The sequence below is a fragment of the Bos javanicus genome, chromosome 26 (genome assembly GCF_032452875.1).
Source record: "Bos javanicus breed banteng chromosome 26, ARS-OSU_banteng_1.0, whole genome shotgun sequence".
NCBI classification, from domain to species: Eukaryota; Metazoa; Chordata; class Mammalia; order Artiodactyla; family Bovidae; genus Bos; species Bos javanicus.
In genome coordinates this window covers 5,640,704-5,929,061 of record NC_083893.1, presented here as the reverse complement: position 1 = coordinate 5,929,061, position 288,358 = coordinate 5,640,704, and the positions used below count along the sequence as shown (strand labels likewise).

Here is a 288,358-nt window from a genome sequence, read left to right as displayed (position 1 = left end):
ATCAAAATATGCATCATAATATGAGAAGTTGACTCCATATGACAGATGATTTGGCCTGTTTCCATTAGGAGAGATGTTAAGAGCAATTAGAGCATAGACTGAACCACTGTGTTCATTTGAAGCAAAGGATGCTCTCAATTACAATAGATGATCGATAGGTTAGCTCTATACTTGTGATACATAAAATTATTAAACTTTATCCTTTCCACATGACTCAATTTACATGCAATTATTTAATGGATATAAAGGTACAGAGCCTCCTAAATACAAACAGTAAGCATCTACTTTAATTTAGATCCTCCTAATGATTTCTCTTTCCTCTTATTTAGATTTCCTCCATCCTATTGAATTAAATATTATAGTTCAGCTTTAGGTCTAGACTTTTCTTCCAATGCTTCCCTTCCATGGATTGTAATCTTAGCAAACTGAATCTTTATTAATCACAAACCATAATTCACAGCAGGTTATTACAGGATAATATGGAAAGTAATTTCCTCTGGGCCTTTTTTTTTTTTCCATGACCAATATCTCCAGTGTGATATGAACTACAGGATTTTGATGGGTTTCCTATTGTAAAATATTGTAATCAGTGAAATATTGTTGATGGTTTCTGGGAAATTGTCTATTTCCCATTACAAGAAAAGCAATCTATTTACATCCTTCTGTGGAATTTTATTGTGCTATTACTAACAATCAAAACAAATGTTTACATTAACATTAATGGTTTGGAAGATAGTTACTGCAATGTATAGCAATTTTTCTAAGTAAATTGCTTTTTTTCAACTACCTTAAAAAAAACCTGTGCCTTGGAGGAAAATTTGTTCCTGCCAAATGAGCTTTAGAATCAGAAAGTGTTTTTCTGCTAGTTTTTTTCAGAGTTAATGATTTTTTTTTATCTTTTAATAAATTGTTTCTTTTTATTTTTTTCATATCAAGAAAACTATCTCAGGAAAATTTCTGATACATTTTTTGCTTATGCAAGAGAAATGTATACATGCCCAAGCAGACACATACAGAGGGACTGATAGAGGTTTAACATAAAATATTTGTCTTTCTCTAGGATCCAGAATTGAGAGTTCCTTGGACTGTGAGGCGATCCAGCCAGTCAATCGTAAAGGAAATCAGTCGTGAATATTTACTGGGAGGATTGATGCTGACACTGAAACTCCAATATTTGGTTACCTGATGTGAAGAAATGACTCATTTGAAAAGACCCTGATGCTGGTAGAGATTGAAGACGGGAGGAGAAGGGGATGATAGAGGATGAGATGGTTGGATGGCATCACTGACTCAATGGACATGAGTTTGAGTAGGCTCTGTGAATTGGTCCTGGACAGGGAAGCCTGGAGTGCTGCAGTCCATGGGGTCACAAAGAGTCAGACACAACTGAGCGACTGAACTGAACTGAGGATCCAGATATATCTGGACACATCTGATGTGTAGTTGGGATTGCCTACAGCTTTTAGTTAACTGAAATGATTTTCCTGGATAGATAAGTACCTGTGTACTGAGTGTGTTCACCTGGACACTTAGTTACTGCAGGCTGATAAGAGCACTGTGGTATCCATGGCCTTGAGAATGCATACCCGAAACTTATGAAGAGTGCAATTATCTGTGCAACCTGAAGGACTTGTTTTTATGGTGCCTTTTCTGGGAGATACTGAATATCTTTTTGTATCTCCACTACATAGTCAAGTAACTGGAAAATAGCACGTGTTCAATAAGCATTTGTTATATTAGTAAAGTGTTGAGTTAGAGTTAATTAAATTACTTGAGTATGTGTGGTGACTGCCTTCATACTTTTAATGTTTTAGATGCTGGCTCAGTGTGACTGGAATATGGCACAAGGAAATGAATAGTTGCTGAGTGCAATAGTAAGGAGTAATTTGTAGTCTTCAAATGTTACCCAAGGAAGAACAGTATGAACCACTGTAGAATAAGTACAGACATACTGTCTATTGTTCTAGTCTAGAAAAGCTTGCCTGGAGTCAACAGGGTTGAACTCATATGTTCTAACCCCTCTCTCTCATGAGGTCTCCATGTGTATTAGCATCTGTGTATTGTGAAATATTAATACATAGTCTTCTAGAACTTCTATCTATATTTTAAGGTACTCTCTCCTCACTGGAAATTCAAAAGCAGATGGAGTGTAACCTAATGTAAGATGTAGCCTAATGTGGCTTGAAATGTGATCTAGAAAGTTCGTTGTTGTGTGGCTTCCAGGGCAATTAAAATAGTATGATGCTCAAGGTCCAAAGCAGAGAATAACAATCAAGGTAGTAGTGAGGTTTTAGGATAGATGCAAGGGTGATCTTAAGGGCAAATAAAATCTACTCAATATTTCTCACAAATATATAATGTAAATGGTAGTATATTTATCTGTGTGTAAGTTAGGCTGTAGGGTAGAAATCAGAGTCATCTATCTAATTGGCTTTTCTTTCTCTGAGACAAGCCTATGTTTTTTTTCTAAATGATTAAAACAGTAATATTGTTCAGTTGGACTTTCCTTGTAGCTCAGTTTTTAAAGAATCGGCCTGCAATGCAGAAGACACAGGTTCAATTCCTGGGTCTAAAAGATCCCTTGGAGAAGGAAATGGCAACCCACTCCAATATTCTTGCCTGGAGAGTCCCATGGACAGAGGAGCCTGACTGGCTACAAACTATAGGGTCTCAAGAGTAGGACACAACTTAGCGACTGAATGACCACCACCAATGTTCAGTTCAAAGAGGTCTTACTATGGAATAGACTCCCTGTTCTGCCATGATGCTGAATGTGTTCAAATAATTGACAGCAATTTCTTCTAACACCTGCCTTTTCCCACTTTAAATGAAGATCACTTTACAGAAAAGTAAATGATTACTATAGATGGAGAGAAGCTGATTTTATTGCTATAGTTCATTAATTGGGAGGATTCAATTCAAACTGTACTCTGACTTCTTGTAAATAAAAATGATATAAGCAGAAAATCTTTAGCAACAGCCTTGATGTGGTTCCAGCAACAATTTTATTTCAAACAGGTCAAAATGGTGAGAATTTCTTTCCTTCTATATTTTGCTCTTAGAATAAATGTATATTTTTATTGAAAGAGTAGAAATATTTAGATTAGAAGCAAAAAATAGAATAAATTATGAGATTTGAAGTACATCAAGTATGAAAAATATCAGTTAATTATAATATTAAGCATGAAAAATAGCAATCACTTATTACAATGGTCAATAAAACTGCCAAAAATAAATATATTAGCAGCAGTAAATAACCATCATTACAAGAGATCAGATGCAATTAATCACATTAAGTGCCCTAATACAGGTATATTTGAAAGAAGTCATTAATTGTGGGATTTGTGGATTGAAAAGAGGGATCAGGTAATGGGACAAAGAGAGTATGTGATATCTGAGACTCAGAAGTGTCCTTCACTAGACAGAAATTATAGGGAAGGCATTTCAGGCTGAATATTTGATGGACTTAAAAGAAAAAACAAATCAGGTATTATCCTGTGTTGGCTGGATTTAAAAGGCTTGAATAGCCCAGTTCCTTTTAACTTGTCAGTACCATGACACACACTGACATTCCCTCAGCAATGCTTATTTGCAGGGCTGCATTAGCACAGCCTGAAATGTTTTGATACAGCAGAAATGAGTCTGCCCAGAGATGTTTACTGAGCCATCACTAGGCTATGGAATTTTTCCTAGTTGTGTTTAAATGCTGCCAGGAAAACCAGTCTTAGGATACAGTCCAGCATTTTGTATAAACCCTATTTTCTCACCCTTGCTTTGTTTGCTTTGGTAAGCATGAAAACATGAACTGCTATTCAGTTATTTGAATATTTTCTCATTGATAGATTTATGGTTTGTAGAATCTGGAAGCTTTATAGAGGAAAGATATTTTATCTATAATTTTAAGCCACTACTAATTTGAGGTCCTTCTCCTGTGATTTTGGCCTTAGCTTCTCGAGGCTTTTGACTTCCCTGGTGGCTCAAACGGTAAAGCATCTGCCTACAATGCGGAAGCTTCACTTTCAATTTTCATTTTCACACAATGGAGAAGGCAACGGCAACCCATTCCAGTGTTCTTGCCTGGAGAATCCCAGGGACGGCAGAGCCTGGTGGGCTGCCGTCTATGGGGCCGCACAGAGTCGGACACAACTGAAGTGACTTAGCAGCAGCGGCAGCACGATGCGGAAGACCTGGGTTCAATCTCTGGGTTGGAAAGATCTAGAGAAAGAAACGGCAACTCACTCTAGAATTCTTGCCTGGAAAATCCCATGGACGGTGGCCTGCCAGGTTGGACATACATGACTGAGCAACTTCACTTTTCCCCAGGCTTTAATACTTGTGAGTCTGAAAAATGTCACAATAATAGGAATAATCTAAATCCCAGCATCTTCTTCCCACATAGCTTTTCATAGTACTCTACCCACTTCCCCTTGAGATGCAAACTAAAATCACAATGAGATATGAAACACATCTATTAGGATAGCACCATCGTCACTTCCAGCAGGGTCTACTGGAAAGTTCCTCATACAGTATAGCAAATAAACATCTTTTAGTTACATGACACTATATTATTTTGTAGTATATTCCTGCTACTGAAAATTATATGACTAACATAATCACTACTATTTCTCCTGGAGTTTGGGGTATAATTTGCATCCTATTAAAAGTACCCTTTTAATGACACAATTCTGAGTGTTGGCAAACATTTACAGCTGTAACCACCATCACAATAAAAAATGGAGAATACTTCCATTACTTCAAAGAGATGCTTAATGCTCCTTTTTAGTCAATCCTCTGCCTCTGCCCTCAGTTCTTGACAATTATTGCTGTTTTTTAATATTGCCTTTTTCCTCAGAACATCATATAAATGGAATTACAGAGCATACATTTTCCTATCTTTGTTTTCTTTAATTGAGCATAATACTTTTGAGATATACCCAGTTTGTTGATTATTCAGTTTCATCCATTCATTTGCTTTTTTTTTCTGAGTTATATTCCATTTAGGAATATGCCATATATGTTTACCCATCTACAAATTGATGGAAATTTTTTTTTTCCAACACAAGTCTTTTTGTAGACATATATTTTCACTATTCCTAAGAAAACAGCTAGCAGTGGAATTGCTGTGTTATACGGTATATAGTCCATGGGGTCGCAAAGAGTCAGACACAACTGAGCAACTAAGAACAACACGTGGTATCTTAATAAGAAACTGTCCAACTATTTTCCAACTTTGTATTAGAGCAAAGTAACAATTCTAGGTTTTCCTCATCTTCTCCAGTAAGGCATTGTCAGCTAGAGTTTTCTTGTGCCTTGCTTAGTTTTTGTTTGCTTTTGTTTAGTTTTGCCATTTTAATAGATTTGTTTGATATTTAATAGTGACTTTAATTCACATTTCATTAATAATTATTTTGAGCATATTTCCTATTGCTATTTGTTTCTCCTTTCTGGTGAAATGCCTGACACATATTTTTCACATAATTATGTATTTGTATATATGTGTGTGGATATGTTGTATATATTATATTAATGCATATGTTTTTTATATACATTAAATCATTTACCAGGTAGGTATTTTAAACGTACATCAGTTTCTCTTTCTTAGTTTTCTTAACAGTATTATTTGAAGAATATATTTCATAAACTTAAATGAATGTCAATTTATCAGAATTTATCACTTTTCAGTGGTTTGTGATTTTTTTGCATGTTTGAATCAAAGTCACAGAAATTTGTTCTGTATTTTCTTGTAAAAGTTTTAGGTTTTACAGAATATGGTGCTGTTCATATATACAGTGAAGACTATTTATAATGATGATCCAAACAAAAATAACATTATCAATAAAACATATAGAGGAAAAAATATTTCCCTGTAGTCTCAAAGTTAATCAAGGCAAAATCCTAAGCCTCTTTAACTTTGACCATGTTTTTTCTGCTGAATCATATGGTCTCCCAGGTAATGATAATGTAGTAGTAAAACATATTAACAACTGTCAGTAGAAAATCTCATCTGTTTTAGTTATATTTGAAGAGAATTTCATTTCATAAATAAAAATAAAAATTATTAATGAGATCAGAGAGCACCTAAAAACATTTCAATAAATTCAGTGACTTTTAAAAAATCTTCTCAAGGTTTTGGTTGCTTATTATCTACATTGAACTCAAAAAAGAACTGGATGCTTAACATAGCATTATAAATAGAATCTGAAAAAAAAAACAAACAGACTTTTAAAAAATGTTTACATTATTTTTAGATTACATTATTTAATTTCTATAATGTATACTTATAAACACAAATTTTTACTTTCTTTATCTTTGAAAAACATGTAAAGGACAGAGACAGTAATTATTCACCTAGCCCTAAAATACTTCTTTCCCTACAGTTTTAAAATCAAGCAAAGATTTCATATTAGTAAACTGAAAATTATGACAGAGTTGCAACATATGGATTAACTAAAGGCTTGAAATAAAAATACTGGTAACATATAGAAAAGGGGATATTTTTTAATATAATGACTGGGGTTTTTGAATAAACATCATAATCATTTTTATTGTCTTAAATTTAGTTTATCTATATATAGTTAGAGGTGTTTCATAAAAGTTTGTCTTCACAGATTTGTCATATTTTATTGAAACTGCCTTGAGCTTCTCTTTTAGTAAAATGCATGATTGCAACATATCTATGTTATATCATCAAAGGAAAGCATCCACCTGAAATAACTCACTAATATGTACTAAAGAGTAAAATAACGACAAACGAGTACAATTTCTTCTGAAACAAAGTTTTCTGTCTTCTTTGTGCTGTTACTGAGCATTCCACATGTTTACATTTAGTCTCTCTAACTAGTAAGATAGCCTTGGCATGACCAATTATGGTACTGAGCTGGCAATGTTTATTATATTTTAGATGTAAAGAAGTTCCAAATATAAGAAAAAAAGTAACAAAAGCCAATCCAACCTAAGCCAAATCAAAGAGAATTTTTCAGATTAAACAAGAAGAAGGGACTTCCTGGTTTGCTCAATTGTTCCCTGATCTGGGAAGACTCCACAAGCTGCCAAGCAACTAATCCCTGCCCCACAACTATTGAGCCTGTGCTCTAGAACCCAGAAGGTGCAGCTCTTGAGCCCATGTGCCACAACTTCTGAAACCTGCACCCCAGAGCCTATGCTCCATTGGGAAGAGAAGCCACTGCAGTGAGAAGCCCGAGCACCGCAGCTAGAGTGAAGCCTGTGCAGCAACAAAGACCCAGCACAGCCATAAATTAATTAATTTAAATTTTTTTAAAAAAAGAAAATAAGGAAAGGAGCAAGACTCTGGTTCAACAGAGTTTCTCATTTAAAAATTGATAGTGTTATTAAATTATGAAAATATAAAAACAGTTTTACAAAACAGAGAGTTCCTATAATGATATATTATATTGACCATTTTTATTGTAAACAATCTTAGATATGGCAATAAAGAATAGCAAAGATATGATGAAGCTAAAGTCACTAGATTTATGATGGACTTCTTTATGCTTTTAAAGCATTAAAAGCTTTTAGTAATTATCTCCTCTAATCTCAAATCTTTTCAGCTGGTAAAAGGCATTTCTGAGTTTCTAAATACTTCCAATGTCCTAGGCTTTCTGCATCCAAGTAAATGAAAAAGACCTCAATAAAGACCAGACCCAGATGAATCGTTGCTGTTAAGAGACACAAAATAAAAATGTTAAGAAAAATAGGCATAGATATCATTACAAATTACTGTAAATGTTGTGAAATAAATGGACCACATTTCTACTTTAGTTGTTAACCATGGGGAACTGGTTAGAAAAAGTTTTTTGGGGAAAGGTGATACCTAATCTGTTACCTGAAAGATAAGGACACATTAGTGTGAAGAGTTTAGGAAGAGCAATCCTGATAGAGGAAATAAATATAAGAAGGTCTTTAAGCAGGGGTCAGCATAATATTTTAGAAGAACTGAGAAAAGGTAAACTGGCTGGCAAGACAGGTGAGTAGAGAGGTTGCCCATGTTTAGGACAGAGATAAAGACAGGGTGAAAACACGGTGCTCTGTTTAGCCTGGTGCATTGTTGTTACTAGTGCAGCTGCAAGTTTTTTAAAGTATTTGTGCTATGTGCTATTCACTGCAGATGGTGACTGCAGCCATGAAATTAAAAGATGCTTACTCCTTGGAAGGAAAGTTATGACCAACCTAGATAGCATATTCAAAAGCAGAGACATTACTTTGCCAACAAAGGTTCGTCTAGTCAAGGCTATGGTTTTTCCTGTGGTCATGTATGGATGTGAGAGTTGGACTGTGAAGAAGGCTGAGCACCGAAGAATTGATGCGTTTGAACTGTGGTGTTGGAAAAGACTCTTGAGAGTCCCTTGGACTGCAAGGAGATCCAACCAGTCCATTCTAAAGGAGATCAGCCCTGGGATTTCTTTGGAAGGAATGATGCTAAAGCTGAAACTCCAGTACTTTGGCCACCTCATGTGAAGAGTTGACTCATTGGAAAAGACTCTGATGCTGGGAGGGATTGGGGGCGAGAGGAGAAGGGGACGACAGAGGATGAGATGGCTGGATGGCATCACTGACTCGAAGGATGTGAGTCTGAGTGAACTCCGGGAGTTGGTGATGGACAGGGAGGCCTGGCGTGCTGCGATTCATGGGGTCCCAAAGAGTCGGACACGACTGAGCGACTGATCTGACTGGAGAATGGATTGAAGGTGGAAGTCTAAAAAGAAAATTTTATTTTTTTGTATATGTAATTAATATAGATAAATATTACACATATGTAGTGTGTATATAGGATATGTATTCCCTGGAGGAGGGCATGGCAACCCACTCCAGTATTCTTGCCTGGAGAATCCCATAAACAGAGGAGCCTGGTGTGCTACAGTAAATAGGATTGTGAAGAGTCAGACACAACTGAGCAACTAGCACACACACACACACACACACATAGTAAACATACTATATATACATATTGTTTTTATTATGCAGTCGCTAAGTCATGTGCAACTCTTTGCGACCCCATGCATTGTAGCCTGTCATCCTCCTCTGTCCATGGGATTTCCCAGACAAGAATACTAGAGCGGGCTCTCATTTCCCTTACCCAGGGATTGAACCCACATCTCCTGCATTGGCAGGCAGATTCTTTACCACGGAGCCACCAGGCAAGCCCATATATACATATAGCATATATGCAGGGACTATGATAATCCTCCATCAGATAAGTGATGATGCCTTGGATGGCAGCAATTGAGACAAAGAGAAAAGAATGGACTCATGAATTCATTGAATGTAGATATGAATGTAGATTTCAGGTATGCAGATCAAAATGGTTATAAGTGAAGTGTGAAAGTCTCTCAGTCTGTGTCCAACTCTTTGTGACCCCATTGACTATACAGTCCATGGGATTCTACAGGCCAGAATACTGGAGTGGGTAGCCTTTCCCTTCTCCAGGGGATCTTCCCAACTCAGGGATCAAACCCCAGTCTTCTGCATTGCAGGTAGATTCTTTACCAGCTGAGCCACAAGGGAAACTCAAGAATACTGAAGCGAGTAGCCTATCCCTTCTCCAGCAGATCTTCCCAACCCAGAAATCAAACCCAGGTCTCCCTCACTGCAGGTGGATTCTTTACCAGCTGAGCCACAGGGGAAGCCCAAAGTGATTATAATAGCAAATTAAATATTTTTCTTACTAGATTCCCAATAAATTTGAAATTCATTAACTCCTAGTTTTGTGCAAAAATACAAAATTAAAATATGCAAAATTCTATTAAATTTTAGCAATAACTTCGTACGTAAGAAGTCAGTGATGGATCTACACATCCTATAAAGCCAAGATAAAAGGATGTAATGTAGAATCATGCCTTTATGTTGTTGGACAACAATTGGATTCAAATGTTCTGAAGATTCAACAAATTTCAGTTTTATTCATGGTAGATATAACTATTTTTAAAATAAATTCAACTTCATCCTTGAACCTCTTTTGTTTCTCATTCCCTTCCAGTCTGCTACTTCTTTGTATTTTTAATAACTAACTCAGGAATATTTTCTATCTTAGATTGTCTAACAGACACTGTGTCATGTAACACTGTATTATTTGGAAAGAGCAATGCTTCATACTGGCCTATTGAACCTAATATTTTTTGAAAAGCACAGAGAAAAATGAAAGAACTAATGGCACATTCAGCTAAAACACCATATTGGCTTCCCTTCAAACTCAGTTTGGGTTTCTTATCTACTAGTAGACACTGGGAAGGGAGATAATAGTAGGTTTAGTGTCTTTTTGGTTAAAAAAAAAAAGGCATTAACCAGCTCTACATAAAGTTGAAGCTTTTTTTTTTTTTCCTCTCATAAAGCTAAATACCAACTACTTTTTTATTGGCTCACTCTACACATGACAAAGCATCTTCCCAGGGGTCTCTTTGGAACCTGAGGCAACCTAATTGGGGATATACTAAAAAATAACATTGATATGAGAAAACTGTTGTACTTTCTACTGAAATCTCAATGCTAAAAGGAATTATCTTACTCTTTTAATATGATCTGCATAAATGGTCTGCAAGATGCTTGCTTTACTGCAAGCAGTACTGCTTTGAAATGAACAATGAAAAGTGAAAGTCGCTCAGTCATGTCCGACTCTTTGCAACCCGTGGACTAGTCCATGGAATCCTCCAGGCCAGAATACTGGAGTGGGTAGTCTGTCCCTTCTCCAGGGATCGAACCGGGGTCTCCCACATCGCGGGCTGATTCTTTGCTAGCTGAGCCACGAGGGAATCCCAAGAATACTGGAATGGGTAGCCTATCCCTTCTCCAGCTGCTGCTGCTGCTAAATCTCTTCAGTAGTGTTCGACTCTGTGCGACCCCATGGACAGCAGCCCACCAGGCTCCTTTGTCTGTGGGATTCTCCAGGCAAGAATACTGGAGTAGGTTGCCATTTCCTTCTCCAATGCATTCATGCATGCTAAGTCGTTTCAGTCGTGTCCGACTCTATGTGACCCCATGGACAGAAGCCCACCAGGCTCCTCTGCCCACAGAATTCTCTAGGCAAGAATACTGGAATGGGTTGCCATTTCCGTTTTCCATCTCCTCCAGCAGATCTTCCCGACCCAGGAATGGAACCAGGGTCTCCTGAATTGCAGGCAGATTCTTTACCAATTGAGCTGTGAGGGAAATGAACACTATATTAAGTTTAAAAAATGTATGTAAAGAACATGGTATTATCATAATAAGCCATTTAGTCGAACTCTATTTCTAACAGTGGTGTTTCATTTGGCTGCTGAATGAAGTTGCCCTATTACCTTCTTTTCTTTCATAAATTAAAACATCAAATAAATATACAGACTAAAAGAAAAGAATAAAAAATGCTCAGTCAACATAAAATAATTATTTCTAAATAATAATGCTTTATGCATAGAAGAAAAAAAATGTCGGTGCAATATCAATACAGTTTCATTGCTGTGAACTCACCATAGACACTAAATACTTATTGACCTTAATATTGTCAGAGATATGAACAGGAGGTGAGTCATTGTACTTCAGAAGCCTTTGTTTATTAACTCTGAATGAAAAATAAAATTTGAAAAAAATATTTTGTGTTAAAATGGACTTTTAGTTTATGGCTCATCTAGACCTAGTATTTTCTGTTTTAGAAGATTATTACTTAATGATTCAAGTTGTTTAATAGATATAGGCTTATTCAGATTGTCTATATCTTTTAAAATGATTTTGTACAGATTGTGTTTAAAGGAACTGGTTCATTTCATCAAGGTTGTCAAATTTCTGGGCAGAGTTGTGCAGAATATTCCCTTATCATCCTTTTCATGTCTGTGGGCTCTGTAATGCTGTTTCCTCTTTATTTCCTGGTATTAGTAATTCATATTCTCTCTCTCTTTTTTTGGTAGTCAGCCTGGCTTGAGACTAAGTTATTTTATGAATCTTTCCAATGAACTTGGTTTTGTGTTTGTTGACTTTCTCTAGTGATTTCCTGTGTTCAGTTTCACCTATTTCTGCTCTAATTCTTCTTACTCTTTTTCTTCTGTTTGCTTTAGACTTAATTTGCTTTGTTTTCTACTTACTCCTTGGAAGGAAAGTTATGACCAACCTAGATAGCATATTCAAAAGCAGAGACATTACTTTGCCAACAAAGGTTCATCTAGTCAAGGCGAAGTTTTTCCTGTGGTCATGTATGGATGTGAGAGTTGGACTGTGAAGAAGTCTGAGTGCCGAAAAATTGATGCATTTGAACTGTGGTGTTGGAGAAGACTCTTGAGAATCCCTTGGACTGCAAGGAGATCCAACCAGTCCATTCTGAAGGAGATTAGCCCTGGGATTTCTTTGGAAGGAATGATACTAAAGCTGAAACTCCAGTACTTTGGCCACCTCATGTGAAGAGTTGACTCATTGGAAAAGACTCTGATGCTGGGAGGGATTGGGGGCAGAAGGAGAAGGGGATGACAGAGGATGAGATGGCTGGATGGCATTACCGACTCAATGGACGTGAGTCTGAGTGAACTCCGGGAGTTGGTGATAGACAGGGAGGCCTGGCGTGCTGTGATTCATGGGGTCGCAAAGAGTCGGACACGACTGAGCGACTGATCTGATCTGATCTGATGATAGATTCAATTAGATTATTGCTTTTAAATCTTTTTTCTTTTCTAGTATATTTGATCCACCCATTAATTTCCCTTTAAGCACTTCTAGCAGTGTACTGGACAGGCTTCCCTGATAGCTCAGTTGGTAAAGAAAGTGAAGTCGCTCAGTTGTGTCTGACTCTTAGCGACCCCATGGACTGCAGCCCACCAGGCTCCTCCATCCATGGGATTTTCCAGGCAAGAGTACTGGAGTGGGGTGCCATTGCCTTCTCCGTTGGTAAAGAACCCACCTGCAATGCAGGACACCTAGGTTGGATTCCTAGAAGATCTGCTGGAGAAGGGATGAGCTACTCACTCCAATATCCTTGGGCTTCCTTTGTGGCTCAGCAGGTAAGGAATCTGCCCACAATGTGGGAGGCGTGGATTCGATCCCTGGGTTGAGAAGATCCTCTGAAATAGGGAATGGCTACCCACTCCAGCATTCTGGCCTGGAGAAGTCCATGGACTGTATAGTCCATGGGGTCACAAAGAGTCGGACACAACTGAACTGTATACTGGACTGAGTAGAGTACAGGACTGAGCATGTACTGGACATGTTAACTGTTTTGTATAAAGATCAAGGATACAATTTCTGGATCCCATGGTAAAAAGGGATTTAACTTTTAAGAAACAGTCAAGCTTTCTTCTGGAGTACATGTACCATTTTGCTTCCCCCACAGCAATGAATGAGAGTTCTTATTTTCGCCATCCTCACTAGAATTTGGTGTTGTGTTTTAAATTTTACCTTTAAAATTGATGTTTAGCAGTGTCTCATTGTTGTTTGGAGAAGGCAATGGCACGCCACTCCAGCATTCTTGCCTGGAAAATCCCATGGATGGAGGAGCCTGGTAGGCTGCAGTCCATGGGGTTGGGACACGACTGAGCGACTTCACTTTCACTTCTCACTTTCATGCATTGGAGAAGGAAATGGCAACCCACTCCAGTGATCTTGCCTGGAGAATCCCAGGGATGGGGGAGCCTGGTGGGCTGCCATCTCTGGGGTCTCACAGAGTCGGACACGACTGAAGTGACTTAGCAGCAGCAGCAGCATTATTGTTTACATTTACAATTACCTAAACCTTAACTTTGAGCAACTTATCACATGCTTGTTTGCATCTGATGAGGATAATATTGAGAACTTTTGCTTTTTTTTTTTTAATTGCATGTTTTTAACCGTTCTCTCTCCCCCCATTTCTTCTTCTTCCTTAAGTAATATTAATAATATTAATATGCACAGAAGATTGGCATTTAGGTATTCTTTGCATAATGTTAGTTAATAACACTATCATTCAAACATAGATTCAAAAAACTTTTTAAATTTATTCTCCAGTGCATAAATTATAGAAAAAAGTTTGGTGATCAGTGGTTTTTTTTGTTTGTGTGTTTGTTTGTTTCCTCTTTTTTTTATTTTTAAACTTTACAAAATTGTATTAGTTTTGCCAAATATCAAAATGAATCCGCCATAGGTATACATGTGTTCCCCATCCTGAACCCTCCTCCCGATCAGTGGTTTTTTGATTGTTCAGTTCAAGGGGCAAGATATTACTTTGCATAAGACTTATGGGAGTTTATCTTTCCTTTTTAATTTTCATCCATTCCCCCCACCTCCTGGTTTTCAATATTTTCTTGGTCAGGATGAAAGAAGTAAAACAGTTAGACACGTTTAGGCTTAAGAGCAAATCTGAGCTCTGATGCCTAACTCTCAACAGACTTAGCTGGAGTTCTCCTTACTAGGCAATTGACTGTGATGGTGCTGACAGAGGAGAGGTGTCCATGTGATATATAGTGGTGGGGAGACAGAGATTCGAGTGTAACCAAAATGGTTATCCAGGAAAACAGAAGTTTCACAAACACCATAGTGGACAATTCAGGAAGGCTAATTTGTACTTTCGTTTAAGACGCAAGGGAAGAGTTGTGGTATATTTCTGAAGAAATTTTGGTGTTAGTTTTGCTTGTGATAAATGTGATCCAAACCCCTAATCTGATTTCCTACAAACATCTTGGGGGTAGTGATTCTTGTGTCCTCTTTTCATACATAGAATTGCTTAAGGTTTCTCTAGACACCAATTACTTTTCCCCTGCCCTGGTCACTTGAATAGAAAAACAGTCTCAGACCAAGTTATTTTAATACATGCTGCAATGATGTAATTAAGGTATATGATAAAGTGGGTATGCCTATGAACTGTTGACCAAGATTTAAACTGGTCCTAATGTTTAAACTATAGAAATGCTTGTGCCTCAATAGGTAGGAGCTCTTTGATGTTCTAGATTCCAAACAATCACAAATACTAAGACTCCTGATATAAATGTCTCATTTTATCAATTTGTCAAGATCAATACAGCTCAAAAGAGGTGGTAAAAAGAAGAGTAAACCAAAAGAAAGCAGCAGTAAGTAATTCATAAAGATAAACACATAATTATGGTAATGAAAGGGAAAAAAAATGGTAGATGTATCATATAATCCAAGAGTTAGTTCTTAGGAAAAAATACAAATGAATAGTGCACTCGTCATTGTATTTTCTCTATTTTATGATACAGAAAAATCTTTAAATCATAATAGACCAATTTGTTCAACTCTTTATCTTGAACACATTTGAAAACCTAGATGAAAAAAACATTTTTTCCTAGAAAAAAATAAAGCTTTCCAAAATTGAATTTTGTAGAGAAATAATTATAAACAGATTAATTATGAAAAATAAATGGAGAATATTGATGAATACCAAATAATTCTTCACCAAAGAAGGACCAGGCTAAAATTGCTTTATTTTTTTCTTTTAAAGATCAGATAATGCCTGTATGACTTAAATACTCCAAACATTAAGTGACAGTTTCCATTTTAAGAGATTGATGTTGGTCTTGAAAACTGTTGCAGTTTATATCAAAATATAAAACTTCTGCCAAATTTCACTCATGTATACTGATGTAAAATAATAAAATTATATTAGCAATCAAAAACCAAACCAACAGTACATTAAAAAAATACTAAGCCATGAAAAAGCAGAATTTATTTTATAACTAAAAATGTGGTTCAATGTTAGGCAATTAATTCACATTATCCACTTAAGAATAGAACTAAAGAGAAAAGTCATGTAATTATCTCCTTAGATGCCAAAAGGAATTTGTATGGAATTCAACACTCATTCATATAAACATACTCAGTGAAACAGAAATAGACAAATGCACTTGCAGCATGATTTATTTTCCTCAGTCAAAAAATTTAAAAATATGAGGAACAAGACAAGAATCACCATTCTCTCCACTATTACTTAACTTTATGTTGGATCTATTAGCTAATTCAATTAGACAAGTAAAAGCAATCAGAGTTGTAAGAAATGGAAAAGAAGTACAACTATATATTTTGTAGATCATATAATTTTATATTTAGAAAATAAAAATATCTATGGAAATATTGCTGCATTCAATAATATAACTTAATGATGTATAATGTTATGATCAAATTGCCAATATCTGCTGGATCATCAAACAAGCAAGAGAGTTCCAGAAAAACATCTATTTCTGCTTTATTGACTATGCCAAAGCCTTTGACTGTGTGGATCACAATAAATTGTGGAAAATTCTGAAAGAGATGCGAATACCAGACCACCTGACCTGCCTTTTGAGAAACCTATATGCAGGTCAGGAAGCAACAGTTAGAACTGGACATGGAACAACAGACTGGTTCTAAATAGGAAAAGGAGTACGTCAACACTGTATATTGTCATCCTGCTTATTTAACTTCTATGCAGAGTACGTCATGAGAAACGCTGGGTTGGAAGACGCACAAGCTGGAATCAAGATTGCCAGGAGAAATATCAATAACCTCAGATATGCAGATGACACCACCCTTATGGCAGAAAGTGAAGAGGAACTAAATAGCCTCTTGATGAAAGTGAAAGTGGAGAGTGAAAAAGTTGGCTTAAAGCTCAACATTCAGAAAACGAAGATCATGGCATCTGGTCCTGTCACGTCATGGGAAATACATGGGAAAACAGTGGAAACAGTGTCAGACTTTATTTTTGGGGGCTCCAAAATCACTGCAGATGGTGATTGCAGACATGAAATTAAAAGATACTTGCTCCTTGGAAGGAAAGTTATGACCAACCTAGATAACATATTGAAAAGCAGAGACGTTACTTTGCCAACAAAGGTCTGTCTAGTCAGGGCTATGATTTTTCCAGTGGTCGTATATGGATGCGAGAGTTGGACTGTGAAGAAAGTTGAGCGCCGAATTGATGCTTTTGAACTGTGGTGTTGGAGAAGACTCTTGAGAGTCCCTTGGACTGCAAGGAGATCCAACCAGTCCATTCTGAAGGAGATCAGTCCTGGGTGTTCTTTGGAAGGAATGATGCTAAAGCTGAAACTCCAGTACTTTGGCCATCAGATGCGAAGCGTTGACTCATTGGAAAAGACTCTGATGCTGGGAGGGATTGGGGGCAGGAGGAGAAGGGGATGACAGAGGATGAGATGGCTGGATGGCATCACTGACTCGATGGATGTGAGTTTGAGTGAACTCCGGGAGTTGGTGATGAACAGGGAGGCCTGGCGTGCTGCAATTCATGGGGTCCCAAAGAGTTGGACACAACTAAGCGACTGAACTGAACTGAAAATGTTATGAAACCACTTGATGCATAGAAACAGAACCTAGTAATAAGGAAGAAAGAAAGCTGTAGTACTAATGTAAAAGATAACACTCCTCTACCACTATTTAGCAAATATAAACAGCACACATTCTGTTCAGTTCTGTTCAGTTCCTCAGCCATGTCCAACTCTTTGCGACCCCATGAACCTCCCTGTCCATCACCAACTGCTGGAGTTTACCCAAACTCATGTCCATCAAGTCGGTGATGCCATCCAACCATCTTATCCTCTGTCGTCCTCGTTTCCTCCCAGCTTCAATCTTTCCCAGAACCACAGACTTTTCAAATGAGTCATCTCTTTACATCAGGTGGCCAAAGTATTGGAGTTTCAGCTTCAACATCAGCCCTTCCAATGAATACCCAGGACTGTTCTCCTTTAGGATGGACTGGTTGGATCTCCTTGCAGTCCAAGGGACTCTCAAGAGTCTTCTCCAACACCGCAGTTCAAAAGCATCAATTATTTGGCACTCAGCTTTCTTTATAGTCCAACACTCACATCCATACATGACCACTGGAAAAACTATAGACTGAACTAGATGGACCTTTGTTGACAATGTAATGTCTCTGCTTTTTAATATATTGTCTAAGGCAATGTTACCCCACTCCAGTGCTCTTGCCTGGAGAATCCCGTGGACAGAGGAGCCTGGTGGGCTGCAGTCCATAGGGTTGCTAAGAGTTGGGCACAACTGAGTGACTTCACTTTCACTTTTCACTTTCATGCATTGGAGAAGGAATTGGCAACCCACTCCAGTGTTCTTGCCTGGAGAACCCCAGGGACAGGGGAGCCTGGTGGGCTGCCGTCTATGGGGTCACACAGAGTCGGACACGACTGAAGTGACTTAGCAGCAGGTTGGTCATAACTTTCCTTCCAAGGAGTAAGCGTCTTTTAATTTCATAGCTGCAATCACCATCTGCAGTGATTTTGGAGCCCCCAAAAATAAAGTCAGCCACTGTTTCCACTGTTTCTGCATATATTTGCCATGAAGTGATGGAACCGGATGCCATGATCTTAGTTTTCTGAATATTGAGCTTTAAGCCAAATTTTTCAATCTCCTCTTTCACTTTCATCAAGAGGATCTTTAGTTCTTCTTCGCTTTACAAACAAGAAAAAACAAATTAGCATAATATTTTCTAGACAGGAAAAATGATAAAACGGTTATGAAGCACATGAAAGTAGATTTACACAGTGGAAGCCCATATTATGACTTTTAGCTAGGAACGTTCACATCTTTTTTTCCCAAAAATTATTTGTAAATTTAATACAACCCCAAAATAATCCCCAAATAACTCTTTTTTCAAGAATTAGGTCAGAGAACTAACATGCTAATCTAGAAGAAAAACACAAACAACATTATCTGGAAAATAGGTGAAAAATAAGGCTAACAGTATCATTAATTAAAAGAAATACTAAAAATTTTATAATTAAATCCAGATTTTGTTGCTTGGAGATATACAAACTGTAATAAAATTTACACAAAATGTGAAAAGCACATTTGGAAATTTAATGATAACAATGTATTTCAAACCAGTGGGAAAAGATGAATTTTTAAATAAATGTCATGTGAAGTCACTCAGTCGTGTCTGACTCTTTGTGACCCATGGACTGTGGCCTACCAAGCTCCACAATCCATGGGATTTTCCAGGCAAAAATACTGGAGTGGGTTGCTATTTCCTTCTCCAAGAGATCTTCCCAACCCAGGGATTGAACACAGGTCTCCCTCATTGTAGGCAGATGCTTTACCATCTGAGCCACCAGGGAAGTCAAATAAATGGCATAGGGATAACTAAATAGCCTTGAGCAAAAAGACAAAATTATTTCTGCTTCAATTTGGACTACTTCTTATTCTCAGGGTACTTAGTCCTCCTGCCTCTTGTTTGACCTCTATCCTCTTTTTTCTCCATCAACTCAGCACCCAGCACTGCCACATGGTTCCAATTTTATAAAATCATTTGCCTAAGTACATTGCTACACTTGGTCAGTAACATTCCTATGTAAGAAAGTATATAGAAACAGACTTATTTTTTTTAAAGAAATTTTATGTTTCCATACCCTAAAATAAAGCAGTTTATTAACAACTAACTTGGAGCCTGAATGAAATGTCTGATTCTGGATTCTGTCATCATGGTCCATGCTTTCAGTATACATTACATTTAGTAAAACATACAGGGTTATCTTTGGGCTGTCTACCTTAAAAATAGTGAATGGTTGAGGAAGTGAGAATATTGGGGCTTGTAAAATTATGCATATAATTACAGAGTTTCTAACATTTTGGATATTTTTTCCAACTTCTTAAAACCCTAGGGAGCATAAACTACTTTATTCTTTAACACAGGTTACCCATCTTTTGGATTATTTTAGTTAAAAAAAGCCTCTACTTTCAAGGCTAGAATTTAACAATGTTAGCTTTCTTACTTTCTCTATCTTGGACTCAATTTGCTCAGCAGGCAGTTATCCATTTGGTTTTCATACCAGCTGGAGGCATCATTATATTGCATTGAATGAGACGTTAGCTATGTGCAAGAAAGTAATATAACTTAGCATTCTTACTGAAATAAAGTACAGAGAGGACTTTATAATTCCTCTCCTGAACTCAATATAACAAGCTTAACAGGTGATTCAAAAAGTACTTGCAATGCATAAGCCCAGAGGATCTTGTTCAGCATGGTGAGATTTCATGAACAGACTATTCCCTCCTCATAAATTATAATGCTACACCAACACTGAGTATTGTACTTTATACTAGCTCTTTTTATTTTTGTTGAAAAACAGTATGTCAAACATACAAACACATAAATATTTTAAGCCGTTTTGTAAGGACTTAGTAATACTATTGGAGAAGGAAATGGCAACCCACTCCAGAGTTCTTGCCTGGAGAATCCCAGGGACGGGAGAGCCTGGTGGTCTGCTGTCTATGGGGTCGCACAGAGTCGGACATGACTGAAGCAACATAGCAGTAGCAGCAGTAATACTATAGAAATGAAAATATACTGACCTTTGAATACAACACATATTTCTAAATAAAAGTAAATCACAGCTTTAAAAACACCAACATTGAAACTAGGGGAAATTTAAAGTCATAAAATAACTATGAATTATAGATAAGAAATTACCTTTAAGTAGCAGTGTATGATTCTGATGTTTATCTTTAAATGGTAGAATGTTATGTTACTAAATACTCTGAAGAAATTGACTAATACGTGATTCAGTATCAACATTCAGAAACTAACTTGTCGTGTTGGAGAAGATTCTTGAGAGGCCCTTGGACTGCAAGGAGATCAAACCAGTCAATCCTAAGGAAATCAGCCCTGAATATTCATTGGAAAGACTGATGCTGGAGCTGAAGCACCGATACTTTGGCCACCTGATGAGAAGAACTGACTCATTGGAAAAGATCCTGATGCTGGGAAAGATTGAAGGCAGGAGGAGAAGGGGATGACAGAGGATGAGATGATTGGATGGCATCACTGACTCGATTGAAATGAATTTGAGCAAGCTCCCGGAGTCAGTGATGGACAGGGAGGCCTGGAGTGCTGCATGCAATCCATGAGATGGCAGAGTCAGACATGATTGAGTGACTGAACTGAACTGATGTAAACTTTGTTTCATTTTTACAAATTATAAGCCAGATTGCAAAACTTATGTACAATCTCATTGGATGGTAAGTAAAATCTTGGCTTCAACTAGAAAGTCAGTTTTGTTTTTTTTTTTTTTTAACCACCATATTCATGTGTTAAGTTCCTTCAGTTGTGTCCAACTCTTTGCAACCCTATGGACTGTAACCCTCCCATGGGATTCTCCAGACAAGAATACTGGAGTGGGCTACCATGCCCTCCTCCAGAGGATCTTCCTGACCCAGGGATGAAACCCATATCCCTGGGTCAGGAAGATCCTTTAATTTTTGTTCATTGCTAAATACCTTTTCCTTCCAAAAGAACCATTTTCATCACTACTGCATTACTGTCCTAGAATCTCACTGTTAGATATTATCTTTTGTGATTCCAGATGAAAACTTTTGGCATTTTTCATTTTTTATAATTGTTTGGACATCTTGATCTCGAACATGTCTCAGTACATCTCTCTCAATATTTGATACAATTAGAAATTAAGAAGTATAGTGAAGATTGGAACGATTATATCAACAACCTAATTGAGAGGGCTTAGCACACAAAATAAAATACAAAATAAATACTAAATGTAAAATAAAATGAAAAACAAAAACAATAAAAAGTTAGTCTTAAGTGCACATCAACCAAAATGTTTTTATACTTTATTCTAAATTTAAATTGGGCAAAAGTCTTGAATGGAAGAAGTTAAAAGACTTCACTTCCTTAGCAAAAGAAAACATCAGATGGTCTGTAAGAACACTAAACGGTACTTGCCATAATTACTCACCTAGAGGTGCAAATTAAAGATACAAGGAAATGCTAATTCACACCGGTTAGAGTCAATTAAAAAGCTTGAAAACCTCAAATAATGATTAGGAGTCAATTTGCAACTCTTATAGCTTCCTGATGAGAGTGTAAAATGGTAGCACCACTTTGGAAAATCATTGGGAATTTATTATAAAGTTACACATGCACCTCCTTTGTGATCCAGTAGTTCTACTCCTAGTTATTTGCCATTCAAAACTTTTTTCTTAATTTTTTTAATTGAAGGATAATTACTTTGCCATTCAGAATTGATTACATGGGTCTATACATGAACTGTATAGAATATTTACAGCAGTTTTATTCATAACGGTCAAAACTGAAATGAGGTATCAATAGAATTGATAAATAAATTTCACTATATTCATGCACTGAATATTGTTCAACAATAGTACTAACACATGGAACATTAATACATGTTAAAAACATGCTGAACAATTGAAAATAGATATAAGGAATATTGCATAATTTCTGTATGTAGAATCTATGTTGAAAGAAATGGAAATATTGTTTGCTTGGATGAAGGGCATGGTTTGGCTGGGGAGAAATAAGAAATAATTTTCTGGGATGATGAAAATATTTTATCTTGAAAAGGATATGGGGTATGTGTAGGAAGAAAAAATGCTTTCATCTACTCAACTAGGTTCTTGGTTTAGACCCTCGCCCATAATAAAAGACAGAATAACAGGAGAAAAGCAAACAGAAGTTTAATAACATGTGCACCTCCTGTATGGTTATTCTGGTGGCCCCGAGGATAAAGAGTCTGCCTGCAATGCAGGAGACCCAGGTTCAACTCTGGGTTGGGAAGATCACCTCGAGAAGAAAATGGCTACCCACTCCAGTATTCTTGCCTGGAGAATTCCATGGACAGAGGAGCCTTGCTGGCTACAGTACATGTGCTCACAGAGTCAGACAGGACAGAGTGACTTACACTTTCACTTTTCACTTTTCATACCTCCTGTATACAGGGGAGATAGACCAGAAAACCGAGTAGCTCCTGGAAGTGGCCCAAGCCACTGCTTGAATACCATCTCTAGCTAAAGAACAAAAGAAAGTGTTGGTATGTGAGGGTCGAGGGTGGAGGGTGGAAGACAGAGGCTAGTTTTGGTTGAAAGTAAAAGTGTTAGTCGCTCATGGATGGAACCGGGGTTTCCCGCATTGCAGTTTTGATTGGCTAACTAGGAAAAATCAAATAAACAATTGCATGTTGCAGATTTAACTTTCTGCCTTCTCCATTAATAAGAGTTCCTGAGGTTTAATCATCCAGGTACATGTGGAGAAAGACACACATTTACAAATAGAGATTTCCCTTATAAATGTAAATTGCTCTAACAAAAGTATAATTTCTCAGTTTTCAGAGCTTCACCTATGTCTGCTGTTTCCAGTCCAATCACCTTTATATGTACAGGATATGAAATTCTCTGTTGTTTTGGTAGTGTTAAGCGCAGTTGCCTTTGTTGAGCTATGAATGTTTTATCGGCTATGGATTGAAGGGAAGGGACAAAGGGAGAATTTCATGCCACTATCATGCCAACTTTTAGTGTTTCTTCTTTTTTTTTTTTAACATTTAATATAAATGTATTTGTATTCTGTAAAAAACTATTAAACAGAAACTTCAATTAAATAGATTCAGGGCCCAGAACAAGGAGTTCTCATGCTCTGCAATGATAGCAGAGCCCAAGAGGAAGAAAGGCTTGCTCTTCTTTCCTGACAAGAACTCAGCGAATGAGAGATTGTCACAGCTTAGCCATTGCAAAGCCATAGACCCTTCCTTGAATATAGCCCTTTTAACTTACATTTCCTCTTATATAAAAGAGATCTCCACTCTGCTTTTGTTGGGAACTCACCATGGTTGCAGACCCTGATTTTCAAGTCATTGTTGATCTTGAATAAATCTGGTTTTTTCCTGAAAAAAATAAATGGCAGTCTATTTGTTTTCCCTCATGACTCAGTCAGTAAAGAATATGCCTGCATTGCAGGAGACTTCAGTTCAATCCCTGGGTTGAGAAGACCTCCTGGAGAAGGAACCAGCAACCCACTCCAATACTCTTGCCTGGAAAATTCCATGGACCAATATCATGGCAGGCTACAGTCACAGGTTCATAAGAGTAGGACAGAACTTAATGACTAACCCACCAAAAACTATTTGTTTTAAGCCAATAACTCAAAAATTGTCAAGGAGCAAGTAATAAGTTAAGTGTAAGATGATAAGGACTGGTCTCAATAACCAATACATCAAATGTTTGGCTGTCATAGTTGGTAACAAAGACAAACATATCTTTCATGGTAAGGTGCATATTTTCCCCATATTTTAAAAGTATTATGATTTATGTGTTGCTTAGAATTGAATGTTCTTTAGGAATTTTCTCACAATAAAATTAATTTCAAAATATATTCCCAGCCTGTAAAATGGTTTCAATTCAAATATGACAAGTGAAATCGTACTGCACCTTTATTCTTTTATTTTCTACTTAAATATGTAATTAAAGCAGGTACCACCATTTACTTAGCATTTGGAATGCTGGGTCAGAATTGAGAACTGTTGGCTTTTGAATAGCATGGGACAATTTTCATTCTGGCACTTAGGGAATTAGCTATGTAATTCCCATTAATTTTAATGGGAGTAGTGTAGATAATCCATAAACCATTAATGTATCCTTTTGGAACTTTTCACAATAGATTAGTGCAAAGTTGCATAGCACAGATGTTTAATTGGAGATGGATGTAATATCAGAGCTGAATGCGTTAAGACAAAACCAAAGAATAAAAAATCAATTACTTGCAAAGATAATAAGGTCTGAAAAATAAAATGGGTACTAAATTTGGCACTGATTTGAAACCTATCACCAGCAGAACCATGGTTAACTATCAAGTGAAATTAATATGCATATTATTTAGTCAGTTTGGGACTAGATATGTCTTTTTCTTTTTTTGTGAGCAGTGATTCAGGGAAACACTTTAAAAAATCTATTGTCAGTATTTTGGCACATGTGTGATTCAGTTTCCATAATAATTAATTTTCCCATCAGTAAATCTTATAGAGCCAAAAAAGCCCTCTCAGATCTAAATTTCAGATATTTGAACTCAAAATTTTCATCATTATTATGACAGTAAAATATTCCCAATACAATTCAGGGCATTCTTTAGAAATATTGAACGGTTGACTTTATATGGTGTTCAGTAAAGTAGCAGGGCCATTATCTTGTTACATTATTCAAACAAGGCTGAGAAACTAGAGCTGTCTAACATAGCTAGGTTATCTTTTCATTAGTCACCTTTATCCAACAATCTTCCCCTTTTTCCTAGTCAAAGGAGTTTTGCAGTTAGCAGCAAGATGTGTGATAATACATACTAACTACTGCAGGTAGAAAATTTTAGTTGTGATTTTACAACATAGTAATAAGGCATATCATTGTCAATGTATTGCTTCTGAAATTATTACATATACATCATATGATGAGTAATGAAAAATATTTACTTTCAGAATTTAAGTGTTACTTTGCTGTTTATTTTCTTCACTTGTCTGGGTAGTTATAGTCTCATGATTTAACAACAAGTAAACAATCATAAACTTAACCATTAAATACTTTTGATATTATATAATGTACATTGCAAATGTGGGATTCTAATTTGTGGGGTAAAAAAGCTAAATCAATCATTCATTCAAATATGTGTTTTACCACTTTGAAAAATTTTATGGCTATTCTTTATGTGGTTAAATAATGTGTGCAGTTACACATAATGTAATCATTATTCTTAAATACTTATGATTTATTGAAAGTCATGAAATATTAGTAAAATATCTATCCTATCTGAGTCTATTTTATAATTGATAGGTAATAACAATATGTGTATTTTAAACATTATTATTATTATTTTATTAATATTATTATATATAACCATATATAATACATATAATTTATAATAAATTATAATAACATTATTAATTACATAATACTAATAATGTTATAATTATAATAATTTTATAATTAATAACATTAATAACATTATAATAACATTATTATTATAATTTCCCATCTAGAACATAAGAATTTCACCATGGGGTATATGGTCTCCATAAAAAGGCAAACATCTGAACTGCTCAAATGTTCATATTAAGCACTTAAATTTTCTTACATATTGAAAAACCTAAATAAAGAAAATTTTAAGTTATCTTCATTTTTTAAGTATATTTTAGCACTGCTAGTAATTCAGGTCACTTGTGAACTGGTTTTGCACTTTGCCTGTCTGATTTATTCCACTAAGTACAATAATATCTAGATTCATCTATATTGCTGCAATGTCAATATTTCATTCTTTTTTATGACTGAGCAATATTCCATTGTGTATAGATAGATAGAGTCCACATCTTTTTAGTCCACTTATTTATTACTGGGCACTTGGGTTGCTTTCACAGCTAGGTTATTGTAAATAGAGCTGCTATGAACATTGGGTGTGTGTGTGTTTTTGAACTAGTGTTTTCATTTTTCCAGATATGTACACAGGTGTGGAATTGCTGGATCATATAGTAGTTCTTTTTCTTTCTTTCTTTTTTTTTTTAAGGAGCTTCCATACTATTTTCCATAATGGCTTCATCCATTTTCATTTCCACCAAGACTGTACAAAGATTCCTTTTTCTCTGTATTCTTTGTTACTTTTAGGTTTTTTGATGACAGACATTTTTATAGATGTAAGGTGACATTTCATTGTGGTTTTGATTTGCATTTCTGTAATAATTAGTAATGTTGAGGATTTTTTCATGTGCCCATTAGCCAAGTATATATCTTCTTTGGAGAAATGTCTATTCAGATTTTCTACCTATTTTGATTGGATTTTTCTTTAATATTGAGTATTATGAGATGTTTGTATATTTTTGTATTAATCCCTTGTCACTTCATTTGCAAATATTTTATCCCATTTCATATTGTAGGTTTTGTTGATGATTTCCTTTGCTGTGAAACACCTTTTAAATTTAATTAGGTCCTTTTTGTTTAATTTTACTTTTCTTTTGCCTCGGAGATTGATTCAAGAAAATATTGCTATGAGTTACATCAAAAAGTGTTAGGCTTGTGTTCAACTTATAGGAGATTTATGATTTCAGGTATTACATTTAGGTCCTTGAAGCATTTTATTTTCTGTATGGTATGAAGGAAGGTTCTAATCTCACCACTTTATAGTCTTGATATATCTTGTTTTTTGTTATTCAGTTGCTAAGTTGCATCTGACTCCTTGTGATCCCATGAACAACAGCACTCCAGGCTTCTCTGTCCTTCACTATCTCCCGGAATTTGCTCAGACACATGTTTACTGAGTCAGTGAAGCTATCCATCCATCTCATCCTCTGTCGCCCCCTTCTCCTCTTGGCCTCAATCTTTCCCAGCATCAGGGTATTTTCCAATGAGTCGCTCTTTGCATCAGGCAGCCAAAGTATTGGAGCTTCAGCTTCAGTATCAGTCCTTCCAATGAATATTCAGGATTGGTTTTCTTTAGGATTGATTGGTTTGACCTCCTTGCTGTCCAGAGGACTCTCAAGGGCCTTCTCCAGCACCACAGTATGAAAGCATCAATTCTTTCTTATCATGCCACAATAGGAAAAACGTATCTACTAAGGATGGCACAGCTTTCATGAACTAATGTCTGTTTATGTTTAATACCATCTTTCATCAAAATATTTATGTGCACTACAGTATTTTCAAATTTCAAATGCTAAACTTTAATGTCATGTCTCTTTGAACTATGTGCAAACATTATTGTTTAGCGTGCATCCTAGAGGTATTTTTAGGGAGAGGCAATATGTATTGGATAGATGTGCATAGAATTACCCAGCCAAGCTCGTGCCTCAAGTTGCTCATTAACTTTCGAGGAGGGAATATTGCTTATCCAGAGTAACTAAAATAATATAAAACTATTCATGAAGTCTTAATAATTTTATATTAATTAGCAGAGGCAATGATTATTAGGTCATACTGGGAAGAATTATCAGGATATTTTCAGCCCAGATTTTCTAATATTAACAAATTGCTTTCCTTTCACTTGTGTCTGTTTCAGAAAGAATCTTTATTAGTAGTGTCACTACTAAAGTAGTGTCACTTTAAAGTGTTAATTTAGTAGTGTCATTAACAGCACATTATGATCTAAATGGAAACTGGGATGTTTGAAATGAAATCATTACCTCAGTACTATGGAACACATAAATCTCTAATAACATTTTGATGAAAATTGCTGTTTAGCTGAATTGACTCTCTAATATATGTTTCCTTCTGTTTTAGATGTTTATTATTAATAATTATCTTAAAATTTGTGATGTTTAATGCACTGAAATATTAGCCTGAGCAAATAATTGGAAAAGTCTTAATTTGCACTGACTATAAATCTCTTTGAAGGAATCTGAGAATAAAAGAAATGGCAACAAAAAAGTAGAATTTGAGTACTCAGTTTAAAACACAGTATACAGAAAACTACATTTAATTTCTCACCTAGATGATGGATATTTTTGTAAATTTACTTTATCTATATCACGGTCAAACTGTGTATGATTTCAAGCACTTCCCACTATTATAAATGCTATTTTCCTTTTTAAAGTAGTTGGCATTATTAGCTATAATAATGATCCTTTTTGTTAACTAGGAAAGAAAAATTTCTAATAGAACAAGAATGAAAAAATACTAAAATATCTCTAAGTTCTCCTTTCTTCTCATTTTTGTCCATGAATGCAACATGGGCAAGAAGTAAAAGTATCATCTTCAGTTCAGCTCAGTTGCTCATTCATGTCTGACTCTTTGCCACCCCACGGACTGTAGCACACCAGGCCTCCCAGTCCATCACCAACTCCCAGAGTTTACTCAAACTCATGTCCATTGAGATGGTGATGCCATCCAACTATCTCATCTTCTGTCGTCCCCTTCTCCTCCTGCCTCAATCTTTCCCAGCATTAGGGTCTTTTCAAATGAGTCAGTTCTTCCCTTCAGGTGGCCAAATTATTGGAATTTCAGCTTCAACATCAGTCCTTCCAATGAATATTCAGGACTGATTTCCTTTAGGATGAACTGGTTGGATCCCCTTGCAGTCCAAGGGACTCTCAAGAGTCTTCTCCAAAACCACAGTTCAAAAGCATCAATTCTTTGGCGCTCAGCTTTCACAATACATGACTATTGGAAAAACCACAGCTTTGACTAAATAGACCTTTGTTGGCAAAATAATTTCTCTGCTTTTTAATATACTGTCTAGGTTGGTCATAACTTTTCTTCCAAGGAGCAAGTGTCTTTTAATTTTATGGCTGCAGTCAACATTTGCAGTGATTTTGGAGCCAAAGAAATAAAGTTTGTCACTCTTTCCATTGTTTCCCCATCTATTTGATGTGAAGTGATAGGACCAGAAGCCATAATCATAGTTTTCTGAATGTTGAGTTTTAAGCCAACTTTTTCACTCTCTTCTTTCACTTTCATTAAGAGGCTCTTTAGTTCTTCGCTTTTTGCCATTAAGGGTGGTGTCATCTTAATATGCTATTTTATTTATAAATACAGAGATAAAAATCTGAGTTGAATTTGTAAGTCATTTTATCCATAAGCATGCCTTAGAGTTTCATTTTTATGCAATAAATGATTGTGATTTTAACATATAAAATATAAATTTTAGGTTTTCCAAATTGTTAAACTAATTTTTTTAATCTATTTATGATGGCTGGGTTTTTGTTGAGGCTTGGAATTTTCTCTAGTTGTGGCAAGTGGGGTATAACTTTATGAAGTGCGTCATTTCCTCCAGAAAATTTGTTCTAATATGGATATTTTACCATCAATATGGGTAATTTGCTATGCCTTTATGTCATTAATGCTTGGATTTCTGAAGCCTTCTGAGCACCAAAGAATTGATGCTTTTGAACTGTGCTGTTGGAGAAGACTCTTGAGAGTCCCTTGACTGCAAGGAGATCCAACCAGTCCATTCTGAAGGAGATCAGCCCTGGGATTTCTTTGGAAGGAATGATGCTAAAGCTGAAACTCCAGTACTTTGGCCACCTCTATGCGAAGAGTTGACTCATTGGGAAAGATTCTGATGCTGGGAGGGATTGGGGGCAGGAGGAGAAGGGGACGACAGAGGATGAGATGGCTGGATGGCATTACTGACTGGATGGACATGAGTCTGAGTGAACTCCGGGAGTTGGTGATGGACAGGGAGGCCTGGCGTGCTGCGATTCATGGGGTTGCAAAGAGTCAGACATGACTGAGCGACTGATCTGATCTGATCTGATAGATGATTATCAGTCTCAGTTAACAATGCTCTTTAGTAAAAATATACATAACACTTCAAAATGTACCTCTTCAAAAACCAATGGTGAAGAAATAACTATTATTGGATTACATATTGTCTTAGTCTGCTCAGGCTGCTATACAAAATACCATAGATTGGCTAGTATTTATTTTCTCATATTTAAGGAGGCTGGAAGTCTGAGATCAGAGCTCTAGAATGGTTGGGTTCCGGTAAGACCCTCTTCCTGGCTTGCAGAGAAATGCCTTCTTCTGTGGTTCACCCAACCATTTCTTAATGCAGTCACTTAGTGAAAGAAAGAGAGAACTCTATCTTTTCATGTGCTTCAGATCAGATCAGTCGCTCAGTCGTGTCAGAGCCATCCAGCTCTGTCAGTGATGCCATCCAGCCATCTCATCCTTTGTCGTCCCCTTCTCCTCCTGCCCCCCATCCCTCCCAGCATCAGAGTCTTTCCCAATGAGTCAACTCTTTGAATGAGGTGGCCAAAGTACTGGAATTTCTGCTTTAGCATCATTCCTTCCAAAGAAATCCCAGGGCTGATCTCCTTCAGAATGGACTGGTTGGATCTCCTTGCAGTCCAAGGGACTCTCAAGAGTCTTCTCCAACACCACAGTTCAAAAGCATCAGTTCTTCAGTGCTCAGTTTTCTTCACAGTCCAACGCTCACATCCACACATGACCACAGGAAAAACCATAGCCTTGACTAGACGAACCTTTCTTGGCAAAGTAATGTCTCTGCTTTTGAATATGCTATCTAGGCTGGTCATAACTTTCCTTCCAAGGAGTCAGCGTCTTTTAATTTCATGGCTGCCGTCACCATCTGTAGTGATTTTGGAGCCCAGAAAAATAAAGTCTGACACTGTTTCCATTGTTTCCCCATCTATTTCCCATGAAGTGATGGGACTGGATGCCATGATCTTAGTTTTCTGAATGTTGAGCTTTAAGCCAACTTTTTCACTCTCCACTTTCACTTTCATCAAGAGGCTTTTGAGTTCCTCTTCACTTTCTGCCATAAGGGTGGTGTCATATGCATATCTGAGGTTATTGATATTTCTCCCGCCAATCTTGATTCCAGTTTGTGTTTCTTCCAGCCCAGCATTTCTCATGATGTACTCTGCATAGAAGCTCAATAAGCAGGGTGACAATATACAGTGTTGACGTACTCCTTTTCCTATTTGGAACCAGTCTGTTGTTCTATGTCCAGTTCTAACTGTTGCTTCCTGACCTGCATATAAATTTCTCAAGAGGCAGATTGGGTGGTCTCGTATTCCCATCTCTTTCAGAATTTCCCACAGTTTACTGTGATCCACACAGTCAAAGGCTTTGGCATAGTCAATGAAGCAGAAATAGATGTTTTTCTCAATCCCAAAGAAAGGCAATGCCAAAGAATGTTCACGTGCTTATAAGGGCCCTAATCTGATCACAAAGATCCTTCCCTCATGACCTAATCTAAACCTAACCACCTCCCAATATCATCAAATTGGGTGCTAGCCACAACATATAATTTTGGAGGGATGCGGTAAAGTGTCTGTCTACAATGCAGGAGACCTGGGTTCGGTCCCTGGTTTGGGAAGTTCCCCTGGAGAAGGAAATGGCAATCCACTCCAGTACTATTGCCTGGAAAATCCCATGGACAGAGGAGCCTAGTAGACAGAGAAGCCTACAGTCCATGGGGTCGCAAAGAGTCGGGCATGACTGAACGACTTCACCTTCACACATATTCACTCTACAGTGCATATTTTAAAGAAGTCAAAGTGCAAGTCACTCAGTCGTGTCTGACTCTTTGTGACCTTGTGGACTATACAGTCTATGGAATTCTCCAGGCCAGAATTCTCTTCTCCAGGGCACCTTCCCAACCCAGGGTTCAAACCCATGTCTCCTGCATTGCAGGCAGATTCCTTACCAGCTGAACCACAAGGGAAACCCAAGAATACAGGAGTGGGTAGCCCATCCTTTCTTCAGTGGGTCTTCCTGACCCAGGAATTGAACTGGGGTATCCTGCATTGCAGGCAGATTTTTTTACCAATTGAGCTATCAGGGTAGCCCATATTTTAAAGAATTGGCATATCTTGGAGTAATACTTAAATTTATGTTCAAATATATTTATTCAGGTCAGTCACTCAGTCGGGTCTGACTCTTTGAGACCCAATGGACTGGAGCATGCCAGGCTTCCCTGTCCATCACCAACTCCCAGAGCTTACTCAAATTCATGTCCATTTGAGTCGCTGATGCCATCCAACCTTCCCATCCTCTGTTGTCCCCTTCTCTTCCTGCCTTCAATCTTTCTGGAATTTTCAAGGCCAGAATACTGGAGTGGTTAGCCTTTCCCTTCTCCAGGGGATCTTCCCAACATGATCGAACCCAGGTCTTCTTCATTGCAGGAAGATTCTTTACCAGGTGAACCAAAAGGCAAGTCCAATATACTTATTAAATATCACCTATTATAGCAAGATGGATATGTATTTTAAATAGTTCTTCTACTCCTGGAGATCAAAGTCTAGTAAGGACAAAAGGAGTTGAAAAGCAAAAATGATAATATGAAGCATATAATAATGAAGAATTTAGAAAATAAAAAAGATAATACTAAGGGTAAATCCTTAATGCTGATGCAGAGGTTAGGGTAGGACCATGGAGAAAGTGATACGTGAGCTTAGTCTTAAAAATAGTGAGAGAACATTCCATGAAGAGAACACTCCATTTACATGACAGTTTTTAAAGTTATAAAAGACTATTGTGGAAACAGCTTGAAATGAAGAGGAGAAAAAAGGATGAAAAATTTATTTGGACATATTAGGTTGAAATACTTTCATGACACCTAAAAGGAATCATAAATAAAGCAGTCTTATATGAAAGTCTGCACCCAAGAGTAGAGTTCATGGCTGATATACAAAGCTGGTAGATATAGACAGTATTGAAAACCACAGGAAGAGATTTTAAAGTAGGCATTGGCAAGCTTCATGTAGGCTAGGCAAGTATCTGAGAATTTTAAAGACCATACACTGTCTTCCACAATTACTCAGTTTGTCCTTTGCAGCATATGGCATAAAGAATATGACATAAATTAGTGGGCATGACTATCTTCCAGTAAAATTTTATTTATAATGTATAAATTTATAAAATTTTAATTTGGTCAGAGGACCAAACGTGACTCACATGCCATAATTTGTTGATATCTGTTTTAAACACCAACTGTCTTAGTAAACTAGTGATCAACACTTACTGTTTGTCACATGAACTGTTATTCTAGTTTTCTAACTTATTTATTTTGACTTCAACTTTACATCCTTACAATTATTCTACATTAGAAGTAAACTGTAGCTCCAAACCTGCTCTACACCTCCATGCATCTTGGAAGGCGTGAAGGAAAATTTTAGGATGGAGAAAAGCTGATTTTGTTTGTAGACAGAAGACAAAAATAAATGTAGAAGGAGATATTGGATATACATGAGGAAAAATGCATCTAATTGCTTGATTAAACTCTGCATAGTAAGTAGGTATACCAGCCAGGAATTTCTATATTACAAAACAAGAATCCAAATTAAATGAAATCAAGCCAAGATATATGCTGACTCACAATTTCTAGTTAGGAAAGGAATTAAGATTTTTTCCAGATAAGAAAATGGAAAAGTAATGCTAGTGAAAATTGAGGAATGTCTGCAAAAAAAAAGGGAACTAAACTATAAATAGAAGAAAGAAACTATAAATACAAGAATTAGGATACTTTCATATTGTTTATATCCTACAATATGCATCAGAACAGCTGTAGTAGTTGTTAAAATATTAAAATATTTTCGAGTTCTTGGTAAAATTAAAAAAAAAAAAAAAAAAAAAACGATTGCCTCTCTCAGACTATCAAATTTCCTCTGTAACTAAAACCTCTCTACATTATCTGTAGGAACCTCTTGATTCTGTATGACTCATCAATTCAAGGCTTCCTGTGAAACAGGGAGCCTGTAGGCCCCAACTCTAGCCCAAATAAGGTGCCATTATCACAAATTCATATTGTTTTGAAATTTTATATGTTTGAATATCATTCCTGATTCCACCAAAGCAAGAAGCAATGATGTAAACTTTATAAAGTTGGCTTGACACAGGTCACCTCCTGGGGACCATGACTCATAAATAATTTCAGGGCCCCACAGGAAGATAGGATACTTTTGTTACAATTACAAACAGACACTCCAGAAGAAAACAAAACCCCAGAATAAATCTTCATCTAGAAAACCTAGAAGAAGGTCCCCCTTCTCAGCTGAACCTCCTAGCCAAGGACTTGTAAAACAGACTGTGGTTTGGATTTCAAACATCGCCTGCCACCTTGGTCATCACCCTCCTAAGATCTTGTCTTTTTGTTCCCATGCAGGAGCCAACCCACGCATTTGTACACAGTGACTATGATGAGTCCCCATTTTATTCATGATGTTCAGAGTTTGACTGAGTTGATTCTACTAACTGGTTATATTGACATGGAATAATCCATCTGTGTATATAGGTTTTATCTGAGCAACTGAGGAGGAGCCAGGCAGAATTCACAACCTTTACATATATTGAGTTTTGCTAAGCACACTAAATTATTCATCTTGTCTTCATTTATTTTGTGCTGTCCTTAGTTTCATTTACAAGACCAATGTATGAGTTTGAATCCACAGATTTTAGGCTTTGGGCAGAGAGGTTTCCAACTTATTTTAAAGTTAAAGACCTTTCATTGTATCATTTCTCCCCCATGGTAGTTCTGAGCTCTTAGGGGGACTATTTTTCCCATGTTCGTATATATTGCTTTCATAAATCTCCTGGACCATAATCACACTTCATCTTGTTCATTCTGTCTGCCCTTTACTGTAAACTTCTTTCCTCTAAAAGTTAACTTAATTTTCATATATATACACAATACAAGCAAAATGAATTATTTATGAGTTTAGATTGCTTGAGATTGTGGCTATCATAGGCAGTCATTGCAATCTTAAAATTATTAGGGAAAAAATGATTTTTATTCTTTAAATAGGTCCATGGACTGGCTATGGAAATGTGTTCTTAGATCTCCAAGACCCTGTGAAGGTGCAATACATCACAAAGGAAATGACTCTCTGGTGTTCGTTCTATTCAATACATCACTGGTACAATGATTCTTTAATAATGCATGGCCAAGTGTCACATTTTAAGAGAACACTGTGGAGCAAAGAAGTCACTTTGTTTGTTTATTAGTACTGTGTGTCATTGCAGAGTCACCACTTGATGCTCAGGGTTTTGAGCTCAGATAGTAGATTCTACACCATTGTTATTATGATAAGCGATATCCTTAATGTCAAATTCAATGTAATTAAGCTTGCCTTGAGGATCCCCAAAGAGTAATTGCTTTATGTTGCTAAGTGCTATGTAGAAGTTTTAATATAATTATTATTTTAATAATTTATAGCTGTTATTTAGACCTATTCACACATTTATGAATTGCCTATTTCTTAATTGTTTGGTTGATATGCTCATTTTTTTGGTTGGGGATATTTTATATGTTGTTTAGGTGATATGTTCTTATTAAACTGCTACCTCTCTCTCGCCTACCTAAAATACCACATATTTTTCCCCCGAAGTTTGAAAATGCAAGGCCTGTACAATAAAATGGTCCTTGGGAAAAGATTCATTTAATTGATTTATATTTTTTGCACAATAACTTTCCTCTATTAGTTATTTATGTGATTTCTATATCACTGTTTTCAAAGGACCAGTTTTCACCCTATGTAATCCTATAGAAACCTACCTTAGAGAGTCAGGAAGAAACTACTCTATGTTCCACTGAGAAGATATTTATGTTTTTGTTGCCTCCTCCTGAGACCAATATAGTTATTCCTGTTTCATCAAATGAGTGCTTGAAGAAGATATATAATCTTAAAAAAATTATTTAAAGAAAAAAAATCATTGAAGTAACTAATATGATTTTTGAAAAGAAAGGAACATTCATTGTCTGAGAACAGAATACACTGTGATACTATGCCTACTCTGATATTAAATAATTCCTTTTTAAAATTATTACTAAAACTACTAAGAAAGTTTTGTAAAATCAAAGGATAAAAGATTAACATATAGAAGTCAATTATATTTTTTTGCTAGTGACAAAAGTTGGAAATTAAAACTAAAAATATATTTTAAAATATCAAATATATTATAAATTAATTTACATATTAAAGATTTAACAAAATACTTGTACCAGAGTAAACTAAAAAGCATAAGACCTCTCTGAGTGAAATTAAAGACCCAAATGCAAAGATATACTACACTCATAGATATGAAGACTCAAAGTTATTAAGATGTTAATTCTACCAAAATGATACATAAATCCATGTCAATCACGATCAAAATCCTAGAATTTTATTTTTGTAGAAATTGACAAGTAGAATCTAAAATGTGTATAGAGCCCAAGGACCTAACCTAGCTAAGACAACTTTGAAAAGAAATAGCCAGTTCAGTTCAGTTGAATTCAATCACTCAGTCGTGTCCAACTCTTTGTGACCCTATGAATCGCAGCACGCCAGGCCTCCCTGTCCATCACCATCTCCTGGAGTTCATTCAAACTCACGTCCATCAAGTTGGTGATGCCATCCAGCCATCTCATCCTCTGTCGTCCCCTTCTCCTCCTGCCCCCAATCCCTCCCAGCATCAGAGTGTTTTCCAGTGAGTCAACTCTTCACATGAGGTGGCCAAAGTACTGGAGTTTCAGCTTTAGCATCATTCCTTCCAAAGAACACCCAGGGCTTATCTCCTTTAGAATGGACTGGTTGGATCTCCTTGCAGTCCAAGAGACTCTCAAGAGTCTTTTCCAATACCACAGTTCAAAAACATCAAGCTACAGTAATCTAGGCAGTTAGTTTGGGCATATACCCTTGGAAAATAAAACATACACGCTTGGAAAAGAGATAGATTTTTGTTCCTAAAACAAAATTTAGATTAGACATTCAATTACTATACTTTCCATTAACACTACCGTCTAATGGTATGTTACTAGAAAGCACAACTTCAGTGTAATCAAAGGGCACATTTTTATTTTTATTTTTTTTATTTAGAGCCTAATTACTTTACAATATTGCATTGGTTTTGGCATACATCAACATGAATCTGCCAAGGGTGTACACGTGTTCCCAATCCTGAACCCCCTCCCACCTCCCTCCCCATACCATCCCTTTGGGTCATCCCAGTGCACCATTAAAAATGGCAATTGTTTCTTAATGCGGTTTTGGTGAGTTTGAAGCTTGACTTTTTACCTAGCAGACAAAGACTTGAAGTTACTAATTTTATGTTGTGTAGCATATTTGCAAAAAGTATAAAATACAATACTACTGAAGTCAAAGTAAAGACAAATGATTAAAGATAGAATAAGACATGGTACAATTTTTTTTTATTTATGTCCAAAATCAGTGATTTATTTCCAATTAAAACATCATCCATCATGCCAAAATATTGTTGTTAATTAGAATTTTACATGCTTTTCTGGTTTTGTGATACCTTTGTTCATTTATTTTGGCCTTATAGTTGAATAAGCATTTAATTATTCATATAATATTAACATTAAAATAAATATAATTTAAGTTACTGTAAAGGAAACAATATAATTGTGTTTTGTTAAAATGATCTATTCATTATTCAAGCTTGAGGAAGTTGATTAAAAATAGGATTAAAATATATATGTAGATAAATAAAATATATTTATATGCAAATAATACAAATATACATCTTTATATTTATAAAAATCTTTATATTTATACAGGTGCTGTTGGCAAAATAGCACCTTACATTATTTTTCCTCATATTCTTTTGTGAGAAGCCACTTTTATGGCACTGTCCCCAAATATATATTATGACCTTGAGCAAGACCAATATGCCACACCGTATTATTTGGTAAAATGGAAATCATACATATTTCCACATGCACATTGATTTGTTACATCAGCAAAACAATTGAAAGTGACACACAGCCAGGAGCAGTACACCCATGAACCACATCTATAGCAAACATGTTCATCTCACAAATTTGATAGGTTATTCAGATGGAAATATGCAAAAAAAAAAAAAAAAAAAAGGATAGGGGCAAAAGCAATAGTCAATCTGTTTCCTGATTTTTTTTTTTTTTTTTTTTAATAATCATTACATTTTGGGCCATCCTGAAGAAGTGATGATTATAGTCAGGTTACTAATAGACAGCTTTAAAAAAATTATTTATTTGTGTTTATTTATTTTGGATGCATCTGATTTTAGAACTGGACATGGAACAATGGAGATGAACATTCCTGGTTTGAACAGGACTGATACATTTCACTTTAAAAAAACACCAGATTTGTTTTTCAAAGCCAATTTGGGGCTTAAGAAAGCATAGATCAATAAACAAATTTTAGAACTTAAATTTTAATAATTTTAGAACTTAATGTAGAAGAAATTTTGTTCAAAATATTGTGAAGAATTAATGTATTCCTAAAGTATTCCTTGTAAATAGTATTTGATACCATCTCTCAGTTTTCATCAATATGGATCCTATAACACTCTGGATAGAAACAAAATTGGCATTTTTAATGAGTTTGGTTTCCCCAAATATAATTCCTTACTTCTTTGAACTATATAGTTTTGTTTTGTTTTTCCTTAATATTATACCATTCAGTACAGTTCAGTCTCTCAGTCGTGTCTGACTCTTTTGTAACCCCATGGACTGCAGCACGTCAGGTTTCTCTGTCCTTCACCAACTCCCTGAACTTGCTCAAACTCATGTCCTTTGAGTCCGTGATGCCATCCAACCATTCCATTCTCTGCTGTCCCTTTCTCCTCCTGCCTTCAATAGTTCAAAGCATCAGGGTCTTTTCCAATGAGTCAGTACTTCCCATCAAGTGACCAAAGTATTGGAGCTTCAGCATCAGTCCTTCCAGTGAATATTCAGGACTGATTTCCTTTAGGATGGACTGGTTGGGTCTCCTTGCAGTCCAGGGGATGTATAATATCATGTACGAAACGAGTCGCCAGTCCAGGTTTGATGCACGATACTGGATGCTTGGGGCTGGTGCACTGGGATGACCCAGAGGGAGGGTATGGGGAGGGAGGAGGGAGGAGGGTTCAGGATGGGGAACACAGGTATACCTGTGGCAGATTCATTTTGATATTTGGCAAAACTAATACAATATTGTAAAGTTTAAAAAAAAAAAAAAAGAGTCTTCTCCAATACCACAATTTAAAAGCACCAATTCTTTGGGTCTCAGCTTTTTTTATGGTCCAATTCTGAGTCCACACATGACTACTGGAAAAACCATATCTTTGACTAGATAGACCTTTGTCAACAAAGTAATAGCTCTGCTTTTTAATATGCTGTCTAGGCTGGTCATAGGCTTTCTTCCAAGGAGCAAGCATCTTTTAACTTCGCCATGAAAATAAAGTCTCTCACTGTTTCCATTGTTTCCCCATCTATTCGCCATGAAGTGATGGGACTGGATGCAATTATCTTTGTTTTTCGAATGTTGAGTTTTAAGCCAGCTTTTTCACTCTCCTCTCTCACTTCCATCAAGAGGCTCTTTAGTTCCTCTTTACTTTATGTCATAAAGGTGGTGTCATCTTCATATCTGAGGTTGTTGATATTTCTCTCCCAGCAATCTTGCTTCCAGCTTATGCTCCATCCAGCTTGGCATTTCGCATGATGTACTCTGCATATAAGTTAAGTATGCAGGGTGACAATATATAGACTCGACATACTCCTTTCCCAATATGGAACCAGTCCATTGTTCCATATCCGGTTCTCACTGTTGCTACTTGACCTGCATGCCATTCATACAATATATATTTTACTTCAGAACCTCTTTATTTCACTCCTTCTTCCTACTTTCTCTCCTTTTCTCTCCATATCTGTAGCTCTAGTAAAAAATAAGCTTAATAGGCAACATAGATTATGTGAGGCCACAAGAGTCATTTAATTTTGGTGTTACTCTGACTTATGATAAAACAGTTACACAGATCCTTTTCATTATAGGTCAAAAAAAACTCTGGGTATTCATTTTCAAATAGATTTCCTACTCAGATCTACCTTCTTACTGTTGTTCCAGCGATTCTCACCTGAGCAGTGTCACCACAATAATTAGATATGTTTATACAGTTCAATTCAGGCAATGCTTCAATTCAGGCAATGTTTTTCTGCTTAAGCTTCTTTAAAACATCCTGAGATGAAATGTACATCAACTAGGCTGCCATTCACAGCTCTCTACAGTCTGACCATACCCAGCCTGCCTTTTCTTTTCCTCACCCGTCATCTTACATCTTACAAATGGCACAGTCCCATGATTACTTCTCAGATAAGCCGTTTAATTTCACATTTCGCTAGCTTTCCAGTTACAGTACCTTACTACCCAAAACTTTGCATCTTAATTTTCTCTTTTGTAACATTTAAAAATCTCTTATTCTAAAATGAGAACTTTACTATAGCTGAGATGGTAGACATCTTGATGTCCTTTATATAATTAAGACCAAATATAGTAGTAGATAATGAATAAATAAACCATTTTGAGTGAATAAATTAATAAACCATTCTCCTTACTGGCTTTCCCTATGAATTTAAGTTCAGTCATTCCTCTTACTTTGAATGTGTTACCCTTTGCCTGGTAACTACGCTAATACAAGGTTTGGATTCTGCTCTACCCAATTTGTTCTTTAATCTCATATATTAGTTGGGATCAGATATGCGTGTGGAGAGTTTCCACTTAGCTTAGAGACTAGGTAGATTTTTTGGTTATTTTTCTATAACTAGTTCATTTACCTCCAAATGTGGTAAATGATTACCTCAGCAGTATTTTGATTTTCATCTATTACTTTGATTCTAGTCTAAACTAAAAATATACATTTAATCATCTATTGTTGCTGGTACCTGGACATAAGCAATCTCACTAGTGATTTATATTTTCCATCCTATAGCTGTTCTTGTATGATTGAATTAGGTGATCATTTATCAAAATGTCCATGTAGGAAAAATAATCCAAGCAAAATACTCAAATGGGTAGAACTATGCACATGCTTGCTATGGGGCAATCACCATAATTTTCATGGTATTTTAAAAAATTTATTTATTTTTTAATTGAAGAATAATTGCTTTACAGAATTTTATTGTTTCTGTCAAAATGTAGTTTTCTGTCTCAACATGAATCAGCCATAGGTGTACTTGTATTTCCTCCCTTTTGTATTTTAATATAGCTTTTCTTATTATTCTGGGCATCTTAAATTTAAGGTTCAAACTTATTAAATATCATTAAAAACAATGCTTTAAAATAAAATATTGAATTTTCATAGGTGTTTTTTGCTATGCTCTAAGCAAGGTAGGAGGTACTATAGGAAAACTAAGAAACTATTAGAAGCAGGGTCTTATTTCACTTTTAAATGACTTAGAGTATACTGAATATATAAGACTAATTTAAGTGGCATGTACACAAACAATATAAAACAATACATTCTGTGATGATCAAAATACGAAAATTTCAAAAGAAAATGGGGTATGGAAGCAGATGTTAACCAATCTCTTCAGTAGGTTGTTTTAAGCATATACTGTGTATTAATTGGGCTTCCCAGGTGGCTCAGTGGCAAAGAATCCACTTACCAATGCAGGAGATGTACGAGATGCAAGTTCAATCCCAGGGATGGGAAGATCCCCTAGAGAAGGAAATGGCAACTTACTACAGTATTCTTGCCTGGAAAATCCTATGGACAGCGGAGCCTGGAGGACCACAATCCATGAGATCCCAAAGAATCAGACATGACTGAGCAAATGAGCACATAGCATATATTAATTAAACATTTAAATGTTAATATATATGAAAACTTATGGTTAAAATAGTAAGATTAAAAAAAAAAAAAACACATTCTTGTCCTCTACAGATTGCAATTTACTGGGGACAGATCTTTATAAAATAGCATGCAACCCATGAGAAACACTAGGCTGGAAGAAGCACAAGCTGGAATCAAGATTGCTGGAAGAAATATCAATAACCTCAGATATGCAGATGACACCACCGTTATGGCAGAAAGTGAAGACGAACTAAATAGCCTCTTGGTGAAAGTGAAAGTGGAGAGTGAAAATGTTGGCTTAAAGCTCAACATTCAGAAAACTAAGATCATGGCATCTGGTCCCATCACTTCATTGCAAGTAAATGGGAAAACAGTGGAAACAGTGGCTGACTTTATTTTGGGGGGCTCCAAAATCACTGCAGATGGTGACTACAGCCATCAAGTGTCAAAAGACACTTACTCCTTGGAAGGAAAGTTATGACCAACCTAGACAGCATATTAACAAGTAGAGACATTACTGTTCAGCAGAAGTCTGTCTAGTCAAGGCTATGGTTTTTCCAGTGGTAATGTATGGATGTGAGAGTTGGACTATAAAGAGGGCTGAGTGCCAAAGAATTGATGTTTTTGAACTTTGGAGTTGGAGAAGACTCTTGAGAGTCCTTTGGACTGCAAAGAGATCCAACCAGTTCATCCTAAAGGAGATCAGTCCTCGGTGTTCATTGGAAGGACTGATGTTGAAGCTGAAACTCCAATACTTTGGCCACCTGTAGGGAAGAACTGACTCATTTGAAAGACCTGATGCTGGGAAAGATTGAGGGCAGGAGGAGAAGGGGAAGACAGAGGATGAGATGGTGGGATGACATCACCAACTCAGTGGACATGAGTTTGGGTAAACTCTGGGAGTTGGTGATGGACAGGGAGGCCTGGCATGCTGTGGTTCATGGGGTTGCAAAGAGTCGGATATGACTGAGCAACTGAACTGAACTGACTGATAGCTAATACATTCCATGCTAATAAGAACAATGACTTACTATTGTTAAAGCATATAGAGGAGCCTGACTTAGTCAGGAATGTCAAGTAAGTTTCCATTAGAAGTAGTGTTTTGAGGCAATAAACCTATCCCCCGTACTTTACCTCTATTAAAAAATATTTTGCCTTGAGGCTGGACTTCACTGTCTAAGTGATAGTTCTGATTAACACACTGAGAAGTGATTAGGTGATAGGATCCTAATGATAGGATCCTAGACTTAAGCAACAGACACGCTCATTTCTTTTTATCATTTAGATTACAGATGTGATTCTTGAGGTTACAACAGCTGATTTTTTTTTTCTTCTGCATGATTTACACACACACACATACACACACATACGCACCATAGAGAGGATGACAGGAGGAAAAAAAAAAGATTGTGGAGTATGTCCTTTATCACCTGCATTAGTCCCGATTGCCTACCTCCATATTCCTTGTTTTTGAGAATTTTTGATGTACTATTGTACAAAGCTCTATGAACTGAGTTACTATCACACACAGTTTAAAACACTGATTCACTATGATAGAATTGTGCTGATAGTCAAAGGGTTAGTGGATGAACTAAGCTATTGATGTAAAAAAGAGATTATTCCTAGGAGAGAATGTTCCTACTTAAAGGTAGCTTTTACTCCTGGCTTTCCTAAAGCTCTTCCCATCTTGCTTAGAGCATAAACATTAATAAAAATGAAAAATTAATATTTTATTGTGAAATATACCACTTGGGAGATATAATAATTTTGAAACCCAGATTTGCAATGCTTAGGATAATGAGAAAATTTTTAAAAATTATAAATTCAATATAAAAACATGTTCACGATTCCACCAATCACAGCATATTATTTGCACAGATAAGCAATATTTGCTTATGACAAATTTGAGGAGCTAATATTCAGCAAAGATGAATATAAATAGAGAAGAAGCAATAATGTTAATTAATGTGATTTGGGTAGGTTAAAAACAAGTGGTTTCCTAAAAAATTGCATCAACATTTCATAAATCATTAAAGTATTTTATCCAAGGAGTGACATTGGCAATTTTACATTTAAAGAACATCACTCAGGGTTTTTTATTCCACATGTAAGGAGTTTGGAAGTTGCCATTCCTTACTAACATCAAGTGAAAAAATGAACAGACAAACTCAAAAATCAACAATTCTTCTTGGATCCACTAGAGAGGAGAGCACACAGGGCAACCCATTGCCCTCAAGATTGGAGACAGACAGGTAAATACAGGGAGTAATGACTTACTTGAGCAGAGACTGAAGAGCTAAGCCATGGGAGAAAACAGAGCCAGGGTGGGAAAACCTGAACTACTGTTGATGAATTGCTGGAAACTCAGGGTAAATAACTCTGAGAGTTAAAAATCTCCAAGGGGATCCAGTCATATGCATGCTTCCACAATATTGTAAAATTTACCTCCTAGAACTTGACCAGTTTCCCATAGAAAATATTTGACACAAATTCCCTTCTGCTTCTGATAAAGGAGGAAAAAGAAACCATTTTGGAATACAGCAAAGAACTCCTTCCTCTTAACAAGGCCTGGTTTCAGGGAAACTAGTTAATATGAAATTCACTGACTTGGGAGAAGGGAAATACCCAGCTCCAAGCCACTCTAGTCATCAGTCACTCAGTCATGTCCAACTCTTTGTGACCCCATGAATCAATCCACGCCAGGCCTCCCTGTCCATCACCAACTCCCGAATTCAACCAAACTCATGTGCATCAAGTTGGTGATGCCATCCAGCCATCTCCTTCTCTGTCATCCCCTTCTTCTCCTGCTCCCAATCCCTCCCAGCATCAGGGTCTTTTCAAATGAGTCAACTCTTCACCTGAGGCGGCCAAAGTATTGGAGTTTCAGCCTCAGCATCAGTCCTTCCAACGAACACCCGGCACTGGTCTCCTTTAGGATGCACTAGTTGGATCTCCTTGTAGTCTAAGGGACTGCAAGAGTCTTCTCCAACACCACAGTTCAAAAGCATCAGTTCTTCGGCACTCAGCTTTCTTCACAGTCCAACTCTCACATCCATACATGACCACTGGGAAAACCATAGCCTTGACTAGATGAATCTTTGTTGGCAAAGTAATATCTCTGCTTTTGAATATGCTATCTAGGTTGGTCATAACTTTCCTTCCAAGGAGTAAGCGTCTTTTAATTTCATGGCTGCAATCACCACCTGCAGTGATTTTGGAGCCCAGAAAAATAAAGGCTGACACTGTTTCCACTGTTTCCCCATCTATTTCCCATGAAGTGATGGGACAAGATGCCATGATCTTAATTTTCTGAATGTTGAGCTTTAAGCCAACTTTTTCACTCTCCACTTTCACTTTCATCAAGAGGCTCCTGAGTTCCTCTTCACTTTCTGCCATAAGGGTGGTGTCATCTGCATATCTGAGGTTATTGATATTTCTCCCAGTAATCTTGATTTCAGCTTGTGCTTCCTCCAGCCCAGCGTTTCTCATGATGTACTCTGCATATAAGTTAAATAAGCAGGGTGACAATATACAGCCTTGAAGTACTCCTTTTTCTATTTGGAACCAGTCTGTTGTTCCATGTCCAGTTCTAACTGTTGCTTCCTGACCTGGCTCAGATCATGAACTCCTTATTGCCAAGTTCAAAATTAAATTGAAGAAAATAGGGAAAACCACTAGACTATTCAGGTATGACCTAAATCAAATGTCTTATGATTATACAGTGGAAGTGAGAAATAGATCTAAGGACTCTGTGAGAGAGGGAGAGGGTGGGAAGATTTGGAGAATGGCATTGAAACATGTAAAATATCATGTATGAAACGAGATGCCAGTCAGGTTCGATGCACGATACTGGATGCTTGGGGCTGGTGCATGGGGAGATAGACAAGAGTGCCTGATAAACTATGGATGAAGGTTCATGACATTGTATAGGAGACAGGGATCAAGACCATCCCAATGGAAAAGAAATGCAAAAAAGTAAAATGGCTGTCTGAGGTGGCCCTACAAATAGCTGTGAAAAGAAGATAAGTGAAAAGCAAAGGAGAAAAGGAAAGATATTCCCACTTGAATGCAGAGTTCCAAAGAATAGCAAGGAGAGATAAGAAAGCTTTCCTCAGTGATCAATGCAAAGAAATAGAGGAAAACAACAGAATGGGAAAGACTAGAGATCTCCTCAAGAAAATTAGAGATACCAAGGGAACATTTCATGCAAAGATGGGCTTGATAAAGGATAGAAATAGTACGGACCTAACAGAAGCAGAAGATTTTAAGAAGAGGTGGCAAGAATACACAGAAGAACTGTACAAATAAGATCTTCATGACCCAGATAATCACGATGGTGTGATCACTGACCTAGAGCCAGACATTTTGGAATGTGAAGTCAAGTGGGCCTTAGAAAGCATCACTACAAACAAAGCTAGTGGAGGTGATGGAATTCCAGTTGAATTATTTCAAATCCTGAAAGATGATGCTGTGCAAGTGCTGCACTCAATATGCCAGCAAATGTGGAAAACTCAGCAGTGGCCACAGGACTGGAAAAGATCAGTTTTCATTCCAACCCCAAAGAAAAGCAATGCCAAAGGATGCTCAAACTACCTCATAATTGCACTCATCTCACACGCTAGTAAAGTAGTGCTCAAAATTCTCCAAGCCAGGCTTCAGCAATACGTGAACTGTGAACGTCCAGATATTCAAGCTAGTTTTAGAAAAGGTAGAGGAACCAGAGATCAAATTGCCAATATCTGCTGGATCATGGAAAAGCAAGAGAGTTCCACAAAAACATCTATTTCTGCTTTATTGACTCTAGTCATACTGTCACACAAAAGGAGGGGTGAAAGCAGAAACACTTGTGAAGTTCACAGTTCAGAGGCATAGACTCACTAAAGGAGTGGCACTTAATCATAGACTGCAGAATCTTTTCCCTACCCCCATAAGTCACCATCATATTAAAAACAGACTGATATATAGCAGTCCTTGCTACGGGGTACATCATGTTCAGCTATAAAAAACAATTTACAAGGCACGCCAAAAAACACAATTTGAATATGTGAAAGGATGTTGAGGAACCAATCTGATGTCTATTTCTGCTTCCAGGCATATAACTATAAAAGTTTTAGTATAATGTTCATATAAATTTTACTTAAACCCACATGAGGATGAACTGCTTTGAATGTATCATGGGTAAACCCATGAGGGTAAACTTCTTTGAATGTTTCATTGAACAGTGCTATCAAAATTCTTCCTATAAGGAAATAAGGCAGAGAATAAAAATTATAGATGGTTAATGAAAACTTACTTAGTTCTTGGCACATTTTAAACAGGCAAAACATAGAGAATCCTCTTTCAGGGTTCTATTATATTAAATCAGCTAAAATAAAACAAAACAAGCACAATAAAAGACTACATCAAATTCTACCATTTTGTAGGGAAAATTTTTTAAAAATCCAAATTTATGTCCTCTTACTTGTCTTATATTTTTTATTTTAATTCTATTATTGTTTTACAATTACAATACATTTTTTTTCATTTTTGAGGATAGAGAAACAGCCAGTAAGTTCATAGTACATTTCAGTAGTGAAATAGACAATGTGAAGAATGTTAATCGTTTATGGTTTGTTGTAACACTCAGTGGTTATGAACCTCCAGGTGTGCTGCATGTGAAAGAAAAAAAAATCCTTTATTCCTGCTGTTCATATTATAAAATCCTACTAAGCCTATCACACCCAAGAACAGAGGACTTACACATTCTTTCTAGTCATTTTGCCTAAGTTTTTATTATCATGTTTATAATTCTTAGCACACAGAGTAGGCAAGAAGAACATGATTTTTAAAAGAAAATTAAAAATACAATAACTCTCTTTATCTAAAAGATTGAGATTGTCAGGGAGGAGGGCTGAGAAGTACAAAGAAGCAAAATGAGATATTGTGTACAGAGCATCTTTGGCTTTAGACGGACTTTTAGGAAGGTTTCAGTTCACTTTATGCGTATGGTTTCTTAGAAGCTGGAAAAAAGGGAAAATCATAGTCTGTGTCCTACAGATACACTGTACCTTAGTTAACATTCATATTAACCCTAAAAATTGCATGTTTTGAAGAATAACTTCAGATAAGTTGAGTCTTTATTATGGTGACTAATGCATAGTGGACTTGATTGCTTTACTAAGCCCCTCTAAAGTTAGTCTTACCTTTTCTTTCAACAAAGGGATTCCCTGGTAGCTCAGCTGATAAAGAATCCACATGATCCTGGAGACCTTGGTTTGATTCCTGGGTTGGGAAGATGCCCTGGAGGAGGGCATGGCAACCCACTCCAGTATTCTTGCCTAGAGAATCCCCACTGGTCAAGGAGCCTGGCAGGCTACAGTCCAGGGGTTGCAAAGAGTTGGACATGACTGAGTGACTAAGCACACAGAGAATTAAAAAAAATAAAAGGCTGAGCGTTCAACTTGGGCTAAAGATGAACTGTAAACTTGCTGCACGATATGCAAACAATCCACTAGCAATGCAATACAGTTAAAACTAATATATAGGTAATATTAATGAAGAGAAGGAAATATCCCTTGAACATATAAGGCATTCAGAGCATATTTGTGAAAAGAAGGAAAGAAAGAAAAGCATTTTTTTTCCTACTGTTAAAGAAACATAAACCAAGTTAGGTAAAATGATAGAGTTAATAGAAATTTGAAAGATCAAGATTTTAATATAAGCTTATCAAAAGAACCATGCTTTTATCCCATGTAACAGCAATGCAAAACTTATAGTAGATATGCAAACTATAAAAAAAAATGAATCAAAGCATATCACTACCAAAATCATCAAATCACAATGAAAGAGAGCAGCAGAGGAACAAAGAAACAAAAATAAATAAAGAGCAATTTACCAAGAAAATATGCCAATCTTAAATGTTATACAGCAAATAACATACCTTAAAAACACATAAAGCAAGACTTACAGAGCTCAACTGCTACTGCTAAGTCACTTCAGTCGTGTCCAACGCTGTGCGACCCTATAGATAGCAGCCCACCAGGCCCCACCCTCCCTGGGATTCTCCAGGCAAGAACACTGGAGTGGGTTGCCATTTCCTTCTCCAATGCATGAAAGTGAAAAGTGAAAGTGAAGTCACTCAGTCGTGTCTGACTCCTAGCGACCCCCTGGACTGCAGCCCACCAGGGCCCTCAGTCCATGGGGTTTTCCAGGCAAGAGTACTGGAGTGGGGTGCCATTGCCTTCTCCACAGAGCTCAAAGGGGGAAAAAAAGAAATAGACAAAGAATGTAAACTCTTACTTGCTTTAATGTGGCTACCAGAAAATTATGTCTGCGGTTCACATTACATTCCTGTTTGACAGTGCTGCTTTAGATTAACTAAATAAGGGTGCATTAGAGTATGTTTTGGAGTAGAAAATGGCAACCCACTCCAGTGCTCTGGTTGGAAAATTGCATAGACAGGAACCTGGAGGGCTACAGTCCATGGGGTTGCTAAAGTCAGACACAACTGTGTAACTGAGCACAGAGTATGTTTTGATAAACATATGAACAATAATCAAATTTGAGTAGTCTCTTCACTCAGTACTCACTGCTTTATTTTGTGACTCAGTCTATACTACCAAATAAATCATAATTTGAAAACATGGAAAACCACTTTTTCCTGGGTTACATCAATGGTCTATTAAATCACTTCTGAGACTGCTATTGTGCTCCATGTTCTATATCAAAAAATTTCAAGGCACAGTAACTCAATTATTTAAAACTCTTCCTGGTGGGATTTGAAATGATTGAGCTACAATTTTTTGATTGTTTGATTTTTAAATAGATAGACAAGTACAAACAGCTTATACATTTGTTTTTTACCTTCTTCCTTATTTAAAAAAATATTTTGTGAGTTTTACAAAAGAAAAATAAAACAAGATTTAAAATTTTTATTTGTAGGTGAGATTTGAGAGACACAAAAAATGTAAAGGTGAGAGTATCAGATTCAGATGAAGATAGTAATAAAATTTAACCCTCAAGGTATATGTCAGGAAATCCTGTAACTTGTCAACTTTACATAAAAATTTTGACTTTGTATTTCATAGCTGCTCTAAAAAAACAAACACATTGATTTACAAGATCCAAGGTGTAAAAACAAAAAGTAAATAAATAAAAATGAAACTTGCTCAGAAGAAGCAAAACTTACTTTTACTAGAACCTAAAGTAAAATGTTTCTTTATTTCTATTAAAGAGCTATACAATTAAAAGATATGACAATGACATTTCTTACCATAAATACACAAACCAAAATAACATGGTATTTGTCATTATATTCTCCAGTGTATGTCTTTTATGTAACAGCAAAACACAACTTAATAAATCTAGGGAACAAAAAGCTTAATTCTTAAATACAGGAGTTGTGATATGGAATAATGCAAAGATACAAGGTAAACTACTTACATACAGATAATGAAGGACTTCAGACCACTTGAGTAATCCTTATGTTTATCTATGACCTAAAGTTTTGATTAGTATTAAGTAGCACAGTGTTTGTAATTAAAGTTTGCTAACAGATAGCTTAGAATGACACCATTTCAGGTTTGCCAATTTATTAAAATCGAAGTGGAATTAACAGAAGGCAATGGCACCCTACTCCAATACTCTTGCCTGGAAAATCCCATGGACGGAGGAGCCTGGTAGGCTGCAGTCCATGGGGTCACTAGGAGTCGGGCACGACTGAGCGACTTCACTTTCATTTTCCACTTTCATGCATTGGAGAAGGAAATGGCAACCCACTCCAATGTTCTTGCCTGAAGAATCCCAGGGACAGGGGAGCCTGGTGGGCTGCCGTCTGTGGGGTTGCACAGAGTCAGACACGACTGAAGTGACTTAGTAGCAGCAGCAGCAATGGAAATTGGGGACATCTTCCAGAATAAGAGATTACCTCACCTCCACTAAAGAAAGGAGATTGAAATATGAATAAAATGCAAAAATACACTTCAGATCAGATCAGTCGCTTAATCGTGTCCGTCCAAACATTTTCCCCCATTATATAGGAATTATTTTAATTAAAAACACTATTGTTCAAAATTAAATAGAATGAGTACTGACAACTTAATTGTTTTCTAATGATACAGTCATTTAAAAATAGCTGCAAATTTTCTATACATCAGTGTCTCTTTCACTGGACGACCCAGAGGGATGGTATGGGGAGGGAGGAGGGAGGAGGGTTCAGGATGGGGAACGCGTGTATACCTGTGGCGGATTCATGTTGATATATGGCAAAACCAATACAATATTGTAAAGTTAAAAAATAAAATAAAAAATAAAAAAAATAGCTACAAATTTGAAAACACGATATTCCTGTCTAGAATAAATAGTGGCACATAATTGTAATATGGAAAGATGAAAGAGGTAAATGAAAAAATTGAGAAGGTGAGAATGTTTCTGGAGACATTCTACCTAGCAACTACTTACAGTATTTGGAAAACCATTCAAAATTTCAAGCATCAATACAAATTACAATTTAAGGTATTTCCAGGGCTTTGAATAAATAAAACAAGATAGATAATATGTTGCAAATAAGTTTCATTGTGTCAAATCAACTTAACATATATGTATGTTATTATCATGGATCTTTAGCCTCAAGTGCAAAAAGCTAAAACTCCTGGAAGGTAACACTGGAAAAAAACTAGGTGAGCTCGAGTTTGACTTTTCAAATGCAGCACCAAAAGCATGACCTATGAAAGAAATAATTGATCAACTGGATTCTATTAAAATGAAGAACTTCTGCTCTGCATTGGCAGGTAGATTCTTTGCCAAGAATAGGTGAAGCACAGAGGATTTTAGATTAGTGAAAATATTCTGTTTGATGTTATAATGATGGATACATTTTTAAACATCTATAATACTGATAGTGAATCCTAAGGGAACTACAGCCTTTGGGTGATTATACTGTGTCAGTGTAGTGTCATCAATTGTGATAAATATGCCAGTCTTGTGAGTTGATAATTGGTGAGGCACTGAGTGTGTGGGTTAGGGAATGCATGAGGAATTTCTGTATTTTCAATTTTTCTGAAACCTAAAATACTTTTGAAAATTCTTTTTAAAAAGTAAATCATCAAAGAACAAACAACAGAAAACTAGTCATAAACAACAAATGATTGCTAAATCCTAGATAAGTGTGATTTTTTTAAACAACTGAATCTGCATTAGTATGAGTAAGATTCTAAAATTTTTTCTATGTAGTCTTTCTTTTTACAGGTCTCAAAGTAGCTAGTTGCTATCTCAAAACTAATTAGTTTTAATGACTCAGAAAACCTGTGACTAACCTTGCTCTTTAATGTGAAAAAGAGTGACTAATATTCACTCTTTGTTTCTTCTTTTCCACATTGGATACTTTGTCTTTTCTCATATACAACCTGAGTTTTGAGCCAGAGACAGGTTAAAAGACATTCAGTAATCAGTGCAGGGACTGAGGCAATGGAGATTTATCAACCCTCAAGAAAATTTAGAGGGAAGCAGGACTTCTTTGAACAGAACATAACTCATCATCACAAACCATCACAAGCAATTTGTTCATAGGAAATCAATGCAGTGCTGCAGTCAATGCCTCCCTAACCTTATCTCTCTCTCTTTCAGGACACAGATTACTTGGGACTATGGGAAATTCAAGTGACAAAAATAAAAGCTACAGATGAGACTTCATTTAGTTCATTTAATTCAGGATTCTGTTTTTATAATACCATTCGGGGTTAGATTTGAAGAGTGTTTAATAATTTTTCTTTGATTTCTATACAGAATATTAGTTTAGTTCTAATGGTGATTGAATTGGTTTAAGTAAACTGCTCATAGCTTGGACAAGAATTTGTGAATGACTATGTCCCCAATCCTTAAGAAGCTGTCTTTAAACTGCCACTCAAATATCTTATAAATTAAAATTGAAACTATAAATTAATCTTCATTAAACTCTAGTTCACAGAAGAATTGATGTTTTTGAACTGTGGTGTCGGAGAAGACTCTTGAGAGTCCCTTGGACTGCAAGGAGATCCAACCAGTCCATCCTAAAGGAGATCAGTCCTGGGTGTTCATTGGTAGGACTGATGTTGAAGCTGAAACTCCAATACTTTGGCCACCTCATGTGAAGAGCTGACTCATTTGAAAAGACCCTGATGCTGGGAAAGATTGAGGGCAGGAGGAGAAGGGGATGACAGAGGATGAGATGGTTGGATGGAATCACTGACTCAATGGATATGGGTTTGGGTGGATTCCGGAAGTTGGTGATAGACAGGGAGGCCTGGCATGCTGTGGTTCATGGGGTCTCAAAGAGTCGGACACGACTGAACAACTGAACTGAACTGATACTCTAGTTCTAGTTTTCTCTTTTTCATAATTTTGCTTCTAGAGACTCCAGATATGGATAAATAATTCTGAGAACTGTAATTTTAAAAGGAAAAATAAACCACTAATGGTTTCTAGCCTTTTTCATGGGAGTAAAGAGTGGGCCACTATTACTAATATAATAAATTATTGTGTTTTAGGTTATTGAATTAAATAATAAAACTTTATAAAGAAATAAGTGTCATTGTATGTAATTAAAATATGAATATTAATACAAATACAAAAATGCAAGTAGGAAATAATAAAAGATGAACAATTTTTACAAAAGATATCCAAATGTCCAGTAAACATATGGAAAGATGACCAATTTCACTAGTGAACAGGAAAATGCCAATTAAAACTATAATTTTATGTTACTACAAACTCAGTAGTATGGCTCATGTGAAAAAGACAATGCAATGTATTGATCGTGTATGGAGCAACAACTGTGCAATGCTTCTACTTACATCATACTTGAATCACTCAAAATGATTAAAATAACTAAGATATGACTCCATTAACATAATAATCAAAAGCAGCATAAGAAGTGTTAAAATCAAGATAGAGGTGTTCCTAGGTATAGAAAAGTGACTGAAGATTTCTGTGCCTCTGGTAATCTGGATGCTGGCTACATGGGTATAAAGTCAAGATGTACAGTTACAATTGTTCTCCCATTTGATGTATATTGCATATTAATAACTTGTTTAAAATATGAAGCTCTGATGAAAAATAGAGTCATGTACTTTTGTACGGAAATAGGTTTTCAGTACAAATTATTTTAATGAATTTATTTTAATTGGAGGATAATACATTTTTGTTTTTTGCAAGAAATCTAGAGGAATGAATCAGTCACATCATCTGATTAAATTTAATGTATTCATATTAATATGAGTTTAAATGAATTTGGAAACACTGATTTTGCACAATATCTTTTTTCTATTTATGACAAGAAAACAACTTGTAACATGATAGGACAGATTAACAAGAGGCAACGGGTTGCAAAGAGCTCAATATTTTCATTTACAACTTTACTGTGAACAATATTGTCCCAATGAGTCATTTCATATATTTCTTCATAGATACAACTGAATGCTGACTGGTTGTGGGTTGGTGAACTGTGAACATTGGTAGCTCATGGGCTGGACCATTATGCCCATGACTCTATTAAACACTTGTTTCTTAAACAGTTGAACTGCCAATGTTAAGTGATGGCATGGTGATTTGTTTCATATAATCTATATTCAATAACAAAGGCTGAAAATTGTTGCTCTAAGGGCTATAACTGATGTAAATGAATATTTTGCTTGGCCTTCAAGGTGTTTCAAAATAAGTGGAGGTCATATTTTTAACACTTGGATTATTCACATTGAATTTCAATTAAAAAATAATAATATTCCTTATCTTTTTTTGAAATAGCAGGCAGTTTGGCATCACTAGGCTTCTATTTCAGGCAAGCAAAAATGTGCTCATATTAAATAAATAAAGACTGCCCTCTTAAGAAAGTGCAATGTGCATATCAGTTCAAAATATTCTTCAAAATTCCTTATTAACTATCCAGCAGCTGATGTGAAATATCAATTTTCACTTATTGTTTTTTCTTAAACAATGATTTCTATAGTAAAAATATATTTCTCTATATCAAAATCTCTATCACTAATAGAAAAATAATAACTAGACTTACAGGCTGCATTATTGTAAGGAGGATTGGTGAACACTCTAATTCAATGAAGACTTTTAAATTTCTAATATGGATGGAAAGCTGACATTTATTTTAAATTAAGACTATTTCACTCATTTGTAAACCGCTGGCTTCTAGAATAATCCAAATTTAAAATATTTGTTCTGAAAATAATCTCATATACCTTGCAAGGAGTGCCCTCGATCTCATTCAAATGAGTTTATTTTAAAAAGAGATATATACACAGGGTTATTGTTAGCATCTTTCTAAATTCCATATATATGCGTTAGTATACTGTACTGGTGTTTTTCTTTCTGGCTTACTTCACTCTGTATAATAGGCTCCAGTTTCATCCACCTCATTAGAACTGATTCAAATGTATTCTTTTTAATGGCTGAGTAATACTCCATTGTGTATATGTACCACTGCTTTCTTATCCATTCATCTGCTGATGGGCATCTAGGTTGCTTCCATGTCCTGGCTATTATAAACAGTGCTGCGATGAACATTGGGGTACATGTGTCTCTTTCCCTTCTGGTTTCCTCAGTGTGTATGCCCAGCAGTGGGATTGCTGGATCATAAGGCAGTTCTATTTCCAGTTTTTTAAGGAATCTCCACACTGTTCTCCATAGTGGCTCTACTAGTTTGCATTCCCACCAACAGTGTAAGAGGGTTCCCTTTTCTCCACACCCTCTCCAGCATTTATTGCTTGTAGACTTTTGGATCGCAGCCATTCTGACTGGTGTGAAATGGTACCTCATAGTGGTTTTGATTTGCATTTCTCTGATAATGAGTGATGTTGAGCATCTTTTCATGTGTTTGTTAGCCATCTGTATGTCTTCTTTGGAGAAATGTCTATTTAGTTCTTTGGCCCAGTTTTTGATTGGGTCATTTATTTTTCTGGAGTTGAGCTGGAGGAGTTGCTTGTATATTTTTGAGATTAGTTGTTTGTCAGTTGCTTCATTTGCTATTATTTTCTCCCATTCTGAAGGCTGCCTTTTCACCTTGCTAAGTTTCCTTTGATGTGCAGAAGCTTTTAAGTTTAATTAGGTCCCAGTTGTTTATTTTTGCTTTTATTTCCAATATTCTGGGAGGTGGGTCATAGAGGATCCTGCTGTGATGTATGTCAGAGAGTGTTTTGCCTATGTTCTCCTCTAAGAGTTTTATAGTTTCTGGTCTTATGTTTAGATCTTTAATCCATTTTGAGTTTATTTTTGTGTATGGTGTTAGAAAGTGTTCTAGTTTCATTCTTTTACAAGTGTGTATGAGACAGCAAAAGAGACACTGATGTATAGAACAGTCTTATGGATTCTGTTGCAGAGGGAGAGGGTGGGAAGATTTGGGAGAATGGCATTGAAACATGTATAATATCATGTATGAAACGAGTTGCCAGTCCAGGTTTGATGCACGATACTGGATACTTTATTTTAAAAATAAAATAAAATTAAAAACAAAATAAAGTGAGGTTGATACACTGATAAAAAAACAAAAAAGGTATATAAAGAAGAAAGAACAATCACAAATAATGAGTATCTCCTTTATAAAAAGATAAAAGAATCTGGAGCAGCCCAAAGAGATATTGAAAAAAGAGAGAAACATATCCACAAATAACTATTCAGAAATCAGTTTAGTTTAGTTCAGTCGCTCAGTCATGTTCAACTCTTTGCGATCCCATGGACTGCAGCATGCCAGGACTCTGTCCATCACCAACTTCCAGAGCCTACTCAAACTTATGTCCATTGAGTCGGTGATCCCATTCAACCATGTCATCTTCTGTCCTCCCCTTCCCCTCCCAACTTAGATCTTTCCAAGCATGAGGGTTTTTACCAATGAGTCAGTTTTTCCCATCAGGTGGCCAAAGTATTGGAATTTCAGCTTCAGCATCTGTTCTTCCAATGCATATTCAGGACTGTTTTCTTTTAGGATTGACTGGTTGGATCTCCTTGCTGTCCAAGGACTCTCAAGAGTCTTCTCAACACCACAGTTCAAAAGCACCAGTTCTTCAGCGCTTAGCTTTCTTTATAGTCCAAATCTCACATCTGTACATACTACTGGAAAAGCCATAGCTTTGACCAAAAACTATGGCTTTTGGATCTTTGTTGGCAAAGTAATGTCTCTGTTTATTAATAAGATGTCTAGGTTGATCATAGCTCTTCTTCCTAGGAGTAAGAGTCTTTTATTTATTTTTTATTTGTTTGTTTTTTAATTTTATTTTATTTTTTAACTTTACAATATTGTATTGGTTTTGCCATATATCGAAATGAATCCACCACAGATATACATGTGTTCCCCATCCTGAACCCTCCTCCCTCCTCCCTCCCCATACTATCTCTCTGGGTCGTCCCAGTGCACCAGCCCCAAGCATCCAGTATTGTGCATCGAACCTGGACTGGTGACTCGTTTCATATATGATATTATACATATTTCAATGCCATTCTCCCAAATCATCCCACCCTCTCCCTCTCCCACAGAGTCCAAAAGACTGTTCTATACATCAGTGTCTCTTTTGCTGTCTCGTATACATGGTTATTGTTACCATCTTTCTAAATTCCATATATATGCGTTAGTATACTGTATTGGTGTTTTACTTTCTGGCTTACTTCACTCTGTATAATAGGCTCCAGTTTCATCCACCTCATTAGAACTGATTCAGATGTATTCTTTTTAATGGCTGAGTAATACTCCATTGTGTATATGTACCACAGCTTTCTTATCCATTCATCTGCTGATGGACATCTAGGTTGCTTCCATGTCCTGGCTATTATAAACAGTGCTGCGATGAACATTGGGGTACATGTGTCTCTTTCAATTTTCATTTCCTCAGTGTGTATGCCCAGCAATGGGATTGCTGGATCATAAGGCAGTTCTATTTCCAGTTTTTTAAGGAGTCTTTTAAACTCATGGCTACAGTCACCATTGGCAGTGATTTTGGAGCCCAAGAAAATAAAGTATCTCACTGTTTCCATTGTTTCCCCATCTATTTGGCATGAAGTGATGGGACCATATTCCATGATCTTAGTTTTCTGAACGTTGAGTCTTAAGCTGACATTTTCACTCTACTCTTTCAATTTCATCAAGAGGATCTTTAGTTCTTCTCTTTCTGCAATAAGGGTGGTGTCTGCCTATCTGAGGTTATTGATATTTCTCCTGGCAATCTTGATTCCAACTTGTTTTATCTACCCCAACATTTCAAATAATGTACTCTGCATATAAGTTAAATAAGCAGAGTGCCAATATACAGCCTTCATGTTCTCCTTTCCTGATTTGAATCCAGTCTGCTTTTCCATATAACTGTTGCCTCTTGATCTTCATACAGATTTCTCAGGAGGCAAGTCATGTGGTATGGTATTCCCATCATTTAGACTGTGATCCACACAGTCTAAGGCTTTGGGATACTCAATAAAGCAGTTCAGTTCAGTTGCACAGTCCTGTCCAACTCTTTGCAACCCCATGGACTGAAGCAAGCCTGGCTTCCCTGTCCATTAGCAACTCCCTGAGTTTACTCAAACTTATGTCCATTGAGTCAGTGATACCATCCAACCATCTCATCCTCTGTGGTCCCCTTCTCTTCATGCCTTCAATCTCTTCTAGGATCAGGGTCTTTTCCAATGAGTCAATTCTTCACATCAGGTGGCCAAATTATTGGAGCTTCAGTATTGGAGAAGACTCTTGAGAATCCCTTGGACTGCAAGGAGATCCAACCAGTCCATTCTAAAGGAGATCAGCCCTGGGATTTCTTTGGAATGAATGATGCTAAAGCTGAAACTCCAGTAGTTTGGCCACCTCATGCAAAGAGGTGACTCATTGGAAAAGACTCTAATGCTGGGAGGGTTTGGGGGCAGGAGGAGAAGGGGATGACAGAGGATGAGATGGCTGAATGGCATCACTGACTTAATGGACCTGAGTCTGAGTGAACTCCAGGAGTTGGTGATGGACAGGGAGGCCTGGCGTGCTGCTATTCATGGGGTTGCAAAGAGTCAGACACGACTGAGAGACTGAAATGAACTGAACTGAAATGAACAGCTTCATCAATGAACATTCAGGACTGATTTCCTTTAGGATGGACTGGTTGGATCTCCTTGCAGTCCAAAGGACTCTCAAGAGTCTTCTCCAACAAAAAGTTCAAAAACATCAAAATTACTTGGCACTCAGTTTTCTTCATAGTCCAACTCTCACATCCATACATGACTACTGGAAAAACCATAGCTTTGACTAGATGTACCTTTGTTGGCAAAGTTGGTCATAACTTTTGTTCCAAGGAGATAGTATCTATTAATATCATGGCTGCATTCAATATCTGCAGTTATTTTGGAGCCCAAAAGTAAAGTTTGTCAGTGTTTCCACTGTTTCCCCATCTACTTGCAATGAAGTGATGGGACCAGATGCCATTATCTTGGTTTTCTGAATGTTGAGCTTTAACTCAACTTTCTTACTTTCATCAAGAGGATCTTTAGTTCATTTTTGCTTTCTGCCATAAGGGTGGTGTTATATGCATATAGGAGATTATACATATTTCTACTGGTAATCTTGATTGCAGCTTGTGCTTCATCCACTCCAGTGTTTCTCATGAAATACTCTGCATATAATTTAAATAAACAGTGTGAGAATATACAGCCTTGGCATACTCCTTTCCCTATTGGAACCAGTCTGTTGTTCCATGTCCAGTTCAAACTGTTCCTTCCTGACCTGCATATGATTTCTCAGGAGGCAGGTCAGGTGGTCTGGTATTCACATCTCTTTAAGAATGTTCCACAGTTTGTTGTGTTCTACACAGCCAGCTCTGGGATAGTCAATAAGGCAGAAATAGATATTTTTCTTGAATTCTCTTGCTTTTCCGATGATCCAACAGAGGTTGGCAATTTGATCTCTGGTTCCTCTGCCTTTTCTAAATCCAGTTTGAACATCTGGAAGTTCAAGATTCACATACAGTATACACAGAAAAACTATACAAAAAAGATCTCCATGACCAAGATAACCACGATGGTGTGATCACTCACCTAGAGCCAGACATCCTAGAATGCAAAGTGGGCCTTAGGAAGCATCACTACGAACAAAACTAGTGGAGGTGGATAGAATTCCAGTTGAGTCTGGCTTGGAGAATTTTCAGCATTACTTTAGTAGTGTGTGAGAAGAGTGCAATTGTCCTGTAGTCTGAGAATTCTTTGGAATTGTCTTTCTTTGGGATTGGAATGAAAACTGACCTTTTCCAGTCCTGTGGCCAAAGCTAACTTTTCCAAATTTGCTGGCATATTGACTGTGCAACTTTCACAGCATCATCTTTCGGGATTTGTAATAGCTCAAGTGGAGATCTTTTTTGTGTAGTTTTTCTGTGTGTTCTTGCCACTTTTTTTTAAATATCTTCTACTTCTATTAGTTCCGTACCATTATTGTACTTTATTGTGCCCATCTTTATGAAATGTCCCCTTGGTATCTTTAATTTTCTTGAAGAGATCTCTGGTCTTTCCCATTCTATTGTTTTCCTCTATTTCTTTGCACTGATCAATGAGGAAGGCTTTCTTATCTCTCCTTGCTATTCTTTGGAACTCTGCATTCAAATGGGTATATCTTTTCTTTTCTCTTTTGCCTTAGCTTATTTTCTTTTCTCTTCTATTTGTAAGGCCTCCTCAGACAACCATTTTCCTTTTGCATTTCTTTTTCCTGGGGATGATATTGATCACTGCCTCCTATGAAAAGTTCTGAACCTCTGACCATAGTTCCTCAGGCACTCTGTCTATCAGATCTAATCCCTTGAATCTATTTGTCACTTCCACTGTATAACCTCTAGGGGTTTGATTTAGGTCATACCTGAATGGTCTAGTGGTTTTCCCTACTTTCTTCAATTTCAGTCTGAATTTGGCAATAAGGTGTTCATGATCTGAGCCACAGTCAGCTTCTGGTCTTGTTTTTGCTGACTGTATAGAGCTTCTCCATCTTTGGCTGCAAAGAATAGGATCAATCTTATTTCGGTATTGGCCATCTGGTGATGTCCTTATGTAGAACCTTGTCTTGTGTTGTTGGAAATGGGTATTCTCTATGACCAGTGTGTTCTTTTGGCAAAACTCTGTTAGCCTTTGATCAACTTTGTTTTGTTGTCCAAGGCCAAATTTGCCTGTTACTCCAGGTTTTTCTTGACTTCTACTTTTTCATTCCAGTCCCCTATAATGGAAAGGACATCTTTGGGGGGTGTTAGTTCTAGAAGATCTTGTAGGTCTTCATGGATCCATTGAAATTCAGCTTATTCAGCATTACTGGTAGGGGCATAGCCTTGGATTACTGTGATACTGAATGGTTTGCCTTTGAAAGGAACAGAGATCATTCTGTCATTTTTGAGATTGCATCCAAGTACTGCATTTTGGACTCTCTTGTTGACTATAATGGCTACTCCATTTCTTCTAAGGGATTCTTTCCCACAGTAGTAGACATAATGGTCATCTGAATTAAATCCCCCATTCTGGACCGTTTTAGTTCACTGATTCTTTAAATGTTGATGTTCACTCCTGCCATCTCCTTTTTGACCACTTCCAATTTGCCTTGATTCATGGACCTAACATTCCAGATTCCTATGCAATATTGCTCTTTATAGCATCAGACTTTACTTTCATCAACAGTCACATCCACAACTGGGTGTTGTTGTTGTTTTGGCTCCATCTTTTCATTCGTTCTGGAGTTATTTGTGCACTCATCTCCAGTAGCATATTGGGCACCTACTGACCTTGGGAGTTCATCTTTCACTGTCCTATCTTTTTTGCTTTTCATACTGTTCATAGGGTTTTCAAGGCAAGAATACTGAAGTGGTTTGCCATTCCCTTTTCCAGTGGACCACGTTTTGTCAGAACTTTCCACCATGACCCATCCATCTTGGGTGGCCCTACATGGTATGGCTCATAGTTTCGTTGAGTTAGACAAGGCTGTGGTCCATGTGATAAGTTTGGTTAATTTTCTGTATTTTGGTGTTCATTTTGTCTGCCCTCTGATCAATAGGGATAAGAGGCTATTGAGAAATAGCTTGGACCTATGTTTGTTCCTAATTAAAAAAAAAAAAAGTCAATTGAAAAGTTGGTATGTACTGATAGGATAAAATTACAAAATCCCCTGCAGGTAAACAAAAAGAAAGAGACAAAGTAACCACAAAGTTTCCAAGAGTTTGTCTTGAGAACACAATCCAATCTTTGCATGTAGAGTGTAGCAAACATATTTCTCAAATATTTCCTTTGGCCTAAAATTCCTGCCTAAATCAACTGAGTATAAAATGGAATCTGATGATCAGAAACCTATGTAGAATTATAGAAAAGTTACATAGATACTACAGAGTTCCCATGTATTCTACAGAGAATTTATCATGTAGCCTTATCTAGATCATGTAAATATTATCATTTTCTTTCCAAAGTAATTTCCCACTTATTATTTTATTGCATTCTCACATCAATCCTGCTACTCTGATAATACAGCAATTATCATTTCTATTTTACCTACAAAAAGTCTGAGGTTGAACTATTAAAGAACAGTCTCAGTTCAGTTCAGTTCAGTCGCTCAGTCGTGTCTGACTCTTTGTGACCCCATGAATTGCAGCACTCCAGGCCTCCCTGTCCATCACCAACTCCTGGAGTTCACTCAGACTCACGTCCATTGAGTAAGTGATACCATCCAGCCATCTCATCCTCTGTCGTCCCCTTTTCCTCTTGCCCCCAATCCCTCCCAGCATCAGAGTCTTTTCCAATGAGTTAACTCTTCTCATAAGGTGGCCAAAGTACTGGAGTTTCAGCTTTAGCATCATTCCTTCCAAAGAAATCCCAGGGCTGATCTCCTTTAGAATGGACTGGTTGGATCTCCTTGCAGTCCAAGGGACTCTCAAGAGTCTTCTCCAACACCACAGTTCAAAAGCATCAATTCTTCAGTGCTCAGCCTTCTTCACAGTCCAACTCTCACATCCATACATGACTACTGGAAAAACCATAGCCTTGACTAGATGGACCTTTATTGGCAAAGTAATGTCTCTGCTTTTGAATATGCTATTTATGTTGGTCATAACTTTTCTTCCAAAGAGTAAGCATCTTTTAATTTCATGGCTGCAGTCACCATCTGCAGTGATTTTGGAGCCCAGAAAAATAAACATCACTAAAATATGAGTAGATATGAATCTAAATAAAAACCTATGGATTTTCAGTTAAATACTCATTATATTCACCTGTTTTTGAGGTATTGTAATTATGTTGTTTATTTTTCATATTTGTCCTTGCCTGAAAATATATGCTTTTCCATGAGTTCACTTGGAATTAAATTTCTGATGCAGTAATGGTTAAGGGGTCTTTAACTTTCTTTTTTTTTTTTTTAATCACAATAATGCACTCAAAATCTAGTAAGTCATTGGATAAGATTGAGGAGTAATGGGATGGGGTGTGGGACTTCTGCTTTTATACTGTTCTATTTTATGTCTTTCAAGTGTATTCTTATTTTTAAAATTTCTTCTTTGTAATATAAAATTGAATATATTTTCACATAATGTTTACTATCTCTTATTTACATAATATCCTCACATAAAATTTAGTTTTTATTTCCAACCACCAACTGTATGAGATGGTTTTGATCACTTCACATGGCTTGCAGTGTACATAATGAAATTCCCTTCTAGCCTAATTAATGTTTCTACAGTTTTCATTTTCGTGATTTATTTTAAATCAGTCTTGGTTTTTATAAATAAAAATCACTCTCTTTAGTACATCTGCAATATTATCTCCCTTCTTGTTTCACTTACTCTTTTCATTTACTCTTTTGTTTTCCATATAAAATGATTTGTATTTACTTATCACATAGAAATTAAAAAAAAAAGAATAAAGCTTTGTGTGAATGATACGGAATGGAGCATTATAAGTATATGTACATTTGAAAGTTTATTCAAGTCTCAAGACTAGATAAACTCGTGCTATGGTATAATTTCCCTTTTAAAGGTTAACTTTAGGAATAACAGACTTCTGTTTGCAATTTCTCACAGAAATCCTTTTAGAGAATTTTGCCCATCACTGCTTTGAACACTCTGGTTCAATGTCCAGTTTTATTATCCCAGTTCTGTTTGTGCAGTGTGTAGTGTAAAAGCCTCCATCAATAAACATTATAAGAATGGAATTTACATTAATCAGTAGGCACTTAAGATCAAACTAAGCTGGGTCATCTAACACTTTTATTTAATAATAGAGTCCTTGTATATCCTTTCCAGTGGAATTGCAAATTAAACTCCTGCAATGATTTTGTTGATACTCATAAAATAGCTTTAGACTGGGATTTTAAAAGTGTTTTACAAATACTGATCCTTTTAACATTTCAACTGATAAGGATTATGAATAGTAGTTTCTAACCAGGACTAAGAGATCATCCATTGGTGCTGTAAATTGCCAGAACATAGAGCCAACATAAGGAGTAGATTTTCTGTGCTTGTCACTCTCTAGTACTCACTTTAATCATGGGATGCAAGACACTCAATAAATGCAAGCCACAAGTCTGTGATTCTAATTCAAAACCAACCTTGAGAAATCAAAAGTTTCACAAAAGAACAGTAGGTAATATAAAGAGCTAAGTAATGAATTATCCTCTCAAAGATACAGGAGTGCACTGTTGTGGATTATGTTGAAAAATGTTTATTTTGTAGAACATTTAACCAATCATTTAACCAAAAAAAGTCTTCAGAATTCACAGCTATTTTTACACTTTTTTATATTATTGTGTAATTATCATAAAAAGGAGGTGAGTTATTTTCATTACCACTTCACAGAAAGGAAGTTATTCAAAGACATGAAATATCTTCCCCAGTCTCTCTGTTAGTCAGTAGTGGATCTAAGACTGAAAGTCAGATCTGTTGATGCCAAGATATGGGCTCTTTAACACCTGTCATTCTGGCTTTCTATGGGAATGTCTATCCTTTATTAATTTTTTTACAAATCCCAAGCACATAATATTTTTATGTTTTCTATGCCCTCAAACTTGATAGCTTTAAGAGACAAAAGGAATCACAACTCTATTGTTAGAAACATTCCAGAATACAAAATTTAATGTGTATAATAGAATAGTAATGAATCATATATGTAGACATTCTCCCACAATATTATATAATTCTGCTGCTGCTGCTAAGTAGCTTGAGTCATGTCTGACTCTGTGCGACCCCATAGATGGCAGCCCACCAGGCTCCCCCATCCCTGGGATTCTCCAGGAAAGAACACTGGAGTGGGTTGCCATTTCCTTCTCCAAATATTATATAATAGAGCAAAGCAAATAACTAATGACTACCAAGAAAACAATACTGGTGTCATTAGACATAATACACTAAAATTCATCAATCATACATATTGAAGGAATATCCACTATACCAAAAGACTCTGGCACTCATACTGGACACATAATTCTATGCTTCATAATCTGAGTTTGTCCATTTAAGGCGTAATAAGCATCAGAATAAGTGCGGGCGGCTGCCACCGGCACACTAAGCGCGGCCGAGGAGAGCTACCCACGTCCGAGGTCAGGGGCAGAAGCCGGGAGGACCCCATGCCCAAAGGGCGGCAGCCAAGAGGAGTTACCCCACGTCCGAGGTCATGGGCAGCAGCGGAGAGTGCCAGGCTGCAACAGCGCAGGAATGGCGGAGAAGAGCTACCCAATTACAAGGTCAGTGGCGGCAGCTGAGAGGAGCTACCCTGCCTCCGAGGTCAGGGGCGACCACCGAGAGGACCTACCCCCACGCCCCCACGCCGGAGGCCAGGGGCGGCGGGTGGGAGGAGCAACCCCACGTCAAAGGAGCTGTGGCTGGGCGGAGCAGGAGGGCGTAGAGGAGCTATCCCACGTTGAAGGTCACGAAGGGCGGCGGTGAGGAGATACTCCTCGTCCAAGGAAAGGAGCAGCAGCTGTGCTTTGCTGGAGCAGCCGTGAAGAGATACCCCACACCCAAGGTAAGAGAAACCCAAGTAAGATGGTAGGTGTTGCAAGAGGGCATCAGACGGCAGACACACTGAAACCAAACTCACAGGAAACTATTCAATCTAATCACACTAGGACCACAGCCTTGTCTAACTCAATGAAACTAAGCCATGCCCATGGGGCAACCCAAGACAGGCGGGTCATGGTGGAGAAATCTGACAGAATGTGGTCCACTGGAGAAGGGAATGGCAAACCACTTCAATATTCTTGCCTTGAGAATCCCGTGAACAGTATGAAAAGGCAAAATGATAGGATACTGAAAGAGGAACTCCCTAGGTCAGTAGGTGCCCAATATGCTACTGGAGATCAGTGGAGAAATAACTCCAGAAAGAATGAAGGGATGGAGCCAAAGCAAAAACATTTCCCCAGCTATGAATGTGACTGGTGATAGAAGCAAGGTCCAATGCTGTAAAGAGCAATATTGCATAGGAACCTGGAATGTCAGGTCCATGAATCAAGGCAAATTGGAAGTAGTCAAATAAGAGATGGCAAGAGAGAATGTCAACATTCTAGGAATCAGCGAACTCAAATGGACTGGAATGGGTGAATTTAACTCAGATGACCATTATATCTACTACTGCAGGCAGGAATCCCTCAGAAGAAGTGGAGTAGCCATCATGGTCAACAAGAGTCCGAAATGCAGTACTTGGATGGAATCTCAAAAATGACAGAATGATCTCTGTTCGTTTCCAAGGCAAACCATTCAATATCACAGTAATCCAAGTCTATGCCCTAACCAGTAATGCTGAAGAATCTGAAGTTGAAAGGTTCTATGAAGACCTACAAGACGTTATAGAAGTAACACCCAAAACAGATGTCCCTTTCATTATAGGGGACTGGAATGCAAAAGTAGGAAGTCAAGAAACACCTGGAGTAACAGGCAAATTTGGCCTTGGAAAACAGAATGAAGCAGGGCAAAGACTAATAGAGTTTTGCCAAGAAAATGCACTGGTCATAACAAACACCCTCTTCCAACAACACAAGAGAAGACTCTATACATGGACATCACCAGATGGTCAACACCAAAATCAGATTGATTATATTCTTTGCAGCCAAAGATGGAGAAGCTCTATACAGTCAGCAAAACCAAGACCAGGAGCTGACTGTGGCTAAGACCATGAACTCCTTATTGCCAAATTCAGACTTAAATTGAAGAAAGTAGGGAAAACCATTAGACCATTCAGGTATGACCTAAATCAAAGCCCTCATGATTATACAGTGGAAGTGAGAAATAGGTTTAAGGGCCTAGATCTAACAGAGTGCCTGATGAACTATGGAATGAGGTTCATTACATTGTACAGGAGACAGGGATCAAGACCATCCCCATGGAAAAGAAATACAAAAAAGCAAAATGGCTGTCTGGGGAGGCCTTACAAATAGCTGTGAAAAGAAGAGAAGCAAAAAGCAAAGGACAAAAGGAAAGATATAAACATCTGAATAAAGAGTTCCAAAGAATAGCAGGAAGAAATAAGAAAGCCTTCCTCAGCGATCAATGCAAAGAAACAGAGGAAAACAACAGAATGGGAAAGACTAGAGATCTCTTCAAGAAAATCAGAGATACCAAGGGAACATTTCATGCAAAGATGGGCTTGATAAAGGACAGAAATGGTATGGACCTAACAGAAGCAGAAGATATTAAGAAGAGGTGGCAAGAATACGCAGAAGAACTGTACAAAAAAGATCTTCACGACCCAGATAATCACGATGGTGTGACCACTCACCTAGAACCAGACATTCTGGAATGTGAAGTCAAGTGGGCCTTAGAAAGCATCACTACGAACAAAGCTAGTAGAAGTGATAGAATTCCAGTTGAGCTATTTCAAATCCTGAAAGATGATGCTGTGCAAGTGCTGCACTCAATATGCCAGCAAATTTGGAAAACTCAGCAGTGGCCACAGGACTGGAAAAGATCAGTTTTAATTCCAATCCCAAAGAAAGGCAATGCCAAAGAATGTTCAAACTACCGCACAATTGCACTCATCTCACACACTAGTAAAGTAATGCTCAAAATTCTCCAAGCCAGGCTTCAGCAATATGTGAACCGTGAACTTCCTGATGTTCAACCTGGTTTTAGAAAAGGCAGAGGAACCAGAGATCAAATTGCCAACATCTGCTGGATCATGGAAAAAGCAAGACAGTTTCAGAAAAACATCTATTTCTACTTTATTGACTATGCCAAAGCCTTTGACTCTGTGGATCACAATAAACTCTGGAAAATTCTGAAAGAGTTGGGAATACCAGACCACCTGACCTGCCTCTTGAGAAACCTATATGCAGGTCAGGAAGCAACAGTTAGAACTGGACATGGAACAACAGACTGGTTCCAAATAGGAAAAGGAGTACGTCAAGGCTGTATATTGTCACCCTGTTTATTTAACCTATATGCAGAGTACATCATGAGAAATACTGGACTGGAAGAAGCACAAGCTGGAATCAAGATTGCTTGGAGAAATATCAATAACCTCAGATATGCAGATGACACCACCCTTATGGCAGAAAGTGAAGAGGAACTAAAAAGCCTCTTGATGGAAGTGAAAGTGATAAGTGAAAAAGTTGGTTTAAAGCTCAACATTCAGAAAATGAAGATCACGGCATCCGTTCCCATCCCTTCATGGGAAATAGATGGGGAAAGAGTGGAAACAGTGTCAGACTTTATTTTTCTGGGCCCCAAAATCACTGCAGATCGTGATTGCAGCCATGAATTTAAAAGATGTTTACTCCTTGGAAGGAAAGTTATGACCAACCTAGATAGCATATTCAAAAGCAGAGACATTACTTTGCCAACAAAGGTTCGTCTAGTCAAGGCTATGGTTTTTCCTGTGGTCATGTATGGATGTGAGAGTTGGACTGTGAAGAAGGCTGAGTGTCAAAGAATTGATGCTTTTGAACTGTGGTGTTGGAGAAGACTCTTGAGAGTCCCTTGGACTGCAAGGAGATCCAACCAGTCCTTTCTGAAGGAGATCAGCCCTGGGATTTCTTTGGAAGGAATGATGCTAAAGCTGAAACTCCAGTACTTTGGCCACCTCATGCGAAGAGTTGACTCATTGGAAAAGACTCTGATGCTGGGAGGAATTGGGGGCAAGAGGAGAAGGAGACAACAGAGGATGAGATGGCTGGATGGCCTCACTGACTCCATGGACGTGAGTCTGAGTGAACTCCGGGAGTTGGTGATGGACAGGGAGGCCTGGCGTGCTGCGATTCATGAGGTCGCAAAGAGTCAGACATGACTGAGCAACTGATCTGATCTCTTGAATATTGATGAGATATTCTCCACAAAGATATAGTTTTAGTTCATCTCTCGGAAAACAAAGAACAATAAAGTATTGTTAGGATACCACTTGCCATTTCATGTACAACGATACCTGTGCTTTTAAAGAAAGAAAACAAGTTGCCTAAGGAATATATTCAGAGAAGGCAATGGCACCCCACTCCAGTACTCTTGCCTGGAAAATCCCATGGACAGAGGAGCCTGGTAAGCTGCAGTCCATGGGGTCGCTAAGAGTCGGACACGACTGAGTGACTTCACTTCCACTTTTCCCTTTCAGGCACGGGAGAAGGAAATGGCAACCCACTCCAGTGTTCTTGCCTGGAGAATCCCAGGGATGGGGGAGCCTCGAGGGCTGCAGTCTCTGGGGTCGCACAGAGTTGGACACGACTGAAGCTGCTTAGCAGCAGCAGCAAGGAATATATTCCCAATATAAGGTAGAATAAACCAATGTTGTACATTCAATTGATAAAACACTCTTAATGAAGTTGAAAGAATATGATGAAATTGAAGATGAAAACGGAATAGTTGCTAAAAAGCTCTAACAAGATACTTGCCTAATGAACCTTTAGAGGTCGAGCAAATAAATTCCTTACAACTTCCTACATCTAAGCATATAAATATATTTTAGTCATGGTGTGTATATTTTCACACTGGACTGAAGCCTTCCTTTGTAGCCAGGCTACTGTATCCTTTGTAGCTAAAGTTGTCTTGGAAAAGATTTTCTCCAACTGGGGAAGTCTTCTCAAACTGTACCGTGATTGAGGATCCTGTTTTACTGAGAAGTCTTGCCGTTTTACAATACTTTGATTGTGTTTACCAACCTCAATCCTCTGATTTACTCAGACACAGTAAGACTCAATCATTTGGTCTCAGTTATTAACACTCAGCTGGCAAAATGTGCTGTTGTTTAGTTGTGTCTTACTGTTTTGTGACCCCATGGACTGTAGTCCTTCAGGCTTCTCCATTCATGGGATTTTCCAGCAAGAATACTGGAGTGAGCTGCAATTTCCTTCCCTAGAGGATCTTCCTGACCCAAGGGTCAAACTCACATCTTGTGCATTGCATGTGGATTCTTTACTGATGAGCCATCACCAGAATTATTGCTGCTGGTCCTTCTTAATCTCAGATCCACCCTTTTTGGAACTCATGAACTTTCACCCTTTGCGATAATCACAGGATGCCCAGTGCATTTGGTTCCTGCTTCTTCTGACCCACAGGTGATAAAGGTGAGATACTCCAATATTGCAGAAGTCTAATTGCTTCTATTAAAAATAACTTTGCTTTCATAGAGTAACCTTTCTGTTGTATGCTCTCAAGAGATGAAGACCTTAATCATCACAGTTTGCAACTTGGAGGTTTTTTCTAGTTAAAAAAAAAAAAAATAATACTTCCAGAGGAACTCTTTTTAACCTCACTAGAAATGCTCCTCTCAGGTACTGCTAATCAATCCTTGTGACGTTAAACTCCAAGGGATAGACCCTTGTATTTACATGGCACACCTGAGGAAAGCACAGAACCCTGACTGGACTTGTCCATTATCCGGTGACCTGAAAGTAAAGATTTCCCAGAGTTGAAGCAGATGACATTTGATAAGACAGCTCTCCCAATATATCCCAAATAGGCTGTTGGAAGTTTGTCGCCAAAACTTTGCTGATGACATAACAATTCAGACTGTCTCTAGTGTCTGGGATCTTAATAACAGATGAACTTTAGATAAAGAGGACCTAAGAGTTTTCCCTCTTACCCCTCCTTATTTTTCAAACGTGGCCTTAATAGGTTTCCTTCCTATGTGAGACATTACATTCAGGAAAGGTCTTTCCTGACATTGACATTCCTGTTGACCAGTGATGCTTCAGAGAAAGACCTTGATCAGAAAGGGGAAATGTAATGTAATAAACACAAACCTCAATTAAATATAATTGAGAGACAAGAAGGGGATCCTATGCTCTGTGAGGATAACAGCGCTCAGTAGGAAAAAGACAGTCCTTTCCTAGCAAGGACTCACCCAACAAAAAGGCATGGACTCTGTGTTTGCTATGTCCCTCTTAACTTCCTTTACCCCTCTATGTGAGAACTTGCATGTTCTTACATAGAGAACATGCCTCTTCATGGTTGCAGACCCCAAATCACAATTCTCTGTCGATCCCAAGTAAATCTGTTATTTCTAGAGAAATATTTGGCAGTTGGTTTCAGGTCAATATCCTGAATTTTGTATTTTCTTACATATTTAACATTTATATTTGAGACAGAAAAACATGAAGACTTCCAATTTTCCTCAAAATATTGTTCTTTAAAATTGTCTTTAAATTGAACAAAAGGGCCATAACTAAATGAATACATTACTTTAATATGAATCATAAGCATATTGAATGAATGTTAATATTTGGTCATAATTAATATATATTTATATCTTTCTAGTACTTATCCATAGAAAAAGCAAAATGGGCAATGGTGTCTTAATATCACATTAGATGAACTATAGAAAAAAAAAACTGTGAATTTTTATGGATATGCTGTGTTGTCTCAAGGCTAAAATAATATCCTACAATATCTGAGTTCTTGCATCTCTTCACACATACTTTTATAAAAATTTTACAGAGAAAGATTATGTGGCTATTTTCAACAAAGATCCCAAGCTCCCTAAGATTTTGAGAAGGCAACTCCAGTGACAGACTTTACCAATAATGGCTGTAGCAAAAAAAAAAAAAAATTAAAGTGTTTTCTTTTCATTAACTTTCAAATAACATTGTATCATCATATGTGTGTCCTGTATTTTTGAAAGTGAAAGTGAAAGTCTCTTAGTCATGTACAATTCTTTGTGACCCCATGGACTATACAGTCCATGGAATTCTCCAGGCCAGAATACTGGAGTGGGTAGCCTTTCCCTTATCCAGGGAATCTTCCCAACCCAGGTCTACAGCATTGCAGGAGGATTCTTTACCAGCTGAGCCACACTTTAGACCCAATCTAAAGACCCACTATGATGGTAAACACTTCTGGCCAAATTACTTTTTATTAGAAGAGTTATATGGCACCCCACTCCAGTACTCTTGCCTGGAAAATCCCATGGACAGAGGAGCGTGGTAGGCTGCAGTCCATGGGGTCGCTAAGAGTTGGACACAACTGAGCGACTTCATTTTCACTTTTCACTTTTTACTTTCATGCACTGGGGGAGGAAATGGCAACCCACTCCAGTGTTCTTGCCTAGAGAATCCCAGGGACTGCGGGGCCTGGTGGGCTGCTGTCTATGGGGTCGCACAGAGTCAGACACAACTGAAGCGACTTAGCAGCAGCAGCAGCAGCAGAAGAGTTATGCAAGCAAAGGATACAAAGGCCTGAGATAAATAGAAATAAATTTCTCTTAGTTTTTTTTTTTTTTTTAATTCCATGATGTGCTTGCAGGTATGCTTAGTCTCTCAGTTTTTTTCCAACTTTTTGTGACTCTGTGGACTGAAGCCCTCCAGGCTTCTCTGTCCATGGATTTCTCCAGGCAAGAACACTGGGGTGGGTAGCCATTCCCTTCTCCAGGGGATCTTCCAGACCCAGGGATTGGATGGAGGTCTTTTGCATTGCAGGCAGATTTTTTACTGTCTGAGCCACCAGGGAAGTCCAAATTAATATATATATTCAGCTTGTTAAAGCATATGCTTTAACAAGCTGAATAGAATGCTTCCTTATAGTCATTTGAGTTTATTTCTCTACTTTCCATCTACTAGTGCTGACAAATTCCTCAAAACTCAGTGGTATACAGCAGTAGTATTTCTTATACACTTTATGCATTTGTGGGTTCATAAGGGTGGCTCTACTCAAATCTTTTCTCATTTTTCTGGCAGAAGCAGCTACACAAGGCATGTTATTCTCGATGTGATGACAGAAGGACAAGAGAGCCAGCGTATGTCAAGCCTATACTGAAATCACATCCACTAACATCTCATTGAGCAAATCATGTCCTATACCCAAGCCCAGTCTCAATGGAATATAGAAGCAGGCTATGTTCACAGTAGGAGGGAGAGGTAAGCTAATGTTTTCTAATGAATATTCAAACTATCTTGGTCACTAAGCCAGTTACACAAACTATTTGAAATTATGTAATTTGATTATTTTGTGCAAATCACACACATGTAACACTGGAAAGAGTTGTTTTACGAAAACTTAATGCAATGTTTTGAGCTTACTCAATAAAGACAAATAGAAAAAAAATCTATTGACTGAAGTATGGCTGATTTTGTTGTAAAATATTAGAGGTTGGAGACAAACAAAATTCTAGATGATTTTTTTCCCTCAGATTGCTTTGCAATAATCTTTTGTTTCTTACTCTATTTTAAAAACTTAATTTATAAATGATGAGCGACACTAGATAATGTAAAATCATGTAGCATTCCAACTGGGGACTTAACAGCCCTAGACTGGCCTTAGCAGTACATCAAATAGTATTTTTGTATTTGTGTATATCTGTGTTTGTTTAAATTTAAAATAAAATATGTATTTATGTACTGAGAGTTGTGATTTTCTAGATTAACTTTTTAATTAACTGAAAAATTATCACTCTTGAGCATATCAGAGATAAAAACCTCCTGGTATGAAAAAGGGAGATTTAATTATTCAAAGGAAAAAATTAACTTTAGCATAAGTTTGCACCTTTAGCTAAGTACCAAATTTTCAGAAACTCACTTGACCCCTCTGCCCTTAAGGACAAGATGATTAAAGCAGAATAGCAGTTATAAGTGAATAGAATTTCCAATGAGATCTGTACCACTTTGATCTCTTTATTACTCTGGAAACATAGGCAAAACAGGCTTTTCTAAATGTCTTCTTTCACTAGATAACCTTCTAATCAGTATGCTCAAACAAAGGCACTGTTAAAAGGAGCCTGGTGAGCTGCAGTTTATGGGGTCCCAAAGATTTGGACACAACTGAGCCACTAACACACACACACACACACACACACACACATATCCTGAGTCAAGAAACCTTTACTTACAATTGAAGCTTAAGACAAGATTCTCAGCTGCTTGAATCTCTTTTGCTTACCTCTCCTGAGTTCACTGAGAAACAAGTCTTAGCCCTGGGAAAGCTCTCTAAGAAGAGTATGCATGGTTTATGTTTCAAAGTAAATTTAAATTTTAAAACTTAATTTTTCCAGATGTATATTCTTGGCTTTATTTTTTGTAACATTTGCCCATAGAACATATCCTGCAAGTCCTCTATTTTGATTTTCTCTATACTAAATATCTGAGGGCTTCCCTAGTGGCTCAGATGGTAAACCGTCTGCCTGCAATGCAGGAGACCCAGGTTCAATCCCTGGGTTGGGAAGATCTCCTGGAGGAGGAAATGGCAACCCACTCCAGTACTCTTGCCTGAAAATTCCAATGAAGGAGGAGTCTGGTAGGCTTCTCCTACCAGACTCCATGGTAGGAGGTCCATGGGGTTCCAAAGAGTCAGACACGACTGAACCACTTCACTTATACAACTGTCGGGCGTGGTTAGGGTCATTTTCTGCATGTTTTCAATGGCTTCTTGGTCTTTTTTAAAAAATATGACTGCCTCAGTTTTCTTTGTGTGTCTAATCTGCTTTAGTAGAACTGATTCTTTTGAACAAAAACTGCAGTCTCTTTTCACAAGTTTTCATTCCATTATTTAATATTGAATTAAATATATAGCTACTGTTTTTTTCCCAGGTAACTTGTGTTTTCCTAGGAGGCCAAGAATTATGCATCAATTCATTTCAGATTTGTCAGTTTCTCTTCTTTGCTGATAGATAATATAATTTCATTGTTGGTGAATAACTTCCTATACACTGTCAGCTTCATCATTTTGAATGCAATCACACTCTTAATATGCAAGTTTCATCTAGAAATTTTCTATTCCATTTTCCTGTCATTGCTGATGAAATGCTTTGTAAACATACAAGCTTTACCACTGAAATATATCTTCTATTATAAAGAAAGCTTTTCAGAGACCCAGATATCATGATGGAATTGAATATTTATGTTTACAAGTCTACTGTCTTACGTTGTCATAAAACCTGGGATGAGGAAAGGATATTTACAATAAAAAGCACTTATTGGCTGATTCATATACACATATATGCTCTTTATCCTAAAATGAGTCTTTCCTAATAATTCCAAATAACTACCACAATACAAAGGTGGGGGGTGGGTGAAAAGCCTTCGATAGGATACCCTTTACATCCTTACTGTAGTAAAGTTTTACTACCTTATTATTTCCAAGAAATGGTGACACATTTAAAATGGACCAGAAAAGAATGGTGTTCACCCTTTTGCTCTATGGGAAATCACTTTTATTTATTTTTTATAAGATATTTTTCAGATGTCAACATGTGCAAATAAAATTATTTTAGAAATTAATGGCAATTCTAATTTGAAGCTGAATTCCTTATAAAATTGTGGGTGAAGTGGGGCACTGAAATAGAGTAGTCCTTATAGTTTGAATTTTCTAAACTTACTGATCATTGGTTTTTCTTTCACATGGCCAAGTTGGTAGGATAACCACTTACAAAAATAGCCAGGCAGTTATATAAAATATTTAGTTTGACCAAAAATCAATTCACTAAATTTTATTATACAAACAAATGGCTCATGCGATTTATATTCAAAATTAGAATTATCCTAGCTTTTGATTAAGAATATCCACAATATATGAGTATGTTAAATAATAAATGAACCATGATTGTTACAAAAGTTTCCTTTAAATGTTGAAAGTAAGCAAACTTGCAGTTCAGTTCAGTTCAGTTCAGTCACTAAGTCATGTCTGACTATTTGTGACCCCATGAATTGCAGTACGCCAGGCCTCCCTGTCCATCACCAACTCCTGGAGTTCACTCAACTTCACATCCATCGAGTCAGTGATGCCATCCAGCCATCTCATCCTCTGTCATCCCCTTCTCCTCCTGCCCCCAATCCCTCCCAGCATCAGAGTCTTTTCCAATGAGTCAACTCTTCGCAGGAGGTGGCCAAAGTACTGGAGTTTCAGCTTTAGCATCATTCCTTCCAAAGAACACCCAGGACTGATCTCCTTTAGAATGGACTGGTTGGATCTCCTTGCAGTCCAAGGGACTCTCAAGAGTCTTCTCCAACACCACATGTCAAAACATCAATTCTTCTGTGTTCAGCTTTCTTTATAGTCCAATTCTCACATCCATACATGACCACTGGAAAACCATAGCCTTGACTAGACAGATGTTTGTGGACAAAGTAATGTCTCTGCTTTTGAACATGCTATCTAGGTTGGTCATAACTTTCCTTCCAAAGAGTAAGCATCTTTTAATTTCATGGCTGCAGTCACCATCTGCAGTGATTTTGGAGCCCAAAAAATAAAGTCTGACACTGTTTCCACTGTTTCCCCATCTATTTCCCATGAAGTGATGGGACCAGATGCCATGATCTTAGTTTTTTGAATGTTGAGTTTTAAGCCAACTTTTTCACTCGCATCTTTCACTTTCATCAAGAGGTTTTTTAGTTCCTCTCCACTTTCTGCCATAAGGGGGGTGTCATCTGCATATCTGATGTTATTGATATTTCTCCCGGCAATCTTGATTCCAGCTGTGCATATTCCAGCCCAGTGTTTCTCATGATGTACTCTGCATATAAGTTAAATAAGCAGGGTGACAATATACAGCCTTGATGTACACCTTTTCCTATTTGGAACCATTCTGTTGTTCCATGTCCACTTCTAACTGTTGCTTCCTGACCTGCATATAGGTTTCTCAAGAGGCAGGTCAGGTGGTCTGTTATTCCCATCTCTTTCAGAATTTTCTACAGTTTATTGTGGTCCACACAGTCAAAGTCTTTGGCATAGTCAATAAAGCAAAAATAGATGTTTTTCTGGAACTCTCTTGCTTTTTCTATGATCCAGCGGATGTTGGCAATTTGATCTCTGGTTCCTCTGCCTTTTCTAAAAACAGCTTGAACATCTGGAATTTCACGGTTCACGTATTGCTGAAGCCTGCCTTGGAGAATTTTGAGCATTACTTTACTAGCCTGTGAGATGAGTGCAATTGTGTGGTAGTTTGAGCATTCTTTGGCATTGCCTTTCTTTGGGATTGGAATGAAAACTGACCTTTTCCAGTCCTGTGGCCACTGCTGAGTTTTCCAATTTTCTGGCATATTGAGTGCAGCACTTTCACAGCATCATCTTCCAGGATTTGAAATAGCTCAACTGGAATTCTATCACCTCCACTAGCTTTGTTCATAGTGATGCTATCTAAGGCCCACTTGACTTCACATTCCAGGATGTCAGGCTCTAGGTGAGTGATCACACCATCGTGATTATCTGGGTCATGAAGATCTTTTTTGTATGGTTCTTCTGTGTATTCTTGTCACCTCTTCTTAATATCTTCTGCTTCTGTTAGGTCCATACCCTTTCTGTCCTTTATTGAGCCCATCTTTGCATGAAATATTCCCTTGGTATCTCTAATTTTCTTGAAGAGATCTCTAATCTTTCCCATTCTGTTGTTTTCCTCTATTTCTTTGCATTGATCACTGAGGAAGGTTTTCTTATTTCTCCTTGATATTCTTTGGAACTCTGCATTCACATGCTTATATCTTTCCTTTTGTCCTTTGCTTTTTGCTTCTCTTTTTTTCACAGCTTTTTTAAGGCCTCCTCAGACAGCCATTTTGCTTTTTTGCATTTCTTTTCCATGAGGATGGTCTTGATCCCTGTCTCCTGTACAATGTCACGAACCTCCATCCATAGTTCATCAGGCATTCTATCAGTTCTAGTCCCTTAAATCTATTTCTCATTTCTACTGTATAATCATAAGGGATTTCATTTAGGTAACATCTAAATGGTCTAGTGATTTTCCCTACTTTCTTCAATTTAAGTCTCAATTTGGCAATAAGGAGTTCATGATCTCAGCCACAGTCAGCTCCCAGTCTTTTTTTGCTGACTGTATAGAGCTTCTCCATTTTTGGCTGCAAAGAATAGAATCATCTGATTTTGGTGTTGACCATCTGTTGATGTCCATATGTAGAGTCTTCTCTTGTGTTGTTGGAAGAGGGTGTTTGCTATGACCAGTGAATTCTCTTGGCAAAACTGTATTTTCCCTGCTTCATTCTGTATTCCAAGGCCAAATTTGCCTGTTACTCCAGGTGTTTCTTGACTTCTTACTTTTGCATTCCAGTCCTCTATAATGAAAAGGACATCTTTTTCTGGGTGTTAGTTCTAGAAGGTCTTGTAGGTCTTCATAGAACCATTCAACTTCAGCTTCTTCAGCATTACTGTTTGGGGCATAGATTTGGATTATTGTGATATTGAATGGTTTGCCTTGGAAACAAACAGAGATCATTCTGTCGTTTTTGAAATTGCATCCAAGTACTGCATTTCAGACTCTTTTGTTGACCATGATGGCTACTCCATTTCTTCTGAGGGATTCCTACCCGCAGTAGTAGATATAATGGTCATCTGAGTTAAAGTCACCCATTCCAGTCCATTTTAGTTCGCTGATTTCTAGAATGTCAACATTCACTCTTGCCATCTCCTATTTGACCACTTCCAATTTGCCTTGATTCATGGACCTAACATTCCAGGTTTCTATGCATTATTGTTCTTACAGCATCAGACCTTGCCTCTATCACCAGTCACATCCACAGTTGTGTATTGTTTTTGTTTTGGCTCCATCCCTTCATTCTTTCTGAGTTATTTCTCCACTGATCTCCAGTAGCATATTGGGTACCTACCAACTTGAGGAGTTCCTCTTTCAGTGTCCTATCTTTTTGCCTTTTCATACTGTTCATGGGGTTCTCAAGGCAAGAATCCTGAAGTGGTTTGCCATTCCCTTCTCCAGTGGACCACATTCTGTCAGACCTCTCCACCATGACTGGCCCGTCTTGGGTGGCCCCACACGGCATGGCTTAGTTTCAGTGATTTAGACAAGGCTGTGGTCTGTGCAATTAGATTGACTAGTTTTCTGTGATTATGGTTTCAGTGTGTCTGCCCTTTGATGCCCTCTTGCAACACCTGCTGTCTTACTTGGGTTTCTCTTACCTTGGACGTGGGGTATCTCTTCACGGCTGCTCCAGCAAAGTGCAGCCACTGCTCCTTACCTTAGACAAGGGGTATCTCCTCACAGCCACCCCTCCTGACCTTGAATAGCGAGTAGCTCCTCTCAGCCCTCTTGCGCCCATGCAGCCACCGCTCCTTGGACGTGGAGTTCCTCCTCTCGGCAGCCGCCCCTGGCCTTGGACGTGGGGTAGCTCCTCCTTGCCGCTGCTCCTGACCTCGGATGTGGGGTAGCTCCTGTGCTGTCACAGCCTGGCACTCTCGGCTGCGGCCCCTGACTTCGGACGTGGGGTAGCTCCTCTTGGCCACACTTCTGTGTGGTCCGTTGCAGCCGGCGTGCTTCTATTATTACTGGGATCATATTAAAATGCAGACTTTGATTCAGTAGTTCTGGAATGAAGCTTTTACAATTGAATTTATGCAAACCCTCAGGGGAGCTACTGCTGCTGCATCACAGACATGCTTTGATAAAATAGGTAGATACACCATCTCTAAGCTTGGGCAATATAAATATCCAATGCTCCAAATCTCCACACCTCCTTCTTATTTTTCTTAGCTGAAAATGACCATTGAAGCCACATGTTTTAAGATCAGTTCAGTTCAGTTGCTCAGTAGTGTCTGACTCTTTGAGACCCAATAGACGGAACCATGCCATGCTTCCATGCCCATCACCAACTCCTGGAGCTTGCTCAAATTCATGTCCATTGAGTCAGTGATGCCATCCAACCATCTCATCCTCTATCGTCCTCTTCTCCTCCTGCCTTTAATCTTTCCCAGCATCAGGGTCTTTTCCAATGAGTCAGTTCTTTGCAGAGAAGGCAATGGCACCCCACTCCAATATTCTTGCTTGGAAAATCCCGTGGATGGAGGAGCCTGGTAGGCTGCAGCCCATGGGGTCTCTAAGAGTCGGATATGAATGAGTGACTTCACTTTCACTTTTCACTTTCATACATTGGAGAAGGAAATGGCAAACCACAGCAGTGTTCTTGCATAGAGAATCCCAGGGACGGGGGAGCCTGGTGGGCTGCCATCTTTGGGGTTGCACAGAGTTGGACACGACTGAAGTGACTTAGCAGCAGTTCTTTGAATCAGGTGGCCGAAGTATTGGAGCTTCAGATTCAGTATCAGTCTTTCCCATGTGTATTCAGGACTGATTTCCTTTAAGATCGACTGGTTTGATCTCCTTGCAGCAGTATGTCAAGGCCATATGTTGTCATCCTGTTTACTTAATTTATATACTGAGTATATCATGAGAAATGTCAGGCTGGATGAATTACAAGCTGGAATCAAGACTGCTGTGAGAAATACCAATAACTTTGGATATTCAGATGACACCACCCTTACAGCAGAAAGCAAAGAGGAACTGAAGAGCCTCTTGATGAAGATGAAGGAGGAGAGTGAAAAAGCCAGCTTAGAACTGAATATTTAAAAAAAATAAGATCATGGCATCTGGTCCCATCACTTCATGGCAAATGGAAGAGGAAAAGGTGGAAGCAGTGACAGATTTCCTTTTCTTGGTATCTAAAATCACTGTGGATGGCAACTGCAGGCTTGAAATTAGGAGACAATTGCTTCTTGACATAAAAACTTGACAAACCTAGACAGTGTGTTAAAAATCAAACACATCACATTTCCAAACAAAGGTCCATATAGTTAAGGCTATGATCTTTGCAGTAGTCATGTACAGATGTGACAGCTGGATGATAAAGAAGGCAGACTGTTGTTTTTGAACTGTAGTGTTGGAGAAGACTCTTGAGAGTCCCTTGGACTGCAAGGATATCAAACCAGTCAATCCTAAAGGAAATCAACCCTGAATACTCTTTGGAAGGACTGATGCTGAAGTTGAAGCTCCAATACTTTGGCCACCTGATGCGAAAAGCCAACTCATTAGAAAAGACACTGGTGCTGGGAAAGCTTGAAGGCTGAAGAAGAGGGCAACAGATGTTCAGATGGTTGGATGCCATCATTGACTCAATGGACATGAACTTGGGCAAACTCCAGGAGATGGAGAGGGACGGGGAAGCCTGGCATGCTGCAGTCCCTGGGGTCTTGGAGTCAGACACAACTTGGTAATTTAAGAACAACAACAACATTAATGATGCTGAACATATTTTTATGTATTTTTTGCTTTTGGGCCATCTTCTTTGGAGAAATGTCTATTTAGGTCTTCACCCATTCTTTGATTTGTTTTTTTTTTTTTCTTGATATTGAGCTGCTTGAATATCTTGGAGACTAAACGTTCTTTAACAGAAACATTGCTTTGCTGACAAAGGTTCATATAGTCAAAGATGGATATGAGACTAGGACCATAAAGAAGGCTGGGCACTGAAGAATTTTTGCTTTCAAATTGTGCTGCTGGAGAAGACTCTTGAGAATCCCTTGGACAGCAAGGAGCTCAAACCAGTCAATCCTAAAGGAAATTGACTCTGAATATTCATTGGAAGGACTGATGCTGAAACTCCAATACTTTGGCCACCTAATGAAAAGAGTTGACTAGTTCAAAAAAACCCCGATGTTAGTAAAGACTGAAGGCAAAAGGAGAAAGTACAAAGAAAAAAGGACAGCAGAAGATCAAACAGTTATATAGCATCACTGACTCAATGGGCATGGATTTGAGCAAACTCCAGGAAACAGTGAAGGACAGGGGAGCATGGTATGCTGCAGTCCATGGGTTGCAAAGAGTCGGACATGACTTAGTGACTGAACAACAGCAATCCCTCATTGGTCACTTTGTTTGCAAATATTTTCTCCCAAGTACATTTTAATATTACCTATAAATTTACCAATCTGTCAAGTAATTTACCTTTTTTATTGCCAATTTTTCTACTGAGTGTTTTGTATTGATTATGTATTGAAACAAACTCATTGTTCATCATTGATTTTAACCCTTTAGGTGTTATATACTTCCTTTCATCATCGTTTCTGGCAATATTTTTTCATATGGTTTCTTTTTTAGAAGACTTATTTATTTATTTTATTTTTTGGCTGTAGTGGGTTTTCATTACTGCACATAGGCTTTCTCTAGTTGCAGCAAGCAGGGGCTACTTTTTATTGTGGTCGTCTTATTGTAGTGGCTTCTCTTGTGGAGCACAGGCTCTAGGTGCAGGGTTTCAGTCACTGCACCAAGTGGACTCAGTAATTGCAGCTCGTGGGCTCTAGAGCTGCATCTCAGTAGTTGTGCAGTATGGACTTGGTCCACTCCTTGCGGGATATTCCCAGACCAGGGTGAGAACCGGTGTCCCTTTCATTGCAAGGTGGATTCTTAAACACTGGACAACCAGGGAAGCCCTCTCATACAGTGTCTAGAAAATAGTCTCTTTTGCTTTATATCCAGAAGGTAATTTAGACTCCATTATTTTATTTTCAAATAAGTGCTGAAATTGAACATTACATTACAAGTGTCGGAAAAATCCGAAGTACTTCTATTCCTTTCCCTAGTATAAAATTGAATAAATAGTAATGCAACAATCATGATTCATTAAAATTTGAACCAATGTAATATATTATGAACAATACTTAGAAAAATTCAGTAGCCCTTCTACTCGGCAATCCACACACATTTTTCTATATGTCAATTCTTTTTCATTTGTCTTGCCTTGAATGTAGGATTTCATTTAAATAAGGGTTTGCAGCAAAGGATTGTTTTTTCCTCTTTCTGTGAAGTTTCAGTGCAGTCATCTCTGAGAATAGCCTAGATGCTTAATGATTTTCTGAGTGTGATTTTCTGAATCCCTCATGTTAGGCTTAAGCCTCCTTATCCTTGTTCTGTGCCTAACGGGAAGAGGGGACATCTGGCCATCACCTTCCACGTAATTAGCCTTCATATTACAAGATTAGAAGATTGTGCCTTTGCCTTCTGCTTATGTTGAGTCATTAAAATCCAATTCTGTTTCTTCTTAACATGAAATTTTAAAAAATGAGCAGAAAGCAAATTCTTCTTCTTATGGTGGCTTGGTATTTATAACAGTGGGAATAAGTTGTTAAGAATTAGGAAAGATCAGATCACAAGGGATTTTTTTAAAGCTAAACATAAATTCAAAAGCAAGAAATGAATTTTAGCCTCTGCCAAAAGGCTTAGATTTATATATAATTGAAATTCCAAATAAAAAGAAATATAAACTAAATTGGATTTGTAATATCTAAATTTTCTATAGGAGATAGATATTAATATTGTCTTTCCAAATCTCTCTATTATACAAACATGATATATATTTCAAAACTCTCTGTTACGGGTGGCTGAAATCCAAAGTTAGAAATTATCAAGAAAACAATTTATGAAGAAAGATTATCTGGAATTTGCAAAAATTAGAAGCAGAAACAGCCTTCAGTGTACCAAGAAGTTAAAGAAGCATTAAACTCCTTTAAGTCTAATGCTCTAAGTCAACTAAGCTAGTTTGACATGTTAAAAAAAAAAAAAAACGAAAAACACTGAAAATCAAAATGAAACAACAAAAATAAAGTATATCAGTGAAGTACTGCTCCAAATCTATACCACTTAGCTCATGGCCTGTAAAATATTTGATAATAAAACTTGTTTGGTGAAAGGTTTGCTTAGAGAGAAAATATATTTTACTAATAACCATGCTCTAGTCAGCTTGGGATCTCTGGGAAATGAATTCTGAGATGAAGATTAGCATGCCAAAGATCTATTAGCAATGTCTTATGATTAACATTTGCAGAAAGGAAATGAAGGAAAGAGTGGGCAGAGGATAAGTAAAGCAGTGAGAGGGTATCTGTGGAAAGTCTGAACTAATGCTACAGATGGATAATTGTTAAGATGGAACAACCCTTCAAAGCTGTCCCAAATTGGGAAAAGACTCAAGCATTTGTATTCCCACATGGATCAATTACTGGATGCAGGCTGACACTCGAAGGGGAAATGAATTCAGTAAATTCCAAAAAGGGATGATGGCCAAGTTTCTATAAATAAAAAGCAAATGGTCTCTCTGAGAACAGTAAGTAACCACAGTAGTCCATCATTCAGATACACAACCTAATAATATTTTAATCTGAAAGTTTCTTATTAATGTGTAATTTTTTTTCAATAAGATTATCTGGATAATCTGACCTGCATTTTTCAACAAGATTTCCTTTTTTTATTTCTTTCAAAATTTATTCTGCTTCTTCACCCCAAGTATTTTGAAGTGATATCACTGAAGATAAATAGAGAAGAGATTTTTTAACCACCCTAGGTTTACCTAGAAAATGCAGGGGTTCCAGACCAAGAGCTGGGAGGATCCCTAGCATGAACTGGAACAGGCTTTCTCTGACTTTCCCAGTAGTTCTGGGTTAACTTTTCATTATCTTCAAACTGAGTCTCAGGTTATCGGTAGCTGATCTTCTGGATAATCTAGACAATTTACAAATTATACTGAGTTTGTTGAACTGTCCTTTAAAAGTCATCTTTAAGGTGATTTAAATTTTTTAAGTTTTAATGTCCTTATCTAGAAAATGGGAATAATGATTTTCTTACAAGATTGAATTTTAAAGTAAGTAACACATATAGAACATTCAGTAGTGTCTATTATTAACATAAATTAAGTAATTACTAGCTATTTTATAAGGTGAGTTGAGCGAGAAACATGATAAGGCCAAATATCAAATGTACTTTACATTTGACAGACTGCATTTGGTATATTTCTTTCTTAAGCTCACTTGGATGGGAACCAATCCCATGACCTTTTTTAAGATGAAAGATGATGACAAACTGCTTTTAAAAAATGTAGAAACTTTGTAACAATACCAAGAGGCAGCTATTATTATTCTCATTGTACACATATAAAACACATATAAGTAATTCCCCAACACTTAACGCTACTTCTTGATGGAAGACTAAGGATTCAACTCAAGAAGTCTGACATCAGAGTGCAAGTGTTTAACCACAATATCATTTTGTCTCTACAATAGTAAATTCTCATTGCTCAGGAGTTGTAATTGACACTAGTCACTTGCTTGACAAAAAAACGTAAAACTAGGCTAAAAAGATAGTGTTCAAGTAAACGAAAAGGGTACCATTAATTGATAATTGATTTTTAATTTAATTAATTATTCAGTTAATCTATTCATTTTGGCTATGCTGAATCTTCTTTGCTGCACCAGGGCTTTCTCTTTTTGCAGCAAGTAGGTAGTTCTCTCTTGTTGTGGTGCCTGGGTTTCATACTGAAGTGGCTTCTCCTGTTGCAGAGCACAGGCTCTAGGGTGCACGGGCTTCAGCAGTTGCAGCACGCAGGCTTAGTTGCCCTGAGGCATATAAGATCTTCCCAGACCAGGATCAAACCCTTGTCCCCTTCGTTGGCAGGCAGATTCTTAATCACTGGACTACCAGGAAAGTACATGATGATTTCTAATATGGGAAAAAAGAATGGCTACAATTACTGATTTGCCATAATTTAATATTAGTCAGCAGCATGAAAGAAAAGTGAAGTCACTCCGTAGTGTTCAACCCTTTGTGACCACATGGACTGTAGCCTACCAGGCGTCTGCATCCATGGGATTTTCCAGGCAAGAGTACTGGAGTGGGTTGCCATTTCAAGCCACTTTATAATGAAGAAAATTGCCTCAGAAGGCATTCATATGATTGGGATTCATATTAAAATTCTAATTCTAGCATGATTTTTGCCAATCTTTTATCATCTAAGAAGTGAAGTGAAAGTCACTCAGTTGTGTCCAACTCTTCATAACTCAGTGCACTGTAGCCTGCCAGGTTCCACTGTCTATGGAACTCTCCAGGCAAGATTACTAGAGTGGGTAGCTGTTTCCTTCTCCTGTAAAGTAAAATAAAGTAAAGTCACTCAGTCGTGTCTGACTCTTTGCAACCCCATGGACTGTAGCCTACCACACTCCTCTGCCCATGGGATTTTCCAGGCAAGAGTACTGGAATGGGTTGCCATTTCCTTCTCTAGGGGATCTTCCAAACCCAGGGATCGAATCCAGGTCTCCCACACTGCAGGCAGATTCTTTACCATCTGAGCCACCAGGGAAGCCCAGGAATACTGGAGTGGGTATCCTATCCTTTCTTCACAGCATCTTCCTAATCCAGGAATTGAACCGGGGTCTCCTGCATTGCAGGTAGATTCTTTTCAAGCCGAGCTACCAGAGAATATCTTTATCATCTAAGATACACTATAAAAAAAATAAAAAAGAAAATCAACAAAGATAACTCCAAAATATGTGGACCAAGGAAAGGAAGACTTCTGAAGTCAGTTCTTGTAAAGACATCTCAAGGAAAGCAGAAGAGTAATTAAGTACATTCCAGGCTCCTCTGTCCATGGAATTCTCCATGCCAGAATACTGGAATGGCTAGTCCTTCCCTTCTTCAGGGGAACTTCCCAACCCAGGGATTGAACCCAGATCTCCGGCATTGCAGGCAGATTCTTTACTATCTGAGCCACCAGGGAGACCTGAATACATGCATAACTGACATGTAAAATTGAATAGTTTTCTACTGTGCTATTCCCATAAAAAGAGTTGAACCAGTGGTTAAAAGTTACATTTCAATTCAACATAAAATATTTCCTAAGGAAGGAACTGTTTTTTTCTTTTAGTTTTGCACTTCATTGGAAATGTAATCTTATGTCACAATTTCATAAACAAATGATATAAATGGCAAGCAGTGAATACCCAAAAGGTCTCTGAGGAAATGGTTCAAGAACATTAAACTAGTTATAACAAGACTTGAAGCTTCATTCAACTGAATCTCTTTGTGGAACAGTAATGATAATGATGATCAACCCATGGAATAATGCCTTTTTAGGAGTCATAAACAGAATAATTTTAATATAAGAGAATAGGATTGAAAAATAAATTATACATTTTAAGGGAAAGTATTGATTTGGGGAAATGTTTACTTTATTTACATTTTTACATATGCGCAAATAGATAATAGTAGTTATATATTTCTTTATAATAAATTATCCTCCAAAATAGTGGCTTAAAATAAAATAAATGACCCACTCACAGTGAGTCATTCAGTCAGGAGTTTGGGAATGGTTTATGTGGTAGATCCAATGCATATTCTTTCATGAGGTTCGATCAGGATGATGGTCAGTGGCTTCCCTGGTGGCTTAGTGGTAAAGAATCTGCCTGACAATGCAGGAGACACGGTTTCCATCCCTGGTCCAGGAAGGTCCCATATGCTGGGGATCAAGTAAGCTCATGCACCACAACTGTTGAGCCTGTGCTGTAGAGCCCAGGTACTGCATCTACTGAAGCCCTCGCTCCTACAGCCTGTGCTCCACAACAAGAGAGATCACCACAATAAGAAGCCCAAGCCCACACACTGCAACAAAGAGTAGTCCCTGCTCACCACAACTAGAGAAAAGCCTGTGCAGCAACAGAGGCCCAGCACAGCCAATAATTTTTTTTTTTTTTTAAAGATGATGGCCAGAGTTGGAGCCATATGATGGCTTGACTCAGACTGGATGATCTGTTTCCAGGATGGCACACTCAAGTAGTTTTCACAGGAAGCCTCAGTTCCTTTTGACATAACAGCTGATCCTCCAGAGCATGATGATCAAAAGAAAAAGCAAGATAGAATCCTTGATGTCATTTGTGAGTCACCTTTGACTGCACACTCCATCAATTTCATCATTTCCTTTCAGTTAGAAAAGTCATCCCTATTTAATGTGGAAAAGAACTATGGATGGTGAAAATGGCAGGAGTTAGTGATTCTGTTTCAGGCTTCATTGGAAACTTAATGTGTCATAATTTCATAAATGAAGGAAATGTGTACCTTCTTGGAGACTGGCTACCACAGATTATCACAAGATAAAATATTTCCTTTACTATAAATCACAATCAAAATCAGTTTGCAAACATAAAATGTGCAGCTGTTAAGTGGAAAGACTTCAGTTTGAAAATCAACTATTATATCACAATTTAATTTAATTTTTGAGACTAATTTTTTTATTTGAAAAATGAGAATGAAAAGATTTCCATTCTTTTTCTGAGTTGATGATACTGTTAATCAAGATTGTGAATAAATGTTTCATCATGGACTTAAATTAGTTTGTTCCATATAGTTACTAGAATATTACTAGTACTATAAATCTTTAAGAAAAACTATCCTGGGAGACATGTTGATTTCATTATAGTGATGAAGAGTCAATAAAATAAATTCTAACTTTAAGGATTGACATGTGAAAACTAATGCTATTTTTCAAGATACATATTTCTTCTATTTTCTTCTTCATCTTACTATGCTTCTTATATTCTTTATATATCTGATTTTGTCACAAATAAAAAAAATCTGTCACTGAATTTGAACATATACTTTACATGGGTTCTGATTAACACAATATCATCCATAGGTAAAGAGCTATTTACTTTTGCTCAGGCCATTGGTAAAATGGTTTGTCATCATATAAACATTTAATGCACTAAAATCTAACTATACTTTATGTGAAGAGATATTAAAATATAAAAAGAGAAGAGCAAGACAATCATAAAGAATTTACATTGTGTGCATAATTCACAGTTATGTCTGCTGTTCTCAACTTCACTTTCACTTTTCACTTTCATGTATTGAAGAAGGAAATGGCAACCCACTCCAGTACTGTTGCCTGGAAAATCCCATGGACAGAGGAGCCTGGTGGGCTGCAGTCCATGGGGTCGCTAAGAGTCAGACACAACTGAGCGACTTCACTTTCACTTTTCACTTTTCTGCGTTAGAGAAGGAAATGGCAGCCCACTCCAGTGTTCTTGCCTGGAGAATCCCAGGGACGGGGGAGCCTGGTGGGCTGCCGTCTATGGGGTTGCACAGAGTCGGACATGACTGAAGTGACTTAGCAGCAGCAGCAGCTGTTCTCATCAATGAACCCCTAAGTTAGCATCTATTATACTGTTTATAATGCAGTTTAGATTTCCAGAGTATATAGCAAGAGTATATAACTTAACCTTGCTCTGTTCCTAGGAAAGATAGATCAGTCTTTAATTGGTATTTGAAATCCTCCAGGAAGAAATTCACATAAATGAAAAACTACAGCAGCATCAAAGGGGTCTTTGATCAAGAGAATGTATGTCAGAAGTTATTTTCCTTTGGTGAAATGAGTGATAATCAAAAAAGATATGGCTATCTATAAAGAAGGTATAGTCTATAAGGCCTTTGCATGGATTGCTTCTTCTTCTTGGAATGCTCATCATGACTAAATCCATCACTTTCTTCAAATTTTGATTCAAAGATTTTCTCAACATGGTCACCTTTGATCACTGTTTTAAATTCTACTACCTTGTCTCCCTGACAGTCTTGATGATCCTTACTCGGTTCCATTTTCTTCTCTTTCCCATTTTATTGCCTTTTTTATTATCTGAATTTTTTCTGTAAGTGTCATAAGAGCATAGTACTCTTTTTAATGCTGAACACCACTTTCTATAACACTGCCCTCGGTGGGAGGTTAATAAATATTTCTTGAATAAATGAATAAATAAGTACTACTTACTTTTGTTCTTCTCCCTTCAGTATTATATCTATTTATATCTAATACATAAGGTGTCTATAATTTGTGGATTTTTTTTCCATCTGAAAGTTACCTTATATTATCACTTTTATTATGAAATCTTGCTGATTTACAAATATGCCTGAATTGATAGAAACCAAATAGTCAGTCTTTTATAGAATAGTAATTCTCAACTTCAGTGTGATAAGGAAAGTCAGTCTGCTGACAGTGCAGAATTTCAGTACATATCCCACACATTCTCATTTCATAAGTCTAGGAAGGAGTCAAAAAGTCAACACAATAAATTAGCAAAGCAGATGCTTTTGATACAGGTAGTAATCTGACAACAGTTTGAGAAATACTTAGGTCTGCCCACAAATTGAATATGATAAACACTGCCTTTGAATGATAAGCATCCTGTAGATTTTTAACAAATAAAGTATAATGCATTTGCAGTTTGTTTTATATAAGGTGGATCAAAATAGTAAAATTAAAAAAGTCTTTGTTTTATGGTCCTTTTATTGATGCCTCACATTGATTTATGTTAAATGCTATGTGGTAATTAACAAAAGATTTCTCGTTCAACTAGAAAAATTTCCCTGTCTTGACTGATTTTCATCTCTAAGTAAAATTTAAGATCTACTTTTATGAGTAAACCCTGTAGTTACCCCCAAATATTTTGGTTTAGATATGGTAATTAGAATGCAGTTATTTATTTTCCAGAGAATTCCAAAGATCAACACAATTTAAACATATCTCTTTTAAGACTGCTTTAGCTACATTACCAATTCAGACTTCTATCTCAATTTATGTAACTGCTTGCAACGTTATTATGTTTTATTTTCTAGGCTAAATTCCTCTTTATTTGCATCAATAATTATTATAACCACGCTTGACAGCAAGATACAGATGAACTTCTCTGTTGCAAAAGATAATTTGTCATTCTTAGCAAAAACCAAATCTATACACCTGCCTGAAATTCAATAATCTATACTAAAAATAAACTTCCATAAAAAGATAAAATAAATAGCATAACATGCCATAAAAGCAAGTTAGGGTGATAGAAGTAAGATATGGAGCAAACCACTTTCTATTTTTTATATCAAAATCACTATTAACTTTTTGACTATTTATTTAATAAGGCTTCCCTAGTGGCTCAGTAAAGAGTCTCCCTGCAGCCCAGGAGACCCGGGTTCGATTCCTGGGTCAGGATGATCCCCTGGAGAAGGAAATGGCAAACCACTCCAGTATTCTTGCCTGGAAAATTCCATGGATGGAGAAGCCTGGCAAGCTACAGTCCATGGGGTCGCAAAGAGTTGGACACGACTGAACAACTTCACTTCCTCTTTCTTTAATAAGGCTTCTTAAAAACATGAACACTATTGAATTCAAGGATTTTAAAGTGAAAAACAAAGGATGTATTTCTCAAAATTGCATTAAAAATGGGTGTGAATTGACTCTTCTAGCCATAGGTGTGAAGATATTTTCTTCAAAGTAAAAGAAAGAGCCGAAATAAGACCTTCTTAAATGAAAGACAAAAAAAAGGCCACTTTGACTGAGATATTGCAAATTGTTGCAAATTATGAATTATTCAGATTATCTCAAAAATATCCCATTTAACTCTGTGTTTAATCCAGCTTTGTATGAGACATTCTGAGGTTTCTGTCATCCCCAGGTTTGATTCCTTTATCTCTCAGTAGAAGGGCCACAACATTAGTTTGTAATTTAGTTTTATAAACATTTATTGAGCATATACACAGAAAATATGTACTTATTAATAGCAGGAAAGAATGAAAATGCAGATAAAAGAAAACACCATACAGTAAAAGTGGCTCTCAAACTAAGTGATAGACCTAGAATCAAAACTGATTTTGCAAGCTGTTGATTCCACAGTTAATTGTTATTGTATAAAGTTTCAGTAGACCAAAACTGTTTTATAATGAGAATTAGCTGATCAGGCAAAAACTCCAAAAAAAAAAACAGTTTATTTTTTTTCAACCCATCAGAGAACTGAGGACATAAAATCACACACTACTGTTTTTATTCCTTACTATTTGTCAAGTTTGGTGTTGAGAATCTGACACATGTTGCCATGGATGTTCCTCACTATTTGGTCTCCACCCCTTTCAAAATACTTCCTGTATCGAAGGGGTTGGATGTCTGGAAACCAAATGCTCTAATGAGAAAGTACTAGTGAGACATTTGGAAGACAAAAGAGAGAAAGAAGTTATCATTCTCTTTCTTCAAGCCTCAGGATATATGGAAGGGTTTGGCAGATACATAGTTTTAGAGTAGTCTCAGTGATTTTCGTGGATTACAGTCACCTCTCACCATTGATGTTCCCTCAGCTCTAAGGCCAGCCTGAGAGCTGGAGATGACTTTGCCTGAATTTTGTTCCTCCATCTTTTGTAAGAGTTTGTGAGCACTTCATTCTTTGTATAAAATTCCTTCGTTCATGATTGCTAGAAGATACATCTTTTCCATTCCCTACTTTGACACTGAGTCTTATAAGCTTTTTCCTCTGTACTGAGTTTAGGTGTATTTAGATCATGTTCAGATGTAATCATGTATGTACATGTGTATGCATATATATATACATATTTTTCTAGAGATCCACAACACAAGGGTTATCACTAACTCAAAGAAAAACATGGTTAGGTGGGAATGTTAATAGTAAACATTCAAGTGACCCTTAATATAGATAAAATACCTTGAAAATTTAGTAAGTCAAAATAGAGAATGCTATTCATATTGACATCTTTATATTTAGCAAATAATATAACAAGATTTGGCTTTATTTGACTAGTCTATGGAAAATTTTAGAAAGTAAGAAAGTATTTTTAAAGATAACAAAACAAATAGATTTATTTTTAGGTTAAATAAAAATAATTCTTCTCAATAGTAAGCGTGCAGAATTTTACTGGCCTTTAAATATTATACCCTTTTTTTTTTTTAATTGGTTCTGCCAACAAAATGCTCCAATGGTAATGCTAATTATATCTGAGTAAAGATGATAGAAGATAATTATAGAGTATAGCATATGCATGTATCCTACAGCAGAATATGATCCATTTGCTTTAGAGACCCAAGCTAAACTTAAATACCTACAATGTTCTTTGGATGGGCTTGCTTTTGTTTATTTTAACATGACTATGTACAACAGATAATATTGTCTATACCCATAAGGAGCTCAAAGATTATTTTCAACATTGCCATTTTCTTATTCTAGGGCCTGACTCAGAAAAACTCAAAGAAGCACATTCCCTTAGATGTTGTAGTAGTTAGGACACAAATTATTTGACAACTTGGTCATATAGCTTTAATAACATGAATAGGCTCTGTTTCAGCACATACCCAGGGATGTATAGCTCCATCAAACTAAGAAATTGCAGTAATATAAGAATTTATTTTGTAAATGGGGCAGTTTAGCCAAGCATTTAACAATAATTTTGCTGGAGATTGCAGTAAAAGAAACAAGACGTCCCCGCATCAGGCCTGCAATACTTTTTCTTATAAACATTTAAGGTGAAGGAATTAAAGCATCATTTGTTCTTTATGTCTACCATTTCACCATTTGAGGCTTTGTACACTAAATTTTAGCAGCAAATGATTGTGCTTCAGAAGACAACTACCTTTTATTTATTATAAAGTATTTTTAAGGGAAGAACAGAGGATGATTTATCTTCTGTAAATACAACAATTGAGATTATTTGTTGGCTGGGAAATCAGGTTAAAGCCACTAATCTGAGGTATGCATAACAAATCAAATATGCATCTTTAATGCAAAAGATTTTTCAGCAGGTGTATTAGAATCTACAAATACGGATTTATTTAATGTTCAAAGAAACAAGTTCAGTTTCTGAGTTAAATATATCATTTGCAATCATTTTGAAGGCAAGAGTACAAAGCATATACATATGAGTATAATTATTATAATTTCTAAATATCTTTGTTTACATGAGGTACAGGATACAAATTGTATTGAGTAGCTAAATCCATAAGATTCTAAAATTTAAAGTGATCTTCGTGTGTGATGAATGTTTTCTTTTTATTTACTGTAACTGCAAACTTTAGAGTTGAAATTCTAAGGTATGTGTTTATGTATATACACTTAAAGATTCTAAGTCAGACCCCTTATTCCAGGTAAAATCTCATGAAGACTATGCCCAGGTGAAGGCAGGTCACTGAAATCAGAGGTGGAGGGAGGGATGGGGATCTAGATTTCCATGGTCGAGTAGAAAGTCCAAACTCATAAAGTGGGGAGTGCCATCTGTGGACAATTAATAAAAGACATGTTCGCAAAGATCTGGGGTTTGGGCATCATTGTAACACACACTATTTTTCATGTAAAAAGGATGTAATATAGCCTCCCCAATTTCCAAATCCAAGGTAGATATTCTACTGGACCTGACACTGACCAATATTTTGCAACACAGACTCATGCATTTCATTAAGAAGTAAAAAGTATAGAGTAGCACATCAGTGATGGTGGGAAAAAGAAATATAAAGTCCCCTTAGCTTAGAGCTCCTTTCTCTGAAAATATGTGATAAACATACTTTCTAGGATATTGCCTTTGAAGCAGAACCACATTCCAGTTCACTTATCTCAATATGTCTCTCCAAGTTGGCAACTGGTGTCTCTCTCCAGAAAGAGTTCTTTCTAAAATATTAAGAGTAATTAAGTAACCATGGAATATCATTTTAAAACAGAAGAGTTTTATGAGACTTTAACTTTTTTTTGGATTTTGTCCTCTAGTTCTTGAATTCTGTACTATATTTTAACTTCTGATATGTTCTGCTTTTTCTCTCCAAGGTATTTTCTGGAAGCTGTTTCTGTAGAACAGCTATGGTTTTCTGAAGGTGGTGGTAGTTAAGCTTCCTACTTATGTTGCAGGGGTGAACAGATGAGATTCTTGAGTTTTTCTGTCCTTGGGGTAGTTTCATATAGGACTCTTTTCCCTCTCAAAGTTTAATAATACCCTACATAAAGCTTGTGCTATTCCATTGACTTCCATCTTTCAATTATTTTTACACTATTTTGTTATCCCAAATATTTTCTTTGTTCCCAAATTGACTTGGGGGATTTGCCCTAGAATTTTTTTTTTCAAGCTTCTCTTGTTGCTGCTAGTGTTTACTTAAGCTTAGACATTTGTGTTTTAAAAAAACAAAGATATCACTTTGCTGACAAAGATATAGTCAAAGCTATAGTTTTTCCAATAGTCATGTACAGATGTGTGAGTTGGACCATTAAGATGGTTAAGCACAGAAGAATTGATGCTTTTGAAATGTGGTGCTGCAGAAGACTTGAGAGTCCCTTGGACTGCAAGGACATCAAAGCAGTCAATCCTAAAAGAAATAAATCCTAAATATTTAGTGAAAGGACTGACGCTAAAGCCGAAGCTCCAACACTTTGGCCACCTGATGGGAAGAGCCAACTCATTGGAAAAGACCCTGTAGCTAAGGAAGACTGAAGGCAAAAGGAGAAGGGGTAGCAGAGGATAAGATGGTTATATAGCATCACTAACTCAATGGACATGAATTTGAGCAAACTCTAGAAGATAGTGAAAGACAGGAACAATGGCATGCTGCAGTCCATTTAGATGCAAAGAGTAGGACACAGTTTAGCAACTGAACAATAAGAACAGCAAGACACTTCCTTAAGAGTGAATGGTTTTGATTTGGCTTCTCCAAAACCTGCCCTTACTCTTTGATCATCTATTCATAATCTACAGTTATATGATGTTTAATTTTTTGAGATGTTTTGAAAAAATTTCTCCATTTACTCTCCATGCAGGTGATAAATTCTTATTACCAGGAGAACCAACAAGAACAACAACAAAATAGTAATAACTACATCTCTGAGGAAATTCTGAAAAAACAGGATTCTGGTGCTCAGGGTTATATTTTATACTGATCATATATTTTGTTATATATATTATTATATACTCTTAATTTAAAAGAATTACATTTTAACATGTTATGAGGCTTTAATTTGTCATGGGGATTGAACCTGTGTTCTCTTCAGTGGAAGCACAGAATCTTAAACACTGGGCCATCAGGGAAGTCCCCTAAAAAATTATTTTTGAAGAACAGCTTTAATCATGAATATATTTAGGATATATTATTTAGTTAGCATGAGATTGTGAGGTGAAATACAGGATACTCAGTTAAATGTGAATTTCTGATTATAAAGTGAACTATTTTTAGGATAAATATTTCTCACTAAACGTTGGAGACGTATAGAAAATAAAAACACGAACACCCACATTAAATACATTGGAGATTAAAGAAAATCCAATAAAGAACAAAGTTTTTCAGGAAATATTTCATTTAGCAATTTCAAGACGTCCAAAATTTATGTATTTCTGGAAATTGTTTTTCTTTAATAGATGAAACATAAGATAGAAGAAAAAAAAGCACTTCAAAACACTTATTAGCCAATCTTAGCATTGATGAGATTACCACCGCACATAAATCAAATAATAAAGAATAAAATGTTCTCAAAATCTGGAAGAAAGCACTACTAAGTAAGAAAAATCACAAGCAGCCAAAATTGTTATAAATCATTTTACAATATCTAAAAACAAATGACAATATCTGAAATGTATTGGCAGTGTCCCATACAGCTGGAGATATAGTCAAGGCAGGCTTTCACATATTTAAATTGATTTCTAAAAAGCTCTTCCCATTTGTTTCTAGTTCTCTCTATTTCCTAACATCTATGCTACTAAACGGAGAAGGCAATGGCACCCCACTCCAGTACTCTTGCCTGGAGAATCCCCAGGAAGGGAGCCTGGTGGGCTGCCATCTATGGGGCTGCACAGAGTCGGACACGACTGACGTGACTTAGCAGTAGCATGCTACTAAAATGAGAGATTCTGATTATTAATTTGTTCTGATGAAAAACAGTAAATCCTTAATAGCTTATGAACTCTATTTCTAGTTAGGTGCTGTATTACCTGGATTAAGTGAGTTCAAGTGTCACTGGCACATTCTATTCCTCTTTTAAATACCTGGGATCCTATTCATTCTGTACTCCTTGAACTGAGGCTTTAGCATTCATGGGGGTAGGAGATAACTTTCCAAGGTATCCAAAAAGCCATAGAACAAATGTGTCAAAACTTATTAGAATATGGAATGAATAAAGGACGGCCACTTGCACCAGATCTTGATGTGTCAATTTATATGAATATTGAAGAATCTCAGGAACACCTTATGGCAAAATTCAGACTTAAATTGAAGAAAGTAGGAAAAACCACTAGGCTATTCAGCTGTGACCTAAATCAAATCCCTTTTGATTATATAATGGAAGTGACAAATATTTTCAAGGGATTAGATCTGATAGACAGAGTGCGTGAAGAGCTATGGATGGAGTTTTGTGACATTGTACAGGAGGCAGTGATCAAGAGCATCCCCAAGGAAAAGAAATTCAAAAAAAGTGAAATGGTTGTCTAAGGGGGCCTTACAAATAGCTGTGAAAAGAAGACAAGTGAAAGGCAAAGGAGAAAAGAAAAGATATACCCATTAGAATGTAGAGTTCCAAAGAATAGCAGGGAGAGATCAGAAAGCCTTCCTCAGTGATCAGTGCAAAGAAATAGATGAAAACAATAGAATGGGAAAGATTAGAGATCACTTCAAGAAAATGAGAGACACCAAGACAACATTTCATGCAAAGATGGGCATAATAAAGGATAGAAGTGGTATGGACATAACAGAAGCTGTAGATATTAAGAAGAGATGGCAAAAATACACAGAAGTGTTTTGTCAAATGTGTCATCACTCAGTCGTGTCTGACTCTTTGTGACCCCATGGACTGTGGCCTACAAGGTTCCTCTGTCCATGGGATTTTCCAGGCAAGAGTACTGGAGTGGGTTGCCATTTCTACAAAAAAAAGGTCATAATGTCCTGGATAACCATAATGATAACCAAAATTCTTAAAGAGATGGAAATACCAGACCACCATATCTGCCTCCTGAGAAATCTATATGCAGGTTAAGAAGCAACAGTGAGAACCAGACATGGAAAAACAGTGATTCTAAATTGGGAAAGGAGTACATCAAGGCTGTATATTGTCACCCTGCTTACTTAACCTATATACAGAGTACATCATGAAAAATGCTGAGCTGGATGAAGCACAAGCTGGAATAAAGACTGCTTGGAGAAATATCAGTAACCTCAGATATGCAGATGACACCACCCTTATGGCAGAAACCAAAGAGGAACTAAAGAGCCTCTTGATGAAAGTGAAAGAGAAGAATGAAACACTGGCTACAAACTCAAGATTCAGAAAATGAAGATCATAGCATCTGGTCCCATCAGTTCAATTCAGTCGCTCAGTGGTGTCCAATTCTTTGTGACCCTATGAACTGCAGCACACCAGGCCTCCCTATCCATCACCAACTCCTAGAGTTTACTCAAACTCATGTCCATTGAGTTGGTGATGCCATCCAACCATCTCATGCTCTGTCATCCCCTTCTCCTCCTGCCTTCAATCTTTCCCAGCATCAGGGTCTTTTCAAATGAGTCAGTTCTTCACATAAGGTGGCTAAAGTACTGGAGTATTGGTTTTAATATGCTGATCCCATCATTTCATTGCAAATAGATGGGGAAATAATGGAAACCAGTGACAGATTTTATTTTCCCAGCCTCCAGAATCACTGCAGATGGTGACTGCAGCCTTGAAATTAAAAGATGCTTGCTCTTTGGAAGAAAAGCTATGACCAACCTAGACAGCATATTAAAAAGCAGAGGCATTACTTTGCCAACAAAGATCCATCTAGTCAAAGCTATGGTTTTTCCAGTAGTCATGTATGGATGTGAGAGTTGGGCCATAAAGAAAGCTGAGTACTGAAGAATTGATGCTTTTGAACTGTAGTTTTGGAGAAGACTCTTGAGAGTCCCTTGGACTGCAGGGAGATCAAACCAGTCAATCCTAAAGGTGATCAATCCTTTATGTTCATTAGAAGGACTGATGCTGAAGCTGAATCTCCCAGGACTTTGTCCACCTGATGCCAAGAACTGACTCATTGGAAAAGACCCTGATGCTGGGAAATTTTGAACGCAGGAGGAGAAGGGAATGAAATAGTTGGATGGCATCACCAACTCGATGAACATAAATTTCAGCAAGCTCCAGGAGGTGGGGATGGACAGGGGAACCTGGTGTGTTGCAGTCCATGGGCTCACAAAGAGTCATACAGGAATGAACAACTAAACAGCAACAAGAGTAGTCTTTATCACTCCATGAAACAGTTAGAAAATAATATAATGTAATTATATTTCCCTTGTGACATTTACTATAGTTGATTGTCATTGCTTTTTAATCATATTTCTTTATCAATATTCTGAGCAAGAAAGCGGAGTCTGTCTACCATGACTGACATACTTATCATGCCTTGTTCAATAAATATTTTCTCAAAAAATGAGCAAGTGAATAAACATGAAGACTACTGATAGTCTGGTAAAACAAACAGCATGTTGTTACGCTAATGAAAAACAATATCTGATTATTTAACCAATGGTGCATTTAACACACATTATAAAAACATGAACTGGAGGTCACTAGTTTTGCAGTATCATATGTATGTGACTTTAACAGGATGGCCTGTAACTGAAATCTTTAATCATTGTTACAAGTCTGCTAGTACTATAAGGCTCTCACATAGTTTGGTTTATATTTCTAAGGTTTCATCACTCTCTGGGTTTCCTCAAATCAGAAGAACCAATTCTGGAAATGCTTTTTAAAAAGAGTTCTTGTGAACTCTAACATATTTGAAACTTTATGAACCCTTTTGAGAATTATTTCCTGGATTCTGTAAAAATGGGCATTCACATGGCATTTTGCTTTCAGAATATTAATAGATCACCTTATTCTGTATCATGTAATAGACACAGATTGATCATTTTAAAAAGTGAGATCAATCTTGAACTATTCAGTTCAGTTCAGCCCTTCAGTCATGTCTGACTTTTGCGACCCCATGAACCACAGCACGCCAGGCCTCCCTACATATCACCAAATCCCAAAGTCCACTCAAACCCATGTCCATCAAGTCAGTGATGCCACCCAACCATCTCATCCCCTGTTGTCCCCTTCTCCTCCTGCCCTCAATCTTTCCCAGCATCAGGGTCTTTTCAAATGAGTCAGCTCTTCACATCAGATGGCCAAAGTATTGGAGTTTCAGCTTCAACATCAGTCCTTCCAATGAACACCCAGGAATGATCTCCTTTATGATGGACTGGTTGGATCTCCTTGCAGTCCAAGGAACTCTTAAGAGTATTCTCCAACACCACAGTTCAAAAGCATCAATTCTTTGGCGCTCACCTTTCTTTATAGTCCAATTCTCACTTCCATACATGACCACTGGAAAAACCATAGCCTTAACTAGACGGACCTTTTTTGGCAAAGTAATGTCTCTGCTTTTGAATAGGCTATCTAGGTTGGTCATAACTTTCCTTCCAAGGAGTAAGCATCTTTTAATTTCCGGGCTACAGTCACCATCTGCAATGATTTTGGAGCCCCAAAAAACAAAGTCAGTCACTGTTTCCACTGTTTCCCCACCTATTTGCCATGAAGTGATGGGACCAGATGCCATGATCTTCGTTTTCTGAATGTTGAGCTTTAAGCCAACTTTTTCACTCTCCTCTTTCACTTTCATCAAGAGGCTTTTTAGTTCCTCTTCACTTTCTGCCATAAGAGTGGTGTCATCTGCATATCTGAGGTTATTGATATTTCTCATGGCAATCTGGATTCCAGCTTGTGCTTCTTCCAGGCCAGTGTTTCTCATGATGTATTCTGCATATAAATTAAATAAGGAGGGTGACAATATACAGCCTTCACATACTCCTTTTCCTATTTGGAACTATTCTGTTATTTCATGTCCATTTCTAACTGTTGCTTCCTGAACTGCATATAGGTTTCTCAAAAGGCATGTCAGGTGGTCTGGTATTCCTATCGCTTTCAGAATTTTCCACAGTGTATTGTGATCCACACAAAGACTCTACACATGGACATCACCAGATGGTCAACACCAAAATCAGATCGATTATATTCTTTGCAGCCAAAGATGGAGAAGCTCTATACAGTCAGCAAAAACAAGACTGGAAGCTGACTGTGGTTCAGCTCATGAACTCCTTATTGCCAAATACAGAATGAAATTGAAGAAAGTGGAGAAAACCACTAAACCATTTAGGTATGACCTAAATAAAATCCCTTATGACTATACAGTGGAAGTGAGAAATAGATTTAAGGGACTAGATTTGATAGACAGAGTGCCTGATGAACTATGGATGGAGGTTCATGACATTGTACGAGACAGGAATAAAGACCATCCCCAAGAAAAAGAAATGCAAAAAAGCAAAGTGGCACTCTGAGGAGGCCTTACAAGTAGCTGTGAAAAGAAGGGAAGTGAAAAGCAAAGGAGAAAAGGAAAGATATACCCATTTGAATGCAGAGTTCCAAAGGAGAGATCAGAAAGCCTTCCTCAGTCATCAATACAAAGAAATAGAGGAAAACAGTAGAATGGGAAAGACTAGAGATCTCTTCAAGAAAATTAGAGACACCAAGGGAACATTTCATGCAAAGATGGGCTCAATCTTGAATTGAGGGCATTTTAAATAATTATGGAACCAAACACCTTAGCTTTATCCCTTGACCCTATTAGGAATACCACTGGTCAAGTAAGTCATTTTCCCAGTTAACTATCAAAGTTATAAGCGAAAGAAGCCCTGTACTGTGTCTATGCTGCTGCTAAGTCGCTTCAGTCGTGTCTGACTCTGTGCGACCTCATAGACAGCAGCCCACCAGGCTCCCCCGTCCCTGGGATTCTCCAGGCAAGAACACTGGAGTGGGGTGCCATTTCCTTCTCCAGTGCATCAAAGTGAAAAGTTAAAGTTAAGTCCCTCAGTCATGTCCGACTTTTAGCGACCCCATGGACTGCATCCCAGCAGGCTCCTCCATCCATGGGATTTTCCAGGCAAGAGTACTGGAGTGGGGTGCCACTGCCTTCTCCCACTGTGTCTATAAGGACATTCTAATAAAAATTATAAATTATGTCTGTATGATTAGAATTAAAATGCTAATGATGATTATGGTTTAACAGCAAAAACAATCATCTAGCATCAGACAAACCACTGTACTTGATAGGTGGCCTACATTGAAATTCAGATCATAAACCATTATATTTACATTCAGGACAAGCTTTTTGAAACCCTTGAACAAGACTTCATTTTTATATTTCCCAAAACTACTCCTCTGACTGACAGAAGAATGCTCTTGGGAGACAAATTTTCTATGATTTCAAATTCTTTAACTTATGGAATTACTACTAGATTCTTTATCATATATTTATGAGTTAAACTTGTTATGATACATTCATATACTGACATGTGACTCATGATGTGACATGTGAACAATGAATTCTATAAGTTTTTGCCATGGTACAGTATCATTATCATTAACCTTCTTAAATTTACTACTTCTTCTCTTTACATTTGCTATTTTTGATTTAATTTGTCAAAAAGTATAGCATGCTGTAATTCTGTAAATTAACAAAGCAAGTAACCTATTATAAAGTTACATAGCTGGAAGGGAACATAGTTTTTCTAACTGCTTGGCTGAGTGCCTCTAAGGGCAAAAGAGAATAAATTAGTATTTATCCTGAGTTCCTGAAGACAGAAACTAAAACAGCTATGGGTGAAATCTCATTAAATACACATACTTTAACAAATTGTACATATGCAGCATTTACTGTAAAATCTATTGAAAAGCTTCAGACTGATCAAAAGAGATGAAATATCTAATAAATGAAAAATTTGTTTGAAGCACATAATTAATTTTGTATTTTTAAAAACCAACATGTAATAACAGCACTCAGCATATATTTAGAAGAGATACTGAATTCTTCCTGTTAGGTCAATACAATTTCTGTCCTTTATTGTGCCCATCTTTACATGAAATGTTCCCTTGTTATCTCTAATTTTCTTGAAAAGATCTCTAATCTTTCAGCATTCTGTTGTTTCCCTCTATTTCTTTGTATTGATCACTGAGGAAGGCTTTCTGATCTCTCCTTGCTATTCTTTGGAGCTCTGCATTCAAATGAGTATATCTTTTCTTTTATCCTTTGCTTTTCACTTCTCTTCTTTTCTCAGCTATTTGTAAGGCCTCCTCAGACAACCATTTTGCCTTTATGCATTTCTTTTTCTTGGGGATTTTCTTGATCCCCGTCTCCTGTACAATGTCACAAACCTCTGACCATCGTTCTTCAGGCACTCTATCAGATCTAATCCCTTGAATCTATTTGTCACTTTGACTGCATAATTGTAAGCGATTTGATTTAAGTCATACCTGACTGGTCTAGTGGTTTTCCCTACTTTCTTCAATTTAAGTCTGAATTTGGCAAAAAGGTGTTCATGATCTGAGCCACAGTCAGTTCCCGGTCTTATTTTTGCTGACTGTATAGAGCTTCTCCATCTTTGGCCGTAAAGAATAGAATCAATGTGATTTCAGTATTGTCCATTTGGTGCTGTCCATGTGTAGAGTCTTCTCTTTTATTGCTGGAAGAAGATGTTTGTTATGACCAGTGTGTTCTCTTGGCAAAACTCTATTAACCTTTCCCTTGTTTCATTCTGTACTCCAAGACCAAATTTGCCTGTTACTCCAGGTATTTCTTGACTTCCTACTTTTGCATTCCAGCCCCCTATAATGAAAATGACATCTTTTGGGGGTGTTAGTTCTAGAAGGTCTTGTAGGTCTTCATAGAATGGTTCAACTTCACCTTCTTCAGCATTGCATTACTGGTCAGTGCATAGACTTGGATTACTCTGGTATTTAATGGTTTACCTTGAAAAGTTAGAGATCATTCTACTGTTTTTGATATTGCATCCAAGTACTATATTTCGGACTCTTTTGATGACTATGATGGCTACTCCATTTTTTCTAAGGGATTCTTGCTCACAGTAGTAGACATAATTGTCATCTGAGTTAAATTCACCCATTCCAGTCCATTTTAGTTCACTGATTCCTAAAATGTCAATGTTCACCCTTGCCATCTCCTGTTTGAGCACTTCCAATTTGCCTTGATTCATGGGCCTAACATTCCAGGGCCCATGGAATGTTATGCAATATTGCTCCCACAGCATGTACTTTACTTCTATCACCAGTCCCATCCACAGCTGGGTGTTGTTTTGGCTTTGGCCTCATTTCTTTATTCTTTCTGGAGTTATTTCTCCACCGATCCCCAGCAGCATATTGGGCACTTACCAACCTAGGGAGTTCATCTTTCAGTGTCCTATCTTTTTTCCTTTTCATACTGTTCACGGGGTTCTCAAGGCAAGAATACTGAAGTGGTCTGCCATTCCCTTTTCCAGTGAACCATGTTTTGTCAGAACTCTCTACCATGACCTGTCCATCTTGGATGGCCCTACATGGCATGGTTCATAGTTTCACTGAGTTAGAGAAGGCTGAGGTCCATGTGATCAGATTGGTTACTTTTCTGTGATTGTGATTTTCAGTCTATCTGCCCTCTGATGGAGGAGGATAAGAGGCTTATGGATGCTTTCTGATGGGAGAGCCTGACTGAGGGGGAAACTGGGTCTTCTTCTGATGGGAGGGGCCATGCTCAGTAAATCTTTAATCCAATTTTCTCCTGATGAGAGGGGCTGTGTTCCCTCCATGTTGTTTGCCCTGAGACCAAACTATGGTGGAGGTAATGAGAGTAATGGCAACTTCCTTCAAAAGGTCCCATGCATGCACTGCTACACTCAGTGCCCCCAACCCTGCAGCAGACTACCGCTGACCCATGTCTCTGCCGGACACTCCTGGACACTCATGAGCAAGGCTGGGTCAGTCTTTTGTTAGGTCACTGCTCCTTTCTTCTGGGTTCTGATGCACACAAAGTTCTATTTGTGCCCTCCAAGAGTCTATTTCCCCAGTCCTGTGTAAGTTCTAGCAGCTCTATGGTGGGATTAATGGGAAACTCCTCCAAGAGGGCTTATGCCATACCCAGGTGTACTTCACCCAAAGCCCCTGACTCTGTGGCAGTCCATTGTTGACCCATACCACCACAGGAGACACTCAAGCACAGTTCTCTCTCAGTCTCTGTGGGGTCTCTGGGTCCTGGTTCACACAAGGTTTGTTTGAGCCATCTGAGCACCTCTGGTGGGTATGGAATTTGATTCTAAATGTGATTTTGCCCCTCCTCCCATCTTGCTGGGGCTTCTGCTATGTATCTCCTCAAAGTCACTCCAGTGCCTACTGTCTTGCTGGAGCTTCTCTGTCCTTGGACTGGGGTATCTCCTCACAGCGGCTCCAGCACCATTTCACCACCACTCCAGTGTTAGTCACATGAAAGTGTTAGTCACATCCAACCCTCTGTGATGCCATGGAGTATACAGCTCACTAGGCCCCTCTGTCCATGGAATTCTCGAGGCAAGAATATGAGAGTGGGTAGTCATCCCCTTCTTCAGGTCGTCTTCCTGATCCAGGGATCAAACCCGGGTCTCTTGCATTGCAGCCAGATTTTTCAATTGTTGTTGTTCAGTTCCTCAGTCATGTCTGACTCTTTTTGACCTCGTGGACTGCAGCATGTCAGGTTTCTCTGTCTTTTACCATCTCCCAGAACTTGCTCAAACTCATATTCATCGAGTCAGTGATGCCATCCAACCGTTTCATCCTCTGTCATCCCCTTCTCCTCCTTCCTTCAAAATTTCCCATTATCAGGATCTTTTCCAATGAGTCAGTTCTTGGCATCAGGTGGCCAAAGTACTGGGAGATTCAGCTTCAGCATAAGTCCTTCCAAAGAACACCCAGGACTGATCTCCTTTAGGATGGACTGGTTGGACCTCCTTGTAGTCCAAGGGACTCTCAGGAGTCTTCTCCAACAACAGTTCAAAAGCATCAATTCTTCAGTACCCAGCTTTCTTTATGGTCCAACTCACACTAGAAAAACCATAGCCTTGACTAGATGGACCTTTGTTGGTAAAGTAATGTCTCTGCTTTTTAATATGCTCTCTAGGTTGGTCGTAGCTTTTCTTCCAAGGAGCAAGTGTCTTTTAATTTCAAGGCTGCAGTCATCATTTGCAGTGATTCTGGAGCCTGGGAAAATAAAATCTGTCAGTGGTTACATTCTTTCCCCATCTATTTGCAATGAAGTGATACAACCAGATGCAATGATCTTCATTTTTTGAATGTTAAGCCATATTTTCATTCTCCTATTTCACTAGGAATATATCAGTCTTTCTAATGAATATTCACAGTTCAAAGCATCAGTTCTTCATTGCTCAGCCTTCTTTAGAACTATATAAGAGAAATTATATTTTATTTGATACCTAAATGGTGTTGGACCAAGGGATAAGGCTAGAAGAGGAAAATATTTCAGGTTGAGGAATATAAATGTGTCAATAACATCTATTATTTGATGATTATTTGTTTATGCCGGTTTTACTTTGTCCTCAGTAAAATGCTGCTGCTGCTGCTGCTAAGTCACTTCAGTCATGTCCGACTCTGTGCGACCCCATAGACGGCAGCTCACCAGGCTCCCCTGTTCCTGGGATTCTCCAGGCAAGAACACTGGAGTGGATTACCATTTCCTTCTCCAATGCATGAAAGTGAAAAGTTAAAGTGAAGCTGCTCAGTCGTGTCCAACTCTTAGCGACTCCATGCACTGCATCCCAGTAGGCTCCTCCATCCATGGGATTTCCCAGGCAAGAGTACTGGAGTTGGATACCATTGCCTTCTCCCTTAGTAAAATAGGAGAGGTTTAATTATTTTTCTAATCGTGGCTGCAAATATATTTAAGCAATTTCCAGATAATATCAGGAGTGTGGGTTAGAAGACAGGTGTTTAATATCTAGAAGAAAACTATCTATATATTTATCTATCATCTATTGAGATAGACAAAAAAGAATGAGAGAAGAAAGGGTGGTAAATATTAACTCTAAAAGATACAATAGAAAGCAAAATGAAAGAAATGGGTCTCTTAAGTGTAAGTTTGCATCAAGGTAAATCAAGGACGTTCTCTTTCCTATGGAATTTTGATCTGAGAATTCTGAAAAATGACAGTTCTAGAAGAGAAAACAGGACTGTTTCCTATAAGACATTCAAAAGACCTTCAGTGTTTATTATTTTTGTTTGTTTTGAGTAAGGTTTTCTGGTTTATTTTTGTCTATTAATTCTAAACAGAGATTTAATTAGAACTTATTAAAAGACGTGTCAAAATAACACCTGAAAAATAATGATTTTATGCACTTTTTTAAAAAGATAAAGCAACCAACCCATGGAACATTGAGATAAATTTTGCATTTGCTGTAAGATGAATGGAAAAGAAGGATATTACATTTCATTTAATGTGTTTACATATTTTATTCATATGGTTTCTCTGATTCTTTTTCTTCTCTCTAATTAGGAAATAACAAATTCTAAATATTAAATGTTTCTGTTCATCTTTGAATTTTTTTTTTTTTAAGTTGCATGGTCAATGTCAAAGCTCATGTGATATTGCACACTGATACTCTTTATGTCTCTCTTCATTCAGTAAGAGGCAGAGCTTGAAAATGACAAATTATCGATTTATTTTTTCTTTTTTTTATTTTTTAACTTTACAATATTGTATTGGTTTTGCCATATATTAACATGAATCTGCCACAGGTACGTATTGTTCTGATTTATTTTATGTATGCAATTTTGGCTAAAGAAAACCGAGAGTCACTTTGCCTCTATTTTGCAATTTATAGATTCAGTAGATGAAATCATTGAAATCAAAATGACTTGGATAATTTTATTTATTGTAGGGAAAAAGACCACCTAAAACTTCCTTAGAATTTAATTTCCATTTTCAATGCCTCTGGAGATCATTTTCAAAGCAAAGGGAATCTCAAAGTAATTCATATTCAGGTTATTTTTCCTTCCAACCTCAGTCTTTAGTAATGCATTATTTTCAGCATCAAAATGGCTGATTTGTCATTTATTTATTTAACAATTTAAAGAGTGTGGTGTGTATGTTTGCCTTTGCCCATATGTTTACCTGGAATGCAAATGCACAATCTGAATCATATTCATGGAATGATAAAATATGGATAAACAGAAAGTAGCTTTGGGGTAGGGTTGCATCTTGACAGCAATGAATCAAAGAATCTAAATATTGAAAGGGCCCTGCAGCTATCACCTGGGCCTGTTTCTTAACTCCAAAGTGTTGAATACCCCAAACAACTAAAGTAGTTGGCTGTCGATTGCACATATAATAATGGAGTCATCACAAAAAGTACTTGTTTCCACAACTCTAGGGAATCTGGAATTTTAAACTTCATCACAAATCCTGTTACTGAAGAGAGTAATTTTGTGTGTATCCTGATTTTCAGACAGCATCTCTGCATAATATCAAATATATTCAGCAGAACTATACATTTTATTAATAACTTTATGTCATTGTGTGCTCAGCCACTCAATCATGTCTGACTGTTTGTGACCCCATACACTGCAGCCCGACAGACTCATCTGTTTATGTAATTTTCCAGGCAAGAATAGTAGAATGGGTTACCTTTTCCTCCTCCAGGGGATCTGCCTGACCCAGGGATCAAACCCGCAGTCTCTTGCACCTCCTGCATTGGCAAGATTCTTAAACAGCAGAGCAACCTGGAAAGCCTCTTTATTTTTCTTTTTAATTTAATTTTACAATATTGCATTGGTTTTGCCATATATCAAAATGCATCTGCCACAGGTATACATGTGTTCCCCATCGTGAACCCTCCTTCCTCCTCCCTCCCCATATCATCCCTCCGGGTCGTCCCAGTGCTCCAGCCCCAAGCATCCAGTATCGTGTATCGAACCTGGACTGGGGACTCGTTTCATATATGATATTATACATATTTCAATGCCATTCTCCCAATTCATCCCACCCTCTCCCTCTCCCACAGAGTCCAAAAGACTGTTCTATCCATCAGCGTCTCTTTTGCTGTCTCGTATACAGGGTTATTGTTACCATCTTTCTAAATTCCATATATATGCGTTAGTATACGGTATTGGTGTTTTACTTTCTGGCTTACTTCACTCTGTATAATAGGCTCCAGTTTCATCCACCTCATTAGAACTGATTTCAATGTATTCTTTTTAATGGCTGAGTAATACTCCATTGTGTATATGTACCACTGCTTTCTTTATCCATTCATCTGCTGATAGGCATCTAGGTTGCTTCCATGTCCTGGCTATTAAAAACAGTGCTGCGATGAACATTGGGGTACACGTGTCTCTTTCAATTCTGGTTTCCTCAGTGAGTATGCCCAGCAGTGGGATTACTGGATTATAAGGCAGTTCTATTTCCAGTTTTTTAAGGAATCTCCACACTGTTCTCCATAGTGGTTGTACTAGTTTGCATTCCCACCAACAGTGTAAGAGGGTTCCCTTTTCTCCACACCCTCTCCAGCATTTATTGCTTGTAGATTTTGGATCGCAGCCATTCTGACTGGCATGAAATGGTACCTCATAGTGGTTTTGATTTGCATTTCTCTGATAATGAGTGATGTTGAGCATCTTTTCATGTGTTTGTTAGCCATCTGTATGTCTTCTTTGGAGAAATGTCTATTTAGTTCTTTGGCCCATTTTTTGATTGGGTCATTTATTTTTCTGGAGTTGAGCTGGAGGAGTTGCTTGTATATTTTTGAGATTCGTTGTTTGTCAGTTGCTTCATTTGCTATTATTTTCTCCCATTCTGAAGGTTGTCTTTTCACCTTGTTAATAGTTTCCTTTGTTGTGCAGAAGCTTTTAAGTTTAATTAGGTCCCATTTGTTTATTTTTGCTTTTATTTCCGATATTCTGGGAGGTGGGTCATAGAGGATCCTGCTGTGATGTATGTCGGAGAGTGTTTTGCCTATGTTCTCCTCTAGGAGTTTTATAGTTTCTGGTCTTACATTTAGATCTTTAATCCATTTTGAGCTTATTTTTGTGTATGGTGTTAGAAAGTGTTCTAGTTTCATTCTTTTACAAGTGGTTGACCAGTTTTCCCAGCACTACTTGTTAAAGAGATTGTCTTTAATCCATTGTATATTCTTGCCTCCTTTGTCAAAGATAAGGTGTTCATAGGTGCATGGATTTATCTCTGGGCTTTCTATTTTGTTCCATTGATCTATATTTCTGTCTTTGTGCCAGTACCATACTGTCTTGATGACTGTGGCTTTGTAGTAGAGCCTGAAGTCAGGCAGGTTGATTCCTCCAGTTCCATTCTTCTTTCTCAAGATAGCTTTGGCTATTCGAGGTGTTTTGTATTTCCATACAAATTGTGAAATTATTTGTTCTAGCTCTATAAAGAATACTGTTGGTAGCTTGATAGGGATTGCATTTAATCTATAAATTGCTTTGGGTAGTATACTCATTTTCACTATATTGATTCTTCCAATCCATGAACATGGTATATTTCTCCATCTATTAGTGTCCTCTTTGATTTCTTTCACCAGTGTTTTATAGTTTTCTATATATAGGTCTTTAGTTTCTTTAGGTAGAGAAGGCAATGGCAACCCACTCCAGTACTCTTGCCTGGAAAATCCCATGGATGGAGGAGCCTGGTGGGCTGCAGTCTATGGGGTCGCTAAGAGTCAGACATGACTGAGCGACTTCACTTTATTTTTTCACTTTCATGCATTGGAGAAGGAAATGGCAACCCACTCCAGTGTTCTTGCCTGGAGAATCCCAGGGATGGGGAAGCCTGGTGGGCTGCCGTCTAGGTGGTCGCACAGAGTCGGACATGACTGAAGTGACTTAGCAGCAGCAGCAGCAGCAGCAGCAGCAGCAGCAGTTTCTTTAGGTAGATATATTCCTAAGTATTTTATTCTTTTCATTGCAATGGTGAATGGAATTGTTTCCTTAATTTCTCTTTCTATTTTCTCAGTATTAGTGTATAGGAATGCAAGGGATTTCTGTGTGTTGATTTTATATCCTGCAACTTTACTATATTCATTGATTAGTTCTAGTAATTTTCTGGTGGACTCTTTAGGGTTTTCTATGTAGAGGATCATGTCATCTGCAAACAGTGAGAGTTTTACTTCTTCTTTTCCAATTTGGATTCCTTTTATTTCTTTTTCTGCTCTGATTGTTGTGGCCCAAACTTCCAAAACTATGTTGAATAGTAATGGTGAAAGTCGGCACCCTTGTCTTGTTCCTGACTTTTGAGGAAATGCTTTCAATTTTCCACCATTGAGGAGAATGTTTGCTGTGGGTTTGATTATTATGTTGAGGTATGTTCCTTCTATTCCTGCTTTCTGGAGAGTTCTTATCATAAATGGATGTTGAATTTTGTCAAAGGCTTTCTTTGCATCTATTGAGATAATCATATGGTTTTTATTTTTCAATTTGTAATGTGGTGTATTACATTGATTGATTTGTGGATATTGAAGAATCCTTGCATCCCTGGGATAAAGCTCACTTGGTCATGGTGTATGATCTTTTTAATGTGTTGTTGGATTTTGATTGCTAGAATTTTGTTAAGGATTTTTGCATCTATGTTCATCAGTGATATTGGCCTGTAGTTTTCTTTTTTTGTGGCATCTTTTTCAGGTTTTGGTATTAGGGTGATGGTGGCCTCATAAAATGAGTTTGGAAGTTTACCTTCCTCTGCAATTTTCTGGAAGAGTTTGAGTAGGATAGGTGTTAGCTCTTCCCTCTTTATATCATTAATGTCTGGCAGTGGTGCTAGTGGTAAAGAGCCTGCCAGGCATGGCAACCCACTCCAGTATTCTTGCCTGAAGAATCCCATGAACAGAGGAGCCTGGGTGGACTACAATCCATAGGATCACAAAGAGTCAGACATGACTGAAAGTGACTTAGCACTTGCATGCTTGGCACATTGACAGGATCCACTTAATTTTAAAAATAATAGCTGGTGATATCACAAATGCATGGGAACTGTGAGGGAATTATCCCTGATTTTTATGTGACTTATAGGTTAACAGATTATCTAGCTCAGAAGTTCTATAAATCAAGGAAAACAGAAAAAAATCACACCTTCTAATGGTGTAACAGAGAACAAACCTGACTCCATATTGTATTTATTCCTTTAGCTCCACCCACTGTGCTCTGTGCTTAGTTATGGTGGCTCTGCACCTTTGTAAAAGAGTGTTGCTTAGAACCTGAATTATACTTAATAGCCCTTTCTCAAGGCTCGGAACTTTAAAGATATAACTCTTTCCATTCACTCAGACATAAAAATCTTAGGACAGAAAATAATGTTTATCTTGTTGGAGGTTTCCAGAAATGTCCTGACCAGATATAGTTGGATAGGAGTAAAAACAAAGGATTATCACATCCCCTCTGGGGTCTGGTCAGCACCAAGAAGTTTGCAACAACTAGCTACAACTCCTCTCCTTTGAGTATAAAAGAAGTCTGAATTCCACATGACTTGGAGGAAATGGTAGTCTGCCATCTTCATTTGCTGGCTTTCCTAATATAGGCACAATCTCTTACCCCAACACCTCTTGATTTATTGGCCCATTATTCAAGGAACAGTAGGAACTTGGATTTTGTAACAATGACATTAATTTCTTTATGAAATACTTCAAAGCTTTGTTTAGTTTTCATTTTAATGATTGTTTAAAGGATGAAAAATCAACTTGAGAAACTGGCTGCTGAGAAATAAAAGCCTGAACTGCCTGTCTTTGGCCACTTATCAGTTACAAATGGCATTTTCAGTACCCTTTTCTCTTTTGTCTTTGGCTGCTGAGATACCTTGTAAAGGGAAGAATCACTAAGACAATTCAGTGAAATCACAGAACACAGAAAAGGCCAAAGGTACACAGTTTAGTGTTATCTTTCAGGGGCCATATGAGGCCATAAAATTCTAACACTTAATTCCTGTAAGAAAGCTTGTAAAAAGTAGAGAAAATACTGCATCATAAATCCAGCCCTCTGCCACTGACTGCAGCAAAAGAGAATCTGGTACAATTTAATTTGTTTTAGTTACAAGGTTAAGAATGTAATCTTGTGACAAACAGTTCTATAATCAGGATTAAGCTTCAGTGTACTTCAGATGATAAGCTTTGTGATAGAAAATTACAGAGGAATTTTCTCAACTAAACTTCATTCCACTCTACTTATTTCTTTTAAGGATCTGCCAAGGTTTTTAAAAAATGTCTAATATGCAATGCATTGAAATTTGGAAACAACATTTCTAATTATATGAGAGGCTATTATAGATATAATAACTATCATTTTATATATAACTATTCATTTATAATAGGGTTTTCCTAGTGGCTCAGACAGTAAAGAATCTGTCTACAATGCAGGAGACCCTGGTTCAATCCCTGGGCCAGGAAAATCCCTGGAAAAAAAGGGATGGCTATCCACTTCAGTGTTCTTGCCTGAAGAATTCCATGGACAGAAGAGCCTGGTGGGTTACAGTCCATGGGGTTGAAAAAGTTGGACATGACTGAGTGACTAACACTTTAAATATATTTATAATATACCTACCAATTTGAAAGTAGATTTTTTTGTTTTTTTTCCTAATCAAGCTCACTTTTTGGGTCTTTGCAATTGCAAATGTTTTGAGAGACAATGTATCAGTATATGCAAACATTTTGAATTATCTTTATGGTTAAATCAGAATTGGCTGAGGCATTTGCTCTTGTAGATTTGTTTGCTTTCCTATTTTTGCTTCTAGTCTGAAAAGACTTCCAGTAAAATTTTCAGAAAAGTCATTTTTTTTCCCCCAAAGTTTTGAAATTCCTTGAGGTTTTTCCCATTTCAATTCATACAACTTAATCTCAAAAGGGAATCTCATTGTAATTTTATCCATTTCTATGACTTTATTTGCCATTTATTTCTCTCAAATATTTATCCCCAGCTTACATTACAGGCTTACATTATGAAAAACAAAACAAACCTCATTATCTTCTACCTGCATAATTCAACTTTCATGTATTCCATATCCCTGAAGGGCACTGTCCCCTATTCAGTTTAACCAGAAGGGAAGTCTGGAGCCATTCTTGATACATTTCCCTTCCTAACTTCCCATATCCAATTGCTGACTTCTGTAGCACATACTTTGTAAACATTTGTTGATTAGTGTACTACTTTCCATCACCATCACCTCTACTATCTGTTTAGTTTGCCATTATCTTCTTGCAGAAATTATTGCAATGGACTCTTAATTGATCTCCTTGTACAATTCAGTTTCCATGCTTAAATGGAGAATTATTTTTTCAAATACGAATATGCTCAAATCATCATCATTTGCCATCTCTCCATCTCTCTCTTCCTCTCTCTCTTACACACACATCAATATTTCAAGAAACAGATCTTCCTTAGGCTTAGAATTTTTCTCCCTGTCTCTTATCTTCTTTGCTAATTCCATCTACTAAATTCTCCCCGCCCCAGATCTTTCCCTTTTACCCCAATTCTGGGCTTACACCTCGTATTATTCATATCCTGGCATCTTCTTAGTGAAGTGAAGTCGCTCAGCCATGTCCGACTCTTTGCGACCTCCTGGACTGTAGCCTACCAGGCTTCTCCGTCCATGGGATTCTCCAGGCAAGAATACTGGAGTGGGTTACCATTTCCTTCTCCAGGGGATCTTCCTGACCCAGGGATCGAACCCAGGTCTCCCCCATTGAAGGCAGACACTTTAACCTCTGAGCCACCAAGGAAGCCTGGGATCTTCTTAGTGCCTTGCTATTTCCCTTCCACAATACTGAAGTGAAAGTGAAAACCATAGTCGATCAGTCGTGTCCGATTCTTTGCGACCCCATGGACTTTAGCCCACCAGGCTCTTCTGTCCATGGGATTCTCCTGGCAAGAACACGGAGTGGGTTGTCATTTCCTTCTCCAGGGGATCTTCCCGATCCAGGGATTGAGTCCCAGTCTCCTGCATTGCAGGCAGATTCTTTATTGTATAAGCCACCAGGGAAGCCCCTATGAGCAGGTTCTATTGTGATTGTGTGATTGCTTGCCTGTATTCCTTAATATAATCATTTTGAGGGCAGAGATCTCCATCTACTTCACTACAATATATTCAATGACTAGCACATAGTATTTAATACCGTATCACTTATTAGGTGCTCAATTAATACCATTCAGTTCAGTTCAGTTCAGTCGCTCAGTCGTCCGACTCTTTGCTACCCCATGAATCGCAGCATGCCATGCCTCCCTGTCCATCACCAACTCTCGGAGTTCACTCAGACTCACGTCTATCAAGTCAGTGATGCCATCCAGCCATCTCATCCTCTGTCGTCCCCTTCTCCTCCTGCCCCCAATCCCTCCCAGCATCAGAGTCTTTTCCAATGAGTCAATTCTTTGCCTGAGGTGGCCGAAGTACTGGAGTTTCAGCTTTAGCATCATTCCTTCCAAAGAACACCCAGGGCTGATCTCCTTCAGAATGGACTGGTTGGATCTCCTTGCAGTCCAAGGGACTCTCAAGAGTCTTCTCCAACACAGCAGTTCAAAAGCATCAATTCTTCGGCGCTCAGCTTTCTTCACAGTTCAACTCTTCACATCCATACATGACCACTGGAAAAAACATAACCTTGACTAGACAGACTTTTGTTGGCAAAGTAATGTCTCTGCTTTTGAATATGCTACCTTGGTTGGTCATAACTTTCCTTTCAAGGAGTAAGTGTCTTTTAATTTCATGGCTGCAGTCACCATCTGCAGTGATTTTGGAGCCCCCCAAAATAAAGTCTGACACTGTTTCCACTGTTAGAATACATAAATGAGTGGACAAATGAAAAAAGATTACATTCAAAATGGCATTTGATTATTCTACAGGATAAAATAGTTTTGCCCTTCACTTTTAGTGTAGGATCTCATTTAAATTAAATTTCTAAGAATATGAGTCAGTCAACTTCTTTATTTATAGAGCAGTTTAAGATTTCCAGAAAAATTGACAGAAAGTACATAGAGTTTCCATATACCTTCTCTGCCTCCTCACAGTTTCTCCTATTAGGAAAAATATTACATCAGTGTGGCACCTTTGTTATAATTAGTGAATCAATATTTATACATTATTATTAGCTAAGGTTAATAGCTTACATTAGAGTATACTCTGTGCTGTACAGTTCTATGCATTTTGACAAGTAAATAATGTCAGTATCCACTATCACATTATCAAACAGTTTCACCTCTCAAAAAACCTCCTCTGCTTCATTTATTTAGTCTTCCTTCCCTCCCTCTCCCTGAGCCCTTTGCCACCAGTTGTCTTTTTACCATTCCCTTAGTGTTTCTATTTACATAATTTCTTTCAAGTCTTTAGTTTCAAAAAACTTCTGTATGCTAAAAATCATAGTTTTGAAACACAAAATTTGCCTATTTCTTCCTTGGAATAATATACATTACATAGCATTTTCAGATTGACTTATGTCCCTTTTCAATATGCATTTATGATCCCGATCCTTGGATGTCTTTTCAAGGCCTGCTAACTTATTGTTTTTAATGGCTGAATATTATTCTATTGTATGTATGTAGTTCTATTAGCTTATTCATTTATATATTGAGGGGCATCTTTGTCGTGTCTAGATTTTAGCAATAATGAATAATACTGCTATAAATTGTGTGCAGATTTTTCTGTGGATATAAGTTTGCAATCCACTTGATGAAATACCAAGGGGTGCAATTGCTGGATATTAAAGAAGTGTGTTTAATTTTGCAAGGAACTGCCAAACTGTCTTAAAAAGTGGTTGTACAATTTTGCATTCCTATCTGCGATGAATGATAACTCCTGTTGCTCCATATCCTCTTCAGCATTTGGTGTTGTCAAAGTTCTGTTTTAGCTATCCTGGTAGCTCAGCTGGGAAAGAATCCACTTGTGATATAGGGCACCCCAATTCAATTCCTGGGTCAGAAAGATCCCCTAAAGAAGGAATAAGGTACCCACTCCAGTATTCTTGGGCTTCCCTGGTGGCTCAGATGGTAAAGAATCTGCCCACAGTGTAGGAGACCAAGGTTCAATCCCTGGGTTGAAAGATCCCCTGGAGGAGGGTATGGCAACCCACACCAGTATTCTTGCCTGGAGAATCCCCATGGACAGAGGAACCTGGTGGAATACAGTCCATGGGGTTGCAAAGAGTCGGAAAGGACTGAGCGACTTTCACTTCATTTTTCTAATAGGTGTGTTGTAGTATCTTATTTCTGCTTTAATTTGAAATTCCTTAATGATATATAATATTAAGCACCTCTTCATATGCTCATTTGCCATCTCTCTTCTTTGGTGAGATGTCTATTCAGATCTTTTTGCCAAGTTTTAAATCGAATTTTTTGTTGTTGTTAAACTGTAAGAGTCATTTGTGCATTTTGGATACAAGTCTTTTATCACATTCATGTTTTACAAAAACTTTCTCCCAACATTTGGTTTGTATTATCATCCTCTAAACATTGCATTTCACAGAACAAAAGTTTTTAATTTTAGTGAAATTCAGCTTTTTTATTTCTTCTTTCATGGATCATATCTTCGGTGGTATATCTAGAAAGTCATTACCAAACCTAAAGTCACCTAGGATTTTTATCCTCTGTTATCTTCTAGGAATTGCAAAGTTTTGCATTTTACATTTAGACCCATGATCCATTTTGTTTTCATTTTGTGAAAGGTGTAAGATCTGAGTCTAGATTTATTTTGAGTGTGGATGTCGGTTCTTTCAGCACATTTTGTTAGAAAGACTATCATTTCTCTATTGAATAGCTTTTGTTCCTTTGATAAAGATCAGTTGATTATATTTGTGTGAGTTTATTTATGGCTCTTCACTCTGTTCCATTGATATATTTTTCCCTTTTCTTTCACCAATACCATGTTGTCTTGATTACTGAAACTGTGTGGTAAATCTTGAAGCTGGGTAGTGTCAGTCTTCCAACTTTATTCTTCAATATTGTGTTGGCCATTCTGGGTCTTTTGCCTTTTCACATAAAGAGTAGAGTCATTTGTTAGTATCCACAAAATCACATGCTTGAATTTTGATTAGAATTGTGCTGAATCTATAGATCAGGTTGGAAAGCACTGACTTCTTCCCAAGATGTTGACTGATATCATGAATTTAATCCCTCAGTAGACTTCTGCCTTGCCTTCCATTTGAGGAATAAAGTCATATGTGAAGGAACTATAATATCTGGGCAGGAAGTATTTTTAAAGATTTAATATATTTGAATCTTTAGAACAATTTTAGATTTGTAGAGTAATTGGGGTATAATGCAGAGAGTTTTGAATAGTGAAATATAGATTTTAATATAATGATAAAAGGAATATCCCATTTGCTAAATACATATAATTATATGAGATCAATTGCTCTGTACTTGATTCAACCATTTTAAAGTTCTTTTTGACCTTTCAAATTATAATTGTGATGTCAATTATACTTAGCAGGGAACTTTGTATCCTTCACCTATATATATTTCTTTAATTAGTAATGTTATTCCTTTTAACTTTCTAAAATAAAACTAAAGACAGACATCTAACCAGATTGCATACAAAAGACTTTCAATACTGGTTTGTTGTAGAGCATATGCTGTAAGAGAGAAAAGATCAAATGAGAATGACCTTGGGGGGCCTCAGCCTGCGGCAACTTGAAGTAGGGCTTCAGTTCCTGGCCAGAGATTGAGGTCATTTGTAGCAATGAGAGCACTGAATCCTAACCACTAGACCAGTGGTCAGTGACAAAGCCCTGACTCTTAGGCTTTGTAGAAAAAAACATTCCCACAATGATGGAAAATAGTAAAACAAGAATTTGTTAGGAGAAAAAATAGTACAGTACATGTGTATAGAAATAATTGGACTCAGAGAGAGAAAGAGTCATGCTGTCATAGTAGTTTGAATTAGTTTTATGGGACATTTCATCTGGGTTTGCCTGGCTTTCAGTCCACATTTGGTATGTTTCAGGGTCCTCCCATATGTGCATGCCCATCTTTTAGCCAAGATGGATTCTAGCAAAGAGGCCTATGGGTAGTTACATCAGGACTTATAAGGTGATGCTTCCTTTTATGACCCCCAATCACTGCAGATGGTGACTGCAGCCATGAAATTAAAAGACACTTACTCCTTGGAAGAAAAGTTATGACCAACCTAGATAGCATATTGAAAAGCAGAGACATTACTTTGTCAACAAAGGTCCATCTAGTCAAGCCTATGGTTTTTCCAGTGGTCATGTATGGATATGAGAGTTGGACTGTGAAGAAGGCTGAGCACCGAAGAATTGATGCTTTTGAACTGTGGTGTTGGGGAAGACTCCTGAGAGTCCCTTGGACTGCAAGGAGATCCAACCAGTCCATTCTAAAGGAGATCAGCCCTGGGTGTTCTTTGGAAGGAATGATGCTAAAGCTGAAACTCCAGTACTTTGGCCACCTCAGGCAAAGAGTTGACTCATTGGAAAAGAGTCTGATGCTGGGAGCGATTAGGGGCAGGAGGAGAAGGGAAATACAGAGGATGAGATGGTTGGATGGCATCACTGACTCGATGGATGTGAGTTTGAGTGCACTCCGGGAGATGGTGATGGACAGAGAGGCCTGGCGTGCTGCGATTCATGGGGTCGCAAAGAGTCAGACACGACTGAGCAATTGAACTGAACTGAACTGAGTGAGCCTTTCCTCTCATGTGTAGGCAGGGAGGTCTTCTTAACTTCAAGAATGAGGAATATATGGTCTTTTATCTCTTATTTGAGAGAGCCCAGCCTCCTCCATTATCTTGCTATTATGGAGTTTCTTTCCACAGGGAAGAAACTGTTCAGCCTAGGGCTCATGTATCTCTTACTTTAGGAACATTCTCTTCTAATGAGGAATCTTTACAGTTAAATATTCTTCTTTATAAAGAAGTCTATAAAATTTACAGCCTCCTAGGCATGAAAGTTATGATTTCTCCAGTAGTCATGTGAGGATGGGAGAAGGCAATGGCACTCCACTCCAGTACTCTTGCCTGGAGAATCCCATGGACAGAAGAGCCTGGAAGGCTGAGTCCATGGGGTCACTGAGGGTCAGACACAACTAAGCGACTTCACTTTAACTTTTCATTTTCATGCATTGGAGAAGGAAATGGCAACCCACTCCAGTGTTCTTGCCTGGAGAATCCCAGGGATGGCGGAGCCCAGTGGGCTGCCGTCTATGGGGTCACACAAAGTCAGACACGACTGAAGTGACTTAGCAGCAGCAGCAGCAGCAGCATGTGAGGATGTGAGAGTTGGACCATAAAGAAGGCTGAGCAATGAAGAATTGATGCTTTCAAATTGTGGTGCTGGAGAAGATTCCTGAGAGCCCCTTCAACAGCAAGGAGTTCAAACTAGTCAATCCTAAAGGAAATCAACCCTGAATTTTCATTAGAAGGGTTGATGCTAAAGCTGAAGCTCCAATACTTTGGCCATCTGATGCAAAGAGCCAACTCATTGGAAAAGACCCTGGTGCTGGGAAAGAATGAAGGCCAAAGGAGAAAAGAGCAGCAGAGGATTCATGGGTTATATAGTACTACCCACTCCCCTATTCTTGCCTGGAGAATCCCAGGGACAGGGGAGCCTTTTGGGCTGCCGTCTGTGGGGTCGCACAGAGTCTGACACGACTGACGCTACTTAGCAGCAGCAGCATAGCATTACCGACTCAATGGGGAGGGAGGGATTTACCTGATAGCTCAGTTGGTAAAGAATTCGCTTGCAATGCAGGAGACCCCAGTTTGATTCCTGAGTCTGGAAGATCCACTGGAGAAGGGATAGGTTACCCACTTCAGTATTCTTGGGCTTCCTTTGTGGCTCAGCTGGCAAAGAATCCACCTGCAGTGCGGGAGGCCTGGGTTTGATCCCTGGATTGTGAAGATCCTCTGGAGAAGAGAACGCCACCCACGCCAGTATTCTGATCTGGAGAATTCCATGTATTATATAATCCATGGGGTCACAAAGAGTGGGACATGACTGAGCGACTTTCACTTTCACTGACTCAATGGATGTGAATTTGAGCACATTCTGAGAAATAGTGAAAAGCTGAGGAGCCTGGTGTGCTACAGTCCATGGGGTTGCAAAGAGCCAGACACGAACAACTGAACACCACCACCACCAAGATATAAAAATAATTTTTTCTAATATAACCATATCTACTTTTTTTTTTTTCTAAAAATAATGCTGCTACTGGATGTGACTTACTTTTGCTATAAATCCTTTCCATGTTATATCCTGGTCTAGGATCTCATCTTACCATGTTCACATTAATGTGACAAAAAAATATTTTAAAATATTAACTGATTTTTTCCTTGCATTGTGTGTGACTTTTGGACCCTTGTGGGGTTTTTTCTTTGTGTGTGTGTGTGTGTGTTTGTTTTGGCTCCAATGTGCAGCATGTGGGATCTTAGAACCCTGACTAGGGCCTGAAGCCCCTGCATTGGAAGTGGAGTCTTAACCACTGGGCATCCAGGGAAGTTCCAAGACCCTTGGGTTTTGATTCAACACTTCTTCACCAATACCTAATCAGTTGCCAGCATTACCAATCTAAATATTTTACTTCTTGGGAAGGATGTGAAAAGCAGCCCTGTCCCCCCAAAAATATTCCAAGTTCTTGACATTTTCAAGGCTATGCTCTACTGCCAAATGTAAGGATGCAGATCAAAGACAATAGATTTGGAAGTAGGGGAATGTTGACAGATGATAGTTCTTCTCATTGCTGAGGCTAGAAAAGAGAAAAGAATTCCCTGAGGTGCAGGCAGATTGAGGCAGGACCATGCAAAAGAGAAATGCTGCTGGATGATGGGTCCCTTTTTCTTAGGCTAAATTCCAGAGGAAAAGAAGAAAAAATCATTCAAAGAAAGAACCAGGCAGAGTAAAACATTTTAAGGAAGAAGAGGAGTTATGGCTGTTTACTAGTGCTGCTTGTACTTGGGGAGAGCCCAAAGAAGTGGAAAACTGGGCTTTAGAAAGAGACCCTTTGTAGCTTGATTTTCCAAATCACTTATTTATTTCTGGAATAAATCATGAGCTCCTACAATTGACACAGGTTTGGGAAAACTGGAACAGATTTAAAGGAGACTGTAGAGGGGATATTTGGTGTCAATCTGAAAAGACTAATGCTTGGAGACTCAATTCAGCTCAGTTCAGTCGCGCAGTCATGCCTGACTCTTTGCGACTCCATGAATCGCAGCACGCCAGGCCTCCCTGTCCATCACCAACTCCCGGAGTCCACCCAAACCCATGTCCATTAAGTCGGTGATGCCATCCAACCATCTCATCTTCTGTCGTCCCCTTCTCCTGCCCTCAATCTTTCCCAGAATCAGGGGCTTTTCCAGTGAGTCAGCTCTTCACGTCATGAAGCCAAAGTATTGGAGTTGCAGCTTCAACATCGGTCCTTCCAATGAACACTCAGGACTGATCTCCTTTAGGCTGGATTGGTTAGATCTCCTCGAAGTCCAAAGGACTCTCAAGAGTCTTCTCCAACACCACAATTCAAAAGCATCAATTCTTCTGCACTCATCTTTCTTTATAGTCCAACTCTCACATCCATACATGACCACTGGAAAAACCATAGGCGCTACTCTAGATAATGTGCATGACGGTGACAGTATGGACAGATATCTTTAAAGACCCTTCAGCTCCCCTCATTCCCTCATGGCATGTATACTGTGAGCCCCCTTTGGACCTTAGTTACAAACCTTGGAAATGGATGAGAAGACAAACTTTAAGTGATGTGTTTATTCATTCATTCATTCATTCATTCTACTTTAGTGAAATAAAAGTTATAAAAATGTAAAATAATTACTATGGAAATAAAATGAATTAAATGATTAAACGTAAAAGCAGTTACCTTCCAACACACCCTATTACTTGATTGTATTCTTATCAACAGTTTGACATGATGTTGTTCTTGACATTTTTGTAAACTGCTATGCTCTGTTTCTGTTTTCCCTTCTCAGATACACTGCAACTGATTAACTTATTCTATGTGTGACTGCCCATGCCTTTCTTTAACTTTGTGCTCATTGACTACCCAATTGTGTAACAAATCAATTGGGCATACTCCTAACTTTTCGTTTGGAACACTGATCCAGAGAAATCAACCAACCATATAAAAATAAAAAATAAAAACCTCAGTGAATTCAAGGGCCTAAGTGAACACAGAATGTATTATTTCATTGCTATTTCAATTATTTCAGTTATCAATGAATGCTTTCAGAAACAGACACAAGCATACAAATACATGTGGTTAAACATAAACATGGAATGCTATCTAGCAGATATGGATTTTGGAGAAGATACATTATGTTATTATACATATAAATCTAATCATACTCAGGATGGCATAGTCTTGCATGGTCTGGCTTAGGCTTCCTCTTTAGACTGTATTAACAGAAATATTAACATCTTTTTCTTTCACCTCAACCACACAAGTTAGTTTCTGCATTATAGATTTTGCATAAATGTTTTTTCCTGATTCTAATGTTGCTCCCCAGATCTTCAAAAAGATGTCTCCCACCTATCTTTTGATATGAGCTGTTATGACACTTCCTTAGGGATAGTTCACATTTTGGGTATACCTCACACCAGTTAGGGCTTCCCAGGCGGCACTACTGGTAAAGTACCTGCCTGCTAATAATGCAGGAGATGTAAGAGATGCAGGCTCAATCCCTGGTTTGGGAAGATCCCCTGGAGGAGGGCATGGCAATTTGCACCCGTTTTTTTTTTTGCCTGGAGAATCCTATGGACAGAGGAACCTGGCAGGCTTATAGTCCATGGGGTTGCAAAGAGTTGGACATGACTGAAGCAACTTAACATGCACACAGGCACAGAAATTATCTGTGTGGCCTTTATAATTTTATTCTGATCTGACATATAATCCCTTTACTCTGATCTTTTGGTTTTCATAGCACTTAAAAGCTTCTGTAATTTGCTTACATGTTATGTAATTATTGCTAGAATGCAAGCTATATAAGATAGAGATTTTTATCTGCTTTGTTCAGTGATCTAACAGGGATTCAAATATTTCTTGAACTTTAATAAATGACTTGTTATGCTTTGTTATTGTTAATCTATTTATTAGTTTTTTATATGCATCCCACCATTAGAATTTATGGTCTATAAGGAGATCTATATTTCCCACCATAAATTTTTTTTCTTTCTTTTTTTTAATTTTTTAACTTTACATATTGTATTGGTTTTGCCATATATTAACATGAATCTGCCACAGGTATACACGTGTTCCACATCCTGAACCTTCCTCCCTCCTCCCTCCCCATACCATCCCTCTGGGTCGTCCCAGTGCATCAGCCCCAAGCATCCAGTATCGTGCATCGAACCTGGACTGGCAACTCGTTTCATATATGATATTATACATGTTTCAATGCCATTCTCCCAAATCATCCCACCCTCTCCCTCTCCCACAGAGTCCAAAAGACTGTTCTATAAGCCATAAAGAAAAACACCAATACAGTATACTAACGCATATATATGGAATTTAGAAAGATGGTAACAATAACCCACCATAAATTTTAACCCTATGGGACTTTGCCTGCCTTCATCACCACATAGATCCAATGTTTATTTCACACCTAACACACATAGTGAGTATTCAATAAATATTTGTGAAATAAAGAGCTTCATTTTTGTTGTAGCATGCAATTATTTCAATTTCAGAATTTGTAATAAGGCAACCTTATAAATACTTGCAATATATCTGAGAAATTAAAAATTCATTTTGTTAGCTGCTTCTCACATTTATTTATACTTAATAACTAGAGATTTAAATACTTCAGAAGAATATATTTATTAATATAACCACATAACAAAAATTATCAGAGATTATCAAAATAAAACTCTTAAACAGGATCCATGAATTTTAAGAAAATATTTTAGAATAATTCATAAATGCTTAGAAGAAGGATTGGCATTTAAATTGTTTCAGTTATCTGTATAATACAAGTATGTGGAAAAGTGAATTTACTAATGACCCTACTTAATTATTATATTACTGTAAATGATTTCCTGGATTTCTGTGCCCTGTCTTAAAAAAAGGCATAGAATAACCTACTTTTATTAAAATTCTTCTGACATTTTAACAATTGACCTAATCTTCTATTATGTTTTTATTGAAATAATAATGTTAAAGTAGACATACCTCATATTGACTCATTCCTTTTCTATTTTGTAGTAGTTCAAGAAGTGTAGCTTTGTAATGTACCTTTAAAATGTACTCCTGCTGCTTTAAGCAACAACCAATCAGAAAACAGAGAATAATGCTAACTTCACATGGAAGGAGGATGCTGTTTTCCCAAAAAGGAGCCGTGTAAACACTGCCCTCAAGGTGACAGCCACAAGGACCACAGAATCAAGAAGAATTCTCCCTCTTGCCTCAGGGAAACTTTTCATTTATTTCTTGATATCGTAAACTCTGAAAGTTCTCTACTGAGGAAAATGTCCATTTGCAATAGTAATTGAGGGACTTCCCCGCCAGTCCAGTGCTTAAGACTTCACCCTCCATTGCAGGGAGTACAGGTTTGATCCCTAGTCCGGGAACTGAGATCTCACATACCTTGCCACCAAAAAACTAAAATATAAAACACAAGCAATATTCTAAAAAATTCAATAGAAACTTTAAAAATAGTCCACATCAAAAAAAAAAATCTTAAAAAAAAAAGAAATGGTAATTGACTTTCATTTATGCTTCTTAAGGACCCACTGTGTGTGTGCCATCCCAGTAATGATAAAATTACACTGTTTAATTTCAGGGCAAACTTTTGTTATTAAAGAAATCAAACTTGCCTGTGCTTTACCTTCTGGGACAATATGAACACTGCATTTCATTTTCCTAAATCTACTTACTATAAGTTTCATTGATAAAGCATTTAGCATTCAATTTAACAGTTTGTTTTCTGTATGCATTATATATTACTTTGACCACCTGATGGGAAGAACTGACTCATTGGGAAAGATCCTGATGCTGGGCAAGACTGAAGGCAAAAGGAGAAGAGGGTGGCAGAGGGTGAGATGGTTAGACAGCATCACTGACTCAATGGACATGAGTTTGAGAAAACTCTAGGAGATAGTGAAGGACAGGAAAGCCTGGCATGATGCAGCCCACGGGGTCGCAAGAAGTCAATTAGTGACTGAATAACAACAAATGCATGTGCTCAGTGGCTCGGTTGTCTTCAACTCTTTTTGACCCCATGGTGGTGGTAGCCCACCAGACTCTGTCCATGGAATTTTCAAGACAAGAATACTGGAGTGGTTGCCACTTCATACTCCAGGTGATCTTTCTGACTGAGGGATCAAACCCAAGTCTCTTGAGTCTCCTGCATTGGCAGATGGATTCTTTACCACCTGGGAAGTCCCATGTGTATGCATATGTACATGTAATCTATATATGTTTTGATAGATATATTCATTAAGTTCTGACTACATTTAAAGTAATTTAACATATGGTCTCTAAGCTCCAGTGATAAAATACCCCCTGCCCACTACGCTTATCCACTGAAGCTTTCTAAAGAATGTATTTTGTGGGCAAGACGAGAGGCCATGTATCTCATATAAAACCAAGGCCACTTTTTATGGCTTTGCCATGCCTGCTTATGCCCTATTTGGGTTGTTGATGTCGAATATTTTCTTCCTTTTCTCAGGCTAGTGTTCAGCCCATTCAGGGAGGCCCCATATCAGAGACTGTCTTTGGGAAGCATATTGTGAGTTTTACCTCAAACCTCTCTCCTTCTTTGATAGATATACAAAACAGGGTCCAAGACACAGTGAGTTCATAAAATTATTTCATACTGTCTCAGGACAATTAAACCCCTATGGTATCTAAGCTTTCGAGCTGAGTTTATTTTGTCATAGGTTTTATCCCTGGTAACTCAGCTGGTAATCTGCCTGCAATTCAGAAGACCTCAGTTGGATTCCAGGCTTGGAAAGATCCCCTGGAGAAGGGAACCGCTACCCACTCCAGTATTCTTGCCTGGAGAATCCCATGGACACAGGAGTCAGGCAGGCTACAGTCCATGGTGTTGCAAAGAGTCAGACTTGACTGAGCAACTTTCACTTTCACTTTCCTGTTTACTGTGAGATTTTATTTTTCTTGAAGCAATATTTTTTCCTCTTCTATATTCTGGATTTCCTTAGGGCTCCACTAAGTTCTGGAGCCCCTATATTGGTGCTGTGACTCTGACTTGATACTTTAAATTTATGCGCCAATGAAAAGCATGTTATAACATGGCAGAGTTCTACAGCTTTTAAATAACAATTTAATGATATAATTTCTAATATAAAGATGAATTTGCTTTAAGGAAGCTCTCTAATGATTAAATCATGCAGAGTCAAATACTCCAAGTCATGAGTTTCTGAAATAGTTGTTTTTTTTTTTTAATTATGTGTGATTGTGGGAATATATGTCATTTGGCAAAGTGATAATTTAATGCTGATGTGAATAATAATGCTGACTGAAACTCCTAATTTTTACTCTTGTTGACTTATTCTAAATGTTTTCAGTTTCAACTATTTTAAATGAAATGATATCTTGTTGACATCATCTAGTAAGAAGTAGAAGTAGTATTCAAACCTGGTCTTTGTGATTTTATAATTAGCATGGTTTCTCTGAGCACATAGCACCTTCTGTGACAACATGAGCTTTGGAAGCAGAATTTTTTCCCTCACACCATATGGTTTCCATCAGAGATAGGAACTTAGAACGTTGCTTCTCTTTAAGATAGTCAGCATTTACCAAGAACAAACTATTATACCAAACAATGTAAGTGAACACACTGCATTAGTATTTCAGTTAAGTTTAACTATTTATCACTTTTAGGTGTACACATGCTGATTAAGTTTATACAACTTCTGAATGATTGAACAAGGATTTGAATTCAGGCAGTCTCATTCTAGATTTTTCATCCTTGTCCACTCTACTCTTGTTTGGAGTATTGTAAGTATTGCATCCAACAATACTTAACATGTACATGTGTGTGTGCATGCTAAGTCACTTCAGTCATGTCTGATTCTTTGTGACCCTATGGACCGTATCTCGCCAGTATTCTCTGTCCATGGAATTCTACAAGCAAGAATACTGGAGTGGGTTCCATGCCCATTTCGAGGCTCTTCCCAACCCAGGGATCAAACCCATATCTCTTATGTCTCCTGCATTGGCAGGCGGGCTTTACACCACTAGCACCACCTGGGAAGCCCATATAGAGTCCCATACATTAAGGTAAACTCTTATGGTAACAATAACCCTGTGTACGAGACAGCAAAAGAGACACTGATGTATAGAACAGTCTTATGGACTCTGTTGCAGAGGGAGAGGGTGGGAAGATTTGGGAGAATGGCATTGAAACATGTATAATATCACGTATGAAACGAGTCGCCAGTCCAGGTTTGAGGCAGGATACTGGATGCTTGGGGCTAGTGCACTGGGACCACCCAGAGGGAGGGTATGGGGAGGGAGGAGGGAGGAGGGTTCAGGATGGGGAGCACATGTATACCTGTGGGGGATTCATTTTGATATTTGGCAAAACTAATACAATTTGTAAAGTTTAAAAATAAAATTAAAATTAAAAAAAATAAAAGAGAAACAAAATGAGTGGCTTGATAGAAATTCACTGGTAATTGGGCCATCAATATTTCAACATCCTTTTTCTCTTCTAATTTTCTCCCCTTTGTGACTGATATAAGTGATACATTAACAGTGCCAAGTCTTTAGTCAATTAGACTCTCTAGTAAAAGACAGTTTATCATGATCACTCTTCCTTTTATGGTCTAGTTGCCCTTAACCAGATCTTGTCCTAATCCTCAACCTTAAATGATAAACTGCATCTCCCAATGCCATTTGATGTCCTGCCCCCACTATTTACAATCCTAACTGGGCACTCTTGGTCTTTATAAGATTGATGTGAAAGTGAAAGTCACTCAGTCACGTCCAACTCTGTGACTCCACGACTGTAGGCTGCCAGGCTCCTGTATCCATGGAATTCTCCAGACCAGAATACTGGAGTGAGTAGCCGTTCCCTTCTCCAGGGGATCTTCCCAACCCAGGGAAGGAACCTAGGTCTCCTGCATTTCAGGTAGATTCTTTACCGTCTTAGCAAATAGGAAATCCAAGATTGATGTGAGATATTTCAAATAACAGATGTACAAATGTGTAGCTAATTATTTTAAGAGGGTAGAAAAGAATGTCTGTGGGCTTTGCAGAACCATGTCATAAACGGAGGTTCCTCTGTCACTGCTACAGATAGATTAAAAACGCTTAAGCTGTTGATTCTTCTGTGAGTGACTGCCTGCACAATGTTTGACAAGAGGTCCTTAATAAATGCATCTTTTGTAGGAAATTTGTTCTTGTTTACTTCTGTTTCCTAAAACCAGTAAGGGAAAAGCCGAAAAAAAGCCTCCCCAAACTGAAAAAGACATATATTTACACGTGAAAGAGTGAACACATTCTTTTTATTTACCAGTTAACAGTATTTATTCAACTTATTTTTCCCCCTTCTGCTTCATAATATGTCATTGTCTTCTTAATCAATTCAGTTAGCATTAGCTTCCCCTGAATATACTGGTCATACCCTACCATGTCTAACAGTACGGTGAAAAGATTAGTAATCAGCATTTATTATATTACTGAATGTAATTTGAAAGAAATACAGAAATACACAAGAAACCATACATTTATTTGTATATAGAACTTACAAATTGCTAACTTATACTCTTACAAATGAGAGTAAGAGGCCAGGTTTTCAGATTCTACTGGTTTCCATCAAATTAATGAACAGCCTCTAAAAGATTGCTCTGTTTCTTGAAATGTACACATTTCTTTTTGCTATTTGGAAATAAATTTATAATATTGTGTTATAAATTGTTATCCATCATTGATGAACCATTTAGGCACTCTGAAGTAAAATAGTATAATATTTTATTCTGCCTTTGATGGAGCTGTTTCTCCACTAAAGTAAGCAAACTTATATGTGACATTTTGCAAACTCAGTAAAGATTTAAGGGAGTATTTTGCTAAAATATTTGTTTTGTATTTTTGATTGTATACAGATTCTTAGTACACTAGAATTCACAATTCATCTGGGCAATCATATTAAATTTTTAATTATTTAATAAGTATATTATTTAATAAGCTTATCCTTGACAGAAAAATGTGAAAAGCAACCAGTATTAACTCTGGAAGGCATTTATCAAGCTAAATATGTGAAATGCCTCTGCATATATATTCTTATAGCTGAGAAGGAAATTATGAAAATTTAGGAGGAAAATACAGTACATTTAATGTATGCTTCTGCTCAACACAGGGCAAATCAAAAATTAAGTTCCTCATGAATCTGATGCTGCAATAATGATAATTTAGGTATGCACAGAGCACAAAATAAAAGTGAAGTAACACACTGATAATACATTTCATCAGATTTTGGCACTGAGGAGCATAAGACTGATAATCAGATTACCTCATACTGGAGAGGAAAAAGACAAGAACAATGCTATCATTCTTTATGGTTGATGAAGCCTGGAGAGTTGTGTTGACATATGCAATATCATATAGCAAGTGGCAGACCCTGGAATAGATCCTTACTCTTATAACTCTTGGTCTCTTGATGCCATTCCAGGCCAGTGGAAATTGGTCAATTAAGCTGACCTCCCTGCATTAACTTTAGGGCACTAGACAATTACAGTCCTCAGACTATATTATGTACTTTTTCAATACTTTCTAACAAAAGACTTTGCTTTAAAATAGATTATTTTTTCCAGTTATAATAAGAATAAAATACTGATTTAATTTTGAACAACACTGATATCTGGCCATATAACTTATTTGCTATGGAATTAAAGGGGGTCAAGGAAAATAGTTTCTTGATCCAGTATGAGATTATCTTACCATTCACTGATAGACTCAAGCAGAAGTGCTTTTTCTTAGCATAATGTGTACATGTGCTAGGCTTACTATAATTACTGTCCTGGAAAAACTCTACAATCAGTTTTAAAAATCATTTGTCCATGATGTCAGTGCAGTTGAGTGTGTTAAGAATATGGGCAAGGAAGTCAGGCAGACCTGAATATAATCTTAGCATCACCTCTATTTAACATAACACTTAAAGTCAATTTTTCTCAGATTCCATTCTTCATCATTAAAGTGGAGATCACTAATTTTACTTCCTGATTGTGAAAAATCAAATGAAATTATTTTATATATCACCTTCAAAACACTACCTTAGTAAATGGTGACAATTTTAACATATTGACACTGTCATTATTACTATAGTTACATTTCTAAAACATAAGGTAAGACAGTATGCATGTTCATCCATGCTCCATCGCTTAGCTGTGTCTGACTTTTTGCAACTCTATGGACTGTAGCCTGCCAAGCTCCTCTGTTCACGTGATTTTCCAGTCAAGAATACTGGAGTGGGTTGCCACGCCCTATTCCAAGGGATAGTCCTGACTCAGGGAACAAACCCATGCCTTCAGCATTGCAGACGGATTCTTTGCTCGAGCCACTGGGGAAGCCTTCGCTTCCCATTAGCGAATCAAACCCTGGTCTCCCTCATGACAAGCAAGGACACCTACCACTATACTAATGATGAATCTTTTTGAATTTATCCCCAAACTCCAGATTGATACAGAGCTGTACAGAATTTTAGGGAATATTTAGATACCTTGATTCTCACATGATATTTGTTCCTGTCTGGGAATACCACACTACCTTACCTGCATCCTGAGAAACCTGTATGCAGATCAAGAAGCAATAGTCAGAACCAGACATGAAACAATGGACTAGTTCCAAATAGGGAAAGGAGTATGTCAAGGCTGTATTGTCACCCTGCTTATTTAACTGATATGCAGAGTCAATCAGTCAGTTCAGTCACTCAGTCATGTTTGACTCTTTGCAACCCCATTGACTGCAGCATGCCAGGCCTCCCTGTCCATCACCAACTCCTGGAGTTTACTCAAACTCATGTCCATAGAGTTGGTGATGCCATCCAACCATCTCATCCTCTGCTGTCCCCTTCTCCTCTCGCCTTCAATCTTTCCCGGCATTGGGGTCTTTTCAAATGAATCCACTCTTCACATCAGGTGGCCAAAGTATTGGAGTTTCAGCTTTAACATCAGTCCTTCCAATGAACATTCAGGACTGATTTCCTTTAGGATGGACTGGTTGGATGTCCTTGCAGTCCAAGGGACTCTCAAGAGTCTTCTCCAACACCACAGTTCAAAAGCATCAGTTCTTCTGCAGTCTTTTTAGTCCAGCTATCACACTCATACATGACTACTGGAAAAATCATAGCCTTGACTAGATGGATGTCTCTTGACAAAGTAATGGCTCTGCTTTTTAATATGCTGTCTAGGTTCATCATAGCTTTTCTTCCAAGGAGCAAGCATCTTTTAATTTCATGGTTGCAATTACCATCTGCAGTGATTTTGGAGTCCAAAAAAAAAAAAAAAAAAATCTGCCACTGTTTTCACTGTTTTTCCATATATTTTCCAGGAAGTGATGGGACCATCACTTTGCCATGATCTTTGTTTTCTGAATGTTGAGCTTTAAGCATATTTTTTCACCCTTCTCTTTCACTTTCATCAAGAAGCTCTTTAGTTCTTCACTTTCTGCCATAAGGGTGGTGTCATCTACATATTTGAGGTTATTGATACGTCTCCTGGCAATCTTGATTCCAGCTTGTGCTTCATCCAGCCCAGTGTTTCTCATGATGTACTTTGCATATAAGTTAAATAAGCAGGATGACAATATACAGCCTTGATGTACTCCTTTTCCTATTTGGAACCAGTCTGTTGTTCCATGTCCAGTTCTAACTGTTCCTTCTTGAACTGCATACAGATTTCTCAAGAGGCAGGTCAGGTGGTTTTGTATTCCCATCTCTTGAAGAATTTTCCACAGTGCAGAGTACATCATGCAAAATGCCAGGCTGGATGAAGCACAAGCTGGAATCAAGATTTCTGGGAAAAATATCAGTAACCTCAGATATGCAGATGACACCACCCTAAAGACATAAAGTGAAGAGACTCCAAAGAGACTTTTGATGAAGGTGAAAGAGGAGAGTGAAAAAGCTGAGTTAAAACTCAGTGTTCAAAAAACTAAGATCATGACATCAGGTCCCATTACTTCATGGCAAATAGATGGGGAAACAATGGAAAGAGTGAGAGACTATTTTCTTGGACTCCAAAATCACTGCAGATGGTGACTGCAGCCATGAAATTAAAAAACAGTTGCTCCTTGGAAGAAAAGCTATGACCAACCTAGACAGAATATTAAAAAGCAGAGACATTACTTTGCTGACAAAGGTCCCTATAGTTAAAGCTGTGGTTTGTCCAGTGGTCATAAACAGATGCTAGGTTTGGACCATAAAGAAGGCTGAGTGCCAAAGAAATTGATGCTTTCAAATTGTCTTGCTAGAGAAGACTCTTCAGGGTCCCTTGGACTGAAGGAGATCACACAAGTCAATCCTAAAGGAAATCAATCCTGAATATTAATTGGAAGGACTGATGATGAAACTGAAGCTCCAATACTTTGGCCACCTAATGCAAAAATCCAACTCATTAGAAAAGTCTCTGATGCTGGGAAAGATTGAAGGTAGGAGGAGAAGGGGATGACAGAGGATGAGATGGTTGGATGACATCACTGACTCAGTGGACATGAGTTTGAGCAAGCTCCAGGAGATGGTGAAGGACTGGGTGGCCTGGAGTGCTGCAGCCCACGGGGTTGCAAAGAGTCTGACATGACTGAGGGACTGAACAACAACAAAATCAAACCAAGATGTCTACTAAAAAAAAATACATATCAAAGACTATAACTTCAAAAATGATGGTTTCTTATCATCCTGATTCCAGGGGAAAAAAATGTCAGTGAGAAGTGTTTTGCATATGCATTTCTGAAGTTTATTTTTCTAATGTGTACACTGTAACTTGAAAAACAGAAATGGGGTCAAGCCATGCACATTTCAACTGCTTGCCTGGCATATGATTATTTAATTATGTTTAAACCTTATTTATATATCTATCTCTTTTCTCATGTATGAGTGTGCATATTTGTGTGGTTTTTCACTGATTGAAAGTTTTTGTTTTTTATTTATATATTCATTATTATTTAAGAATTTATATTTTGTTTCTGTTATGAAAGAATGCTGTAGTAAAGAGCTTTATAAAATTCTGAGATTCTCTATTATTCAGGGTAAATTCTTAGAACTATATTTTTATGTCAAATAATTGGGTCCCCTAGTAAATGAAGGGAGAAGGCAATGGCACCCCACTCCAGTACTCTTGCCTGGAAAATCCCATGGACGGAGGAGCCTGGTAGGCTGCAGTCCATGGGGTCGCTAAGAGTCGGACATGACTGAGCGACTTCACTTTCACTTTCCACTTTCATGCATTGGAGAAGGAAATGGCACCCCACTCCAGTGTTCTTGCCTGGAGAATCCCAGGGACGGGGGAGCCTGGTGGGCTGCCGTCCATGGGGTCGCACAGAGTCGGACACGACTGAAGCGACTTAGTAGTAGTAAATGAAAGTGTCTATCTTTCACTTATCACTTACTTTCAGAATCTGTGAGAGTTATCAAACTGATTTAATCATTGACATTCAGGTAAGGAGATGAAAAATGACATTTAATTATTGCTATACTCTGAATTAGTTTAATTATTAGTGAATTTTGCAGGGGAAACGACTTTTAATTCTAGCAGATTGTGTGTACAGATCCTGTATTACCTAATGCATACAATCCTACCATGATGTCAGTAGAAGAGCATTTCATACTCATCTGGTACTGCAACTTTTAAAATTGATAATATCATATTTAACTTCCCATTATTACAAAATTTTTGACTGATTGGTGAATTTATCAGACTACATTAAAGAAATGCAAAAGTCAACAAATATCCATATAAAGATCCTGTCAAAATCATTATGATGTCACTGCAACAATTTGAAATCTAATTAAAAATAAGTTACATCTCCTCTAAAAAAACAAAGGATACAATTGATTGCATTGAGAATGAATGCAATCAGTATGAAATGCTATAGGTATATTAAAAACATAGCACTCCAGGGTGATCAAAGACAACTTGATTAGCACTTGAAGAATGAACTTTAAAATTTTCTCAAGTTCTGGCTAAAAATTCTCCCCTTTTCTGTTCCCAAGACTCATATAGGGATTATATATTTTTAATACAGGGATTATGAAAAAAAGTGTGGAAAAATCAGTCATTTTTTCACCTTATTTTTCTCCCTAAAATTGGGGATGAAAATTTTTGCCTGACTCTTTTATGAGATTATATGTAATGAATACAAATGTCTTCAGGAGAACTATTTACATTCAAAATGCTGCTAATATTATAAGTACTAGTATAGTCTAAACAGCAGAACTTTATTGGTATCTCTGTACAAGCACAGTGGTTTTATTAAAATGCTGCTGTATTGTAACATTTTGTATCTTATCTGATTTTCTCTTTAATAACAATCTGGAATTCTGAAGAATAAATAAACATATAGAATGGCATGACATGAAAAATAATTTCATTAGTCTGTATTAAAAGAAATTTTAAAGAATGTGCATGGGTTGATATGAAATTTTAATAATGCAATAAAAATTTCAAGCAACAGTATATGAACCATATGATGCATTTTAGATTTATTATGGCATGACTAATTATGATAAAAACCCTAGAGTTAATGAAATTTCTCTATGCCTTGCTATGACAAATATTTATTGCAATAGTCACTAAAGCATTAACTTAAAATTATTTTTTAATTTACTTAAGAAAACATTTTGGTATGAAGAGCATGTGCTTATTGTTTATTTTTTAGATTTGTTTTTGTTTCAGTATCATCTAAAGCACAGCACACTCTTACAGAAATATTTTGGTTAATAATTTTAAAGCATATAACATAGGATAGACATATTAAATGCATAATGGTTTCCCCAGGAAATAATATTGACTATGTAAACAAAGGCAGCAGTACAGCTGATAAAAATACTTCAGTAAACCCAGCAGTGACTGTTGACATAGTATAAATAGTTTATAATCTGTTGTTAGGATACTGCAGGAAAAATAATGATACAGCCATGCTGACTCAATGTGCTGAAAGCATAGATTTCCATCCAGCAGAGCCAGAGACTAGAGTCTGAGAGTCAGAAAGAATGAATTAAATAAAATAAGGAATGTTACTCTTAGAAGTGAGACAGTCCTGATCTACCATCAAAACTGACACTGACATCCTCCCTGGTAATATCAGGAGACATCAGGAAGGGTCAGCTTCCTTGATTACAGTCTAAATAAGATGATTTCAAAAGCAAAATGGAAGATAGTAATAATTTACTGTAGAAACAGAGAAACTACACTCAATTGCAGTACAGTAATTATATTTTATTAGAAGTGAGCCTTACAGGCTTAAAGATAGTATATTTGAAGTTTAAACACTTTAAGATACTATTCTACAACATTACCACTGCATTTTGCCTTTGTGTACTGACTCATCTTTACCTGTTGGATACTTGTGTGTGTGTGTGTGTATGTGTGTGTGTGTACACTATGTTAAATGCATGTTAGGTTATAGAAGTTGCCGTTTACCAGATAAATATTCTGCGTCATGATTTTACACCCTATGCCATACTATCTGAGCAGGATATGAATAGTAAAAAATAAACTGAGGCATATTAAAAAGATTCAGTAAAGACTGATTTGAATAAGGGAAGGCCACATGGCAAGTGGTTAGGAATGCTCCACTGATAGCTGGGGAGACACTTTTATAGAAAAAAGGCAGGAGGAAAGTAAGGAAAATATCAATTGTCTTTAGCTTAAGCCAAAGTGGCTCTTTGCGATTGGTGATCTTTAGGTTTCAATTTCATAACCTTAAAGTAATTACAAACCTAGATTTCCGATTGCTGGCCTAGGCTACCACAACAGCTAACAAGCATTAGAATTCCAGGCTTTGTCTGTGGGTTCAATGTGCAGAGACAAGAATCTGTGACCTGAAACAGTTTGTTTTACAAAAACTGGTTTCCACAGTGGGACAGACATAATTAAGCAGATGAGCAAATCTATTCAAAAATTATCCCCAATTGTAACTTGGAACATCAATATCAAACTAAATTTTAAAAACTTTGTGTGTATATGTGTACACGCACACAGGTACAGTGTTTTAATGGGATAGATTTTTGTTGTTGTTGTTTTAACCCAGTTTATTTATCTGTAGGGAAATCTACCTGAGGAGAATACATTTGAACTCTGTCCATGAGAAAGTTCACCAAGTTGGGGAAAAAAACAATGTTTTCAATGAATGCCTCTAGGGCATGTCACCATTTCGTATCCCACTTGTTGAGGGAATAAAGATTACCACTAAACTTTACCATCCATCTGTCACTACCCCTTGGAACAGACTGATTAAAGTTTGGGCAGTGTGAAATTGCTACACATCTATCTGTCTGTGAATTTATGTGTGAAGAATTGAAACAAATAAGAGAGCTTATTATGGACTATGATCTGGTTGACATGATTTCTAGAGCTGCTTCAGCCATAGTTATAGTCATGAAAAAAATTAGTTTATATAGCAAGATACAAAAGTTGAAGGAAATAGGAACAAAATGTATAATTGTTTATAAGATAGTTCACAGAGTCTACTATAATATGAAATTTTGATAGGGTTAAATCTTTGAAAAGCTATTGTATTACCTGAATAAACTAAGGTATTTCATTGTTGTTCAGTTGCTCAGTCATGTCCGACTTCGCTACTCCATGGACTGAAGCACGCCAGATTTCCCTGTCCTTCCCTATCTCCCAGAGTTTGCTCAAACTCCTGCCCATTGAATTGATGATGGTATGCAACCATCTCATCCTCTATTATCCCCTTCTACTCCTGCCCTCAATCTTTCCCAGCATCAGGCTGTTTTCCAACTAAGATATATTTAGTGCTACTTGGTGCACATGAGAGGAAAGTTATCACACAGCATCAGAAAAGATATATTAGATTTCTCGTGTTATAATCAATGTGCTAATAATATAAAATAGATATAGAGAGTGTTAAAAGCAAGCAAACAAGCAAACAAAGCACTCCTAAAACACACACAGTTTGTGAAATCTGAACCCAGTCTGAGGGTGAGCATCTTGTATTTCCTCCCAGGTGGAGGAGTAGGATTTCATTCAGACCTCTGACACACCATGGGAGAAATAGAAAGTTATGGTCTAACCCCTGTATTTTAGACAAACCTGTCACTCTGGAAAAACTGCCACGCAGAAAACTCTAGGTATACGTTAACCGCCTATCTTCATTTTCCTGTTTCATTCCTCAAAGCCCTGTTCTTCTGTCTTCTCCTACCTTTTCTAATATCCATAGTAAGTTTCTGATCATATTCTTTGTTTCTTTCTCTCCCTCTACACAAGTAAATCTTTCAGTGGAGCTCTCTCTGTTACTGGGTAAGGATTTTTCAAAACCATAAGTGGAACTTCAGGGTAGCTCACAGCCATAATATTTCCCCTGGAAAGATATGGATGTCTTAATGGAATAACACATGAGTGTAATTTACACCATGAAGTACAGTTTTCTTTAGGAAAATTTAAATATTCTTGTCTTTCTAAAACTAATATTTTATAAACTGTTATATACTTGAAAAAAAATGGTCAAGGTAAATGAAAAATAGATACATTTAGATGCAAATATAATATTGTTTTAAAATATCTTTTTAAAAATTTTTATTGAAGTACAGTTGACTTATAATGTTGTGTTACTTTCTGCTGTAAAGCAAAGTGACTCAGTTCTACACACACACACACACACACACACATATATATATATATATTCCTTTTTATATTCTTTTCCACTATGATTTATCAGAAGATATTGAGTATAGTTCCCTGTGCTATACAGTAGGATCTTGCTGTTTATCCATTCTATCTATACTAGCTTGCATCTGCTAATCCCAAACTCCCAATCTTTCCCTCCCCGACTTGCTACTCCATGGCAAACACAAGTCTCTTCTCTGACCTTGAGTCTGTTTCTGTTTTGCAGATACGTTCCTTTGTTCAAATACAATATTGTTTTTATATGACTGACATGACTAAAATTATAAAAGGAAAACTATATTAAGATAAAGCATTTGTAGGAATTATAATAGAGAAAATATCATTATCCTTTATTTTTATCTCAAATTAAATAATCAAAATACTAACAAATTGCATAGGCATGTGATATAAAATGGGCTTCCCAGGTGGCACAGTGGTGAAGAATCTCCTGCCAATGCAGGAGATGCATGAGGCTTGAGTTTGATCCATAGGTCAGGAAGCTTCCCTGAAGTAGGAAATGGCAACCCACTCCATTATTCTTGCCTGGAGAATCCCATGGATAAGGAGCCTGGTGGGCTATAGTCCATGGGAGTCACAAAGAGTTGGACATGACTGAGTGACTTGGCATCAGAGGGTTTTGAATTGAAACACTCCTATTATGCCCAGGAGACTTATTAACTAGAGTTTTAAGTTGATTTTCTTACAGAGAAAGGTGGTCGGGGATAGCCCCCCGTTAATGTCAGAAGAGTTGGTGAAAGTCGTGAAGTAGTAAAACAGACAGATTTTGGTTTTAGGGTAGATGCTCGGGCAGGTTCAGGGGGGCCCCTTGAGTTCTGATTCACCTTTGCATGTCAGATCCTCTCCTCATGACCTTTGTCATGGGTGGGAACTTCCGTGCTGGCTCCCAGCAGGCATGCATGACATAAAATAACTTTTTCACAAGAACAGACACAACTATTATCAAATACAGTAAAATATATTTAACAACCAGAGGTAAAATAAAGCAAAACAAGATAAAAGAAAAATAAAGTTCTGATTAAACAAATTAAAATGTATAATAATAATAATACTATCTGCTTCCCAGTTTTCACTGAAAATTTTATACTTATGTGTAACTGTTGGAATGTAAATAGTGATAACTATTCTGGGGAGTAGTCTGGAAATATGCTTTAAGAGCTGGGAAACTATTCTCTTTGATTATTTGGTTAAAGATGTGAACACATTATAAGGGGGAAATCTTATAAAAATGTTTATTGCACTATTATTTAAAATTAGAAAAATGCCTTGATATCTAATAATAAAGAATAGACATTAACATGATGGGATTTCTTGCAGCCTTTCAACTGCTAAATTTGTTAGCAACATAACAAGCCAGCCTTCTCAATTATCTCCTCCCTTCTCCAGTAACTAATGAAATCTTTGAAAGTCTGGGAGGCATGAATTTTAACAACAAACAAGACAGCAGAGAATTTTCAAAATGGTTTTCCATTTTATTCACACTTCTACTCCTTAAATTTTCTCTAATATTCAAAAGGCCTACTTTATTTCACCCTGATCTTCCTTCCCTCTGGCAATTTATCACTGTTCTGCTCTAGTCCACGGACTTTTTTTTTTTTTTTGGAAGATAAATGCTTTACAATGTCAAGTTAGCTTCTGCTGCACAACAGAGTGAGTCAGCTATATGTATACATATGCTGCTGCTACTGCTAAGTCGCTTCAGTCGTGTCCGACTCTCTGCGACCCCAGAGACGGCAGCCCACCCATCCCTGTGATTCTCCAGGCAAGAACACTCGAGTGGGTTGCCATTTCCTTCTCCAATGCATGAAAGTTAAAAGTGAAAGTGAAGTCGCTCAGTCGTGCCTGACTCCTATCGACCCCATGGACTGCAGCCTACCAGGTTCCTCCATCCATGGGATTTTCCAGGCAAGAATACTGGAGTGGGGTGCCATTGCCTTCTCCATGTATACATATATCCCCTCTTTTTTGAATTTCTTCCTATTTAGAGTATCACAGAGCTTTAGTGAAGGTTGCTTAGTCATGTCTGACTCTTTGCGGTCCCATGGACTATACAGTCCATGGAATTTTTCAGGCCAGAATAGCCTTTCCCTTCTTCAGGGATCTTCCCATTCAGGGATTGAACCCAGATCTCCAGCATTGCAGACGGATTCTTCACCAGCTGAGCCACAAGGGAAGCCCTAACAGAGCATTAAGTAGATGCGTTAGAGTGGAGGTTCTCATTAGTTATCTATTTTATACATATAGTGTATCTATGTCAATCTCAGCCTATCCCACCCCGCCTTCCCCTCTTGGCATCATACATTTGTTCTCTGTTTGTGTCTCTATTTCTTCTTTGCAAATAAGTTCATCTATACCATTTTTTTAGATTCCCTATATGTATATTAATATAAAATATTGGTTTTTCTCTTTCTGATTACACTTCTTTAATACATCTAATCTCCTATAAATTATTCATTCAGAACCTCAGAAGCCTATCTATGCAGACACAGAAAGGAGTGGGAGTTCTCAGAATTTATCTTTGAGTATTTTCATTTTCATCACATAATTGTAAATAAACTTAATCTAAACCTGAAAACCAGGGTAAGAAATTAGAAGTATGTTATGGTCTTATTTTACAAAGAAATAGGTTAAAAGTACTATTTTACTTCTAATATTTAAACACATTCTTATATGTAAAGGGAAGTAGAGATTACATGTAACTTTTCATAGATTGCCAGGATGTTTTGGTTTTAAAACATTAACAATAATAAATTGAATATTTTGTGTATTTTACAGTAAAAACATCTAAAAATCTAAGCTTATGGAAATAATTTGCTACTAATGATTTCAAAAAATTAGTAGTTTGTGAAAAATATAAATTCAAGTTTTCTCTTAATAACATAGAAATAAATTTAAAATATATAAAACAAAAGAACTATATTAAAACTGGAAGGAAAAAAAAAGGAGACTTATTGGTTTAGGTAGAGGAAAACTTCCTAAACAAGAAAAGGACTATTATCATTAATTAATATATTAGGCCAGTAAGATAACAAATATAAGTGAAGTCATTCAGTCGTGTCCGACTCTTTGTGACCCCATGGACTGTAGCCTACCAAGCCTCTCAGTTCGTGGAATTTTCCAGGCAAGAGTACTGGAGTGGGTTGCCATTTCCTTCTCCAGGGGATCTTCCCAACCCAGGGATTGAACCCGGGTCTCCTGCATTGCAGGCAGACGCTTTTTTTTTTTTATCATCTGAGCACCAGGTAAGCCCCATAATTATTAAAGCTAATAGCCTGAAAATTTTCTTTGGACAAATATTACTGGTTATGCTTTAATATGCTGCTGCTGCTAAGTAGCGTCAGTTGTGTTCGACTCTGTTCGGCCCCATAGACAGCAGCCCACTAGGCTCCTCTGTCCCTGGGATTCTCCAGGCAAGAATACTGGAGTGGGTTGCCATTTCCTTCTCCAATGCATGAAAGTGAAAAGTGAAAATGAAGTCGCTCAGTCGAGTCCGGCTCTTAGTGACCCCATGGACTGTAGCCTACTACATATGTGAAAATTCTCATAGATTAATAGGAAACATCCTAACATCCCATGTACATAAAGAGAGTTTTCAGAAAGAAATACAAATTAATTACAGAGAATTGCTCATTCTCATGATATAAAAAAAATGGTTAAATGTACTTTTCCAGTTGTCTGTTATAGTTCATGAATATAATACATAGATGACTATAATTCAATAATGAATAATGGATTTTTTATATATTCTTGAGATATTAAAAGTGAGACATTATGCAACAGCTTTAATGACTTGCAGTTTAAATAGTATTCCTAAATAGAAAATTTTGGAGAAGGCAATGGCACCCCACTCCAGTATTCTTGCCTGGAAAATCCCATGGATTGAGGAGCCTGGTAGGCTGCAGTCCATGGGGTCACTAGGAGTCGGACACGACTGAGCGACTTCACTTTCACATTTCACTTTCATGCGTTGGAGAAGGAAATGGCAACCCACTCCAGTGTTCTTACCTGGAGAATCCCAGGGACAGGGGAGCCTGGTGGGCTGCCGTATCTGGGGTCGTACAGAATCGGACACGACTGAATCGACTTAGCAGCAGCAGCAGCAGCGAACAAAAAGTTTTACAGGAAGGTAGTATTTGAATATACAGTGTTAACTGTTAAGAGAAATATGGATCAAAAACAAAAATATTGTCCTTTAGACATTTTTTTCCTAAAATAAGTTCTCACAGACTCACTTCTAGTTTAAACTTTAAGATTTGACTATTTTCTTCTCATGTAAACACAATGAATGATATACTTTAATTCAACTCTATCCAAAGTAAATCACCAATTACATCATAAGTAATAATCTTTAACAATCTTTATAAATCCCCTCAACTTGCTGTGTGTAACTTTAGGTTTCTCAGGTTATTAAAAATAATCTGCTAGTGAATTTATCTCTTTCTTACCCCATACTATTTTAATTAACACACTACTTGTTTATAAGCATATTCACCCTCTAAGCTGATCTCCTCCTGCTGTTCTCTCACATGCCTGTACCTAATTCCTGAAAAAAGGAGCCATTTGAAAAGTATTCACAGGGTGAACTGTATTCTGCCTGTCAAAAAATGGAGCTTATAAATTTATAAAGAACAGCGTAGTCTAGGAAAGGGTCAAGGACTAATATGCCTACACAGGATTCTTAACTTATCTCTGTTTTGGTCTGATCATACTACTCTGTTTACACAGAGATAATATCATGTTATTGAAAGTTTTCCCAAACAGTCTAACCAATTTCCCAATCAAAACCAACTACTGAATCAAAAAAGTTTAATTTCTATTAGGACAAGAAGGTAAAGGGGAATGAGGACTCACGCAGAGGTGATTTAGATACTTATCAGGAAAGAATCAGAATTATATTAAATTTAATAATGTCTGATTTGTAAAAAATATTAGTAGAAAAATGTGAATATCATAATTTTTTAAACACAGGAGATAAGTGGGTAGGGTTGATTTTGAAGGCAAATAATTCAAATGTTTCTATATAAATACTAATAAGGGGCTCAGGGAGCAAAGTTGCAAGAACAATACCAAAAAGTAGTAAACAGTGTTTATATTCAATGAAAAAATTAATTAATAACAGATAAAAATATAACTACTATCAGATCAGATCAGATCAGATCAGTCGCTCAGTCGTGTCCAACTCTTTGTGACCCCATGAATCGCAGCATGCCAGACCTTCCTGTCTATCACCAACTCCCGGAGTTTACTCAGACTCACGTCCATCCAGTCAGTGATGCCATCCAGCCATCTCATCCTCTGTCATCCCCTTCTCCTCCTGCCCCCAATCCCTCCCAACATCAGAGTCTTTTCCAATGAGTCAACTCTTCACATGAGGTGGCCAAAGTACTGGAGTTTCAGCTTTAGCATCATTCCTTCCAAAGAACACCCAGGGCTGATCTCCTTCAGAATGGACTGGTTGGATCTTCTTGCAGTCCAAGGGACTCTCAAGAGTCTTCTCCAACACCACAGTTCAAAAGCATCAATTTTTTGGTGCTCAGCCTTCTTCACAGTCCAACTCTCACATCCATACATGATCACAGGAAAAACCATAGCCTTGACTAGATGAATATTTGTTGGCAAAGTAATGTCTCTGCTTTTCAATATGCTATCTAGGTTGGTCATAACTTTCCTTCCAAGGAGCAAGCGTCTTTTAATTTCATGGCTGCAGTCACCATCTGTAGTGATTTTGGAGCCCAGAAAAATGAAGTCTGACACTGTTTCCATTATTTCCCCATCTATTTCCCATGAAGTCGTGGGACCGGATGCCATGGTCTTTATTTTCTGAATGTTGAGCTTTAAGCCAACTTTTTCACTCTCCACTTTCACTTTCATCAAGAGGCTCCTGAGTTCCTCTTCACTTTCTGCCATAAGGGTGGTGTCATCTGCATATCTGAGGTTATTGATATTTCTCCCGGGAATCTTGATTCCAGCTTGTGTTTCTTCCAGTCCAGTGTTTCTCATGATGTATTCTGCATAGAAGTTAAATAAACAGGGTGACAATATACAGCCTGGACGAACTCCTTTTCCTATTTGGAACCAGTCTGTTGTTCCATGTCCAGTTCTAACTGTTGCTTCCTGACCTGCATACAAATTTCTCAAGAGGCAGGTCAGGTGGTCTGGTATTCCCATCTCTTTCAGAATTTTCCAGAGTTTATTGTGATCCACACAGTCAAAGGCTTTGGCATAGTCAATAAAGCAGAAATAGATGTTTTTCTGGAACTCTCTTGCTTTTTCTATGATCCAGTGGATCTTGGCAATTTGAACTCTTTTGTTCAAAAGGCAATTTGGGCCTTTTCTAAAACCAGCTTGAACATCTGCAAGTTCACGGTTCACATATTGCTGAAGATGGCTTGGAGAATTTTGAGCATTATTTTACTAGCATGTGAGATGAGTGCATTTGTGCGGTAGTTTGAGCATTTTTTGGCATTACCTTTCTTTGGGATTGGAATGAAAACTGACCTTTTCCAGTCCTGTGGCCACTGCTGAGTTTTCCAAATTTGCTGGCATATTGAGTGCAACACTTGCACAGCATCATCTTTCAGGATTTGGAATAGCTCAACTGGAATTCCATCACCTCCACTAGCTTTGTTCGTGTGATGCTTTCTAAGGCCCACTTGACTTCACATTCCAGGATGTCTGGCTCTAGGTCAGTGATCACACCATTGTGATCATCTGGGCTGTGAAGATCTTTTTGTATAGTTCTTTTGTGTATTCTTGCCATCTCTTCTTAATATCTTCTGCTTCTGTTAGGTCCATACCATTTCTGTCCTTTATCGAGCTCATCTTTGCATGAAATGTTCCTTTGGTATCTCTGATTTTCTTGAAGAGATCCCTAGTCTTTCCCATTCTGTTGTTTTCCTCTATTTCTTTGCATTGATCACTGAAGAAGGCTTTCTTATCTCTTCTTGCTATTTTTTGGAACTCTGCATTCAGATGTTTATATCTTTCCTTTTCTCCTTTGCTTTTTGCTTCTCTTCTTTTCACAGCTATTTGTAAGGCCTCCCCAGACAGCCATTTTGCTTTTTTTGCATTTCTTTTCTATGGGGATGGTCTTGATCCCTGTCTCCTGTACAGTGTCACGAACCTCATTCCATAGTTCATCAGGCACTCTATCTATCAGATCTAGGCCCTTAAATCTATTTCTTACTTCCACTGTATAATCATAAGGGATTTGATTTAGGTCATACCTGAATGGTCTAGTGGTTTTCCCTACTTTCTTCAATTTAAGTCTGAATTTGGCAAGAAGGAGTTCATGGTCTGAGCCACAGTCAGCTCCTGGTCTTGGTTTTGCTGACTGTATAGAGCTTCTCCATCTTTGGCTGCAAAGAATATAATCAGTCTGATTTCGGTGTTTACCATCTGGTGATGTCCAGGTATAGAGTCTTCTCTTGTGTTGTTGGAAGAGGGTGTTTGTTATGACCAGTGCATTTTCTTGGCAAAACTCTATTAGTCTTGGCCCTGCTTCCGAGACCACATTTGCCTGTTACTCCAGGTGTTTCTTTATTTCGATTCAGCAATCCTAATCCTGGGTATTTATCTGAAAAAAAAAAAAATTCAAAAGGATACATGTACCCTGATGTTCATCAGAGTCTTCTTTCACTTTCATCAAGAGGCTCTTTAGTTCTTCTTCACTTTCTGCCATAAGGGTGATGATACCTGCATATTTGAGGTTATTGATATTTCTCCCACCAATCTTGATTCCAGCTTGTGCTTCATCCAGCCCAGCATCTCTCATGATGTACTCTGCATATAAGTTAAAAAAGCACAGTGACAAAAAAGCAGCATTATTTTATGCAAAGAGGGCTCAGTAAAGGACAGAAATGGGAGGGAACTAACAGAAGCAGAATATATTAAGAAGAGGTGGCAAGAATACACAAAAGAACTGTACAAAAAAGATCTTCACGATCCAGATAATCACGATGGTGTGATCACTCAACTAGAGCCAGACATCCTGGAATGTGAAGTTAAGTGGGCCTTAGCAAGCATCACTATGAACAAAGCTAGTGGAGGTGATGGAATTCCAGTTGAGCTTTTTCAAATCCTGAAAGATGATGCTGTGAAAGTGCTGCACTGAATATGCCAGTAGATTTGGAAAACTCAGCAGTGGCCACAGGACTGGAAAAGGTGTTTTCATTCCGGTCCCAAAGAAAGACAATGCCAAAGAATGATGAAAGTACTACACAATTTCACTCATCTCACACACTAGTAAAGTAATTCTTAAAATTCTCCAAGCCAGGCTTCAGCAATATGTGAACCGTGAACTTGCAGATGTTCCAGCTGGTTTTAGAAAAGGCAGAGGATCATTCCAGTGCACCAGGCCCAAGCTTCCTGTATCCTGCATCGAACCTGGACTGGAGATTCGTATGGCAAAACCAATACAATATTGTAAAGTAATTAGCCTCTAATTAAAATAAATAAATTTAATTAAAAAATTATAAAAAAGAAAAGGCAGAGGAACCAGAGATCAAATTGCCAACATCCCCTGATTCATCGAAAAAACAAGAGAGTTCCAGAAAAGCATCTACTTCTGCTTTATTGACTATGAAAACGCCTTTGACTGTGGGGATCACAATAAACAGTGGAAAATTTTGAAAGAGATGGGAATACTGGACTACCTGACCTGCCTCTTGAGAAATTTGTACGCAGGTCAGGAAGCAACAGAACTGTACATGGAAGAATAGACTGGTTCCAAATAGGTAAAGGAGTACATCAAGGCTGTATATTGTCATCCTACTTATTTTACTTATATGCAGAGCACATCATGAGAAACGCTGGGATGGATGAAGCACAAGCTGGACTCAAGATCATTGGAAGAAATATCAATAACCTCAGATATGCAGATGACACCACCCTTATGGCAGAAAGTGAAGAAGAACTAAAGAGCCTCTTGATGAAAGTGGAAGAGGAGAGTAAAAAATTTGGCTTAAAGCTCAACATTCAGAAAACTAAGATTATAGCATCTGGTCCCATCACTTCATGGCAAATAGATGGAGAAACAGTGGAAGCAGTGGGTGACTTTATTTTTCTGGGCTCCAAAATTACTGCAGATGGTGACTGCAGCCATGAAATTAAAAGACGCTTACTCCTTGGAAGGAACGGTATGACCCACCTAGATAGCATATTCAAAAGCAGAGACATTACTTTGCCAACAAAGGTCTGACTAGTTAAGGCTATGGTTTTTCCTGTGGTCGTGTATGGATGTGAGAGTTGGACAATACAGAAAGCTGAGCGCCAAAGAATTGATACTTTAGAACTGTGGTGTTGGAGAAGATTCTTGAGAGTCCCTTGGACTGCAAGGAGATCCAACCAGGCCTCCTAAAGGAGATCAGTCCTGGGTGTCCATTGGAAGGACTGATGCTGAAGCTGAAACTCCAATACTTTGGCCACCTCCTGAGAAGTGTTTTCTCATTGGAAAAGACCCTGATACTGGGATGGATTGGGGGCAGGAGGAGAAGGGGAATACAGAGGATGAGATGGTTGGATGGCATCACTGACTCAATGGACACGGGTTTGGGTGGACTCTGGGAGTTGGTGATGGACAGGGAGGTGTGGCATGCTGTGGTTCATGGGGTCGTAAAGAGTCGGACATGACTCAGCGATTGAAATGAACTGAACTGAAGATATGAAAGCAACCTAAATGCCTACTGACAGATGTTTGGGTAAAGAATAAGTGGTACTTACTTATCTGCAATACCTCAGAGATATTACAGATCAGTTCCAGGTCAACACTATAAAGCAAATATAGCAATAAAGCAATAAAACAATATTTTTTTTGTTTGCCCACTGCATATATAAGTTATATTTACAGCATACTGTAGTCTATTATGTGTGCAATAGCATTATGTGTTAAAAATGTATAAAACTTTAAGAAATGCTTTATTGCTAAATAATATTAACCATCATATGAGCCTTCAGTTCAGTTCAGTTCAGTTCAGTTGCTCAGGCTTGTCTGACTCTTTGGGACCCTATGAACCACAGCACGCCAGGCCTTCTTGTTCATCACCAACTCCTGGAGTTTACGCAAACTCATGTCCATAGAGTCAGCGATACCATCCAACCATCTCATTCCCTGTTGTCCCCTTCTCCTCCCACTCTCAATCTTTCCCAGCATCAGGGTCTTTTCCAATGAGTCAGCTCTTTGCATCAGGTAGACAAAGTATTGGAGTTTCAACTTCAACATAAGTCCTTCCAATGAACATCCAGGACTGATCTCCAATCCAGGCTGGATTGGTTGGACTTCTGTGCAGTCCAAGGGACTCTCAAGAGTCTTCTCCAATACTGCAGTTCAAAAGCATCAATTCTTCGGCGCTCAGCTTTTTTAGAATCCAACTCTCACATCCATACACGACTACTGAAAAAATCAAGGCTTTGATTAGATGTACCTTTGTTGGCAAGGTAATGTTCTGCTTTTGAATATGCTTTCTAGGTTGGTCATAACTTTCTTCCAAGGAATAAGCGTCTTTTAATTTCCTGGCTGCAATCACCATCTGCAGTGATTTTGGAGCCCTAAAAAGTAAAGTCTGTTACTATTTCCACTGTTTCTCCATGTATTGGTCATGAAGTGGTGGGACCAGATGCCATGATCTTAGTTTTTGAATGTTGAATTTTAAGCCAACTTTTCCACTCTCCTCTTTCACTTTTATCAAGAGGCTCTTTATTTTTTTTAATTTAAATTTATTTATTTTAATTGGAGGCTAATTACTTTACAATATTGTGTTGGTTTAGCCATACATCTACATGAATCCACCACAGGTATACACATGTTCCCCATTCTGAACCCCCCTCCCACCTCCCTCCCCATACCCTCCCTCTGGGTCGTCCCAGTGCACCAGCCCCAAGCATCCTGTATCGTGCATCGAACCTGGACTGATGATTCGTTTCTTATGTGATATTATACACGTTTCAGTGCCATTCTCCCAAATCATCACACCCTCTCCCTCTCCCACAGAGTCCAAAGGACTGTTCTATACATCTGTGTCTCTTTACCTCAGTCTGTATAATACAAGAGGCTCTTTAGTTCTTCTCTGCTTTGTGCCATAAGGATGGTATCATCTGCATATTTGAGGTTATTGATATTTCTCCCAGCAATTTTGATTCCAGCTTTTGCTTCATCCAGCCCAGCGTTTCTCATGATGTACTTTGCATATAAATTAAATAAGCAGAGTGACTTCAGCAAGTTGTAATCTTTTTGCTGGCGGAATGTCTTGCCTCTATGTTGATAGCTACTGACTGACCACAGTCTTGGTTGCTGAAGGCTGGGATGGCTCTAGAAATGTATTAAAATAAGAAAGCAATAAAGTTTGCTGTATTGATTCACTCCTTCTTTCAGGAATGATTTCTCTGTAGCAGACAGTGCTGTTTGATAGCATTTTACCCCCAGTAGAATGTCTTTGAAAAGTAGAGTCAATCCTCTTAAACCCTGCCGCTGCTTCATCAACTAATTTTATGTAATATTTTAAATCCTTTGTTGTCGTTTCAACAGTATTCACAGCATCTTTACCAGAATAAGATTCCATCTCAAGAGACCAGTTTCTTTGTTCATCCATAACAAGCAGCTCCTCATCCCTTAAAGTTTTAGGATGAGATTTCAGCAAATCAGTCACATATTCATGCTTCACTTCTACTTCTAATTCTCTTGTTAATTTCCACCACATCTGCAGTTACTTCCTCTATTACAGTTATCCATGAGTGTCAGATCAGGTTCTTCTAAACCCCTCTTATCATTAGTAGTTTGACTTCTTCCATAAATCATGGGTGTTCTTCATGGCATGTGGAATGGGAAATTCTTTCCACAAGGTTTTCAATTTACTTTGTTCAGACCCATCAGAGAAATCACTATCGATGGCAACAATAGTTTTACAGTGCCCTTCTTAAATAATAGACTGAAAAATGGAAACTACTTGATCTGTGGGCTACACAATGGATGCTGTTTTATCAGGCATGAAAACAATAGTAATCTTGTTGTACACCTCCATCAGAACTTGGGTGAACAGGTGTATTGTCAGCGAACAGTAATATTTTGAAAGGGGTTTATTTTCCTGAGCAGTGATTCTAAATGGGCTTGAAATTTTCAGTAAGTCATATTGTCAACAGATGGGTTGTCACCAAGGCTTAGTTGTTCCATTGACACATGATAGGCAGAGTAAATTAGCATAATTATTAAGGGCCCTAGGATTTTCCAAATGACAAATGAGCATTGATTTCAGCTAAATGTCACCAGCTGTATTAGTCTATAATTAGAGAATTAGTCTGTCCTTTGAAACTTTGAAGCCAGGCATTGACTTCTTTCTAGCTATGAAAGTCTTGGGAAATAAATCTGTTTCAACTCTGAGGACATCCTGGAAAATCCTTTGCTTACTGATGAGGCCTGAGCAGCATATTCATCTGTGGTAGAATCTCTTGCTAGATGGACAAGTTTTCTGGATAACTTTCGATTGCAGTGCCTTCTCATTATCCACCCTCTGCTGCTTTCATTGCTTGCACATTTTAGTTTGAGCTTTCGGCTCCTACAAGTATAGTCATTTACATGGCAGCTGAGAAGCTAAATATGAGCTTTACATATTGAACCTGTTGTTTTCATGAAGAGTTTGAATTCGTTTACTTATTCCATTGTTTCTCTGACATTCATATTATGCAGCCTCAAGCCTTAGCATGATGTCAGGTATCATGTCTTGATTCAACTTATCATTGAGACATCTCCAAGTGCTGTCTTGGGTTTGATGGAATCTTCTTCGAAAATAAAGCTGTTTCATCTGAATTGAAAATCTGTTGCTTATTGAGGCCACCTTCATTAATTTTCTTTGCTAGATCTTCTGGATAACTTTCTGCAGCTTCTATATCCACCCTTGCTGCTTCATTTTGCACATTTATGTTATGGAGATAGCTTCTTTCCTTGCACTTCATAAACCAACCTCTTCTAGCTTTACCTCTTCTGTGGCTTCCTTACCTTGCTCAGTCTTCATGGAATTGAATAGAGTTAGGGCCTTGCTCTGGATTAGGTTTTGGCTTAAGGGAATATTGAGGCTGAATTGATCTATTATCAAGGTCACTAACCCTTTCTCCACATCAGCAATAATTCTCTTTTGCTTTCTTTTCATGTGCTCACTGGAGGAGCACTTTTTATTTCCTTCAAGAACTGTTTCTTTGCATTTATAACTCAGTAAGCTTAATTGTGTCTGGCTTTTGATTGAAATTGAGAGACAGAAACTCTTCCTTTCACTTGAACATTTAGAGATTGTTGCAAAGTTATTAATTGGCCTAATTACAGTACTGTGTCTCAAGGAATAGAGATGCCTGAGGAGAAAGACAGAGACAGGGGAATGGCTGGTCAGTAGAGCAGTCAGAAAACACAAATTTATCAATTAAGTTTGCCATTTGTATATGGTTGTGGTTTGTGGTGCCCCAAAACAATTACAATAGTAGCATCAAAGATATAGATCACAGATCACCATGACAATATAATAATGAAAAAAATTTGAAATGTTGCAAGAATTACCAAAATGTAACATAGAGACATCAAATGAGCAAGTGCTATTGGAAAAATGGTGTCTATAGGCTTCATTGATGCAGGATTGCCGTAAACTTTAAATTTGTAAAAAAAAAAAAATGCAATATCTAAGAAGCACAATAAAGTGAAACATAGTAACTGAGGCATGCCTGTAATAATTTTAATAAAGAAATAAGTTTCTACCTTCATCTATTGTGTCAGTAAGTAATGATACGGAGAAGGCAATGGCACCCCACTCCAGTACTCTTGCCTGGAAAATCCCATGGATGGAGGAGCCTGGTGGGCTGCAGTCCATGGGGTCGCGAAGAGTTGGACACGACTGAGCGACTTCACTTTCACTTTTCACTTTCATGCATTGGAGAAGGAAATGGCAACCCACTCCAGTGTTCTTGCCTGGAGAATCCCAGGGACGGGGGAGCCTGGTGGGCTGCCGTCTACCGGGTCGCACAGAGTCGGACACGACTGAAGTGACTTAGCAACAACAAGTAATGATACAGTATATACAAAATTTTAATTATAATACTATACACTAATGTGTATAAGGAGCAAAGGAGGAAGGAGCAAAAAGGGAAGGAGTAGATAAAAACAGTAAGGAACAGGGAAAGCTTCAGAGAGAAAGTAATACCTGACAATTTGTATATGGCAAGAAGATGATCACAAACTATTCAACTCATCTTATCTGTCAACATGTTATGAAATTACCTCATTACAAAAATCAGCAAATCACCTACATTAATGTGGTGCAATGTGCTTGGTATAGTGAAGGATACACTAAAAACTGAACCAGGAGACCTTGTCTCCCAGTTATGCTTGATTAAACTGTAGAGCTTGAAAAAACTTTTGAATAAAAATGATGGTGTTATCCAAAGGAATACTGTCTGTTTGACTATCCCTGATTATTCAAAACCAAAAGAGCTCCTATCTATATGTAAATATATTATAGGGTAAGAACCTGGGCTTACTTAGGTTAGCCTTCTGCCTTTAAATTTCTCTGATTATCTATTTTCCATAATTTTACCATGTAATTCAGACTTTTTATATTTTCTTCTGGAGTTGTAATGGCATTCATATGATATTAAAGACACATCAGATGCTTTCTTTCTAAAGCACATGTTTCTTGTTCAGCCCTTTTGCTGAAATTGTGAAGCTACCTCCAAGCAATCCAGAGTAATTGTGCATTTAATTTGTCATTTTCTGGAACACTGGTTTTCAAAACCAAGGCTTTTCCAATTAAATTCAGTGGCATTTTTATCCAAAGAATTTTTCTAAGGGATTGGTTTCCTGCCCTGGATCTGTGTTTTGAACCAGGCAGTTGAAACTTATTATAGATCCAGGACAATTACTTCACATGTAATTCAGGCCTCTCAGGTACTTTCTCCACATAGCGTTGTGATTCTGTGTTGTTGATCAGTTCACATCATGCCTTCTCTCATAGAGAATGGTAGTCTGAAAAGAATCTCAAAATGTCAGTGTAGTAGGAAGAAGGTATATAATTATATATATATGTATATATATCAATCACAAATCAAAAGAAATGTTGACTATCTTTTTAAAAGGCCCACTTTTAGACCTTTTCTTATCAAAGATAAATATCTGTGCATTTTTAAAATTTTTGATTATTGAGTGGACATAAGCTTGATGTTTAGGTTAAAAGCCTAAGTTCTGTTTTGGTAGAGTTTAATTCAATTTTGTATGTGTGTGCTTGGTCGCTCAGTTATGTCTGACTCTTTGCCACCCTTTGGACTATAGTCCAACAGCCTCCTCTGTCCATGGGATTTTTAGCTTTTGTTTAAATCATTTAATAATGAAGTTCAGATTTAAGACTGCATTTTTCTGGGTATATATAGGACAATTACAGTACCCATTAAAAAGTTATTTAATTTGATTATAAGATATATTTTAATAGATTATAATATATATTATATAATTATTTTATAGATTATAGATATATTTGTTGATATGAAGATCTTTCTAGTTGCACAGGGAGTTTTTTCTAATGTCCTCTTATAAATTTAAAATCCATTCATATTTCACTCGTTCTACACACACACAAACCTCACAATGTCTCAACATTTCACAAGGATGAAAAAATATGTATAAAAAAGATGACAGATATATATAAGGAATCTAAGATATAAACTATGAAATATTAAAAAAAAGTAAATTGTGAAGCAGAAGTCCCTTCATCTGTGTAATAATAGGACAAACATCACATCATTTTTACAGTTAAAGGGCATAGTTCATAGAATGGTCTCTTCTACTCTAAACTTCTCTATTACAATACCTTTCCAGCTCTGATATTAAATGAAATAATGAATTATGAAGGGTATGGTGTTATGCTCTAGTTCTCTTCCTCCTTTAAACACTTACACAATGGCATTTGAAATAAAATACTTTCCAAATATTTTATGTGATTTGTATTATATTTTCTATGTGTTTACCACAGCATTGGTTATATCAGGCAAAGGAGTAAGATCTTAAAGGAACTGGTTGTATTTTTAACAGATGAGAGGTAAATGATAAAAGGTTCCTAAAATATTCTGTAAAAAGAAAATTTGAAAATTAATTTATTATAGAATATTGACACATGGTATGAACAGATAATTCACAAAATAAAAGCTATGCACCATTCTGTATATGTACCACATCTTTCTTATCCATCTATTGATGGATGTCTAAGTTGCTTCCATGTCCTGGTTATTGTAAACAGTGGAGCAATGAACGTTGGGTACAGGTGTCTTTTTGAGTTATGGTTTTCTCAGGGTGTATTCCTAGTAGTGGGATTGCTGAGTAAGTCAGAAAGAGAAAAACAAACATTGTTTGTTTGTGTGTGTGTGTGTGTGTATATATATATATATATATATATATATATATATATATATATGGAATCCAGAAAAATGGCTCTGATGAACCTATTTGCAGGCCAGGAATAGAGGTGTAGATGTAGAGAATGGAGGACTTGTGGACATAGAAGGGGAAGGAGAAGGGTACAAATGGATAGAATAGCACTGACATATGCACCCTACCATATGTAAAATAGCTGGCAGGAAGCTGTTGTATAGCACAGGGAACTCAGCTCACTGCCCTGTGAATAACCTAGATGAATGGGGAACAGGAGGGTGGAAAGGAGGCTCAAGAGGGAGGGGGATATATCCATATGGCTGATTCATGAAGTTGTACAATTGAAACTAATAGAGCATTGTAAAGCAATTATATTCTAATAAAAGAGATACATAAAAATGTGACAAAAATATGAAAGTTCATGAAATAAGGCATACATTATGTTGCTGGTGGAATAAAAATTAAATCTTCCAATGGAAATTTTTGGTAATAGTCATTGAAATTCTTTATAATAGTCACATATCTTGACCTGGCAATTCTAGTCTTAGGAAATAACTTAAAATAGCCAGAGAGGCACTTGGATATTTATTTACGAAACTAAACACTACCACATTATTTATAATGGAAAAAGATTTCAAAACAATATTTATACAGTTAAAATACTGTTGTGCACTTATCCAGGGGAATAGTATGCTAAAATGGAGACTAATGTTTTAAAATATATATCCATCTGTGTCTGAGTCTCCATCTAGCTATCTATCTACCTATCTATATTTATAATGGAAGTGAAAGTCACTCAGTCGTGCCTGACTCTTTGCGAACCAAAGGACTATACAGTCCACGGAAATCTCCAGGCCATAATACTGGAATGGGTAGCTGTTCCCTTCTACACGGGATATTCCCAACCCAGGGATTGAACCCAGGTCTCCTGCATTATAGGCAGATTTTATACCAGCTGAGCTACCGGGGATGATATTGAATGTTATTATGTTAAACAAAAGGAAAGATAACTGCATATGGAGTAGGAACTCAATTGTATAAATATGGAAAAAAGGTAAAATTAATTGTGTCAGCCAAATTTTCCCAACTCCCCACATAGAAAGTAAATGCTAGAGAAGGGGCTGTAGATTTGATTTCCTTTTGATAATTCAGTTCAGTTAAGTACTCAGTCATGTCCGACTCTTTTCAGCCCCATGGAGTGCAGCACATCAGGCTTCCTGGTCCATCATTTCCATGAGTTTACTCAAACTCATGTCCATTGAGTCAGTGATGCCATCCAACCATCTCATCCTCTGTCATCCACTTCTCCTCCCACTCTCAATCTTTCCCAGCATCAGGGTCTTTTCCAGTGAGTCAGCTCTTCACATCAGGTGGCCAAATATTGGAGTTTCAGCTTCAACATCAGTCCTTCCAATGAATATTCAGGACTGATTTCCTTCAGGATGGACAGGTTCGACCTCCTTGCAGTCCAAGGGATTCTCAAGAGTCTTCTCCAACACACAGTTCAAAAGCATCAATTCTTCGGTGCTCATTTTCCTTTATAGTTCAACTCTCACATTCATACATGACTATTGGAAAACCATAGCTTTGACTAGATAGACATTTGTTGGCAAAGTAATGTCTCTGCTTTTTAATATGCTGTCTAGGCTGGTCATAATTTCCTTGCATTTAATTTCCGGGCTACAGTCACCACCTTCAGTGATTTTGGACCCCCCAAAAATAAAGTCTGCCATTGTTTCCACTGTTTCCCCATGTATTTTCTATGAAGTGATGGGACCAGATACCATGATCTTAGTTTTCTGAATGTTGAGGTTTAAGCCAAAATTTTCACTCTCTTCTTTCACTTTTATCAAGAGGCTCTTTAGTTCTTCTTCATTTCTGCCATAAGGATGATATCATCTGCATTTCTGAGGTTATTGATATTTCTCCCGGCAACCTTGATTCCAGCTTGTGCTTCATCCAGCCCAGCATTTCTCATGATGTACTCTGCATATAAGTTAAATAAGCAGGGTGACAATATACAGGCTTGACATATTTCTTTTCCTATTTGGAACCACTGTTGTTCATGTCCAGTTCTAACTGTTGCTAACTGACCTGCATACAGATTTCTCAAGAGACAAGTCAAGTGGTTTGGTATTCCCATCTTTGAAGAATTTCCCACAGTTTATTGGTTGAGAGTTCTGACGAAATGTGGTCCACTAGAGAAGGGAATGGCAAACCGCTTCATTATTCTTGCCTTGAGAACCCCATGAACAGTATGAAAAGGCAAAAAGATAGGATACTGAAAGATGAACTCCTCAGGTTGGTAGGTGCTCAGTATGCTACTGGAGATCAGTGGAGAAATAACTCCAAAAGAATGAAGAGATGGAGCCAAAGAAAAACAACCCTGAGCTGTGGATGTGACTGGTGATGGATGCAAAGGTCTGATGCTGTAAAGAGCAATATTGCATAGGAACCTGGAATGTTAGGTCCATGAATCAAGGTAAATGGAAGTGGTCAAACAGGAGATGGCAAGAGTGAATGTCGACATTTTAGGAATTGGTGAACAAAAATGGACTGGAATGGGTGAATTTAACTCAGATGATCAATATGTCTACTACTGTGGGCAAGAATCCCTTAGAAGGAAAGGAGTAGCCATCATAGTCAACAAAGAATCTGAAATGCAGTACTTGGATGCAATCTCAAAAATGACAGAACTATTTCTGTTTATTTCCAAGGCAAACTATTCAATATCATGGTAACTGAAGTCTATGTCCTGACCAGTAATGGGGAAAAAGCTGAAGTTGAACGGATCTATGAAGACCTACAAGACCGTCTAGAACTAACACCCCAAAAAACGATGTCATTTTCATTATAGAGGACTGAAATGCAAAAGTAGGAAGTCAAGAAACATCTGAAGTAACAGGCAAATTTGGCCTTGGAGTACTGAATGAAGCAGGGCAAAGGAAAATAGAGTTTTGCTAAGAGAACACACTGGTCATAGCAAACACTGTCTTCCAACAACACAAGTGAAGACTCTACACATGGACATCACCAGATGGTCAACACCAAAATCAGAATGATTCTATTCTTTGCCGCCAAAGATGGTGAAGCTCTATACAGTCAGCAAAAACAAGACCAGGAGCTTACTGTGGCTCAGAACATGAACTCCTTATTGCCAATTCAGACTTAAATTGAAGAAAGTAGAGTAAACCACTAGACCATTCGGGTATGACCTAAATCAAATCACTTATGAATTTACAGTGGAAGTGAGAAATAGATTTAAAGGACTAGATCTGATAGACAGAGTACCTGATGAACTGGATGGAGGTTCATGACATTTTACAAGCAGCAGGGATACAAGCTCATCCCCAAGAAAAAGAAATGCAAAAAAGCAAAATGTCTGTCTGAAGAGGCCTTAAAAATAGCTGAGAAAAGAAGAGAAGTGAAAAGCAAAGGAGAAAAGGAAAGATATACCCATTTGAATGCAGAGTTCCAAAGAATAGCAAGGAGAGAGAAAAAAAAAAGCCTTCCCCAGTGATCAATGCAAAAAATAGAGGGAAACAATAGAATGGGAAAGACAAGAGATGTCTTCAAGAAAATTAGAGATACCAAGGGAACATTTCATGCAAAGATGAGCACAATAAAGGACAGAAATGGTATGGACCAAACAGAAGCAGAAGATATTAAGAGAAGGTGGTAAGAATACACAGAAAAACTATACAAAAAAAAAAAAAAAAAAACTTCACGACCCAGATAAACACCATAGTATGATCACTGACTTAGAGCTAGACATCCTGGAATGTGAAGTCAAGTGGGCCTTAGGAAGCATCCCTACAAACAAAGCTAGTGGAGGTGATGGGATACCAGATGAGCTATTTCAAATTCTGAAAGATGATTCTGTGAAAGTGCTGCACTCAATATGCCAGCAAATTTGAAAAACTCAGCAGTGGCCATAGGACTGGAAAAGGTCAGTTTTCATTCCAATCCCAGAGAAAGGCAATGCTCAAACTACCTCACAATTACACTCACCTTACATGCTAGTAAAGTAATATACTGTCTAGTTTGGTCATAACTTCTTCCAAGGAGCAAGAGTCTTTTAATTTCATGACTGCAGTCACCATCTGCAGTGACTTTGGAGTCCAAAAATATATAGTCTATCACTGTTTGCACTGTTTCCCCATCTATTGGTCATGAATTGCTGGAACCAGATGCTATGATCTTAGTTTTCTGAATGTTGAGTTTTAAGCCAACTTTTTCACTCTTCTCTTTCACTTTCATCAACAGACTCTTTAATTCTTCTTCACTTTCTGCCATAAAGGTGGTGTCATCTGCATATCTGAAGTTATTGATATTTCTCCCGGCAATCCTGATTCCATCTTGTGCTTCATCCAGCCTAGTGTTTCTCATGATGTACTCTGCATATAAGTTAAATAAGCAGGGTGACAATGTGCAGCCTTGACGTACTACTTTTCCTATTTGGGACCAGTCTGTTTTTCCAGATCCAGTTCTAACCGTTGCTTCTTTATTTGCATGCAGATTTCTTAAGAGGCAGGTTAGGTGATCTGGTATTCCCATCTCTTGAAGAATTTTCCACAGTTTGCTGGGATCCACACAGTCAAAGATTTTGGCATAGTCAATGAACAGAAGTAAGTGTTTTTTCTGGACCTCTTGCTTTTTCAATGATCTGACAGTTATTGGCAATTTGATCTCTGGTTCCTCTGCCTTTTCTAAAACCAGCTTGAGTATCTGGAAGTTCATGGTTCATGTATTGCTGAAGCCTGGCTTGGGGAATTTTGAACATTACTTTACTAGCGTGTGAGATGAGTGCAACTGTGCAGTAGTTTGAGCATTCTTTGGCATTGCCTTTCTTTGGGATTGGAATGAAAACTGACCTTTTCCAGTCCTGTGGCCACTGCTGAGTTTTCCAAATTTGCTGGCATATTGAGTGCAGCACTTTCATAGCATCATACTTTAGAATTTGAAAGAGCTTAGCTGGAATTCCATCATCTTCACTAGCTTTGTCTGTAGTGATGCTTCCTAAGGCTTGACTTCACATTCCAGGTTGTCTGGTTCTAAGTGAGTGATGACATCACATCATTATCTGGTCATGAAGATCTCTTTTGTGCTGTTCTTCTGTGTATTCTTGCCACCTCCTCTTAATATCTTCTGCTTCTGTTAGGTGCATACCATTTCTGTCCTTTATTGTGCCTATCTTTGCATGAAATATTCCCTTGGTATCTCTAATTTTCTTGAAGAGATCTCTAGTCTTTCCCATTCTACTGTTTTTCTCTATTTCTTTACACTGATCACTGAGGAAGGCTTTCTTATCTCTCCTTGCTATTCTTTGGAACTGTACCTTCAAATGGGTATATCTTTCCTTTTCTCCTTTGCTTTTTGCTTCTCTTCTTTTCACAGCTATTTGTAATGCCTCTTCAGACAGACATTTTGCTTTTTTGCATTTCTTTTTCTTGGGGATGGTCTTGCTCCCTGCCTCTGTACTATGTCACAAACGTCCTTCCATAGTTCATCAGGTACTCTATCAGATCTAATCCCCTGAATCTATTTCTCACTTCCACTGTATAATCATAAGGGATATGATTTAGGTCATACCTGAATGGTCTAGTGGTTTTCCCTACTTTCTTCAATTTAAGGCTGAATTTGGCAGTAAGGGGTTCATGTTCTGAGCCACTGTCAGCTTACTCCATCTTTGGCTGAAAAAAATACCATCAGTCTGATTTCACTGTTGACCATCTGATGATGTCCATGTGTAGAGTCTTCTCTTTTGTTGTTGGAAGAGGTTGTTTCCTATGACCAGTGCGTTCTCTTGGCAAAACATCTGAGATTTTGCCCTACTTCTTTCTGTACTCCTACACCAAATTTGCCTGTCAGCTCGGAAGCAGTTATGGAATGAGAACGATGCCCCTTTTCTCTAGGCAACATAATTCTCCTAAAAGAAAAGGGGGGAATGAGAGAGTCATTTCCTAGGTAGGTTGATAGGGAGTCTAGGGGTCCCCAAGGAGAGAGGGGTCTGGAATTCTCAAGGAGGAAGAAAGGACAAACTTCTTTTGTTTCTCCACATTCCTTAGGATTATATAACAATAATGTATCCTGCCTGAGGACAGTCTTTGGATTAAACCTTCTGGCTAATTCTGTTATCTTAAAATGTAACTTATGGGAGTAGGTCTGATGAGGTCTTTACAACCTCCAGACATTCTTTGGATTATATAACCTCATTGTTAACACTAGCAAGCGGGTACTCTTTCTGCCCCCTTCTGATGCCTAGGTCAGAAGATTTCTCTATCTCCTTTATACTTTAATAAAACTTTATTACACACAAAAAAAATAAGTAAAAATAACTGTGTTTGTGTTTTTCTTTTTGACTTACTTTTCTCACTAATGCATATATATATGGAATTTAGAAAGATGGTAATGATGACCCTATATGCGAGACAGCAAAAGAGACACAGATGTATAGAACAGTCTTTTGGACCCTGTGGGAGAAGGGAAGTGTGGTATGATTTGAGAGAATAGCAGTGAAACATGTATATTATCATATGTGAAACAGATCACCAGTCAGTTCAATGCATGAGACAGGGTGCTTAGGGCTGGTGCACTGGGATGACCCTGAGGGATGGAATGGGGAGGGATGTGGAAGGAGCTTCAGGATGGGGGAAGCATGTACACCCATGGCTGATTCATGTCAGTGTATGGCAAAAACCACTACAATATTGTAAAGTAATTAACTTCCATTTTAAATAAATAAATTAATTAAAAAATAAAAATAACAATTTTTCAATTACTACCTTCTCTGCCATTTTGCTTAGACAGCTGCTTTGTTTTTCTAGCTACCTTTATATTTATTATATGCTGGAAAGAATGACAGAATTGACAAGAATTTAGGGGACCCGGTCTCTGCTAAGGTTCAGTGTGTCTCTAAGTAATCTACACAGGCACTATTTTCTTTTGTGAATAAAATGGAAGCAGAACCATCTGACCCAATCCCTACTCAACAGACCTTGAGGATTGCATGAAATAATGGAACTTAAGAGAATGGCTATACAAACACTAATTTATTATTTTTTTATTGGAGTATAATTATTTTATAACATTTCTTTTATTTTTGATGTACAACAAAGTGAATCAGCTATATGCGTACATTATATGCCCTCCCTATTGAGCCCCCTCCCCCTCCCAGCCCCATTCCAGTGAAGACCCCATTTATATCTTCAGAGAGCACTGAGCTGAGCTCCCTCTGCTATATTGCAAGTTCCCACTAGCTGTCTGTTTTACCCCTGCTACTGTATATATGTCAGTCATAATCTCCCAATTTGTCCTCCCCCTGCTGTGTCCACATGGACTTTCCAGGTGGCTCAGTGGTAAATAATCCTCCTGCTAATTCAGGAAATGAAGGTTCAATCCCTGGGTGGAGAAGAGCCCCTGGAGAAGGAAATAGCAACCCACTTCAGTATTCTTGCCTGGGAAATCTCATAAATAGAAGAGCCTGGAGGGTTATAGTCCATGCAGTTGCAAAAGAGTCAGACACAACCTATTGATTAAACAACACCTTCCCCCATTGTGACCATATATGTCCAATTTCTATGTCTGCATCTCTGTTCTTGCTCTCCAAAGAGGTTCATCTGTACCATTTTTCTAGATTCCACATATCTTTTTTAATATATGATGTTCATTTTTCTCTTTCTGACTTACTCCTCTCTGTACGATAGAGTCTAGATTCATTAACATCCCTGCAGATGACCAAATTTTGTTACTTTATTTTTTATCTTATTTGTCTCTCACCTCTTTATATATCGCCATTGTTCACTTTGTAATGCCAAAGTGGTAACCAAGAAAGATTAAAGAAACTATACTTCCATTTCTCCTCTTTTGGAAAGAAGGGGAAAAAAATCAAAATTTTTGAACTTACAACCTGCTGGAGAAAAAGAAAATCCCTCCACTTTTCCTGCTTCAATTTCTTATCTAAACTCCAGTATTAAGGACTTAGATTGGAAGATCATTTATTTAGAATACAATATCTGTCACTGGTCCAGGTGCAAGAGAGGGTTTGTAAACATCTACATATTGATGTGTGTTTCTAACTTTGAAGAAAGTTTATCAAGTGTCAAAACTTATTCAATAAAATAACTATTTTGTATCAACTACAAAATACATAGCCAGCAGGTAATGGTTATTGGCAAATTTGGGCTTTGAAGTGCTTCTTCTCTAATATAGTTTTATTTTGTGTTTTCTAAAAAACATACTGAACTGTATTTTCCTAAAACCGAATTGTTCATTTGTCTTCTGAGACATGTTTCACAGATCCATAGTTTCACAAACAATTCAGATTGACTTTGCTTCTTTATTTTTTATTACTCTAAAAACTAGAATAATATTTTATCTTGTTACTCTAGAAACTGAGCACAATAAAGCCTATAAAGACAAACCAATTTATTTATCCCCTGAAATTTGCCATTTTAAAAAGAACTTTTAGAAAAGTCTGTAGATCCCTTTAAGAGAAAAACATTTTTCAACAAAACCAGGGTAATTATTTGGTAGTGAGATAAATGTCTAATATTTATTTTCCTTACCTTCTTTGCCTGGTTATCTATTTTAATTACATTAATAGCTTCTTTCAAGAGTCAAAATTTTCTTTTTCCTTTTTAAGAAAATGTTTGCAGCTAAAATAAATACACTGACCAGGGAGTCTCAAACCAATTAACTGCCCGTCTTAAGGAAATCAGCTTAGTTTCCACAGCTGAAACAACAGTAGAAATGATATGATGATGAAATAAAATATAAATGGATAGTACTATTTTAATTCTTTTTCATGATTTCTTGTGAGAATTGAGCACAGCAAGACTATATTTAATTAGACTAAAAGGTAGTATAACCCAGTGGGTTGTATATGCATTAACTGAATCAAATATTACTCTTAGCTTTATCTAAATTTGTTTTAATTCTAAGATTTTGCATATGCATCAAAATGTATTGTGTCACAGAAAATATTGCAGTCTTGACACTTCGTTATTGACAAGATAAAGCAGACTCTCAGAATATGTTGCAGCATGTCTAAAGAAAAGGCACATATTAAGCTTACATTTCAGTTTTAATTATAAAGGTTGGTTACCTACAGCCTGAGTCACTATGTAATTGTCACATTCTCAATTCATTCCTCTTATGAGAATCCAGTTCAATGTTATTCTTTCCAGAGTTCTAAAACCACATGATTTATAATTATCCATATATCTATATTTTATCTGTGGTATATAAATGTGAAAGAATATTCTCTTTATATTTAAATATGTATTACCGGTTTAGCTGGGGTTTTTGCATAAACTACATGAAGCATTTGTTTGATTACCCACTGTATATCAAGTGATGAATTCATGGTCCCCATCTCTATCTAGTAAATTCTTGGGGACATAAGTAAAGCTGGATTATCTAGCTAAGTGATAGCTTAATTCTACCTTTAATTTCCTCAAGTGAAGGCTTTTTACTAAAAGAGGTGGTAAAACCTTGGATAATCCTAATCTTTGCATGCAATTCACAAATATTAAGGACCATAATTATAAACAAATGTTCTTGTTTTTTGTCCTTTATTTTTCTTCCTTATTGTTTTAAACCACTGAACTGAGATCTACATACTTTTTCAAGATCACACTGAAACTCAGGTCTCTTGAACCTCCTTGAGCATGCCTGCATACTAAATTGCTTCAGCTGTGGCTGTCTCTGTGAGACCCTATGGAATGTAGCGTGCTAGGTTCCTCTGTCCATGGGATTCTCCAGGCAAAGATAATGAAGTGGGTTGTCATTTCCTCTTCCAGGGGATCTTCCTGACCCAGGCATCCAACAAGCACGTCCTACATTGGAAGGTGGGTTCTTCACCACCAGCGCCCCCTAGGAAGCCCAAGAGCCTCCTTTGAGAACTGTGTCCTGTGTCCATAAAAGGGTGGCTCCTCTTATCAAATGTCTTAATCAAATTACCTACATTTACAAATAATTTTTCCCCCAATAAATTTAATGGGAGGATATCTTACCTTGGGAGGTGAACATGGCAACCCACTCCAATATTCTTGCCTGGAGAATCCCATGGACAGAGGAGCCTGACAGGGTACAGTTCACAGGGTCACAAAGAGTCAGCCATTACTGAAGTGACTGAGCATCTTACTTTGGTGTATAAACCATTCATTATTTTTATTTAAAAATGTGTCACTTAAAAACTGAGAGGACTGCTGTAAGTCAGAGGCTATACCAGGTAATTTCTTGTATGCATTAAAGATTCATTTTTTTGGATTTAAAATCTGATGTCAGTTTGGTATATCTTTTAGGGTTTTACATGTTAAATATTAGATGCAATTAATTGACAATATTGTATCAGTGGCAGAGTCAAAATCTACTTCATTCCATGAAAAGAATCTGTGTAATGTGTACTTTGTTTTGTTTCAATCTATTATAGTCATAATAGCTGTAGTTGTGGTAGCAATGTTTTTTTTAATCTAATGAATATATTGTCTCTTTGATGTAACAGTAAATCAGCCAGTTGTCAAAGTCCCTTACAGATTCTGATTTTATACTTTTGCTTCAATTACAATTGATTTCTGTACTGTAAATAGCAATTTTATGCTTAATCATATATAAAATGGGTGACTGTGCAACATAGGCAAGGTGCTGAGGAAAGCACTCAACCACAGTGGTGGTGGTTGTAAAAATCTATCCTCTTGAATTGTCTATGCTGGGTAATTCTCTTTTAAAGTATTCTCTTAATTCACCTGATAAAGCAAGAGTAGGTTTTTCCTTAGGAAATGATTTTTCTATGAAAGTATATACACTACTTATTGCTATGGTCAGCAAACACATTGACATGACTTTTGAACCAATAGCTATTTTTTGGTTGTGAGGCTATGGCCTTTGAATATCTGATTTCAGCAGACTACAGGACTTTTTTTATATATAACAGAAAGACACTGAGATCTAGCCAGCTATGACATTTTCTCTCCACAATCAGTCACACTTTGTGCCTTCGCATACAGTCTTGCAATGTCTTTCACAGGACTGTTTTTGTTCAAAAAAAAAAAAAAGCCATATTTTCACAGAACATTTTCTCCTAGTCCTGAGCTGCTATATATTTCTAACATACATGTCATACAATTAATAGATAAAAGTATACAATATATAAGAGCTTCCCATTCTGTCTCCTACTTAAATTAAATTAAGTATTTTCCTATTGTTTATAGTAACTACTGTGTCCTTAGAATGAGTATATTAAGGCTTCTTCTGTGATTTCACTCTTCCAGCATGGAAGATAAAAATAAGAATCCTTGAGATACAGGATCTATAGAAGTCAAGTTGAGAGTATTAAAATAAGATATTATAGGCTTATAATCCATAGACCTTTAATAAATATGTCTTTAGAAGAATCCTCTCAGTTGATTTTCTGACATGTAGCCTCTCTGAGAAACATAATACCATTGCACCTTTTTATAAAATTCCATAAATTGCCAACAGTCCAATCCTCAAACAAGGAGATTAAGTTGATTCGTCCCTGTATCAAAATTTTCTATGAAAAAATAAAACAGATGAATGTATGTAGCAAAAATTTCTATAAACTTGATAAAAATATAGAGGATCTTGAGTGAAAAGCATGACCCTATAGTAAATATCTAAGAATATTTTTCAGAAGTATTTCCATTCTGACTCTTACCATGAATCCATAAGGTCTGAATTCAATTAAGTATTAACATTACTATTTAGTTCAAAAGGCAGTACTGAATCCAGCTTCCAACTGGGCAGGCTGAGGCACACCTTCCCAATTACTCTTCCATCCAGCACGTATGAGAGTTAATGGAAACTAAATAATTTCCTTTAGGAAATATCCATTTGTGGATATCTCAAAATATTTTTTTTTCTGCTGAAAATTTTAAGGCTCAGTTTTTGACATTGTTGTTCAGTTGCTCATTTGTATCTGACTATTTGCAATGCCATGGACTGCAGCACTCCAGTCTTGCCTGTCTTTCACTATCTCACAGAGTTGGTGCCAACTCATATCCATTGAACCAACGATGCCAATAAAAAGCCCCTCCCCCTGAATTTATAAACTCAGAGTGAATTCTACATGTAAGGTTGTGATCATGTTTTTTGAGTCTCTAGTTCTAGTTGAAATATTTTATAGAAGACAAAAAATTGCCATAAGCATAGTACCTATTTTGTATTCCCTTCAAAACGAAAACTTTTTTTTTTATAGCTTTTCTTTTTTTTTTAATTTTATTTTATTTTTAAACTTTACATAATTGTATTAGTTTTGCCAAATATCAAAATGAATCCGCCACAGGTATACATGTGTTCCCCATCCTGAACCCTCCTCCCTCCTCCCTCCCCATACCATCCCTCTGGGTCGTCCCAGTGCACTAGCCCCAAGCATCCAGTATCGTGCATCGAACCTGGACTGGCAACTCATTTCTTACATGATATTTTACATGTTTCAATGTCATTCTCCCAAATCTTCCCACCCTCTCCCTCTCCCACAGAGTCCATAAGACTGTTCTATACATCAGTGTCTCTTTTGCTGTCTTGTACACCGGGTTATTGTTACCATCTTTCTAAATTCCATATATATGCATTAGTATACTATTTTTATGTTTTTCCTTCTGGCTTACTTCACTCTGTATAATAGGCTCCAGTTTCATCCACCTCATTAGAACTGATTCAAATGTATTCTCATTAATGGCTGAGTGATACTCCATTGTGTATATGTACCACAGCTTTCTTAGCCATTCATCTGCTGATGGACATCTAGGTTGCTTCCATGTCCTGGCTATTATAAACAGTGCTGCGATGAACATTGGGGTACACGTGTCTCTTTCCCTTCTGGTTTCCTCAGTGTGTATGCCAAGCAGTGGGATTGCTGGATCATAAGGCAGTTCTATTTCCAGTTTTTAAAGGAATCTCCACACTGTTCTCCATAGTGGCTGTACTAGTTTGCATTCCCACCAACAGTGTAAGAGGGTTCCCTTTTCTCCACACCCTCTCCAGCATTTATTATTTGTAGACTTTTGGATCACAGCCATTCTGACTGGTGTGAAATGGTACCTCATAGTGGTTTTGATTTGCATGTCTCTGATAATGAGTGATGTTGAGCATCTTTTCATGTGTTTGTTAGCCATCTGTATGTCTTCTTTGGGGAAATGTCTATTTAGTTCTTTGGCCCATTTTTTGATTGGGTCGTTTATTTTTCTGTAGTTGAGCTGTAGGAGTTGCTTGTATGTTTTTGAGATTAGTTGTTTGTCAGTTGCTTCATTTGCTATTATTTTCTCCCATTCTGAAGGCTATCTTTTCACCTTGCTAATAGTTTCCTTTGATGTGCAGAAGCTTTTAAGGTTAATTAGGTCCCATTTGTTTATTTTTTATTTTATTTCCAATATTCTGGGAGGTGGGTCATAGAGGATCCTGCTGTGATGTATGTCAGAGAGTGTTTTGCCTATGTTCTCCTCTAGGAGTTTTATAGTTTCTGGTCTTACATTTAGATCTTTAATCCATTTTGAGTTTATTTTTGTGTATGGTGTTAGAAAGTGGTCTAGTTTCATTCTTTTACAAGTGGTTGACCAGATTTCCCAGCACCACTTGTTAAAGAGATTGTCTTTAATCCATTGTATATTCTTGCCTCCTTTGTCAAAGATAAGGTGTCCATATGTGCATGGATTTATCTCTGGGCTTTCTATTTTGTTCCATTGATCTATATTTCTGTCTTTGTGCCAGTACCATACTGTCTTGATAACTGTGGCTTTGTAGTAGAGCCTGAAGTCAGGTAGGTTGATTCCTCCAGTTCCATTCTTCTTTCTCAAGATCGCTTTGGCTATTCGAGGTTTTTTGTATTTCCATACAAATTGTGAAATTATTTGTTCTAACTCTGTGAAGAATACTGTTGGTAGCTTGATAGGGGTTGCGTTGAATCTATAAATTGCTTTGGGTAGTATACTCATTTTCACTATATTGATTCTTCCAACCCATGAAAATGGTATATTTCTCCATCTATTAGTGTCCTCTTTGATTTCTTTCACCAGTGTTTTATAGTTTTCTATATATAGGTCTTTAGTTTCTCTAGGTAGATATATTCCTAAGTATTTTATTCTTTCCATTGCAATGGTGAATGGAATTGTTTCCTTAATTTCTCTTTCTGTTTTCTCATTATTAGTGTATAGGAATGCAAGGGATTCTGTGTGTTGATTTTATATCCTGCAACTTTACTATAGTCATTGATTATTTCTAGTAATTTTCTGGTGGAATCTTTAGGGTTTTCTATGTAGAGGATCATGTCATCTGCAAATAGTGAGAGTTTTACCATAGCAAAAATCAACAAAACCAAAAGCTGGTTCTTTGAAAGGATAAATAAAACTGACAAACCATTAGCCAGACTCATCAAGAAACAAAGGGAGAAAAATCAAATCAACAAAATTAGAAACGAAAATGGAGAGATCACAACAGACAACACAGAAATACAAAGGATCATAAGAGACTACTATCAACAATTATATGCCAATAAAACGGACAACGTGGAAGAAATGGACAAATTCTTAGAAAAGTACAACTTTCCAAAACTCGACCAGGAAGAAATAGAAAATCTTAACAGACCCATCACAAGCATGGAAATTGAAACTGTAATCAAAAATCTTCCAGCAAACAAAAGCCCAGGTCCAGATGGCTTCACAGCTGAATTCTACCAAAAATTTAGAGAAGAGCTAACACCTATCCTGCTCAAACTCTCAAAAAACTGCAGAGGAAGGTAAACTTCCAAACTCATTCTATGAGGCCACCATCACCCTAATACCAAAACCTGACAAAGATCCCACAAAAAAAGAAAACTACAGGCCAATATCACTGATGAACATAGATGAAAACGTTTTGAAAGCCTTTTAAACCATAGTCTGGAAACAAAGGAGATTTTTTTTTAAGTTAAGGGCCCTTAAAAAAAAAAAAAGTTGAGTAACAACATATGCAATTCCTTTGCAAGGAAATATTACTAATTAAAACCCAAACCACTTTATTAGTACACACACCTGCAACTGCAAAAATGATCAATTTCTTTCCTAAAAGCTTAATTCTGGAAGAAGGCTGAATCCTCAGTTCTTCTCCCTAAAGAATTTCCACTTTAAACTCCTACCTTAGTTTTGCCAATGTTGATCACTGACTTTCTGAGTAATCACGTGAAGCACCAAAGCAAAAAATTCATTTTAATCATGGGACTTGTCCCTGTAGATATTGTTGTACTGAGTGGAAGAGAAATAAATGGAAGATAAAAAAAAATCATATTCAAAATGCTGTTATCCTTTATTCATTTATTGCAAAATTCAGACTTAAATTGAAGAAAGTAGGGGAAACCACTAGGTCATTCAGGTATGACCTAAATCAAATCCCTTATGATTACACAGTGGAAGTAACAAATAGATTCAAGGGATTAGATCTGATAGAGCACCTGAAGAACTATGGATGGAGGTTCCTGACATTGTACAGGAGGCAGGGTTCAACCATTCCCATGAAAAAGAAATGCAAAAGTCAAAATGGTTATCTGAGGAGGTCTTACAAATAGCTAGAAAAGACGTGAAAGGCAGAGGAGAAAAGGAAAGATATAACCATTTGAATGAAGAGTTCCAAAGAATAGCAAGGAGAAATCAGAAAGCCTTCTTCAGTGATCAATGCAAAGAAATAAAGGAAAACAATAGAATGGGAAACACTAGAGATAGTTTCAAGAAAATTAGGGATACCAAGGGAACATTTCACCCAAAGATGAGCACAATAAAGGACAGAAATGGTATGAAACTAACAGAAGCAGAAGATATTAAGAGGTGGCAAGATTATACAGAAGAACTGTACCAAAAAGATCTTCACAACCCAGATAACTACTGTGGTATGATCATTTGCCTAGAGCCAGACATCCTGGAATGTGAAGTCAAGTGGGCTTTAGGAAGCATCCCTATGAACAAAGCTAGTGGAGGTGATGGAATTCCAGCTGAGCTATTTCAAATCATAAAAAAATGATACTATGAAAGTGCTGCACTCAATATGCAAGCAAATTTGAAAAACTCAGCGGTGGCCACAGGACTGGAAAAGGTCAGTTTTCATTCAAATCCCAAAAAGGCAATGCCAAAGAATGTTGAAACTACAATTGCAAACATTTCACACTCTAGCAAAGTAATATTCAAAATTCTCCAAGCCAGGCTTCAACAGTACATGAACTGAGAACTTCCAGCTGTTCAAGATGGATTTAGAAAAGGCAGAGGAACCAGAGATCAAATTGCCAGCATTTGTTGGATGATAGGAAAAGCAAGAGAGTTCTAGAAAAACATCTATTTTTCCTGCATTGACTATGCTAAAGCCTTTGACTGTGTGGATCACAATAAACTGGAAAATTCTTAAAGACATGGGAATACCAGACTCCCTTACCTGTCTCTTGAGAAACATATATTCAGGTCAAGAAGCATCAGTTAGAACTGAACATGGAACAACAGACTGGTTCCAAATTGAGAAAGGAGTAGGTTGAGGCTGTATATTATCACCTTGCTTATTTAACCTATATGCAGAGTGTATCATGACAAACGCTGGGCTGGATGAAGTACAAGCTGGAATCAAGATTGCTGGGAGAAATGTCAATTACCAGAGATACGCAGATGACACCACCCTTATGGCAGAAAGTGAAGAAAAACTAAAGAGTCTCTTGATGAAAGTGAAAGAGGAGAGTGAAAAAGCAGGCTTAAAACTCAATATTCAGAAAATGAAGATCATGGCATCCAGTCCCATCACTTCATGGCCAATAGATGGGGAAATAATGGAAACAGTGGTAGACTTTATTTTCTTGGGCTCCAAAATTACTGTAGATTATGACTGCAGAAATTACAAGGGGCTTGTTCCTTGGGAGAAAAGCTATGACCAACCTAAACAGCATATTAAAAAGCAGAGACATTACTTTGCCAACAAATGTTCATCTAGTCAAAGCTATGGTTTTTGCAGCAATCATGCATGGATGTGAGATTTGGACTATAAAGAAAGGTGAACGCCAAGGAATCTATTATTTTGAACTGTAGTGTTGGAGAAGACTCTTGAGAGTCCCTTGGACTGCAAGGAGATCAAACCAGTCAATCTTAAAGAAATCAGTCCTGAATATTCATTGGAAGTACTGATGCTGTAGCTGAAGCTTCAATACTTTGGCCAATTGATGTGAAGAACTGACTCATTGGAAAAGACCCTGAAGCTGGGAAAGACTGAAGGTGAGAGGAGAAGGGGATTACAGAGGATGAGAAGGTTGGATAGCATCACCGATTCTATGGAAATGAGTTTGAGCAAGCTCTGGGAGTTGGTGATGGACAGGAACGACTGGCATGCTGTAGTCCATGGGGTCACAAATAGTCGGACCCTACTGAACAACTGAACTGAACTCTTATCCTCGATCTCAAGTTACAGAATTTTTCTTAAAGACCTCAATGCACAGACTTAGTATTTTAATCAATGTAGGAACAGAAGATGTTCCTACAATGTAGTAACAAAATCTCTTTCTTTTTGTTTGGAAGAGTAGTCTCTTGGTATTTTTTAAAATATTTATTTTAAATAGATATTTAAATATCACTTCTTTTTTGCAATCATTATCATGTTAAATGAGGTCTTTTTCCCACATTTGTTCAGTATTTGCTTTAACTACCGATATTCAAAAAACTGGTACTTGCTCTCACTTAGTAACAGCAGTAATAACAACACAAACCCCCAAAAAGGTTAAAACCTACAGAACATTTATTCTATATCAAGCACCATGCAAAATAATTTGTTAATTGTCTGTGTGCATATTTTTTTATTTTTGTCAATATGATCATATTTGTTTTATTTCATTCATATAAATGTCAAAAACTCACAAAAGCATTTTTCAATTTATAGCCAGTTACTGGCATCTGTGCTATTAATAATCTATTCCCTTTCATGATATATAACTAGAATGCATATTGGATTTTTTATTGTATACTAAACTGCAAATAAAATAAACGTTGCCTATAATTTCACTGCCAATATATCTCTTGTTCACTTAGCCATAATACTGTTTATATGGTTAAGCATCTCAAACAGAATGAAAAGGTAGAAAATGAAAAGTGAGTGCCTCTCTTCCTGGTTCCTTAAGGTAGATAATCAAAATTCTGTTGTTTCTTCTCATACTTAAATATATATATATATATAATTTTAAGTTTTTAAAATTTGATCATCTCTTTTTTAAATAAGCAAATAAAAATAGGTGTCATTCATTTAGTAACAGAATAGTAGTATGTAATTTTCATTGAATATTATTTAAAAGTTGCTTGCTGATGGGTACTTTGTCTCCAGGTTTTATTATCACAATTGTTACATGTGTGAATGACTGTGCGGTAGGTTCCATTGTAAAGCTCAGTAAACAGTGAAGGAAAAAAAGGTACAGAACATTTGGAGAGATTGCTTAGGATCACTCGTTGCCTAGTGGAATGAAAATCCAAATTAAGACAGTCAGACTGCAGATCTGGGCTCTTACTCCTGCAACCTGCATATATTTCTAACAAGCAGAGGCACTTCTAGTTGCTTCGACGTCAGGTGTTTCAAGATGAGCTCTGAGTTGAATAAGTTTCATTTTTCTCTAAATAAAAGTATATCTAATAAATGCTTGTTTATACCTCAATAAATAATATATATGTCTACGTAGAATGAAAAAACTGGATTTCTGTAATTTTATGCTGAAAGATGAGATTCCGGAATCAAGGTACATTTTTTAGCAGAGACATTAGTGAGTTTTTGGAAATCCAAATGGTGGTAAAGACCTAAGAATTTATAGTTTAATGGGTCTTTAAAATTGAATAGAAGCACTTGAAGCAGGAGAAATCCAAGGAAAGAGGGGGAAAGCAATGTGGAAGGAATCTGGAGTCTATTGAAAAATATAACCAGTGAGACATCCCTAATAGTGCATAGTGTGACAACAGGAAAACTTTCTAAATGTGAGATGCCTCATGTTCTTTTTACATTGTCTTCTTTGGTACTGAGCTTGAGCAAGGTATCCTGGGAAGGAGGCTGGACTGCATATGCTGGCAAAGAGTAGAAGTATAGACAGTACAGGAAAAGTAAACGGTACAAGGGAAATGAGTTTCCAAGCTGGAAACTTGGTGTCAGGAGTGGTAATAAAAGTAACTACTCCCCACCCCCACCCCTATATTCCTTTGCTAGAACTTGAAGAATTCTTACTGGCAATGTTAGATTTGCTATAGAACCTGAGAACGGATGACTCTTGAAAATGTGTATAGTTACCTGTCAGCAAGTTGGAACCTCTTGCTGATATTGGAATTGCAAAATGATTTAAGAAGGAGTCTAAGGAAAAGAGGTCTAGAGAAGAGACTGAGAAATATAATTTAAAAAGAGGAGCATTTGGAGAAGACAGAACAGGAGGTCCCACTTCAATTTCCTTTATTAATATTTTAAGAACTATGAAAAATTTGCATAAATATTACAAAAAATTCTTAGACACCCTTGATCCAGATTCATCAAATGTTAACACAGAATTAAAGCTTCAACTATAGGTGTTTTTTCATTCCACTTTCTCTATCACTCTCATGATATCTAGCTATCTATTGATATATTTTTTATATATTTGATATTTTTTGTGGAAATATATTTTTCCTGAAGTGTTGAAGAGTAATTTGTAGATGGGATACTCCTTAACCTCCAAAAAAAGTCTGTGTTTCCTAATAGTAAGGAATTATTTTACATAATTGCACCACAACTACCAAATCTTGATTCAATAACATTATCTAATTCTGTGGATGACAAATTTATTTTGTTAAGGGTCAGATAATAATTATTTTAAGCCTTGCAGACCATAAACCTTTTGTCTCAACTATTCAACTCTGCTCTTGTAGATTAAAAGTAGCTGGAGAAAATAATGTAAATGAAAGGAAGGGCATGACTGTGTTCAGTATAAATTCATTTTCCAGAACTGGTGATTGGATGTCTTTGCTCATGGGTCATGATTTTCTGATCTCTAATCTAATACACAGACCATATTCAGATATGTCTAATTGTCAATAGAGCAGCACTTACAGGAAAAGAAAATTGTTTTATCCTTGCAATCCCTAGAATTGGAATTGGTCATTTCTCTCAAGGATACTTTGTTCCTTTTAAGATGTTGATATTTAGAAATCAAGATTTGTGAACAGGTTTTGCCATTGCTGCTGGGTTTTCGTTGCTTGTAGTCCTTCTCAATGGGCAAATCTGGGAAATTTAACACTTATATATGAACGCATATACCCACATGCATATATATATATATATATATATAAAATTCCCAAGAGTTCACACTGACACTAATGACAATCTAACTTGTCAGATTTTATTCAGTCCTTCCTTCTCCTTTCATACTATATTTCTCTGCTAAGTGAAACCTAGCTTTCATGATCCATGATATATTTACTTATTTTCTCAATCCCTGAAATATAAAAAACTTGTTTTAGGATTGCTAATATACACTTAAAAAAAAAAAGAACTACCAGTTAAGGCTTAATATTTGAAGATTTATTTATTTATGGCATGCTGGGTCTTTGTTGCTACACACGGGCCTTCTCTCGTTGTGGCAAGTGGGGGCCACTGTTCACTGCAGTGTGTGTTTCACATTACAGGGATTTCTCTTGTTGCAGAGCACAGGCTCTAGGTATGTGGACTTCAGTTGTTGTGGTTTCTGGGCTCAGTAGTTGCAGATCTCAAACTCTAGAGCATGGGCTCAATAATTGTGATTCACAGTCTTTGTTGTCCAGCAGCAAGTGAGATCTTCCCAGACCAGGGATTAAACCCATGTTCCCTGCATTGGCAGGCAGATTCCTTACCACTCAGCTACCAGGGAAGACCTAAAGTTTAATGTTTGATTAAAAGTATTTTTGTCTTTAGTCTGTGGGCTTAGTTAAAAAATGAACTTAGAAGTTACCTGGGTTAGATCTTCCCTCACACTGCCACTTTGGTGTATAGTTACATTAATTTGTTTCCATTAATATTCAGTTTTGAATTTCCTACTATATTTGCGAAGAGTTGACTCATTGGAAAAGACTCTGATGCTGGGAGGGATTGAGGGCAGGAGAAGAAGGGGACGACAGAGGATGAAATGGCTGGATGGCATCACTGACTCGATGGACGTGAGTCTGAGTGAACTCTGGAAGTTGGTGATGGACAGGGAGGCCTGGCTTGCTGCGATTCATGCAGTCACAAAGAGTCAGACACGACTGAGTGACTAAACTGAACTGAACTATGTTTGTCAATTTTATTTACTTCTCTTAGTGTATGTGAAACATTAGCATAATTCCCAAAATCAGTACAGTACCAGAAAGTAGAGTCTTCATCTCCTCTTTTCTATCCTTTCTACCATATTCTCATCCATGCTCTGTAGCTGACCAGTCTCATCATTCACTGATTTATTCTTCCTTCATTTATTTTGTTCAAGTGAGCAAACACTTGTATATTTATTTTTATTTTTAATTTCCTTTTTTTACAATAAAGGTAAAACAATTGAGATGATTTATGGTATTTTGATTCCTTCATTTAACAGAGTAGCATGGAAATTATTTCACATAAGTTCATAGCTCTCAACATCATGCTTTGTAACTGCTGCTTAGGATTTATTGTGAATATATCAATTTATTTCCTTAGAAATGAGCACTTAGACAGTTTCTACTATTTTAAAATTACACACAGATCTCAGATGAACAGCCTTCCGCATACGTATTTCTGTAGTGTCACAAGTTTAGCTTTAGGGGAAATTCCTAGACGTGGGAGAGTGGGGTCAAAAGACAAACATACATTGCACTTTATTTTTCTAGACAAAGATCTTTTTGTTTTTGTTTTCTTCCTTTTCAATAGATATAGTACCAAATCCTCTTCTGCTTAATCTTTAGTACTGGACACATAATAAAACCATTATGCATATTTGCTAATAAATAAAATTCTGCCAGGTATGACACATTTGTTGAGAAATAAAACTACTTTGCCTAAAATCGTGGGAAGGTGAATTTAGTTTTGAGAGAAGCTCTGAAGGAGAAATAGGGTGCAGGCATCACAGAAACCTGCCAATAGAGACAGAACTTTGGAAGTGACTGGGCTCAGCTACCACCTGCAAGAGAGGCAGTAAACAGCCTCAGAGTAGAAACTGAAAATGAGGGATGGAGAAATCGTTGCTTTCAGTCCTATTGGCCTCCTTATGAGCAACATCAGCAGCATATGTTTTCAGATACAAGATACTCCATAAAAAATCAGGTACTGAACTTAAATTCTCTGCAGAAATTGAACTTGGGCTTCAGAAAACACAATAGCCTATACCCAGCTTTAAAAAAAATCTATTGCAAGCTTCCCTCTTTCATCACTTTTCATTGCTTAATCCAGATTCAGAAAAATGTGAATAATTCATAAACTCAGACACTTCCTCCATTATGGTAACACCACAGTGCTGAAGCTGCTGAAGTGCTGAAGCTTCAGCAACTACATTTTGCTAAGAAGTATCTTTCAGACTTTGCACCATTTCTTTTCAATAAGGTGTTGCTGCCTTTTAAGTCCAAGGTATTTGTTGTGAAATCATTAGTAGTGAAATAATTTGTTTTATTTTCAAATATTTAAATTTATTAAACACTCTATTAATTCTATGATTTTCCTTAACTTGTTTTTTATGAAAAATGTATCACAAGTGCTATTACTTATCTTTTTTCATTTATAAACGTTTTTTAGGCACTCATCCTATGCTACCTGCTTTAATTGCAGTATTTAAAATCCTCTTAAAATCCCTGACAAAGTTGATATTGCCTTCATTTTGCAGATATAGAATTTGAGGCTCAGAGATGTTTAGTAGCTACTTGTAATGACAGAGCAAAAAGATGACAGGACAGGAGTTTCAATCTGACAGTAGAGCCCACATTTGATTTCAACATGGGTTTGTCTCACACCGTCACTTGTCACATGATGCTGTTGAATTCACAGTGAGTTCAACTAAGCCAAAATGTGACAGAATAATATTAGGTTAGAACAACTTTTAAGCATCATCTCCCTGTGGTCCTTATGGAAATTAAATAACAATTGCATATAAGAGGTAAAAGAACTTCTACATGCTGTTCAGTATTAGAAGGTAGATTTAGAATATTAACAAATTAATTTCTGTGTGTATCATTTTTAAAATATTCTCCATTTTATAAAAGCTTACAGTTGTTGAGTCATAGCAGATACCAAGTACTGAGCTATGTATTGCAAACAATTTATGTCGCTTAGCCCTGATCAGTCATCAAAGTCCACATGTATACATCTTGCTGCCTACTTGACAGTAACACTTAGATGCCACATGGTCATTTCCAACTGTGCTTATCCCTCCTTTCGGACAACCTGCTTATATCTACTCTTATCCATCTCAGAACTGGGAACCAATGTTGCTTGACATCTCAAGTCAGTATCCTAAGGGTTAGATTTAAACATATCCTTTTCCCTATCTTCTACATCCAGTTTATTGTTGCTGCTGCTACAGCTGCTAAGTCGCTTCAGTCGTGTCCGACTCTGTGCGACCCCATAGATGACAATTCAAATCTCTAGATATTTTTTAAATTCAATTACTTTTCTCCATATTCATTGCTATCACTATACTCCACATAAAATCTCTTACCTTACATACTGCTTTTCATCAGCACCAGTTTCTCTGCCTCCAACCTTGCCTCCTTCATCTCAAAGTAGTGGCAGCAGTCTTTTGAAAACATCTATCAGATCATATCCATTTCTTGGTTGGCTGTCTTCCTATTTCTCCTAAATTTAAACCACAGTCTTTAAGAAAACCCCTGCCTAAATTTTTAATCCTGTTTTTTCCATAACTCTTTGCTCTTGCTCAGATGCCTCTACCCATAATGTCCATCTTTCAACTCCTTAAATATTCCAAGATTTTTCTCAGCATGAGGACTTTTAATTTGCTGCTCTTTAGACTAGGAAACACTGCCACTCCCCTGCAAGTCTTTCACACAGAAGGCATTTTCTTGTTCATTTAAATGTCACTTTCTCAGAGGGCCTTTAATGATGACCTTGTATAAAATGACTCCCTTCATTTATGATATGTCAAGTCATAGTAAATGTAATATACCTAGAACATGTCTATCTATTATTTATTAATTTGCTTACTGGCTATCATTATATATTAGATGCAAGCTATAAGAGAAAGGGGTCATTTTCCTACAAGCATGCCTAATACAGTTTAGGTATTAATAGCTGTTAATGAGTGAATTTCTTTTCCGTGGGGATGGTCTTGATCCATGTCTCCTGTACAATGTCACGAACCTCAGTCCATAGTTCATCAAGCACTCTATCTATCAGATCTAGTCCCTTAAATCTACTTCTCACTTCCACTGTATAATCATAAGGGATTTGATTTAGGTCATACCTGAATGGTCTAGTGGTTTTCCCTACTTTCTTCAATTTAAGTCTGAATTTGGCAATAAGGAGCTCATGATCTGAACCACAATCAGCTCCCGGTCTTGTTTTTGCTGACTGTATAGAGCTTCTCCATCTTTGGCTGTAAAGAATAGAGTCAATCTCATTTCGGTGTTGGCTATCTAGTGATGTCCATGTGTAGAGTCTTCTCCTGTGTTGTTGGAAGAGTGTGTTTGCTATGACCAGTGAGTTCTCTTGGCAAATATCTATTAGCCTTTGCCTGGCTTCATTCTGTATTCCAAGGCCAAATTTGCATGTTACTCCAGGTGTTTCTTGACTTCCTACATTTGCATTCCAGTCCCCTATAATGAAAAGGACGTCTATTTTGGGTGTTAGTTCTAAAAGGTCTTGTAGGTCTTCATAGAACCTTTCAACTTAAGCTTCTTCAGCATTACTGCTTGGGGCATAGACTTGGATTACTGTGATATTGAATGGTTTGCCTTGGAAATGAACAGAGTCCATTCTGTTGTTTTTGAGATTGCATCCAAGTACTGCATTTCGGACTCTTTTGTTGACCATGATGGCTACTCCATTTATTCTAAGGGATTCCTGCCCACAGTAGTAGATATAATGGTCATCTGAGATAAATTCACCCATTCCAGTCCATTTTAGTTTGCTGATTCATAGAATGTTGATGTTCATTCTTGCCATATGCTGTTTGACCACTTCCAATTTGCCTTGATTCATGGACCTAACATTCCAGGTTCCTATGCAATATTGCTCTTTACAGCATCGGACCTTGCTTCTATCACCAGTCACATCCACAGCTGGGTATTATTTTTGCTTTGGCTCCATCCCTTCATTATTTCTGGAGTTATTTCTCCACTGACCTCCAGTAGCATATTGGGCATCTACTGACCTGAGGAGTTTCTCTTTCAGTCTCCTATCATTTTGCCTTTTCATACTGTTCATGGGGTTCGCAAAGCAAGAATACTGAAGTGGTTTGCCATTCCCTTCTCTAGTGGACCACATTCTGTCAGAAAAGCCTTCTTCAGTGATCAGTGCAAAGAAATAGATGAAAACAACAGAATGGGAAAGACTAGAGATCTCTTCAAGAAAATTAGCGATACCAAGGGAATATTTCATGCAAAGATGGGTTCAATAAAGGATAGAAATGATATGGACCTAACAGAAGCAGAAGATATTAAGAAGAGGTGGAAAGAATACATAGAAGAACTGTACAAAAAGAGATCTTCACGACCAAGATAATGATGATGGTGTGATCACTCACCTAGAGCCAGACATCCTGGAGTGTGAAATCAAGTGGGCCTTAGAAAGCATCACTATGAACAAAGGTAGTGGAGGTGATGAAATTCCAGTTGAGCTATTTCAAATCCTGAAAGATGATGCTGTGAAAGTGCTGCACACAATATGCCAGCAAATTTGGAAAACTCAGCAGTGGCCACAGGACTGGAAAAGGTCAGTTTTCATTCCAATCCCAAAGAAAGGCAATGCTAAAGAATGCTCAAACTATCTCATAATTGCACTCATCTCTCACACTAATAAAGTAATGCTCAAAATTCTCCAAGCCAGGCTTCAGCAATATGTGAACTGTGAACTTCCAGATGTTCAAGCTGGTTTTAGAAACGGCAGAGGAACAAGATATCAAATTGCCAACATCAGCTGGATCATGGAAAAGGCAAGAGAGTTCCAGAAAAACGTTTATCTCTGCTTTATTGACTATGCCAAAGCCTTTGTGTGGATCCCAATAAACTGTGGAAAATTCTGAAAGAGATGGGAATACCAGACCACCTGAACTGCCTCTTGAGAAACCTATATGCGGCTCAGGAAGCAACAGTTACAACTGGACATGGAGCAACAGACTGGTTCCAAATAGGAAAAGGAGTATGTCAAGGCTGCATATTGTCACCCTGCTTATTTAACTTATATGCAGAGTACATTATGAGAAACCATGGGCTAGAAGAAGCATAAGCTGGAATCAAGATTTCCCGGAAGAAATATCAGTAACCTCAGATATGCAGATGACACTACCTTTATGACAGAAAATGAAGAGGAACTAAAGAGCCTCTTGATGTAAGTGAAAGAGGAGAGTGAAAAAGTTGGCTTAAAGCTCAACATTCAGAAAATGAAGATCATGGCATCTGGTCCCATCACTACATGGGAAATAGATGGGGAAACAGTGGAAACAGTGTCAGACTTTATTTTGGGGGGCTCCAAAATCACTGTAGATGGTGATTGCAGCCATGAAATTAAAAAACGCTTACTCCTTGAAAGGAAAGTTATAACCAACCTAGATAGCATAGTGAAAAGCAGAGATATTACTTTACCAATAAAGGTCTGTCTAGTCAAGGCTATGGTTTTTCCTGTGGTCATGTATGTATGCGAGAGTTGGACTGTGAAGAAAGCTGAGTGCCGAAGAATTGATGCTTTTGAACTGTTGTGTTGAAGAAGACTCTTGAGAGTCCCTTGGACTGCAAGGAGATCCAACCAGTCCATTCTAAAGGAGATCAGCCCTGGGATTTCTTTGGAAGGAATGATGCTAAAGCTGAAACTCCAGTACTTTGGCCACCTCACGTGAAGAGTTGACTCATTGGAAAAGACTCTGATGCTGGGAGGGATTGGGGGCAGGAGGAGAAGGGGACGGCAGAGGATGAGATGGCTGGATGGCATCACCGACTTGATGGACGAGAGTTTGAGTGAACTCCGGGAAATGGTGATGGACAGGGAGGCCTAGCATCCTGTAGTCCATGGGGACCCAAAGAGTCGGACACGACTGAGTGACCGAACTGAACTGAAGTGAGTGAATGAATGCAAACTCAGAATTATAATATGAGATGTAAGTTATTTAACCTCATTTTGAGTGGGCTAAGAAAAATCAAGGCTCAGAACCTTTCAGAAATTTTCTGAAGCTCATTAATCTAATGATTGACACTGTTTTGATTCAGACACAGGTCTGGCTGATTCCGGAGTTTCCAGAGTCTAAAATCTACAATCATTTTAATCATATGTTCTGCTTAAGTTTATCCTTTCCCTATAATAAAGAGAGTGGTAATTTTCACACCCCCTTAAGTTGAGCTTTCACTTGACCTGTAATCAGTTGGGAACTAAAGACATTATGCTGACATAGCTCAATAAGCCCTAGTGATTGGAATCTCTTACTTTGAGCAGCAGCTAGAGTCTAGAGTGAGATGTGATGTCACCACCTCTCTTCCAGCTGAGTAGAAAGTTCTGGAATGGCCAATTCATTTTTCAGGTCATTACTAGTCTGAGTGTCTGGGCCTGCAGGTAACTCTGATAGATCTGCTTGTCACAATAAAGGGTCACTCTCTTACAGTAGCACATATTAGGAGGGAAGTTTTGCCACTAAATCTCTAGGGAAACAATTTTTAGAGGACAACCAATCTATCATTTCAGGTTATAATAAATCTTATAACACCATAAAATATCATAGTATTTGCCTAGTTATAGGACTACATTTCTCCATACTCCTACCAAAGGTAGAATGGTTTATCAACAAGGTCTCCATACAGAGTGTCTATTAAAATTGTTGCAAGTTCCAGGATCATCAGGATACTTTATAACAAACCCAGAGAAATAATTTTTCTATTGAAAGACATCCATTTGATTAATTTTTCCATATCTACCTTTAGATATTTATTGGATAGTGTTCTTGGAAATTTCAAGAAGTTTCTGTACATCTATCTATATAAATAGGCGACAAAAGAAAATAAGACATTTTAGTAATTTTTTTCCAGTTCCACTAATATTCACTAGTTCAAAAAGGAGGAATTCACAGAGGCAGCTTAGGAGTCTTGGATTTATTTTCCACTCTGTTGGTACACAGTTTTCTAATCTTGGATAAGCAATGACAAATGTAGGGATCAAATATGTGAGTTATACAGTGGTGGATGAGAACATGACTGTCTTTTATTGTAATACGCATTTAATGTTCTTTTTCCAGTTATGGTAATGACTCTTCTGAATTCGAAAAGTTTCCTGACAGTTGCGGTCTCTTTTGTATACATACTTTACTTAAACTTATAGTAAAACATGCTCAACTGAATGGTAATGGCCTTTTACTGCTATGTGTCATCCAGTAGATGCTTAGTTCATTAAGGAAGAAATGTGTCTTAGTCACTATTTATTTCAGCTGGCTTCACTTGTAATATCTGGCACCAGCTCTGCAATCATTTGTAAATGAAAGGATGAACACTTTCTCACCTCTTCCAATTCTGAGGAATATATATTTGGAAGTCAGCAACCATAAACAGATTCAGGTTCTAAGTAACCAAGTAAAAAGAGTTATTGTTTAAAATTAACTGGGCAGACATAATCTCATTGATACTGAATCTAAATTATAGGAATTATTTTATTAGGCATATGCTAAGTAGTGGTACATGATAGACTCCCATTGCCCACCCTCTGCACAACAAGAACAACTATATATACTGTTGCTGCTGTTTTGTTGCCAAGTCATGTCTGAATCTTTTGTGACCCCAGGCCCCATGGACTGTAACCTGCCAGGCTTCTCTATCCATGGGATTTCCCAGGCAAAAATAATGGAATGGGTTGCCATTTCCTTCTCAAGGGGATCTTTCCACCCCAGGGATCAAACCTGTACCTCCTGCTTTGCAGGCTGAGTCTTTACTGCTTAGCCACCCAGAAACCAAATATACCATCCTTATGTTAAAGACTGAATGTAGACTCAAAGGGAACCAATGAAGCAAAGAGATCCAGGTTCTACCTGTAGTTGTAATCCTATTTTACCCAGTAAAAGAGAGTGTCAGATCAGATTTTAGTAGGGCAATGCAAGGTATTTTCTCACCATTTAAAGTAGAGTTCTCTGGAATACAATTTTTTAAATGAGGAAATTGTGTGATTACTTCATTAAATCAGCCAGACTTAGAAAAGTATGATATGAAAAACACGTGTATACCTGTGGTGGATTCATTTTGATATTTGGCAAAACTAATACAATTATGTAAAGTTTAAAAATAAAATTAAATTAAAAAAAAAAGAAAATAAACATACTGTTTGAGTTTTTAAAGTTGGTTCCTTCAAAAACCAAATCTAGAAGAGCTGGATATACTGAATGAGAGTAAGTATGCAACACAACCAATGTCCCTTCATTTCACAAGGGAATGACTTTACAGAAAACTGAAGGGTGAAATTTGATAACTCAAAAGTGTTTCAAAATCATATCTGTAAGAGAAAGAACCTCTTATTTCCATAGGAGATAAAAATCACAGTATTGAAATGACTAAGTTACTCACTAGCAAAAAGACACAATTTCTCTTTTTACACATCTAAAAACAAAAATAACAAAATATGTGTTGAAATGTCTTTAATATATTACATTGCTTTAGAAAAATTATACATTTTTGAGATGTATGTATAAAAGAATGATGTCAAAACCTAATGTGTTTTATGACTGGGGAATGGAAATCAGAGCACAGCTAGCAAATCTGAGAAGCAACTCTGTGTGGTTGAAAAATGTGAGTGGTTAGAGTTCACTTCTGAGCTCACATATTGATGAGTTTCATAGCTCATCAGCAGCATCCTGTTTCAGAGATAGGGGAAAAAATGTATGTGTGAAGCGTCCCCTTTCCTAGCTCTCATCTCATTGTTGAAAGTGTCTCGTGTAGTTAATGGATCTGGCTGGCATTCTGCCGGTTGCTGACCTGACAGGAAGTTGCTGGGAGGAAGTAAGAAGGGATCTGCATTACTTGCCAACTAGCCTCCTTCTCCAACAATCATGCTAATGTTGCTGAGTTCAGTTGAATAGGACACATTCTCCTTCCCAACTCCTTGGTTAACATTTTATGCATATTACCTCATAATAAAGGGAGGTCTTTTATTTTTTCCCATATTCAGATGAAGAAACTACAGTACTGAGAGGTCAATTATCCAAAAGGCTAACCACTGACTGAACCATAATTCAAACTCTGGCCCCAGAGTCTGTGTGTAAAAAAACACAACTCTATGTCAGTAGGACTCCTTTTATGGTTATAAAACTCAGTAGAGAAAATCTATATTGAATCCATCATTGACTTCAGGAGGTTTTTATGCTAACAAAACTCTGTAAGGACATGTAAGAAAATCCAGAGTTCTTCTCATTTTCTATTCACTTGAGCCAAATGAAGGAGCAAAACAAATAGGTAAGCTGAAAGGCATTGGGTGAACAAAACTACATCAGAATAAGCTTTTCATGCCTTACCTTTCTTTTTTCTTTTTTCCCTTTTTCTTTTCTTACATAAACCAGGGCCTGCCATTAGATAACATCATTTAGGTTCTGTAAGACTTAATCTATCTTTGGGTGTAGATTTTTAATTTGAGTAGAGCTGTGAATTAACTACACAATGAGAAGAGCTGGGAAAAGTTGTTAATGAAGAAAGTGTTTCTGTCCTGCAGTGTCCAAAATGAAAGTCTTTAAGGATGCTTTATGCAATATCCAACTCATCCTTAATAATGACACCTTTTAAAGACTTCCTAGCTCTAAAAATAATTTCCCTTTAGTTACTTTTCCAGAACTACAAGGCACAAAGTTATTGTCATTTTAAATACGATTACATCAACTCTTCTCAGTATTTCTGTCTAGGCTTATTTAAATGCCTTTTCTCTATTTTTTATTAAACGTCTTTGTCTATTGGTAACAGCATCATTGTGTTGTTTATTTGAATTATTTTTATTTGAGCTGATTAACACCCCTGATACAACACCACACACACACAAAAACATACATACACACAGGCTTCCCTTGTTCAATCCTTTAATTTTTCACATAAGCTTATTCCCAGCTTTTATATGTGTTGAAATTAATGGCTTTTGAGAACATTCATTATCAGTAATATCTTTTTCTGTAATTAGTTTTTTTATTACCTTAGTTTATCCACTCATTACTCTTCTATTTTAGTGCAAATAAACTAGGCAATTAGGTGCAGAACTAAGTAGTGTACTTTACTGTAAATATTTTTCCTCTTCTAAATTTGCATTGATGTTTTATTTCATTTCCTATTTTTTATCATTGCAGTTTGCGATCCTCTCATTAACCTGTTGACTTTTAGGGCAAGGATAACACTGTCTTTCCTTCTGTACTCCATCATGGTTGGAAGCAAAAGCCCTTTCTATACTCTTTCTGAACCTATATGAGGCTATGGAAAAGCTCTGGCTTTTCTCAGAGCCAGACATATATGAGGCTCTGTCTGATTCTGACAGACTTTATGTTTCAAATTACCATACTCGGTAAATTCTAACTGCAGACTATCACATAATCATATAATATCTAAATCATTCTGCACACTGCTACAGGATGGAATCAGTGTAACTAGGGCTCAACTTAATTCAGTCATCAGTGGAGAGTGTCATCACTCTTTAGACTCTGGATCCAGCAACCTACAGTTGTTCTACTCTCTCCACACACATACAAACCATAAACATCATCTTCTCAGTCCTGGTTCTATCAGCTGAACTTCACTTCTGCTCAATGGTTTATATTAAAGACAAATAAGTGAGAAGGATGATTATGTAGTGTCAGTATTGTAGAATTTCATAGACAGAGGAGCCTGGTGGGGTACGCTACTAGTATCCATGGGGCCATACTAGAGTGACTAATACTTTCACTTTTCAATATTATAAACTGTTTTAGTCCAAAGGCTTTGAAATTAAACTGCCTGCCTCTGACTAACTTGTGACCTTAACCTACCTAGGTCTCTTCTTCAATTTGCAAAATAGGGATAATAATGTTATCTAATTAATAGTGTGTCTGTGATGACTACAATGAATACTAAATCTGAAAAATCTTAGTTCAGTGTCAGATAGGAGGTAAATCTTTGTAGATATTATGCATGGCTTTATAGTTTTCCCTTTTAAAAATGTAATTATATAATATATGTTCTAACATAGTTTTGATTTCTTATATTCTTTCATATACTTACTTTAATAACTCATTACGGAAAAAACACAATCATGAATAGCAGTGGGAAATCTCTGGTTTAGACAGTTTTATACATTTCAAAGGTTATACCTACATGATAGGAGGTAATTATATTTAATTAAAGATGGGGAGGGAGGTGGGAGGGGGGTTCAGGATGGGGAACATGTGTACACCCGTGGCAGATGCATGTTGATATATGGCAAAACCAATAGAATATTGTAAGGTAAAAATAATAATAATAATAATATAAAAATTAAAAAACTTTTAAAAAGATATATCGTTAATCTTTAAAAACTTTTAAGGCTATTGGAACTGAATTGCAGAAACATTTGATTTATCTAGCTGGGTTTTTTAAGTGACTGATTATTTGTCTATTTAACTATTTATCAGAATTATTTAAATGATTGAATCAATTAATTAAGTCAATCAAACAGTTTACAGTTTCTAAGAGACCTGGAGTCAAGTGTCCTATTCTCAGATTTGGCACTAACTGACTATGTGACCTTAGGTGAATTGTATTTTCAGTTAATTCTTTATTAGTAACATGAGATCATTTTGTTAGGTGTTTACTAGCTTAAATGAACTGATGGGGGCCTGACAGTTTTTATTATCAAGTCAGAATAAGTAATTCAAAAAATTGCAGATCTGAAGGGGTATTAACTTGTCTAGTCTAAAGACACTAAATTGGAGTGCCTATAGAGCCATGTAGGTAATTACGGTGAAGAAAGAATAATAACAACTCAAACAAGATGATAAAAATGTGATTAATAATCAATATTAGAAATGTAGGAGAGAAGGCTTTTATCTTTTGCTTACAAAAGATGGAATCAGGAAATCTATCTAAAGTGGATAGTAACTCCTTGCTTCTCATTTCTTATTGCCACAAATAAAACAGTCCAATTTTGCCAAATTTTCTGATGTTCAAATGTCAAAAGATATTCCAAGAGGTATCAAAAATTAAGATTTTCACATGAAACGTTCTGAATTTTATATGTAAGCAACAAATTTAAATAATAGTTATAGCCAAAAAAATAGACCATGGGACTGCAGTTTAGCCCAAGAAACACCAAATTGCCACTTTTCCATTCACTGCTTGAATTCCTCCAGAACACACCAAAGAAGTGATTATTAAGTTTATGTCTATACAGTCGATTTGGTATAATGGTCAAATATTCCTACATTTGGGAAAGATTTTTTTTTTAAGTATTAAAATAATAATAATACTTTTTTAGCTATGTCACATGGCATGTGGGATCTTAGTTCACTGACAAGGAATTGAACCCATGCTTCCTGTGTGGAGACTTCACTACTGGACTGCCAGTCCAAATTGGACAGTTTTGAAAGAAAGTTATTTTATTGTGTTGCTTTTGCTAAAACAAAACAAAACAAAACAAACAAAAAAAAAAACTAACCTCAGTACCTGTAATATTTATCTTTTTCTTCTTTTAAAACCATGATAAGAAATCTAATTCTGCCTATTCTTCTGTTGAAGAAAATTATCCCATTCCTGCCCCCTGAGTAACACCTAAGTTTTTTTGATTGAAACTGCAGAGTTGATAGACTTTCTCTGCCTAACCCCTCTAGTCCAGATAGGGTCCATCAGCATAATATAGGAGGGTTATGTTTTTACCATACTGCAAATGAAAATCTTTGTTCCTGGAATTACTTTGCTATTTTAATTAATTATTACAACTATTAACATTACTCTCATTTATGTTTTCTGAATTTCCTTCTTAACTTATGCTGCATAACCCTAAAATGAGATGTTCTTAGGCTTCTACCTTCAGTAAAACCTTGTCAGGATTTAGGCCCAAATAATGTTTTCCCCCAAAGTTGGATAGTTGTTTAGTCATTTTTTATATTTTTATGATATTTTACATTTAATTAATGGTTTTGGTCATAGTTTTAAAAGCTACAAGATTATTTTAAAAATTGAAAACATTTTTTACAAAATTATTTTCTGACTTTACTTTAAAAATCAAAACCAATCATTGCAACTAGAAGAACTACAGTTTTAGCTCATTAGAAGTTTGACATGTTCCTGTTTATCTTAAGAAGTAGCAATAGAGTTTGTGAAATCCCATGTATGGAATTTAGGGTAATATTGAGTATTGTCACCCTGCTTATTTAAATTATATGCAGAGTACATCATGCAAAATGCCAGGCTGGATGAAGCACAAGCTGGAATCAAGATTGCCAGGAGAAATATCAATAACCTCAGATGTGCAGGTAACACCACCCTTATGGCAGAAAGCGAGGAAGAACTGAAGAGTTTCTTGATGAAAGTGAAAGAGGAGAGTTAAAAAGTTGGCTTGCAACTCAACATTCAGAAAACTAAGATCATGACATCTGGTTCCATCACTTCATGGCAAATAGACAGGGAAACAATGGAAACAGTGAGAGACTTTATTTTCTTGGGCTCCAAAATCACTGCAGATGGTGACTGCAGCCATGAAATTAAAGACGCTTGCTCCTTGAAGAAAAGCTATGACCAACATAGACAGCATATTAAAAAGCAGAGACATTACTTTACCAACAAAGGTTTGTCTAGTAAAAGCTATGGTTTTTCCAATAGATGTATGAATGTGAGAGTTGGACTATAAAGAAAGCTGAGCACCAAAGAATTGATGCTTTTGGACTGCAGTGTTGGAAAAGACTCCTGAGAGTCCTTTGGATTATAAAGAAATCCAACCAGTCAATCCTAAAGGAAATCAGCCCTGAATATTCATTGGAAGAACAGATGCTGAAGCTGAAACTCCAATACTTTGGCTCCCTGATGTGAAGAACTGACTCCTTGGAAAAGACCCCGATTCTGGGAAAGATTGAAGGCAGGAGGAGAAGTGGATGACAGAGGATGAGATGGTTGGATGGCATCAGCAACTTGATGGACATGAGTTTGAGCATGTCCTGGGAATTGGTGAAGGACAGGGAAGCATGAGGTCCATGGAGTCGCAAAGAGTCAGACACAAATGAGCTACTGAACTGAACTGGAGTGGCATATAGAAGTCAAGTTCTCTTCCTGCTCTAAAGTGATTCCAGTTTATGTATGAGAAAAGTGGTTGATAATCAACTTTGTAACAGTTAATTACATCACTGTCTAGGTTCATCAATGGTCTTTTCCAAGTGGACTTTTATCTCACTCTAACAGTTTTATGTTTCCTCCTTATGTTCTATATATTATTCCTTTGGGGAAATAATCTAGGAATCTCTAAAATGAGTTCTAGGCTTTCATTTTCTGATTTACTAACAAATCATTATATAAGAGACTATCACCCTGCAGAGAACAAAAGAGCTCATTAATTGTAAGGTGGTGAGGTAATGTTACTCTGACTGGGTCATACAATGTGGCATTTTGAGCCCATAGCAATGCATTATCCATATCTTCCTAACATTTCTTTCTAGTCTAGTCTTGTGAAAGTCACTCAGTCGTATCCGACTCTTTGTGACCCTGTGAACTATACAGTCCATGGAATTCTCCAGGCCAGAATACTGGAGTGGGTAACCTTTCCCTTCTCCAGAGGATTTTCCCAACCCAGGTATCAAATCCAGATCTCCTGTATTGCAGAATCTCCTGGATTCTTTACCAGCTGAGCCACAAGGGAAGCCCAAGAATACTGGAGTGTGTGGTAAGTGCCTAACGAGGTCATTCAGAGACATATTGTTTTAGCCACAACACTGAGAGCTATTTATTACTCTCCAACCTCACATGGAAAAGTTTTCTTCATGTGTTTCTGGAGGAAATATGTAGTATGATGATGGTTATGTGAGGGATTTTTAATAGATTTACTTAAATCCTATCATGTTGGCAGGGGGAGAGGCAATGAGACAGGGACACACATTTGAGGACCCCCTCCCCAGGTTCCTAGATACCTGAGTTTGGACACTTTCCTCTACTATCCCTAAGAACACATTTGTGATGGGAGTGTTCTTTTACCATCAGAGGAACCCCAAAGGTCAGTGAATCAGTACCTCAACTCCATAGCTATTTACTGTTTCTTTAGTAAATTTCCATTTGAACTAGTACTGAAATCCAGTTCTTCAGGATCTCTGTATTTTCCTCATCACTCAGCACCTAAATATCTCAACTCACTGTCTTGTCTTTCTACCAAATTCTTGCCAAATCACAGCTTGCAATTAACTTCTTTGCAATTAACTCTTTCTTCTGTCCTAACAAACATGTCAGGAGAAAGTTGCATCCTTTTGCTGACTAGCTTTACTCAAATGTGTGAGGGAAATGGGGAGATGTTGGTCAGAGTTGAAGATTCAGATAGAAGAATAAAACCCTGGGGATGAATAAGTTCTGGGATCTAATACATAGCATGGGGACTATATCTGTGTTATTGTTGTGATGGCGGGTGCTCAGTCGCTCAGTTGTGTCCTACCCTTTGCGACCCCATGGACTGTCTTGCTTTTGTCTTACTGCCTATTTCTGGTATCTGTCTCTCTGACCAGCCCTTTGGATATGTGCTTCCTAATGGACTAACATCTATTTGGGGCATTGTTGTTTGGTAAAGTGGAATGCTAACAGAATGGATGCTAAAGGCATAGAACCTTGTCTTGCAAGCCCAGTTGAACTTGGGCAAGGCAAACTTCAACATCTTTTTTGATACCCCTAAGTCTTAGTTTTCTTATCTGAAAAATTGAAATACATTTAATATATTAAGGTGTTTTGTTAGTTTTCTAATTTAAGTTAGCAATTTAAAACAACACAAACCCATTATCTCAAAGTTTCTGTTTTAAAAAGTGTGGAAAAAAGTTAATTGCCCACATAATATAGGTGAACTTATATTCAAAGGCTCACCAGACTAAAATCAATAAGTTGACCAGGGCTACAGTTTCACCTGAACCTTGCAGTCCTCTTCCAAGATAAATGGTTGTTAGCAGAGTTCTGATTTTTTTGTGGTGGTTAAGACTGAGATCCTCACTTTATTGCCTTCTTGCTATTAATCAGGAGTCTGTCTTAACTCCCAAATTCCACCTAGCACTCCCTCTACAACATGTCATTTTGTTCCTTCAAGGTCAGCAGAATAATCTGTCATGCTTTGAATGTCTCTGATTTCATTTAATGTCTCTTCTAATCGAGCCAGGTCCACTTTGAATAATCTCCCTTTTGATTAATTTAGATTCAACTAGTTGGGAATATTAAATATGTGTGCAAAATCCCTCCTGCTATATAAAGTAATATAACCATGAGAGTCATATGGCATCCTATTACAAGTCCTGCTCATACTTAAGGGAGGGAATTACTCAGAGCATGGATAGATATCAGGGGATGGGGATCTTGGAAACCATCATAAAATTCTGCCTTCTAAACAGACATCTAACTCTTGATATTACTGTGAGAGTTAAACTAAAATGCATAGAAGTACTTAATTTCGTGCCTGAATTTAAACTCTCACTATCAGTGTGATATCATCAGCTAATCACCATGAGTCTTGATTCTTTTCCCAATATGACCTGTGGGAAATCAGTATCCAGCTTATTTTTCCAAATGTAGAAAACTTATTCTAGCTTGGTTTACACATCCTGGGTTTTAGTAGTCAAAAGTATACTAAACAAATTACTGATTTTTGAATTCTATGGTTTAGATCTTGATAGCATCTAACCTGTTTCATTAAAAACAATTGATCTATACTTGTTCCTAAAATTTAAGTAAAGCCAAACTTCTATTTTATATTGTATTGAAACAATAACCTGCTAGAAAAATACAGCCTCATAATATTAGTTACCACTTGAGCAACTGAAATGAATATCTGGAAAAGAAATCAGAAACTGTCTAAAAGTGTGGAACTTTAAGTGAGGAGGAGTAGGACAAACTGGAAGACGGAAGAAGCAGGGAAGAGGCAGATAAAACTGATTTGCTAACGATTATTCTGAATGCTTCCTCTCTTTATTTGCAGAATAATGGCTCCCTTGAATTACTTTTACTTAAAAATTAATGCAAATCTTAGTGGTTTGTCTTCCTCACTTCTATTTGTAGAAATACATGAAAATATTCTGGGTTTTAAGTGAAAATCATCTTGCCTTTTGTTATTCACGTCAGGGCAGTGGTAAGTCACAACTGAATGCTTGGTGGGCCAGTTTTTGGGCCCTCTGTTTTTTATTGATGAAATGTTACTTTAAAAACAACTAATATTATGTTCACTCTTCAAACAGTAAGTCCTGGGATCCAGAGAAAGGCCTGTAGTGGCTTCATTAGTCACACTCTGTCCTTGACAGTCTTCAGAAGGAAATTCCCAAAGAGAAAACAGGTATCTGTCATGCAATATTTATCCCATGCACCTAGTAACTTGCATTTTTCATGGTTGGTGATATAAATGACATGCTGAGCTTAAGCTAATGAATTTCCATTTCAAACAGCACAATAATATTTTTTTTTTTTTTTTGTATTAAGTTCTGAGCAGGTGGTGTTTTCTAATCATTTATGTTCAGCTCATCTGCTGTCGTGAGCAAGAGGGATTGGATATGTGTGCTGTAGCTTGTGTGGTAAAATAATGATGAATAGAACAAGGTTGTGGATACTTTGATCAGGGAAACATTTAATTTGGGATCCATGGAAACAGAAGTGTATGAGGTGGGGCTGGGCCCTGTCCTTGTCAAAAAGGAGTAATTTAACATCATCTAGCAATTCTCTGGCTTGGTTCCTGTCACTATTGAGAAATGAATTAGAGCAGAGAATCAGGAGCAGAAGTGGCAAGGCATTGTAATTGCAATGTAATTGCAAATTAAACTTTCAAAACCAGGCTAAATGTTTGTCCTTTATGCTCTCAAAGCATCACATTTCAACCATTATCATAACCTTTATTTTCCCTATACTAAGGATCTCTCCAACTATTTGTCTCCCTCAGAGACTAGATCTTTGAAGGCCATAGTACTTCTATTTTGTTTTCAATTGCCTCATCCAATATTTGAGAGTAGATGGATAGTCAACAAATATATGTTTTTAAATAGAATATACTCAAACACTGAGAGGTTTTGAAGATATTCTCAAATCTTATCATCCAAATCCTTTAACAGTAATATTCTCAATCATTTCAATAACTGAAATGTCTGACTTTACATTGACCAAGTCAATAAACTTGTAACATGTTCAATTACATCAAACTCCAATTTGATGTACATTAAAATTAATAATAGAGCTGAGCAACTTTTCTTGGGACAGGTTTACAATTTTAGATCTAAATTTGAGATTTGATGTATAACGTGTTAGCAGTTGGAATGAGACATTAAGAGAATTAGGTTTCAACTGGGAAGCCATTCAGGATGCAACAAGGGCATCATTTGTATAACAGCAGTTTCCTGTAATAAAATTATTATTTACCAGCAACCTGTGGGATGTGTAAGTCACAATAAGAAGAGTTAAGTGAAACCATTACACCATGTTTTATTCATAGTAATTTCTATCCTTTCATTTGTAGAGTGTAAATGAATGGATAGAGAGAAAAATAGACTCAGAAGGGAGAAAAATATAGTATTTCTCATAGCTAGATAATGAGATACTGGTACAAAAAACACCATATAGTTAAGATAGAGGCACTCTGTGGCTTTTTACCTTATCTGCAAAATAAGCATATAATAATCTTTAAAGTTTAAGATCTTTAGACTTCTTAAAGTTCAATGATTTGTTCGCATGGTTACTGTAAGAGGGCATTAAATGATACTAATGTTAACAGGGGTATTTAAGAATGTCATTTTCTAAAAACAATTGTAACATTGATAAAAACACTTTGGGTATAACTCTCTACATGTTATTTTGTAAGAGAAATCACTAAGGTACCTATGTATGTAGCATTCTCTGTGTTTTTAATATTTGGAAAAGATTTTATGGGAGGTTATGAAAGAAAAGATTACTTTTAATGACATGAAAACTTATTTTGTTAACAGAAAGAGATTAAAAAAGAATTAATACATGTATACCATTAGATATAAATAAATACAGCTCAAAGATTGAGAGGACCTAAAGTTAAAGAACTTGTAATTCAAATGGAATCAGGAATTTCTTGAGAACCAAATTATTTTTAAGAATTTCAGAAAGGCAGAAGTATATTGGAGGGGAAGCTGGGGATCAGGAATAAAGGCATTATGAAAGACAGGGGTAGCATGATAAATGGAGGTCAGTGAGACACTGGCTGGTAGAAGCCCAAAGGCCACAGGAAAGAATTAAAGTGAAATGAGATTAATGGACTATAGCTTCTGAGGAGACCTTCACAGTTGCTATGCTACTCATAGGAAAGATGCTTTCCGTTCTCAGGCAGGTGAGTGAAATACTTAAAGGACCCCCTTTAAGTATAATAATAATGGCTAACATTTATTAAATGTTTACCATATAATGCATGTCTTAACTCTTCATGGCAAACTTATGAGGCAAGTACTATCATTATTTCCATTTTACATAAGAAAAAATATATCAACAAAGAGCAATTCCATAGCTTCTCAAAAGACAGAGATAAAAATGATTTAGTGGAGATTCAAATCCAGACAGCCTGACCTGACACCCCATAACAATCCCCATGCCACAGAACTGCTCAAGAGTTATTCTAGAAGCCAGCATAAAATGAAAAGAATGGGTCAAACCTCATTACAATGAAATCAACTTAAAGTTCAAGGCAATTAATTCTCCCCCTTAAAGGAAGCAGCCTTTGGAGGAAAATAAACAAACAAAAAAAGTTTTTTTTTACCCTGAATGTACCACCATCTTCTCTACTAAATTGCTGCTACTTTTTGTCGTGGTGGAGAAATATCCATTCATCCTCAGGAGCTACTAAATTGAAAATAAAATACGGTTCAAGGAAAGAAAAAATTCAGGGTGCAAGTGCCAGTATAAATTCTTCTCAATATAGTAGCATCAATTCTTTCTTCAGACATAGACATATGTAACCAGAAAGTAGAAGTGGCAATGAAGTATCACTGAGAAAGGGTAATCTCTAGAAGAAAACCTGGACATGGGCACAAAAGAGAACAAGAATTTCAATGGGGACAGCTTTTCTGAGATGGAAGGTATTTCTTTTTCTTTCTTTCTTTTTTTTAATGCTATTAAGTATACACTAGAAAATAAGGGGTCTGCCCTCATCTGTATTTTTAGGAAGAAAATAAAATCATTTAATTACCAATTTCCTTCTAGGCGACACAAAACATTTAATTTCAAAGGGATAAGCATAACATTTGTCTGGTATATTTAGTCATGGGTTTCTCCCTTTATGAAAAGCAATAAAACTTTAAAATGCTGTGTTCTTATTTTTATATTTAGAATTTTGCTTTTAACTTTGATTTTAGTGACTTTTCAAATAATCTGTCACTTGCTGTGTCCTCATTTATGATATAACTCCTTGATAGAACCTTGATAAAGGTTCTATTTTCCTCTGATTCTCAATATGCTATGCTAAGTCACTTCAGTCGTGTCCGACTATGTGTGACCCCATAGACGGCAGCCCACGAGGCTCCCCCGTCCCTGGGATTCTCCAGGCAAGAACACTGGAGTGGGTTGCCATTTCCTTCTCCAATGCAGAAAAGTGAAAAGTGAAAGTGAAGTGGCTCAGTCGTGTCCGACTCTTAGCGATCCCATGGACTGCAGTCTGCCAGGCTCCTCCGTCCATGGGATTTTACAGGCAAGAGTACTGGAGTGGTTCTCAAACATTAATGCAATTTTCTCTCTCTTTTTTTTTTTTTTTTCAGAATTAGCACCATCCAACCCTATAAGTATTATTGGTCAAGGGGAATTTATTTGCCCCAGAATCATCTTTACAATAAATCCCCTGGCCCCCTAACCTCACCAAAAATAATGTCTATCTGAAGAAGGGGCTCCAACTATAAAAGACTATGTGCTTTATTTCTGATGGGAGTGGAGAGAGAAGAGGTGAAGAGCCAGAGCCAGACATGAATGGAGATGGATCCTTATGACAGCATATTGTCCAATGTAAAAGTACCAAAGAGTTATACAAATACCCAATTTAATTACTGTTAGTCAGTTAGTGTTGTTTAAAAAAATCAGTTACAACAGAGAGAAGATTGAGATAGCAGGAAGTTACATGAAGAAACTCTTCCTTCAACTGGACTTCCAATGCATTAAAAAACTCTTGAAAAACGGGAGAAGAGGTATTCCAGAACCACATCACCCTCCGCCTTATACAAATATAAGCTGGATGTACACACCCACTGAGCACTGACTCTTCTAAGTTGTCCATAAGCTTTCTTAAACCTCTGGATTGAAAGGGGGAAGGAAATAAGAAAAGTAAAATCTAGTTCAAATTTCTGTTCTCTTAAAACTTACATTCTAGTACTGAGACATGTAATATAAGTACATAAAAATAAGTAAAAATAAATCAATAATATAATCTCAAATAGTTAAATATATAAAGAAGATTAAAATTTACAATAGGGTAAAAATTTGTGGGGTTTAAATATTTAAGAAAGATCTTTCTGAAAAGGGAATTTTGGATCAGTCTGAGGAAGAAAACAGTCATCTTTGCAGAGCCTCTAGTTAGAGATCTTCCCACAAAACATGACTGCAAGGGCAGAAGTCCTGAGGCAGGAATGAGTTTAGCTCATTCAAAGTAGAACCAGAAAGAAGCTAGTGTTCTGCTGAGTTAATCAAGGAAGAAAACATTAGGAGATTAAAACAGAAAGGTGAAAGTGAAGTTGCTCAGTAGTGTCTGACTTTTTGTGATCCCATGGACTGTAATCTACCAGGCTTCTCTATCCATGGAATTTTCCAGGCAAGAGTACTGGAGTGGGTTGCCATTTCCTTCTCCAGGGGATCTTCCTGACCCAGGGATCGAACCCAGGTCTCCTGAATTGCAGGCAGACGCTTTACCCTCTGAGCCACCAGGGAAGCCCAAAACAGAAAGGTAAGTTGATGTTATTCTAAGTGCTATGGGAAGACTCTGGAAAAGAAAGAGATGTATGACTGAATTGGATTCTTTGGACATCTTCTAAATTCCCAACGTACTTCTGAGTGGCTTGAGTGATATCTTTGCTCTAGGGATAAGATAGATTTTATGTCCTCTTTGCATGGATATTTTATATAAAAGGGAATAGGTAGATTGTAGAGAGTCTACAAGTAAAAGCAGAAAGATAGGTAGTTACTCTAGGAGCTGATGGCTTGAGTTGGATTAGGATGGAAGATGTGGAGACCGAGAAGTGGGCCAGCTGACGATCTATTTTAGAAGCATTATGTTTAATATAGGGCTTCCCTCACAACTCAGTTGGTAAAGAATCTGCCTGTAATGCAGGAGACATGGGTTTGATTCCTGGGTTGGGAAAATCCTCTGGAGAGAGAAATGGCAACCCAGTCCAGTATTCTTGTCTGGAAAAATTCCATGGGTCACAAGAGTCCGGCATGACTTAGTGACTAAACCACCACCACCACCATGTTTAATATGGATACAGAAGGCTGAAAGAAAGTGTGGAATCAAGGATAATATAATATCTCCTTTTGAGTATCAGGAAGAATGTTGATGCCCTTAAGTAGAACAGCAAAGATTGGGGAAGAAAGGGGATGAATATGAGGGGAAGGTGGTGGATAGGTATAGTTGGTTCAGTTTGTTGCATGTTACATTTCAGGTAAATATAATGCATTTAAGTACAAGTATAACACTGCATATTATGGATCATTAAAGCATTGGGAGATCAGTTTTGGGGATGTAACTGGGATTTTTTAGATGAATAGAGTAGAAAATGCAAGATTTTATCACATGTAAGAGAGGATAATTTTGTTTTATGTTTTTGTTTCAATTATGAATTCATATATTTATGTACAACAGATCACAATGTAAAATGTGTTTCTTACCTTGGGTCACAGTCAAAGAAAGTTTGCAAACTCCTGATCTGGGAAGCATTTAAAATAGTGAAGGGGAAAAAAAGCCAAGCATAAAGTTCTAAGGCCCTTTGTCACTGAAAGAAGAAGTCAGCAGCAAATAAAGTAGGATGAAAACCAAGAGTCTGTAGTTCAGTTTCTGACATGCTCCATGTATATGGGCTGAAATTAAATAAAACCACCTAGTATGAGCAAAATCATCATGCATGAACTAGTTTATCCTCACTTTACAGATAAAGAACTTCTCAGATCAGTGAATTTATGCTAAGTCACTTCAGTTATGCCTGAGTCTTTGCGATCCTAAGGACTGTAGTCTTCTAGGTTCCTCTGTCCATGGGATTCTCCAGGCAAGAATACTGGGGTGGGTTGTCATGCCCTTCTCCAGGGGATCTTCCTGACCCAAGGATCAAACCCACATCTCTCAGGAATACCTGTCTCCCTCCATTGGCAGATGAGTTCTTTACCTCTAGCGCCACCTGGGAAACGCGTCTCAGATCAGAGTTTCACCCAAAAAAGAAGATTGAAAAAACAGACTGACATATTAAAATTTTCATTTATGCTTCATGCTTTTCTGTACTATGGCATCATTATGTGTCTTTAGACCTTCTTGGGGGACATTTATTTACAGTTTAAGAAAGAATCCCAAAGATAACTTTTATATAAAATATTGTAGTGTCAAGGACACATGCATTTATTAAATGTAAAAATATAGGTTAATTAGTAAAGAAATGTTTATTCTTTGAGCAGATGAAATGTTCCCACAACACAGAAGCACACTGGAGAATTTAGAGGGTTCCTAGAACTGAACTGAACTGACTGAGAAAGTGTCAGAAGGCCAAGAACACATTATCTGCCTACCTACAGAGCTTGTCTACGGTTGTGTTCATAGTTACTGTAGTTTTTTTTACAAGTTCCTTTGATTTTGATATTATTATGTAGGTGGAGGATTTGTGTTTGTTATCATATCCTAGCTACTACAGATGACAGAGACTGAGCTACTCAGCTTTCACTTTTGTTTTTAAATCAGTGGTAACCATATGCTATTTTTCAATGATGGAGTTTTCTAGTTCTGTGGAAGTGATTCTCTGAATTTATGTAAACTTCATGATATTTAAAAAGTAAAGAAATATAGTCAGTTTGAACTGTGGTCCATGTTAGAATACAACAAATTCATAATCAATTTGGTGGAAGACTGTCTCCAAACTTCTAAGACATTTCTTAATAAGCTATGGTAATTTCATGAGAACTTTCTCTAGTGCTCAGTTGATTTAGTGCTAAATAGATAAGTCAGATTCTAAATCAAATCTCCAGAATGAGAAAGTATTCTGGCTAGTTTGCAATCCATCTGAATCATTCACCCGGTTAATGCCCAAATTATCAATTACTGTTCTTGTCGGAACAGGTTAACTCAGCTTTAGAGTCTAGTTTAAACTTAAAAACTGGAACTTTCATCCAAAGACTTCAATTCAGCCACAGTTTTAACCTAATAATTCAACTTTGCAACAGTAAGTAGTCTGAACAAAAAATACAAGGAAATCATGGAAGGAATACCAGATATCATGCTATTCCTTTCCCAACCTTTACTCAATCTTTAAACACATTGAAATATGAAGTAATTCTTCAATTTAAATCTATGTGTTAATTTTTTATATGTGGTTAGTCCTGTGCCTAGCACAGAAAAAAAAATCATTCAATAAAATATTGCTGAATATGTGAGTAAATGAACAAATGAATGACTAAAAAAGTAAATTCTATGGTATCCATATACAATTATGTACTTCATAGGATTATACATTTTAAATGAAAACAGTTAATAATATATTTGATCCCACTTCTGTAGACCCCAGTTTTTTTAATCTGTAAAATGAGGATAAGATGGTGCATGCTTCACAATGCTTTTGCAATGATAATTACATTAAATGATTTTTATCTTTTATTCTGTGTATCCATATATCTATTTTTATTATTAAGCTTCTCCATGTGAGGAAACTTGCTAGTTATTTTTAAATACTTCATCATGTTCACTTCATGGTGTCATAGCCTACTGAGACTTGTCCAAAGTAATAGAGCTGGTGAGAAGGGTAGCTGGGACTCAAACTCAGGACTTGGATTCCCATGCCTAGGATTTTCTCAGGTCTACCATGGCACCCTCCCACAGAGTTCAGTTAATCATAAAGCTTCTTTTATGACTGCAAAAGGCATATTCAATAGCAGTTTGAAAAGAAAGTATGGCAGATTGGGAATGCTTTCATTTATTAAACAAATATTGTATGTGTTACATAAAATGCACTATAGATGCTAAGGAAAAAACAGCAAAGAAAATATTTGTAGTCTTAAGGATATTTCATTCAAGTAAGAGTAATGTCCCTTTATATCATATGCTAGTTTCATGTATATTTATGCAGGCTAATGGGACAGGGTCTACTTTAAGTAGGATTGTCAGGTGAGATCTCTTTGAGAATGTGGTGATTCACCACAGAGTTGAAAACCAGACAGAAGCTAGTAGAAAAATACCTGCTCAGAGGGAATAACTAGGTTTAGGAAAATGCAGTTGACATACTTGAGAGCCAACAACAGGTCCTTATTGCTGAAATACCTTGAGCAAATAGAAGAGCGAAGGAACTGAAGCCAGAGCCAAACCACACTGAATCTTGTACACCAACATAAGGATCCTGGATTATATCAAATATAAAGAAAAATCTTCAGGAAGTTGAAGAGAAACATGACATCACCTCACATTCTCTTCTCTCCTGCACAACCTCAGGTATAGTTTGCTCCTCAAAAGATGGGCCCTGCCTGTAACCAGATCAAGAGAGAGACCCTAAAGGCAACTCCGTCACAAAGTGCGTTTAGAACAACAATTAAACAACACATTCTCTTGACTTGTGTCTGATTATAGGAAGCCAGGAAAATCTATCTGTTCACCAAGTGGTGTAGGACCCAACAGCTTAGCATCCACAAGGCTGGGGAGAAGACGTTGTGCGAGGGCAAAATCTCACAGAACTCTGGAAGTGGATCCCCTCCTTTTCAGTGCACGAAGGCTCTTCCCTCCAGAGTTACTGGATTTACCAAGCTTAGTTTACCAATTTTACCAAATTTACCAATTTTCTCTTTCTCATCTATTTCTTTTATAATTTTTTAGATGTTTGCAGACTTTGTAATGTTCTTTACTATTCCTGATACTGGTGTTACTGCAATTTGGTTGTTGTTTTTTTCAGTTGGTCTAATACTAGGGAATTGTCAATTTTACTGGTCTTTCCGAAGAATCAATTTATGATGCCAATTTTTCCTTTTATTTCTATTATATTAATTTATGATCTTATCTATATAGTTTATTTCATTTATGTTAATGTGCTACATTTTATAATTTGAGATGTGTACTTAGATTATGGATTTTAATCCTTTTTGAATATATTCATATAAACCAAAATTTTCTTAAAGTATAGGTATATAGTATACATTTAATTTTGTCATTTTAGTTATCATTCAATTTAAAATATAATCCAATTGTTATTTAAATAGCTATTTATTTTTTAAAGTGTATTAGATTTTCTAGATTAGGTTTTGTAGAATTACTTATCTAAAAATACGAGATTTTCTTCCTTATTACTGATATTGTTTATTAATTGCACTTTGATGAAAGAACATACTCAGTTTTATCTCTATAACTTAAGATTTATTAACATGTTCTTCATGGCCCGTTATAATCAGTTCTTAAAAATGTACCATGTGTCCAGAAAATAACACTTGCTCTGAAGTTACTGGTTGAGATGTTCTATGTATATCAATTAGAGGCTGTTTGCTAAATTTCAGTTCAAAAGTTCTCTATTTTTATAGACTTTTTGCCTGTTTGAGGTATAGTTTCTAAGAGAAATCCTTTATTCCAATCATGACTTTGCTTTATTTCTCCTAACCCCATCAATTTCTTGCCTTATATATCAAGACCCTATTACATATGTACTCACATAAAAAAAGTTAAATTTTACTGGTGGATATTTTTATCAATGTCAAGTAATGGTTTTGTTGGAAATTATATTTTGGCATTACTGTATCAGTTTTCCTTAGTGTTTTCATGATATATCTGCTCAATTTTTGCTGTCAGCATCTCTATATCATTATATATTTGGTCTTTTGTTAGTCAAGACATCAGACCAGATCATATCAGTCGCTCAGTCATGTCCAATTCTTTGCGACCCCATGAATCGCAGCACACCAGGCCTCCCTGTCCATCACCAACTCCCAGAGTTCACTCAGACTCACATCCATTGAGTCAGTGATGTCATCCTGCCATCTCATCCTCTGTTGTCCCCTTCTCCTCCTGCCCCCAATCCCTCCCAGCATCAGAGTCTTTTCCAATGAGTCAACTCTTCGCATGAGGTGGCCAAAGTACTGGAGTTTCAGCTTTAGCATCAGTCCTTCCAAAGAAATCCCAGGGCTGATCTCCTTCAGAATGGACTGGTTGGACCTCCTTGCAGTCCAAGGGACTCTCAAGAGTCTTGTCCAACACCACAGTTCAAAAGCATCAAGACATACATGACTTTTAAAGAATCCACACTGACAATCTCTGTCTTTTATTTGGAAATGTTAGTCTACTTAATGAAATCACTGATGAATTTACGTTTAATATTTCTTTTACTATTTACTTTGCTTTTTTTGTCCTATGTTTTTGTTCCTCATTTCTTTAAAATGAATGATTGTTTTTATCATTCCTTTCCCTCTCTGCTGGCCAGTGAATCCCATTGTTGTTATTTTGCTCTTTACACTGGGTTTCCTTAGAACCTTTACCATTTAACCAGGAAATTCAATGATTATAGACAACCTTTTTTTCAAACTGCCAAATTATATATTATATACATCATGTGTATGTTTATGTAAATCCTACTACATATATTTATGGGTTTAAATACATATTTCACTCTTATTGCACATAGCCAATGTTTGTATGCTCAATATTGTTTCATAGAGTTAATTTATTCATTAAAATCCATTTACATATTCACCTTTTCAATTAATTTTTTTTCAGTTATATGAGATCATTTCATTTTTGCCAAAACACTTCAATATTTCTTTAATGATGACCTCTTAGTGATTATTGTTTTTTGTTTGTCTTCGTCATTTGGCTTTTATTTTGACAAATTATTTGAGTAAGTGTAGAATTCTTGGTTGTCATTTCCCCCAAGACCACCCTCACTAGATTCAAATTCACTGGAAATAATCAACAGATTAAGCACATAGTTTACTCATGGCAGGATTTATCACAGTGACCTAGTAAGCCCATGTACCTAGATAATAAGAGAGAATGATAAAGACAGAGTATAGAGAAATCCATGCGCAAGTTTCCTTGTGCTCTATCCATCCTGAGGATTAAAGCAGAGCACACTCTTTCCCTTTCAAACAGCAATGTGTGTATGATACATCTGCCCAGGGAAGCTGATAGGAACTTAGTACCTATGGTTTTTATTAGGACTGGTTACAATGGCACCTGCTGCCTTGAACATAATAAAATTCCAGGCTCCCAGAAGGAAAGCAGGTGTTCAACATAAACCATATTATTTTCATTAAAAATTTAGGCAGAGTAAACCACTCTTTGCAGTTAACTGCTTATGAGGAACATCCTAAAAGCCACGTTTCAAAATGCTACCCGAGGGCAAATGTTAGAGGGAGGCCTTTCTATACACAGTGGTCTTAGGCCTCATATGTTAATTTTTTCTGAACAGTGACAATTATTTTTAATAATTTGCAAATGTGATTTCTTTTCTGCCTTCCATTGCTACTGTTTATGTGAGTTATTAGTATCAATGATCTTCTTTTGAAAATAACATGCTTTTTATTTACATTTAAGATTTATCTCTAAGATTGATTATAATATACTTAGATTGGTTTCATCTACATTCTCTTTTTGTGCTTTTATAAATGCAGTGCTTCAAATCTGTTTCTGGATATCTTCCATCAAATCTGAAAAATTTTCAGGCATAACTCTTATATATATTTCCTCCGTTTAATTTTCCTCTGTCTCTGAGGTTCTAATTATTTGTATCTTTGAACTTTATGCCATATCTCACCCTATCAGTAAGTACCAAGTTAAAGAAACATCAGTATCAACAACTCACTATTCCTCTGTTAATCCCTCAAAAGTGAAAGTGTAAGTAACTCAGTCATGTCCAACTCTTCGCAACCCCCTGGACTGTAACCTATGGAATTCTCCAGGCCAGAATACTGGAGTGGGTAGCCTTTCCCTTCCCCAGGGATCTTCCCAACCGAGGGATCAAACCCAGGTCTCCCACACTGCAGGCAGTCTTTACCAGCTGAGCTACAAGGGAAGCCCCAAAAGCCCTCAAGTCATTACCAATCTCTCAAAGGTAATCACTCTCCTGATGTTTGTGTGTGTGTGTGTGTGTGTGTGTGTGTGCCTGTATGTGCTCGGTCACTCTGCATCTGGCTCTTTGTGACCCCATGGGCTGCAGCCCATGAGATTGTCCAGGCAAGAATACATGAGATGGTTTTCTATTTTCTATTCCAGACTATCTTCCCTACCCAAAGATTGAGCCCAGGTCTCTTGTGTCTCCTGCATTGGCAGAAAGATTCTTTACACTGTGCCACCTGGGAGGCACTCTCTTGATGCTTCAGTTCATTTCAGTCGCTTAGTCAAGGCTGACTCTTTGCAACCCCATGGACTGCAGCACACCAGGCTTCCCTGTCCATCACCGACTCAAGGAGCTTACTCAACTCATGTCCATCAAGTCGGTGATGCCATCCAACCATCTCATTCTCTGTCCTCCCCTTCTCCTTCTGCCTTCAATCTTTCCCAGCACCAGTATCTTTTCTAGTGAGTCAGTTCTTTGCATAAGGTGGCCAAAGTATTGGAGCTTCAGCTTCAGCAACAGTCCTTCCAAAGAATATTCAGGATTGATTTCATTTTTGATTGACTGGTTGGATCTTCTTGCAACCCAAGGGAATCTCAAGAGTTTTCAACACCACACTGTTCAAAAGCATAAATTCTTCAGCGATCAGCTTTCTTAATAGTTCAACTCTCACATCCATGCATAACTACTGGAAAAAACCATAGTTTTGACTAGATGGACTTTTGTTGGTAAAGTAATATCTCTGCTTTTTAATATGCTGTCTAGGTTGGTAATAGGTTGGTCATGCTTCCTGAGCCCCACTTGACTTTTCATTCCAGGATGTCTAGCTCTAGGTGAGTGATCACACTGTCGTGGTTACGTGGGTCATGAAGATCCTTTTTCTCTAGTTCTTCTGTGTATTCTTGCCACCTCATCTTAATATTTTTTGCTTCTGTTAGGTCCATACCACTTCTGTCCTTTATTGTGACTATCTTTGCATGAAATGTTCCCTTGGTATCTCTAATTTTCTTGAAGAGATCTCTAGTCTTTCCCATGCTATTCTTTTCCTCTATTTTTTTGCATTAAACACTGAGTAAGTGAAAGAGGAGAGTGAAAAGTTGGCTTAAAGCTCAACATTCAGGAAACTAAGATTACGGCATCTGGTCCCATCACTTCATGGCAAATAGATAGGGAAACAGTGGAAACAATGGCAGACTTTATTTTTGGGGGCTCCAAAATCACTGCAGATGGTGATTGCAGCCATGAAATTAAAAGACACTTACTCCTTGGAAGGAAAGTTATGATCAACCTAGATAGCATATTAAAAAGCAGAGACATTATTACTTTGCCAGCAAAGGTCCATCTAGTCATGACTCTGGTTTTCCCAGTGGTCATGTATGGAAGTGAGAGTTGGACTATGAAGAAAGCTGATAGTCAAAGAATTGATGCTTTTGAACTGTTGTGTTGGAGAAGACTCTTGAGAGTCCTTTGGACTGAAAGAACATCCAACCAGTCCATCCTAAAGGAGATCAGTCCTGGGTGTTCATTGGAAGGACTGATGCTGAAGCTGAAACTCCAATACTTTGGCCACCTCATGTGAAGAGTTGACTCACTGGAAAAGACCCTAATGCTGGGAGGGATTGGGGTCGGGAGGAGAAGGGGACGACAGAGGATGAGATGGCTGGATTGCATCACAGACTCAATGGACATGAGTTTGAGTGAACTCCGGAAGTTGGTGATTGACAGGGAGGCCTGGCGTGCTGTGATTCATGGGGTCACAAACAGTCAGACACAACTGAGCAACTGAACTGAACTGAACTGAATGTCAAAATAGCCATACTAACAATGAAAATAATACTAATTTATTTCTTACTTTTAAATGAGTAAAAACATGAATAATTTCTCTTCCCATATCCTGCTATGCTATGCTATGCTAAGTCGCTTCAGTCGTGTCCGACTCTGCAACCCCATAGATGGCAGCCCACCAGGCTCCGCCGTCCCTGGGATTCTCCAGGCAAGAATATTGGAGTGGGTTGCCATTTCCTTCTCCAATGCATGAAAGAGAAAAGTGAAAGTGAAGGTGAAGTCGCTCAGTTGTGTCTGACTCTTAGCGACCCCATGGATTGCAGCCTACCAGGCTCCTCTGTACATGGGATTTTCCAGGCAAGACTACCAGAGTGGGGTGCCATTGCCTTCTCCTAGTTTATCCTATATTCACCTCTTTCTTGAATATAATCTATGACTATCAGCTAAATGAAGTAGTATTACAGCACTTATAATATAATTGACTCTAGGAAGTGTCACAACTTACTTCAAATTTTATCATCCTAGCACAACTTATTCTATCAATTCTTTGATTAAAGACTTTTGTCAGCTCCTCACAGGCTTCCTAGGTAGCTCAGATGGTAAAAATCTGCCTGCGATGCAGGAGACCTGGGTTTGATCCCAGGGTCAGAAAGATCCCCTGGAAAAGTGAATGGCACCTCCACTCCAGTATTCTTGCCTGGAGAATCCCATGGACAGAGAAGCCTGGCAGGCTACAGTCCATAGGGTTGCAAAGATTCAGACACAATTGAGTGACTAACACACACACACACTATTTTTAAAGTTCAAATTTCTTTTACTGTATTCACAAGACTAGTTTATGCCTCTCCCAAAGATAATCCAGCCTTTTTTCTTGATGCCCAAATTTTCTACTTCCATATCTTTCAACCAGAACTCATGTTTATAGAAAGACACTAAATTCTTTAACCCTAGTCTTAAACTTTGGTGATTTGGTTGCTAAGTTGTGTCCCACTCTTGTGACCCCATGGACTGTATCCTGCAAGGCTCCTCTATCCATGGGATTCTCCAGGCAAGAATACTGGAGTGGGTTGCCATTCCCTTCTCTAGGGGATCTTCCTTACCCAGGAATTGAGCCCTGATCCCCTGAATTGAAAGCAGATTTTTTACTGACTGAGCTATGAGTGAAGCCCTAGTCTTGCACTTTACATCTAGTTATTTGATTAAGTTAAATATTCTTTTTTGTTTTTATTTTGGTATTTTCCAGGATATAATATTAAAATACTACAATCAAATTGTGATTTAACCCTTTGAAAAGGAATATTATTTCTACCACATGTGAAAATGAAATATTTCTGAGCAGTAGTCATTCTTTTATATCTATATTGATATCTATATTTTGATAAAAATGATGTCTGCCTCATAATAAGTACTCAATAAAGAAAAGCTTTTGGTATTTAAAATAACTGTTTCATTATTAGTGAAATTTACTTATAATCATAGAGCACATTCTATTTAATTAATGAGTTCCTAGATCACCTCATCAAATGAGACTGTAAGACTCTAGGCTAGGATTGTCTTAACATTATTTAAAAACTTTAAGTTATTTAATTGCTTTTTAATTTACCCTCAGTTCAGTTCAGTTCAGTTGCTTAGTCATGTCCGACTCTTTGCAACCCCATGAATCTCAGCATGCCGGGTCTCCCTGTCCATCACCAACTCCCGGAGTTTACCCAAACTCATGTCCATCGAGTCGGTGATGCCATCCAGATATCTCATCCTCTGTCATCCCCTTCTCCTCCTGCCCCCAATCCCTCCCAGCGTCAGGGTCTTTTCCAATGAGTCAACTCTTCTCATGAGGTGGCCAAAGTATTGGAGTTTCAGCTTCAGCATTAGTCCTTCCAATGAACACTCAGGACTGATCTCCTTTAGGATGGACTGGTTGGATCTCCTTGTGGTCCAAGGGACTCTCAAGAGTCTTTTCCAACACCACAGTTCAAAAGCATCAATTCTTTGGTGCTCAGCTTTCTTCACAGTCCAACTCTCACATAACTTTTAAATTTGACTTTCTCCATGATTGTCTTTGATGTATCAATTTGAGATCATATACTTGGGAAGTCCATTGAATTTTTCTCAATTCATATGGTCAATGAGTCTGATTCCTACATAACTTTATATCCTCTGAGTTTTATACATAAAATTACATATTGGCAGAAGCCATTCTTTAATGATGTCTCAGAAAAAGAGAATAAGGGGGGAGAATGGGAGGTCATGAATATTTACACCACTTCTTTTATTTATTCTTATTACCTAGTCACAGAATCCATGTAAGATCCTATTGAATATAGTGTAAATAAAATGCAAAATTAGTTTTTGAATGGAAGAGTCAACCAACATTTGCAATAATATGTCAGTGTCTTTTTATGGAAATAGGAAGAGAAATCTATGAGAACTGAGAAGATACATTAATTAAGTTTGATTTTGAAATATGTTTATTTTCTTTCATTACATTTATACCAAATTATAATAATCACAAAGAATGAATTAAATATTCTAATGCAACTGCAGATCCTGTTGATTAAATAGGCTAATCATGCAGAAATTTAAGGTCATGTAAGTGTAATTTAAATCATATTAGCATCATTAGTGTAATTAAATTCAAATTTTTATAGAAATTGTAAATACTTGATAATTCCAATTCCCCTTACCAATTTCATTAGTTGAAATTTTATTTTTTATAAGACATATCTATAAATTTGCATCCCAGAAAAAAATAATTCTATGTGTATTTGAGAACAAATCCATTTTACAAAAGGTAAATAGCAAACTTCATGCTGGTGAATGATTATCTTTAATTTGTTATGATACCTCATGATTAAATCCAAAAGAGATGAGACTTTAGCTCACTTTTGCAATGTATAGGGAAAAGCATCATAGCTATTGCTAAAATATACTATCCATTGTAGTCAAGAATAGCGAGGCCAAATTTTTGTTGATGAAACAAGCTGACAGCTTTTTATGTATTTATGTATGGATATACATTTATGTATTTATGGATACACATTTATTGCTTTAGGAAACTTTTGAACTTATTGACATGGGAAAAGTGAACAATATTATTTATTTCAGGTACAAATAATGAAGAAGATATGCATTGAATAATTACTATCAAGGAATTATTAAATCCAGAAGATAAAACCTTAAAGGGACATTTTAGACCCAGAAGTAATCAGTTACAAGCAACAAACTACCTAAACTAAAACAAAGTTTAAAAAGAAAGGAAACAGCAGAACAATGAAATACAAAGGAAGATGAGAACCATAAAGTGTTACAAATACCAATGATATGATTTATTTTGTTTTTTTTTTTTTTTAAAGAAATTTGGTGAAAATTCTCTGTTTAGTCTGAATACTTTCTTAAAATTATTCATACTTGTGGTTAGCAAGTCAGATGGGTAGATAAATTATTCATATTTAATGTCTCAAATGGTACACTTCTGTTTTGCCTACTTTATATTTACCATTTTTCACTTATTGCATTTGTGTTCTCAGAATGAAATAGTCTATGAAAGTGAAAGTTGACTTATAATTGAAGACAATATTTCTGATAATTTTTAGTTGGAAATATTACTTTAGCAGAATATCTCATATAAAAATAAGCCTGAGAATGTTTCCTAAAACCTACAATCAATAAATTTTTATATCTCTATGGTTTAGAGATTATGTGTCATAATTGTTTTAAAGTAAATAGTCATGTGAAGTTACACAATCATAGCCATTAAGACTTCACTGTCAACATCTCTATTGTCAATAGTTGCAAGATCTTTTACTAAAATAATCAAACAGCCAATCAACCAACCAAAGAAATAAATTTATTTCAATAAAAACTTTAGCTAATGTACTAGGGTGCTTCAAGGAAACAAAACTAACACATCTACACCTTTTTGCGATAAATATAAAGTCGTGCTGTAACTGAGACTGAAAGAGGAGGGAAGTTTGTATTATTTCCATATAACCCAAAAAGCCAGTTGCTAGGGGGTACACTAAATTCCCTTCACTAGTCTCAATGAATTTGTGTTGACCCTAAAGGAAGAGGTTAGAACAGACACTGATGGAGCCAATCTCTTGAAAGTTTTCATAGAATTACAGTACCAAAATCATTAGTTCCAGGATCAGAGGACAAAACAGGACCTAAGCTTAGGGACAGCACCCATCCCTCAGCAGCTCAGGTTTGAGGGTTTTGGGAATACCAGGAGGCAACACCACTGGCCTGGGTGGTATTGTTCAGTTCTGAAACACCATCAAGAGCATGGGTCATAGTGAGCCTGTCCTAAGCGGCACTCAGCCTTAGAAAAATTACCAGATGGAAGTGACTCTAGAAGAGAAAAACAAACTAAAAATGAGGAAGGTGTCTTCTTGAAAGAAAGGGAAAAAAATTATGTTTTGCCACTGATTTACTTATGTGAAACTCATCTCATCACCCTTTTCTGAGTCTGAAGCTGCTCTCTCTAAAAGTGCCATCTCATTGTGCATTGGTTAGTACTACAGAAATCTGGAAACTTATGTGCAAAATTGTTTTAAATTTTGTGTTATTTGGGGTTGGGGCAAACTGGTCACCCCACTGGCTCTGAGAGGCCATTATGGTCTGTGGGTTGGCAGTGTGCTGATTTTATAAAGTTTCTTCCCTACTCAATTCCCACTTTTTGATGAGGTTTCAGTGAGGTCTCTTATGTCTGCATCCTATAGCTTAATTGGCTTAAAATGTATTCTCTTTGGTGTGGTCTTTTGGGGGGCTGATTGGGAGAAAAAAAAAGTAACAGTGTAATTGTTTTGATACTGAAAAATGATAAATGTTTTTTTGAAATAATGAACCAGTCCCTCCAAAATAAATAAATAAATAACAAGAAAGATACTGTATCATAATAGAAAAGTGAGCATGTAAGAGGTATGCCTGGAGAACTGTGAACAATATTTGGAGTCTTTGGAGGGAGAAGACCATGTGGAAGGGCTAGAGGTCCCTCAAACTTCATTTAAATGTATAGGTCTATGAGGCGGAATATATGCTAGATAAATCTTTGATAACCATTTATGGCACAAAAGCTGTTTAAAATGTGGAAGTGAAAATCTTTACAACATTTAGCAAAGACAGAGTACAAATTCCCTTGCAGATGCTAGAGCTATCCATTCCTATTTACTGAATAGTGAGGTTTCGGTAATATAATATGGTTGCTTTTTTCATGCGTTGGCCATAAACTGAATTAGCAAATCCTGGTGGAAAAATCCATCATTGTGAAATTATAATTATTCTTATTAACATACAACTTGCTTGCATATTAAACAATTAAATATTGATGCAGGTTAAAAAATGGATCATATTCTTTTATTAAGAACAAAATGCATTTAATATTTCTCTTCCTAAAAATAATGTGTATGTAGTCATACCAATTAGTGAAAGGGTAGGAGGAGACTACAAATTTTTCTTTCTATGCTTTGCTTTGTCTCATTGATTGGCATAATGCAGTAAGTACATTTCTGAAGATAAATGCTCTAGAAAGTCTCTGGCATCTGTGCCAGAATGTTTATGGCAGCACTAATTTTTCTGCCTCCTTCACCTCAAATTAAAAAAGAAACAAAAAAAGCGAAACAAAATCACAGGATACAGCTTCAGTATCAACAAGGGGAGAAAGGAAAATTGAATTCATCTTGATACAACCATACTGTGAATCACTATAGAGTTGACAAAAAAGGATGTGTAAAATATACAACTCTGAAATTTAAGGGTATATTTTATTTGGTTCCAAAGTAAAAAATAAAATTCCAGAGATATACCAGTTGTATGATGCTTTGTAAATAAAACTCATATGTGTGTGTGTGTATATATATATATATACACTTAAGCTTGGAGAAAGCTGTGGATTATATAGCCCAGGCTAACATTAATTACACTGGAAAGTGACAGACATAAATGAACTTCCTGCACAAAATTTAAAGTTTAATAGCTATTTTCAAAATTTTATTAACTTTTTGTCTCTTTTTAGCCAATTTGTCAGAGAAGGCAATGGCATCCCACTCCAGCACTCTTGCCTGGAAAATCCCATGGATGGAGGAGCCTGGTGGGCTACAGTCCATGGGGTCGCTAAGAGTCGGACACAACTGAGCAACTTCACTTTATGGCAACCCACTCCAGTGTTCTGGCCTGGAGAATCCCAGGGGCAGGGGAGCCTGGTGGGCTGCCATATATGGGGTCGCACAGAGTTGGACCCGACTGAAGCGACTTAGCAGCAGCAGCAGCAAGTTGACTCAGGCTGAGTTGAGTAGAAATGGATTTTATAAAATATTGGATTGTTCACTGGGTTATTGAGAGAGCTGAAGAATCATTTGGAAAAAAAATTTCAAAACTCCACATCATGATGTGTAGTTGTTACCAGTAATGAAATGTAGGTGATCAAGTATAGACCTAGCTTCTCTGTTTAATTTCCAAATGTTTGGTGACAAATTTTAATTACCAGAATGTTTAATATATAGGTGAATCTGATTTTGCTCTTCCTTCTGACAAAGCCCTTGTTTTTTGTGTTAATAAAAATGTGTCTTTTATATTAGTTCCCCACTATCACCAAAACCTGTTAAAATTAGGTTGAAATTTCATTGTGGAAAGTTAATCTCTTTCTATTCTTAAGTTCTCCACTTCAGCAATTTGGCATCTCTCCATTTATTGTGAATATCTTCACATATTTTTAGAATTTATGAACTTTCCCCGTTATTATATTTGTGTATTTGATTAAGTTGATTCCTGGGTTTTTGTTGCTCTTGTGAAGTTTTTGTTGCTCTTGTGAAGTGTAATCTTTTCTGTTACATTTTTTGAATTAATTTTTGATGGTGTAGAGGAATTTCCTTGATTTATTTATTTTGCTCTTTACAATGTTGTGGAAATTTTCAAAAAGTTCTACTAAATTTTTGGGTTTTGAGGGTACTGTGCCATCTTGGAATAATTATTCCATTATATCTTCCTTTCCAAAGGTCAAATATTACCATTTTTCTCTTATCATTTGGTTTTTTTGTTTTATTTTGTTTTGACCATCTCTTATATAATTATTAAATGATAGTAGAGAGAATGGGTGTTCTTCGTTTGTTCTCTATCTCAAATAAACTGTTTCTAAATATTCTTTCCACTGAATATGACGTGTACTATTCTTTTTATTAGCTAATCTTCACATATTATGTAAATGCTCTTAAATTTTTGTTTCTCTAAAGTTTTTTGAAAGTAAAAATGAAATTTAGGCAGTGCTTTCTTATTTTATTACACTGAATTCAAATTAAGTGTGAAATTTTAAGCAGTGCTTTTCTGAATTCATTTCACTTATGTTGTTTTACTTCTTTGGTCAAATAATTGAGTGCATCATAATAATAAACTTTCAGATACTAACCTTTTTTACATTTGAGTGATAATCAAAGCCATATATGTGTGTGTATGTAAATATATATATTTAAAATGCACATTTAGAGTTGACTGTGTATGATTTTATGAATTTTGTCTATAAAAATAAAATTAACCTGAACAGTTATTTATCCTTCTATATTTATCTGGTTTGATATAAAGGTTATAATAACCTTGAGAAATATATTATTGGAATTTCAGTATTCTCATGTTTTGCAGAATTTTTTTCCTCCATGATTTTCAAGTTATGGTTTTACATGTGTCTGGATGCTTTATAAGTCATGCCAAGAATCTAACACTCGATAGGGAAGCTTGGTTTCTTATTTAATAGCAACATGTACTTTTTAAAAACGTTTTAGACTGTTTATTTATTATTGAACTTTTATTTTGTTTATTTTTTGGCTGCACCACACAGCATGATGGACTTTAGTTCCCCAAGCAGGTTCAAACTCAGGTGCATGGCAATGAGAGCACAGAGTCTAGGGAAGCCCCGACAATGAGTAATTTTAACTTAGGACAGAGAATGAGAATCTCTTCAAAAAGTGCAACGTAGACTGTAGGAAAGAGAAGCACGTGTGCTTCAAAATGCGATGGAAATTTTAGGCTGCCCAGTCCAACAATGTATATGTGAAATATGAAAACCAGACCAAATAAAATAAATATACTTCACTATGTGAGAACGATTAAAGGACTACTTCATGATAGTTAACAGTGTTTGTTCCACTCGAGGCAAAACTTTAACTTTGTCATTATCTTGCGATGCTTCACCCATGGCAGGCAGCGTCACATATGGACAAACATAAACTTCCACATGTTCTCAGTCAGTCACGTAAGCATCAACATGAGTTTCTGTGATATAGGCTCCCAACTGCAATGACATAAAGATGTAAGATACAAGTGAAATTTAAATACTCTGTAACATGTAAGAAGATTGTTACCTGCTTTTATCAAAATAATTGGATCACTGAAAATAAGTGTTTGGAGCTGCATTTTAAGAAATAGAAGCCAAAAATATAGCATTCTTGCTTCTAACTATAGCAACTCTCCTCCTCCTCCTGTTGACATCTTGAAACTATTTTGTTTCAATTCTTTTTTCCACTAATAACTAAGGAGGATTAGGTAAGTATTATAACATAAGTAATACTAGTGCTTGGAAAGAAAAATGGTATTAAGCAACACACCTCAATTTCAACTGAGGTTTTTAACCATTTGTCTGCTATTTGAGTACGATGGGTCTCTGTCTCACAGAGAAGTATTTAACCTAGTGTTCAGAGAATTAGTTCTTTGGATCCAAGTTACACTGTTAAGATCAATGTCATAAAATGTTAAAGAAACATAAAAAATGGACAGTTGAAGGTTTTCAGCATCAGTGATGTTATTGAACAAAAAAAGACTCTCAAAGGTAATAATTCTCAAACTTTCATGGTCCAAACTATGTCAGTTATTCTTTTGGCAAACTAAACTAATCTCAAAGGATTCCCTGGGTTTAGAAAATGTCAAAGTAATGAGAATTTAAATGAGACAGCCCAGTAATTTGCAATTAAACTATACAACAGTTATAATTTTAAGACTAAGCTCCAAAATGCTATCAAGTAGCTTTATGAATTATAGAAAGTAAAAGAGGATAAAATACTACATAGGAGCTGAAGCTGATTATTTCTTATCTTAGTCTCTTTGTTAGACACAGACAGCAAATACTTGTTAGTATTTAATGAGTAATGCTGAGCTGTCATAATCCCAGCTTCTATCTTTTCACAAAGCTATTCATCTTATTATAAATCTAAATTCAATAGGTGTTCAACTGTGGGACCCAAGATGAATCAGTGCTGTGTATATTAATTTAAGTTACAGTGGGAGATTTAGCCTGTAGATTAACTTTGGTTACAAGGAAACTTTAAGGAAAAGAGACTTTTCACCTCTACAGCATACATTAGCACATTTTGGATGGTAACATGCCTTCGGAGGGGTTATATAACATGATATTTTATAATTTTTTTAAATACATGTGATTGACAATTCAAGGGTTTCCTATCCCTTACAGAGAAAATGTAAACATGCCACAGGCATGGCATATTAAAAAAAAAAAAAAAGAGTATGGACTTCATAGTCAGTTCCTCATGCATGTGTGTTTAGTTGCTAAATTGTGTCCAACTCTTGGGATCCCAAGGACTGTAGCCCATCAGGCTCCTCTGTCCATGGGACTTCCCAGTCAAGATTGCTGGAGTGGGTTACCGTTTCCTACTCCAGGGGATCTTCATGGATCAAGGATTGAACCCATGTCTCCTGCATTGCAGGCAGATTTTTCACCACTGAGCCACAAGGGAAGCCCCAATGAGGCATAGTTTCCTTCTTTTACTTCCTTTTCCTCTCTTTTGTACATATTCTTTCCTTAAGTTTTTTTTTTTTTTTTTTAATGTTTACTTTACCTTTGGCTGTGCTGGGTCTTTGCTGATACGTGCAGGCTCTCTCCGGTTGCAGAGAGCAGGGACTGCTCTGTAGTTGCTGTGCATGGGCTTCTCGTTGCAGTGTCCTGCTGTCAAGCATGGGCTCCAGGGCTCACGAATTTCCATAGTTGTGGCCTGTGGGCTCAGTTGCCCTATGGCATGTGGGGTCTTCCTGGACGAGGATGGAATCCACGTATCCTACATCGCAAGGCAGATTATTAACCACTAGACCAACAGGGAAGCCCTGTATTTATTCTATGGAACCCACAATTTAGCAAGTATCTCTTGAGCATGTTCTGTTTGCCAGATTCTAGGTGAGGCATTTGTACTTCCATGCAACAGTTGAAGATCTATGAATGGTTAGATAATTACTCAGTCTCTCTTTCTTAAAAAAAAAAAAAAAGAATAATAGTTAATTAAGCCTGATATACCAAAATGCCATAGCCTGGGTGGTTTATAAATAACAGAAATGTATTTCTCAAAGTTCTGGAGCTGGAAAGTCCAAGGTCAAGATGCAGACACATTCGTTGCCTAGTGAGAGTCAAATGTCTGATTCAGAGACTATTGCCTTTTCCTTGCTTCACATGACAGAAAAGATGAGGAATCTCTACGATGTCTCTTTTTATTTGGAGTATAGTTACCTTACACTGCTATGTCAGATTCTGCTCTACATCAAAGTGAATTAGTTATAAATATACATATATCCTCTCTTTTTTGAATTTCCTTCCCATTTACATCACCACAGAGAATTAAATAGAGTTCCGTGTGCTATACAGTAGGTTCTTATTAGTTGTATTTATTTAACACATAGAGAGCCTGGTGGGCTGCCATCTATGGGGTCGCACAGAGTCGGACACGGCTGAAGCGACAGCAGCAGCAGTAGCAGTGACGTGAGTCTGAGTGAACTCCAGGAGTTGGTGATGGACAGGGAGGCCTGGCGTGCTGCGATTCATGGGGTCCGCAAAGAGTCGGACACGACTGAGCGACTGAACTGAACTGAACTGAGTGTATATATGTCAATCCCAATCTCCCAATTCATCCCCCCATCCCCACTTTGCCACTCGGTACGCATATGTTTGTTCTCTACATTTGTGCCTCAATTTCTGCTTTATAAATAAGGTCATCTTTCCATTCTTTTAGATTCCATATATATGTGTTAATATATGATATTTGTTTTTCTCTTTCTGACTTCACTCTGTCTGATAGTCTCTAGGTTCACCTACATCTCTGCAAATGACACAATTTTGTTCCTTTTTATGGCCTAGTAATATTTCGTTGTATTACAGGAACCACATCGTCTTTATTCATTCCTCCGTTGATGGACATTTAGGTTGCTTCAGGGTCACAAAGAGTCGGACACGACTGAGCAACTGAAACAACACAACACATAATGTCGTAAATAGTGCTGCAATGAACATTGCAGTGCGTGTACCTTCTTGAATTATGGTTTTCTCTGAGTGTATGCCCAGAATTGAGATCGTGGGGACATATGGTAGTTTGATTTTTTTGTTTGTTTTTTGAGAAACTTCATAGTGGCTTATCGATTTACATTCCCACCAACAGTGTAAGAGTTTTCTTTTTCTCCACACCCTCTCTAGTGTGTTTGTAGATTTTATGATGATGGCTAATCTAACCTGTGTGAGCTGATACTTCACTGTAGTTTTGATTTTCATTTCTCTAATAATTAGTGATATTGTGCCTCTTTTCATGTGTTTGTTGGCCATCTGTATGTCTTTTTTGAGAAATGTCTATTTAGGTCTTCCACCCATTTTTTTTACTGAGTTTTTTCTTTTTTAATATTGAGCTGCATGAGCTCTTTGTATATTTTGGAGATTAATTCCTTGTTAGTTGCTTCATTTGTAACTATCTTCTCCCATTCTGAGGGTTGTCTTTTTGTCTTGTTTATGGTTTCCTTTGCTGCACAAGAGTTTTTAATAATATCATATAAGAAACTAATCGCCAGTCCAGATTCGATGCAGGATACAGGATGCTTGGGGCTGGTGCACTGGGATGACCCAGAGGGATGGTATGGGGAGGGAGGTGGGAGAGGGGTTCGGGATGGGGAACACGTGTACACCCGTGGCAGATTCATGTTGATGTATGGCAAAATCAATAAAATATTGTAAAGTAATTAGCCTCCAATTAAAATAAATAAATTTAAATTAAAAATAATAATAATAATCAGGCCCAAATTGTTTGTTTTTGTTTTTATTTTCATTACTCTAGGAGGTGGTCAAAAAACGCCTTGCTGCAGTTTATGTCAAACAGTGTTCTGCCTATGTTTTGCTAAGAATTATATAGTGCCTGGACTTAGATTTAGGTCTTCAATCCAATTTGAGTGTATTTTTGTGTCTGTGCTGTGTGCCATTCCTTAGTTGCTCAGTTGTGTCCGACTCTTTGCAACCCCATGGACTGTAGCCTGCCAGCTTCCTCTGTCCATGGGGATTTTCCAGGCAAGAATACTGGAGTGGGTTGCCATGCCTCCCTCCAGGGGAATTTTCCTGACCCAGGAATTGAAATGGGGTCTCCAGCATTGCAGGCGAATTCTTTACCAGCTGAGCTACCAGGAAGACCATATTTTTGTGTCTGGTGTTAGGGATTTATTCTGATTTCATTCTTTTACTTGCAACTGTCCATTTTCCAAGCACCTCTTACTGAAGAGACTGTCTTTTCTCCACTGTATATTCTTGTCTTCTTTGTCATAGATTAGGTGACCATATCTGGGATCTCTTTTATAAGGGATCTAATATGGCACCCCACTCCAGTACTCTTGCGTGGAAAATCCCATGGATGGAGGAGCCTGGTGGGCTGCAGTCCATGGGGTAGCTAAGAGTCGGACACGACTGAGCGACTTCACTTTCACTTTTCACTTTCATGCATTGGAGAAGGAAATGGCAACCCACTCCAGTGTTCTTGCCTGGAGAATCCCAGGGACTGGGGAGCCTGGTGGGCTGCCATCTATGGGGTCGCACAGAGTCGGACACAACTGAAGTGACTTAGCAGCAATCTCATTCATGGGGAATCCACCCTCATGATATAATCACCTCCCAAAAGCCCCACTGCTAATTAATATCCCATAGGGATTAGGGTTGCAACATATGAATTTGGTGAGGGGATACAAACATTCAATCTATAGCAGATAATATTATTAACTTCTTCAAATTTTTCAAAGAATAAGTGAAATTGTGTCTGTGTTGATATAACATGGTGGCCACTGAATAAATAGTGGCCATTACTCTTGTACCTTAAAAATTATAACTTTAAATCATTTTATTGTAGTATCTCCATTGTTCTTGCTTCCAGTAACGTTATCATTTTACTCAACTTTTTTTAGGTGTTGATGGAAAAAAAAATGTACAACCAAAAAGTTGAGAATTATTTTTTATTCAGCAGACATACTGAGGACTTAAGCCCCAGATACAACCTCTCAGATATCTCTAAGGAACTGTCCCAAAGAGATAAGGGAGGAGAAAGGATACATAGGTGGCTTCCCTGGAGGCTTATTGGTAAGATAGTGAAAGTGTTAGTCACTCAGTCGTGCCCAACTCTTTGTGACCCCATGGATTGTAGTCCATCAGGCTCCTCTGTCCATGGATTTCTCCAGGCAAGGATATTGCAGTGGGTTGCCGTTTCCTTCTCCAGGAGATCTTCCCAACACAGGAATCAGACCTGGGTCTCCTGAACCGTAGGCAGGTTCTTTATCATCTGAGTCAACAGGGAAGCCCAGTGGTAAAGAATCCACTTGCCAATTAAGGAGACACAGGAGACACAGGCTCAATCCCTGGCTCAGGAAGATCCCCTGGAGTGGGAAATGGCAACCCACTCCAGGGTTCTTGCCTGGAAAATTCCATGGACAGAGGAGCTGGCGGGCTACAGTCCATGGGGTCACAGAGTCAGACACGACTGAGTGACTACTGAGCATGCAAAAGATATATAGTATTTTTGCTGGGAAAAAAAAAACAAGAAAATAAAAAAGATATAACAAATAGTAGAACATGAAAAGATTACTGCTAAGTATTTGAAAAAGCCAGACATCTCAAGTTAATGAATTTAGTGCTAGTCTATTTATGAGAAGATGCAAGAGTCTGGGCTTATTGAAATTATTCTTTTGATATACACCATAACTATCTAGGGCCAGTATTCTATTTTCCTCCAAGTCCTTCAGTGTGCACATTCCTCAGGGTTAGGGACGGAACTGTAGTTGCTGATGGTTTTATGGCCACAATTTTTTTTATTTTTTAACTGAAATGACAGGTGACATTCTTTGTCTGCATAGGCATGATTCTTGAAAGTAATTTGGCTCTTGCTTTTCAAGTTTTAAAGTGCAAACCACCAGTTCCCTAAAAACTTTCTCTATTTTTTTGTTATAATGCCCTTTTTATAAAATTTAGTTATTGCTTCCTAGTCCTAATAGCTCTCTGTGGCTTTTGATATCCATCCATTAACTCAGTCCTTAAATATTCATTCAGTGTATGCTTATTGACAATTTTTAAGCCTTGTCCTGGGAGTACAGAGGTGATTACATTATTGTGCATGGACTTCAGAGTGTGGCACTATTTATCACTCTCTGCTTCCTAGAACTTTTCTTCCTATGGATCTCATGAAAAGTTCTATTTCTTCCTGACTCAACTTCACCTTTCAGTACTTTTTTAAACAAACTTTTTTAAAACAACATATAATTCAGAGAAGTTGGAAATATCATTAACATACAGTTATATGAAGATTCAAAGTAAACACATCAACGTACCCACAACCCAGAAAAAAATCCCAGAATGTTACAATTATCTCAAAATTTATCCTATTCATACTCCCATTACTACCCCTCTTGTTCCAAAAGGTAACCACTATTATGACTTTAACACTGGATTAATTTGCCTGTTTTTAAGTTTATGTCAGTGTGACTATGGGGTACTAATCTTTTGTAAATTCAAAAAAAAAAAAAAGGAGACAAGATTAATATGAATGTTTTCTCAGTTACCTGATGTAAACAAATAAAAAAAAATGTGGAAGACTGTACATAAGAAAAGAGTTTGTTTGGCATGTGAGAATTGTAATTTGGGAGACAGATTCAGGTAGAACTGAGTGAGTGATGGGGAAGAAAAAGAGTCAGGAAGTTCTAAAGACAAAAGTTGTGAGGCTGTACTGTGACACAAGAAAGGGAATATTGTTCCTAAGGGATAGGCTGTCACCAGTTATTTAGAGTAAGGGTCCAATAAGTAGATAGGCAGTCATGAGTAGTTTTAAAGTAAGGGTTAGGCTAAGGGTCTGGTAAGTATCTTGAATTTCTGGAACGTGGGCAGATGTTATAGGTACCTACATTAAGGCAGTAAATGGTCAAAAATTCAGATTCTATCTAGGCCGAGATGTATATAAGTCACACTAGCACAGTGGCCTCCCAGCTCCATTATAGGTAGCTCTCTTAGCAATACCAACTCCATTTTTATTGTCCTTTCACACTGAGATGAAACTCATTGTTTTTTTCTATCTTCTTACATTAATTCCACCCTTCAAGTTTATGAGTTAGTTATATTAGATAATCAAATTATCTTCTATTGAAATTCCATGGGAGACTTATTCTTTTAACTTTATTTGACTTTTTGTATACAATCTATGTTTCTTTTATGTAAAAATAGGAATAAAACCTTAGAGACATGTGTTTCTTAAGAAGAGTTGAGCAAGTCAGAAAAAAAAGAAGTATTGTTTACACATATATATGGAATCTAGAAAAATGGTACAGACGAACCTATTTGCAAGGTAGGAATAGAGACACAGATGTAGTGAATGGACTTGTGGACATAGCTGGGGAAGGAGACGGTGGGACGAATTGAGAAAGCAGCATTGACATATACACACTCAGTTCAGTTCACTCGCTCAGTCGTGTCCGACTCTTTGCAACCCCTTGAACTGCAGCACGCCAGGCTTCCCTGTCCATCACCAACTCCCAGGGTCCACCCAAACCCATTGAGTCGGTGATGCTACCATGTGTAAAATAGATAGCTAGTGGGAAGTTGCTATATAACATAGGGAGCCCAGCCTGGTGCTCTGTGATGTCCTAGAAGGGTGGGATGGGGGGTAGGGGTGGGAGAGAGGCTTAAAAAGGAGGGTGTGTGTATATATATATATATACACACACACACACATATATGGGTACATATATATGTATATTTATACATGTGTGTATATGTATACACATATATATATCAGTTCAATTCAACCTCTCAGTCGTGTCCGACTCTTTGTGGCGCCGTGGACTGCAGCATGCCAGGCTTCCCTGTCCATCACCACTCCCAGAGTTTACTCAAACTCGTGTCCATTGAGTCGGTGATAGCATCCAACCATCTCATTCTCTGTCCTCCCCTTCTCCTCTTGTCTTCAGTCTTTCCCAGCATCAGGGTCTTTTCACATGAGTCAGTTCTTCACATCAGGTGGCCAAAGTATTGCAGTTTCAGCTTCAACATCAGTTCTTCCAATGAATACTCAGGACTGATTTCCCTTAGGATGGACTGGTTGGATCTCCTTGCAGTCCAAGGGACTCTCAAGAGTCTTCTCCAACACCACAGTTCAAAAGCATCCATTCTTCAGCACTCAGCTTTCTTTATAGTCCAACTCTCACATTCATACATGACTACTGGAAAAATCATAGCCTTGACTAGATGGACCTTTGTTGGCAAAGTAATGTCTCTGCTTTTTACTAGTCTGTCTAGGTTGGACATAACTTTTCATCCAAGGAGTGAGCGTCTTTTAATTTCATGGCTGCAGTCACCATCTGCAGTGATTTTGGAGCCCCCCCCAAAATAAAGTCTGCCACTGTTTCCACTGTTTCCCCATTTATTTGCCATGAAGTGATGGGACCAGATTCCATGATATTAGTTTTCTGAATATTGAGCTTTAAGACAACTTTTTCACTCTCCTCTTTCACTTTATATATGGCTGACTAGCATTATTTTACAGAGGAAACCAATGCAATATTGTAAAGTAATTATCCTCCAGTTAAAAAATAAAAAGAGGACTTGAGAATGGGCTCAAGAAATAACATTTTCCATCTTATTATATTAAGTGGGAAAAAGCTTAGTCTCAATAAATAAATTTACTTTTCTCATGTTAATATCAAAATTTAGGTAAACAAGTATTTATGTATATTTTAATAACAAGAAACACAGATACATTTTATTGACTATAATGAGTAATATATTTGTATTTCTGGGTAGGCTGCAGAAGCAGCTATGTTGACTTTAGTAATTTTGAGTAATTACAGAGTTGATTTCTAATGTCAGTTAAAAATTTCTAATGAATACATGTAATTAAAAAATTTTTCTATATATTGTCTTATTTATTGACTATATATTGTCTATGAAAGATTGAAGTTATATGCCAACTTCAAGCAATGAAATTTAACTTTTAAGAGTCTTTTTTACAATTTTATTTAAAATACATAAAGAGTTCTCTGAGTGAAAGTGGGAGCTGAGTCTCCCAGAGGTCAGCTGATTTACATCATCACATCATTTCATTCTGACCATTGACTTCCATTCATGACCTGCAAAGCAGTTTGTAAACAACTGCTTTGGATTACTAAAATGACAATAGCGATTTGGAAAGGAACCTGCACATTTTTAAAACTTCCTCTGAAATACGTTTGTGTTGCTAAGATACAGAGCCCATTCACTTATAGCTGATTGGACTGTCAATGGATACCTGTCTCAACTGGAAGCAATCCATCTACAGGTCAATAAACAATAAATAAATGGTTTTTGATTTCATACATGAAGGGGGATTTAACACATGACGTTCATGTTGATAATGGGCTCTGTACCAGTAATGTCATTTAGTGTTAGTGCTGGTAAAATTACTGGACCATGTCCAAACAGAGGGTGCTAAGAGGATTTAAAGAAGTGTGAAATAAAAGCTCTGCCCTAAAATGAGAAAAAAGAAGAAACTAGTTGTGTGTAAAACAAAGTTATTTTTTAAATTTGATCAAAATGGTTCTGTATTTGTCTCTGGATATGCCTGAAAAACTGGTATTCACCCTGGACCAAAACAAGAGCAAGAGGGGCTAAGAAGTGATTTTTTTTATTATTATAATATTTAACATTCAAAAATCTCCTAGAGGTACTCAAACTAGCTGTCCACATTACTTAGCAATGTATAGATTGATGGCTTTCCTTTCATTCAGCTGGCTATAAAACCTGAATTGAATATGTGACCCATGGGGTATTAAAGGTCCTGCTGAGAAACTTTTGCCTGCTCACTGAAAACAAAATTCCTTGCACATAACTTGCTGTTTCATGATTCAGAGACAAACTGCATCTTGTGTGACCAAAACCTTAGTAAGTCTCTCCTAGAAGTCTCTTGACCACCAAACCCTTGATGTGTGCCTGTCTTTTCTTTGTCCTGCTTTGTCATATAATTTATCTTTATTAAAGTCTCACATGAATATGTTCCATAAAGTCTGCAAATCTTTTTAATTATCTGAACCTATGTATGCATTGGATGCCTCCTTGGATCACAATAGCTCCCTGGTTCTCAGGACAATTTCATTGCCTGCCCTTGTCCTCCATTTCCAAATAACAAACTCATACATAATATAATGTGAGTAGATTGCCATTGTTGAAGCCAAAAGCTTTACTAGAGCAAAAGTCATAAAAAATGGTGCTATTGAACAGAGCCATAATATGAGTTGCTCAGTAGAGTTACAAAGACTGGACAGTTACAAATTTTGTTATTTACCCTTTGGATGATTTTAAGATCTACAGACAGTACCTGTAGGGGAAATAGAGCTGTGATCATGACATTGGAATCCAACTCAGTGTGAGTTCTTCTCAGGTAAAAGGATATTAAATCAGAGCTGAGGGGTAGACTGCCGAGTTTTTGACTATAAAGCTAGAGGCAGAAATAGTATTCATGCTTACCACAGTGCAGTCTTTTCTTTCTTTTAAATGAAACCCTGGCTTTGCTAATACTAAGCATGATACTAAAAATATCAGATCTTGTTATGTTTAAATTATCCCATTAAATGAAAGAATACTATTGTTTGTGTACAATCTTCCTGAATGATAATAAAGGTTTTAAGAAAAACCTTGAGGAAGCAAGAGTTAGTTCCACAGCTGTTAAGAGACCCCCCTGCTGTTAAGTGATACCAGCAGAAGCAGATACAAGAGTTATGCTGTGCTTATGTGTCTGTCTTCTGCGATCATGTTTTATTAAAATATTTTGTATTTTTGACTGATACAGGTAGATTCGTGGAATGTTTGTGAGTGACTAAAGACTGATTTAAAATTCACAAAATTGCTGCAACGGGACAAATGCTTCAGAAAGTATTATTTGAAAACCCTGTCTCATTAGATACCCTACCTCTTATCCTTCTAGCCCTTCTCTACGTCTGCCCTTATTTCCTGCTGCTGCTAAGTCACTTCAGTCGTGTCGGACTCTGTGCGACCCCATAGCCGGCAGCCCACCAGGCTCCCCTGTCCCTGGGACTCTCCAGGCAAGAACACTGGAGTGGGTTGCCATTTCCTTCTCCAATGCATGAAACTGAAACGTGAAAGTGAAGTCGCTCAGTCGTGTCCGACTCTTCTCGACCCCACGGACTGCAGCCTACCAGGCTCCTCCGGCCATGGGATTTTCCAGGCAAGAGTACTGGCGTGGGTCGCCATTGCCTTCTCTGCCCTTATTTCCTACACTGATCTTATTTAAACAGTGGAGGAAGAAAAGGAAACCAAAAGGAACAAGAAAATTGTTTTAATAAAGTACATATTTGTGTGCCAGTGTGTTTTGTTGTTGTTTTGAAATACCTTTCAGTCAGTTCAGTTCAGTCACTCAATCGTGTCCGACTCTTTGCGACCCCATGAACCACAGCACACCAGGCCTCCCTGTCCATCACCAACTTCCGGAGTCCTCCCAAACCCATGTCCATTGAGTCGGTGATGCCATCCAGCCATCTCATCCTCGGTCGTCCCCTTCTCCTCCTGCCTTCAATCTTTCCCAGCATCAGGGTCTTTACAAATGAGTCAGCTCTTCGTATCAGGTGGCCAAAGTATTGCAGTTTCAGCTTCAAAATCAGTCCTACCAATGAACACCCAGGACTGATCTCCTTTAGGATGGACTGGTTGGATCTCCTTGCAGTCCAGGGGACTCTCAAGATATGAATATGTTTATTCATCCGTTATTTCCTTGCCTGAAAAGGTTTCTAAATCTCCACAAGGAGACATATTTTGTTTTCTTTTCAGGCTAAATGTCCATAGATTGAGTTGTGACGTCTAAGGGCTAGTTTTGGCAGCCATCACCTACCGTTTTAGGATGGACCACAATGAACCTCTGAGTGCTCTCCACTGCCATTACTGAGATTCCCACAGGTATCTCGGCAGTCAGCCCCCTTGCCTCTCTCTGTCAGTGCACCAGGCTCCCTCTCCAGAGTTTTTGAGGACAAAATAAACCTCATCTATGGAATTTGTCCTTTTGTGAATGTCATCCAAATGTAGTCGGATGCTCTGTGACTTTTCTGTCAAACATTAGCTGATTTTATAAGCCAATTAATCATAATGCACTTGGGAAAGAAAAAAGCAAGTATCATGAGAGTTTTGTGCATCCTCCCAGGTAAAATGTATTTTCATATTTGCAACTTTAAGTGATGTTTTCAGGGTTTAGGTTCAATCCATTTTATCTTTTTATTTTTATTTTTTAATTTTATTTTATTTTTAAACTTTATATAATTGTATTAGTTTTGCCAAACATCAAAATGAATCCACCACAGGTATACATGTGTTCCCCATCCCAGTCCAGGTTCGATGCACGATACTGGATGCTTGGGGCTGGTGCACTGGGACAACCCAGAAGGATGGTATGGGGAGGGAGGAAGGAGGAGGGTCTAGGTCAATCCATTTTATGATTATTATGATGAACTATTCAGGGCAGTAAGAAAGAAAATGATGTAGGAATAAAGGAGATTACTTTTAGGTAATTTCTTTACAAGTGCCTAGATTACTACTGTTTTATAAACTTTAACATTAGAAAAGATCTAGTTTATCTGTTTCCTAAATATTATAATTTTTTTTTAAAAAAGGATTGTATGAGTAATTTACCCAATGAATGAAGGTGATGAGAACTGGAAAAAAAAAATGTGTTTAATAATAGGTCTCCATTGTGTCTGTTGAAAATCAGCTCTCATTCTTATGGTTTTTACTGCTTTTCTCCATAAATACTTTTAAGATACCATATTTGTCTTTGGATTTCAGCAACTTGACTCTGAAATGCCTAGGTTCAGTTTCTCTTTGAAATCATATTTAGATTCTATCGTGGTCCTTGAGTTAGTAAGTTGATATTTTTAATAAAATTTGAAAAAAAAATTATGACAATTTTGTTTCAAAATTTCTTGGTTAATTCTTTTTTTCCTCACTTTCTGAACACTAAATTTATATATGTTAGACCATACGATACTTTTCACTTTAAAAAATCTTTGTTGTCTGTAGGTTTCAGCGTGAATATTTTCTATTGTCATGCCTTAAAGTGGACTAATCGTTGTGTTCAGTATAATTTGTTCTTTAGATTATCACATAAGTTTTTATATCATGATTGTATTTTTCAGTCTAGTTTTACCATTTCCATTTGTTATTCTGAGTTTTCCTTTACTTCCTAATGCTTCATGTATATTCATTTGTCATATCTATCTTTCCCTACATGTTCTTAAACATTATTTAAAGTTATTATATAGTTAATTTATGCTAACTTCAAAAAGTTTCTGCTTTTTTATTCTTTTATCTCAATTATGGTTCACGTTCATGCTCATTTAAATGTATAGTTATATTTATTGTGTATATTGAACCTTGTAGATGATAAACTCCATAATCTGTTCTTTTTAGGAAACACGTTGAGTTTTTTAGTAGTAGGCAGTGAAATTATTGTAGGACAACTACAAAGCTAGACACTTTGTTTCTGGCTTTAGGGGGTTAATATTTAAACATATCCTTAAATTCTTTGATACTTCTTGCATTTTTAAATGTGATTCATGACTTCTCTGTTTTTGACTTGTTTGTGTTGAAAAGATATCATACTTGATTCTGGTTCACTTCTGAGGCTACATCAATGAAAATGATTGAGTTTCTCACTTGTTTGTTGGGACACTCTCATTTGCTTCCTCTTTGGAAAATTAGGCTTGGTAGGTCATAAAGAGAAGACAGCTTTCATCTCTTTCATTAGAATACTTGAAATATGCAGCCCTCATTTTAGTATTCCAACAGTCCTGAGGCACTCTATGCTCTTACGAAGCCCGGGTCACATCAAAAGTTCACAGTAAATGCTCCAGCCAAAGCCCCAGATTAGGTCCAGTAATGCTAATATGAATCACTGCTGCTGCTGCTGCTAAGTCACTTCAGTCATGTCCGACTCTGTGTGACCCCATAGACGGCAGCCCACCAAGCTCCCCTGTCCTTGAGATTTTCCAGGCAAGAACACTGGAGTGGGTTGCCATTTCCTTCTCCAATGCATGAAAGTGAAAAGTGAAAGTGAAGTCGCTTAGTCATGTCTGACCTTCAGCGGCCCCATGGACTGCAGCCTACAAGGCGCCCTCCGTCCATGGGATTTTCCAGGCAGGAGTACTGGAGTGGGGTGCCATTGCCTTCTCCGAATATCAGTCACTAGACATGAGTAATTCATTGAATTAAACTATTTCCAACTCCTAGATTCCAAATCACTTTTTTGTAAATACAGATCATATCCTATTCTTTTCTGTCAGATCACATGTCTTCTTTTAGAATTTTTTCCTCAGAATCTATTGCTCAAAGTTACTGCTATTGAGAATATCTTTTATAGAATGAAGATTAGTAAGTCTGATTATTTTGTACTTAAGGCTAGTATTAGGTTCAGAAAGTAAATGAGGTTTTCAAAGTGCTAACACATTCATGCAGAGAAGACAATGGCACCCCATTCCAGTACTCTTGCCTGGAAAATCCCATGGATGGACGAGCCTGGCAAGCTACGGTTCATGGGGTCTCTGAGGGTCAGACATGACCGAGCAACTTCACTTTCACTTTTCACTTTCATGCATTGGAGAAGGAAATGGCAACCCACTCCAGTGTTCTTGCCTGGAGAATCCCAGGGATGGGGAAGCCTGGTGGGCTGCCGTCTATGGGGTCGCACAGAGTCGGACATGACTGAAGTGACTTAGCTGCAGCAGCAACACATCCATGAATCACTGACTCAATGAATGTTAATATTGATTAACTATAGATTGGTTTATATGTAGTCAGTCTCTGTGCAATGTGACTACGTGCTCTCTCATTTGCTTTTCCGTTCTAGTTACCATCTGTCCTGTTACTGGATTTCCTCTAGGAGTACTATATATAAGCCAGAATTAGGAGAAAAATATAGTATCATAAGATAATTTAAATAATTTAAAATTTAAAGAACATGTATTTTGTAAAGAGTTGCCTTTTTAATAAAAGAAAACACCTGATGGTCATGGGGGCTCATCACCTCTTTTATGGAGCAGTCAACATGAGCTGGTTTTGCTAGACTAACCAGGTCGCAGAAAACAGAAGAGGGAGAGAGGGTTTCTTCAATAACACAACTAAAATTTCTATGAAATACACCTGGTTGAGCAACGAAGCTTCTGCAATGTTGCTTCCCAGGCTAAGAATTCCCTTTAGTTATTTAGAAAACCTGGTGCTCATATACTCAGATGATAAATACATAGTATGTGGGGATGAGTTTCCCTCTGCTAGAGTAAGAGTACTCCAGCTTGTATGTTCAGATGTGAAGCCAAAGGAATAACTATGGAGGCTCAAGGAAAGCTGTGCTTTTAGAAACATCTTTGCTTATACATTGTTTTAAAAATAAATTTATCATATATCATAATGCATCTTGTGCCATGCACATTGCACAGCACTGTACTTGAATGATGATCATATTTTATAAAAATGTGTTTTAATGAACAGTTTTCAGACATACAGTGAGAGAAGTTTTTGTCTTCTTAAAAAAAACTATAAATAACTGTATGAAATTGGCTTATAACTGAAATACTTTGCATTTCAGATGATCTTTCCAGAAAGATGTAACTGGAAAATGCCTACAAACTGATGCTAGACTTTACATCACTGGCTCTCAAACCAATTGTTGTAAGTACCACCTTGACTATTAAAGCAAATTCATTTCCTCTTATTTAGTTGTGTTATTTTTGCATCTGAGACATCTCTGTTCAGTTCAGGAAGGAAAGTCACTCAGGTGAATTAAATTTGAAATGAAAAGAATACACAATGTCATTTTCTGAAATATTTACCATGTCTTCTGACATTTAATGAATAATATATGCTAACAAAACATTTATCTATTTGGGAATCCCTGAAAGACTTGGCTGTGGAATATAAATCCTGGCTCTGATTCTTAATCTGCCACTTTTTATCTATATGATTTTTGGCAACTCACATAGTAACTTTCAGAGCTTACAGTGTTTTGTTTTGTTTTTTTTCATTCTGTTAAATGTGTGTAGGTAAGACCCACCCCATGGGTGGTTCTAAGAGGTGTATGAAATTATATGTGATTTACTAGTATCATGATGGGGCTTCCCAGATGGTGCTAGTATTAAAGAACCCATCTGCCAAATCAGGTTAGATGTTAGAGACTTGACTTTGATCCCTGAGTTTAGAAGATCCCCTGGAGGAGGGCATGCCAACCCACTCCAGTATTTTTACCTGGAGAATGCAAGGACAGAGGAGCCTGGTGGGCTACAGTCCATGGGGTTGCAAAGAGTCAGATATAACTGGCAAGCTGTAAATGCTCAAAGTTAATTTTTAAATTATTATGGATAACTGCTAGAACAAAATATGATTGTTTGTGGTCTCAAAAACTGTCTATACAGAAGATACAAACAGTTGTATTTGATGTAAAAAGAATAGTTGGCTAGTCACCAATGGCAGTCCAGTGATTGGGAATCCACCTGCCAATGCAGAGGACATAGGTTCAATCCCTGGTCTGGAAAGATCCCACATGCTGTGGGGCACCCAAGCCTGCACACAATTACTGAGCCCATGCTCTAGAGCCTGTGGAAAGCTACAACTACTAAAAGGAAAATTTAATGTGATGTTTGAACCACACTAAAAATCAAGCAAGCACAAGGAAGAAAAAGGCTTCTATAAAGGAAAGTCAGGTTGAGCGAGAACATTGAGAAGGTTTCTGAATTCTGCCAAACCCTTGTTTCTTCCCTTTTTTCATGTCAAATCAGTGTTGACTCTAGATCATTATTACATATGCACATCGTCTTGCCTGTCATGCTTCTGGGCATCATTATCTGAAATGATCACAGCCTGGGAAGAGTTAGGAGCTCTAACTAACACCCTATGAAGGTTAGCCTAAATTCACACCCACCAAGGTGACTGTTGTTACTTAGATTACCCTCCTTTTACTTCAGTTGAAAGAAACGTGAAAACAACAAAAATAATAAAAGATGTCTTATTGTTACAGGGCCACAATCTCTTATTTCAAATTATTGGACAAAATGTGATTGAAGATCTAATAGTTTCAGATTTTAGAAAACATATTATGTATAATACATTGTTGTTCTTCAGTCACTAAGTTGTGTCTGACTCTCTGCATCCTCTTGGACTGCAGAACACCAGGCTTCTCTGTCTTTCACCGTCTCCTAGAGTTTGCTAAAATTCATGTCCATGGAGTCAGTGATGCTATCTAACCATTTTATAAATGTAATGTATAATACATTGCATATATTACATAAGTACAATATATAGCAAGTTTAATGCTGAAGCCAGGCCTGAACTCCATAACTAAATAAATATTTCCATAGAATGTGTAGGGATATTTACAAAATAAATATATGCATATATACATATTCTGGGAGAAGGCAATGGCACCCCACTCCAGTATTGTTGCCTGGAAAATCCCATGGATGGAGGAGCCTGGTGGGCTGCAGTCCATGGGGTCGCTAAGAGTCAGACACGACTGAGTGACTTCACTTTCACTTTCCACTTTCATGCATTGGAGAAGGAAATGGCAACCCACTCCAGTGTTCTTGCCTCGAGAATCCCATGGACAGAGAAGCCTGATAGGCTGCAGTCCATGGGGTCACACAGAGTCGGACACGACTGAAGCGACTTGGCAGCAGCATACATATTCTTCTCAGACACCACCTTACCTAAATGTATGCTGCTGCTGCTGCTGCTAAGTCTCTTCAGTCGTGTCCTAAATGTATATATATGTATAAATCAGATACATATATATATATATACACATATATATATAATGTATATATATGTATAAATCAGATACATATATATATATATATGTATCTGATTTTGATGCTAAACATACCCTTCCAAACTATTAGTTTTCAAAAATTTCTGAATTTCCCATGTTGAAATAGATATTTTAGTTTCACAATATTAGTATTATAATTATCATTGAATCTTCAAATAACTTACTGAGTTAGTTATTATTATTACCCTTTTATAGATGTGGGGATAAACCTCTGAGAGTTTATAAAACTTGCTTGTGGTCTATTGCTAATAAATTTTGTGGGAGAAAAACTAAAAATGAGCTGGAAATCATACCAATAAAAGTCAAATCTAAACATCAGCATGAAAGTAGCCATTGGCTAAACACATCATTCTGTTATAGGGACATTTCTGAAATCATTTATTGCCTTGATTGGATGGTTTCAGAACCACTAAGTTTCCATGCTTGTTGGTTTCCAACACCTTCCTTTTTTGTAATGGTTGTATTAACTTTTCTAAAATTCACTGCTTATAAATGTTATCCTTGAACAACTGCAAGATCCTTCTACCTTAAAGAAACAATGATCTTCACAGTATGTGTACTGCTCAAACCAGAGTAGATCAATAAATATCATTAAAGTACATCAATATCTCCATTTTCTGTCTCATATTATACTCTTATCCTACTTGAACCATTAAACAAAACTTAACTCCCTCTAACATCATTCTCTTCAAATTGTGATGATCATCCAGGGTTCAGTATTTTAGTAAATGGTACTGCCATTCTTCCTATTTCTCAGTCTAAAACCTCAGACATCCATCTTTAAAAGGTCATCTTCTAGTGATTTTGTTTAATACAGTAAGAAATTTGAAGTTTACGCTGATTTAAATGGGTCATTGGAGACTTTTGAAAAAGAAGGTGTTATTACCTCTCTTTTAAACAAAATCTCTTAGTGACTTAAAAAAGAGTGGCTAAAACACAGATATATATATATATATAACATGTGGTGGTTTATATGTATATATATTACATATGGTGATGGTTTATATATATATATATATAATTAATATATATTTAATAATATATATTTTACATATATATGGTGGTGGTTTAGTCACTAAGTCATGTCCAACTCTTTGTGGCCCCATGATTGTAGCCTGCCAGGCTTCTCTGTCCAATAAATTTTCCAGGCAAGAATACTGGAGTGGCTTGCCATTTCCTTCTCTTGGGGATCTTCGCACCCCAAGGATCGAACCCTGGCCTCCTGCACTGCAGGAGGATACCTGGCTGACTGATCTACCAGGGAAGCCCATGTTCTAGGGCTTGACTGTGTCTCAGATCAGTAGCATATGGTGATGTTCTGAGACTTAGAAGTTTAGGTCCTGTGAAGCCTACAAGATTCTGCTGATTCTCTTTCGATGGTCCTTCTTTGAACCAAACTTCCATATTGTGAGAAAAGGCCATGAAATAGGGTTTTGGAGGCCACAGTTGTGGCCAGCTTTAATTGACAGCCATGTGGCTGAACTATCACAGAAGTCTAGCCCAGCCAGTTGTTCAGATGACTTTAGCTCCAGTAAAAAATCTGACAGTAATTACACTTGTGACCCAAGCAAGATCTACCAAGTTAAATTCAGTTAAACCAGAGAATGAGAGGAGATAATAATAAAGTTCTGTTTTTAAATTGTTTAGTGTTTTGTTAAACAACAATAGATAATAAGACAAATATCCTTCATAGACATTGAAATTTCTGGGTATTTTTCTTTCTTTGCATTTATCTAGATAGTGTCATTGAATAATTATTTGTATATTTTTCCTTGTGTACAGACTTTTATAAATTCCATTAGTCCCATTGCAAGGAGAGGTGCAGTGTTCTGCTGTGCAAACATTTCAGAGCAGAGCAGATCAGTCGCTCAGTCGTGTCTGACTCTGTGCTACCCCATGAATCGCAGCACACCAGGCCTCCCTGTCCATCACCAACTCCCGGAGTTCACTCAGACTCACATCCATCAAGTCAGTGATGCCATCCAGCCATCTCATCCTCTGTCGTCCCCTTCTCCTCCTGCCCCCAATCCCTTCCAGCATCAGAGTCTTTTCCAATGAGTCAAGTCTTCTCATGAGGTGGCCAAAGTACTGGAGTTTCAGCTTCAGCATCATTCCTTCCAAAGAAATCCCAGGGCTGATCTCCTTCAGAATGGACTGGCTGGATCTCCTTGCAGTCCAAGGGACTCTCAAAAGTCTTCTCCAGCACCACAGTTCAAAAGCATCAATTCTTTGGCGCTCAGCCTTCTTCACAGCCCAACTCTCACATCCATACATGACCACAGGAAAAACCGTAGCCTTGACTAGACAAACTTTTGTTGGCAAAGTAATGTCTCTGCTTTTGAATATGCTACCTAGGTTGGTCATAACTTTCCTTCCAAGGAGTAAGCGTCTTTTAGTTTTATGGCTGCAGTCACCATCTGTAGTGATTTTGGAGCCCAGAAAAATAAAGTCTGACACTGTTTCCACTGTTTCCCTATCTATTTCCCATGAAGTGATGGGACCGGATGCCATGACCTTCGTTTTCTGAATGTTGAGCTTTAAGCCAACTTTTCACTCTCCACTTTCACTTTCATCAAGAGGCTTTTGAGTTCCTCTTCACTTTCTGCCATAAGGGTGGTGTCATCTGCATATCTGAGGTTATTGGTATTTCTCCCGGCAATCTTAATTCCAGCTTGTGTTTCTTCCAGTCTAGCGTTTCTCATGATGTACTCTGCACAAGTTAAATATACAGGGTGACAATATACAGCCTTGACGAACTCCTTTTCCTATTTGGAACCAGTCTGTTGTTCCATGTCAAGTTCTAACTGTTGCTTCCTGACCTGCATATAGGTTTCTCAAGAGGCAGATCAGGTGGTCTGGTATTCCCATCTCTTGAAGAATTTTCTACAGTTTATTGTGATCCACACAGTCAAAGGCTTTGGCATAGTCAATAAAGCAGAAATAGATGTTTTTCTGGAACTCTCTTGCTTTTTCCATGATCAAGCGTATGTTGGCAATTTGATCTCTGGTTCCTCTGCCTTTTCTAAAACCAGCTTGAACATCAGGAAGTTCACGGTTCACATATTGCTGAAGATGGCTTGGAGAATTTTGAGCATTACTTTACTGGCGTGTGAGATGAATGCAATTGTGCGGTAGTTTGAGCATTCTTTGGCATTGCCTTTCTTTGGGATTGGAATGAAAACTGCCCTTTTCCAGTCCTGTGGCCACTACTGAGTTTTCCAAATTTGCTGGCATATTGAGTGCAGCACTTTCACAGCATCATGTTTCAGGATTTGGAATACTTCAACTGGAATTCCATCACCTCCACTAGCTTTGTTCGTAGTGATGCTTTCTAAGGCCCACTTGACTTCACATTCCAGGATGTCTGGCTCTAGGTCAGTGATTACACCATTGAGATTATCTGGGTCATGAAGATCTTTTGTACAGTTCTTCTGTGTATTTTTGCCATCTCTTCTTAATATCTTCTGCTTCTGTTAGGTCCATACCATTTCTGTCCTTTATCGAGCTCATCTTTGCATGAAATGTTCCTTTGGTATCTCTGATTTTCTTGAGGAGATCCCTAGTCTTTCCCATTCTGTTGTTTTCCTCTATTTCTTTGCATTGATCGCTGAAAAGGCTTTCTTATCTCTTCTTGCTATTCTTTGGAACTCTGCATTCAGATGTTTATATCTTTCCTTTTCTCCTTTGCTTTTCGCTTCTCTTCTTTTCACAGCTATTTGTAAGGCCTCCCCAGACAGCCATTTTGCTTTTTGCATTTCTTTTCCATGGGGATGGTCTTGATCCCTGTCTCCTGCACAATGTCATGAACCTCATTCCATATTTCATCAGGCACTCTATCTATCAGATGTAGGCCCTTAAGTCTATTTCTCACTTCCACTGTATAATCTTAAGGGATTTGATTTAGGTCATACCTGAATAGTCTAGTGGTTTTCCCTACTTTCTTCAATTTAAGTCTGAATTTGGCAAGAAGGTTCATGGTCTGAGCCACAGTCAGCTCCTGGTCTTGGTTTTGCTGACTGTATAGAGCTTCTCCATCTTTGGCTGCAAAGAATATAATCAATCTGATTTCAGTGTTGACCATCTGGTGATGTCCATGTGTAGAGTCTTCTCTTGTGTTGTTGGAAGAGGGTGTTTGTTATGACCAGTGCATTTTCTTGGCAAAACTCTATCAGTCTTTGCCCTGCTTCATTCTATATTCCAAGGCCAATTTGCCTGTTACTCCAGGTGTTTCTTGACTTCCTACTTTTGCATTCCAGTCCCCTATAATGAAAAGGACATCTTTTTTGGGTGTTAGTTCTAAAAGGTCTTGTAGGTCTTCATAGAACCGTTCAACTTCAGCTTCTTCAGCGTTACTGGTTGGGGCATAGACTTGGATTACTGTAATATTGAATGGTTTGCCTTGGAAACGAACAGAAATCATCTGTCAATTTTGAGATTGCATCCAAGTATTGCATTTCAGACTTTTTTGTTGACCATGATGGCTACTCCATTTCTTCTGAGGGATTCCTGCCTGCAGTAGTAGATGTAATGGTCATCTGAGTTAAATTCACCCATTCCAGTCCATTTCAGTTCACTGATTCCTAGAATGTCGACATTCACTCTTGCCATCTCTTGTTTGACCACTTCCAATTTTCCTTGATTCATGGACCTGACATTCCAGGTTCCTATGCAATATTGCTCTTTACAGCATCGGACCCTGCTTTTATCACCAGTCACATCCATAGCTGGTATTGTTTTTTGCTTTGGCTCCATCCCTTCATTCTTTCTGGAGTTATTTCTCCACTGATCTCCAGTAGCATATTGAGCACCTACTGAAACAGTATCCTATCATTTTGCCTTTTCATACTGTTCATGGGTTTCTCAAGGCAAGAATACTGAAGTGGTTTGCCATTCCCTTCTCCAGTGGACCACATTCTGTCAAATCTCTCCACCATGACCCAACATGGCTTAGTTTCATTGAGTTAGACAAGCCTGTGGTCCTAGTGTGATTAGATTGACTAGTTTTCTGTGAGTATGGTTTCAGTGTGCTTGCCCTTCTGATGCCGTCTTGCAACACTTGGGTTTCTCTCACCTTGGGCGTGGGGTATCTCTTCCCATATACTTCTTTTGAAATATCCAGGCTTGCCCGCAACCTTAGTTTTTTTGAACCATGGACCACCTACCTAGAGAAATTCCATGAGTCAAAGTTACGGATGACAGGATACTGCATGGCTTAAATCTGAAGATCCTCAAAGGGTCTTGCTAAATATATGGGCTTTTTCAATGTGAAAACCCACTTGTTACAACTATCATATAACTTTATGTTAAGGTTAAGAGCTATGGTCCTAGAGACTAGACCTGAGACGGGTTTCATGTCAGTAAAGTTAGAAAAAGCTAAAATATAAAACTATTTTTCAGAGACTTGAGACTAGAAGCCATAGTAGGACATCAGCAGGAATGAAGGATCAAGAACTTCCAAAATGATGCTGCTGCATAAAAACAATGAGAACACTGGGGGGGAAATATGTTCAAAATCAGATTTTAAAATACTCGGGAAATAACCAAAAACTTGTAACAATCAGACATCCTTGTTCAAGAAAAAACCCCTGAATCTTGGTAAAAGCATTATATTTCCATTCTCTTATCCCACCTCTGAAATAACCTAAAAACCAACAAACAGCTCCTCAATCAGGGTGAAAAACGGCAGCCTAGCAGCTACTGGAAATAACAAAACAAGTCTGGAGTTCCCTAAAAAGCATCATTTTCAGAGAATTGTCATTTGGCCTGTCTGGCATTTACCTGAAAATCTTCCTCGTGGTGGGCTGCTGTCCATGGGGTCACAGAGTCAGACACAACTGAAGCGACTTAGCATGCATGCATGAATTGGAAAAGGAAATGGCAACCCACTCTAGTATTCTTGCCTGGAGAATCCCAGGGACGGAGGTGCCTGGTGGGCTGCCGTCTATAGGTTTGCAGAGTTGGACATGACTGAAGCATCTTAGCAGCAGCAGCAGCAACAGCAGGTATTTACCTGAAAATCTTCCTCATAAGGCTTGTCTGTATTTGACCTAATTGAGAAATTAGCTACTGCACACAACTTTACTCTGAGTGTATTTGTCTGTAAAAAAAAAAAGAGAGAGAGAGAGAAGCAGCAATCTCTTAATATTGCAACTGTCTCTAGTAAAGATAAGGATTGGAGTTAACAAAAAACTGCCAAAAGATAAAAAGGAAAACTCTGGGATTCAGATGTCCATTGAGAGTTTTGAAAAGCTCTAGTACATCCAGATAATCTAGAAGGCCACACACATGGATAAGATTGTGCCTATGTCCAAAAATTTTGAATGCTTTACCAAAGAAGATACATGGATGGCAAGTAAGCGACTGGTGAATAAACAGTTACACATTCATGCATACATCTAAGCAAAAAAAGAAATGAACTGTCATTGTTACATGCTACAACATGAGTAAAGCTCAAACATGTGCTGTGATGTAGAGTCAGTGTTTATGTATTGTAGAATTACATTTATAGGATGTTCTTGCAAAGGCAAAAATAAAATAAAACAATGTAACAACAGAAAAGAGCTTGAGTGGTTGCTGCCAAGGATTGGACATAGAGGGAAATTGACTATAAAGGTCCATGAAGGAGTTTTGAAGGGTGCTGCAACCATTCTGTTTTTTGTTATGGTTTTTTCAAAACTCTCTGACCTATACAAGGATGTATTTTTACTGTATTTAAATTATGCCATAATAAAAAATGGAGGAAGAAAATCGACTGTCATCTGCATTTGAATAATTTCTAAACAACATCTTTGGTATGGTGGAAGGCGGATGGAATATTATTGAATTCAGTATTTATTCCATAATTTTGAAAGGTATTATTTTAGTAGAGTATATAAATTCAAGAAATTCTAATAAACTTTTTAGTGAACAGTGGGTGCATCCCACAGACATAGATAACTTTTAATAGGTGGTTTCATGCACTCCGTGATGAAACATTTGTTTTTCTGAAAGGCGGGACTTTCCAAAGCCATTCAATTAAATAGAATATTACACATTTGATTTATTATCAGCAGTGAATGAGAATACCTAACCATGTTTTCCACAGCAGAGACAATGGTTGTTTATTAGATAATTTTGAAGTTTATCCCTTCTGCTACTTTTGGCACACTTTATAATGATTTTTTAAGTAGTTCTGTATTTTCCTAAGTGCTCAGAGCTTAGTGTTTAATGATATTTCAACCCACATAGATCATTCTTCAAGTTCAGGAGCCACAGACATGGATATGAATAATTTTTACACTTGAACTATTTAGTTCAATGTAAAAACTGTTTCTGCTATTCTTACTGGAATCATTGAAATGGAAACCCTTTCATCTCATGATCTTAGCACTAAGGAAAGTCCTGTCCTCAACTAGATAGCTATACACCAACTACTTCTTGTCATTTGCCTGGAAATAAGATAGTAAGTATTGTTTTATGGTGCCTTTTCTTCTGTTTCATTTATCTATTCCTATTCTCCCCCAATTTAGCTATTTAATTTGTGGCTTAACAATAGCGCTAGATTCCTGGACTAGGGCGTGGCAACCTACTCCAGTATTCTCAGCTGGAGAATTCCATGGACAGAGGAGCCTGGCAGGCTGCAGTCCATGGGGTGGACAGAGGAGCCTGGCAGGCTGCTGTCCATGGGGCTGCAACGAGTCGGACACGACTGAAGCAGCTCGGCACACACACAATGGCACTCGATTAAGAGATCACTTGGTATGTTCGCAGGTGGCGCTAGTGGTAAAAAACATGCCTGCCAACGCAGGAGATAAAAGAAACACAGGTTTAATGCCCGGGTGAGGAAGATCCCCTGGAGAAGGGCATGGCAAACCACTCCAATATTCTTACCTGGAGCATTCCATGGGACCAAGAAACCTAGCGGCTACATCCATAAGGTCACAAAGAGTCAGACACAACTGAAGCGACTTAGCACATGCTCCAGAGATCACTTGATTGTGTTTGTGTGTGCCAGTACTTGACAGTGTGGTCCGGGGCTATTAGTTTCTTTCGTCTATCCATGGGGTCATGTAAACAAAGAAACAAAAAATCACCTTATTTATAGGATTATTTTACTTAATTCTCACAAAATTTCCTTGAAAATGTACTTTTATTGTCCACAATTTAACGATATGAAAAATGAAACAGATATTAAGGACTGTCCAAATTCAGGCAGGTTGCAAATGATTACAGAGGTAAGCTTTACATTTTACTTAATTTAAAAGAAATGTAAACACAAAATTATATTACTTTCTCTTTGATCAATGAAAATTAGAAACGTCAAGTGGATCTCATACTAAGCATTCTTAGCATACAGGCACATATGCAAGCTAATACACATGGCATGGGCAGAAGGAGCTTTTGGGTGGTATATAGGCTTCCCTGGTGGCTCAGATGGTAAGGAATCCTGCAGTGCAGGAGGCCCAGATTTGATCCCTGGATCGGGAAGAGCCCCTGGAGAAGGGAATGGCAACCCACTCCAGTATTTTTACCTGGGATATCCCATAGACAGAGGAATGTGGCAGGCTACAGTCCGTGAGGTTGCAAAACAGTGGAACACGACTTGGACTAAGCAACAACATACTAGCATTGTACACTGGCTGATTTCTACTCTATGTCCCTGTGTTTAAAGTATGGCATTTATGAAAGAGTTGTTCCATTTTTGGGCTTCAACTTTTCTAAGCTAGTTTAACTATTTTTTTTTTTAATCAGGTATTCTTGAACTTAATAAAAATAGAGTAAAACCATAGTGTTTTCAACTTGGTTGAAAATGTCCATAGTGAACTCATATGATTCAATGCCATGTAAACAGGAAGTGCAACTTGGACTGTCAAATTAAAACAATATTTTTATATTTCAAATTCTGCTTTGCAAAACTATTTACAAGTCATCTGAAATTATTGTATCATGAGGTAAAGAAATTCTTTAATTTCCCCAGAAGTAATTGTGCATTTGTTCCTCCATATCCATTGGTTGAACATCTGGAGATTCAACCAATCTCAGGTTACAGATATTTAGAATAAAATTCCAGAAATTACCAAAAAAGCAAAAACTTGAATTTTACACTTGTGTTTTGCATTTAAATGGATCTAGCATTACAAACATATACACAAAAAAGTTTTTCAGACAGATAATTGAACTCATTTTTCTCAAAAAATTTAGAATTTGTATTAAAGAGAATGCATGTATTTTAAGTTATTACTGGTCATTAAATTAGTTGATATTTTTATAAAGAGATAGCATTTTTTCAATTTTTGAGGGAAGGACTTAATCATTTTAAATGTTTTTTACCTTTGTTAGTTCTTTAATAACTAGGCAAATAAATATTTAAGGCATGGATTAGCCATTAGAAAACTGGCCATTGGAACACTGGCATAGTATTCAGCTATGTCCTTATAATATTTTATAAAATATGTAACAGATTTACTGCAATTTAACTAAATTCTCATTAACTTTTTACTAATAGTTTAATGCTGAGCACTAGTACAATAGAAAAACTTATGGTAAATATACTAATTAAACTGTCATTTTCAAGAGTAGGTAATTTTTTATTCCACTTAATTTTTCTATGCCAGATTTATTTTTTAGTCCTCAACAGTGAAGAAACCAAAGGCATAATGGTCAATATCATCGTGTTCATAATCTATTTTTTACCTACATTCTGAAGCTTAATTACTTTTGTCTCAGAATCACATTACCAAAGTACGTAGGTTATGAGAGGCAGCTCTTGGTCCTTGCATCTCGACTCTGAATCTTCCTGCCATATAAAATTTTTTAATGAAGTGAGCTTGTGGTAAGTTCTTGTATACAAAAACAATGAAAATATCCCCCAATAGTCTGAATTCTAACAAGCAAATTCACTGTATGTTGTGGCTCTAATATTTAATTAACCAAAAAATTGGTTGTTTACATTTTAAAAATGGCATACATGTATATTCATTATACAAAGCACATGGTATATTTTCAGGTATGTTTATAATCTTTCTGTTACTATTTAACTTATAAAAGTCTGGTTGCATGTTGCCACTGTTGACTGTATTCCCATTCACCTACCCAATCAGCCCCACAAGGACGTTTTGAATTTTAAGTTGCTCGAACACAGGTGGGAAATCAGTTTAAAAGAAGAGATGATATTATGTTCCAGAAAATCCTGTTAAGCAAATGAATCTGCAGCTAGGATCTTTTTGATTTTCACATCTAAAGCCAACTGTGTGTTTCAAGCCAGGCTTTTAAAATAAGCACACTCTCTCTGCAGAGCTAATTAATAACCCATTAATGTTAAGTGCATTTGCCAGGTTAATTTTCATTTAGAACTAAATCGCAGGAAAAGTTCAAATGTGATAAATATTCTGTCATTTGAAGAGTCACTTGTAAAACAAAGAGATAACTATAAGAATTTTGTGATGTTAATAACTTTTTCCAAGGCTTGGGGTCAACCTTGAGAATCTGACACTTACTTGAGAAAATTGCTTGCACAGGATTTGGTTCCAGCCTGCTCAGTTTATCTTTTCTTTAAAAGGAGTGATTTTATTTACCTGATCTCTACTCCATAAATACTATTATTGGAGTTTGCTTCTGCTGCTACTAAGTCACTTCAGTTGTGTTGGACTCTGTGCAACCCCATGGACGGCAGCCTACCAGGCTTCTCCGTCCATGGGATTCTCCAGGCAAGAACACTGGAGTGGGTTGCCATTTCCTTTTCCAAGGCATGAAAATGGAAAGTGAAAGTGAAGTCTCTCAGTCGTGTCTGACTCTTAGCGACCCCATGGACTGCCGCCTAGAGGCTCCTCCATCCATGGGATTTTCTGGGCAACAGTACTGGAGTGGGGTGCCATTGTCTTCTCCCTATTGGAGTTTAATCAATGTTATAATATTTAAATTGTACAATTTGCTAAATTTTTACACACACATGCAAAGCTTTTGTAATAATCAGTATAGCTTCACACCCAAATTTTGTTCCTTTATAATCTTTGCCTTTCACACTACCATGCTTCATTCCATCCCTGAATACTTATAGGTTTCTTTGTGTTCTTAAAAATTAGGTACTCTTTGGTCTTTTTATTCCCTTAGCATAATCATTTTGAAAATCATAAATATTATGCTGTGTATCAATATTTTATTCTTTGTATTTCTAAGTAGTGTTCCATTGTATAAATATAATAGTTAATTCATCTATTCACCTGTTAGTGAATATTCAAGTTGTTTTTTGGTTTTGGCTATTACAGATGCAATTGTTATGAATACACATGCTTTCAGATATCTGGGTAAACACTTAGAAGTGAAATGGCTGAAACATATGGTAAGTGTATGTTAATTTTTCAGACAAATGCAAAACTTTTCACCTAAAGCGTTTGCGTCATTTTACAGTCCCATGAGAATTTGATGACAGTTTCAGTTGCTCCACATCCTGATTAATACCAGGTGTAGTAAAACTTAGCCTTTTTAAAATGTGTGGGTAGTATGCATTTATGGTTTTAATATATATTTCTCTTAAAACTAGTGGCATCAAGGATCTTGTCATGTGCTTATTTGTCATCATTATCTCTTCATTGCTAAAGTGTGCTGCTTTTGTGAATATTTTCAAATTTCTATATCTGGTTGTTTGTTGCTACTATATACAAATAAAATTAATTTCATAAATTAATATAATATCCCACAGCCTTGCTAAACTCATTAGTTCAAGTAGTTTTTTTTTTTTAATTCTCTCCAAAACATCATATTAAGGTACCATACTTTGAATGTGATTTATTACTGATGACATTGTCTTCGTTAATTTAGCTGAAGAAGTGTTTGTCAGATTCATTTTTTTTTCTGTAAAGTGATCTTTCTATCCCTATTTCCACTATGTACATTTTTGCTAGTGGTAAAGAACCTGCCTGCCAATGCAGGAGACATAAGAGACACGGTTCAATCCCTGGGTGGGGAAGATACCCTGGAGGAGAGCATGGCAACCCACTCCAGTATTCTTGCCTGGAGAATCCCATGAACAGAGAAGCCTGGCAGGCTACAGTCCATAGTATTGCAAAGAGTCAGACATGACTGAAATGACTTAGCACATGTGCCCACACTCTTTGAAAAGAAGTCATAGGCACAGCTTACACTTAAGAAATGGGAATTATGAGCAAGATGGCAGAAGTTTTCCATCTTTGTCTCCCCATGTGTGCATGCTAAGTCGCTTCAGTCATGCTCGGCTCTTTGCGACCTTATGGACCATAGCCTGCCAGTCTCCTCTGTCCATGGGATTCTCTAGGCAAGAATACTGCAGTGGGTTGCCATGCCCTCCTCTAGGGGATTTTCCCAACCCAGGAATCCAACCGCATCTCTTATGTATCCTGCATTGGCAGGTGGGTTCTTGACCATTAGTGCCACCTGTGAAGTCCCTCATTTCTGCACAGTAACATCAGTTTTGACAAACACCCACAGACAAGAACAGCTTTGTGGGAGTATAGAAGTACAGCAGAGAGCTTCCCACTAGAGAAAAAAAAAGTATATATCTGTATATATATGTATACATATTTATGTATATATATGGCATTCAAGAAGGTAAGAAGAATTTCACTCTAAGTGGTAATGCTTGAACAAAGAGCTTCTGGCCTGTGCACCAGGGCTTCCTTTTGGACATTTCCAAGTGTCATTATATCTAAAAAAGTACAACTGAATTTTCAGTCATTTTCAATTTCTTGAACTGCTTATTTCAGTGTAGCAAAGATTTAAATAATCAGAAAATTATGTATCGTTGACCTGATGATTATATATAGTTGTACTTACATTACATGGTTAACTTTAATGAAGACTTGTGGTAGGAGAAGGCGTTCTTATTTAGACTGGGCAATTAACTACGGCCTACTAGCAGTAATTATAACAACATCAACATCAACTAGCATTATGCTATTTTTATCTGCACATGCTTCATTTCTTCTGGCAAGAGCACCTCTATTTTGCTTTGAGAATCCATCCTTTTGCCCTCACATGCCTTGGCTTGTGAAAAACATAATTGAAACCCATCACTAGGAACATTAACTAATACAGTTTGTTAAGTATGGTAAATAGTACTATCATTTTCTTTCTATTTTGCTGAAGGAAGTTTATAGAGAGTTGAAACACTTTGCCCTGATATCTTGCTGCTAGTAAGTGCTGGAGCAGATGTGAAACATGGGTAGTCAGAATTAAAATTGTCCCAGACAAGTTAAACAGGCAAGGGAGACTTCTTCATAACCATTCCAGTATGAGAGAGAGACTGAACTGAACTTCACTGAAGCAAAAAGCAGGAGGGTTTTAAGCACTGAGTGAGCTAGTGGAAAAGTACTGAAGATGTTGGGAAGACTGGGAAGGGATTGATTATAGGGATGTATTGAGCACATGGTGAGTTTGCTAATTAGGCCATCTGGGCTTGTTAATTGTTACTTATTGATGTTAGGCTCTTACCCTCTTATGGAAACTGGAAGATAGGAGTGTTTTCTCCTTCAGTGCTGACATTTCAAAGAAACAAGTCCTCAGGTTCTTGAGAAAGACATTTCCGGGGTTGTAAAACTGGAGAAAAGCTGGTAGAACATTTACACATATTCCAAAGAATCTGGGGAAGAATTTACAACTGCAAGCTTTCTAAAGTATTAATAAATGCCCTATAAAAAGGGATGTCAGGGATCTATAGTCCCCCAAAAAAGTGTGTCTAAAGTGTAGGCACATTGAGGAGAATATTAAGGAATGCAGGTCAAGGTTTACTGCACACTGAAGCCCATTTTGTTAACCACATTAGTTATGGTCGTCTGTCTGTGTTAGGAAAACAAATCTCTGCTCTGTTTGAAAGTAAGTTAGAAGAAGCAGTGTCCTCAGGACATGTGTGAAGCTGAGTCAGGTAGATTGCTTCTCAAAGGTATGAAAAATCTTTTGCCTCAGATTCAGAGGAGATGACCTCTTTTAAATGCCTTTTATAGAAGAAAGACTTGTTCACATTTATTTTAAAATAATAAATCATTCTATTTTAAAAAATATAAAAAGTTTTGTGTTAGTTTAAGGATAATATGTAAAAATATTAAAAAAGAAAAAACAGAAAAAAAAAGAAATAAAAACTCTTGGATACAGCATTGAGATCTGTTCTCAAGGACTGTTAATTGAGGGAATCCTCATACTCTCAGAGGACTAGTTTTCATATTTGGCTGCACATTGGGCTCATTGGGGGAACTTTAGAAAGTACCAATGCCTTGGTGCCATATGCAGAAATTGTTATGCAGAGATTGTTATTTAATTGATTTCCTGTAAAGCCTGGGAATGGAATTTTTAAATCTCTCTATGTGATTCTAATGGGCAGCCAAAGTTGAGAACCACAGTCTGAGAGGGATAACCTCTAGAATCCTAGAAAAATTGTATCTGGAACATTTTCTCTTGCATAAAAACATTTGGCAAAGCCAATTTATCCCTGAAAAGTATTGTAAATTGTACTTTTTTCCTATGGCTCTGTGGTCCCAGCACTCATCTAATGAAGCGATTTAGCCAACCAGCAAGCAGTGTGTTTGGCCCAACCTTATATAATAATTCAAGTGGGGCTCATATGACCTAGTTTTAGTTATTACATAACTTTTAAAAACTCACATGTAGTAGGAAATTTTTCTACCATTTGATTCATAATGATTATTAAGATAAAAGTATTTATTTTTCTCTATATAAACAACTAATCTATTATAGACAGAAATAAAATATCACCCGATAATTCAGAAAATTAGGTTGCAACTTTATATCTACTTTTCGCTAAATAAAACTTTAGAAGATAATATTTCCCCATCTTAAATGTCTTAGAACCATAGCAAAATGAATATTCTCAAAGACCACTCTGTACTATATTACATTTTGAGAACAAACTAATTTTCAACTAGTTCATGGTTAATTAATAGCATTTAATTGAAGACTTTTAATGCATGCAAGTACAGAGGAGTAGATTTCATGACATTAACTTAAGGCATTTTCCCCAAGGACTCAATTAAATATCAGCCAATGAAAAAAAGTTAATCATATTTCATGTATTTCTTTTTGTGATCATATTTTATATACTTAATATTTCAAAATCAATCAACTTTTCTTTTGAAGGAGGCTAGATTTGCATTTTAAATGAGAGTCAAACCAGTTTCCCCAGTGGATTGTCCTGTTTTTCAGAACACTTTTTTCAGGGCTCAGCAGAAATCAAACTGGGTGAAAAACTCTCAATACCAGCTCAGCATCAGCCTGCAAGTGCTCTTGTTGTTTGCCTCGCCTTTTCAAATGGGATTATAAGCTTCCGTTTCTGGATGATGTCTTGATAGTTTTATTAACTACCCTGTGCATAGAAGTAGGCACAGAAAAAAACATTTAAAAAATATTTTTTGATGAATTTTGTATATCTCCTTTACCAGACTAATAAATCTCCTTCTTACATCATACTGCATTAGACATTCAGGGTCTAATTCTCACCCATCCTCCCCTTCAGAGTCTTATCATTCAAAAAAACTGAAAAGGCATAGGATATATAGTTGCTCAAATCTTAACATAGATTTTTTTTTTTTTCTGAAAAAGAACTGACAAGTAGAACATGGCTTAGGCTTGAGGCCAAATTAAATTTTTATTTCTTCTGACCTTTATGGGAGAGCATCTTGTACGTTTAAAAACTGCCTTGATTGCTTCCTTTTAGGCAGAGAAGCTGAGAGGGAGTTAGGAAAGTAGGAAGGAGTAAGAGAAAGAGAAAGAGATGGAGAGAGAGAGGCAGAGAAAAATGCCAGAAATCTAGTTGCTGACAAGAACCAGAGGAGAGTCTGAACATTGGGCAGACCAAAGATCAAGCCACATTTTCTGCCACTGAGGTGTTATATCTAGAGCACCAGTAAAGTAAGCAGTAACAGATGGCAGAATGTTACCAGTCTAATTGGCTTTTCTTTTTTCCTTGTGCTTAAGAAGAAAACTAGAAGTGTTCAATCATCTGCTCTCGTACAAAGGGCATATGCGTGCATGTCCAGTCATATTTGACTCTTTGGACTATAGCCCACCATTCCTCTGCCCATGCAACTTTCCCAGCAAGAATACTGAGTGGGCTGCCTCTTCACACTCCAGGGGATCTTCCAGACCCAGGGATCAAACTGATGTCTCCTGTGTCACCTACATTAGCAACCGGATTCTTCTACCACTGAGCTACCTGGGAAGCCCTGAAAGGACATACAGAGGCCCACTAAATAAAACATATTTATCCCTTTGGAATTATTATATGATAAGAAAAATACAGAAGTTTCCAAAGAACCAGTTTGCTTAGGGAAAAGACATATTAAAATAATCATTTGAAATACAAATAACAAATGCTTATATCTCAAGCTTACAAGGGTAAGAATATACTCAAATATTATGTAGATTAATTGAATTTTCTACAGTTAAATTTTCTACATAGTAAAAGTAATAAGGTTATTATAAATTAAGAAATGGAAAAATGGAGAAGACTTTATAAACAATCTGATGTAGGGAAATTAAGGTTATTTTTTAAAACTTAAGATCATGCTCTTAAGTGACAGTCTCTTCTCAGTATAATCCTTGAAATAAAATGTTACAAGTTACCAAGAAAATAATTAAGCAAAAGAAAAGAAATAAAGAATTAAGGAAACATCATCTCACCAAGACTTCAATATGCCAAGTCTTAAATCTGACAGTGATTTTTCTTAAAACCCCCAAGAATTTTAATTCAATACAATTAAATGCCCAGGTTAATTGTCTTATCTCTGAATATATTAAAAGTTAATAATAAGACATTTATCTTATCATGCTAGTGGTTTTCTAAAAATACTAATTTCATTGGAACTACCTCTCAGTGTAGAGACCAAGCCTTTTGTGAAATAGTCCTTGAACCACCACCTGTTTCATTTCTCTTCCTATGCTCCCAATCTTAGTTACCTGATTGAATGCTCCACATTACTAGGCTTCTTCAGGAGTGCCATGCTCATCATTGCATTCTTAATAGCTAGCATAATACCTGCTACAAAATATGTTTAATCACTAAAATATAAATGGATTGCTCCACATTATAAAGCACAACAGTTGTCATGCTATATATCACATTTCTCCTTTCTTTCACCTAGAAGTAAACTAATACAATTATGTAAAGTTTAAAAATAAAATAAAATTTAAAAAAAATAAACAACTCTAAAAACAATGTATTAATCACTATTAAGTTGGATAAAGAAGAGAGTAGGGCCTTTCCTTGTGGCTCAGGGGCTAAGATTCAGTGCAAATGATGTAGGCTCAATCCCTGATTGAGGAACTGGGATCCCGTATGCCACCACAGTGCAGCCAAAAGAAAAATCAAGCTCTGTTTCTTGATGGAATGGAAAAAACTTAAAGTTTAAAAAGAAATTAGAGAGTAAGCATTTAATTAAAGATATAAAACTTTTGTTAACTTGCATTTCCTAGAACAACTTCTGTCTGAACTAAAGTAGATGTATTAATAATAACCTTTTAATTATTGTATTTTTAATAATAACAGCAATTATTATCCTCAGGAACAAAATTAGGCTAGAATAAAACTTCATTATTTAGGTCAGTGTACATGAATTTCAAAAAAAAAACTATTTTCAAAATTTAGGCTTATTTTCATATTAAACCATTTTAAAGATAATTGTAATTCATTTCATAAACCAGAGGAAAAGATAATGTTAAGCCTAAGTGTTCCTGAGAACAAATCCAAGACAAAAGTTTATTCTTGAGAAATTATTAAAAATTTGGGAATTTGAGGCCAAGAAGCAAGAGTGAGATTAGGGCAGTGAAATAGCCAATATAAGATTGTGTTTCTAACTTGCCCATCAGTTCAGTTCAGTCGCTCAGTCATGTCCGACTCTTCGCAACCCCATGAATCACAGCATGCCAGGCCTCCCTGTCCATCACCAGCTCCCGGAGATCACTCAGACTCACGTTCATCGAGTCACTGATGCCATCCAACCATCTCATCCTCTGTCGTCCCCTTCTCCTCCTGCCCCCAATCCCTCCCAGCATCAGAGTCTTTTCCAATGAGTCATCTCTTCCCATGAGGTGGCCAAAATACTGGAGTTTCAGCTTCAGCATCATTCCTTCCAAAGAAATCCCAGGGCTGATCTCCTTCAGAATGGACAGGTTGGATCTCCTTGCAGTTCAAGGAACTCTCAAGAGTCTTCTCCAACACCACAGTTCAAAAGCATCAATTCTTCAGCACTCAGCCGTCTTCACAGTCCAACTCTCACATCCATACATGACCACTGGAAAAACCATAGCCTTGACTAGACGGACCTTTATTGGCAAAGTAGTGTCTCTGCCTTTGAATATGCTATCTAGGTTGGTCATAACTTTCCTTCCAAGGAGTAAGTGTCTTTTAATTTCATGGCTGCAGTCACCATCTGCAGTGATTTTGGAGCCCCCAAAAATAAAGTCTGACACTGTTTCCACTGTTTCCCCATCTATTTCCCATGAAGTGGTGGGACCGGATGCCATGATCTTCGTTTTCTGAATGTTGAGCTTTAAGCCAACTTTTTCACTCTCCTCTTTCACTTTCATCAAGAGGCTTTTGAGTTCTTCTTCACTTTCTACCATAAGGGTGGTGTCATCTGCATATCTGAGGTTATTGATATTTCTCCCGGCAATCTTGATTCCAGCCTGTGTTTCTTCCAGTCCAGTGTTTCTCATGATGTACTCTGCATATAAGTTAAATAAGCAGGGTGATAGTATACAGCCTTGACGAACTCCTTTTCCTATTTGGAACCAGTCTGTTGTTCCATGTCCAGTTCTAACTGTTGCTTCCTGATCTGCATACAGATTTCTCAAGAGGCAGGTCAGGTGCCTGGTATTCCCATCTCTTGAAGAATTTTCCACAGTTTATTGTGATCCACACAGTCAAAGGCTTTGGCATAGTCAATAAAGCAGAAATAGATGTTTTTCTGGAACTCTCTTGCTTTTTCTATGATCCAGCGTATGTTGGCAATTTGATCTCTGGTTCCTCTGCCTTTTCTAAAACCAGCTTGAACATCAGGAAGTTCACGGTTCACATATTGCTGAAGCCTGGCTTGGAGAATTTTGAGCATTACTTTACTAGCATGTGAGATGAGTGCAATTGTGTGGTAGTCTGAGCATTCTTTGGCATAGCCTTTCTTTGGGATTGGAATGAAAACTGACCTTTTCCAGTCCTGTGGCCACTGCTGAGTTTTCCAAATTTCCTGGCATATTGAGTGCAGCACTTTCACAGCATCATCTTTCAGGATTTGAAATAGCTCCACTGGAATTCCATCACCTCCACTAGCTTTGTTCGTAGCGATGCTTTCTAAGGCCCACTTGACTTCACATTCCAGGATGTCTGGCTCTAGATCAGTGATCACAGCATCATGGTTAGTGATAGTTAATTTGTTGCTGGATCACCAAGACCCTCCTAAATGGCTTACAAAATGTACCTCTGAAATAGTTGTTCAAGGAAGAAAGGACATAGGTTAATCAACTGATTCCTGTTCTCCATTGGACAAATGTTGTCCTAGGGGCATTGACTGTCTAACAATTCCAGCTTGTTCATGAGTGAAGGCTAGGCACATTTCCAGGATTCAGAGTGGGTAGAACATCATAAAAGCCGCTGGTCAAGAAGCAGCTATACCTGCTCCAGACTAGCTAAGCCTAGTGAGCTTGTTGCCATAGCTACAAGTGGAATAAGAGGTAAAACCACAGGGGTTTAAAGTGACACACAAAGAATAACCAATGCTAGTAGCTAGCTTCTAATTCAAGTCTTACTTTTTACTTTCTTTTTTTATTTCTCTACTGAATTTTCTGAACTCTGAAAATGATTTTCATTTTCTTTTATATTTTTTGCTTGCCCCTTCATCAAACTATCTTTCCTATTTTGCTTCTTCTATGACTTTTTATATTTTGCTTTATTATTGTCACAGCTATGATTATATCATTTCCCATTCACAACCCCCTTTCCTTATACATATGTATATATACACACACACATATAGATAGATAGATAGTTGATTAAAAGCCTCTTGAAGGTCTTTGTTGTTTAGTTGCTAAGTCACATCTGACTCTTTTGAGAGTCCATGGACTTGGACTATAGCCTGCCAGGCTCCTCCGTCTATGGGATTTCCCAAGCAATTAGGTTGTCATTTCCTTCTCCAAGGGATCTTCTGCACGCAGGGATCAAACCTGCATCTCCTGCGTTCCTGGCTGATGTTTTATCACTGAGCCCGTTGGGAAGCCCCTCTTGAAAGTTGCTTTTGTGCAATTAGAAATATATGTATACTAGCAGAGTTAAAGACATCCATCAAACCAAGACAACAAAATGGAATATAATGTGATCATTTCAAAAGTGTGTCCAAATAAATATGACACAATTTGGAAAGTGCTTTTATGCTAATGTATAGATCATAAATAATTCTAGCCCATTGATGAAAATGATTATTCATCCTATAACCTTCAAGGGAAGAGGGTTTTTCCCCTAATCTTTTTGAACAGAAATATTGAAAGGAAATTACTTGAAGCTGGTATATCAGTTATTTTGGCATTACCCACTTAATTGTAGTGCATTTAATATCAACCCTCAAAAAGACATGTCCAAGTCTTAACCCCAGTACCTGCAATTTGGAAAGAGAGTTTTCAGGTATAATCAAGTTAAGGATCTCAAGAAGAGCTCATTGTGGATTAGTCAGGTGAGTCCTGAATTCAATGTGTCCCTACAAGCAAAGGAGAAGACATATATAGAAGAGGAGAAATACAGGGGAAGGGTATGTGAAACTGGAGGCAGAGACTGACATTATGCGACTATAAGCCATGGAACATCAGAGATTGCAGGCAGCCCAGAGGCTAGGATGGTAGAGTGGAGTATGGAGTTTTGAGTAACATGGAGTATGGAGTAGTAGTATGGAGTATGCACCTCAGAGCGCCCAGGAGGAATGACCTTACTGACACATTGATTTCAGACTGCCAGTCTCCACAACTGGATAATAATAAATTTCTGTTGTTTTAAAGCACTCAGATTGCAGGAATTTGTCACAGGAATTAAATAGATTAATGGAGATAAAATGGGTCACAAGTGTTCCAAAAATAATTACAGTTTGCTATTAAATACATTAACAAATCCCCTTTAAAGTGAAATACTTTAGGTGCATCTTCAAAATAAAATTTGATTTGGCTAGTATAGAAATTTATATGGTTTTTAATATAGTTTGATCGATTGCAAAATTGATGCCTGAAATGGTAAAGGGACGGGACTGACTACTCATTTATAATGAAATTATTTTAAATTGCAAATGTAATTATTGGCATGTAATTAATAGACTTAGTTGTTTTATACTTGTGTACTTATGAGAATGTGTAGGTTATGTAAGAGTTGAACATGAGACTGAGTTTGTAGAGTCACTCTATTACCATTTCTTTATCAATAGCTGGCCTTTGGTTTTTCCAGGATTTGAAAAAGTAACAGAATGTCTTCATAACTTGTCTGTGTACATGCGTGCTTGTTCAGTTGCTCAGTCGTAGCTGACTCTTTACAACCTCATGGACTGTAGCCCGCCAGGTTTCTCTATACATGGAATTTCCCAGGCAAGAATACTGGAGTGGGTTGCCATTTCTTACTCCAGGGGATCTTCCTGATCCAGGGATCGAATGCACATCTCCTACATTGACAAGCGGTTTTTATACCACTGTGCCACCTGGAAATACATATAGAAAATTGTACTTTTCAAGATAATAGTATTATTTTCCCCACCTTTTTTATGGATTCTTATTGAATGGCAATCAATAAGACTTCTAAAGTCTTGGAAAGGATGAAGATGTAATATATAGGACATGGTGACTTATGTGCCCTGAGCGCGCTTAGCTCCTCAGTCATGTCCGACTCTATGACCCCATGGACTGTTGCCCACCAGGCTCCTCAGTCCATGGAATTTTCCAGGCAAGAACACTGGAGCTGGTTGCCATTTCTGACTCCAGGGGATCGTCCCAATCCAGGGGATTGAATTCGTGTCTCCTGCAGCTCCTGCATTGACAAGCAGACTCTTTATCACCATGCCACCTGGGAAGCCCCACTGGCCTAGAGATATGAGTGTTAGTTGCTTCAAAGGCAACCAAAGCATGTGAGGTGCGGTGCTCCTGGCAAACGACAGTTCATTTAAGTTTCAATTAACATTTCTGGTTGTTATTGAAAGTCCTCAGAGCTCATGTATTCATTAAACCCACCGAATAGTTGTACAAATCTCTTATCCCAAATGCATTTAACTCGTGAAGCTGAATGATTCATACGGAGAAATTACCCATGGTCAATGTACTTGGAACAATCATATATTACAAGTTAACTTATTTTTTTTCTTGGAAAAAAGAAAGATATCTTTTACTGGAAAGATTGCCAGTATTTGATTTAAAACTTACCACTTATATCAGCTTTATGTAGTTAGCACCTTACATTCAAGAGCTCAAAATTATTTCCATGTCCTCATATTATCAGCATTTATCTTCCATATTCTGTAGTAGGTTCATACAGAGCTTATTTATCTTCATCTTTGTGTATGTGTGCTTACATTTCTTTTATATGTTTTATTCTGAGAGATTCTGTACTGTGGTTTGTTTTCCTAAAGGAACCTATAAGCAGACCCTCCTGTTAGATGCTCTGTTAGTTGGGCTCTGGGTGTGCAAGGATGAGATTGAATTCCACCCTCACTCCAGGATGCATTCTATCCACAAGCAACCACATTGAGAACTCAATTTGTCTCTTGATGACTTGATGCCCTCTCTGAAGAAAATGTCTGTAGACCAGTATAGAGTAATCTAAATACAAGTTTGGGGTATTATTGCACTCAGAAATGCCAAATTTTAACTTTGAAGCTGCTGCATCTTTTCAGTGCCTTATTAAATTATTAAAGATTTTTACAGAAGTTTGGCAAGAATGGAGATAAATAATATTCCACCTTACTGAACATATAAATTATTTTATTATAATAAATATATTTAGCTCTATTATAATATTTACTTTGGGTGATTAATATGTCTGAGATTAAATGTGATATTCATCAACAGAAAAGATTTTGGTGTAGTTCTCAAAGTTTGACTTTGGAATCAGGAGTCCAGATTCAAATCTTCTCTTTACTGTTTATCACCCGTGTAAGCTTGGAGGAAATTGCCTAAGTTCTTCATCCTCAGATGGTAAACCTACTTCCTATGTCACAAGGTATGTCATAAGGATAAATTAGATAAACAGTATGCTTATGCTAAAGCCAAATGCATGACACATGCTGAATAAATTGTGAGGATCGTAGTGTGGCTTTGCACTTTCTTTGTAGGTATTAGGGAACCAGAAGTAGGAAAAAAGATTATCATTATTTTATTCAGAAAAAAAGTTCAGTTCAGTTCAGCCACTCAGTTGTGTCCGAGCAACCCCATTGGACTGCAGCACGCCAGGTTTCCCTGTCCATCACCAACTCACGGAGCTTACTCAAACTCATGTCCCTGAGTTTAGCTAGATGGTGATGCCATCTAGCCATCTCATCCTCTGTCATCCCCTTCTCCTCCTGCCTTCAATCTTTCCCAGCATCAGGGTCTTTTCAAATGAGTCAGTTCTTTGCATCAGGTGGCCAAAGTATTGGAGTTTCAGCTTCAGCATCGGTCCTTCCAGTGAATATTCAGAACTGATTTCCTTTAAGGATGGACTGGTTGGATCTCCTTGCAGTCCAAGGGACTCTCAAGAGTCTACTCCAACACTACAGTTCAAAAGCATCAATTCTTCGGTGCTCAGCTTTCTTTATAGTCCAACTCTCACATCAATACATGACTAGACGGACCTCTGTTGGCAAAGTAATGTCTCTGCTTTTTAATATGTTGTATAGGTTGGACTCGGAGAAGGCAATGGCACCCCACTCCAGCACTCTTGCCTGGAAAATCTCATGGACTGAGGAGCCTGGTATGCTGCAGTCCATGAGGTCGCTAAGAGTCAGACATGACTGAGCAACTTCACTTTCACTTTCCACTTTCATGCATTGTAGAAGGAAATGGCAACCCACTCCAGTGTTCTTGCTTGGAGAATCCCCGAGACAGAGGAGCCTGGTAGGAGGCCGTCTATGGGGTTGCACAGAGCCGGACACGACTGAAGTGACTTAGCAGCAGCAGCAGCATAGGTTGGACTAGAAAAAGAAAAAGAAATTTAATGTAAAAGAAAAAGAAACAATGTAAAATCAGATCATGCATTCCATCTCATTGTGGTTTTGATCTGTATTTCTCTAGTGAATTTGAGCATCTTTTCATGTATTTATTGGTCATTTTTACACCTTCTTTAAATGTCTTTAAATGTCTATTCAAGTCCTTTGCTCATTTTGTTTTGTTTTTGCTGCTGTTGAGTTGCATCCACAGATGATTCTGATGGAAGGCAAAGTGGATTGAGAAGATGAGCCCTTCATGGAGTGTTAAGGGCCCTCTGTGAGGTGGCCCTGACGACCTTCTGTCTCAATTTCTGCTTTTCCCAGCAAGAATAATCTAGCTATGTGTTTCCATCTTCTGGCCTTTGTTTCTACCATTCAAACAACTTGGACAGTTGAAGCAGAAAGAATTTTTCATGTCTTCATAAGGACCACCCTCCTCTGTATCCTAAAGAGAGAATTCTGGTGTCTCTGTAGGTCAGAGTGTACCTTCCATTTCTGGCCACACTGGTGGCACATGACTGAGGCTTGCCTGATCTTAGTGCTCTTATCACTTTGGTATCAGGGTTGGCTCAAGTGATGGACATGAAATCCAAGCCATTTGCATGCTATTAAAAAAGTTCCTCTTTCTGTTTGGCTTGCCTGGCTTCTTTCTTGACAGTGTAGACCATTTGAAGGAAGAAAAAAAAAAAAAAAGGTCAACACATAAATATAAGACAAGTTAAGACAAGGGAAGTGAAGAGAGAATGCTAGGAACATAGAGGATGATATTATTGTTTGGGTTTCTGAATCCAGCCACACTTGATACTCAATTCCCCCACTGGATATTCCAGATACTTAAGCCGAAAGAGTCCCTTTTGCCAAAACTGACCAGAATTCCATTTTTATCACTGGAAACAGAAAATTTCTCACTAATGAAAACTGCCCTTTGCAGTTCTTGTATCTGCCCCTCCATGCATCAGCCCACTCACACGTAAGCCTTTTGTCCCATCCAACACAGAAATGACCTCTTTTCTTTCATGCCTGGCCCAAAGGACTCTTTCCTCTAGGGATCTCCAGTAGTCAGGGAGCAGGGAGATAGATGGCTTGCCAAGCGTTTTGATGCCCAAACCCCTGCTTGGCCTGTCCCTTAAGACTGTTTATACACTCCTTGTCTGTACCTTGTGTAACAGCATGAGTCTCTCTGATAAAATAATCCTTGTGGTGGCTGGTGTGGGCTTGATAGGCAGACACCCAGCATCTGCACCTCCCCTCCCACACCTTGGGGCAGTGTCCAGGCAGAAACTCAGCCCCAGCTAAAGAACACCAGGCCTGCAGAGACTTACAGAGGGAGGAAGTGAAAAGGTGAGGAATGGCAGAAAACATGACCTGGGGGCTCCTTGTTGTAGGTTTTGAGAGTGTAGGTTTTTCTTTTTGGAGCTGTGCTCTCCCTAGAGCATGTCCTAGCCCCACCCCAGGAAATGGAAGCTGCCCACACCTCCCCACTAACCCCAGCAGTGTTGGAAAGAGCCAGGCTGTTCCCATAAGCGAGCCACTGGCCTTTGTGTTTCCATCCTGCCTGGTGCCTGGTGCTGGGCTTGTATCACAGGGTGTGCTCAGGTATGACCTGCTCATGGACAATTTTTCTTTAGAAATTTTTATTTGAAAAATAAAGTACTTCTTTACCCTAGGCACAAGCTTTTATGTGCTACAAATTAATATATCCATCAATCATATGTAGCTTGTATTGTTTTTGCTGGTGCCATTTGGAAGTCTTGTTTTGTGCTTGCACCATTGATTCAGGGAATTTCAGGTCCATTTCTCCAGTAGTGCTTCTCCAGTCCTGCTTCTGCCTCTTGAATTGCTCTCAGCATCTAGAGTACAGCCTGTGAGAAACTCTCGAAAGGCGTGAAATTGATGATAATGGCTAACATTTACAGAGGGCCTATAGTATGAATCCGGTACTGATTTAAGTACTTTACAAGTGTTATTTCATTAAGAGTTGATATTGAGACAGAACCCAATTTTGTGAGCTACAGACATGTGTGGCCTGTAACCTGCTCACTTAGTGCTCATCATTCCCTCAGAAAGTACAGTGAGCTGCCTCTAGGAGCCTGTGGGTCTATTCCCAATTTTGTTCATGCCAGTTTCACTTGTTATAATAAGGCTGCAATCTAATTAACTATGATGCAAGCTGATGGGATATGAAGGAAATAAGAATGAATCATTGTTTCTATAATATGTGAATCGAATGCTTTAGAAACACTTGATAAAGGTGATGGGGTCTTCCCAGTTGGCACCAGTAGTAAAGAATTCGCCTGTCCATGCACGAGACATTAGAGATGCAGGTTCTATCCCTGGGTCAGGAAGACCCCCTGGAGGAGGGCATGGCAACCCACTCCAGTATTCTTGCCTGGGAAATTCCATGGACAGAGAAGCCTGGCGTGCTACAGTCCATGGGGTCACAAAGAGTCGGAAAAGACTGAAGCAACAGCACACACAATAAAGGTGAGTCGTTTTAATAAACACGGCTGTAGCTTTGTGGTATAGTGTGAAGTCAGGGAGCTTGATTCCTGAAGCTCCATTTTCTCTTTCTCAAGATTGCTTTGGCTGTATGTGGTCTTTTGTGTTTCCATATAAATTGTACAATTTTTTGTTCTAATTCTGTGAAAAATGTCATTGGTAATTTGATAGGGATTGCATTGAATCTATAGATTGCTTTCGGTAGTGTAGTCATTTTCACAATATTGATTAATCCAATCCAAGAACATGGTATATCTCTCCATCTATGTTTTCTTTGATCTCTTTCATAAGTATTTTAGAGTTTTCTGAGTACAGATCTTTTGCCTCTTTAGGTAGGTTTATTCCTAGGTTTTTTATTCTTTTTGTTGCAATGGTAAATGGGATTGTTTCCCTAATCTCTCTTTCTAATCTTTAAACATTGCTTTCAAATTAGATGTGGAGAAAGCAGCTACCAAGGTCAAGAAAAACTTTTCATGGGATTTTGCTGAAAATGTGAGGACAATTTAGCCCTTGAAATTGGCTTCTGGAGTGTTGGCCCTGTTTTGAATTCATTTTTGATTACCTACCACAGGGCAATTCTTGAGGCCAAAGGTGGGTTGCAACCCCTCTGGCTTGTGGATATTAAATAGGTAGAGATGGTTTTAAAGATGTCGTTATGAGAAATGGCCACAGGGCGGCAGCATTTCTTCATGCCCCGCTCTGGTTAACTCCCAGAACTACAGCCTTAGAGAAAGCTGTGTTTTGGGGTGCTAAATTAGAGTGGAAAATAGCCTGAACAAACACCCAAGTGCTTGTATCTCATTCCCTCTTCCCCCTTCCCCTGCACCCCCACCCCCAGAGATCCCAAGTCCTACAAAAGTGCCCACTAAATCCAAGATGTGCCCCCATCCTAAATCACAGAGGCCTGAATGCAGTAGATCAGGTATTCCTTTTTTTCTTTCCTTCTTAATATAGTTTTTCTAATGTAATGTAGTTTGTATACATTGATGTGTTTGTTTTCATTCTGTATCAACTTGTTCACTCATACATATACCCGTACTTGTTTTTTCTTCGGATTCTATACCCACATAGTTTGTTACAGACGTGCAGTAGAGTTCTCTGTGCTTATCCAGTAGGTTCTCATTGATTGTTCAATGAAATTTGTGGTTCTGTGTTAATCCCAACCTTCTAATTTCTTCTCTTCCCAGCCTCAACTTTCTATTTCGGGAGCTAACTTATTTTCAAAGTCTGTGAGTCTGTTTTTGTTTGGCAATCAGTTCATTTGTATGCGTTTTCGAGTCCGTGTGTGAGTGATAACACATGACGTTTGTTTTTCTCTGTGTCATTACTTGAATTTAGTGTGGTATCCACTCATGTTGCTGCAAATGACATCATTTTCTTCTGACTTCTGGTGAATCATAGTCCACTGAATATATGTAGCACATCTTTTATCTCCGTTCATCTGTGGGTGGACATTTCGGTTGTTCCCATGCTTTGGCTATTATACACACTGCCCCAGTGCCTATTGGGATGCACGTGTCTTTTTGAAGGATAGTTTTCTTCAGATATATACTCAGCCAGAAGTGGGATTGCTAGATCTGGGTCTACTTTTCCTTTTTGAAGGAACTGCCCTACTGTTGTCCATAGTGGATGTTAGCACTCCCCCCAGGGCATAGTAGGCTTCTTTTTCCTTCAAGCTCTCTTTATTATTTATTGTATGTAGAGTTTTTGATAACTGGTGCCAGCGGATACTTGGTCGTCATTGTCATTGTCCTTTTGATTTGCATTTCTCTAATCATTGGGCTTCCCTTGTGGTTCAGTGGTAAAGAATACACCTGCCAATGCAGAAGATGTGGGTTCAATCCCTGGTCCAGGAACATCCCCTGGAAATGGAAATGGCAACCTACTCCAGTATTCTTGCCTGGGAAATCTGATGGAGAGAGGAGCCTGGCAGACTACAGTCCATGGGATGGCAAAGAGTTGGACTTGACTGAGTGACTAAACAACAATAAGGCAGCTATGAAAGTCAAGAAAACTCAGTTGTGGGTTTTCTTGTGGGTACCCTGCCCTTAATTCGCTTGTTTTCCAGGATCTGCTGGTTTTAGCTTCACTCTAAGGGAAACACAAGCTGGAATCAAGATTGCCGGGAGAAATATCAATAACCTCAGATATGCAGATGATACTGCCCTTATGGCCGAAAGTGAAGAGGAACTCAAAAGCCTCTTGATGAAAGTGAAAGTGGAGAGTGAAAAAGTTGGCTTAAAGCTCAACATTCAGAAAACGAAGATCATGGCATCTGGTCCCATCACTTCATGGGAAATAAATGGGGAAACAGTGGAAACAGTGTCAGACTTTATTTTTCTGGGCTCCAAAATCACTGCAGATGGTGACTGCAGCCATGAAATTAAAAGACGCTTACTCCTTGGAAGGAAAGTTATGACCAACCTAGATAGCATATTCAAAAGCAGAGACATTACTTTGCCAAAAAAGCTTCGTCTAGTCAAGGCTATGGTTTTTCCTGTGGTCATGTATGGATGTGAGAGTTGGACTGTGAAGAAGGCTGAGTGCCGAAGAATTGATGCTTTTGAACTGTGGTGTTGGAGAAGACTCTTGAGAGTCCCTAGGACTGCAAGGAGATCCAACCAGTCCATTCTAAAGGATATCAGCCCTGGGATTTCTTTGGAAGGAATGATGCTAAAGCTGAAACTCCAGTACTTTGGCCACCTCATGGGAAGAGTTGACTCATTGGAAAAGACTCTGATGCTGGGAGGGATTGGGGGCAAGAGGAGAAGGGGACAACAGAGGATGAGATGGCTGGATGGCATCACTGACTCGATGGATGTGAGTCTCAGTGAACTCTAGGAGTTGGTGATGGACAGGGAGGCCTGGCGTGCTGCGATTCATGGGGTCTCAGAGAGTTGGACACGACTGAGCAACTGATCGGATCTGATCTGAAGGGAAACAAAGCTGAAAATCAATGATGTGCATTATGAATATGATTTATGCAGAAACGTTGATACAGAATTCCACCCAGTGGCTTATTCTCAAATGATGGCCCCAAACCTACATCAAAGTGTGTTTACGAAGTGTGCTTTCAGTTAGAAGCTCTAGGGGGTTCCCTGGTGGTCCAGTGGTTAGGACTTTGTGCTTCCATTGCAAGGGGCATGGGTTTGATCCATAGTTAGGCAGTAAGATCCTGCAAGCCATGAGGCACAGCCAAAAGAAAATATAAGAAGCTATACATTGTAAGACTTCACTGTTCCCCACATTAACTGCCTTTTTCAATTAAGCCACCCATAGCCGGCCAAAGGGTTTCAGCCCTAGATCTGTGCAAATTGAAGAGAGGACAGGTGTCCAACTTTGTCTTTCTTAGGAAAGTTCCTGAGGAATTCTCTGTTTTAGTTTCTGTTCCCTCGTCAGGGACAGGGTGTTCCCTGCCCTTCCAGCCCCTCAAGGTGTCCAGAACCATTGGGCAGCCTGCCACTTGCAGGCTCAGGTCACAGGAGAATCCCCCATCCACCTCCATCCTGTCTGCAGATGATTCCAGCTGACACTTGCCTCTCCCTTCCCACTCAGATTCTTTGCTCACACCCATCTACCCTGCAGGTACTTATTTGAATCTCTTTGCCAACCTACAGGAGGGAATGGCTCCCAGGAAGTGTTAGAAGGGAGAAAAGTTCACAGAAAACACTCAGATTAAAAGCCAGGATTTGGATGGGTGAATAAACAAATGTGGTCTATTCATTGTGAATGCTGTCAGTGTGTGACTTGTGTTCATCTCTTTATTGTGCCTTGATAACAGTTCATAATGCAATATGGCCTGATGAATTAGTGTTTCCTTTCTGGTTAGTGTTTATTTGTTTCCTGCTTGAGAAGCCTTCCTATACTGAGGTCTCAATCCCCCATACACAGCGGTTCAGATACTTAGGTAACTTGGTGTCTGGTTTCCAATCCAGTATGCTCCTCCTGATGATTTTTTGTTTGTTTTCTTTGGCTGTGCTGCCTGTGGGTTCCTTTTAAAGACATCTTTTAAATTTTTTTCTCTATTTATTTTGTTCTGTACTGAGTTTTTGTTGCTGCACAGGCTTTCTCTAGTTAAGGCGCATGGAGGGCTACACTCTCGTTATGGTACCCAGGCTTCTCATTGCAGTGATTTCTCTCGTGGATCACGAGCTCTCGAGTGTTCAGTAGTTGTGGCAATATGTCCTCGGTAGTTGCGGCTCCTGGGCTCTAGAGCACAGGTTCAACAGTTGTAGTGAAAGAGCCTGGTTTTCCTGGTGTGTGTATGATCTTCCCAGAAGAGTGGTGGAACCTGTGTCTTCTGCATCAGCAGTCAGAGTCTTTACCACTGAGACACCAGGGAAGTCCCCTCCAGAGGATTTGTCTACATAAGGCAGGCCTCTCAGGGCCAGAGTGAGCCCAGGCAATGTCGGCCCCTTCCCAATCCAGCCAGGAACAGGCTAGGCTCTGATGGCCCCCTAAATCCCCCTGGGCTCTGATTGTTGTGGTTATTCTATAACTAAGTCATGTCTGACTCTTTGTAGTCCCATAAACTGCAGCACACTAGGCTTCCCTGTCCTTTACTATCTCCCGGAGTTTGCTCAAACTCATGTCCATTCAGTGATGCCATCCAACCATCTCATTCTCTGTTGTCCCCTTCTCCCTATCCTCAGTCTTTCCCAGCATCTGTTTTTTGTTTTTTTTTTCCAATGATTCAGTTCTTCCAATCAGGTGGGCATAGTATTGGAGCTTCAGCTTCAGCATCATTCCTTCCAATGAATATTCAGAGTTGATTTCCTATAGTATTGACTGGTTTGATCTCCCTGCAGTCCAAGGGACTCTCAAGAGTCTTCTCCAGCACCATAGTTAAAAGCATCAATTCTTTGGCACTCAGCCTTCTTTAATGTCCAGCTCTCACATCTGACCACTGGAAAACCATAGCTTAGACTATACAGACCTTTGTTGGCAGAGTGATGTCTGCATTTTAACATGCTGTCTAGGTTTGTCAGAGCTTGTCTTCCAAGGAGCAAGTGCCTTTTAATTTCATGCCTGCAGTCATCATCTGCAGTGATTTTGGAGCCCCCAAAAATGAAGTCTGTCACTCTTTCCACTTTATACCCGTCTATTAGCCATGAAGTGATGGAAACAGATGCCATGATCTTAGTTTTCTGAATGCTTAGGTTTAAGCCAGCTTTTTCACTCTCCTCTTTAACCCGCATCAAGAGGCTCTTCAGTTCCTCTTCCCTCTCTGCCATTAATGTGGTATCATCTGTATATCTGAGATTGTTAATATTTCTCATGGCAATCTTGATTCCAGCTTGTGCTTCATCTAGCCTGGCATTTCACACGATGTACTCTGCATATTTAACACCCTGTTAAATAAACAAGGTGACAATATACAGCCTTGACATACTCCTTTCCCAATTTTGAATCACTGTGTTGTTCCATGTCCAGTTCTAACTGTTGCTTCTTAACCTACGTACAGGTTTCTCAGGAAGCAGGTGAGGTGGTCTGGTATTCCTATCCCTTGAAGAATTTTCTACAGTTCACTGAGATCCACACAGTTCGAAGACTTTAGCATAGTCAATGAAGCAGATATAGACCTTTTTGGGGGGAATCCCCTTGCTTTTTCTATGATCCAGTGGAGGTTGGCAATTTGATCTCCAGTTCTTCTGCCTTTTCTAAATCCAGTTTGTACATCTGGAAGTTCTTGGTTCATATACTACTGAAGCCTAGCTTGGAGAATTTTGAGCATGACCTTGTTAGTGTGTGGAATGAGTGCAATTGTACGGTAGTTTGAACACTCTTTGTCATTGCCCTTCTTTGAGATTGAAGTGCAAACTGACTTTTCCAGTCCCGTGGCCACTGTCGAATTTTTCAAATGTGCTGGCATATAGAGTGCAGCACTTTAACAGCATCATCTTTTAGGATTAGAAATAGCTCAATTGGAGTTCCATCACCTCCACTAGCTCTGTTCCTAGGGATGCTTCCTAAGGTTCACTTGGCTTCACACTCTAGGATGTCTGGCTCTAGCTGAGTGACCACACCCTCATGGTTATCCAGGTCATTAAGTCCTTTTTTGTATAGTTCTTCTGTGTCTTCTTGCCACCTCTTCTTAATCTCTTCTGCTTCTTTTAGGTCCTTGCCATTTCTGTCCTTCATTATGCCCATCTTTGCATGATGTATTACCTTACCATCTCTAATTTTCTTGAAGATATTTCTAGTCTTTCCCATTCTGATATTTTCCTCTGTCTTTGCATTGTTCACTTAAGAAGGCTTTCTTATCTCTCCTTGCTATTCTCTGGAACTCTGCATTCATTTGATTATATCTTTCTCTCTCTCATTTGCCTTTGGATTCTCTTCTTTTCTCAGCTATTTGTAAGACCTCCTCAGACAATCACTTTGCCTTCTTGCATTTCTTTTTCTTGGGGATGGCTGATAACAACCCTCAAATACAATCATCAATGCCTTCTTTGGCCTTGGAACTTTATTTTTCTGCCTAACATGATTCCTTATAAGAAGACTGGCTGGTATGACTTGCGTCTGACTTGTGCTCTGGACATTAAGTCTCCAGGACATATGTGTGATGTGATTGTTTTGTGGCACCTTCTTGGGGAGATCTTTCTGAAGCTGCAGTTGCTGATCAGGGTCTTCTGGAAAATGTGGATTCATCAGAGAGGGTATTTAGCATGATTCTGGCTTTGATGACAATGACAATGGTGATGATGATGCTATTTAATTGCTGTTTGGATTCCACTTGGATTGAAAGGAAGAGCAAGGATGTGGGTACAGTGGGGAAAATAAACAGTTGGAGGGCACTTCCTCCTCTTTCCTGAGGTCTCTCTTTCCTGCCTCTTGAGGACAGAGAGTAAACCCAATGGCTTTGGTTAAAGGACTTGGTTTTCATCCCTGGTTGAGGAAGATCCCCTGGAGAAGGGAATGGCTACCCACTCCAATATTCTTGCCTGGAGAATTCCATGGACAGAGGAGCCTGGTGGGTAGCAAAAAAGTCAGACATGACTTAGTGACTAAATAACAACAAAAACACTCAAAAGGTGCAAGCCCAAGTGATATTGGCCATGCCCAAGCGTGCCCTGAGATAGTGCTAGGGTGGCCCGGCCCTGAGGGATGGGCCCCAGGGAAACAATATGAAGGTTACAAATGGAGGTGCCTCCACCCCCAGATATAGCCTTTTCCCCTGGTGGCTGGGCCCTCCCATTGGCAGACACAGACCCATGGCTCAGGGATGAAGGGAACGTGTCCCCACACTGGCTGTACCATAGACTCACAGATGACTTTCAACAGAGATGGCTGGCCTTTTCACAGGTACCAGTGGCTGAGTCCAGGCCTGTTCTTCTGGTTTCCTCTGAGGGATATCAAGGTGTCAGCAGGGACTTGCCCTGGATGTGACCATGGGCAGGTTTACTTGCCCTGGGGAGCTGGCTGGGAGGCTTTGTAGGGACAGAGCTGGAGAGGACCTGGACCTGAACACACAGAACAAACCTCAGACAAAACCAAAACCACTTTTTGCAGCGGGAGCAGTGCTGGGGGCGTAGGAGTCCTGCTTTCCACCTTCATGCTTGCCCCCTCTGAGGTAGACTTGTGGGGCTTCAAAGGTTGCCTTCTCCCTTACTGCATCAGCCATGCAGCTTCACAGTCTCTCCCACCCACTCTGGCATCATCACCATCAACAATAACAATAAGCATAACAAAAGGGCTTCTCATGTGCCAGTCAGTGTTCTAAGTGCTCCTCTCATTTCTGGAAACGAAATATGGAAACTAAAGCAAAGGGAGATTAAGAAACTTGGCCTAGGTCACACACCAGTGAGTAGTGGAATTGGGGATCAGACTGAAGCTGCCTGGCTCACCACACTGTTCAGCTCTTCAATACTATAAATGACAAACCCTCACACATCTGCTCTCCTAAAGAAACTCACAGGTACCAGCAGCTGGATCTGGGGGCAGAGGTGTGGCTCCAAACATTGACCTGGGATTGCATCCCAGTACCAGGGCTTTCCAGTCAAGCAACTCTGCCTAATGACTCATTTCTGTTAGCCTCAGTTACTTTATCTGTAAGATGGGGTATAATCCCTACTGCACAGGTGTCTGTGAGGATTAAAGGAGATCTCATCCATGAACATGCACAGCACTATAGACCTCTGGCTATGGTGGACACCTAGGAAATATGGGCTCCTGGCCCTGGTCCTCTTCATTTTTGTGTGTCCTCTAACTGTCCTGGGTGCAGGACCAACATCTAGAAACCAGAGATGAGTCTATGCATCCTGCCATACGAGGCTCTTACAACGCACACAGTGTTTAAGACGCTATTGCTCAAGGCTGGCGCTTCACGGATGGCCTCTAAAAAACTGTGAAACTATAGGGAAAAACCATGCTTCCCTAACACTTTCCTGACCACTGGAGCCATCTTTGGTTTAGCTGCCCGATGCCCTGCTCTCAATTTCATTGTTGCTTCAGATGGCCCTTGGGCACTAGCCCGTCTGTAAGCCCAGGGCACATGTCCCCATTCAGTTATTAGATTCACCTTCCAGGTTCACCTCTGAATCCCACAAAGGCTCATCTGGGGACTCACTTATCTTCTTGACCTCCCTTTTCAATGGGAAAGTCAGCCAACTAGCCAAAGCAAGAGGGAAATATTTATTAATACCATAAAAATTTAATGCTGATTTAGATTTCATTTTTATTTTTTGACACCACTTAAATAGATTGGGAGTTGGGAGAAATATAAGCGTATAGCTCATTGCACTGTGAATATCACTGATGGCACTGTTCCTGCTCTGGATAATGGATGGTATTAGAAAATCCTTGGCAAGGCCCTTGGCTTCACTGGGCTGCCCTCTTCCTTCCCCTCGTCTACCTTTATTCTATGTTTCCATAGTGCTGTGTGCTCCTCTTTGAGCACTCCATGCCCTGATTCCTTGAGAGTGGGCTCATGGCTGACTTTCTTGGCCAGCTTATTCTCCCACCCATCACCATTTCACATTTCTCCTCCCTCTCCTAGCCTTCAACATCTCTCTGGCTCCCTCACACTAGTAAATGACATCTCTTTACACCACATAGTCACAGGGTAGTTGCTGCATCTCTAGTATCACATCTCCTTTTCAGGCAAAAAGAGGAGGAAGGAGGGAGAGGCAAAGAAACACAGGCGGGCTCTCTTCGGCAAAGCTTTGACCTTTTGTTTAGAAAGGGTACCCCACTCCAGAACTTTTTGTTATCAATTCAGGCCCTTGGACTCTTTAATCCCTAGAAATTACTAAAAGACCAAACGAGGAGTTCAGGCAAGGCTTTCTTGGGACATGTGCTGTAGCACCAGGGAACAAAAGCAAGGTCTCTTGTTGTTTGATGAGGGGGGAGTGCAAACTGGTTCCTTAAATCCTATGAGTGTGGGGTATATCAGTGGGTTGGGCCAGAGGGGTGGCTTAAGTGGTCTGTTCACTGCCTTGGTGGTGCAATATGTAGGGATCATGTGGAGGACCCCGCTTTTGCTCTCAGCACCTCAGAAATGATAGTAGGTTTGCAGCCTATTTGTGTCTTGTTCATAATTGCTCCAGCTGCACATGCATGGAGCTATTTTTGGTCTCTTACAATGTCTTTGTATTTTTTTGCGGGAGTAAAGCCTCCCAAGTTCCAGGCTGTCTCATTTTCACTTACATTTCATTGGCCAGACCTGGGTCACCTGAGAAGATGAGCATTTAGGAAGGACACACGTATACCCACTCCCAAACCAGGTCACCTAGATCTGACCTACCTGGAAACCACTCCCCATTCCAAGGAGCCTGAGCTGAGTATCTGGGAGTTCAGTCCCTACTCGGCCACAGATGCCTGTGAGAACTGTCGAATCCCCAGCCACTCTCTGGTGTCAGATCATTCTGCACAATGAACTGTGCGACCTTTTGACAATACAGTGAGCACACTGGGAGCCAGATCCTGGGCTCTAAATCCTGTTCCCACACAGAGGACTGGAGGCTCTTTGGGAGACAAGTTGGTCCTAGGTCTAGGGCAGGGTCAGCATGAGGTGGGTCTGGGACATCTTGTGCCAGAAAGATGGATGTGCTCAAAGATTTCTTGAGCAATTGAAACATCAAAAAGCACGACTGTAATAGAGCACAAAGAACAGTATATGTGGCCCATTTTGATTATCAAAAAAAGAAAATAGAAAGACAAGGAATGAAAAAAAAAGGAAGGAAGGAAGAAAAAAGACAGAAAAAAAGAAACAGAGAGAGAAGCACATTTCCCACCATTTGCGGCAAGCATGACACCTTATGGATGTATTTGTTCATTCCAGGGCCTTCCCAGGTGGCACTAGTGATAAAGACACAGCCTGCTAATGCAGGAGACTCGAGAGATGCGGTTCAATCTCTGGGTTGGGAAGATCCCCTGGAAGAGGGCATGGCCACCCACTCCAGTATGTTTTGCCTGGAAAATTCCATGGACGGAGGAGCCTGGCGATCTACCATTCATGCAGTCACAAACTGCATTTGGACATGACTGACACATTCATTCCAGGGGGTAAGGGAAGCTCTTTCTCAGAGACGAACATCAGGGCAGAAAGAAGGCGAGAATCAGAAGGTTGATGGCCTGCGTTGGTCAGTGATTGATTCAGGCTAGGATCATTGGAGGCTAACACCATTCAGTGGGAGGCTCATGGGGACAGGGAAGCACCACCCTGCAGATAACATGGCAGTTGAAAAAGCACAAAAGCCCTTCAGGGAGAGACCTCCCTTGGTCCTCAGGAATGGAGGACAGTGAGTCTAGTCACCCACCATGCCCGAGGGGCAGGATCAGTTCATGCTGATGGAGACTGGATCCCTGAGAAATGCCTTCTGACAGAGGTGTTTCCCTCGAGAGCTGCAGGCAGCACCCTCGGTGTCTGTCTCTGCATCTAAGGGGGGACCTTGGCTCGGCCTCTGGACCTCTCGGTCTCCTCTCCTGGAAAAATATCCCTGTCAACTCTGAACAGCATATGAATGTTTTCCCAGCCCTTCTTTTTCTTGAGTGAGGTCTGAAATAATCCAAACACTGCTCAGCTACTGATGGTTCTGGGAAATTGGGCACTGCCCACAGAAGGTTTTCTGATGGCTGTTGGGAATAAGAATGCCCAGGTCTTGGTGCTAAGTGACAAAAACAAATTGCATCAATACATGTACTAAAAAAACATTCACACACACAAGTACACACACACACACACACATGCACGCACGCACGCGCGCGCACACACACACACACACACACACCACTTGGGTGATAAAGCATGTGTGTCAAGCATAGAGGAATAGGAAGGATCTAGCCCACTCTGCTACCACTCCTGGGGAGGTGGCAGGGGCAGGTGATGGTGATATTATCTTTGTGTGCCTGGCTTGGTCTGTCCTTCTATGTAACTTGTCCAGTTAGAAACATAAAAAGTGAAGTCTGGCCTTCTGGTGTGTGTGTTGGGTGGGGAGGCACATGGAGAGGCCAGGATATCTGATGTCTCTGTCCTGATCAGGCCCTATCTCAGGAAGCTGTGCTGGTGCATGGGTGTCATTGCCTCCCTACCACACCAGCCATTGCAAATGTAGTGACCTGGTTTATACAGCACATCCTGCCCTTGGGTTCCTTGATGCCCAGCAATCCTTGGCAGCAGATGGGCTTGTGATTGTTAGCCTATTTTACAGAGGAGAAAACAGACTGACGGTATTAGGTGCTGGCAAGGATGTGGAGGAACTGGAACTCCCATAGATTAGTGGAAATATAAAACAGTAAACCATTTTAGAGAAATTTGACCATTTCTTAGCCACACTGCCTGGTGTCAGCCAAGGCGTCTCTCCCCAAATGCCCAGGCTTTGGTCTTTGTCCCTACACTCTGCCCACAGGTACTGTTTTGGAGACCACGGCCCTGGGGTTCAGAAGAATGAGAGTGACAGTTACCTCCTCCTGAAAGATGCAGTTGGTAGTGATGAGCTGTTTCTAGTAAAGGGACCACATCTGCATGTTCTGTAAGCGTGTGAGATGCAGGGCTGTTTGGGGCCACTGGAAGAGAAAGGGCAGGTGACAACATGGAAACCCTCAGAATCCTGCCAGGGCAGTGGGGACAGTGTCCCGGTGACAGTGGGAAGGAGCTGAGTTCCATTTGGCAACCTGGGTCTGGGGAGTGTCTATGACACCCAGAAGACGTCATTCCAACCTCATGTTGATCTCTAACAATGGGGGCCTGGACATCAGGTTCCAGGCTGAAAAGCATCTTTATCAAATTCTGAAAGACTAGATTATAAGAAAGATAATAGTTGACTCTGATTTAAAAAACATTTATTTATTTACTTTATTTGGCTGTGTTGGGTCTCAGTTGTGGCACAGAGTTCTGGTTGCATTCTGTGGGATCTTTTGTTTTGACACACAAACTCTCTGGTTGCAACACATAGGCTCCAAAATGCACGGCTCAGCAGTTGTGGCACATGAGCCCAGTTGCTCCATGACATGTTGGATCTTAGTTCCCTGACCAGGGTTCAAACTCATGTCTCCTACACTGCAAGGTGGATTCTCAACCACTGGACTACCAGGGAACTCCCTAATAGTTGATACTTAACGAGCACTTGCTGTTTGCTTGGCATTGACTGAAAGGTTTACCTGTATTTACCAATTCATCTTTACTATTTTACCTGTTCAGAGAATTGTGAATTCTTCCCTTTCTAGGCCCCTGTCATGGTTGCCCACCAGAATGGTAGGTTAGGGGTCATGTCTGGGCTGCAGTCCAAGGCAACCTTTATAGATTCCTTTGACAACTTTTAACCCAAATGGCAGCATAGTATATGGCACGATTTGTACTTTACTTTATTTTTTTCATTTAACATGTTAATACCATGGAGATTACTTCTTGTACAGATGGAGCTGCCTCTTTAATTTTCATGGTCACATTGCATTTAACTGTAGCAGTCAGCATTTCTGTTGCACAGTTCCAGGAAGTACCACAGTATTCCATGTGGCTCTGGATAGACACTCAATAATTTATTTAATCAGTTCACTATTGATAGATGTTTAGCTTGGGTAATCAGCTCAGGCTGCCATAACAAAATGCCAGATATGGATGTCTTAAATAACATGTACGTACATTCTCACAGTTCTGGATGCTAGAAGTTCAAGATCAAGTTGCCCTTAGGTTGGTTTCTTGTCAGAGCTCTCTCCTGACTTGCAGATACTCGCCTTCTGGCCAGATTAGTCAAAATTGGGTTTTGGCATTCCAACAACTCTTTCATTACTGATCAGGAGTTCTAGAGCTCCTTAATTAATAGAAATTTATAAGAGGCCAGACAAAAATTTCAGGCAAGGCTTTATGGGAATTCATGCTGCAGTGTGAAGAAGCAAAAGCAAGTAACAGGTTCCCTGGCTTGTTCTCTAAAGGGATGATAAATGGCTCCTTATATAGGGTGAGGGTAAGGGCGGGTTCAGGGATCAGGCTGGAGCGATGGCTTAGGTGGTCTGCCCACCGCCTTGGTGGTGCTTTGTGAAGGGCGCATGCACAGCACCCTGCTTTTGCTCCTGACTCCTCAGAAGTGAAAGTTGTGTTTTTAGTCTTTTTGTATCTTGTTTGATTTGCCTCAACTGCCTGGGCATGTGCAGAGCTATTTTTAGTCCCTTACAGTTTCTTTGTATTTTGTTGCAGAGGGTCTCAAGTCCCAGGTTCCAGCCTGTCTCACTTTCTTTATCTGTTCTTCCATTTGAGGGTGCATTTTCTCACTTTACCTGGAGGAGAGCCTGGCAACCCACTCCAGTATTCTTGCCTGAAGAATCCCATGGGCAGAAGAGCCTGGTGGTCTACAGTCTATAGGGTTGCAAAGAATGGGACACGGCTGAATTGACTTAGCATGCACACACACACACACACACACACACACACACACACACAAGCATACACCACACACATTCTCTCTTTAACTCAAGTAACCATCACTTCTGTGCCCAAGCTAATGTGTTTTCACACTTAGTATTAGATCTTCTATTACCCTTATCCAAATTCCTACCATACTATTGGGCATCAGAAGGAAATCAGTTTAATTAAAAAATGAGTACTGAGTTACTGAAAGCTCTACCTTAATGTACTAATGTGTGATTCTAACATGAATAACAGATTACCCAAATGGGATTATATGGCCATATCTATGAAGATCTTCAGGCATAGAAAATATTTTGAAAACTATAAGGACATTTATTTCTTCAGATCCTTTAATCTTGACTGACTATAAGACTTGCTCCGTATCCCAGCTCTTTTCATGCTTTTTGTCTCTGAGAACCTCTGGCTCTTCTTCCTGTGCTGAACCCTCTCCAGTCCTTTTAGATGGATGGTGGGAAGAAACATGAATTGCTAAAGTGGGCCACAAGGAAAGCATACAGAAAAAGGTAGCTTTCATTTCTCTGCTTCACATTGTTGAGTGAGTGTTCATTACTTTTTCTTGTGACACCTGAGCAGCACTTAATATTGGAGGACAGACTTTTACTCCCATCGTACATTTAATAACTCTGCTTAGAGAGGCTTTTTCTTTAAGAAGCAAAATGCATATTAGTGTGCTGTGCTTCTTGTTCAGAGGTCTTATAAAAATTATTTATTTTAGGTGAAATATATTTTAGAACAAATAGATGGAATAATAGTTAACCACTAAATCACATCTTGAAATAAAGGAGTCTATTTCACCTGTAAAATGATAAAGCTACTTTGTAAACTCATCTCAAGTGAATGAAAATGTTATCTGAGAATTACAAAAGCCCCTGTCAAAACACTTTCCTAAATTTTGCGAGAATTTCTTATTAGTTCAATCATTCTTTCTGCAAAACATTTTCAGGTCTTACTCTGTATACAAGGTGAATATGACAAAGTTCATTCCCTAAAAGAGCTTTCAGTCTGATAGCGGAAAACAGTACATAAAGGAATAATTATAAAAGTTCAATAAGAGTATATAGAGTCTGAAAGACTCCTTTTAGTTTTTATTTTATGTATATATGTAGTTGGGGCTGCACCGGGTCTTCACTGCTGTGTGTGGACTTTCTCTGGTTGTGGTAAATAGGGGCTTCTCTCTAGTCACGGTGCACGGGCTTCTCATCGTGGCAGCTTCTCTTGTTGCAGACCTCAGGCTCTAGAGTGTGGGCTAGAGGTTGTGGTACGTGGGCCCAGTTGCCCATGGCGTGTGGAGTCTTCTCAGACCAGGGATTGAGCTTGTGTTCCCTGCACTGGCAGATGAATTCTTAACCTCTGGACCACCAGGGAAGTATTAAAAGACTTCAACAGAGTACAAGTCTGTTTCTCTGAAAAAGCTTTCTATTAGATGTGATGCTGTGAAGAACCAGTAGAAAGTAGCTAAAAAGGACATTTTAGTATATGGTAGAAACAGAAGCAAGCGCACTCATCAAACCTCCCATACAATAAATACATTATTGAGACGATGAGACCTATATAAAAATGCAAGTAAGGAGAGCATGGTAGGCATGAGACTTGCATCAACACTTGAAACTAGTGAATATAAGAACCTTCCAGAAATTTTGTCTAACGTCTTCAAGACCGAATGAGGAAATGTCTCAGGATGGCTGCCTACAGAGAGGTATCTACATAGAAACAACTGTAACCAACAAAAGTATGCAATATAGATGCCTACCAGAGCACAAACGATAAGTTTGTGTTTCCTAAATTCTTCTCTCTATACCAGGGGTTAGCGAAAGACTTTCTTGAAAGAGGGTTAAGGAGGGAACTATAATAATTGTATTGAAGAAAAACTTCTTATATATTAAAAATACCTGTATATAAGAGAACAATAAATATTTACTGTGAGTCTTCTAATTTGCTGATGATTTTAGCCTCACTATCCAATTTGAAACCAAAAGGATTCAAATCAGCTTGTTGTTCAATCCCCAGGAGATATATAAGCTCTAAGATTGTCAGAGGGTCAGTGACTTTCCTTGCCTGAGTTTGTTCCTGCCAGTTTATGTGTGAATGCATAATCTAACACTGTGAATCCCAGTTGTCACAGAACAATTTGCAAAACTGTTTCATCGAAGATTTGTACGTTGATTTCCTTAATCCTTCCTGACAGTGTGTGAAAAGATACATCTAGCAAATCTCATAATGGGGTATAACTGTCGAAATGCAAAAAAGTTAACAGGCAAAAACAGTGCTTATTTACATGTTATGGGGTCAGCCTGAGCATACCTAGCCTCTTTAGAGTAGGCTTTTATGAGATTTTAATTCCTATGACAGTGAAAAACATGTTAAAGATAATATAAGGATGACAGCAAACTAGTCCAAACTGTTATTCATCTAAATGTTCAATACATTGACTAATATTATTTTTATATATTATATTAAAATTGTAATGACAATCTAAAATATTTTAGTCTCAACTGATGAATCAATGAATAGACTCACAGAAATTTTTGAAGTGGGTACCATAAAAATGCTCTTTCATGTAGATTATTTTTATGTATATCCTGAATAAATCTAAAGTAGAATTTGGTATACATCAGCACACACGTCTGATGACCACAGTACATAGGACTGGTTCTATGTGATATGTGATATGGATCCCTAGCTGAGAGCCCATTTCCAGGCTGAAGCTGCACTGGTAGTACAGAGTCCCTGAAACACAGCTTCCCCGATGAATTAACATCAGACACCTATAATTTCTCATTCCAAGATCTCCCTTCCTCATATCAACCCAGGTTAGTTTTCTCTGCTGGTAAATTGGTTAAACCTCAGATTCTGGAGTCAGACCACCTGCTTCCAAATACTTGCTTCACCACTCAGTAGATGTGTACCACTGAGTAAAAATGTAACCTCTGAATCGTCTTTAAACTTATCTTTGTAAAATAGAAATAATAAAGATAGATTTTCCATAGAGTTGAAGTAAAAATTATGTATTTTAATGTGCAGTAACTGGGAGTTCGTTGTAAGTCCAATAAGCGATAAATGTTGTTATTGGTGGTGTTTTGGTTTACTGAACAGTGACTGTCGGGAGCCGCGTTAGGCATTACTGACAAAATGGAGGCACGGTCCCCAGCCCCCTCTCCTCATTCCGCAGACACGGATCCCGGGATGAAGGAGTTAGGCCTTGTAATTCTGACTTGTCTTTTCCTTTCCTCGGCTGAGTTGACTGAAAAGGAATATTAAGGTGCTTGTTGCTCTTGAGAGGAGCATGAGAAGGCACAAAGCCTTCTGCAGTTGTGCTCAGAAAATAATTCATAAAGTTAATCATTGACATTTGTTCAAGGACTTTTACAAAAGAGTGTTCCAGGATGAGCACCTAGGCTGTAGCTTGAGGCCATGGGAGGGATTGATATCTGAAGCCTATTTGTGAGGAGAATGTTTATGGCAAAGAAGTTTACTGAATTTAGGGCTTAGAAATAATTAAAATAGTTAGAAGTTAAAGATTTAAGGAATGTTGTAAAGTTAGCATATTTTACTATAGCTTATAGAAGTTAGGAATTTTTAGAGACACTGTAGCTAGAAGCCTTTTTAAGAGATAGTGAGCTCAGGATGTTAGGGGCAAACAGGACTTAGGAAGACAAGTAGTAAACTGAGGAATGTAGCATGAGTTACAATATAATCAAAAGTTAACTATAGGACACATTAGAGGAGGTAGATAACAGATGATAAGGCTGATTCCAAGAGAATCACTGAAGCAGGAACTCTGTTTGAAGAGCAACAATGATTTATGGAGATAATAAATCTGAGAGAGGGGGAACTGAAAATGTCAAACCTCTGGCCTAATGTTTTTGTAAAAGTATAAAAGAGAATCTTAAACTTGGAATAGACAGGCAGTCTAAGAAAAATGAGAGGCTGTCTCATCACCGACACCATTCACCTCTTCAGGTTGGATCCCTGGTTGCTGGAGTTGGACTCCGGCAAATGACCACAGCAATTCATGGAACCTAGGGGTCAGACAGAAAGAGAGAGGCAGGACCTGGGAAACTCAATGAAGAGTAACACAAAGGACCGATAAAGGGAAGTACAGATTTAGCATGCCCTGAAAGCTAGGACAGTCTGTGAATATACTTTTCATAATGGAGGCAAAGTATTTCTGAGTGGAGAGGAAATGTCCATCTGATGAAGTCCATCAGAAGAGGGGAATCATGGAATAAATAAAGTACTATGAATTTGTTGGTAGGTAAATGATTTATCAAAAGAAATGGGATAATGCATTTGCAAACGAGCTGTGATACTTCAGAAATGTCCTCGAATCTTTGCCCTTGGATTCTACTTAAAGGTTAGGGTGTCACGGAAGTCACCCGAAGAGCCACCCCAGCGTCATAAGTCAGGCAGATACCAGTGCCAATTTCAGAGGCCACCTTTTCTCCACCAAATACTATGGGGAATATTTTCAAGGAAATCTGAAGGTTTTAAAGCTATTGTATTTGCTATTACAAGTGAGCTTATCACCAGCTACGAATTTATGCTTGCCCTGACAAGAAAATGTATGGCTCAGAGGTTAGTGTGATTCTCTAAGAGACAGATCATTCAAAAGTCAATTGCTTACTTTTAATAAAAGATATATTCAATTGAATAGTTCTGAGCCAAGAAAGTCTGGTACTTCATCAAGCAGCCAGCATATTTTTGCAATTTTCCCTATAAATCTATCTATCTGCACCACCTAAGTGATGGATCCCAGTTGATAAATAAGCACATTATGCTAGTTGAGTGGATTTTGGAATAAGATTGGGAAGGTGAAAAGTACTCTGATTTATATATATATATATATATATATATATATATATAAAGGAACATAAATAGAATTAGTTCCTGAAAATGAAACAATAGGATAGAGAAAAAAAACAGGACAGACTGTGTCCCCTGTAAAATAAAACATATGATTTTTTTTTTTATTTTACAGGAAAAGCTCTTAGTCACACCAAATCAATATTAAAAAGTTCACATTTTTTAAGTACAAATTGTATTTTTTTTTTGGGTGGCGAGGCAATTACTGTGGTTATAGAAATATATATCTAAGAATTTTAATTAGAGGAAGTGAGTTCAGGGAGTGACTAGTTATGGGAGATCAAACAACTTATTTGGAAACAGAGAGGAATGCAAAAACAAAGATACACAGCAAATCTCAGAGAGATGACCATATTAGAAGACTCCTCAAAGTTAAGCAGAAGCCTTCCTTTGAATATCAAAGTCAAGTTAGAAAAACCTCTTAACATCATCTTTCCTTTCACCTCACTTCAGTGACCATTTTCAGAAACCCTTTAAGGTGTATAAAGCAAATTCATTTTGTGAAATCATAAGCATCACCAACATTTTCTAGTGTAGATTCTTCCATTTAATCCTTTGTAATTCCCTTCTGAGTCCCTATCACGAAGTCGCATGTGCCTGATTGCTCTCTAACTGGCAGCATTTTCAGATTTACCAGATCTCTTGCTATCTTGCAGCACCAGCCAGCACATCCAACTGAAATAAGCTTTCTTCTGAAGAGCAAACCCATTAATATTTCTTCCTACCACACCGGAAATTATACCCTGAACCCTAACCAGGACTATGTATAAGACTTCGCTGTCACAAGGTTCAGTTCAGTTCAGTTCAGTCACTCAGTCATGTGCGAGCTTTGCGAGCCCATGGACTGCTGCATGCCAGGCTTCCCTGTCCATCACCAACTCCTGGAACTTGCTCACGCTCATGTCCATCGAGTTGGTGATGCCATCCAAACATCTCATCCTGTTGTCCTCTTCTCCTCCCGCCTTCAATCTTTCCCAGCATCAGGGGCTTTTCTGAGTTAGTTCTTTGCATCAGGTGGCCAAAGTATTGGAGCTTCAGCTTCAGCATCAGTCCTTCCAATGAATATTCAGGATTTATTTCATTTAGGATTGACTGATTTGATCTCCTTGCAGGGATTCTTAAGAGTTTTCTCCAACACCACAGTTCAAAAGCATCAATTCTTCGGTCCTCAGCTTTCTTTATAGTCCAACTCTCACATCTATACATGACTACTGGAAAAAACAAAGCTTTGACTAGACGGACCTCTGTTGGCAAAATAATGTCTCTGCTTTTTAATATGCCATCTAGGTTGGTCATAGATGTTCTTCCAAGGAGCAAGTATCTTTTCACTTCATGGTTATAGTCACCATCTGCAGTGATTCTGAAGCCCAAGAAAGTAAAGTCAGTCACTGTTTCCATTGTTTCCCCATCAATTTGCCATGAAGTAATGGGACCAAATGCCATGATCTTTGTTTTCTGAATGTTGAGTTTTAAGCCATTTTTTTCATTCTCCTCTTTCACTTTCATCAAGAGGCTCTTTAGTTCCTCTTCACTTTCTGCCATTAACGGTGGTGTCATCTGTATATCTGAGGTTATTGATATTTTTCCTGGCAATCTTGATCCCAGCTTGTGTGTCATCCAGCCCAGCATTTCTCATGATGTACTCTGCATATAAGTGAAATAAGCAAGGTGACAATATACAGCCTGGCACACTCTTTTCCCAATTTGGAACCAGTCCATTGTTCCACGTCCGGTTCTAACTTTTGCTTTTTGACCTGCATACAGGTTTCTCAGGAGGCAGATAAGATGATCTGGCATTTTCATCTCCTTAAGAATTTTCCACAGTTTGTTGTGATCCACACAAAGGCTTTAGCATAGTCAATAAAGCAGAAGTAGATATTTTTCTGCAATTTTCTTGCTTTTACCATGATTCAACGAATGTTGACAATTTGAGCTCTGATTCTTCTGTCTTTTCTAAATCCAGCTTGAACATCTAGAAGTTCTTGGTTTACATACTATTGAAGCCTAGGTTGGAGAATTTTGAGCTTTACTTTGCCAGCGAGTGAGATGAGTGCAATTGTGTGGTAGTTTGAGCCATCCTTGCTCGTTAAACTTTTAATAATTTGCCAAGCTGGCAATTAAGCTGGAGATGATTGTTGTAGGAGCATTTACATCACAGAAATCTGAGAACACAACAAATCATTTTGATTTGCTTTTTTTTTTTTTTTCCTAGAGAGCTGGTTTACCAGGACATCACTGAAAATGACATTAACTATGCTCATCTCACGTGAAGAGTTGACTCATTGGAAAAGACTGATGCTGGGAGGGATTGGGGGCAGGAGCAGAAGGGGATGACAGAGGATGAGATGGCTGGATGGCATCACTGGCTCGATGGACATGAGTTTGTGTGAACTCTGGGAGTTGGTGATGGGAGGCCTGGCGTGCTGCGATTCATGGGGTCACAAAGAGTCGGACACGGCTGAGCTACTGAACTGGACTGATGCTTATCCTTGTCCAAATATATAAGTATGAAATGCTAATATGCAGGATAATTAAGCTAAATTAATCAAGCAATTAAGGTGATAGTATGTTCTTCATCGGAGAAGGCAATGGCACCCCACTCCAGTACTCTTGCCTGGAAAATCCCATGGATGGAGGAGTCTGGTAGGCTGCAGTCCATGGGGTCGTGAAGAGTCGGACACGACTGAGCGACTTCACTTTCACTTTCATGAATTGGAGAAGGAAATGGCAACCCACTCCAGTGTTCTTGCCTGGAGACAAGGGAGCCTGGTAGGGACAGGGGAGCCTGGTAGGGACAGGGACAGGGGAGCCTGGTAGGCTGACGTCTATGGGGTCGCACAGAGTCGGACATGACTGAAGTGACTTAGCAGCAGCATGTTCTTCCTATTTTTACCTCCCTTATAGCAGCTGGATTCATGTTTTAAAACAATGTTCCCTAAATTCAGGCTTAAACTCCAAGGGGGATAAAACCTATATTCTGAAGAAATAAAGAAATAGGTCTGCATTTACATATGCCATCATCAGCAAGCGGCACGGCTATAAAGCTCTGAAAATTGCAGACCTTTACAACCAGGCTTTTGATTAATGATTTAATTAAAGTGGGATTAATATAAATCTGTTTGCAAGAAAGAATGCTAGCAAAAGTAGAAAATATTCTGGCAATTTACTCTTCCAACCTTCAATATAACGATCGTTGATAACCCAGTGACAGTCAGTGAACTAAACACTTAAAGATCTCTTAAAAGAAAGGCTGATGTTTGCAAGCTTTGTAAGAGAAAATTTAGAAGCAAAGAAATAAAATATCCTTGGCTACATCTAAGCCAATATATAATATAGTGTACTTTTTCTAAGGACCTTTAGGAAAAGTTTGTCTCTGATCTTGGTAACAGGCAAAGCTGACTTCTCTTCAATAATTGTTTTTTTTAACTTTGTGTGTGCTATGAATCCTGTAACTACTTTCCTTTTTGATCTGACAGCTGGTGAAGATTAGGACTAACTTTGTGGCTGAAATAATTAATGTATAGAACCAAAGCATGCATAAGTCTGAGTGCTAATCTAAGCATTATATTTATTCCCTCCTTATCTTGATCTCCCTTTGTCTCATTCTTTCAACCTTATTTCACCTCTTCTATGCGTTTTTGTAAATCATCATGAGATCTTTTGTTCTGAAATGGGGTATAAGTAAATAACATAGGCAGGAGATGGGCACAGCAGCTGATTCTGTAAAGTACAGCTTACAGATTGTATGGCTTGCTTCTTTCAAACTAATATTTTGCTGGTTATTTCAGCTTCTACTCACAACGGCCCTAGGAATCCTATATCCAAATTCATTTTGTAGTTATGGAAACTGAACCAGAGAGGTCCGGATGTGACCAGTGTAATATAGTAACAAAGAAATGACTGCAGACAAAATGTATTTATCAAGCTCCCCCCAGGGACAAGCATTGGGAAATGACTACATAATGACATGTTGGTAGCTTAGGGCGCAAATTAGTTCAGCCCTAAGGTCTTTGGACAAATGTGTCTCTCAGTAGAAAGAGCCTGATAATAATGCTATTTAGATACTTAATAATGCTTAATTAATAATGCTATTTAGATACTTATTTCAAGCCTATACTTAAATACTTACCAGGCAAGTTATGGGATGCTATCTCAATTTTATATGTTAAATAAACCTTTAAAGCTTAATTTTAAAAGGTGTACAGTATAAATCCTCCCTTTTCAAAGGCATGCATTTGTTGCATAAGGAATATACATCCCGAGTCTCCACCTCTCCTCCCCTTACATGTCCCAGGTGGCTCAGTGGTAAAGAATCTGCCTGCCAGTGCAGGGGACACGGGTTTGATCCCTACGTAGAGAAGATCTCCTGGAGAAGGAAATGGTAACCCGCTCTAGTATTCTTGCTTGGAAAATCCCAAGAACAGAGAACCTTGGCGGCCTACAGTCCATGGGGTGGCAAAAAAGTTGGACATAACTTAGTGACCAAACAATAGTCAACCTTACCTCCTCCCTGCCAAAAAATGTTTTATGAATAGTACCTGTATCTCTGGAAAAAATATTTAATGATTGATACTGATAGTAAATTCAGTAGTATAAATAAAGTTATATGACAAATAAAAATATATAAAAGCAATGTTTTGATATGACTTTATATGAATTAAATGTCTATGTAACTAAAGTAAAAATTTAAATATGTGAACATTGGTTCATACCAATTGAATCAATACCAATTGGTTCATTGGTATTCAAGCTGGCTAAAATTTCATTTTCTCCCTTCATTGTACAAAGATCAATATTTTTGTAGAGTTAGATAATTCAGTATCCTTTGTAGAAAATGGCAAAGTTAAAGAAATCTACTGAGGAATAGATAGTAAAGAGAGTAAGAACACTGAATCACAGATACTACATTTCCAAACTATCTTTGGTCAGTACTCTCATTTATGTAATCAAGGCAATGGCACCCCACTCCAGTACTCTTGCCTGGAAAATCCCATGGACGGAGGAGCCTGGTAGGCTGCAGTCCATGGGGTCACTAAGAGTCAGACACGACTGAGCGACTTGACTTGCACTTTTCATTTTCGTGCATTGGAGAAGGAAATGGCAACCCACTCCAGTGTTCTTGCCTGGAGAATCCCAGGGACAGGGGAGCCTGGTGGGCTGCCCTCTATGGGGTCGCACAGAGTCGGACACAACTGAAATGACTTAGCAGCAGCAGTAGCAGCAGCAGCAGCTGTTAAGAAAAAAGCCTACATTTCCTAAGATAACTTAAGGCTAGATTTTGATCAACATCTCTTTCACAAGAAATTCAGAAGAGCTGTTGCTAATTTAATGTTTACAACATATGAAATGTATATTTAGGGGAAGTATTTAGAGTAAAATGGGACATATTTTAGATGAAATTGCTCACTTTCATGCACACTCCTGAAGCCTCTCAACAGTCCTCTTGCAGCTCAAGCTTTGCATGATATTCATTAACAATGCTTATTTATTTTTACTTTTTTTTGTTATTATACAAAAGCCCAAGTCATAGGGGAAACATTCTATAGATTTCTTTTATTTCCTTTTAAAAATACAAATATTTTTCAGGACTGCAGAGGAAAGATGTATTTTATAATAACTTAGAATATCTACTAAGTGTAATAGGTCAACAAAATTTACAGTGGTATTTAGCAAGTAAAATATTATAATCTAGACATATTGTGAAGAATTAAAAAAACTTTCTAATCTGCTATTCTCTTTTCCATCTCTGTGTTCCATTATAGAGATAGAAAACTATGTTCAGATCAAATATCTGATATTATCTCTTAATTGAGGTAGACATTATTATTGCCATTTCCTAATAGGATAAATTGTCAAATGACATGCACAAGGTTACACAGTGACAGAGGTAGAATTAACTCATTCTATTTAATGTGATATTTTTCTGGTGTGAGCATCAGAAACAAAGATAAATAAAATTCTGTTCCATATTATGAAGAGCAGAAGGGCAAAAGGCCAAGAATCAACTCTATGTTCAAGATAGTATTTTTATAAAACTTATTCTTCCCAATCCTGTTTGAGATAAAAGACAGTTAAAGTTATTATGTCATTAGCTGCATTATAAGTTAAAATAAGCTGCATGTATACAGGGAAATATGAGAATATCTAGATAGGTGGGTGAATAGCTAGTTACCTAGCTAGCTAGCTAGATAAATAGAGATAGAAATGTATAAATTATGAATCTGAAACATCCAACTTAATCTTGTTAAAGAGACATAATGTAACTTCATGTTGACTATAATTCTTGATATATTTATAGTCATTTAGCATTTGTATGAACATGTTGACTGATTATCTAAAAGTAAAAAATCTTAGTGTTTATATGATTATAAAAATTACTTTAAAAATAAATGGATAGGTGGAATGTTAGGAAACACATTCACTCTTCTTGGAACTTGATAACTCATATACATGATTAAAATGCATAAGAAAGGATGATAGTTTTAAAATACACATCATTTCTCTCCACTGTTCAAAGACTTTGCAAAGCAGGACTTTGTATTATCAAACTGAAATGCTAACCATGTAAACAGGAAAAGTGTTACTGATGTTTAGCCCCACCTGACAGAAAAATGAGAGGTCATCTTTTTTCAAATGGAAATTTATTTTTGAAACGTTGTGTAGTAGGTAACAATGCATTTTTAACTTAAATTTTCTAATTCATATTCTTCATACGGTAACATAATATTTGTTAAGAAAAAAAAGTAGGTATTTGGATAAAAGAAATTGGAAAGTAGTGAATGTGCTGATAATTTTCCAAACTATAGACAGTTTTCAAATCTTCCATATTATATCCTTAATTTACCATAAATATAAAGTAGTCTGCAATGAAAAAATATCAATCTAAAAAGTAAAGATTATTATTATAAAGATCAAGGTTAATGAATGCAAAAATAAGAGAGGAAAAAAAATAGAATAAAGGAATCCATGTTCTCATTTGAGAAGAGAAAGTAACTATCAATAAAAAATAGAGGTCCTCAGTATTATTTGAACTTATTTCTCAGCCTTATCGCTGTGTTATTTGCAGGCACCAGTGGGCATCTGCCCTGAGAACTGATTATTAGAAATTTCTGCCTATTTTCTATTTTACCAATTAATTGAAGTGGTATATAAGCCCCACTCATGGCTAAAAGTGAAGAAAGTGAAGCAGAGCAAGAGAAAAGACAAGGCTTATGAAGTAAAAGAAAGTAAATGTCTTCCCTCAAGAATTGATATTCAATTTTTTTCTGGCTCTATAATACATAAACTCAATTAACAATATTTTAATAGTGGCTACCATATCCCATTTGGAAGAACCACTTAGCACATATAACATGATTTAGCATTCCTGTTAACAACATGTTTTAATAACACGAACAACATATCACACACAAAATTCAAGGCAAACTTTTTTTCTGTATTTAAAAAGATGCTTTTGGCCAGCCTACAGTTATCATTCAGTGACAACTCTCACAGTTTGTAATTAATGAAAAAGAGAAGTTGAGAGAGAGAGAGAGATTAGCATCTATGATTTGATGATATTTGAGTCACAAATGTCCCATGACACTGTAACTCATTTTTCATTCTTTTCATTTTTTTATTCATTTTTTCATTCTTCCTCACCTTGCCCTTCATGCCCACAAGACCGTCTCATGAAATCAACAGGCTTAGCATACAGTCATATTAGTCTGTTCTCATCTTAATCAGCTGTTTCGTCTGTCTGATTGAAAGCTGGTACTGATTAAGAACAACCACAATCAATTGCTATGTCCATCTAAGAAAAATAACGACCGCTTTCTTTATAAACATTTGTATAGAAACATCACTTTCATGAAATATTCTTCAGTTTAAACATGCTTGGGTATCTCCCCTGGTTTCCACAATTTTAATCCTGAGTAAGAGTTTTAAAGTCCTATCAAAGTTTCTATTCAATCAGTCCAGATTTATGCTGTTAGTTGGTAATGCTTTTGCTGCAATACATACTTTACCTCAAAATACACTGACCAAATATATGATTTGGTTGCTCTATGTACATACTGCTTATCTTTATATATGTCCACGAATTTAGGGACATATTAACTTCATGATTGATTTTACTGAAATGGTCAACTTGAAATGGCTGAAATATGTTTGTTAAGTAGCTTGATTTCCTTGTAAAATCTGAACATTAAACTATAGTGATATTTCATATATCGGAGTGTTAGTCTTCTGCCGATTTTAGATTTCAAGAACAATGCTCAGATCCCAACAGTGACCTTGAAAAGCTTCCTGGAATCACAAGACTTTTGCTTGAATTCCATGCATTATCCCTATCTTAGGTTAAATGATTTTTTTTTTTTTAATGACAAGCAAAACAAAGAAAGACACAAACTTTCTCACCAGGAGATTCAAAATAAGATGGAACGTGAAATTTGGAGAGAGGAACAGTGACAAAATTAGATAATGTCACAGCCTGAAACTGGAGAAAGAAAAAAAAGTATGTATATATAAGCTATATGCAGAGAGAATATCAGGATGCTGGTTGTGATGACTCTGGAACATCAGGAAATTATTAACAAATTTAGTGACTTCTGATTGAGCAAGTTGGAAAATATGATATGCTTAATATAACTTCTATCTGAAATATTTTATACTAAAAACAGTCGCTTTGGTGTTTTTAAAGTGTAAGCCCTAGAGTTCAGTGGTAGGTACTTACTTCTAAAATTTAATATGCATACAAGCCACCTTGGGATCTTGTGAAAACACAGATTCTTGTTTAGCAGACCTAGGGTTGTGAGCAAAATTCTATATTTTTAATAAACTCTGAGATGATGGTGATATGAGATGTTACTATATTTGATGTCAAAAACTTTTCGAAATTAAACCATACTACTCATGAAAGTTGGTAAGTTTATGTTACATACAATTTACTCCCTTTGGAAATAAGGAAGTTGTATTGTAATAAACAAGTTTTAAAATATGAAACATACAGGAGGGAACTAGATAGTAATGCATTATTCAATCTTTCAACCATATAATAAGCATGCATGAGAAACTTTTATTGAAATGTGAACTTGGTCAATAGTGTATAAAATTTGAAGTGAACTACATCTATAAAACACTAAATCACACTCAATAAAATTCTGAATTTTCTTATATTGTTTCATCTTTTTTACATCTAGAAACAAGGCAACACCCAAGGCAAGTTTTGGGGGCTTTTTCTGAAAGGATATTTTGTTTTCATTTATGTTAATAGTGAAACACTGTGCTTTGTTCAATGGTGAAAAATCAAGACTGTGTTCTTTGATTAAAAAAAAAGGACCCAGGTGGTCATTTTCTGGTCTGTAATTTAGGCACATAAGTATGTGCATTAAAATATTTTAAAAATAAACTGGAGCTGGGAAAAGTGAAATATTATAATACATTTGAAGCTATGGATTTATAGCTTTTATTGACATTTCACATATTATATAAATTCATGACCCTACCAAATTCCTTTACACTGAATTGATAAGACATTCATGTTCAGTAACATTAAGGCAAGACTTCTCTGTTCTTACTACATCTTCCAAACTGAAATTGTGGTTCTAAATGTATTATTGCCTGTTTGACCCTTTCTAACCTCGAGGAATTTTGCTCTGATGCTCCAAATAATTATTTAATCTCAAAGGCCTATACTAACTTGCTTATTATGTTTGGTATGGCTAGATGGTTTATAGAGTGTGTGTGTGCTAACCATGGAAAATTATAAATGCTATTTATAAGAAAGACATGACTTCAGGTGTTATTTAAAAGGTCAACATATACATATGTAAAAATTTGAAAACCTTTCCATTGGACAATAAGGAAAATAGGTTCATGATTCTATATAATTTATAGACGATTCCCGTTAAATATCACTTTGTAATTCAATCTTTCATTTAAAAAGTCAGGATGATATAGACAGCAACTATATAAACCTGTTACCTGTAAAATCCTCTAATATAAATTTTTCCCATTTCTTATGAAAAGTACAATTCCATGTACCAAAACAAGTTCCATGAAGCTAGAGATGAAAAATGATCTATGTTAATCAA

The 288,358-nt window shown here is 37.6% G+C and overlaps 1 pseudogene; it reads right to left on the bottom strand.

Annotated features, from left to right (window-relative positions):
- Positions 1-145,655: 145,655 nt before the first annotated feature.
- On the bottom strand, positions 145,656-267,182 carry LOC133239077 (tigger transposable element-derived protein 1-like; annotated as a pseudogene).
- Positions 267,183-288,358: the final 21,176 nt, after the last annotated feature.